The following is a 288,358-nucleotide window of genomic DNA, read 5'->3' as shown; positions in this document are numbered from 1 at the left end:
AAGGGCTGGACCGTTACAAATAAGGTTCATAGGTACCCTGAATTTACTGCCCATGAAATTGGTTTGGTTTTGGTTTGGTTTTCTCGGGTGTGAAGGTTATTTCCCACACTTTTTTAACACCTGGGCGAATCAGAAATATGTGGGGACCGTGCCACCAGTTATGCTGTTGAGTACAGGATGCTGGCTGTGGAAGAAAGCTTTCTACAATGGTATGGTGAAAACTGTAAAAATAAGTTTCACTTTCAAACAGAGTCGAACGCTTATTGTAAGGCTGATGTAATGATCCTGAAAAAAAGCCTGCAACCTCTTCAGAGATGTTGTAGAGGGGATAAATAAGAAGGAAAAGGTTTTTAAACCCAACATCCTCAAGATGCCAAAATCCATAGAATACATAGACCCTTTTCAAAACATCACACTTGCTTTCATGTGTATGTCTATCTACAAACACTTGTTTTAAAGACCTGAAAGCATTGCTCTTGTACTGCCAGACCTCTATAATGGTAAACAGAAATGTTATTCAACCTCATCTATCCAATGGCTCATGTACGTCTATGCCAAGGAAGACATACATGTTCAACACGCCTTACAGGGTTGTGCATACCCTTTGGGTCCTTCTGACCTAGATGCTGACACTGTAATTAAGGGTGTGCCAACTGCCTTTGAATACAATGGGTGTTTTTACCATGGTTGCCCTCGCTGTTACAAAAACGAAGAGTTTAACAGACTGTTGGTTACCAAGTTTTAACACCCACACAGATGTACCCTGGTGAAGACCCAATAAGTTGAAAACTGTGGTTTTGTTATGAGATCCCTTTGGGAGCATGAGTGGTTAGATATGCTAACAACCGATACAGAACTCTGCTCTTTCATTAAGAGTCGTGAGTTACCAGAATCTCTGAAGCTACAAAATGCCTTATTTGGGGGTCGTACAAATGCTATAAAGCTGTACAGGGTCATGGGTGAGAAAATATATTACTATGATTTCACTAGTCTGTATCCATTTGTGAACAATATGAAGCTATACCTCCTAGGCCACCCCAACATATATAGGGACTTTAAACCCATATCCAAATACTTTGGGTTAGTTGAATGCCAAATCTACCCTTCATGAGGGCATTACTTTCCAGTACTACCATACCGAGTCGATGGGAAGCTAATGATCCCCCTATGTCAAACATGTGCTGAAAGTAAAGAGCCTAGTGATGGTAGGTACACTATAGAACAAAGGCTGCTCACAGAGACCTGGTGTAGCATTGAGGTACAGGCATCCTTAGAGAAAGGATACCAGCTATGAAGAGTACATGAACTTTGGCATTTTGAGAGGACCACAACCCAGCTCTTTTCTGAGTGTATGAACCTGTTTTTCAGAGACAAACAGGAGGCATCGGGGTGTCCAGAATTGTGCACTAGCCAGACTGCAAAGCAAAAATACATTGAGGACTGCTATGTTTACGAGGTTGTATGCTTACGGCCCCAGTTCATAGAGGTCAACCCCATCAGACGTTAGTTAGCCAAACTCTGTCTCAACTCCTTCTGGGGAAAATTCACATAGCGTACAAACCTATCAAACAGGACCATAATCACAAATCCTGATGAACTGTTTAAGTACCTTTTTGCGCTGTGTTAGGAGGTGTCCAGCTGCAAGTTTATAAATGATGAGACCACAGCTTTGTGTTGAAATTACACAAAAGAGTAACCCACAATGTGAAACAACATAAACATATTCATAGCACGTTTCACAACTGCCACACTCGTTTGGAGCTTTACAAGGTTATGGATCAACTACAGGACTGTTCTTTGTAAAACGATGCAACTCAGTATTTTTGTGAGTAAAGGAGTGGATGAAGAACTGATTATCTAGGTGATTTGACTAGCAAACTTGTAAGGATGAGAATATCGCTGAATTCACCTCATCCTGGCCCAAAATCTATTCTTACAAAACAACGGTTAGCAAAGTATGTATGAAAGTCAAAGGCATCACATCAAATGTTAACAACACCCTCAAAATCAATTTTGACAGTCAGAAGGACCTGGTGAATAAATACTCGGCATTGGACGACAGTGGAAATGATTAAAGAATCATTGTAAACCAGCCTAGCATAGTTAGGTCCCCAAAAAACGAGGATATTACAACTCAGCCCTTACATAAAACCTTACGTGTTGTGTTTGATAAAAGAGTCCTGACTGGAAACTACATAAACCTGCCATACAGTTATTAAAAGGCATTAGAGCCGTGGGCCTCTACACTATGGACACTAGATTGCAACATCCGTTCACCCATGTTTTAGCAGGTCCCTCAAAGTGCGGTAAGAGCTACTTTATAAAGAAGCTCTTAGAAAAAGCTCCCGGTGTTTTATCCCAAAGCCCTAACAATATTGTATGGCATTGTTCTTGCTGGCAAGAGCCTTATACTGAACTAGCCCTAAAGTTCCCACATATCTGGTTTATAGAAGGTATACCTAATAATCACAACAACGCCCTGTTATGTTCGAACTTTGTAAACGTGGTGATTGTAGACGACTTTATGTGCAAAGGTGGGGATCATCCTGAGCTACAAAAAGCTTTTACTCATATTCACACCATCGCAATCTATGCATATGCTACATTGTGCAGAACTTGTTTTACAAAGGTAAGAGCGGTTGTTGTTTAGCTCTCAACGCCGCATACCTTTTTTTATTTAAAACACCCCATGACAAACAGCAGATATCATCATAGCTGGAGTGGTGTGGCTCACTGGTTAGAGGTGGCAGACCTGGAACCAGAGGTCGGCCCGGGACCAGGGTTCGATTCCCAACGCGGCAGGGTCTTGGGCCATGGTCAGCGGACTCCATAATTCTCGCCTCGATGCCTACTCCAACCATGGGTCCCACTCAGCAACTCTGGGCAATAGCTTGCTTAATCTCTACTAACGGCCCCATCAGCGCTGGGGATGCTTGTATTCACCTTGGAGATGCCCAGGAGGGACCATCTCACATGGAAAGCCAGGATGGGTTCCCCAGCGGTATACAGCGCCGGGACGCCCCTTTGCTGGGGCAGCTGTGTGCTTTACAAGTATACAACATTTAACATTTAAACAGATGTACCCTGGAAACACCCAGTGTTTCTTAGAAGCATTTAACAAAGCTACAGAGAAACTCTACTGCTACTTGCTGGTGAACTTAAAAAATAATACTCTAGAAGACTATAGACTAAGGGCTGTTATTCCCCCCACACCCCTCTGATCTCCCCATTGCTTACACACCTGTGACCAAGCCCAGAGCCTAGAAAAATTGTTGCTAAAGACTTTTTGTAACATTTACAATCTAGACTTTATAATATAAGATGTTGACCATGTTTGGCCATCTTGGCCGTAATATAGCCCTTATAAAAATGCTGGTTACACCTTACCCCAACCAAAGAAAGCCCACCCTGTGCGCGGTTTCAGACGATTTAGTGGTGGCCAGTTCAGAAATAGCGCTAAACACCCTGAAAGGTAATGTCCCTATATCAGAGCACCAGTAGCTGGTACTGAAGAAGAAGTGTCACCTTATCAAGAAGCTAAGTAATAAAAAGGACTTCCCTCATTTCCAAGAAGAAACTGGTTAAGCAGTTGGTGGTTTTATAGGTTCTTTGTTGGGCATAGGTATATCCCTAATGACAAGTATCCTATCTGGGCAGTTATGGAGCATGCAATGAAGATGTATCTGGTGTCTGGACAACATCTGGAAAAGCTTGGCCCATCTACGGACCACGCCTGAGATATAAGAAAAAATTAGATGCTATGTCTGGCTACTGAAATTAAAGACATTTTGAACCTGACTGATTCAAGCCGCACGACAAATATTGTCTTTACTCCAAATCACTACAAACTATTCAAACTCTTACAAGCAGTGAAATACCTGAAGAAATTATCTAACTCTGTATGCCCCTGACTCTGAACAACAGCCACAACACATGCAGCACCTCAACATCAACAAACTCTGCCTCAGGCAGCATCCCCAATCTCCGATATATTTGTTGATGACCTGTTAAAAAATATAAGTCAAAGGAACAGGGGGGCAGCACAAATGCTGTTGAGTAACTTTGCAACTTCTAAAGACCTGACCTTGTGGAATGAGCAGGGCGAATTCCCCTGCAAAGGGCAGCGGATTGTTGGGTCCAACATCTACGACCTAGTCAAAGGTCTCACGCATCCCAAACCAATATCGCACTAGAATACTCTTTGAAGCTGGGATCAGTTTCTGTAAGCCTCTGCAGGACTGAACATCCCGTCGACACTCGTGGGTAATGCCTGACCACAGACTTGCTTGAAAGTTTGAAGTACCCCTTCCCTCCAACGCCAGCAGCCTCTAGAGTTCCACGGCCATCCTCCTTTTGGAGCACACTGGTTACGTCTGTGGAACCTCGAAAAAAGACATTGGCCAAACCACACACTTGGCTTACATCCTGATGTTTTGCCAGACTTTTTGAACATGTGTATATGCATTCCAATATTTGTGTGTATGGTTTTGCAACAGCTAACGTATGTGCCTGATTTCTTTTCTTCTTTATATTTCTTTAGTAAGTTTATCAACTTAATACTTGTACTTAAAACTGATTATAATAAACACTTTAACTTTTCAGTCTGATTTTGTCATCTTTTAAAGCATTTTTATTGTGGGTGTTGGTGTAAGTATGAAATGCGGATTCTGAATCCATGTTTTTAATTCCTTAATTTTAGACATGCGTCATTTCACATACAAGCATTGCACAGGCTTACAATTTTGACAAACGGTGTATGCTGTTTAACAGAGCACGCCGTAGCCATGGTGTTTTTTTTTTAACAAATTTCACAACCATACTATCATTGTTAACAAGGTCATTCAAATATAGATTTAAGAAATCTATAAACGTCATACACTATGAGATTTTATTAATAAAATATATACAATGTTCCCTGCATGTGATGGCTAGCCAATCCTGTACACTCATCTTGTTATACTCCACTCAGGCAGCAGCTTTTTTTACATACTTAAATATATGTTTGGGGAACTCAGCTGAACTGTCAAGCACTGTAACCATGTCAATATCCATAAAGAGCCCCCCCCCCCAGTGTGTTCTACCCTTGTAATGAGGATCTGTGTTAAAGGTCTTTCTACCCCTATTTCCCCAGGTAGCCCGTTGCTTGGAAAACTACCTAAAATGTATTTCTTAGCGTTATGACTGCTTAAGAACTCACGCATCTGAACCATGTCCATCTCACAATATTTGAAAGATAGTCAAACAAAATCTGCCAGGCGTGGTTGACCGGCATGACGCTGTTGAATACAGAGAATATGACCATTTTCACAGGGAGGGAGTAATCCCGAAACACTGGTGTCTAGAGATACGATTTCGAAAGACAGCATTAGCTGAAAAATAATATGAACTTTGTGTGAAAAAGTGAACCACAACTACCAAGATGCTAGGAGTAATGGCACTGTTACATGCAAGCAGTGTGTTCCTACCCACTTTCACTGCTAAAAGGCTCTTTTGAGCCGCCCCCAAGCTGACGAGCTTTGGAATGCCTGTACGCTATGAGTGCAATTATCACTGAGATAATTGGCATCATGTCCATTAACCCATAAATATTCTTTACTGATGAGGGAGGAATCCCGAAACACTGGTGTCTAGAGATACAATTTTGAAAGACGGCATCAGCTGAAAAATAATATGAACTGTGTGTGAAAAAATGAACTACAACTACCAAGATCCTATGGGGTAAAAATTGATATTTGTATAGCGCACTACTCACCCGCAAGGGTCTCAAGGCGCTTGTACGAATACGCTGTGGAACCCATCCTGGCTTTCCCTGTGAGGCGTCCACTCCTGGGCACCCCCAAGGTGGAGGCCAGGCATCCTTAGCGTTGTGGGGGCCGTTGTGGAGATTAAGCAAGCTGTTACATGCAAGTAGTGTGTTCCTACCCACTTTCAAGGGTTGACTAAACCGTATTTCAGATTTTAGATTTTAGATTTCCATTTTGACCAAGTTACAATGGTCCCGGTCTTCCATGTCAGGAGTCAGATCGAATGTGAATAGTGTGTATCTGGACCCAAATCCTTCTCTTTCCCTGACAACCCCACAGTCCCCTAGGTGTTTCCCAGTTATCAAAACCAGACCGAGATATTTCCTGATAAAATTAGAGGTTCCAAAACTGGGTGTGTAGTGTTTTACAGGAATCACAGATGCCTCGTTGACCAGAGCCACGTTGTTGACATTGTAGTGTTTAAAATTGAAAGGGATTGAGGCATAGAGGCTGCTAAAATTGGTATTGTCCACAAAACCGATGATAATAAGTTTGGGTAGTTGCACCAGAAATACATTTTTCTGCTGGGTTAATCTGATACCGGTGGGGATGTTGAATACCTGCAGAGCTACTCTTCTAATGGCGTACTTGGCGTTTGATAGTTGTAAAGAGTCGGCGTGAGCTAGTCTGACCCTTGGTGGCACTTTCACTCTATTTACAAACAGGATCGTGGACAGTATGTCCAGTTTATACTGTTTTTCTTGGTAGAAGAGGTCTGAATGTATGCGTTCTAGGAGGTCAAACTATTTACTGCCTGCGGCGAACCTTTCTCTTTTTACCCAACATTGATTGTCAGCGTCCAGTTACTTGTCTACAAACTGTGCGTATGTACCTTGGTAGAAGAGACCCGCTGAAAGATGCTTGTCAAGGGCATCACTACTATAATTTAGAATGCTCTTGATGTAGACTGTGTAGGCATACATGTTATCACTCTGCGTGATGAGTCGATCGTCCAGGGTGACGTCCACCTGATTAAACATGGTTGTGAGGGGGTAAGCGATCATCGCCACTTTAGTGCCCGTGGCTATGTTGGAACCGTCCGCTTTTACGATTTCACATACCTGATGCAGCAGAGTGTTGTTGATATCCATATGCATATCTGTGGACCCTGACAAAGAAACTCTATCAGGGCCAAAGGTATCAAAGAGGCTAGAGGCGACATCTCCATGAAAAACCTGTTTTTGATGATTTGTCGCATTCGCCCGATGCACAATGTAGAAAGGCCATGTTTCAGATTGTGTTGCTTTAAAAAATATTTATTTTAGAGGCTGTTGGGTGCTTTTTGAAGAACTCCTCCGGTGGTCCCCTATGCCTCGAAGACCAATGTTTCCTTTTAACACTGGTGCGTGGCTTGCACACAAGTCCTGCTCCTTCTTGGGGTTGCTTGTCATGTGCTTGGTGACAGCCGATGTCACAGAACCAGCCACATCATGGACAATGTTCATAGCCGCCGCTGTAACATGGGGTTTTGCAATTTCATTGCCTCTTCTCAAGAAAGGCCTACCTCTTCTAAACAAACTACAGAGGAAACCTTCAAATGGTCCCATACATAATGGGTGCCCCTTGAAAGTTTGGCGACCCTCCAAATCTGGCCTGGTTTCTGTATTAGTCTCTATTAAGAAGGCATCATGGTGATCAGTAAAACATACTGCGACCCTTCTATGTAAAGTCGCAGTTGCGTTTCAGTCTTAAATGAAGCTTAGCAATAACTTTCCTGTATTTAAAGGACACTGGCTCAGACTGTTCATCAAAGATCATGATTGAAATAGTGTCAAAATGGTTTTTAGAAATTGCTACATAGTTGGCCTTGTTAAATTGATTATTAGCCTTCTTATTATTTTTGTCCTTCACCTGGACCCATCTTAACAGCAGTGAATAACTATCACCGATCCTCTGCGCCCCACCAATATCACTATGCACGTAGAGTCTATAGAACCCCCATTAATATTGGGGCACGTAGGATCCGGTTCGACTTTCTATATGTTGCACAGTACCTAAAACCCTTCTTAATTTACCAGTGCAGCTAAACACTGTATTGCGATTTGGAGCTTTAAGAAACACCTTCCTTTTAACGTTACCTAACAAGAGATGAATATTTGTATATGTTTCAATGTTGGCTATGAATTTGTTGATGGCGTAGACAACCATTGCGATGATTGGGTAATAACTGGTTGGAAAGCCGGCATATACACACAAAGGGTCCTGTTCGCGCTTTATGTTAAATTTGGCCTCAGTCATTGTAAATTTATTCCAGGTTCTCGGGTATTGGATTTCTGTTAGGGCTACCTCCCTAACCTCTTTCAGGTCCACAGGTTTAGCCATTTTCACAGTGTAATTAGAAATGTGGTTGTCGGGGAACATGTCTTTAGAGGCTTTGGACGGTAGGATAATATAAAAGGGAGCAGTCTCCATCTTGACGTCTGCGGTGCGACCATCTCGTAATAACACACCCTGCAGGGAGCTGGCCAGCACCCAACTGTTAAATTTCTCGTGCCACCCCCTCCATTTGACAAATGCCTGTCAGTTAGCCACACAGCCTTTCCTTTTCAGAATCTTTTCAACTCTGTACACCCTGTGTAGATCGTCTGGTACTTTTTGTACTTCCTCCTTGTAAATGATGCCCCACACCGCTTCCTCATCGTAGTCCTTTAACTTGTAAAGATAAAACCCAGGCCTCATTTTTGAGGTTTTGCCATAGAGCAGCGTTGCAGGCCTTCCTAACGCGCTTCGCTACGGTAAATGAAAAGGGCAAGAATGCGCCGCATCTATAAGACACGGCCCATTCCTGTACTTTTCTCCTGTGCCGGCGCACAATGGGCTGCCTTGTGCCAACGCAGTCATCTTTGCCCCATGGTGAGAGGGTACCAGCATTGCAGGGATGATTATTTTTGTACAGGAAGGTAAACCTTTCTATACCAAAATAATCACAATAGGCTTTTTCCTCCTTCTATGTGTGCTGCAGAATGCAGCACACATGGAAAAAGGAAAAAAGAGGAGAAATAAAGATATTTGTCCTTGTTATGCCTCCCTTAAGCCTCCCCTGGGGAGGCGTAAGCTTTTGGCGCTGCCTCAGATTTACGATTTCTCATAAATCTGGGGCAGTGTCAAAAGGCCAAGGATGTTGCTGGGAAGACCCCCAGCAACACCCATTGCACACTCCTTTAATGTAGAACACTGCATCAAAAGGACTGATATTTATCAGGCAGCCTTAAGCCAAAAAAAGTGGCTTAGTGCTGCCTGATAAATATCACGCAGGCTTCTTCGCCAGAGAACGTCACAAAAAGTATCGTTCCAGAGGTGTAAGGAGTCTCATAAATGAGCTTGTACCTCTGTGTGCATTACAAAATGATGAACAGCGTGCTGCTTTAATATTTCTGTAACAACTTGTTTAAGATTTTTTTTTCCAGCGTCTATTTGTAGTTTTTGATGGATTTGATCTTTTCCAAAGATAACTTTAAAAGCCTCTGTGAACCTAGCCCCAATTTTATCGCTTAGCGCTTCTGCAAAGGCATATCTGGACAATACATCTATGAACGTTAATATATATTGAGTGCCGTTATTATACTTTGCTAAATCTTGAAGACTGATATGTCTTCCTGCTATTGATATTTTATTTGCTCATTAACAGTGATCGGTCTCCTCTTAAAGCACATCCTGGTGGGTTTGTGAAGTGAATACACCTCCTCCCCAGATAACCAAGTCTTCACCAGAGCCCTGTTGACCTGTTCATTTTCAACTAAAGCCCTTCGAAACAAAACTGCAGCACTTCCGAAGCTTCCGACCCCTCTTGTATCATAATAAAGCTTTCTTAACCCAGTACACAACATGTTGTCATCCGCTACAGTCCAGGAAATGAAAGACACATGTTTTTGTGCAAGGCAATTTTATTAGAAACTAGCTTACCCGTCGCGCGTTGCTGCGATCTCAGAAGAAAGGAAATTCAAGGAAACTTGTTATGATAACATTCAATTTACATTGTGTCATTTTTATTGAAACTTATTCATTTTAATATGGAAAACATTTTAAAGTGTTGTTTTAATTCTGTTTATTTATTTGAGTGCTTGTGGATACACGGTATTTTTTGTTTTCCCGTCTGGTGCGTACACAAATAAATCAGAAGGTTTTCCGACGCATGAGCTGGCCACATACAGTTATCCATGTGAGAAGCACGGATTCTCCAAATCTTGTCCACCTCGGAACCTCGGTGAACCAAAAGTAGACCGAAAACAAGACCGAAAAAAAGGGGGGAATTGTTTCGGTCTTGTTTTCGGTCTACTTTTGGTTCACCGAGGTTTCCTTTTATTCCATATTTCTAAATTAGTCGCGTAAATTATTTTATTATTATTTTTTCGTTCCGATCACACTGAATACGTGAGTCTTTCATCGGGAGTGAGACTCGTTTAACGAGTAAAGTATTTTTACACTTTCTATTCCCGCATCATGGAGACACGGAAGTAACCTCTTCTTTGTTATCGACGTTACAAGGGTCTAAACGCCAGGAGACGGTTTGATCCATCGGAGCAATACGGAACTACCTTTTGAGCAGAATACGAACAAAATCAAGGTGGGTTATCCACAGCCTAACATTGGCATGTAGTCCGTCGCGTTTTTAAAGGTTACAATTCAGTAACACTTGCACACTAATAACGCGTGTAATCTTTTTTGTGCAGAAACCGCTGTTCTGATAATCCCTGATTCACACGTAAGTGCGTTTCATTCACTTTTCATTTCGTGTAAAGAATGGGCGAAGTACCACGCACAATTTTGAGCACACACGTTCACAGGCACGAGCACATAACATGTGTAGCATGGTTTGAAATACAGCAAGTGAATATACGTTTTGTGTTTAAATGCATACAGTTTTGTTTGGGTTGTGATTATGGCTATGTTTATATTCTCTACAGCTTTGGCTCCCTGAGGAAGGACAGCTAATGTCTGAAATGCATTGGAGCTTATAAAAGGAGGATAATATGCTTTAAGGAAATTGAATAAACATTCAAAGAATGCATAAAAAGTAATTGTGATGAGATTAATCGCAAAAAAAGAAAACAATAAAAGAAGGAAACAAATGAACTAAATTGGAGTCTTCATTTCTGAGGAACCAATACAGAGTGCCTGTTGGGGATGTGACCAATGACCCATTGGCCGCACATTTAGCCATTTGATAAGAGGACGCCACAGACGGAAAGCGTCACCCGACAGTCAGCACCTTAACTTCTAAAAGTAAAATATAACTAAACGAAATTTTGAAATTAAGCTGTGCATCAATCCCATTTCTTGAGGTAATCTCCTTCAGACATTGTCATGGATTTCTATGACAAAGTAATTGTCTGGTTGAAAGATAAGATTCCTGCTAAAGAAGTAGATTGGGTTAAAATAGACAGGACAAACCAAGAACCAAAGGAATCAGTTCATTCCTTTTATGAAAGATTACTTCTGGTATTTAAACAATACAGTGGCTATGAAAAATTAAGTGAAAGTGACATGAGCCACTTCATTTACAGATTTGTTTATGGCCTGAGACCTGAAATTGGGGAAATGATTAGAAACGGAATTGTCGGCTGGCAATCACTTTCAGTCGATGATATCTTGAGGAAGGCAAAATACTGCAGTGATGAATTACATGCAAAACAGAAGAAACTCAAGGAGAGGGCAATGTGGGCACAAGTGAAGGTAGCTGAACAGCAGATAGCAACCTTAGAAAATAAAAACTTTCAACAGAATCCAGGAAAGTTCAAAGGGAACTTTATGAATAAGCCTAAATTTAATATAAATATTGAAGAGCTAAAACAAAAGCTACCTTGTTTTAATTGTGGCGAAATTGAACACTGGAAGCGTGAGTGTAAAAATTCGCCCAGAAATTTTTAAAATTCATCATTAAATCCACAGATGCAGAGGGAGATAAATCAGCAGCAACAGCTACAGCGACAGTTAAATGAAATAAGTCAGCAGCAACAGCTACAGCGACAGTTAGTGAATCAGCAGAGCCAATTGAATCAGCAGAGCCAAATTCCACAGCCACCCTTGCGAAATTGCATGAATACACAGAGATACAATCCAGAGACGGGTTTCTGCGGAGCTGAACAGGTAAAAAGATCACAAAAAGTAAATGTGTCAAATGTCTCTCAACAATTTTGGCTGAAAGAAAATGAGAGCAGCGACTCAGAGGATTACTCATGACGGTGCCTGAGAGAGGAAGAAGAGTGTGTGCTTGGAGCCACTCTTGGGGTAGATCAGTCAGGTCCATTTGTAAATGGTAAAGTGAATGACAAAGATATCACTTTTCTTGTGGACACTGGTGCTACACGTTCTACTGTTAGATCAGTGGAAACTGAAAAACTTCCTCTCTCGGGTGAAACCATCCAGGTAGTTGGCGTAGCTAATCAGCAAATAAAAACAGATTTGACAAAACCAGTTGATGTAGAAATTGGAAACTACAAAGACAAGCACAGATTTGTTGTCTGTAACAGCAGTCCTGTTAATCTTTTAGGACGTGATCTGTTGTGCAAGATGAATTGCAAAATGTATTGCTCACCGGAAGGTATTGAGCTTCAAACTTTAGAAGAAGATGGTCTGTATAAATTGACATTGCTAATGGTCGACGAAGAAAAGAAAATGTTCCCTGCTTTTGATAAAAACAATTTACCTGAAGAATTGAAAGAGGCAGTTAATCCAAAATTTGGGGATTTAACTGGTGATGAAATGGGTTTAATGAAACATGTGGACCCAGTAAAAATTACTGTGAGACAGGGAATAGATTTTCCAAACATTCCCCAGTACAAAATGAAACCTGAAACTATTGAGGGTTTCATTCCTGTGATTGAAAAATTCATTAAGCAAGGTGTTTTGAGAGAGATTGAAAGCATCCCATGTAATTCACCGATTATGGGAATCAAAAAGCCAAACGGAACTTACAGAATAGTTCAAGACCTGAGAAAGGTTAATAAAATAGTTGTTCCTTGCTGTCCAGTTGTACCAAACCCAGCGGTAATTCTATATCAGATTCCGCATGATGCAGAATGGTACATGGTCATTGACCTATGTAATGCCTTCTTTACAGTTCCACTGCATCCAGATAGCCAACAAATGTTTGCGTTCCGGTTCCAGGATCGCATATTAGCATGGTGTTGTATTCCTGAAGGGTATACTGAGAGTCCATCTATCTTTAATCAGTTGTTAAAGAAATCCTTGGAAGATTTAAAATTACCTGGAGAGTCAACATTGGTCCAGTACATAGATGACCTCCTTATTGCAGGAAAAACAAGAGAAAATTGTGTAACTGACACCAGTACACTTTTGAATCGATTGGCGGATGAGGGACATAAAGTGTCACCTGCGAAATTACAGTTTTGCAAACAAGAGGTTAAATATCTTGGTCACAGAATTGCAAAGGGAATCAGATAAGTGACAATTGAGAGAATAAAAATGATTTGAGCAATACAACCACCGACAACACAAAGACAGATCAGGATGTTTTTAGGAATGGTTGGTTATTGTCGTCAGTGGATTTGTGGGTTTTCGGTAATTGTGAAACCACTGCAAAGGTTAACAAAGGCAGACATAAAAGACCCGATTGTTTTGACAAAAACAGAATTGGAGGCTTTTGAAAAGCTAAAGAAAAGTCTCTGTGAAGCACCAGCATTGGGGATGCCTGATTACGACAAAGAATTTGAGCTGTACTGCAGTGAAAGGGAAGGTTGTGCATTATCAGTACTCATTCAGAAACATGGAAAAATGAGAAAACCTATAGCATACTTCTCAGCTGTTCTTGATCCTGTTGCAAAAGCATTGCCAGGTTGCTTAAAAGCTGTGGCTGCAACAAGTGTAAGTCTTGAGCAAAGTGAAGGAATCATAATGGGGTTTCCAGTAAAAGTGTATGTACCTCATTCAGTTAAAACACTTCTTACCAGAAGTAAAACACAGCACCTGTCAAGTACCAGATTGACCAAATATGAAAAGGTTATTCTGGGATCAGATAATGTATCCATTGCGAGATGTGTTAATCTCAATCCCGCTACACTTTTACCAGATAGTGTGGTTTCTGAAATTGACAATGAAGCTGTTGACATTGATCATGAGTGTTTGGATGTTTCGGAATACTGTACTAAACCAAGAAAAGACATCAAGGATGTGCCTCTGCCAGAGTCAGACATTGTTTACTTTGTTGATGGCCCCTGTTTAAGAACAGATGAAGGCATTTTGAGAGCAGCATATTCAGTCTGCACAGTTTCTGAAATAATTGAGGGTTCAACTCTTGAAGGAATTCGTTCAGCACAAGTGGCAGAATTAGTTGGTTTAATTCGTGCTTGTGAAAAAGCAGAAGGGAAAAAGGTTACCATAGTGACTGATAGTCAGTATGGATATGGCGTAGTCCATGATTATGGCCAGCTCTGGTCTCAAAGAGGTTATTTGACCTCTGCGGGAACTCCGATCAGGAATGCAAAATTGATCAAAAGACTAATCGATGGCATTCAGTTACCAGAAAAGATTGCTGTTGTCAAATGTGGAGCGCACAAGAAAGGGTAAGACTATATAACTAAAGGAAATGCCTTTGCAGATGAAACTGCACGTTACTGTGCGAAAAATAATCTTTCACTTAATCGGGAAAAAGATAATGACCATATAATGAACTCTCTCATGCTAATATCTGTGGTAGAAACATGGCAGGGAGTAAAAGACTTACAAGATGAGGCAAATGATGAGGAGAAAAACACATGGCTCAAAGAAGGTTGCAGACAGCAAGAGGAAGATGAGATTTGGGTTTACAAAGATGGCAGACCTGTTATGCCCAATTGCATGATTGCTGACATGGCACAGATGTACATGATCCTGGTCACTTTGGAAGAGACACAATGATCCGACTGTTCAGGGAAACTTGGTATAATCCAAAGTTTAGGGTTATTGCAGAGTCACTTTGCCAGCGTTGTTTAATCTGCCAACAAATTAATCCAAACAGAAAAACAGTTGTAAGCATGGGAACCATAGGACGGGAGGGTGGTCCTTTTACTAGGTTGCAAATTGATTTCATTGACATGCCACCACATAACAAGGTAAGATACGTTCTTGTTATTGTCTGTCTGTTTTCAAGATGGGTGTAAGCGTTCCCAACACGTCACAATGACTCAGTTACTGTGGCAAAATTGCTTTTAAGGGAGATTATACCTAGATATGGATTTCCAGTGACTATTGAAAGTGATCGTGGCACACACTTTGAAAACAGACTGCTTGAATTAATTTGTGAGGCCTTTGGTATAAAACAAAAGTTGCACTGTGCTTACAGACCAGAAGCATCAGGTATTGTTGAACAGATTAATGGCACAATTAAAAACAGAAGTTCACAAATGTGCTTAGCTACAGGAGTAAAGTGGACAGATGCACTTCCACTTGTTTTGATGTCTTTGAGGAGCACTCAAGATAAAAGAACAGGTCTTAGCCCTCATGACATACTTATGGGAAGAGTTATGAGACAGGCTTTTGTTCCAGTTGGAAAATTGTTAGCAATAAATGATAATGCAATTTTAGACTACTGTAAGCAGCTGTCTGATGTGGTAACTTCTGTATTCCATCAGGTGGGAACAGATGTTATTTCAAAAGAAAAGGAGCAGCCTCATGGTCTATTGCCAGGAGACTGGGTCAGGACAAAGGTTCATCGGAGAAGGAACTGTTTAGTACCCAGGTGGCAAAAGGCAAAACAGGTGATACTAGTTACAACAAATGCTGTTAAATGTAAGGGTCTGAAAAGGTGGGTGCATGCAAGCCACACCATTCGTGTACCACCTCCTGATGACCCTGATGAAGATAGTGACGACACTACAACTGATTCAGGCTCAGAAGAAGAACCTGAAAATCCAGATTCTGAAGTTCAACAGGAAATTCGACATCTGGAGAATTCTGATGCAGATCAAGCATCAATTAAAAAAAAGATCTAGACATTGTCGTTGTTGATTCAGAAAATGATGAAGAAGTTCTAGAAAAAAGAACTGAAAAAGAAACTGTGTCAGGAGAGATTCAAGATCAGGAGAGTTTTGAAAAGCAGATTGGAAGCTCTGAAAGCAGGAAAAGAAATTCTGGAACTGGGAAGTTAGAAGTAATTCCAGAAGAAGAGGATGAATTGCCAAGTACCAGCTACAGAGATGTTGTTCCTAACGGAGTGAAGCTTCCGAGTAAAGAAGTTCCTAGATACAGTATTGAAATCTCTGAAACTGACTCGGATGAAAGTGATGAAGAATCTGAAATAAGAACATTTAGAAAAAGAGCTTGGAAAGCTGAATGTAATGAAATCGAGCCTACGAAAAAACTCTTGAGAAAAGGTGATGTCTGGCCAAAAGAAGACTTGAAGTTCAAGTTGGTGAAAAGATCAAAAGAACAGATTAACGAGATATGTAGTCAAAAAAGTGAATCAGATCAAAAAGAGCAAGTTGGAAAGAAAATTGAAGTAATTAGCAGGAAGAGCAAAAGACCATTGAAGCCAAATCAAAAGTACAAGTCTCCAGAGTGGACCTATATAATCATCCCACCAGTAGTTGAGGTCAGCAGTAGCAGTCAGGAGGACTTGGAAGAAAATAGTGACAACGATTAGGTTTAGTTTTCTTTGAGTTGAGGTTTATTTTTGGCATAAGGCTGAAGAAATTGTGTTAGGTGACACAAGGTCGAAGAAATTGTGTTAGCTGGAAACACTTTTTATGGACGCATGGTCGAAGAAAAGCTGTTAGAGGGTTAGTAAAAAAAATTGAAAAGGGAGGGTATTATTTTAATTAAATACTAATTTAAAAATGTTTGTTTCAAGTCATAGAAAGGTTAAAAAAAATGCCTAATACTGACAATTCAAGGTGTGCTAACCTCAGAAGATGTTGTAAAATGTCTTCCATTTGTGCGATTCTAATCATTCTAGTTTGGTTAATTTTAGCAGTCATCTTTCCTCTTGGCATAGACAAAGAGGATTACAAGGTGAACATGACGAGCAAAGCTGAATCTAAACAAGCTGCTCATGATGTTGCAGGCAAAACTAACAGGATTATTGAGCACAAACCAGAGATTCACCAGGACAGATCTGTTGGTGATTTTTCTACTAATTCCTTTTCAAGACTCTTATCAGAGTATGTTAGAGTCATGGATGTCAAAGATTGTTATGTGTGTGTTAAGCTTCCTACTTCGGTTTCTGAAGGGGTCAAGTATAATATGCTTCCTCTTACATATGGAATAACATGCAGTGTTATATCTGGCTTGTTCTATCGAACAGGTCGTCTGGAGTACTATTACTCAGATTTCGATGAGACATTCGCTAACTTGAAGGTTGTACATAGTCTTAACAAAGTTAGGCCTGCCAAACAGATGAGGGAATTCTTCCTGGTAACTAACGAACTCACATATGAGTATGCTTACAAAAATAATTTAACCTGCAAAATGAGAGATGAAGAAAGATCTTTTCTCAATTTGGTTGAGGAAAGGAGGGCGATTTACAAAAGGAATGAAATGCTCAAACAGACTAAATCCAAGTTTTGGCAGCTCGAAGACGAGAAGCTTAATGGTGAAGATAGATTTGCTGCTATTCACATAGATGATTCAGTTAGTGGAAAATTCTGCATTAGAAGAGATAACACGCTTTACGACAATTATTTTGTCGGTGCAAGCCAGTGTGAGGACACTTATCGAATTGTAGGGGGTTGGGGATTTAAAGGTGGTAAGGACCCAATTTTCCCAGGAATTTATTTTGTCTGTGGGAACAAGGCATATTTCAGTCTCCCTGACCATTGGTATGGTACATGTTACCTTGGTCTAGTTTTTCCTAAAATTTTCCACGTTGACAGAAAGGGGGAAGGTTCATTTGAAATTGGCAAACACCTGAATAGACACAAAAGAGAAAGCTTCTCTGAGATTATGGGAGATATTTTTGGTGCAATAATTCCTATGGTGGGAATAACTCTGAATGCAATCAAAATCAGAAAGGTTTCCACAATTGTTGACAGGTTATCCACTGATACTGCAAGTGCTTTTCAATTGGTCAATACTGAGCTCTTTGCCACCAGAAGTATGGTTATGCAGAATAGGCTTGCATTAGATACTCTCCTAGCAAAAGAGGGAGGAGTCTGTGGGATTTTACATGTTCAGCACTGCTGCACGTATATCCCAGATAAAAGTCAGAACATAGAATTACTGATAAGGAATATCACTGAATTTCACTCAGAAATAGAACCCATGGTAAGTGACAGTTTTTCTGAACGTTTGGCTAAAAGATTTGGGGCAATCAGGGAATGGTTTGCTGAAATTGGCAGTTCAATCATTGGCAAAGTGGTTTATCCTGTAATAATCATTGTTATAGTGACACTTTTGTTAAATATCAGTTGCATGATTCACAAGAGAAAGAAGCATGTGAGAGAAAAGAAGCGAATATACAAACTCAGAAAAGCTCAGGAGAAGGAGATAGAAATGGATGAATTTCGCAGGGCTCAATATGAGAGTTCCAGACAGACTGATGAAACAGGAGTTTAGATTTACTAACCCAGAGAGAGATCATTGTATGACATTTCTAAAAAGTAAAATTTTGAGTAAATATTTGGGTTTTTGTTTGGCGATTTAAAAATCACCAGATGAGGGAGTTGATGAAGCGGACTTTAGAGATAAGTTTAGATTCAGTACGCTGATTTAAACTCCCATATTTTTTAATTCATTAACGAGTGTTGCATGTTTTTGTACTGATTCAACCTAGAATAAATGTGCACTTACACGAACATATGGGATTAATTATATGTGCTCTTGTTATGTTTGTCATTACGTTTTAAATAATATATTTACTTTGTCTTTTGTTTTGTCAAACATTTACTGCGGCTGTTTTAAATAATAGCATGTGCATTTTCTTAAATGTGCTTTTGTTATGTCGTGTCATTTCATGTGACTGTGTTCTGTTTGTCTTTTGTGCATTATACTAGGTAACGTAAACTAATGGGTTAACATTAGTCAAGGGGGTGGGTAACAGAATAATTATCATTTCTTGAATTAATTGATGTCTTGTGTTTCCTTGCATACTAGAGTCATGCTAAAAGAGGCCTGTGGCCTATTTCTAAAACGGATGTCCGAAGTCCTGTCGAGTTGGGCCTTGCACAGCAGTGAATGAAAAAGAAAACATTTTCTACATAATTCTTTGAAAAACACACGCGGAAGCTAGGCTGTGCAGAGCGGTGAGATAATCATTGTATAAACTTTCATTGCCAAGGACAGGATGTGTAGCGGCGGAAAAGCTTGGATGGAGGAAGCAACTAACAATTTTATTAAATGTTGCAAGCTTCGGAAGAGCCTGTGACACACGTAGTCAAAGGACAATGCAGCTCTGAACGTGATTCTTACAATGTGAAAGCCGAATGACTTCATCGAGTGACATTTCTCGACCAATCATGCTTCGTGTTGGTCGGTTATTTGTATTCTTTTAGTTAGTTTTAGATAGAGAAAAGGGTATAAAAATTGCCCCCTTGGAAAGAGCACTGTTGGCTCGTTCCTGTGCTCCAGAGATGCTGTTGGACTTTTGACTCACGTAAGATTCTTTCAAACTTATGATTTTCCCTTTAGGTTTCTTTAGCTAAGTTAGGGAAATAGGGACTAGGGAATGAGTTCTTAAATGCTTAAACATTTCTCATGCAGATTTTGATTTAAACTGTCAGTCTTATGTGCCTTTCTAATTAAATAAATGCTGCATAATAAAATGCTAATAAAGAAATAAATTCTTAAAATGCACTTTGCCTTGATAATAAAGTTAATAAAATAGATTTTGAAATGACAAGCTGGTCTTGTTTGTTTCTTTGAGTTACCATTAGTTAATCCATTGCCTATGATTTTGACTTAATTAAATGTTTATAAAGGTGTTTTGATTAATTAGGTCATATGATTCAGTTGGTCAATTCATGTCTCAGTCATTTATGGGCCTAGTGTAGAAATTATAAATAATGGTGAGTATTGTGGTGTAGAGTTGTACACCTGGATCTGATCCTAGGCGGCCGCTCCCCTCACGCTCCCTGACCAAGGAATCTGCCTGCAATTCTAGCTTCTGGACGCCTCTGCCTGACTTAGCGGTATCGTACACACTCGAACCGCGCTGCTAACTGCATTATTGACACAGCGCTTGATTGCATTACATTCTAAGCTTTGCGCGTGTGTGAAAGCAGCTTCTGGACCTCGCACTTGATTGGTTGTGCTTTGGGAACATCGCGCCAGACTGTTTCCCATGTAAAAATTATCGCGTTTATTAAAGCAACATCCGTGCCTCACGCTTAATTGCTTATCTCTTGGTGACATCGCGCTTTGACTGCAATTATCCTCGAGACGTGGCGCATTGTCTGTAGCATAGCACCGAACCTCGTGTTGTAACCTGCGTTTGTGCCCAGCTTTATTTCATTAAATTGTGGCTGCTGCTGGCATCTGCATTGCGCATTTTTTTGTTCTGCCTTATTAATTAGTGGAATAGAAACTTGTAGGAGCCGAGCTCTGTTTCACTTTCCATTCTCCATTTTGGATCCTGGTTTGTTGTGTGTTCCCTTGGCCCGCCCACCCTCCCCGCTGACGCCTCCCAGCTGCCCCTCCCACCCACGAATACTACGGTCACCTCCTCCCTCCCACAACTGTGACCACCTGGATCTGATCCTAGGCGGCCGCTCCCCTCACGCTCCCTGACCAAGGAATCTGCCTGCAATTCTAGCTTCTGGACGCCTCTGCCTGACTTCGCGGTATCGTACACACTCGAACCGCGCTGCTAACTGCATTATTGACACAGCGCTTGATTGCATTACATTCTAAGCTTTGCGCGTGTGTGAAAGCAGCTTCTGGACCTCGCACTTGATTGGTTGTGCTTTGGGAACATCGCGCCAGACTGTTTCCCATGTAAAAATTATCGCGTTTATTAAAGCAACATCCGTGCCTCACGCTTAATTGCTTATCTCTTGGTGACATCGCGCTTTGACTGCAATTATCCTCGAGACGTGGCGCATTGTCTGTAGCAGTGCGCCGAACCTCGTGTTGTAACCTGCGTTTGTGCCCAGCTTTATTTCATTAAATTGTGGCTGCTGCTGCCATCTGCATTGCGCATTTTTTTGTTCTGCCTTATTAATTAGTGGAATAGAAACTTGTAGGAGCCGAGCTTTGTTTCACTTTCCATTCTCCATTTTGGATCCTGGTTTGTTGTGTGTTCCCTTGGCCCGCCCACCCTCCCCGCTGACGCCTCCCAGCTGACCCTCCCACGCTCCGCCCCTCCACTATCCATTAAATGCCAGATGCTCCAACGCGCAGCGTCCACGTGCTACGGCCGCGCCGAAGGTGCGCCAAAGGTAAGCCCGTCTACGCCCGTCCGCGCCTGGACCGCGCCCAGCGCCAGACCCCCTGGTTCCCATAATGCCCAGCCCTCTCGCATTACTTACGATGCCACCACCCTCTTAGCCCTAAACCCCGGCCGCTCCCTCAACTGCGTCCAAGCCGCTCCTGGACACACCCATGGACCCTTCTCTTGCAACTCCTGCAAGTTCGACGGCACCAAAACCAACTCCTCATCCACCAACACCAACCATAGACCGGACTCCAACCACCTTAAATGCATCCTGCTCAACACCCGCTCGGTCCACGGACGCGCCATCGACCTCTGGAATCTACTAGACACCATCTCACCGGACGTCGCCTTCCTAACAGAAACTTGGATGAATGCCTCTTCAGCCCCAGACATCACCATCGCTATCCCGGAAGGATACAAGATCATCCGTAAGGACCGCATCAAGCATACTGGAGGAGGCATCGCTATCGTCCACAAGAACTCCATCCGCATCTCAACCAGCTCAGACGTCAACCTAGCCGGCGCCGAACACCTCCACTTCCAGATCCACACCGACCCCAAGACCACACTCAGGGGCACCCTCCTCTACCGGCCTCCAGGACCCAGGGCACAATTCAGTGACGACATCACTGACTTTATCACCCCTCACGCCCTCCCCTCCGAGGACTACATTCTATTGGGAGACCTCCATTTTCACCTGGAAAAGAGCAACGACTACAACACCACCACCCTTCTGGACAATCTCGCCAACCTCGGACTCAAACAACTTGTTAATACCCCCACACACCACGCAGGACACACTCTCGACCCTATCTTCACCTCCAGCAAACATATTTCCTTCAGTCACACCACAGCTCTCCAATGGACGGACCACAGCTGTGTTCACTTTGTCTACAAAAAGAACACAACCCACAACCATCCTCAACCTTCCCTGCGAAGAAACTGGAACAAAATCACCATCGACCAGATTTCCACATCGCTTCTTCAAAACCCCCTTGCCCACTCATCGAACCCCAACCAAGCAGCCATTAACCTCACTCAATGGCTAAGCAACACCGCCGACAACCTAGCACCTTTGAAAAAACGTCAAATCAAACCAGGCAACAAAAACGCCCCCTGGTTCAACGAGGATCTTAAGAAATCCAAGAAACTCTGTCGCTCCCTTGAGAGAGCTTGGAAAAAAGACCCAAACACCAACACCTGGGAGGCCTTCAAAAACGCCACCTGAATACACCACCAATTAATCCGGACTGCCAAGAAAACTGCTTTCAAAGACCGACTAGACAAAAACGCCCACAACAGCAAGGAATTATTCAACATCGTCAAAGAGTTTACCAACCCCACTGCCAACTCCAACGACATCACCCCCTCTCAAACCCTTTGCGACTCCCTAGCTTCGTTCTTCCACGACAAAATCGCAGACATCCACAACAGCTTTGACAACCAACCCGAAGACCAACCCACCCATCCCACTGCCATACCCTCACCCCCCTTGAACATCCTTAATGACTGGAACCCAATCTCCACTGAGGACACCATCCGCCTGATGAACTCCATCCACTCAGGATCCCCCACAGACCCATGCCCTCACCACATCTTCAACAAAGCAGACTCCATCATAGCACCACACCTCCGAGACGTCATCAACTGCTCCCTCAACTCCCGCACCTTCCCAGAAAGCTGGAAACACGCCGAACTCAGCGCCCTTCTGAAAAAACCCACAGCTGACCCAACCGAACTCAAAAACTACCGCCCCATCTCGCTCCTTCCATTCCCATCCAAAGTCATCGAGAAAGCTGTCAACAACCAGCTCGCCGCCTTCCTCGAAGCCAACAAATCCCTCGACTCCTCACAGTCCGGCTTCCGAGCCAAACACAGTACTGAGACCGCACTCATCGCAGCAACAGACGACATCCGTATTCTACTGGACAATGGAGACACAGTCGCCCTAATCCTCCTTGACCTCTCCGCAGCCTTCGACACAGTCTGTCATAACACCCTGTTACAACGACTCAGAAACATCGGAATCCAAGGAAAAGCACTGGAATGGATCACCTCATTCCTTGCCGGAAGAACTCAGAGAGTACGCCTCCCACCATTCAAGTCAGAGGCCACAGAAGTCATCTGCGGCGTACCACAAGGATCCTCACTCAGCCCCACCCTCTTCAACGTATACATGAGCCCCCTCGCGACCATCGCTCGCCAACACAACCTCAACATCATCTCCTACGCTGGTGACACTCAACTGATCCTCTCACTCACCAAAGACCCAAACATCGCCAAAAACAACCTACATGAAGGAATGAAAGAGGTAGCCGAATGGATGAAGAATAGCCGTCTGAAACTGAATTCAGACAAAACAGAAGTCCTTATCTTAGGTACCTCCCCCTCCGCCTGGGACGACTCTTGGTGGCCAGAGGCCCTTGGAAAAGCACCCATCCCGAAGGATCACGCACGGAACCTAGGCGTCATCCTGGACTCCTCACTCTCGATGACCAGACAAGTCAACGCCATCTCTGCATCTTGCTTCAACATTCTCCGCACGCTCAAGAAAACATTTCGCTGGATCCCCACCGAAACTAGAAAAACGGTCACCCACGCACTGGTTACAAGCCGCCTGGACTACGGAAACACCCTTTACACCGGCACCACCGCAAAACTTCAGAAAAAACTCCAACGCATCCAGAACGCATCAGCCAGACTCATATTAGACATCCCGCGTAAAGAACACATTTCTGGTCACCTGAAAAACCTTTACTGGCTACCCATCAATAAGAGGATAACTTTCCGCCTCCTCACCAACGCACACAAAGCTCTTTACGAACTTGGACCCGATTGCCTCAATACACGTCTTTCCTTCTACACCCCCCCCGCCAGCTGCGCTCTTCCAACCAAGCCCTCGCTGCTGTTCCCCGCGTCAACAAAACCACCATGGGAGGTAGATCATTCTCCTACCTAGCGGCCAAAACCTGGAACTCACTTCCCATGCACCTTCGCCTCACTCAAAACCACCTAGCATTCAGAAAGCAACTTAAAACCTGGATATTCGAGAAGTAATTCCCCACCCCTCTTCAAGCGCCTTGAGACCCTCTGGGTATGTAGCGCGCTATATAGATCTACTGACTTGACTTGACTATGAGACTGAATTTCCTTTGGCCCGCTGGATCAGTATCCAGTCCATAATGCATAGACGTCTTGCGCAGTGATATTCTGGTGTTTGTCCTAACAAATGCGTGAGTGTGGAACATCAAATAATAAATGTATTATTTTAAAACAGTCTTCGTGGGGCTACAGACCCTATTCATCTATTTTTAAAATAAATATTGCACATACGCCTTTCTACCTGTCTTTCTATCACCTTTCTATCAAAATACGTACACACCCCGACATACAACAGAGCTTTGAGCATGGTTTGCTGGAGTATCTGATCTCCTTGAGCATTGCTGACAAGACCTTAATCATATTAGGGAGGACATATTTATTTAGATGAATAGGGTCTGTAGCCCCACGAAGACTGTTTAAACATATTTATTTTCCTCGGACAGCCCATACACCACCTGCAACAGTTTATACACCTTGTACGGGTCTAACAAACTACATATATGAAGGCTTGGTCTTGATCTGTATGAGTCGCACAGGCACTCCTGAGCCTCCTGCTGAGGACACTTAATTATATACCTGTAACAAAGGCTGTAATATTCACGTTTGATACATATGAATACAACAGCTGCTGCAAAACCTTTAACAGGCAATATGGCATTGTAGGGGATGCCTGGAGTTTCCTTTTCAAAACTGACACTCTTAGAGGCACAGACACATTTCTTGCGAGATTTGTTGTTTTGGCTTGTGGGACTTTCTGTGTTTCGAACACCACAAGCAATGAAAATTTACGTTGTTGACTTTTGACGGTTGCCCTTCTGCCCCAGTTCTTTTTGGTGAGGCTTTCTATGGTTCAAAAGAAGAAAGAGACAATCAATTAGGTAAAAAGTGTCTATAACTTTTTTCACTAACCTTGTCATTTTCAAGGCACTTGACTGCGGCTCTGAAATCTTGAGAGTCGCAAAGGTCCATCGAAGCGTCACATTCGTTGGTGCTTGCGCCTGGCTGTTACATGACGACCACTCGGGAGCTGTTTCCTCCAAAAACCCCATATCTTTATAGATAGATGAGTTAGGAGGAAATATAAATTCTTCAACCTCTTCCATATCGAAGAAATTGTTTACAGCATTTACACCGATACTTGAGTCCTCACTGCCGCTGCTGTCAATCTTAATCAGGGATACCAACTGGGTCCAGTCCTTGAGGCTGAGCGCTTTCATCCGATGGCAGAGGTCCCTATGAAAACCTTAACGTCACAACCTGCATCTTTAGGAGCTCCCTGTTGCACGTCCTTGTACAACACCGCAGGTGTTAGGCTACGATAATATCTATCGATAGTGGCCTGCCTGCCTGACAATGGGGTCCTTTTGATGAGGTGGCTGTATCTCTTCATAATGATAAGTGCCCTCTTTCTCTAGACCGGCTCTTGGTTACTTCACAGGGAGCTTAAGAGCTCCTTATATGTATTCTAAGTACCCCAAAAAGAGGTGTACACCTCTATGTCACTTCGTGGTCACAGGGTTTCCAAGGTTTCTGGTTTGCTGAGGTCTCCCACACAGCCCCGCCCCTACATGATTCAACCCCCAGTGAAATGTGACTCCTACTTCAGTTCTAGGGCGAGATCCCCTAGGGACCAGAAGTTCCGGTCAATGATTATGTCACTTCTGGGGCAGGACTAATGTCACTTTTTGGATAATGAGTAAAGGTATCCCCTCCTTGTGTATTACATCTCCGGACAGCAACAGGAGCTGTTGGGGTCTCACATGGAGAGAGGGATGAGAGGTACTGTATTAGAAATTTTGATGTTTATGTTTGTAAGTAGTTAATTTTGTGATATCTGTGATCATGTCATGCTCAATTTGCAGTTTCTTCTCATTAACTATGTTGAAAATGCCTATAAAAACCCCATTATTTGTGGGTGTGCGAGAGACTTTTCCTTTCTCACCAGAGATGATGTTGTCTCCTTAGTGATTTGGAAAGATTTATTTGGAGAAGACTTCTTGATTTTCTCCTGACTCTGTCCATTTTTTCTAATGAATTTGCTGTATTGATGGGGCTTAGAATTATTCTGATTTCTGACTACGTACTCTGCATTTATTGGTTTTATGGCATTTAACCATTATTCTTTACTACTGGATAAATGAGATGTTGTAATTAAATCCTTTAACATCACCGTAATTAAATCCTTTAACAGCTCGTCATTGAGCCCAACCCTCTTTAATATGTATGTCGCGCCTGTTGCCTCGATTGTGGAGAGCCATGGCCTCCAACTGGTCTCTTACGCCGACGACACGCAGCTGGTGATCTCCCTATCGCATGCGCCCTGTCTTGCTGCCGATGGCTTCCGTTCGTGCATGAAAGATCTTGCCGAATGGATGGCCATCAATTGTTTGAAGCTGAATGGCAACAAGACAGAGGTGCTGGTGGTGGGGAGAGCCCAGTCTGCCTGGTCGTCGGCATGGTGGCCTTCCTGCCTTGGACCTACCCCAACCCCCTGCCAAGAGGCACGCAATCTGGGGGTGTGGTTTGACGCTGGTCTCACTTTTGGCCCCCAGATTAATCGGGTGGTGGGAGTCTGTTTCGGGATTCTGAAGAAGCTGAGAAAAGTCCTAGACCTACTCCCGATTGAAGCCTGTCAAACCTTGGTCCATGCCCTGGTGACAGCTAGGTCGGACTATGGGAACCTGCTGTACCTGGGGGCTCCAGAAAAAAGCATGGCTCGCCTGCAAGTGCTGCAGAATGCGGCAGCGCGTCTGATTCTTAGACTGCCTAAAAGGGCGCCTTCTAAGGCGGCCCTCCAGCAGCTGCACTGGCTCCCGGTGAGGAGAAGAGTGGAATATAAAGCCCTCTGCACCTGTCATCGCATCTTGAATGGCAGGGCACCCGACCCTCTGACTAAGTTGATCGAAGTGTACAAACCAACACGTGCGCTTAGATCCACAGGGGGCGGCCTACTGAGGATTCCAAGAATTAAGAAGGCCTGCATGGGAGGCAGGTCCTTCAGATGCCTAGCGGCAACTAACTGGAATAAACTGCCAGCGGACTTGCGCCTGGAACCAGAGGAGGCTAGGTTCCGAGCGAAACTAAAAACATTTCTCTATACTAAATAACGGCCCGCCCAGTTTTCTGTGTCCCCTGCTATCTGCCTCTCCCACTTTCAGCGCGTGGACACGCCGGTGTGCGTAATCGCAGCGCTCTACAAATGTCCCAATAATAATAATAATAATAATAATAACATTTATTTGGGCATGGAACTCAGTGATTGAGTGGTAACACTGATTATTTTTTCAACAAATGTTATTTGGACTCGATGTTGAGGAGGGAGGTGTCTCCTACCAGTCAGATCAAGGTTGCTGGAGCAGACCTTCTGAGGTAACATTTGGGTGTAAATCTGAGGTGCAACAGGAAATTTGGTTTTTGCTCCCACAAGAGGGTAGGTCTTTTTGTCTCAAAAAGAGCAAGAAAAAATATTTTTTAACAGGATGGTTTGCGGCGGTGACTTCTATCAGCAAAAGACCTCCAATTGACAATATGTTTTGTTCTCTTATGTAAGGATCATTTCATCCAAACACAACATAGTCCCTCCATACATGATGTCGATGACACTGCAAACCTGTGATATTCGGGTAACACCTAAGAATTCATCAACAACTAAATGTATTAGAAGGGTTGATTCCATCCTGTAAAAAGATCTTATTCTACTAAAAAAGATAAGTCTTATAGTTAGTTTATGCACACAACATAGTACCCTAAGAAAAAAATCAATTACTGCTACCAGAAGGAAATAGAAAATCGGTAGATGGTATTCATGTCAAAAAGTGACTGGGCTTACCGAATCTGGGTTGTAGCCAGGCACTGGGACTCACTCTCCCGGGCTCCCCTGCATCGCTCCAGCATTCCAGCTCAGCTGACGCCACTCTACCATCACCATGGCGGATAAAGCTGGCAAAGGCTCACCACTGCGCGGGACGCACTTACCGAATCGGGGTTGTATCGAGGCACTGGGACTCACTCTCCCAGGCTCCCCGGTATCGCTCCAGCATTCCCGCCCAGCTGATGCCATTCTACCCTTACCGAGGTGGATAAAGCTGGCAGAGGCTCACCGCTGCGCGGGACGCGCTTACTGAATCGGGGTTGTGGCCAGGCACTGGGACTCACTCTTCCAGGCTCTCCTGTATCGCTCCAGCATTCCACCCCAGCTGATGCCACTCTACCATCACCGCGGCGGATAAAGCTGGCAGCCTCTCACCGCTGCGCGGGACGCACCTGGACGAAACCCGGACCAAGGGCGGGCCCGTCTGTGCCTGTCCGTGACTAGACAAGGCTGGGCTGGGCCCATCCTCAGTGACTTAAGCTTCGTGGTTGGGTGCACTGCGTTAGCTGCAAGGATCTAATCAATTATCAAGTTGAACTATGACAAGTCTGTTGGTTTAGTAAGGGGTTGGATAACTGTGAGGCTTTAAATTAGTGTCATTCTTGACCTACAGGCCTGGAAGACTTGTTAGTGAGAGGGTCCGGGACCCCTGAACTGATAAATCCACCTTTGCTGATGTTGATTGTAGTCTCTTGCTGTCATTTCTTGACCCACAGCCATGGTTGGGCGTAAGGCAACAACTTCTACTTATGTGTCTGTCTGGGGAAAGAAGAAGGTGGGAGCTGCCTCATTGGTTTCTTCGGTTTCAACCATGGATTCTTTCCTGCAAAGGGCTGCCTCTGTGCTGGACAAAGAGATCGAGATGGTGAATAGGCACCTCTCGAGGTCTCCTAGTGTTTCTCCTAACTTGCCCTCCACGGATGCTCATGTGTTGCAAGTGAAACGGGAGGGCAGTACCAATGAACCCACAGGCCTGACCAACTGGTCTGGGCCCTATTCAAATTCTCAGGGTGGTTTGGAGTCTCCTAGATCATTACCTGCAGCCTCTAATAGAATTACAGGGTCTTTACCACTCTCCCCTGTTACTGTAATACTTGACAAAAAGGGTGAGGATTTGATTGAGAGCCGGGAAATGGGTATCTGTTTGAGTAATAACGTGTCGACATCTCCCTCTGCTCATTTAGGTGTAGGGGTAATCCCGGTTGTGAATGGGAATCTGCAACATGGTATGGGCACCAAAAGGAAAATTCACGCTATAGGGGGCAAAGGGAAGAAAGCGAAATCTAATCTAGCTTCCAATATCACCCCACCTGATTCAGCCCCCTTTTCTATCCCCCCTTATTAGATTTCTGTGGGGTGTTAACAGAATTCCAGCTAGTATTGTCCAAGCTCTTAGATCTTAAACTGAGCCCTATCCTTGAGAGATTGACTAAAATTGAGGATAGCTTAGTGTCACGCAACATCGCGGAGGCAGTGCATGTATTAGGAGCCCCCAGTATAGTTCCTGAGCATAAGTCTGTACAGGTTCCCGAGTTACAGACTAACCAGCAGTATCCTTTAAATCACCCCTTAACCTTACCATCTTTGCAGCCCGCTGACCCACAACTTGGGGATATGATTCAAACAGTAAGGCCAAGAAGTAACCCCCTCATACCTATGAACGGCTTAGATGTTAGGTATAGACTCAAGGACAGGAGGTTGGAGAAAAGCGAGGTGCAAATGAGTCTCCCAGTAATAGACCTACCTCCTGAATCCACTCCTTTTGTAGTGGTCTTGGGGAGTGTTCCATCTCTCCCCCGAGGCGTAAAGAGGATTTTGGGCAGCTGAAAAATAAAATAACTCACTGGCTCACTCATAACACCGCCCTGGGTGATCGCGTGACTAAAACATCATCATGGCCCGTAGTTAGCGGGATTGGGAACTCCTGCAAATCGGGCATGGGTGACTGTGTAATTGTTAATTTTTATAACCCTCAAATTGCCGGTAGGATATTGTCTAGGGATACTTGTTACCCTAAACCTGAATCTGTTATCAGGGCACTCCCCTTGGGCTTTTTCTATGAATCTGTTTTATGAAAGGAAATGCACTCTAATGCCTATATGGAAGCCCAGCGAGGTGGGTGGGTTTCAAGAACAACTCCTGTACAGCAGCTTACCCCTGGGGCTCACTTACCACCTGTAACACCTGTCTTGCAAGCATCCCGCCCGATGTTGGAGCTAAACAATAAATGTTCTGCATTATCGGGGTTGGAAGAGTGTGATTGACTAGGTAATACTAGGTCACATAGTAATGAGCTTGTCGCTCAGAAGCAGTCTTCATCTGAGGTAGCCGAGGAGAGCCAAAGGGCAACAGCTATTACATTTTTGTCCTGGAATATTAGAAGGTTAGCCAACAAGTTCCAGGATCCACTATGGTGCACTTTGTGAAGCAATTTCAAGTGATCAACCTGCAAGAAACATGGTTGGTGGACTGTGGTCTATTCCTGGAGGGTTATAAGGCCTTCTATGTTCCGGCCACTCCTACTACTAGTGGAACACCCAAGAGTGGTTTAGTCACATACATCTCACTGGCCATTGATTGTCAGATTCGGGTTGCTCCATCTTCATGCCCAGGAATACTTGCACTAACGGTAAAAAAGGAGACATTATATTGGGTCTAATCAATTTTTATAATTCTGTGCCTTATCCACCCGGTGCTTGTACTATCACTTCTTTGGGCACAGTTATAAGACAGTCTTTTGACTCTATTTTATATAACCTCATGGTATTCAGTGATTTTAATATCCACCCTTGTTGCAACCCAATACTATCTTGTACATCTGAAATGGGCTGCCCGTGCATGAAGGGGTTTCACTTTGAAGATCTTGTGCAGGGAGAATTGTTAAATAACTTGTTAAATGATTTTGACATGATGACCTTGATGTCCCTGACTGCCCCGCACACCATTTTTCCTGTCCCTACTTTTAAAGGGAGAGGTAGGGGGTCCATTATTGATTTTATTTTAACTTCCTCTTCTTTACAATCCATACTTTGTTCTTTTAATATTGAGGAGAGTGTATATAGTGATCGTAACCCCCTTTGCATCTCCATGAGGGGTCCATAGTAAGCATGGAGTAGTGATACAGTATTGAGGGGTACTCTCAGACCTTCGGACGGCATACAACGTCTGAAATGTACTCAGATTTCCCCAAACAATTTCTATCGGGCAGTTAGAGAATCCTGTACCCTTGAGCTAGCACAGTGTACCGCAGTTGTTTCCTCCCCAGGTGAGGTTATTGGTGCCTCTGGTCACAAAGTCGGGGAACTTTTAAATATCCCTGCAGGTAGGACAGTCAGTCTCAGGCCCAGATGGTTTGATGCGTCCTGTTCTCGGGCTGCGAAAAACCTGAGGAAAGCCCTGGCTGCTAAACCTAGAACCCAAGCCCAGGTGCCTACTTGCTGGAAATAATATAAATTATCCCTGGTTAGACGGTAGGGTGTTCTGAAAGAGGAGGCTTGGAGGGAGTTGATAGAATCAAGTATCCTCAGAAATAGCTCCAGGTTCTGGAGTATTGTTAACAGCCCTCTTTTTGATCAGCAAATGGAGGAGGGGGCCTAGAGGCTAACATAACAGAGGAGGAATGGGTGCTTCATTTTAAATCAATGTTCACAAGCCCAACGGATCACCCCTGTCCTTGTCAAGAAGTTCAGGATTCAAATGCCCCGGTAATGATTTTTGATCAAGGCGAGGTGGAGATGGTCATCGCAGGGCTCTCTACTAACAAAGCACCGGGCCCAGATGGCATTCTCCCGGATCTGTACAAGTCTGATCCTTCCTTCTGAGCTCCGGTACTCGTGGCTGTGTTTAACACAGCTGCAAGGAACGGTCGTCCCCAGTCCTGGGCCACTTCTACTATAGTTCCTGTTTTCAAAAAGGGTGATAGGAATAGCACTCATTGCCATAGGCCTATCTCCCTTCTTGACTCTGTGGTTAAGGTTATAGGTGATATTCTCCTGCAGAAATTATCTACTTGGGCGGAGTAGCATAAGGTTTTGTCGGATATCCAGTGTGAATTCCGACCGGAGAGATCAACGGTTGCCCAGTGCCTCAACCTTTCTATGTTATTGAGTAAATACACAGTTGCCCACCCCTGGCACTGTTTACCTTGCCTTCATGGACTTATCTTCCGCTTTTGATTGTGTCAACAGGATCAAGTTGTGGTAGTCCCAGAGGGCAATGGGGGTGGACGACAGTGTTGTTATCTTTCTAGAGGATCTGCATAGGTCCACCACGGCCAATGTTAGGTTTTGTAAGGATCTTAGGGTTACCAGGGATCTGGAGATTAGGAGGGGAGTCCGGCAGGCTGTATTTTGGCCCCTTTTTTATTTATTTTTATATTAATGATCGATCTGGACAGTGTACTTAGAGCCATGCGGATAGACTTTATATGTGTATGGAGGCGCAGCATCCCTGTTTTACTTTATGCCGATGATGCCGTTCTTTTATCCAAGACCGCATTAGGATTGCAATCTTTAATAAATGCATTCTCCAAATGTATGATGGACGGTAATTTGGCAGTAAATAATGCAAAATCTTACAAAATGCAAGTGGGGCAGCGACCTACAGAAAGTTATCAATTTAGTATTGGCCCTGCAAAGATCCCTTGCACAAACGTTTTTTCTTATCTTAGGGTACTCTTGGATGACCAGCTAAATTGAGGGCCACTTATTTTGAAGAAAAAGGGGACCTGTCCGAGTAAATGCGTCAATTTTTAACTTTGCTTCTAAAGTAGGGAGGAAACCTATTGGAGCCATGTTAAAAGTTTATCAACCCAAAAGTGTGGCTGGAGCTAGCTATGGAAGCGAAATTTGGGGACATATCGTTGTGAACCCCCTTCAGGTGATTGAGAACAAATTCCTGTAGCTGTTGTTGTGTGTACCGTGCGGTTTATCTAACCTAGCGGCCCATGAGGAGCTCGGAGTCTCCTTTCTAAGTGAAACCCTGGCTCTACGCCCTCTTGTGTTTTGGATGAAGGGTTGGATGAACGAGGAGTTAACTCTAAACCATTTGATTTTACGGGAGGGGATGTCTCTTGACAAGGCAATGCAAATTCCCTGGTTAAATTATATTAGAAGAAGTTTAGACGGGTTAGGGCGAGCTGATTTATTTTTTAAACCTGAAACTATTGTTAAGAAAGACGTGGAATCAATTAGTGTAGCTTTTTCAACCCTTAGGAAAATGGAAAGGGTCGGAGCTGCAGAAACCAAGTGTTCGGAAGTTTTTAATGCTTAAAACAACCCCGTTAACGGAGCCCTACCTTAAAAGGGTCCTTATCTATACATGAGAGGTTTTTATTAACAAGGTTTTGGATGAATCTCTTTCACCTCCTGTTAGCAAGACCCAAGGGATGCAGTAGAGGACAAGTGCTTGCACCCTGTGGTTGCGGCGGTCAGTCTCCACAAAATTTGCTGCACTTTATGTTTATATGTAGGTTTTATGAAACTCCCGAAGGCATTTTTTTGGTTCCCATTTTAAAGAAGTTGAATTTTATTCAGGCTCATCCTGCCCTTTTCTGTTTGCAGTTGTCGAAAGAGGATTGTCTTTGTTTTATTGTAGGATAATTTAAATCTATTGTAATAACCAGGGCCTGCTTGGATGCTTAGTTATTGCTGGGATAACTAGGGGGCATATTGTCAAGCCTTGGCAATAAAATTATCGCTGCTTTATCGGTGGGAAACTGCTGATAAAGTGGCGATAATGGGCTTGATAATATGCTCTATGAAATTCCAATCGAAGCTCGTGTTAAATGTGAAGGACATCTAACATGAGCTTTGATTTGAATTCCATAGAGCATATTATCAAGCCCTTTATCGCCACTTTATCGGCAGTTTCCTGCCGATAAAGCAGCGATAATTTTATTGCCCAGGCTTGATAATATGCCCCAAGGTTCTTGACAAATTGTGAAGTTTTAGTCCACATTACAAGGTCAAACATTTAAAGGGAGAAATGTCCCACATGGCACATTACACTTTATGATTGCATATTATGTTTTTTATGTATTGAATGCGGTCTTTTATCCTAACCTGTGTTTCTTATATACTGGGCTTTATATATTACATTGTGGGGGTTCTGCAACTGGATTGTTATTTTAACATGTATTTTTTATGTAATTGGGTTTTATGTCTTTGTATGTTTTAACTTTCATGGCTTTCTCTTATGAAACTGAATAAAGTTTATTTGATTGATTGACAATTGACTGGGCTCTAGCATCTTCTTCTAAAATAATGCCCTTCAAAGTTAACTGCGAAATATAGCTTCCGCCTTGCAGCAACTTTTAAACCATGGGACCGTGTCACACCTACCATGCATGAGTGCATGATTTTACCCCCTTGGTACCTGTACACTTATATGTACACATTCAATAAAACAGCCCAACTCTGACCTCCAGTCTGCAAACCAATATCTAGAAGTTGTAGCTAAAGCATGTCTTCCCTTTAAACGGATGTTACAGATTTTCTCTAGCTGACCTTCTATGCTTTTCTACATCCATGTTCCATTAGGCATTCATACAACATATAACATGCTTAGAGGAGAGTAATGACACAGAATGCCATTAATCAAGCCAAAATAGAACATGTTATCAAGTGCACACTAGAATCATATAATCACTAACATTCTTTGAAGACAATGCAGTGTTCTATTTGAAATGTGAGCTCCATGTCAAAGCAGTTCAATTGGGTCCCAAGAATCTGTTCCACCTCAAAAAGTAAGGTAAGAAACTTTGCCCAGGAAAACAGTATTCAGAGGGCTTTATAATAACACAGTGCCTAATATAGACCCATAGCCATGGAATAGTGTTGATTTGTATCTTTACATATTTGTATTAAGCACTGGCAAAGTCAAAAAGTCTGGCTCATTTTGTGTATGTTGATATAATGACTTTGCGATGTTGTGTGACTTATTTGGACACACACAAACACAGGTACACATGCTGTCATACAACACATTTTAGGCCATTGTAGACATATGGATGCTGGATGAATATCAGGATGGATTAATGCCCGTATGGATGAATACATGAAGAACAGGTACATCACTGTGGATGTGTAGGTGTATGGATGAATGCTTCGATGTGGGTAGATGGATGAAGGACTTGGGGTAGATGGTGAAATGCCTCGGTGAGGGGAGATGGATGAATGACTTGGGGGTAGATGGTGAAATGCCTCAGTGCGGGGTGATAGATAAATGCACAAATGTAGCTGGGTGATATAGACGCATCCATAAGTGTGGTTCGAAACTGGTTGCAGAGCAAGCTGACCTTGGTGGCCTGGCCCACCTCTCCAATAGGTGTGGTTCCACACAGGAAGCCTACTTTCACTCCATTTGATGATGCTGTCATGGTCCAGTCGTACAAAAGGGGGTGGTGATGGACGGAGCATCTGAACCAATCAAACACTCACACCCAGTCAACAGATCTGGGTTTAATCCATCTCCGTTCTTTAGCCCACTCTGCCACCCCAGTTCAGACATGGCCATATGCAAATCAGTCTGGCCCTGTGCCTCATGGGAACAGTCCAGCCCGAACTGCCAAGCCATGCCTTCCCTGGACCAGAAAAAAGCTTCCTAGGACCGGTTTCTGGCATTACAGCCGTCTTCAGCCAGGCTTGCTGGAATCCAGTGGCAAAGTGAGCAAGGGACTCACGTCTGAGCATACCCTGCCAACTTATGGCGAACACAGCGGTACAAAAGGGGTTGGTGCTGGACGGAGCATCTGCCCCAATCAAACACTCACACCCAGTCAACAGATCTGGGTTTAATCTATCATCGTTCTTTAGCCTACTCTGCCACCCCAGTTCAGACATGGCCATATGCAAATCAGTCTGACCCTGTGCCTCATGGGAACAGTCCAGCCCGAACTGTTGTTTTTGCATTTGTCCCCCGGAGTGGGACGGGTATGCTCAGACGTGAGTCCCGTGCTCTCCACACCACTGGAGTCAAGCCATCCTGGCTGATGATGGCTGATAGCCAGAAACCGATCCTAGGATGCTTGATTCCGGTCCTGGGAAGACATGGCTCTGCAGTTCGGGCTGGGCTGTTCCCATGAGGCACAGGGTCAAGGCTGATTTGCATATGGCCATGTCTGAACTGGGGTGGTGTGGAGTGCAAAAAACGATAGATTTAGGCCCAGATCTCTGTACTGGGGTGAATGTATGACATTGTTCTGCATTCTGTCCATCAACTGTTGTTTTTGCATTTGTCACCCCGAGTGGGACGGGTATGCTCAGACGTGAGTCCCGTGCTCTCCACACCACTGGAGTCAAGCTATCCTGGCTGATGACGGCTGATAGCCAGAAACTAGTCCTAGGATGCTTGATTCCGGTCCAGGAAAGACATGGCTTGGCAGTTCGGGCTGGACTGTTCCCATGAGGCACAGGGTCAAGGCTGATTTGCACATGGCCATGTCTAAACTGGGGTGGTGTGGAGTGCAAAAAACGATGGATTTAGGCCCAGATCCCTGTACTGGGGTGAATGTATGACATTGTACTGCATTCTGTCCATCAACTGTGGTTTTTGCACCGGTCTGATAGGACACAGCTTAAACTCACATTTGAAACCCGGCGCTTCACTAAGACCCCACAAAAGCATGCCTCAGACTCTGAGGTGGATGCAGTGTCGGATGGGCCCCCCCACTTTTGAGGCTACACTGGTTGCCATGCAGCAGACTTTACAATCCAAAGAGGGCGCTATGACGGCGGTCAACCACAGACTATATCACATGTCTTCGCAGTTGGAAAAACAAAGCGCGCGCATGGGTGAGGTGGAGCAGAGGGTCTCTGCCCTGGACAAACCGTGGTTTGTCCACGGTTTTTGACAAGGCCCTAAATATGGAGACGGTCCTCTCGCTTATACAGGCGAAGAACAAAGATTTGGAGGCGCAGTCCCGAAGCAATAACATCTGCGTTACGGGACTGCCGGAATCCTCGAATGTGGGGAAAATGGAGACCTATATGGAGCGCCTCATCACAGACATCTTTGGCACGGAACACCTATACCCTATGTTTATTATAGAGCGCGCCCACCATTCGCTGGCTGCTCGCCCAGTTCCAGGAACACCTCCTCGTCCTATAATTGCTAGGATTTTAAACTGTAGGGACAGGGACACGATCTTGCGACTGGCGCGAGAGAAGGAAACCATAGAAGATCAGGGGAACTCCCTTGCCTTTTTTCCTGATTTTACTGTTGCAGTGCAGGCCGCGCGCAGGGAGTTTGCCACTGTGAAACAGTTTCTGCGCTCTGAGGAGGTCCCCTATGCAATGCTGTACCCTGCCCGTCTGCGTATTGGCGCAGCTTCGGATAATAAGATTTTCTCTTCACCTAAAGCTGCTATGGATTATGCAAAAAAGTTGAAGCGGATGAAGCGGGTGTCTGCGGAGGCGCCGGAAGTGGAGGAACTGGAAGACACTGAGTGCTGAGGGTTCTTCCTGGTGTGTAACTGTGACGGCTGCACTAGAGACAGCTAGACCTTTGGCACAGTGTGCACAAAAATATGTTTGATAGTTTCCATTAGATACCTGTACTGTATGTAGATCTGCTTCTCGTCTTCTGAAGGGTAGGCTTTTACGGACACAGTGGCACTGAAAATGCTTTAGATGTCAGGAGTGTTATATATTTGTTGTCACTGGTGAACCTTAGCGCCTTTGAATATTTCTCCCTTTGCATATCATCTACTCCAAAACAAACAAAAAAAAGATACTGTGGGATCCATGCCTGCTTAGATCTGAGTTGTTTATATTAGAGTCTGGGACTTTTGAGCTATAACATGATGCTAGGATCTTAAGACATCCAACAATATGGCGGCGGATGTGCCAGAATGTTTCCCCGGTCAACTCCTGCTACGCGGGAGGAATGCGCATCTGTGCCCCCTTCGTATGGGTGTACTCCGACTTTTGTTCTCTGTTGTGGGTAACGGGGGAGGGCTAGGTTGGGACTGGAGGTGGCTTTGGCATGGTTGGGGTGCTGAAGTGGGAGGTGGGTGGGATGGGACGGATTGGTCGGGGGGTGATTGTTGGTTGTTCACTACCACTTGTACAGTACGGATCTGGGACGTACGTTGCGCTCTGAGAATGTATCAAACTGGTGTTATTGTCCGTCACTTATTGCGCCTTCCACCAGATAATGGGTAGTTCCATTAAATCTGCCACTTGGAATGTGCGTGGGCTGAACTCCCCGCGGAAGATCAGGATGGTTTTTGCAGGACTGGATAGAATGGGTGTGAAGGTGGCTTTCCTTCAGGAAACGCATTTGTCCTCTGCATTGGTACGGAATGTTGGCGCCCGGTGGGCTGGTGTGAGAGCTTCCTCCTCCTATTCATCGTTTGCTAGAGGTGTACTCACGTTAGTGAAGAAGTGGGTCCCCTATACTGAAATTCAGACTGAATCTGATGACTGTGGACGATGTGTGATAATTCATGGCAGACTGGGAAGCAAGAGTGTGTTGTTAGTGAACATCTACGGGCCGAATGTGGATGATCCGTTTTTTTTTCTGATGTGTGTCGCAGGATTCAGTGGTTTCCCCGAGCTGAAATTATTTGGGGTGGCGATTTCAATGTGTATTTGGACGCGTTTAAGGATAGACAGGGAGTGAGTGACGCCCAACCGAAGAATTCATCTGAATTGCTGTGAGGTCTGATAGTTGCTGGACATGTGCAGGATGTGTGGCGACTGCGCCATCCAGAGGCGCGCAAGAGCTCATGTGTGTCGTCGGGGCGTGGCTCATGGTCCCGCATTGATTATTGGTTGATTTCAGACGGGGTGTATCCTTGGGTCCAGAGTGTGTGCCATGCGGCCAGGACGCTCTCCGACCATTCTCCAGTGCTCCTGGAATTGCCATTGTCAGAATGTGGGGCTCCGCCATTTGCCTGGCGCCTTCAGCCGTAAGTATTGAAAGACCCGGTGTTCAAACACACTATAGAAGAAGCGATCGGGCATTACTTCACATAGAATGAAGGTACGGTTGATAGCGCCGGAGTCTTGTGGGAGGCCTTTAAGGTCACCATAAGGGGGGCTTGCATAGGGGCTCAGGCGGGCGTGCTGCGGGATATTAGACGCCGGATACGGAAACTAGCGATGGAGATTAGTGATTTGGAGCGAGCCTTCGATGCGGACCCGTCCGCGGATAAGCTTGCTCGGATTCGAGAACTTGTTTCGGAACATAATGACACTGTAGATCAAGAATTGCGCCACTGTTCTCGGCGTCGGGTGGCAAGATATTATGGGGAAGGTGGACGGCCGAGCCGCTCCCTTGCTCAGAAGCAGAGAGAGCCCCGAAGTCAGGAGCCCATACATAAGCTCATTGATGATGCAGGTGAGGCACGCCACTCAGCTGAAGAGTTGTGCGAGGTTGCTTGCAGTTCTACACTGATCTCTATGCTGCCCGGGAGTCTCCTTCCGATGAGGCAACACATGCTTAACTGGACGATGTGGCACTGAGTTGGTTGTCCAATGCGCATCGTGAATATTTGGTCCAGCCGTTTGGGGAGGAAGATGTGCGGGACGCTATCATGGCATTACCTACCTGCAAGGCTGCCGGACCGGATGGGCTGCCCAGTGAATTTTATAAGACATTTGCATCACTTTTAGCTCCCCGGCTGCTGGAGGTATTTGCGGAGGCATATGATAATGGGCATCTTCCGCTGTCACTCTGTGAGGCATTACTGGTCACACTACTGAAACCAGACAAACCCCCTAATCAATGCGGATCGTACAGACCACTGTCCTTCATCAACATCGACACCAAAATCTTAGCAAAAATGATCGCCACTAGGATACAACCCCTGGTTCCTCTTCTGGTCCTGCCGGACCAGTCTGGCTTCGTGATGGAGAGGCCCACTACACATAATTTATGTACACTATTTTCCACATTGTACTATTTTGAACCTGACTTCCAGGCCGTGGCTGTGTTACTTGACGCAACTAAGGCCTTTGATTCTGTACATTGGTCTTACATGTTCACGGTCCTGACTCGAATGAGGTTTCCCCCCTTCTTTCTCCAGTGGATTCGGGTTCTTTACAGTGGTCCTGTTGCCAGGGTTAGGGTCAATGGCAGGGTCTCGCCCTTATTTCCGATTGGAAGGGGCACCCGACAGGGCTGCCCCCTATCACCAATACTCTTCTCCTTGATAATAGAGCCTCTAGCGTGCAAGCTTCGCCAAAGACATTCGGCTGCGGCCTTGAGATTCCGGCAGCGCCCCTTGATCGTATCGCTGTATGCAGACAAAATGTTTCTATACGTCCGGGAGCCCTCAAACTATCTATCCCCGCTTCTGAGGGAATATGTCCAATTTGAAAGGTTCTCGGGCTTGGGCATAAACTGGTCCAAATCTGTGGTTTTTCCTCTAACGGAGCGCACGAAGGAGGTCGACTTGGACTTCCCCCTGACATGGGCTACAGACCAAGTAAAGTATATTGGGGTACTGATCCATAGAGACCCCACGGTGGTAGTCGCAGAGAATCATGGCCGCGCCGTTATGCGTATAATGGAACAAACTGAGAGGTGGACACGTCTTCCTTTGTCGCTGGCGGATAGGTTTGCGGTTGTTAAAATGGTGTTCCTGCCTAAATTACTGTATTTTTTTATCAATGTCCCCATCAGGCTGAATCTTGCTTTCTTTAAGACGCTGCAGTCAGCTCTACTCACATTTGTATGGGGAGGCAAGCAAGCAAGATGCCGCTGGGACCGCCTAGTGCTACCGTTTGACAGAGGAGGCTTTGAAGCCCCAGATATTCGCTTATATTACCTTTGTGCACAGGCGCACTTTGCGCATTACTGGCATTTCCCGCAGCGCTTCCAGCCGCATGTGGTGATTGAAACAGACGCGGTTCGTCCTATCCCGGTGCAAGCTATGACCCTATTGGGTGGGTCAGGTGGACCTCGCCAGGAAATTAGCCCTACCCGGTGAACATCTTGGGCGTGGAAAACCCTAGCTGCTTGGGTTCCGTTTCCATATCTCTATGCTCCTCTCCTGCCTTTGGCTTCCCATCGGGGAATCTCGGCTGCGAGGGAGCCCGCTGCTTTGAAGGAGCTCTCGGCTGCGGGTATAGTTTGTATGGGTGATCTGTACACAGGGGTTTGTTTCAAAACTTTGGAGGAAGCCCAACAGGGTGTCAATCGACCCTTTATGTTGAGATTTATGTATATCCGCGTCCGGCAGGCAGTACTGGATGTTTACCCGAAATTCCCGGAGGAACCTGTAACCCTCAGGGCCTTGCAGGTGATGCTGACGGGTGCGAGCCGTAAGGGACTCATAACTCGGCTTTACCATGCCTCTCAGAGAGAAACGGAGTTTGAGGACCATCCGGCGCGGCCAGGATGGCAAACCGCGCTGGGCACCCCACTCCCGATGGAAACATGGTCGGCTTGTTGTCAACTCACAGGGCGCTTGACTGCCAATTGTAATCTCAGGATTATCCACTTTAAGTTTTTGCATCAAATATATTATACTCTGCTACAGCTCCATAGGTATGGTCTGTGTGAGTCTGCAAGGTGTGTGAGATGTGGAGTTGAGGATGCGTATTTCCTCCACGTGGCCTGGCTGTGTGGAAAAGTGTTGGAGTTCTGGACTGCAGTAGCTCGCATCCTATCGGAAGTGGTACTGGAGCGAGTTGAGTGTACTCCTGAATTGTGCCTCCTAGGCTCTGTCAATGGTCTAAAGCCCGCTAACCGCCGCCTAGTGGCGGTTGCCACTTTGATGGCAAATAGTGTCTTGGCAAAGAGGTGGGGTGCATGCTCAGCCCCCACGGTCAAATTGTGACTTACTGACCTGTCATACTGTAGAGACCAGTTGCTAGCTTACGGGGAGGAGCTGCCCGAGGCTTCCCGCCCAAAGGACTTCTGGAGCCCCTTGACGACATACATGCTTGCACACCCTGACCTGCTTGAGGGGGGGCGGCTCGACACATAGGTCGCTGTGAACACTGTTCTAGATGTATCACAGATTACAGGCATTCCACATTGTTAGCTCTGAGTGCTATACTGTACAGTCATCATGACACTACACACTGTAAACTCTATCTAACGAAAGGCGCATGCATTGATGGAACTGACTTGATGAGAAGGCTCTGAAGTGCTGGTACTACCTGGTAGAAGGGAAGGGGGGGAGTTGGGTGTTTTCTCAGCAATTTAGCAAGGTCTGTATATGCTAAGAGTTAATTAACTGTGCCATCTACAATGTACAGATTTCCAATGTACATTGGCAGTGATATGCATATGTTTTTGTAGATGTATGCTGTATGTTGTACTCTTGAGTTGCTAATAAACGCAATAATTTTTTTTTTTAAGTATCATTTGATGGTTGCCTGCATCGCTAGTCGAATAAATAGTTTATTGCAGCAAAGTGCTCCTTGCTCACAGTTTCAGTCTGTGACTTAACTTCTTCATAATTTACAGCTCACCCTTCAACAGTGTGTCCCTCACCCGTCTACCACACAATTGTTTGTGTGAGCCTGTACCACGTTCTCCACATTGCTTTTAAGTACTCAAGTGCAACTAGAGCAAAATGTGTGCCCTTAGCTCTTTAAATCTCTCTCAACCTCAACCTTTCCTTCAACGCAAAGGAGAACCATGCATGCCATGGAAAGAGTGGAAGGAATATTTCTGTTACTACATTGAAACAGCGGAAGATGAGGATTTCACTCCTGAAAAGAAAAATAAAGTGCTATTGTATTGTCTTGGACCTGGAGGTTTAAAAACATACAACCAAATTGAAAAAAAAGTGAGGGAGGGTAATAAAGTTTTTCAGCACGCTTTAGATGACTTAGATGCCCATTTTTCACCGATTGTTTCCGTTGCTGTTAACCCCTTCGGTGCTCATGACGAGCACAGCTCGTCATGAGGCACAGTGCTCGTGTGTTCATGACGAGCTGAGCTCGTCATGACCACACCCATTTCCATTATGGTCCAGCACAGCAGGGGAATAAGTCAAGCAGCCAAGGTTTTAACCGCTCCAAATTCTCTCCCAGAAAGCAGGGTAAGGATGAGAGCATTGATGAGTATGTTTCCGCTTAAAGTACTTTAGCCCTGACATGCAGATTTGGAGAACTACAGGAAGAATTCATAAGGGACCAAATCATTATGCAAGCCAGTAATCCAAACACCCAGGATAAACTTTGGGTCAATGGTGAATCACCATCAAAAGAAGTCGTTGCCTTGGTCAAAAAAGCAGAACTCACAGGCAGGTGTGCTAAAGCTGTTCTAGATGGGCTCCAATATTATAAAAGCAGTCAAAACGTCCAACGCAAGTAGACTCAGATCCAAGGAAAGTACCCGCCCAAGTACTGGTGATGGTGACATTAAAAGTGAGCATCACAAGAAAAAACCCAAAGATGAAAGGGAATCCACAAAAAAATATAATGAAAGCACGGAACGAAGATGTTATTGTTGTGGTTCCTCTTCTCATTTAGACGATTTCAAAAAGTGCCCGGCTAGGTATCAAAAATGCACGTCGTATGGCCTGATAAGGCATTTTGCAAAAGCATGCACCAGGAAACAGGTCAGACGCAGCAAGCCGGTCAGACACATACAAAGCCAGTATGACTTGGGGTCAGAGGTGTCTGATGTTTTGGAGTCTGATGAGGTTAATTATGTGTTCACTATTGAATATGACATTCTGGAACTTGCTCCCGCCAGGGCCAAGAAATCCATCTGTGAAATCAAAATGGGTGGGGTACTTATGAACATAATTGCGGACGCTGGTTCCCCTTTCACTATAGTGAATGAAAATGTCTGGAAGCAGAACTTTGTTGGTAAGATTGGTGCTTCTCTTACAAAGTCAAGGGTCATTGCTAAGAGCTATACAGGGGACAACATAGAATTATTAGGAACTTGTGATTTAGAGTTTGAATTTAAAAACAGGAAAGCGTTCTGTAAACTTTTTGTGACTAAAAAAGGACCCTCGGTCTTGGGGTGGAATGATAAAGCTGATTTAGGGATCATTCTCAATCGCAAAAGCGACGACCCTGTTATGTCTATTGAAGATAACAATCTGTACAATAACACCCAGATCAAAGACTACCCTGAAGTGTTTTCTGGTAATGTGGGTTTACTGAACAGCTTCCAACATAAGATTGAGTTAAAAAACAATGCCTCCCCGTGTGTACAAAAGGTTAGACATCTTCCTGTCTCTGTCAGAGACAATGTACGTACAGAACTTAACAGACTGGTCACCAATTGAATAATTGAGAAGGTTGAATCCGCAGAGTGGGTTTCTCCCTTAGTGGTAGTTAAACGCCCCAATGGAAAAATTAGACTCTGCATAGATCTCAGCGATCTAAATAAAAATATAATTGTTGATCAGTATCCCTTGCCACGCATAAGTTAAATATTCAATGATACAAAAGATATGAATGTATTTTCCATATTAGATTTAAAATCTGCATACCATCAGGTAGCTTTGCATGTGGAGAGCAGAAAGTATACAACGTTCGTAACAACATTTGGCAGCTATCGTTTCACACGGGTACCGTTTGGTTTGGCCTCTGCCGCAGCGCTATTTCAAAGAGTCATGTCGTCTCTCTTTGAAGGTACTGTGGGGGTTAGGTTCCTCCAGGACGATATCCTTGTCATGGGTGGAAATCAAATGGAACCTGACGCACGCCTAAGGCAAGTGTTTGACATCTTGAAATTGCATGGTCTGACTGTAGAATTAGATAAATGTAAATTTTCACAGGACAAAGTTGTTTATTTGGGTCACACCATCAGTCAGGAAGGAATTAAACCCAAGCAGGGGTTGGTTGATGCCATTCTTAAAGCTGATTCCCCCTCCAACAAGGATGATGAGAGAACTTTTCTTGGGCTAACAGAATTCTACTCAAAATTCATTTGCAACTTTTCGGAAAAAACTTACAACATAAGACAATTGCTCAAAATCAGAGTCAAATTTGAGTGGTCCCCGGAATGCCAAGAGGCTTTTGAGTGCATCAAAAAGGATATTGCTAATGCACCCTTTCTTAAAGGTTTTGACCCCAAGTTCAGACTTATGTCACCACGAATGCAAGCAACAAAGGACTTGGCGCTGCCCTTGCACAAAAAGATTCTGATAATCATGAATGGGTAGTAGCCTTTGCTTCTCGATCACTCACCCCAGCGGAAGAAAGATATTCAGTGATCGAGCGTGAAATGCCTGCATGTTCCATGGCTCTAAACTATTTCAGAGTGTACATATGGGAATACAACATCCACTTATGCATGGACCACAATCAATTAATTAAAATTCTCTTAGCTTCAGGTCTACAAAATGCCTCCCTCAGACTCAGCAATATGTCAGTCAAGTTACTAGACTACAATTACACGGTTGAATACTGGCAAGGAGTTAGAGACAAAGTTGCTGACTTCTTAAGTGGATTTCCCTTACCCAATGATGAAGTCACAGAGGAGCAAATAGATGTTGAGAAGGTAGCGTTATTGTTCGACACTGATATGGATGACATCACGAGTACTGAATGGAAAGAACATATGCTTAAAGACTCCATTCTGAAAAAGGTATGCAGATACATTAACGATGAGTGGCCTGAGAAAAGACTTCTTGATGCTGTCATTAGAATTTATTGGGAGATACGGAATGAATTGAGTGTAGAACATGGTGTGCTGTACAGAATTGTCAAGGCTGTTCCCCCCCGACACACTCAGAGGTAAAATATTAAGCCTGTGCCACATATGTCATCTGGGTATCTCAAAAACAAAACAGAGAGTCAGACACAGCTATTGGTGGCCCAGGATTGATAAACAGATTGAGGTCATGATTAGAGACTGCATTAGTTGCAATGATTCAGATAAGAACCTCAAAACCTCGAGGGTTCCTCTATCTCCTCTACCCACCCCCCCGAGCATGCCTTGGGAGAAGTTAGGCCTAGACATAATGGGTCCCATTGAAGGCCACGATGGGGTGATCAAGTACATCCTGGTTGTCATCGATCACTTCTCCAAATGGCCTGTTATTGAAATTGTCCACAGCATTGTAAGCTCGTTTGTCATATCGTTTCTGAACAAACTCTTCTTACGTGAAGGATTACCCAAGCATGTACTGACCGACAATGGCCCCTAATTCACCTCTGATGCCTTTACATTGTTCCTGGAAAGAAATTGCATCTCTCGTCACACCACCTCGCTTTATCACCCAGAAGGTAATGGCCTTGTTGAGCATTTCAACCGCGTTCTAAAAGGAAGAATACAACTGTCCAGGAACAACAACCTCAATTGGAAAGAAGACATTTTCAAACACATCTGGGCCTACAGAATCACTTCATGTACCGGTACCTCAAATTCATCATTTGTTCTCTTGCGAAGTAGACAACCCTTAAGCAGAGATTTAGGATGGATATCCACTTCCAAACAAGTAGAGTGGTCACCCGAAACTGTAAGGAACAACATCGAAAAAGCACAGATGTGTGTCAAAGAATGGTACGACACAAGACATGGTGTCAAAGATCACTCGTTCATAATTTCAGATCTGGTCAAAGTTCGTCTTGAAAGGAAGGTCAGGAAGGGGGAAAGCAGATTCACCGCTCCCCTCCACATCAACAAACTGTATAACAATGCTGCCAGACTTAGTGATGGTATAGTGTGGCATATGAACAGGTTGGCCAAATGACATTCAGTGGGAAGAGAGTTGAGCCAACCCAATAGTGCAAAAAATTATTTGTGGGTTGAGTATGATGAACCTGAAAGAGGACACAAGACCATGATTATTGACAACAAAAGGTGTTCAAGAAATCGAGAAGTTCAGGACAGTGGTTCCTCACCCAATGTTGTTGATACCGAAGCCAGCACACCTGAGCGGAATGGTGAAGTCAGTTCTCACGCTCTCATGCCCCATCTGAGAAATGAGTCATTCACATTCTGATTCAGAGGTTGTGTCTGACAATCGGAATCTCAGGAGTAGGTTTGGTAGAACCATCAGCGATCCACATTCTGACACTGAAGCCATGTCTGAAAATCAAGTTCCCAGGGGAAGGTTTGGTAGAACCATCAACAAACCTAAACGTCTAGATGATTTCGTGTGTGAGTAACTGCTTTGTGTTAAACATTCAAGAGAGGAAGATTTGTTGTATTCACAGTTAATTCCACGAGCCAACCCTGGCTCGTGACATCATGCATTCCACGGCTCTCCTGAGCTCACTTTGTCCTCCCTGCCCCCTGATTGGTGCCCCAACATTCCACCTTGCCCTTCCTTCTGTCCCCTGTCACCCTAACAGATTTGTCATTAGTTGGTAGCCAAAGTTCTCAACTGCACTTATGTGTAGGGGCTGTTGCATAAATAAATACTTAAGGACCCTTACCTGCGCCTCCGTCTCGTTTCTACATCGACCTTTGTTTCCTGTCTATTTGTATCCTTTCCTGCGTGTTGCCTTTGGTGTAGTTCTTTGGTGGAAAGAAAGGGGACATGTTGTACTTTTGGCTTGCTATTAGACTCACATAGAATCCTGTTGATGTCCCACTACTCTGGTGATGACATCACAAGAATTCATGTCGGTTGAGATTGAGGCGGTTAATGGTGCCTGATTTGTTTACAGGTTACTTTTGGCAGTAAACTTTATTGAGGGACTCTACCTTTTCGTACTTTGTGTTCATTTCATTACATTAAGAGCCTCTGTGGTTGTACGACCCAAAATGTTTTGCAGCCAGAGGTTCAGCTCTCGTCGCCCCCCAGTGTCAGTTGGCAATCAACATTGGGACACCTACATGCAGGTAGAGCGCACCAGGAATCGACTAATGCAAGGAAGCGCCATGGAGATCACAGCACGGTCACACACAGTGCCTGCCTGCAAGAAGGCAGGGATGCTGCATCAGCAAGGAGCGGGCAGCATGAAGCCCCTACTTTAGCCCATGCGATGCGCTTGGGCACGTGCCAGGGCAAAGTCCAGGCCAAGAGCGGGCCCATCTGCACCAGCCTGTCCGCATCTGGAGGAGGCTGGTCTGGGCCCTTCTCTTTCATCTATAGTCTAGTTATCTGAAGTAAAGATGTAACATGGGGAAAAAGAAAAGTTCCCCTTTGGCAACTGATCACACTAACCCAAGCAAGACTACAAATTCTTCTACCATGTCTTTTCTCACCTCATCGGTTGGAGCTCTACCTGACAAAATGTCTTCAGTTGAGGAGGAATTTGGACTCAGCATAATTATGGCAAGCCTCCTTAGCACTATTACCTCAGGGAATGGCAGTTCATCTAGAGTAAACACGAGGAGATGATAGACGGAGCACTGAATTTTTTCAGACACCCACCCCCAGTCACAGATCTGGGTTGAACACTCACCCTCAGTCACAGATCTTTTCAGACACTCACCTCCAGTCACAGATCTGGGTCAAATCCATCCACCATTGTTCTTAAGCTCACTTCACTAACCCAGTTCAGACACCGCTATATGCAAATCAGTCTTGACCCTGTGCCTCATGGGAAGAGTCCAAACTGCCAAGCATGTCTTCCCTGGACTGGAAACAAGCATCCTGGGACAGGTTTCAGGCTAACGGCCCTCATCAGCCAGGCTACCATGAATCCAGTGGCAAAGTGAGCAAGGGACCCAGGTCTGGGCATACCCTGCCAACTTAGGGCAAACAAAGCAAACATAAGAGATGATGAATGGTGTGCTGAAACTTTTCAGACACTCACCCCCAGTCACAGATCTTGGTTGAATCCATCATCGTTCTTTAGTTCACTTCCCCACTCCAGTTCAGACACAGCTATATGCAAATCAGTCTTGACCATGTGCCTCATGGGAACAGTTCAGCCCGAACTAAAGTTCATCTAGAGTACCTATCAACTCTAACATTGTCATATCTTCGGAACATTTTGAAAAAGACCCAATACTATGACAGTGGCCACAATGGTTATCCTCCCCCCAAGGAACTAGCTTCGTAATCAGTTCTGCCGATTGGAAAAAAAAGATATTGATTATCAAAAGGGGCGCTGGCATTAGTAAACCAGGCTCTAAGGGCCCGATTCACAGAATGAACTTAAGACTCAATCCTAAACTTTCTACTGTTTTGGTATTTACAGATTGCACTTACTACTTTTGCTATTCACAGAAGGAACTTACTACTTTTTGCATTCACAGAATGCACTTACTACTTTTGGTATTCACAGAATGAACTTACTCATTTCGGTATTCACAGAAGTTAGGACTCCTAACTTTAAGACTCCTAAATGCCTTCTGTGTATACCGAAAGTCCTAAAATTACGATTTTTCTCAATTTAGTAGTACTAAAGTTAGGACTACTAACTTTAGGACTACTAAATGCCTTCTGTGAATACCAAAAGTCTTAAAATTAGGATTTTTCTCAATTTAGTAGTAGTAAAGTTAGGACTCCTAACTTTACTACTACTAAATTGAGAAAAATCCTAATTTTAAGTGGGACGGGGCCCCTTGCGCAGGAGGGTAAAAAGCAGGTTGTGGCGGGCAAGGCGCGCAGACGGACAAGACAGATGACTAGGGTGGGAAGGAGGACGGTGTGGACAAATTGTGGAAGAAGTTGCCTTATACGGGTTTGGCGATGCCACTCGGGTCTCACTTGACAGAGAAGACAAAGGCCAGGATTTGGAAGCACAAATATGTGGATGTTTTCAAGTTGTTACATAGGGAGATTCAGGCCAAAGAGGGTTCGAAGGAAGAGGAATGGGAGTTGACCAGGCGGCCCAGGGTGCCTGTTACTATGGAGAACTGAACTTCTGCGTTTTTGATCTATGCAAGTATCTATTGTGAGAAGCATGCAGACAGGGTGATAGCTTTGTTTAAGTATATGGATGTGATCAGGAAGGCGCAGATGCACTTTGGGGGGTTTGCCTGGCTCAGCTATGACGAGGAGTTTAGGGCGAGGATCAGTGTTAATCCAGATAAGCCATGGGGGGACATTGATCAGGAGCTCTGGGTGCAGTGGATGTCTTCTACGCAGGCAGCAGCATCTACGCATACTGCCAGTGGTCTCCCGGTCGCCTACTGGCCGTTTCAGTCATGTTCCGCCCAGTGTGGGGCGGGTGGACAGGGAGCTTCCGGGGGGTCAGGGAGTCAGGGAACTTGGACCGGAGCAGCCGGACAACAGTACAAACCTGGGAGCACTGGGGCTTGTTGGAACTTTAATAAGGGTTTCTGCACACACCTTCCCTGTAAGTTCAAGCACGAGTGTTCCAAGTGTGGGGGACGCCACCCGGTCACTCAATGCCTTACGCTTGCCACCCCCTCAGAACAGTGGAAGATTACTAAAGGCAGGGGACAAGCTGGGCCAACGGGCCCCTAATCCGGTTAAGGTGGAGGCCATGGGTCCATGGCTCTCTCGGTACCCTGATAGAGAGGCTGCACTGAAACTGCACTGGGGGTTTGTGGAGGGATTTCGGATTGGTTATCAGGGTCCTCTGGAGAGACGTTGGGCTGACAACTTGCGTTCTGTGAAGGAATACCAGGGGTGGTGGCGTGCAAATTGCAGAAGGAAGTGTTGGAAGGCAGGATTGCTGGCCCGTTTGACGCGTGGCCAATGTCGGACCTTATCATCTCACCGTTGGGGGTGGTTCCTAAGAAGGAGCAAGGGGAGTTCAGACTGATTCACCAATTTACTTGGCCAGAAGGGAGTTCGGTGAACGACTTCATTGCGGAGGAAGATTCCAGGGTTTTGTATGCGTCTGTGGATGATGCCATTGGATTGGTGAGGGACTGTGGTAGGGGGGCGAAGTTGGCCAAATGCGATATCAAGTCGGCCTTTCGCCTCCTTCCCATTCACCCGGCGGATTTTTCCTTGTTTGACATGCAGTTTGAAGGGTCCATTTTTGTGGACAGGGTGCTGCCGATGGGTTGTGCGATTTCATGTGCGCTTTTTGAAACCTTCAGTTCCTTTTTGCAGTGGGACTTTGTGGACAGGAGTGGGCACAGGCTGGTGTCACACTACCTGGATGATTTTCTGTTTGTAGGGAAGGGTCAGACGGGTGAGTGCAGCGTGGCTCTGGGACAGTTTCAGTTGTTGGCTCAGTAGTTTGGGGTACCGTTGGCGCCAGAGAAGATGGCGGGACCTTGTTGTTGTTTGACTTTCTTGGGCATTGAGCTGGATTGAGTGTCTTGGCAGGCACGGTTGCCGGTGCAGAAGGTGGCGGAGATGTAGGTGGTTTTGTCGCAGGTGCTCGGAGTTCGCAAGATTGATTTGAGGTCTGTGCAGCGCCTTCTGGGTTTGCTGAACTTTGCTTGTCGGGTGGTGACGGCAGGGAGGACTTTTTGCAGGCGCCTCGGCATGGCCATTTCTGGGGTGGTACTCCCTCACCACAGGTTCAGGGTCACGTTGGGAGTCCGGTCGGATTTGCGGTGTGGCTGGTGTTCTTGGAAGAATTCAATGGTGTGTCCCTGGATTTTGCACATGATAAGATGGTCTGGCAAGTTCAGCTTTATTCAGACGCAGTGGGGGCGGCAGGTTTCGGGATCTTCTGGGAGGGGCGATGGTGTGCGGAGCAATGGCCAGCGCATTGGCTGCGGCAGGGCAGTAGCATTGCTTTTCTTGAGTTCTTCCCCTTGTTGGTGGCGTTGCTGGTGTGGGGACCTGAGTTTCGGAACCAGTCGGTTTTGTTCCACGTGGACAACATGACAATGGTGGACCTTGTGAACAATCAGAAAGCGAAAGATCTGCGAGTGTTGCGCTTGCTGCGAAGTTTTATGCTGCTTTGCTTGCGCTTTAATGTGCTGTTCCACGCGCAACATGTGCCTGGGGCAATTAATGAAATTGCGGATGCGTTATCTCGTTCGCAGTGGCAGCGTTTCAGGAGGCTGGCGCCGGGAGCGGAGGCTTGCAAGACCAAGGTGCCGGAGGGTATCTGGGCCTGGGGGGAGTTAGAGTAGTGGGTTTGGTGGAGAAGTCTGTAGCTGAATTCACGAGGCATTCGTACATGTTGGCTTGGTCTGAGTTTGGGGCCTTTTTGGGCTGGAGCAAGGGTAAGTGGAAGATGCCCAGGAATGCCTGTGAACAGGGAGTGGTGCGTTTTGTTTTGGATTGCATGGACAGTGGATTGTCGCAGACTACGATAGCTGGCAAACTGTCTGGCATTTCCTTTTACAGCATGGTACACTTGGGTTTTGATCCGGCTAGGGTGGATCTGCTTAGCTGAATGTTGAAAGGTTGGGGACGTGTGAAAGTGGAAAGGGGGGGGATTTGCCTCGGGAGGCGATTACGTTTGGGTTGTTGGGGAGAGTGTTGGGAGAGTTACCGCATTGTTGTTCTGACGAGAGTGAAGTGGCTTTGTTTCATTTGTGCATGGTGTGGATGTTCTTTTGAGCGTTTAGGGTGTCAGAATTGGTGGGAACGCGTGGGGCCTTGGGAAGACTGTTTGAGGATGTGTGGGTGGATGGGGCCCGGCTGGGCATCTGGTTGGGGCGTTATAAGACGGACCAACCTGGCCGGGGAAAATGGGTGTGGCTGAGGGAGAGTAGGTGTATGGACGTGTGCCCGGTTCATGAGTGGACAGGTTTTGGTGGCCGAGTGCAGAGGTCTGTGAGGGAGATATTCGTACATGCTTCGCTGAAATGTTTGACATCCTTTCAGTTGTTGGCGGTGTTGCGGATGGCCTTGCGGCGGGTTGGCGGGGATCCAGCGCGCTTTGGCACGCACTTGTTTCGTATTGGGGCAGCAACGGCGGCGGCAGGCTTAGGTTGGTCATGGGAGGAGGTCTCGCTGCTGCGAGCGTTATGTGCGCACGTGAAGGGGAGATAGTGGGTTGGGAGGCAGGGCTGCTGCAGTTGTTGTGGCAGTTATTTGTTTTGCTGTGGTGTTAATCTCTTTTTCTTCGTAGGTTGCGTTGGGGGACCGGGGGCCAAGACGGTTACCTGGATTGTTGAACACTCCTTTGTACATTGGGCCTCAAAGTATGCGGACAGACAGGTTTATGGTCGTAGCCTGGGACTGCGGAGTAGTCATCATGAGGTCCAGTGGTGGGGTAAGAGCGGGATGCGATGGTGTGCTTTGTTGCCATGACTGACAAAGAAGGTGTCTCAGCTGGGCTGCCCGGACATGATTGTTATTCACCTGGGGAAAAATTACTTGGTCAAGCAGTCGGGAGTGTCCTTGTTACATCTGATGCAGCGGGATTTGGAGGCAATGAGGAGCAATCTGGCTGGCGCCTGTATTGTTTGGACTGAGTTTGTACCACGACGGATCTGGAGGTGGGCACTTAAGCCTGCAGCCATTGAAAGGGCAAGGTAGAAGTTGAATAGGGCGATGAGACTTTTTTGTGCTGACCACGGAATAAAAGTGCTTGCTCATGTAGGGCTCCGGCTCGAGGAGCCCCTTCTCTTTCGGGATGACGGTGTGCACCTTTCGTATATGAGAAATGCGTACTACCTAATGGAGATGCGGGATACTATCAGCTTGTTGTGGAATGAGTCTATATGGTGTCGGAGGGACTGAGTACGAAAGGAAAACGATTGGTGGGGCAGGTAACCGCCCTCCGGGGGTTCCCTGGGTGGCAGGACTTGGGAGGGGTAGGGAGTCCATGATGGGCAGAATCACCCTTCCGGGGAGGAGGTTACAGGTGCAGGATGGGGGGTATGGTAGACGGGAGTGCGATGGCTGGAGATGCTGGAGGAGTTTGAAAGTGAAGGGGAAGTGAATGGTATACGTGAAGAGGTTGTGGTGTAAATTGGGAGTGAGTATTGGAGTACGTGAGTGGATGATGGTTGGAAGTCATGATGTTGGGGGGGATTGTTAACTGTTATGGGGTTATGTTGAATTTGGTTGTCATACCTGTCCTAATAAATGGCCTTTTATGCTAAACTAATGGCGTGGAGTGGTTATTGCGCGATGTGCCGAGCCCACGGCTCCTTCTGCAACACAGTCAGGCCCCACCAAAAACAAAACAAAATCCTGCTTACTGCCAGTGGCCGCTCGGTGTGAAATGAATGAAAAAGGATTTATCCCTCGGCACCCTTGCATCTGACCAGCGGTTGGTTTTCATGCGAGTGGGTGCATTTCATGCGAGCACAGCAGCGCAGTATGGATCTCAGACACTTCTCTACTTGTCTGAATTGAAATTGGAAGTAAACCATGTCCAAATGCCATCCACCCACACTGCCATGCGTAGCTGGTGCATGCGCTGCCGAGAACCTAGACAGATGGGGAGCCCCAACTGCACCCGAGGGATCTGTGCTACAGTCAGAAACCTATGCTGGGGGCTAACAGCAGTGCCACCCCTCGACATGTGCCCCTGAGCAGCAACGCCCGTGTGGATTCCCCCTTGAACCTGTAGCTGCTGGTGCTGGGACCCGACCCACATCCATGATACATCGTACCCAGCCTTTGCCGCTTTGACCATCTGGCCCGCCCCAAAAGCATACGGAGCTCGGGTAGATGGCGGCCACTCCCCACACCACTGCGCAGCCCACTCACAGCCCTGTGCAGCAGCTGTATCGAAGTCATGGTAGAGGGGGCTTATCCTGCCAGCTGGGCAACCTACAAAGCTTGGGGGGTGCATGCGGTTTCCCTCAAGATCACCCTATTAGTATAGGCGGTCGGAGCGACGGTGATACAAATCCCACGGACACCCCCTTCTGCAAAAACAGTCAAGCCCCTGGATGGTCTAAGCCCCCCAGGCCTGACAAATGTTTCACCGGCTGGATCAATGTCCCACCCAAGCAACCCGACTCCCTAACCCACGGGACGAACCGCAGCACACACTAAGCGCTGAATTGAAACACCCGTGGGCAGGGGCATCTAGCTCCAAAAGACCGTGTAAGGAGGTGAGAGGAACTGCCCCAAATGGCCCAGACTCACCGCCAAAAACCCTGACTTTCTCTGACAAAAGCACGATGTGACACAGAACCAGGAGATGACCTGCAGACGGCGTGTCCAGTGCCAAAGAGGGTGCCAGGTGGCGGGAGGCTCCTCTCTCACACACACAAGGCACTCCACAACACTGGACCAGCATACCTCAACAGGCGACTCAGCTTCTACACCCACAAACCCCAGCTCCGCTCCGCCGACCTCTTCCTCGCCACCATCCCCCGCATCCGAAGAGCGACATTTGGCGGCAGATCGTTCTCCCACCTCACCGCCAATACCCGGAACACCCTCCCCATCCTCCTATGGCAGACCCAGGACCTGCTAACCTTCAGAAGACTCCTCAAGACCTGGCTATTCGAGCAGTAGCAACTTCCCCCCTAGCGCCTTGAGACCCTCACAGGTAAGTAGTGCGCTTTACAAATGTTCTGATTGATTGATTGATTGAGGCAGGTATAAATATCTCACCCCTATCATCTGCACGCCGGAAAGGATGCAGCCGGCATGCCGGGCTGGGGACTCCACCAAGGGGTCCCCTCCACCCACTAGAGCGGTGGTGGTGTGCCTAAGTGACCCTAAGGTGGCCGCCCTTTTAGGTGGCCCACTGCGTGAGCCTAATTTCCATGCTTTGTTTTTGTGGTGACATGTAGTGCCCAGACTCACCGTGACAACACTGATGCGACTCTACACGACCAGAAGCGGCGTGACCTAAATTAATCTGCTGCTGGTCACCAAAAGAGGAATATCTGGGTGTGGTGCCCACCTAAATTACCCTGCTGTCCTCCCGGAAGTGACATCATGGCAGGGGTCATGGGGAGGTGAGATCTCGCACTCCAGTGGCTTGCTTCCAGGCCAGGTAGCCACAAAAAAAATACTACCCCGGTGTAGTGGTTTAGTATCTAGATTTAATGTGTTGCTTTATGTAATGTATTTCGAATGTCCTAATGTTCCTTCTCGTGCGGGAAGCGTTCGTTCTTGGATGTTAGATCAGCTGATGTCAGTTGCTGACCCGACCTCCGAGGGACGCCACTCCTTGCCGTGGCTGAAGAAATGATAAGAATAAACCTACTTATTGATGAAAGACTACAACCTCTCATCTGATTTATTAACTACTACATGTTGGCGACGAGAATGGGATACCTTCAGGAATATCTTCAGCCACACTCGAAGAAGAATCCACGCATATTCCTATACAGCATTCGCTTCCTGTGACTCGGAAGCTTTTCCTCGCAAATCAAGAGTCCTTGAAGCGGTCTCATTGAGGACTAAAAACTGGTAGGATCAATCTAATTTATGTTTACCAGATTGGGCGAGCGTTACCCTCGTGCTGTGCTGAGATTTGAAAGGCTTGATACATGCGTGCACTCGTCACGCTTATGATCAAATGCCTTACGTAGAGGCACGTGCAGGCTCAGAGTGCATCAGTTTGAAGAGCCAGAAAATCTACGTATACGCGTAGCGGGAGGACGTACAGAGGCCATCCTAACTTGGGCAACTTAGCGCTACTGGCGGCAGTAAGCTTATCACATGTCACATGCTGCACACACCTTAATTCCGATTGATTTTGTTTTTTAAACAACAGATTGCGCATCACAGTGATGCGCACACTGTTATTCTATTTTTATCATCAGCGTATTGGAAATAATCAGTGATGAGCACACCTACAATACAGTTAAGCATCTAGATTTGACAAATTGCAGCAAGTTTAAAAGTTTTGTTTAAAAAGTTGTGTACAAATTACAGCAAGTTTAAAAGTTTTGTTTTAAAAGTTGTTTTGTGTTATAATATTTTCAACAAAAAAATAATTATAGCTATGGCAACACAACAACAGATTTATCAGCTTACACAACCACCACCATTTCTAGCTAAACGAGGTAAGCCAGGTTTACCCTGGCAAGAGTGGTTCGGTTTGTTTGAAAACCACTTAGTGGCTATTGATGCCACAGAATACTCACCTGCTCGCAAGTTCGCTTTTCTTTTTGGCAATTTAGGTTTAGCAGTACAACGCATTTTTCTGAGTTTACCTCCGATTCCTCCTCCGACTGGCCAATCGAGTGTCAGACATTGGAACATTTATTTGGAGGATATAGAAAGACTTAAAAAACAGTTTTCCGAGCTTCCTAATATAATGTTAGAAAGACATAAGTTTTACAAAAGAAAACAAGGTAATGAAGAGAAAGTGAAAGAGTATGTATCAGCTCTGAGAGTGATAGCTACTACTTGCTGATTTGGTCCTTTATCAGATGACATTATCAGAGATGAGTTTGTCTTCAATTGTACATCACAATAGATAAAGGAAAGGATTCTTAGTTGCAAAAATCCTTCACTTTCGGAGGTGATAGACATGTCCTTAAGTTTCGAACGCTCTGTCATCTCTACTAAAGTCATGCAATCCAGTTCTACAAACAAAGTTAATTTTGTTTCTGAGTCTGAGGAAGCTCATGAGGAAGGTCTATTTGCTGTGGGTTCGAAAGACAGCTTAACTAAATTTACACAAAAGAAAAACCAATCTTATTGGTACAGATGTGGGTCGAAATTCACTTTGGTAATTTTACAGGCTGTCCTGCTTTAGGTAGACGATGTTCTATATGCAAAACAACTGGTCACTTTCAAAAATTTTGCAGAGGTCAAATGAAAATGGTTCAAAGTTCAAAGTATCGACATTGAAACGGAGGGTTGTGTTGCGTCTTTCGATTATTTAGTTTTAACAGTGGATTGAACGGATGAACCTTTAGAGATTAAAGGCCTCTTATGTGTTGCTTTAATTGATGGTAAAGAGACAAGAGTCATGGACGACTCAGGAGCCCCAATAACAATTCTGCGTGATTCGTATTTTCTGGAGAACTGGGGTGAAAAAGTTACACTTTCAAGTTTAGACGTGAACCGAAAGGCCTTTGGTGAAAAGGATATTGATATGTTGGGATTTTTTGTATCTGAGGTTGAAATTCTAGAACCAAAAATTACTACCAAAGTATATGTGGCCACTAAGGGCAAAAACATCGTGGGCTGGAAAGATCTGGAAGGATCTGGCACATTTGGATCTTTATTTGGTTCCAGGGGATGTGAATCCTGTGAGGGTTAATGAGTCCTTAGTGGGCAGTGTGGATGAGTTGGTTATTGATTTAAAAAGTTTGAAGTCTGATTTTAAACCTGTGTTCAACTATCAAATTGGTTGTATAAAAGGGTTTGAACACAAGAAAAAGTTATTACCTGCTGCGCAAGCAGTGGCGCATGAGGTGAGACCAGTCCCTTTGAGTGCTAGAGAAGAATTAAAATCCATGTTGGAAAGGTTATGTTCACAAGGCATTATTCAGCCCACCGAGTGGTCACAGTGGGTGGCCCCCATTGTGATTGCCCGCAAAAAGACAGGGGAGATTAGACTCTGTGCGGATTTGAGGGGCCTGAATAAAAACATCGAAATTGACTTCCACCATCTTCCTAAGATCCATGAGCTTCTTGAAAATTTGGGGGGAGCTCAGTGGTTTTTGATGATCGATTTAAAATCGGCGTATCAGCAGATTCCACTAGCTAGGGAGTCTTAGGAACTGACGACATTCATTACACCTTTAGGTGCTTATAAGTTCCTGAGACTTCCCATCGGTCTAGCATCCACAGCTAGTGTCTTTCAGGGTTTGATGGACATGGTTTTTAAAGGGAAGAAGGGTGCCCAGACATACTTGGATGATATACTAATCTTTTCAAAAAATTCAGACGATCATGTGCAATTGCTGAGAAAGGTGTTGACAGCACTTGATAAATATGGAATGACTGTAGGGGCTGACAAATGTAGGTTGGATGTGAAAGAATTGGATTACCTGGGTCACAGAATTTCTTGCAAAGGCTTCAAACCAAAATTTTCAGTCAGGGCTCTCAAAGAGGCAAAACCACCTACTGATAAAGATTCTGTCCGTTCTTTCCTGGGTCTTGCAGAGTAGTATGCAAGATTTGTCAATAACTATGCCCAAATTGTGGAGCCTTTGCGAGTGTTACTAAAAAAGGTCAAAAGTTTCTTTGGTCTCAGGAGCTTGACGGGGTATTTGCGAATGTAAAAGATCTGATTATTTCAGCTCAAGCCTTGCATGCTTTTCATGATGATTGTCCATCTAATATCACAGTTGATGCCAGTATGAATGGTCTGGGGGCGGTCCTTAGTCAAAAGGTGAATGGCAAGGAACAAAGGGTGGTGTTTACCTCTAGATCGCTCAAATCTTTTGAGAAACATTACAGCAACATTGAGTGTGAGGCTCTGGTCTGTGTTTGGGTGGCCCAGAAGTTTGAAATGTATATCTGGGGTCGCATATTTGTGACTTTTATTGACCATACGTCCCTCACTTTATTTTTTGCAAGGTGTCAAACAACACCATTGAAAAGAAAAGGAGAGTACCCTGCCTCAAGATAAATAGGCCCTAGTTAGAGGGTCCAAAAGATATACATCTGATATATGTCAAGATGTTAATCCAGATAGGTGGTTTTGACTACGGGTCCTGGTGTAATGTGGACAGTAACTGTATTTCTGGAGACATACGCCGACGCGCGTTTCGGTGACAAGCCAATAAGGCAGCACCTTCGTCAGGGCAAGGGGCAGTATACTGGGGTGGATTAACATCTTGACATATTCAGCACAGGAACCATCGTTGTGCTGTATTCGCAAGGAGCAGAAAAACTGAATGATAGAATGAATGATGTATGATACTCGCTTAGTTAGAGTGGGGAATGAGTGTGAATGATATGGTGTTTGTGAAATTTTGGCAGTTACTGGGTGGGACAAACTTCCCCTATGTCTTTTGTCCTTATATATTTGTCTGTTTTATCTATGGTATATATGCACTATTGACATACTAAAATAATGAGAAACTTTTTATATCTGTGTGATCAGAAAACAAAAAATAATAAAAATATATATTTTTCATTATGAATTGTTTAGCCTATTTAATTTGACCATTTAATTGTGATGTTCAGTGTCAAGCTCTAGGTTAATCACCCCTTCATGTATATCTTTTGGACCCTCTAACTAGGGCCTATTTATCTTGAGGCAGGGTACTCTCCTTTTCTTTTCATTGGTTTTTTCCCCCCTATCTCCTGCCATATCACTAAGCAACCCTCGGGGAACCCCCTTCTTTGTTCATTTCGTTCAGTCAAACAACACCATGTCTTCAAGGTTAACTCGATTAATTTCAAAGTTACAAAAATATGACTTTGAGATGAGACATATTCAAGGGGGCAAACATTTTCAAGTGGACTGTCTGTCGAGAATGTTGATGGAAAATGATGATGAGGAGGATGTGGAGGAAGGTGAAGTTGAGTGTGTGGCAGTACTTGATGCAGTGGAAAATTGCAATTCAGTCATCTCTGAGTCAGATTGGAAAGTTGCATGTTCTAAGGATGCTATTTTGTCCAGGGTTGCGGAATATGCTTCTACTAAATGGCCGGAGACAAAAAATGTATCTGTGGTTAGCTAAGAAATGTTTTTTTAGTAGCAGATGACATTTCAGTGAAGGGTGGTTTGGTGTAAAGGGGAGATAAGTTTATACCCCCAGGTTGTTTAAGAAGAACCTTGCTCATGAAGGGCATTTAGAGGTGGCTAAAACCTGCATGAGGATTAAACAACATTACTGGTGGCCTGCTATCGATGCCCAGGTGAGAAGTATAGTGGAAGGCTTTGAAGAGTGTTTGCTATCAGACAAACACTGGAAACTTTCAAAGTTACCTTTACACCCCACAGAGTTTCCAGAGTAACCTTGGGAAATAGTTGGATTGGATTTTTCAGGGCATTACAATGTTCTCGCTGCGTCATCGAGATATTTGATTGTAGCTGTAGATATGGAAGGTGCTCCTAGATCATTAGTAACTGATAACGGAACTCACTTTGTTTCGAATAAAATGTGTACATTTTTGAGGAGTCATGACATTAAGCATTTGAAGGTGGCTATGTATTCCCCAGCCTCTAATGGGCTGGTGGAAAGGGGTAATAGCATACTTAAGGAAGGTATACAGACAGTGTTGGCCGCTGGTCAGGATGTAGGGAAGTTTTTACAAGAAAAAGTGTGGAATTATGATACTTCACCACACTGTACCACCGGTATCACCCCATTTGAACTTTTAAGAGGTAGAAAGGCCAATTCTGCCATGCTACCGTCTTGGTTGGATAATGGCGAGTTTACACATCTTAACTCGGATTGTAAGAATGTGACAGAGGTAGTGAGAGCAAAACAAAAAAAAATGAAAGAAAAGTTTGACAAAAGAAATTCTTCTGCATGTTCTGAAATTGGTGTGGGGTATTGGGTCTTATTCAAGAAACCATTCAAAGTTCGAAAAGGTGAATCAGTATTTTCAAATACTGTGTTGATTTCCTCCAAGGTAAAGGATGGTGGAATAAAAGACAATTGATAAAGGTAACTGAAGAACAAGGTAACTTGATTCAAAGTAACAAGACTCCCATAGTGATACACAAACTAGAGCGGACCCATTGGTTACACGATCAAGATAAACTGGAATCCTCAGGTGAGAATGTATACTCACCGAATAATTTGGCTGTAGGTTAACTCAGTTGAAACTGAAACAAGTGTTCCCTCTCATGTCACCCTGCAGGTGACGTGGCCATTCACCTTCCCGGTTATAGATTTATTTTTCACGTGTGGCACCAGTGCATATACTCTAGATTGATGACACTGATATTCAAAAATGACAGATGTTCAAGTTGTCTGTAGGCAGCTTGGTACCCATGGCCAACATTACACCCAGTGCGGGAGGCTGCCCCAACTAGGGGAGGCAGCAGGGACTAATGTGTGCGGATGTGCTGGTTGCACTTGATTACCAAAAGCCTTCATTTTTGGAGACTTGAACTTATTTTTCATCAATATACAAAGTCGGGGATGTGAAATTAGTGATTATTGATGTATTCCCACGATACCACCAAACGTCCGGACTTGAGTCTTTGACAGTTGCTCCAATCTGACGTAAAAGAATCCTTGCGTTATATGGTCACGTAGCGAGCAGCTCAGGAAGGTGGAACGCAGGTAGAAGGGGAAACCATCGGGGCGGTGGGGCAGAAGGAGAGAAAAGGACTGTACCCCATGACGTAACATTAAATGAATGACTGCTTGAACAAAACAAAAGAGGAAGGCGGAATGCCCCAGGATACTTGCTTGCTAAGAAACACCGAGTCTGTCACGGAATCCCCAGTCAGGGCCACCGGGGATCCATTTGAAAGGGCATTAACCGCCACAAACTGCCTTGATAGTGGCAAAACTCTTTCGCAGACGAGTGCAGAGCAGCAGAGTTTGTCGAATGGAATGAAAGTATTCAGGTTGCAAACACAGACATTGCCAGAGGGCAAAAGGATGTGGCCCTATTAAGCGCCTGTTGAACAGGGTAGGTAATTTGTGATTCATGCATAAACCTGCATAGTGTCGGATAAATCTCTATAAATTGTGTAAACCAACATTCCGAAGCAGGTACTTGTACACGCCTTAAAAAAAAAACTAGGCTCGTCAGGAACAAACAGGGAGTGGATGTCACCAGTGGTATTTATAAGCAGCACACCCCACAGGAGCAGGCAACCCCTCCAGACACGGACAGACTTCAGTGCCGACAAGAGCCAGGTAAACTAACTTCTGTTTGCTTTTGATAGCTAACTTGCAGGCGCTAGGCCTAAAGGGTTAAAATGGGGTGGCAGGTCCGAAGAGGCTGCATGTTTATGGAAAGACGATTGAAGAATGTTGTAAGATCCGGGCGCAGCTTCCTTTGGGGCCCATAGTTCTCATGGGCCAGGTGATAGTTCAAACAGTGACTAGGTGGTCCATTTCCGTCCTTGCACTAAGGCCCACCCATGACGCACTACGCCACTGGTAAGATTCCGGAAGTCCGAAAGATTAAGCATATTTGCTCAGCAGACCCTGAGGCAAACGTTATTTTTTCCCCATGAGCTACGTACTTAATATTGAAAAGTATGTCACAACGACCTCAATCAGAGTGTTACCACGAGTTTAAAATTGTGCACCAATGGTGTAAAGGGCATTTGCTCCAAATTCCGAATCACAGGCTTTACGCGATTGCACAAAAATTGCTTTCTGTGCATGGTATGTATGCACAAATGTGCACAATAATGACACTGCCCGTAAGGGACTGTTGCAATTTCTCTGAAAAGTTGTTGCACAACTCTGTACGTCTGCAGTAAGACACAAGTACTTTCAGAAAAAAAGCTCTGCAATTTGTGCCCTGTGTTCCTATTATAGTAGTAACAGGAGCACTTAATGCAGACATACAAACAGGGTCGGACTTGGGAACCAAAACCAGCTCTGATAAAAATGCTCAAACCAGTTCCGCTCCCTTCCTCTCCTCGCTCTGTCTCTCTCTTTCCACCCATCCATTCTCTCTCTTTCTGCTCTTTCCTCTCTTCTCCCTCTCGATTTGCTTCCACTTCCCTCCCGCTCTCTTCCTTCCTCCCGCTCTCTCTTTCTCCCTCTCTCTGAAGTCCTCCTATGCCTACTATAACTAACCTAAGGGAGTTGGGAAAGTGACAGAGGCACCAGGAGCTGGGCTTTTAAAGTCAGCCTCCTTGGGCTCCAGCCCAATGGGGAAATGCCTGGTGGTTTGACCAGTCCGGCCCTGCACACAAAAACTCACTTTTGAGACCACATTTGTTTCTCTTTTAAATCTCATTGGCTGCTGCAAAGTGGTTAGATAGGGTCTTTCTAGGACATGGCCATTTGTGGGTGTGGCCCCGCTTAACAACCATCTGTGAAACTCTAACATGAGCTTGATGAATGTATTTTTCCATTTATTTACTAATCAATTTTGAAAGCGCCATGTATTACCTTTCTATTAGTTCAGAGCACTAGACTCATTTATACTAATACGAGGGAGGGGAACTTGGCGCCCACTGAGAATGGATGGAGTGCTCTTGCCTAATAGTCTTTGATCACCATCCCTCACCTGCTCAAATTAAACAGAAAGTGATTCTAAAGAGTTCAGTTTCAGGAGATCCTTTAACAGCTTGTGGGGGGTGGGGTCAGATCTCAGGGAACGGCTGTGGGTGCTCCACAGTTCGCACCCCCTGGATATGTGTGGTAAATAAAGGGGCGGCAAAATATTGTAGTCTGACTACCGAGGACCAAACTATTGTGAAGGTAAGTATATATCGGGAAGTATACTTTTTCTAAACGTATCCCCAGTTACATCAACCTTGATGCTACACATATACTTAGTGCCAATATCGGCCCATACCCCAGACCGCTCCTCATCCAACTTTCCCAAATAAAAGACACCACACCACGATTTGTTGGAGAAAGTTGTTGCAGATTTATTAGCATGTACATTATGCCAACATGTTGGGTTATCTTACAGCAGATCCTAGAGCAAGACGCCCCTCGCAACCAGCCCACCTGATGAGTCATAACCCCTCATGGTGTTAACCGCGGGGGCGTTGTCAATTTTGGGCGAGGGTCTAACCCCTCCCCTCCGGCGGACCTCCAGTCCACCCCTTACTCACGCCCCTCCCCCTCCGGGGGGCGGAGCGTTGCAGGCAACCCCCAGTTGCTCAGGCCCACAACCCCCCGAAGGACTAACGGGGCGCCGTCACTCCTCCAGGATCCCACCGTGGATCTCCCTGGGGATAATTTGCTCTTGCACCCTTCCGGTGCTCCTGTAGAGGGTACCCTTCTGTACCTTCCTGCATTGGATCGCACTGTAACTCCACCTGCAACACAAAAGACAGTAATATTAGTCCCAAATCCCCCCACTTATTGCCCGAAAGCAGGGTAAGCGGTTGGGAGGGCAAACAGCACACGGGAATTCCCCCGATCGGGGTCCGGACGACGACCAGGAACAAAGAGGGTGCTTGACCCTCGCCTCCTTGGTCGTGTACCCCCTCGGACCCCTCCCATTTTGCAACCCGGAAGTCACCTCACTGGGGACCAACTGGTCCCCCCAACACTAGACCGCTCCTTTGGGTCTGTGCCATCCTGTGGCACTAAGGGGGGGCCGCCCTCTTAGGTGGCCACCTTTGGTGGCCCGGGGCAGCCAGGTATTGTTAATGTACAGAGATATGGAATTGAAAATAGTAAATATAAATGACTTTAGAGGTTAAAATGGTCCTACCTCCCGGGATTCGGTTTGCCAGGCACCCAGCAAACTATCTAACTTATCCCTACTACATGTTTACGTTGTTTATTTTCACAGTGTCAGTACTTCTCTGAAATAACTTAAGAAGGTCAAATACTCACGATTTCACGCCCCAAAGTCTTCAAATATGCTTATGCCCCATGCTGATTTCTTGTCTATATCTCTTATCTAATTTATGTTGGCACATCACTGCTTTTCACGTGTTACTCCTCATGCTTTCCTCTCGATGCCACTCTAGAGGTAGAGTTGTCAATTGTGTCTGAAGAAGTCTCCAGCCATTTTATCTGGTGTCTATATAAGTGCAACAAAGCGATACAAAAGGGGATGATGGAAGGAGCGTTTGAGCAAATCAAACACTCACCCCCAGTCAACTGATCTGGGTTTAAACCATCACCATTCTTTAGCTCACTCAGCCACCCCAGTTCAGACATGGCCATATGCAAATCAGTCTGACCCTGTGCCTCATGGGAACAGTCCAGCCCGAACTGCCAAGCCATGTCTTCCCTAGACCGGAAACAAGCATCCTGGGACTGGTTTCGGATTCATAATCCTCATCAGCCAGGCTATCTTGAATCCAGTGGCCAAGTGAGCAAGGGACTCACGTCTGAGCATACCCTGCCAACTTAGGGCTATGCCCCTGCTTGTTTTTACCAGCTCTTGACTATCTCTGATTTGGTACAAATTGGAGAGGAAGTCTCTTTTCAGCTTGGCTCTTGGGATTTTGGCTATATTTCCAGGGATATCAAAACAACAGTTCCAGCTTCCCCATTTGATCTTGTATATGTATGTCAAGTATTGGGGGTGGATGCCTTCCTTCAAAATTGGAAGGGTCCCACACCTTATGCTTTCCCTTCTTTTGTCACTGCACACTTGCAAGAACAAAGAAATGATAGTAGAAATAACCCCCCTCTGGAGATCGCAGGCATGGTTTCCAATCCTACTGGAAATGAGCATAGACCTTCTGATTCTAATACCAACACTCAATGGAATATTAAAAGGCCCAGGAGGAGAGCCACACCCTCTAGTAGAGCAGGGTCTTCTAACACTGATGGCCTGGAATATATCAGGAGACAGTGGTAGATTGCAGGCCTTTCAGCAGATGCTGTCAAACTCTGATCAGAGTCATGGGCACCTGGCACAGGGAAAGCATATAGACTGGCTTGGAAGAAATGGGTTCGTTGGTGTCTTCAACGGAATTACATTCCAGTTTCAACTAATTTAGTTCATGTATTAAACTACTTATCTAAGCTTTTCACATCAGGACTGTCTTACAGAACTGTTATTGTTTATAGGTCTGTGATTGCAGCAGGCCACTGGCTTGTAGAGGGAGTGTGTGTGGGACAAAACTTACTAACTAAAAAAATTATACAAAATATGCGGGTCTTAAACCACCCTTCCACAAAATTACACCGCTCTGTGGGACGTAAAAGATGTTCTTCAAGTTCTAGTGAATTGGGGTAAAATCTCTAACTTATCCCTAAAATATTTATCCTACAAACTCAGAGTTTTATCAGTTCTTATCTCTTGTTAATGGTGGTGTAAATTCCTTTGGAATGGTCTTTGTGTATCTGACTTCTGCTATTTCACAACATATAAAATTGTGTCAGTTTGAAACTGCATTTCATGAAGTTGTAATTTTTGTAGTGTGCGCGCAATGAAATGCATTTCTACCTGCACTCTTGTATGTCATGCTGGTATGTACTTTAATTGAGGACTACAGTTAAAGTTGTAAACCAATTTATTCTGTAAGTCCTGCTGGTATGGCTTCCTAGTTTGCTTTCAATGTTCTTGAATGTCCGAATATTTGTAAACCATTCAGTCCGTACATCGTGTTTGCATGGCTTTCTAGTGTACTTTCAGGGCTCTCGTATGTCTTGCTTATATAGTCTCTTAACTATTATATTACTAAGTTTATTTCTATCTATCTATCTATCTATCTATCTATCTATCTATCTATCTATCTATCTATCTATCTATCTATCTATCTATCTATCTGTTAGAAACGGTATTTCTGGCTAGATTAGACTTGCGCCTAAGCGAGGCAGAAACCACCCCTCTAGTCAGGATAAGGGAGTTACACTTCTAAAATAACCCCTGCTCACCCCCTTGGAAGCTTGGCACGAGCAGCCAGGCTTATCTTAGAGGCAGAGTGTTAAGCATTTGCACATAACCAACAGTAATACAGTGTACGCACTACAAAAGGACACCCCACCAGTTTAGAATATAATTAAGACAAGACCAAGAACGATAAAAATCCACACTACTATACTTAAAAGTTCACAGTTCCAAAAATACGCTAATAAAAAAGGGTTCCTTGTGGGGATAGCTCCGTCCGGGCTAAAACAGCGTCATGAACAACAAAATCCAACAGTTCTGGCTGGTCGCGGGGTCACGGGCCAGCTTCGTTGTCAGGAAGACCTTCAAAACAGTACCTGTGAGAAATGCAGGGGGTGGAGGCCCTTGAAGTCACTCGCATTGCAGGTTGAGCTCCTCTCTGGTGGAATCAGGAGAGCTGGCGCTGGCAAGCGTCGGGTTTTGCGATGTGAAGTGCAGTGGTGCGGTGGCCCCAGGTCGCGGTGCGAGCAGTGGCTCGGTGGCGACGTCAGATGGCATAGTCGTGAGACCAGGGTCACGGTGCGAGATGATGGTGATACTCGCCACGGTGCTAGCAGGACACGGTGAAGCGCTGTTGTCGGCTGACGACCTGGAGTCAATGGTGCCAGCGTCGGGAGGCCAAGGCTGCGGTGCGGGATGAGGGCGGTGCAACGTGTGATTTTTGAGCGGTGCCCTCGAACCACAGTGCAAGCAGCGGCATCGATTTCGGCGGGAAGTGGAGGCGTCAGGCAGGCCAAGGCATCCTCGTGAAGCAAGGCGGTGGGGAGTGCGGTGCCCACAGGTTGGGGTGCGAGCAGCGGCTCGATGGCGGCATCAACAGGCGTCGGCGGTGAGCCCAGGGTCGCGGTGCGGCATTGCGGCGGTGCTCTCTGCGGTGCCAAAGCTTCAGCCTGAAGCGAGGTGGTGCGGAGTGCGGTGCCCACAGGTGGTGGTGCGAGCAGCAACTCGGTGGCGGCATCAACAGGCATAGTTGGTGAGACCAAGGTAGCGGTGCAGCATTGCGGTGCTGCCTTTCAGGACACAGAGTCAGCAGAGGCGTCGTAGATGTCGTTGAGTTGTTTATCCTCTGTTTGCAGCACAAAACACACAGTCCCCAGTGCTGCGGGCAGAAGAGCTTGAAGTCTTTGTTGTCCCTGAGACTTCGTGAACAGGGAGCAAGCTCTACCTCAAGCCCTTGGAGAGACTCACAGATTGGATTGCAGAAAGTCCAGTCCAGGCCTTTCACTGCCCAAGACAGAAGTAGCCACTGCAGGTCAGCCCAGCAAAGCACCCAGCAAATCAGTTGTTCCATTTCGCAGCTTCTCCGGCTCTACTTCTTGGCAGTATTCTTGTTCCAGATGTGTTCTAAAGTTCAGGGGTCTGGGACCCAGTATTTGTACACAAAAATCAGTTGATCTTACAGGCAGATGGTGTCGGTGTCCGGACAGAACCAGTTGGGCCTTCTCTGGCGTGAATTCCTGGCAGGAGGTGCAAACGGTTTTGTCAGAGGCAGACCAGGCCATTTAAGGTGCAAGGACATCTCCTCCCTCTTTCTCCCTCTTCCCTCCATCGTAACCCAGGTCTACTTAGCCTTTTCCTGACCTACCTAGACTATCAGGAGCCACCCGGCTTCCTAGCCATCTTTGGTCCAAAAACCAGACAGACAATCCACATTCCAGCAGTGGCACACGGAATGACTGAGCAAAATAATACTCACTTTCTAAAAGTGGCTTCAATGAACTCAGAATGAAAAGGGCACCCTCGCTAAATGCTGCATCTCCAGACGCTGAGTTCAGGCATACCAAACTTCATTCACATATACCTTTTTGGGGCTACGTATGTGGGTGGCACAATCCGTGCTGCGGGCCCACGAGTAGCTGTTGACTCACAAACCCCGACACCCACAGTGCCCTTTACTGGGGACTGACAAGTAAGTCACACATCCAATCATAACACAATTTACCAAAGGAGCACCAGCGCTTTACCACTGATCAGCAGTGCGAAAAGCACGCAGAATCGTTATACCAGCAAAACAGAGTCAAAACCGGTAGGGCAGAAAGCAAAAACTTGGGGGAAACACACCAAAAGATGCCAAGTCTAACTCTATCTATCTATCTATCTATCTATCTATCTATCTATCTATCTATCTATCTATCTATCTATCTATCTATCTATCTATCTATCTATCTATCTATCTATCTATCTATCTATCTATCTATCTATCTATCTATCTATCTATCTATCTATCTATCTATCTATCTATCTATCTATCTATCTATCTATCTATCTATCTATCTGTCTGTCTGTCTATCTGTCTATCTGTCTGTCTGTCTGTCTGTCTGTCTGTCTGTCTGTCTGTCTGTCTGTCTGTCTGTCTATCTATCTATCTATCTATCTATCTATCTGTCTGTCTGTCTGTCTGTCTGTCTGTCTGTCTGTCTGTCTGTCTGTCTGTCTGTCTGTCTGTCTGTCTGTCTGTCTGTCTGTCTATCTATCTATCTATCTATCTATCTATCTATCTATCTATCTATCTATCTATCTATTTTTGTAAAACTCTCTAGCTATTGGTCTTTGCAAGCCTCACTGCCTTTCTTTGCAAGTCTCTCTCCATATATGTCCTAGAAAGCCACTCTAATTCTCTTTGCAAGCCTCTCTATTTGTAAGAATGTTTTTCAAAAACATTTCAAATAAGCATTAGCAACATACTGTAAAGGGCTGCTCTGGGCCTATAAATTAAATGCTACTAGTAGGCCTTCAGCACTGATTGAACCACCCACTCAATTAGCACTTTAAACATGTCTTTGGCCTGCCATTGCAGCCTTTGGGTGTGCAGTTTTATACTGTCATTTCGGCCTGGCAAAATAAACCTTTTGCGAGGCTCAAACCTTCCTTTTTAATACAAATAAGTCACCCCTAGAATTGGTACTGGACAGCCCAGAGGGCAGGGTGCAGTGTACTAAAAAAGTTGGAAATGTACTTTTAAGATTTATATGTCCTGGTAGCTAAAAACTCCTAAAGTCTTTTTTCACTACTGCAAGGCCTAGCTCTCTAATAGGATAACATTGGAGTTACTTTGTTACATGTTATACATGTATTTTCCAAATAGGCCCAGTTAAGTGGAGGTTTTGTGTCTTTAAATTAAATCAAAAATTCTAATATATAGTGAAGTCGGAGTTTAAATTACATTTTTGAAAATGACACTTTTAGGAAACTGGCATTTTTCTGCATTAGCCATTTAGTGCCTGCTGTCTGTGTCTGTATCACATGAATGGGTGTGGGTGACAGTTGGACATTGTGTATTCTTCCTAGACAGCCACACATAATGGGGAGCTTAGGTGTGCCTGTATTGGCCATCACTGGCAGGATGGGAGGGAGGACCTGAAACCAGCCCCACTTACACTTAAATAGGCAGTGCCAGCCCCACTTACACTTGAATAGGATGTGTCCGGTCTCCGCACAGAGGGCTTCATGCCCCTTGTAGTTAGTCTGGAGCCAGGACAGGGAAGACAGGGCATCTGTGCACTTTAAAGGCTGCCTCTAGAAGCTTCTCCCCACATCAAATACACAGATGGCGTACGTATACAGGACCTCAGACACCACCACTTCAGTACACTTCTGGACCTGTGGATACTCTGCCAGGAAGAAGGACTAATGTGCAGGTGATAGGACTGTCAAGTTGCTGGGCTGCTGCGCTGAAAGACTGCTGCCCTGCTGTGCTGATCTGCTGCCCTCTTGCCTGGGTGAGAAGGACTGGACTTGCTTGTCTTGCACTCAGGACTCCAAGGGCTAGTTGGCTGGCCTCCTGATATGAAGCCTCACGGAAACAACAGGATTCCAACCACCTTGCACCTGCACCTGAACTCTACCACCTGTGAGTCTACCCTGCCAAGTGGTGCCACCCCAGTCCTGGACCTTTAGAAGTGGGCTTAAGGTGCTCTGACAGCCTCTGTGGGCCCGATGGAACCAACACACTTTCCCGGCTGCGCCATGCAACCCAGAGCAGAACTGACACATCTCTTCAATTGCGCGCTGCATCCTACACGCCAGACTTCACAGGCCCTGTTGACGGACTCCTCAACGATGATGAAAGCTTTCGCCTCGCAGCCTTGCCGCATCTTGGAATAGATGCATCGCTTTAGCTGCGCAACGCAATTTTGAAATGGATCCTCACAATGCTCCGCAAAGCAGGATTCACTCTGTTCAGCAGGCCTAACTGCATCCCTGTAGCCAGTCTTCACTCCATTGCAGTCAGCCTCAACTTCAGACCATGTCCCAGTTAGGCACAACCAGATATCCACAGTTGGCGCTATGTGCTATTTGGCACTATTTCAAAAAAAAAAATTTTTTTGCATATCTCTGGTTCTACTGACTGGATTTTTGTCAATTTGATCTTGACTGATTTCTTAAAGAAAGATCCTTTTGGTGTGGTGTTTTCACTTTATTACTGTTTGACGTTTTGTACAAATACTTTACACATTGCCTCTGAATTAAGTCTAACTGCTCTGTTCCAAGCTATAAGAGCGTTGAGCACAGGTTATTTAGGGTTGGCTTGTGCCTCACCCTGACAAGGATTGTGGTGTCTGCTTGACTAGGGCTCCCACCCCAGTCAATCAACAGCCCATTTCTTACATTCCCCAACAGTAGGCTTTGCACAAACCATGACGGAACAAAGCACAAATTGCCAAAAGGCTGGTCGCCAACACCATACCTATTGGCTTTGCCAATGCCAAAGATTATTTATTTTGCTTCCTGGGTGTGCACGTGTTTCTTTGTCCTATCCTCCTTTCCTCTGTCTGCTGCCTCACACTTCTCACCCCCACAAGCCTCCTGATTTCCGTGTTACTGTCCCACCGTCAGTTTCCTATGTGCTTCCCATCTCGCTCTGCTTTTTTTCTTATAACTCCCATCTGTTGCTCCCACACCCCTCTATGTTTGCCACTTGCAGCTTTGATCCTCGGGCTTCTCTTGTGCTCCTGTGCCTTTCCTGTTTTTTAATTACATTATTTTTATGAACTGTTTAGGAGGATCAGGCAGCTGCAATTTGCTGTTATGCCACTGCTTTGCAAAAATGAAATATCTTGCACCTTTAATTTTTACCTTAAAAGGGTGCCTGCCATCTTGGAATAGTAAACAAAATATGGTGATTCATGTGCGAGTTGTACAGCATCACACTTTTTATTTATTTATTTGATGCTGTTTAGCATTGGCAATAGCCATTCTTCCTTTTTTAGGTCTCGCCTGAGCCAACGCGCATGCACTACCGTGTGAGGCATTTAGTAAGGGCTTTTGACCTCTGAACACACGCTAGTGCGTATGCTTTTTTTTGATTAACCCGCAATTGGCCTGTGCATGCGTCTTTCTAAAAAAGACAGCACGTATTTGGTTCAAGGCGGGTGCATGTCCTGCTTTCTTTGTTCCCTGGCCCAGGGTGCTCGGGAGTGAGCATTAATGCCATCTGTTTCCAATTATCGCGTTTGCATTAATTGGAAACAGATGGCGGTCAGCACTGGTCGCACAGGCTATCTTGTTTTTTCTTTCCTTCTCCTCTCTCGTGCTTTACACTATGCCACCCACCAAAAGTGCACACTTTATACCCGTCTTCCCTGTGTATTTATGAAGAATATGTCAATATTTCTTTTTTACGTGTCTTGATTTTCGATTGGTGTATGTTTGCCTTATATTATTTGGGTTCGTCAGTGTTTTTGCCCTTGCCTATCTATAGTACATGGCCAGTCAGTGTGATTTATTCTGGTGTGTCCTCATGCTTGTATTCTAGGTTTGAGGCTTGTTTGGCTCTTAAATTGAACATGTAGAGAAGAAATCTGCAAATTAGGCTCTGGAAGGAGCTCCCATAATCAGCGCTCAGATATATTTCGTAAAAGACAAACAAACGGGGTTGAGGGTTCTCCCCTTCGGTTTTTATCGTGTCTGCAAAGACAGTAACTTATTGTGCTCGGGTAGCGCTGCTGATTTATGGTCCCATCTTTGTCACCTGGGGAGACAGGCGCTTTCTTGTGGCCACTCCAAAACTTTGGAACCTCTTGCCACTAGCCATCAAAACCGCCCCGAATCTGATGAGCTCCCGCAGGCTCTTGAAAACATGGCTGTTTAATCAGTAAGAGGATGACTTGATGATAGATTCCAGTTGCTCCACAGCGCCGAGACACCTTCGGGTATTTGTCGCGCTATAAAAGTTGCGTAAATAAATAAATAAATAAATAAATCTTGATTTATCCCTCAAATAAGTCACTTAGGACAGGGTCGTCTAGCAGTGAACTCTGGTAATCACTACAACAGCCCCTCGTCTCTGAGGCTGGAGACTACAGGCTCTAGGCACGGGTTTGATGCATATCGCGGGGCTCGGCCCGGAGGCCTGAGACTGCAGGCTCTGGCCACGGGTTCGGCACTCTGAGGCCTGAGACTGCAGGCTTTCAACATGGGTTTAATGCACATCTCAGAGCTCGGTCCAGGCTTTGGACACAGGTTCAATGCGCGTGTCAGGACTCAGTCCCTGGGCCCGGAGAACACTGGTTTCGGACACGGGTTCAATGCACATCTCAGGGTTCGTTCCCAAAAAGGCCGGAAACTCCAAGCTTTGGACACCGGTTTAATGGACATCTCGGGCCTCAGTCTCCAAGGCCTGAGACTGCAGGGGTTGAACGTGGGTTCAATGCACATCTCAGGGCTCAGTCCCGGGCTTTGGACACAGGTTCGCCGCAAGTGCCAGGACTCAATCCCGGAGGCAGTAGAATACAAACAAATTGATTTTTGTTCCTCACATTTGCCGAACTTTTTTTTTATTGCGGGTACCTCCGCCCAAGCTGAAGGAGGAGGCACAGCATGGCTGCTGTCCCCCACGGCAGGATGTAAAGCACCCTGAAGAGAGGGGTTCAGCAGCTCTAGAGATTACCCCCCCCCCCCCACAGCAAGGTGCGCCGCGAACGAGATAATGAGGATAACATGGATGATTTATAACATGATTCGCATTATTAACCATGTTATTAGTATTACAACTACTTTAATTCCTTGGGTTCACCATTACAATTCTTCATCTTACTATACTGCTCTCAGTAAGAATTATAATCATAATAAAGCGATTAGATATTTTTTCACTCGTGTAACTACCGGTGGGTCTACATACCCAGTGCCAGGTAATTGGGGCATATGTGATTAGGTGCAGCTTTTGATTCTATGTGGATTAAATGAACTTTCACACTAAAATAAAAAATATTAATAAAGCTTTCAATAGATATAAAGAATATTTTATTTGAAGATTTTTCAGTCGCAACAATGCATGCTTAGTCTTAGTCTACAACATCAAACAGTAAAAGCCATTCTTCCCCAGTAAGATGACTTCACCTGTGACAAATCCAGAAATTTTGCACTTTCTACCTTTCGAACAACCGAACAAAATCCACCAAACAAAAACAAAAAAATGCCATCTTTAGAATGAATGTCTTGAAGACTTTAGTCGTCTGTCTAAATTTGTGAAAGTGACAACAGCTACGTGATTTCTCTGCGAAGAACCCAATGTTTTCTGTTGTGCAGCTTTTTGCTTATGGGTTTATCCTGAACTGTGAGGTGATCCGCAGGGGTGCTCTGTGAGGCGCCCGGATGCGCGTGTGGTGCAGAATGGCTATACAAAATAGCCACATAAAATAAATGCAGCTTACCAACTCTACATAGTCACGTATTCTAACTCTGCTAATGCGTCATATCCTTACCATGTTCCACTTCGAGGGCAATGCTGGTGAATTCAAAGTGCCCCAAAATGAAATCTGCCCCCTCAGTCTGAGTGCACTCCCATACATGCACAGGCAAACACACGAACATTAACATGCGCACATATATAGGAACATGATGTCTAAACATGCACGCACCCATACACGTCAACATGCACAAAAGGCACATCCTATCCACACACACTGAATTGCTGGGTACTGATGGCGTTTGCACAGTGCTGGTGCAGCAACGCTTCTGGTGGGAGCTGGAAACAACACAGTAAGCCATGTGGGTTAAGCAGTGGATCATTAGTAAAAAAAAAACACAAAAAAACCCATGATATTAAGACTGCTACTACCACTAACAAGAAGGATACAAATACTGCTGCTACTACTGGTAATGTTTAAAAACAAGCATTGGCATAGCTAATAGGTCTCGCCTTTGGGACCTTCTATGTATTTAGTTATGCAGCAGGTCCCAAAGGCGAGACCTATTGGCTATGCTTGTTTTGACAATGCCGTACTTACAATTCAGGCCGCCGCTGAGTGAGAGCGGATACTGCCCCCCCCTCGAGAAATCGACAGAGCCTTCGGCTCTCCTGCCGCATTTTGAACACCCGGGCCCGCCATCTTGGTTGAGGAACCCGATCACCGGTGCTAGGCCCCTCCCACCCCGAGGCCCTCGCCACTACAAAAGAACAACGATTATCACCATTTCCCCACTGATTACGAGTGAGTGTGGTGTGTTGCTTTGGTCCTGAGGCGGAAGCCGGGACAGCGCTTAAAAAACTTTGCCGCTTGACTTGAAAAGCCCTCCATTGTTTTAATCGCGCACTTAGAAAACCGAACTTTGTAGAATTTGCACTTTTTAAAATTACATATTGTATCTTGGTACTTACAATTCAGGCCGCCGCTGAGTGAGAGCGGATACTGCCCCCCGATCGAGAAATCGACGGAGCCTTCGGCTCTCCTGCCGCATTTTGAACTCTCGGGCCCGCCATCTTGGGTGAGGAACCCGATCACCTGTGCTAGGCCCCTCCCACCCCAAGGCCCTCGCCACTACAAAAGAACAATGATTATCACCATTTCCCCACTGATTATGAGTGAGTGTGGTGTGTTGCTTTGGTCCTGAGGCGGAAGCCGGGACAGAGCTTAAAAAACTTTGCCGCTTGACTTGAAAAGCCCTCCATTGTTGTAATCGCGCACTTAGAAAACCGAACTTTGTAGAATTTGCACTTTTTAAAATTACATATTGTATCTTGGTACTTACAATTCAGGCTGCCGCTGAGTGAGAGCGGATACTGCCCTCCCCCCCTCGAGAAATCGTCAGAGCCTTCGGCTCTCCTGCCGCATTTTGAACTCTCGGGCCCGCCATCTTGGGTGAGGAACCCGATCACCTGTGCTAGGCCCCTCCCACCCCGAGGCCCTCGCCACTACAAAAGAACAATGATTATCACCATTTCCCCACTGATTATGAGTGAGTGTGGTGTGTTGCTTTGGTCCTGAGGCGGAAGCCGGGACAGAGCTTAAAAAACTTTGCCGCTTGACTTGAAAAGCCCTCCATTGTTGTAATCGCGCACTTAGAAAACCGAACTTTGTAGAATTTGCACTTTTTAAAATTACATATTGTATCTTGGTACTTACAATTCAGGCTGCCGCTGAGGGAGAGCGAATACTGCCCTCCCCCCCTCGAGAAATCGACAGAGCCTTCGGCTCTCCTGCCGCATTTTGAACTCTCGGGCCCGCCATCTTGGGTGAGGAACCCGATCACCTGTGCTAGGCCCCTCCCACCCCAAGGCCCTCGCCACTACAAAAGAACAACGATTATCACCATTTCCCCACTGATTACGAGTGAGTGTGGTGTGTTGCTTTGGTCCTGAGACGGAAGCCGGGACAGCGCTTAAAAAACTTTGCCGCTTGACTTGAAAAGCTCTCCATTGTTGTAATCGCCCACTTAGAAAACCGAACTTTGTAGAATTTGCACTTTTTAAAATTACATATTGTATCTTGGTACTTACAATTCAGGCCGCCGCTGAGTGAGAGCGGATACTGCCCCCCCCTCGAGAAATCGACAGAGCCTTCAGCTCTCCTGCCACATTTTGAACTCCCGGGCCCGCCATCTTGGGTGAGGAACCCGATCACCTGTGCTAGGCCCCTCCCACCCCAAGGCCCTCGCCACTACAAAAGAACAACGATTATCACCATTTCCCGACCGATTACGAGTGAGTGTGGTGTGTTGCTTTGGTCCTGAGGGGGAAGCCGGGACAGCGCTTAAAAAACTTTGCCGCTTGACTTGAAAAGCCCTCCATTGTTGAAATCGCGCACTTAGAAAAACGAACTTTGTAGAATTTGCACTTTTCAAAATTACATATTGTATCTTGGTACTTACAATTCAGGCCGCCTCTAAGTGAGAGCGGATACTGCCCCCCCCCGCCCCCGTCGAGAAATCGACAGAGCTTTCGCCTCTCCTGCCGCATTTTGAACTCCCGGGCCCGCCATCTTGGGTGAGGAACCCGATCCCCTGTGCTAGGCCCCTCCCTCCCCGAGGCCCTCGCCACTACAAAATGATTCCCCTTCCCAGGAGGGGCAGCGGATGGGCGCAGCGGCGGCGCCAGCGGGGCGCCGAAGGCAAGCCAAAGGCAAGCCCGTCTGCGCCCGTCCGCGACCGACTGGGACCAGGGGCCACGACCACTGGCCAAAATTCTCCCACACAGTACTCCTCCAACAGACTACATCAACTACGAGGCTACACTAATGATCTGTGCCACGCATCATGGGATCCCACCACAAAACACTTCACCTGCCCACACTGTAAGTATCAAAGCCATTCAACCACACACCCCCCTCGTTCCGCATGCTTCTGCTTTACTGCAGATCCCTCCCTAAACATGCCACAGAAATATCCCTGTTGATCTCGGACAAAGACCCCGACGCCATTTTCCTCATGGAAACATGGCTCCAAACTGACTCCGACCCTGATGTCATTCAAGCACTCCCTGCAGAATACCAAATACTTCGAGCTGATCGCTATTCTGTAAAAGGCGGCGGCATAGCTATCATTTATAAAAATTGCTACACCTGCCGCTCCTCTCCAACTAACCTATCCAGCTGCGAACACCTCACTTTCTCGCTCGACTTCTCCCCCACCTGCACATTTTCAGAGACTCTTATCTACCGACCACCCGGCACTCCGACCAACTTTATAAACCAGCTTGCCCCAGAGGTAGCCAGTGGTATCTGCTCCTCTCCTAACTACACCCTATTAGGTGACCTAAATGTGCACCTGGACGATCCCCTGGACTCGGCAGCCGCCGAACTACGCAATAATCTAATGGCACTAGATCTTTCCCAGCTAGTGCTGCAACCCACCCACGAAAAAGGTCACCTTTTGGACCCAATCTTTAGTAACTGTACCCATCTCACAGTTAGTCCACCCATCACCCTCCCATGGACGGACCACTTTCTGATCCCATTTGTTTGGGCACCGTCAGGATCTCGCCCTACACCTCCCCCCGCCCCAAGCAGAGACCGCAAATGGTCACAACTCAATACCAACTTGTGGACATCCACACTGGAAGCCTCTGCTCCAGAAAAGAACCCCGATCCGATTGTCAGCAACAACAACTTTAATAACTGGATCACCACCTCTTTAGACCTTACTATCCCACTCAACAACATTAAATCCAAACAGAGACCAAAAAATGCACCTTGGTACTCACAGGACCTGCTCCCCGACAACCGGTCCTAGGGAGCTTGTTTCCGGTCCACGGAAGGCAAGGCTTGGCAGTTCGGGCTGGACTGTTCCCATGAGGCACAGGGTCAGACTGGTTTGCATATGGCCATGTCTGAACTGGGGTAGCAGAGTGGGCTAAAGAATGGTGCTGGATTAAACCCAGATCTGTTGACTGGGTGTGAGTGTTTGATTGGTTCAGATGCTCCGTCCATCACCACCCCCTTTTGTACCGCTTTGTTTGCCATAGGTTGGCAGGGTATGCTCAGATGTGAGTCCCTTGCTCACTTTGCCACTGGATTCAAGCAAGCCTGACTGAAGACGACTGTAATGCCAGATACCGGTCCTAGGAAGCTTGTTTCCGGTCCACGGAGGGCAAGGCTTGGCAGTTCGGGCTGGACTGTTCCCATGAGGCACAGGGTCAGACTGATTTGCATATGGCCATGTCTGAACTGGGGTGGCAGAGTGGGCTAAAGAACGGTGATGGATTAAACCCAGATCTGCTGACTGGGTGTGAGTATTTGATTAGTTCAGATGCTCCGTCCATCACCACTCCCTTTTCTACAGTGGTATTCAGAGTAGGCAGTGCATTGTTTTCATTTCTTTAAACCAAAAGGCCAACACTTGTTTTTCTTTACTATTCTTATCTCTAAAAATTTCACAATGGCTATGACTAAATGAGAAATGTCTCAAATGTTTTGCAAGATCTTGCTTCAGGTTATCTGGTGTGTCGGCGCATATCTTTGTTGTTTGTGCACTGTCAGGCTATTCTACTTCAAAGAGGATGGGTGCTTTTGTCTTGTGCAATTCATCTATGATATGCCAACCATGAACTTTTGCAATCTACTTTATGCTATCTAGTAACTGACCGTACTCTCTTTTTTGTAAATTGGCTGGGATTTACAGTGCAAGACTTCTTCACTCACTCTCCAGGCAATTTCCAGTGCTGATCTGCTTCACCTTCCTTTGACACAGCTTCATGAACTCCCCTACTCTGGCTAGATCCTGGTGCACTGTTCTTAATGCCCCCCCTGCTTCCCTCCACCCCAATCACTCCTCCCCTACTGGTGCGTCTTTGGTCTTTTCATCCCACTTGGGTTGATGGGTGGTTTTCCAGACTGCCTCTTCCATTCTGACCTGACTGTACATGCCTATGCACTTTGACTGAGCCCAGAGGTAAAAGAGTGCTGCATTGTGGCATCCATGGGAGTTGGATCCTGAGCTTCGCATAATCAAGCACACCACCGAATCCCACATCACCTATTCCACTCTCATGTCTCTGCTGCACCCAAGTGCGTTTGGAAGAGAAACAGATCAAGTCTATGAGCGAGAGGCCAGAAGTATTGTGGCCATCTTGAGATCAGGCAAGCTGCATACCTGTTTCAATAGGTTTCACCCCTCCTCAGCTGCAATAACTACCTACTGTCCTAAAATAGCATACTATTTAAGATTATAAGCCTTATATGCAAAGGCCTCCTCATACTGCTGACTCGTGCTTCTACATATACACTGAACCATCCACTTTGTTTCCATTTGTTGCTAGATGTAGGTGTGTGGTGAGGAATTATATAGTCTTTCATGTCTTCAACTTCTGGAGTAGTTTACATTGTGTCTCACACTGCGAAGACTCTTGTTTTGCTATCATTTGTACTACTTCGATCATGAGTAATTTACTGTGAGTAATTTACTGGTACGCTAACAGAACAGATCTAATATGACTGGGCTCACAGTGTCGCGATATGAAATTAACGTAACATATGGTATAGTCATCATGGCGGATCAATAGTATAAATAGTGTATTAGTATGAAAGTGGCAATTTCTAGAATTCTGTTTGTTAAAGCTGAAAAGGGATTAGGGATTTGAGCAGTGTTTTTAAAATGCAGCTCTAAATTCAGAAGTAATATATAATTCTTGTGTTCAAAGTCTTAGTCATGTGCGATTTTTGAACATCATCCAATTGATATTAAAATGCTAAAATGTTGGACACTCAAATGAAGAAAGTGGGGTGGCAGAAGACTAATGCCATCAGGCAAAGACCTTCTGTCCCTAGATTCCAGTGCTTGTCTTTCTCATTCGCCCGGTTTGATTTAGAACATTAACAGCCTGATTCATGAAAGACCCGTTTTGCGAGTCTTTAATAGCGATTCATAAGGAATCGCTTTTACTGGCTCGCAAAACGGGATTCATGTAGGAATCACAAAAAAAAATGTGATTCCTACATATTCCTTATTTGCGATTAGCAAATTGCTAATCGCAAATAAGGAATAACTCCCCATTCATTCCTATGGGCCAAAAGACCCATAGGAATGAATGGGGAGTATTCCTTATTTGCGATTAGCAATTAGCTAATCGCAAATAAGATAGCGATTCAAAGGGTGCCAGGGGTGTCCAAAGGACACCCTGTAGCACCCCTTAAATGCAAATTTAAACAGGTGTTGCGCACACACATGTCCAAAGGACATGTGGGTGTGCAACATGCAACTTAGAAAAATGCTTTTAAAAGCATTTTTCTACGTTTTCGCTATTTACCACGAGGTTTGACCTCGCGGTAAATAGTGGGCCGAAATTGCGAATTCGCAATTTAAAAATGGATGATGAATTGCATTTAAGGAATCTCAAATAGAGATTCCTTAAATGTAATTTCTCGCAAAATAGCGAAATAGCTGTTACCGATTTTTGCATTTGGGATGATGAATCCCTAATGCAAAAATCGCACTCGCAAAGGGCCAGATTCTCAAATTCTGGCCCTTTGCGAGCGCAATTCAGCTTGATGAATCAGGCTGTATGCCCTCAGTGGTGGACTGCCCAGGCAGCACTGCAGCACTTCAGCTTCACACCATCTCTTGTTATTCTGACTCAGACTCTCTTAGAGTTCATGTGCTTTCAAAGGCTGTTAGAGCCCTCTGCAAGGGGCTGTCAAGCTATAATCAGAAACTAAGATGAGCCATTTTGAGGGGAATAATACAAATACTGTGATATCACGTGTAGAGTTTCCCTTTGAAAATAATCTTTCTTTTAGTTCGTTTTTCTTTTTACCTACATGTTTTTTTAATACTTGGCACAGAAACAGTTTCTCATCAACTGGGTGGAGTATTTCGCTGCAGTGTGTCATGAAGTGAATGGCAGAGGGAGTGTCTCCTTCAAGCAAAAGAAACAGGGAAGTAAGGTCGAGTTTTAGGCTTGAATAAGCTCATCTTTTTGGGGAAGAAAACATGCTTCAGCAGGGCAGTGGCATGCTTTGAACTCGGGTGCTGCACTCACCTCCCACCCATTGAAGCCATATGCCAAACACAGTCAATCCCCCTGGCAACCCGTTGATTAGTAATACAGCAACTGATTAACTTGGGGCGTTGTCTTCTCAGACTATGTATTTTTCAGCTTTTATGGTGCTAAGGAGAAAGCTCATTCAAGTGGGCACTTGCAGGCGGCGTAAGATCTGTATGTGCGATGCTTTAGGTATGTGAGAAGCGACTTGTGCCAAGATACATAAAGCAGTCTGCCATGTTGAGTGTGGAGCGGGAAAGCGTATGAACAATAAAACCCACTAGTATAAAAAAGTATGTCTGTCTGTAGTTCATCAGATGGGTAAAGGATGGCAGGAGCCAGTGCTTAATTTGTGCTGGTGGTTGGTTGTAGAAGTTGGGTCGGTGCCGGCCATGTTTCGGGACCTAAAATATTTTTCTTCAGACTTTGACCAAGATCAAGAGAGGAAAAGAGAGAAAGAACAAAAAGGTTGCAAAATAGTCCCAAAAAGAAAACAAGCATTGGCATAGCCCTCAGGTCTCACCTTACAAGTATTTAGCCATGCAGCACATTATTCTGGGTGCTACAACATCTACTGTTCTTTAACGTGAAAGCTTTGACTCTAATAGGCGCATTATAGCACTGCATTGAGAAGTAGTCGTTTAAAGTGCTATTTTTTAACAACTGGTAGTCTGAATTCACATAACTGGAAATGCTTTCACACATGATAATGAAGACATTAAATAATGTGCCTGATTAAACAATTTATTAAGAGGCAGCCACAATGCATCCATGTTTTCTGGTTTCACTTTGTGCAAATCAGCCAATAAATGGGTATTAATGTGTCGTTCCTCACGCTGAGGTTTGTTTTTTTATCTCAGTGCACTTTTCAAAATATAGTGCAAACTTGACCAGAAGGCTATTGGAGCACTTTACATGAACACCAGCTCCATGACACAAGGTCACGTACAACTGTTACAGGGAGATTAAGTAATTTGGCCAGAATCCCAAGATGTTGAACTGATGCTGAGACTCAAACACGGTTCCCCAGTTAGCTGCTCTGACAGTAACGCCACATCCTGGGTAGAGAAAGGCAGGTAGAAGCCAAATGAAATCCCGGCTCTTTATGGGCCTGAGGTTCCAACATGACCTCGAGCTGAGCCCGAGCCAGGCTTCAGGCCCTAGCCTGGCTCGAGCCTTCAGTGGCTTGCTCAACTCTAAGGTTGTGGCGAACAAACACTGGCGTAGGAGTGCGGGTTGTGTGTTTAGTGGTTGCAGGAGCGCTGACCATGGTGTGACCTGTGCTATCGGAGCACTGGCTCTGGTTTGCGTTGTTCCACACCAGTGCTGGCTGTGGGGGAGCATGCTCCTAACTGACGATTTAGGCAACGGGACGGACAAACTGAACCTGGAGAGCCTAAAGTAAATAAAGCCAGCAAATAGAAAGCCAAAAAATGTAAGTTACAAACCACATAGCCAATGATAATCAATGGGCGGAATGAATTTCTTTGGTCAACTTTCTGAAAGTCCCCAAGATTTATTTAGCACACCAGACAGCTGTGCTGTCTGCACTAAAGTATGTGTGGGGTGACTGAATGAGTTTCTCTTGCCAGTGAAATTGCAGCATTCGTTGAATTCGGTTTTAGAGCAGGAATTGTCCCCCTGGGATATCCCAATGATCCACTAACATGGGAAACGGTATCAGGCTATTGTCGGAGTAAAGATCCCCCAGTGTGTCGAAACCTGTGGTTTACCAGGAATGTACCATACAGTGAGTCGGTGTGGCAGTGCCCATGGCCAGTCCTTTTAGAGGAATTTCTGGGGTGTAGGGGATAGTGCATTATGTACATGCTAAAGTGTGCCTCCAGCAGCCTATTGCATTTGTAGGACGAAGTGCTGGAAGTCATTGTTGGCTGGAAAGAGTAAGGACTGTGAGCCGCCTTCACAGAAAGGCCCATCTTGTGGAGTTGTTTACCTGCTAGCCAACAGGCCAACCATTATAACTGAGCAGCTAGATAGTAGTTTCAGGAAACCCAGTGCACCAAATACGCCCATGTCGGTAGGCTGATTAATTTTGCTAAGCCCTAATCTGTGTCTGACCGAAGCCCAAATTCATTGCTCCAACAAAATATCAAGCTCTTTAACCCCTCCCGTGCTCATGACGAGCTCAGCTCGTCATGAGGCACGGTGGCGCTGTGCTCATGACGAGCTGTGCTCGTCATGACCCGCGCGGCGCTCACACGCGGGGATAATTTACTGCTGTGCTGAGCATTCTATACAAACGGGCGTGGTCATGACGAGCTCAGCTCATCATGAGCACAGCACCACCATGCAGCATGACGAGCCGAGCTTGTCACAAGCACCGTGGCGCTGCGCGCGCTCCCTCCTCCCCCCAGCGCCACGGGGGAATTAGCCCCGCGGCGAAGGGGTTAAACATGCTCAACGGCAGTATGACTGGGAGGTTGGCAAAGTAATACAGGAGGCACAAAAACACTCTCATTTTAGAAAGTGCTATGCATCCAGCCACCAATAGTGACAATTTATTCCAGAAAGATATTTGGGAGCACAGTGATCTGATGGCTCAGTATAAATTACCTTCAATGGTGTCTTGTTGGTCATAATATATATTGATACCCAAGTATTTGAATGTGTGAAACTCCCGTCGGAGTATCTGGCCACCAAGGGTTAGGGGTTGCTGGGGTTCAGCTGGCCTTATGGGGAATATACATGGTTTAGTCTAATTAACTGAGAGGTTCAAGACCTCGCAAAAATGGAGCAATACGTCCGTAATTTTGATCAGGCTGTCACGACTATCACAAATATAAAGCAATATATGAAACTATGTGACTGTCCTCCGGTGTATATCCCAAATTTGTCACCCAGGGCCCTTAATTTTGCAGCAAGGGGTTTGAGGGCCAAAGTGAAAAGGATAGGTGGTAATGGCAGCCCTGTCTGGTCACCCTGCAATATTGTATGCCTCAGATATATGTTTTCCCATCCCTACTCGACAAAAGAAGCAAACTACTGTAACCTTCCCAATCAGGCTTCAAGCCAACCACAGCTTTGAGAGAGCCCTGATTGCAGAGACAGACGACATCTGAGCCCCCTCGACAGAGGAGAATCGGCCACCCTCATCCACCTCGACCTCTCTGCAGCATTCGAAACAGTCTCCCATCACAGACTCATGCATCGACTGTGCCCGATCAAAATCACAGACGATGCGCTCAGATGTATGGTTTTCTTACGCACGGGACCCACCCAGATGAACACCAACTTTCACAACTGCATGAAGAGTGTTGCAACATGGATGTGAGACAACTGCCTCAAACTCAACACAGACAAAACTGAAGTTCTGATCTTCAGAAGGTACACTACCTTTTGGAACAACTCCTGGTGGCCAGTGGAACTCTGACCAAACCCCACACATCGAAATCAACCTCGGCATCGTACTTGACAGTGAACTCTCCATGAAACGCCAGGTCAAGGCTGTCTTCACAGCCTTTCACATGATCTGCATGCTCTAAAAAACCTTCAGATGGCTCCTGATCAGCACCAGGAAAATGGTGACACAAGCCCTCATCACCAGCCGGGTCAACTACGACAACAGACTCTATGCTGGCACCACCATCAAACTCCCATGCAGACATTCCAGAACGCTGCAGCTAGGCTGATCCTCAATCTGCCTAAGAGGGCACACATCAACCATCACCTGAAAGACCTCTGCTGATCCCTGTCCAGAAGAGATGCCAGTTCAAGCTCCGGACCCATGCCTACAAAGCTCTCCACAACCAAGGAGCACACTACATGAACCTCCGCATGGCCTTCTACCAACCTACCAGAAAACTTCGCTTTGCACACCTCGCCCTTGTTCAAACGCCACTTATCTAACGCAATCACACCGAAGGACACTCATTCTCGCACCTCGCCTCCAAAGCTTGGAACACCCTCGCTTTCTATCTCCGAACCACACCCTCGCTGAATCACTTCAGGAAGGGACTCAAAACCTGGCTCATCGACTGAGACCTGCAGCACAGAGCCTATGTACCCACGTGGTGATGAGCGTGCTATACAAATTCTATCTGATTGATTGATTGATTGACTCGCGATGTAGGAGATGAGTAGTGAAGGTGGATCCAGCACATCAAAAAAGGGTCTAAACCAATCCAAATCAACACAAAATATATATAATCCCATTGCATTATATCAAATGGGTTTGTTCTTTGTCTATAGCAAGATCGAGGAGGATTGTTCTATCAATTGGTGTCATCGCCTCAAATTCAATGAAGTATAGCGAGATGGAATAAACCCATTCTGGTCCATATGGACCAGTGCAGGGAGAAGCAGTAGTATCCTAATAAGGCTCTGCTAAGGCCCTCTTCTGATCAGGGGATATTGGAGGGAAGGGCGGGTCCACTAAGAATTCCTCCATTTTCTGCTGTTCCACCAGGAGGATAGGGGCACACAGTTCCTCGTAGTGTTCTCGAATAGCTAATTTGATGGCGTGTTGCGTCTGGTCTCGTTGCCCTCTGTAGTTAATTATGCTTGTGATAGGAGGATCTGAAAGCGGTGGTCTGATAACCCGGGCCAACAACAATCTCCATGCCCTATCGTCTTCTGTATGCTGTAATTCCCTGAAATTAACCTAATCGAGACACCGAATACCTTCTGCTAGGTCTGCACGACTTTTGTGTAATTCGGTCATTGAAACAGATTGATATGTCTGTTTCCAGATTGTTTCAATTGCTACATACATCTGCAGTTTACAGGCAATCTGCTGCGGGTACCACTCAAACACCACATAAAAAAGAACCCATTGGCCACGAATTGTGATAAAGAGTGAGGAACTCGGAGCTAATAGACAAAAAAATGCAATATCAATGTCACATATTGATGTGAGCCTCAAGCAAGCAAGCACGTCGGTTTGGGACTCATACTGGCAACATATTACATTAAAGCACCAGGTGTGTGCAGCCGATATGGAAGGGTGCAAAAGACAATCGTCAACAATTGCTGATTGTGCCAGAGGACAATCAGGACAGCACAGACCAGGTGTTAATCCGCAAATGTTGGGTTGGCCACTCCAATGATGCTGCAGGTTGGTACATCTTTGGGCTTCGGTTCCCAATGCTCCTTGACATCATCCCAATCGATTTCTTTACACCCATCCAAGGTTAGTATGGCGCTGGGTGCACTTAGAAAGCCTGTAATCCGTTCCTGTCTGACTTCCCTCTGTGCCAAGTTAATGCGCGGGCTCCTCAGGCCGTGTGGATTCTTCCACTGGCATCTGTCAGCCGCGCCCCATAACTATATTGTGAAATAAGCAGCATTGTGCAAACATCGACAAAGATTTTCAGACAGATATGAAACGCCCTTCGAAGATGCCAGATATTCGCGGCATTGTCTTGTACTGCTGTCGGCGTGCTTAAATGTTGCAATGAACTTGTCTTCAGGACAATCCCATTCTCATCAGCGCCAAGAAACCCTTCCGGTGAGATGCGTGCATTGCAAGTACATATAACATAGCATAGCACAGCATAGCATAACATGGGCACTGTACGCATGGCCATATACATTACTGCGCACTTATAGAGATTTAACATAGATCCATATGCCAGGTCCGTCTGAGAGAAGTCATCTTGTTGTTACAAGTGTATTTACATCATCTTGAAATGTATGTCTGTGGGGTATAAATTACAGTGCTAATTTCACTGCTTAATTTGAGACGGTGGTTGCAGGTGGGGCCTTTTGCCACTCATGTTTGGGTACCGGCACTCTTTTGTCTTCAAGATTTTGACCTAGAGATTTCATTTTTCAGACAGAACTAAGGCTCAGGCCTCACACAGCAATACTAGCCCTCAAATTACACAGATCCTACGCGCAGTAACTTTGGACAACAGAGCTTTTCCTCAGCTTGCGCAGGTTTTGCAGACGTTAGCTGTGGACAGGCAAACTGTATCCGGGTTCCATAAAACTTATCGGCTCAAACTACATACACATCATATGGTGGCAATAACGTTCGCGAATGTAGGTACTGGAAGTGCGGGTGCACCCACACCAGACATATCCTTGGCATGTTTGCAGGCGTCTGTCACTCTTCCAGCATGTCGGGGACATTCATGGCAGATTGCCGTAATGTACATGGTGATGAGCCATAGAAGAAACAACATTGGAAATTAAGGGCCATATTAGTAAGAAACTGCGAAAAATATCGCAGAGCGTGCTTAGCGTGAACATTTTAATTGCCAGCCATCGCTGGAATATATGGCCAACGCTGTATTAGCAACAATTAGCGCTATGGTGATATATATTCCAGCAATAGCGGGAGAGAAGGGCCAACATCACAACAAAACCAGAGATGTTGCATGGGGAAGGGGGAAAACTTTGCTGATAAGACCCCATGTTAGGTAGTGCTAAGTCATGAAAATAGCAGGTGTTAAAAAACTGGCGATGACCCCGGTTAGCGCAACTTTTTACGTTGCTAACCGGGGCCAGGGCCTCCTTGCTAATAGGCGATAGGCCTTTTAGCGGCTGTTTGGTCAGGAACACCTACTTTGCATGTCATTAGCGATAAATATCGCTGACATGCAAAGCGGCACCCACACCAGTCCCTTTCGCCAGAAAGCTGTCGCTTTCTGCTGTTAGTGACAGCTTGCTGGTAGGGCGATAAAGAAATCGCCGCTTTAGCGGCAAAAAGTGCAGCTAAAGCGCGATAAGGCCCTTGGTAATTTGCCCCTGTGTTCCCATATGTAGAACATGCAGCACTGCAACACCAGAAAGCCACTTTCCATCCTCTAATTTGGAGTGAGGGTGCAAATGGGACCTCTGTTGTCTAATGACAAATATTCCATTACTGCTCTCCTCTAAGTTAGACATAAATCAGGCCTCAATCCTTCGTCCCCAAATCTCTCAATCGTAGCCACTTTTTTCAGGCAACTCTCCCATCTCCTCTTTCTCTTCTGCCTTTCATTCTCTCCCTTTCACTCTCGCCATCTCTTACATCGACTCTGTCTCGCTAACCCCAACAAAGGACTGTCATATGGGGGAAACCTTTGCAACTGTGAAGCCCCTAAGTGCAGCTGTGAACACCACTAATTCTCCCTCCAAGTCTGAGAGTCCAGGCCCTTGATAGATTGCATAAAGTTTACATTTCGAATCCCACCCAGAGATTTGATGGGCCCCCAAAGGAGAGATTCGCCTCAGTCCTACTGGTAGCGTAGTTCACGCTGAGCTTCCTTCCATCGCCGTTTTGAATTCCACAGAGTCCTTATAGAGATTGTCAGTCGTATGAGAGTCAGTCTAACCCCACTCTAACAGGAGCAGTTCAGTGCGGTGTATCAGGGTACGACATGTCTACACAGAACAAAAGCAATCCCATATGCACTACTGCGTCTTTGGGGGCAAAAGAGAGGTGTAACGTGAGGGCCATGCTATTACAAAGCTGTATTTATGTAGCGAGGCATTGTAGCGCTTTGCGGTGAGAAGCTCAAGATGAACAACTAATAGTTTGTAAAAAAAATTCTATGTGCATTAGTTGTGTTAGGTATGCACTATTGCTTTGTGTGCTTAGTAGAGATTATAGTAGGGACAGAATGATGGGAGTGGATTTGAAAGGGGAAGTAGCAGGTCGATTTTTGTAAGCAGAGGTGGTGTAAAGAAAGCTGGCCAATCTAGAAACCTCAGGAGCTCCAACTCCCTCCTACTCTTCCCCCTGAAAACGCGCAAGCAAAAAACAGCTGCCCGCTCCTTTGCAGGATACGCACCCAGAATCTGGAACTCGATCCCTGTAGACATCAGAACCATCCCCTCCTTTCCAAAATTCAAAAGTCTCCTAAAAGTCCTATACCTCAACCGCGCCTTCCCGAACGGAAATCCATGACTCACAAGCCTCCACATGGCAGTCACCTGGCAATCCACTGCCTACCTCCTCCCCTCCCCCCAACCCGGCGCCTTGGTTCACCAACGCTCGGAGAAACATTCAACCTTAAAAACCTTCTCCGTGCACCGAGACTACCTCTCTACCTTAATGGGACACCTCGGACCCCTGGACCTCTCTACCTCAATGGCGCACCTCGGATGCTCTGTCCAACTGAAACTTTTGAACACTTATGAATATGTTTATTGTACTCCCCACCCTACATTTGATTTCTTTCCCTCCTGCTGTAAAGCACTCCAATACCTTCGGGTCTGGCCAGCGCTATAGAAAACTTCTTAAATAAAAAAAAAATAGATAGGAGAGTTTGAGAAGGACGTTTAGGGGTTCATAGAAGATTGAAAGGTTTGGGATGAGTTAGAGAGAGGAGGGATGGGACAAAGTTTGAAAGGAGGATTTTTTTAATCAAAAACTGAATATAATTTAGACATACACATATGTGCATTACGCTTGGTAAGGTTGCATTGGTTGGGGAAGACTGCTCTATATAAAATACTCATATGGGCAAATAAGCAGTAATATTTAACATTGTCCAATGTTTTAGTAGCAGGCATAAACTCTTCCATAGCTGTACATATGTACATAGAAGCAGCAGCAACGTCATTTTCTGAAGTGAACATGTCTTTTGTGGGGTAACATACCTGTTTTCTCCTTATATGAATATCTGTGCTTATAACAGGAAGCATAGTTCAGTGTGCAATGGCACATGTATAACAACAACTTTATCTCTATAACATGAGAAGTATAGTTTGTCATTTCTGAGTAAACTATAGTGGTACACTGTTGTGAGTATAGTTGTCATGTGGTTAAACATTTGGGGAAGAGCCAGCTTTGTGAAATCATCTGAAGCTAAGCTGATTGTCATTGTATGTTATATGTGTGGGTAGTGAATTCCATAGTTTGGCTGCTAGAACCGAGAAATGCATGTTTATTTTTCTTGTATGTTGAAATGTTGGGGCAGGGAGCCATTTTTGAGCATAGATTCCTTTGTTGTAGGCATGGGCGGAAAATCCGTTCCGCTCGCGGATTTTGCGGATTTTCGGGAAATCCGCAATCCGCGAGATTCGCGAATCTCCCGCAAAATCCGCAAATCCGCGAGCAGCGGATTTTGCTCGCACTGCTCGCACTGTTCGCGTGAGTTCGCGCCCCGCGAATAAGTGCAAAATTGCAGAAATACGATCTTAGCAAAACTGAAAGTAACTACTTACCAGGTTCAAAAGTTCAGGCTCATCATTAGTAGCCATTTCCTGTAGTGCTTCCTGAGGGGCGCCTCCAGAGTTCAGTTGCCAGTTGAAACTATTATGTGACCCTGCTCTGAACCTCAGAATAGTTACACATATGCCACAAAGGTCCTGAATTACAGCTAAGGGAGACAAGCAGGAGCCAGGCTGGAAGTTAAAATCCATTAATCAGCCCCATATTCATTATTGTCAGTTGGGGCAGGGCAGGTGTTGTAACTAATTTTGCAACAATGAAAGCACTTAGCAAGTGCAAAAGATCACTAATCAGGGCGCACTAAGGAAGCAGGTGCCAGCTAAAAAAATATTCTGTGACACATTAATCAGCCCCAAATTAATTCAGGTCACTTGAGGCAGGGAAGGTGTGCTTTGCTTTGCCGAAAATAATGTACACTGGACAACCAGAGGGTGTGGTGATGAAACAGAGGGTGGCATGGGTGGGCCAGAGGGTGGCATGAGTAGTCAGAGAGTGGCAGTGGTGACAGAGAGTGGCAGTGATGAAGAAGAGTGTCCCAAACAGGCTGGACACGTAGAAACAACAAGTTCGCAAAACTTGCGACCCGACAGGTAAGTTCGCAATTTGCGAAAGTGTACAAAACCCTCGCGAACTGGCAGAAACACGGGCGAACACAAAAAAAAAAAATCCACAAATTCGCGGGAATTCGCGGATTTTGCGGATTGCGAATCCGCAAATCCGCAAAATTCGCGAATGCGAGATCCGCAAAATTCGCTCATGCTTACTTTGTTGCATGTATTTAATAATTTACTTCCTGATGGAGAGTGGTTCTTACCCACGTATTGCTGAGTGATACAAACCAGCCTGAAGGTGGATCTTCTGGCAACTGGTAGCCAGTGTAGTGCCTTCACAGCAACTGAGATTTTTGTTTGTGGCTTTACATGTAGGAGTAGTCTAGCAGCCATGTTCTGAATTCTGTGTAATCTTCTCATAGTTGACAGATGTCATCCGTGATACAGACCACAAGAGCCTTAAATTGCACTCTCTGAGCCACGGGCAGCCAATGCAACTCGCAAAGATGCACCCTAAAACGCAGATCCTCCTCGAATCAGACCCCAAGATTTTTAGCCAGGGCGCCAACCGAGTTAGGACAAGGGTAATCCGAGGGCCATAAGGACTCCCTTAAGGCAGGTGGAAACTGGCCAAAGTAAAGGATCTCAGACTTGTCCTCATTGCACTTGAGTTGTGCCTGCGCCATCCAGCTAAATACAGCAGAAAGACAGTTACAAGCGAGGTCAGTGGAGAGGTCAGAATTCTCCCACATAAAAAGAAGCTGGGTATCGTCTGCATATGCAATTAAAGCAGAGGGCTCAAAGTAGAGCCTTGAGGGACCCCTGTGAGCATATTTTTGGGCGAAGAGGCACATGGGGGCATCCATACCTGTTCAAAGCGATCTTCCAGAAAGGGTTTAACCCAATCCCAGGTGGCGCCCACAATGCCTATATTGGAAAGGCGAGCAAGGAGTAGATGGTGAGGCACCGTATTGAAGGCGGCAGAGAGGTCAAGTAGAATCAAGGCCGCCCTGCTGCCTGCATCCAGGCACTCCCTTATCGCCTCCGCCACCTCCACTAGCGCAGTCTCAGTACTATAGGTTGCCCGGAAACCAAACTGCGACGGATGGAGGCGGTCAGAAGACTCCACATAGGCATCAAGCTGATGAAAGACCACCTTCTTGCAAACCTTTGCCAAAGCAGGCAAAAGAGATATGGGGCGATAACTGACGAGTTAGGATGGATCGAGAGAAGGTTTCTTCAAAAGAGGTAGAAGCTTAGCTTGCTTCCAGCTCCCTGGAACCACAGCGGTCTGTAAAGATAGATTATTAATCCTAATAACCTCTGGAAGAACGCCTTCCGCGATTCCGGCCAGCACTCTGGCCGGGCAGGGGTCAGTCGGAGACCCTGATTTAAGGGATTTAAGGATGGTCAGGATATCAGATCCAGCTGTAGGCTCGAAGTTCATAAACAAAGGGGCCGGTGGTGGAGGTGTAGGAAGGGAAGGGGGAGACCTAATCCTGTACCAGTCTCGGGTGACCAGATGGGTCTCCTGTAGGCGACCAGATGGGTCTCCTGTAGGAGACCTAGGTCAGCCCCAGACTGTTCTAAATATATTAGAATCGATTGGCGCTTGGGCGGATTCTTGAGCCCCTTCACATTGAGGGTGATAACCTTTAGTTTAACATGTGAGGAGCGAAAGGAATGAAAGTGCAGTAATGGCTACTAGGGTAATAGTCAAACCTCCCTCCAGTGTGGACAGCGTGGTCCCTGGATGACCCCATGTTTGTGAGAATCTAGAGTCTAATGAACCCTTGTGTAGTGTGAGCACTCCCCTAGCAAGAACACAACGTGTAACAGGTACAAAAACGTAGTCCCATCAGAACCTAAGGCACTGGTTGTGGCCAGGAATGTCCTGTGGGAATCCTGTGTGCAGGGGCCCATTAGAGTATCTCGAACATCTCTCTGAGTCATTCCGTCCCACCACACCCCTGCCCTGAAAGTCCAACCCCACCTTCCATTGCTGTCGAATGTAAGGTGGTAGCCACAGTGGCGCTGAAGTCGTCTCCAGCCTGTCAGATTCACCAGTTAATGTGTCCAGCACCGCTCAGCATTCCATAGCTATGGTTTCAGGATCAGGGGGTAGTCCTTTGAATGAGGCCGAGCTCCCTTACCACCAAAGGTGTTTCTGGACTATCTTTTCTCAGGCTGGCCCGCTGTCTTTCTTCAGAGGACTCTTTAATGTTCAGCACCCAGCATGTCTCAGAAAGGGATTGAAGTTGATGGAGCTTCCCCTTGCAGCGAAAAACTATGTGAAAGTGAAATGGGTTGCCCCAGGAATAAGTAATGCCTTTGTCCTGAAGGAAGGTGGTCACTTGGTAAAAGTATTGTCCTTTTTGCAGGGTGAGAGCCAACAGATCTTGGTAGAGTGACAGCATATGTCCTTGAAATTGCAGGGATTAATGTCCTGGGCTTTGCGAAGTATTGTTTCTTTGAGTTGAAAGTCATGTACACATGCCAGGATGTCGACTGGACGGGTATTCTCTGTTTGCAGAGTACCCACCTAGTAAATCCAATCAATCTGTATTTCCCTGTTGGGTGGTGGTTCCAGGATTTGGAGGAACTGGTCCTATACATATGCTCCAATGTCTGCGCCCTCTGCTTTGTTTGGCATTCTCCTGATGTGGATGTTATTCCGTCTCCACTGGTTTTCTAGGTTCTTCACATAGGTCTGCAAATTTATCTGTTGATCTCCGGGGAGAATAACTTTTTGCTGGAGTTGCTCATTTTCTTCAGCGCAACTAGACTCATGGTCTTCAAGGGTGGAGACCCTGTCCCACTCCTCTGTTAGGTCCTGGCAAACTTCCTTTAGGTCCTTTGACAGGTCTCTCTTAACCATTTGAAGTTGTCTCAGAGGGAAGCAAACAGGGCCTCCAGAAATGATTGAGTCACAAGCCCCTTGTCTTCTCTGTTGGCTGCTCTGGGGGTAGGAGCGGCAGCCGCTCCATGGATGGGTCCTCGGTTAGTTTGGTCAGCATCTCTTTGAAGGATCGCGCCTGTTTTGCCCATGCTGTAACCATGCTCGCCATAGGCCCTGGGCAATTTACTCTGTCGAGGGGCTCTCCGCCTCAGGGTCCCCAAGAAGACCAGAAATGTATAGTGGGAAGAGCCCCATTCCAGCACCTCAGAACGGGAGTTCAGCAAGTATGTAGGAGCCCGGTGTCATCGGGCAATATCTCCACCAGCATGGGTCACTGTCAAGGACCACGTCGTGCTCACTGGGCCCTCTCTCCCTCTCTCCCTTTCCTTGCCTGGGTGCCCAATCACAGACTCTAGCAGAGGGGCTGAGATGATCCCTTACAGGCCTATGCCAACCCAGGTCTGCTCTTTTCTCCAGGTATTCCCAGAGGCCGCTGTGCTCAACAGGTGCCATACCCCAGATCTTCTTTCACCTCCGCGGTCTGTGGCCAGTTTCCGTCGTTGCAGCGGAGGGTTATATAGAGGGGTCACAGGTGTGCAGTGATGGACCTGAGGAGGTACCGGCCAGGGTTGAAGCCCAAGTAGCTACAGCGATCTCTAGGGCTTCTGTAGTGCCGGTGTCAGGCCTCAGCTGCTCTGCCGCTCCTTAGAGGTATCTGTGCTGATGTGAATATCTCGGCAAGCTCCAATGACGTTGTGGTCAGTACTTGCCTCTCCTACACTGCCCCCTAGTCAAGAGCCTCTAGCCATGGGGATTCTCCTAGTGTCAGAGTCCGGGGGCAGGCCCCCACCTCCAGCACTAATCACCAAGTGCCTTGAGTAGTGGACCAGTGCATTTATCTCATTGCAGGGCAGCCGTTTGTCCCTCGTTTGCAAAGCCGTCTTAAGGGCTAAGTTCAGAAATGATGAGGCCCATTGCTTTGGAATCCTGGCCAGGAGGTGGAACCCCACTGCTGGCAAGGTCCTTCCAGTCTCCAGGGCCAGGAAACGTTATTGATGTAGGCAGGTTGCAGTAGGCACATGTTTCACTGCAGGTGCTTAGGGTGGGGTGTCAATGCCTGGTTCTCCCAACCAGGGGCCTTTGCAGACATCAAAGGCCCGATGGGGCCCCACCACTATCAGGAACGCCAGGACTAATGCCTGCGAGTCTTTGCCGACCACGGTCTGTGCCCATGCCACCGCAGGCACCGCCATTTTGAGTACTGGTCCGGTGAAGGCAGGGCCATTCCCCTGGGGCCAGAAGATGCCCGATCATCAGGCAATATCAAAAAATATCCCCCAGGGTTCTCTGACAGGGGCACACCTTTGCTGCTTCTGTCATCGGGGATCGGGAAGCCAAGACTGTTGCCAATGAGCATCTGTCAGCCGCCTCGCCTCTGCATTCAGCCCAAGGAGGGTCTTGCAGCCTCAGCCGGCACCTCCCGGTGATATGCTGGCCCGAAAGCAGGTTGAAACACCCTAAGGCTCTTGTTGTGCATAAGGGAGGGTGGGCGACAGGGCCAAGTCAGAGGCGACGACAGAGGCGAGAAGGCATGTCCTATCTGTCCGCCATCTGGGCCACGCCCTTTGTTGTAGTTTTAATGGAGTGTTGTGTAAAAGTAATCTCTTAGTATATCTGTGGGACAATCAGCTGATTGAAGAATTCTGTCATTGGCGTTGTTAGCAAATTTAAGGGCGAAGATTGCAATAGCATATGTTAGACCACAGAAAGTTACAGATAAAATATCACAGCTGTCATAAAATTCAGATATCACATCTAAACTGCAGCATGGATTTGCTCTACATACACAAGAGAATTTAAAACCATGGTATTAAAGCTACCATTGTAGCCCTGATCTGTTGTAGGCCTAAACAGCAGCAGACACGCACCAGGGCAAGCTGTTTTTAACATATTGAAAATCCTACTTCTTATATTAATGAAGTCACCTCTAAAATTTGATTTAGAATACTAACACATTGTCGCAAATCTCAGACCCCTACGTTCACGAATTGGTTATACCGCTTGTGGCACATTCTAGGGATGAAGAAGGTAACCCTCACACTAGCTTGAAAGGCTCCACATTTAGAGATCTCTGACAACCATTCTTGTCTCTTCTTGCCTCCGAATTTCGAGAAGTCACCTGCCCCAGATATTTGCGCCTCCTTCGGCTCTCCAACCAGCAGCCGACAGTGACATAATGCCCCTACTCACATACTGAAACCCAAACAGCTTTCATATCTTGTTTTATCCTGGTGGACGAGGGAAAGGAAGGAGGGTGGTAGGGGAGATTAGAACAAGTTTCATTTCATGTTTTGGTATCTCATTCATACGCTCCGACTCCATGGGTTTGTATTTCAGCTACTTAGGGCTTACGCTGCCCTTGCTATGCTGTATATCTTGAGACACCAGACATGTGATTTGGTAAATTTCAATAAAAAGATTTAGACCATAAAATTTGAGTTGGAGCGCAGAAGACCTATGTATGTAATGAATGAGACATGCTAAGTTAGTAGCTAGCTTGCACCATCTCTACCATAAAACTCGTTAAATTCTACTTACTGCACAGTCTAAATCAGTCTTGCCTTTGCAACAGTCTGCTTTACGTATCAAATCTCTAAATGACTATCTTAGGTGAAGGAACAACTAGAAAAAACGTTGGTGCATCATCGTATTGCATATTAAATGTTCAGTTCCTTAGTGAATTTATATTTTTGAAGTACGTACTGCAAAGATGATTTTTGAAGAGGTTCTTCTCTATAAGTCCATAGGAACCCGCCATGATTATGATTTGGACTAAGGGCCAGATTCAAATCTTGGCGCAGGATGATACTCCATCACAAACGTGACAAATATCCTATCCACCTCATAACGATCCCATTATATCCTATGGAGATTTTACGTAATGCAGCGGACAGGATATCTGTTACTTTTGTGATGGAGAATTGCATCTGCCGAGATCTAAATAAGTCCCTAAGTGTGAAAGTCTTCCATCAGGTCTTTCTGGAGAGCGAAGGACGTTCTGGGTCAACTGAACAGTGGATAATACCAGTTAGGAGGACAGGAGAAGTTTAATTGCAGGAATATCAATCTACATTTATCTATAGAATGTGAGGAGAGGCAATGTTGATGTTGATGCCAACTGACCACACAAAGAACAGACAAGACCCTCCATCAGTGTAATGTTTAGGTGAGAGCATGGACCACTGACCTGTTTTAGACATTTGCATGAGAGAGCTTCTAGAGAGATTGTAACTTTTGGTCATTTTGGAAAACCTCCTGACATGGAAATTCCTGTGATTGTTTTTATCTTAAGTAAGGAGAGCTGCAAACCAGTTGGGATGGGTCAATTATGGGAACTGCGAGACGCACTATTATCTTTTGGCCCTCTACGACCTATAAATTAAAACACTAATGACCTGAAGATGTCAAGAGGAAGAAAGAGAAGACGTCTGTTTTCTGCCTGCCTGGGAAAGGACCAAAGCCTTTGTTCTTTATCCCTTGTACCCAAACTCTCGAATTGGGATTCAAAGTGCCAGGTTAGCTTGCCTCTTGTAGTTGACAGTGAAATCCAGGACAAGAAGGACATCTTTGGAGGGGAAACTCCAAACCCCAATTCCCAGTGGGAACTGAGATTTGTGCTGGAGTCCTGGCTGAGAAAAACAGTTGAGCTGTCTCCCACTGTGTATTCTGGAAGCTGTCCCTAGCAGTTTAGAAGCTTTCGGAGTGACCAAGAAGAAGAAACTGAGCAAGCTGTGGATTGGTCTGTGGCCCTGAAGCAGAGGAGGTGTGTAAGTCTCACCCCCCCTCCACTGTGAACGTGTGTCCCGCATCCCCTAGAAGAGCTCCTGAATGTTTGGCACCATTCAGTGCACCCATCTCCAAGCTAACTACTTTTTGCCCATCCCCCCAAACTGCGTGAGACTAAGCAAATTTTCTAATACCATTCTGATGTACTCAGCAAATCAGCAAAAAATGGATCGATCGTGGGAAGTCTTGGCTTGTGTCAGTGTTACTGCACGCTCCCCCCTTCTTACGTATCATACTGTGGGATGTTTTCCAACATGCAGGCTACATGTGTAAGGAGGCTTGGCTCAGCAGCCTTCCATCTACGAGGAGTGCTCAAGTAAGAGGAAGCCCTCATCTAAACTCATGGTCTGTGTTCAAGCCTTCAGCTGAGCTCATGTGTGCATGAGGGCCAGCTGAGGGGCCACACCCACCACACTCATAGACCAGCTCCCACTACTGGCATTATAAAAAAAAATTGAGCAATCCGTGAGCCAGACTCGAAGGGCCATTTAATTCTTCATGACTGCGAGCACAAGATAACATTGCACAACCTGAGTGAATAGATGGTTGGACAATGATAATTGACTTAAAATGATCCTATGTGAATATTAGTATGATTAAGACTCACTCGCGGCTTGCAATACTCGGAAGGGGGGGTCGCGCGGGAGTGAGGGCGGGGGGAGTTTTAAATAAAAAGAGAACTTACCGGGTCCGTGCAGTCTCTGCTGCTGGGCCGGCCGGGGACCCGCATTGGCGGCTGGCGCCTTCAACTTCTTCTGAACAGGTCCAGGAACAGCCACGTATCTGGCCACAACCCCTCTCAGCCAATACAGACGCTGCTCCAGCGGTGCCAGGATTGGCTTAGCAGGGATACTCACTGCCCTGTCGCCCATTAGGAGACCGAGGGTTGTTTTGTTGATCAACCCTCGCTCTACTAATGCGCAGTCGCCAGCCAGACTCAACATTAGTGCGCATGACTGGGCTGGTTGGAAAAATTCTCAGACCTAAACCCAGCATGTGCACTTGTGCTGCTGCCTGCTGTGTCAGCATGACGCCAGCCTTCCCACCTCCTTCAGGCGGTCCGGCGTCATGCTGACTGACATGTATTGTCAGTTCAGCCAGAGCATCCGCCCAGAGAGCTGCGTACCTTGTGGGTCAACTCCCCAGCGCCCTAATGGACGCACCGCCACTGTCCAGACTTGTGAATACTGGTGCTGAAAATGCCAGTTGACCAGATGCAAATATATTGTAACTGATCCAGTTGCTGGTCTATGTGGTTTAAAATAAAGACTGAACAGCTACGGAAGAAAAAACCGTTGATGAATTTTGCATCTTAGAACTGACTGTTGATATTAGGGCCTAATGGTGCCAGGGAACTTCAGCTGTTATTTCTCATTAACCGTCAGAAGTGCATTTGCCTTTTTGACTTTCGAGCAGCTGCCGTCGGCAGTAGGAGTTCCTGCAGGGCGGTGACGTGTTGGGTAGTAATGAATGGATTACGGAGTTTAACAGTTAAGTAAACATATAAGTAAATAATACTAATTTCATTGCGCGCACTGCATTGCATTTGGTGACGCAGTGCGCGCAACAAAATTTGTTTTATTTATTTATATGTCTACTTACCTGTTAAACTCTGTAATCCATACATTACTACCCCCCACCCTGCCCCTCCCCACGTCACCGCCCTGCAGGAACTCCTACTGCCAACCGCGGCTGGTTTCGAGGTCCATATGCTCATTGGCCACGACTAGATCCAGTTGAAACCATATGCAACTGGTCATATTGAAGGTTTAGGAAGGTTTAGGGGAGAGGAGTTGGCCTAACAGCTGGGGCAGTGGACCTTAAATCTGGGGAATTGGGTTCGAGTCTCGGCAATGACGCTGAACATCCTGTGATTCTGAGCAAGTCACTAAATCTCCCCGTGCCTAACAAAAATTAATGTGTCCTCATGTAATGTGACTGGTGCAATGTAAATTGCTCGGATACCCGATTTGGGTCAAGTTTGCGCTATATAAAACTCTATAAAACTATTTTTAAAAAAGGTACACTCTGGAAAGGTTAAACTTTGTATCAGCCCGCACTAGTGTTTTTCTAAACTCTTTAGAATGTATCAAAGAATGTACATTTTCTCTTTGTCTACGTCCTTCAAAGTGCCTGGCAACACCGATTTTCAATAATTTGCCAATATATCTCCTTTCTGTTCCAGGTTTTAGCTCAATCAAGAAATCAATATGGAGCAGCTCAAATCAGCGAACAATGAATTCTGTTTCAAACTCTACAAAGAGTTGGCCAAAAGCAAGTCAAATAAAAACCTCTTCTACTCTCCGTATAGCATCGCCTCTGCACTGGCAATGGTCTACCGGGGAGCTGGAGGGAACACTGCTACCCAGATCGGTGAGGTAGGTGTCAGTGCCAACAGAGCTTCTTTCCCTATTGGAGTGTGTTGCACGTGACACACATGTAATACAGCTTCTGCCAGCTGAATATGCACCCACAGCCATATTTTTGAAAATGCATTGAGCCCTGTTCATTTTTCAGCAATTCTGGGCAGTTGTGCACTGTGCAGCGCAATTTTGTAGCAACATTTACATCAACCGGCCAGTGTGAAAATAACGGGGCAGATTTACAAGCCCCTTGCGCCACTTTGCGTTATTTTTTAACATGGGAAATGTGACGCAAAAGTGTCTCAAGGGCCTTGTAAATCTGCCCCTACATGTGCACTGACAGGTGAAAATGATATTTTGCATCAGTCTGTAGGTTGAAATATAGGTGGAATTTACTTTGCCTGGCTCTTACACTCCATATTGTTTTTGCCACTCTGTGTACAAATGTCACATGTTCAACTAATGAATTTGTTCATACATGAGAGGGATTTGACTAACAATGATTAAAGGAACAAAGCAGTCAGAAAACTAGGCAATTTGTCTAAAATTTAGAAGCCAATCGCTAAGAAAGGTGTGTTCTTAATTTTATGACCAAAGAAAGGCAACATTGCCTTTCCTTTGAGTTCACGCAGAAACAAAAGACGATAGAGAAAACACGCAATAGATTTCTCAACTCAGACACACTGTGCACTAAAGTTCTTTGTGGTGTGGAAACATCCTTAAACGTGTTGTAATGGGGAAAGGCGAGAAAACTCCACCCATCGTTGCCTGCCCGATTGTCCTCAAGGGACCTCAAAGAAACTTTGTATCACAAAGTGCATGCGCTGCAAAACCTTCTGAGAATGTAACACCACACAAAGCCTGTTTTGAAAGGGTGCAGCCATTTTAGGTCTGTCAGAGACAGCTTTAGCTGTTCTGCAGAGGTTATGTGAGCAAGGCTACTTTTTAGCCGAAACATGTCATCCTGACTGAAGAAATTTCGCACCTGGCAGAATTAAAAGTCACTGTAGCCAGCAGTGATTAAAGCAATTTTCGTGTTCGTGTTTTTCTCCTTTCGGTGGTACTAGCACCGGAGTGGTAATTGGAGGTTATAGAATCTATGCATGGTGTGTGGGACAAAACCTCCCATCCCCTGCTAGAATCAGTTGTTGTAATTGGCATTCACATGTTGATTAGCCCACATTGATCAGTCATTAGTTGATTGTAACTCCATTCATGGTTTGGGAGTATTGCCGGTGCCAAGGCCAATTCATTAATTTAATTTGTGCATACGTTCATATAGAACTAAGCGTCCTATTCATCCTATTTATTTATTGTGCACATCATCAAAGTCGACAACTTGTTCACAATTTTCCAGGAAAGTCCATTACTTGTAACCGAAATCCATTAACAGCCATTACTCCGTTAACAGATGTGCTGTCAGTACAAGTAGGTGCACAGCTTGGGCACTCTGGTGCAACCAATCACACATGTAGAAACATGTTGAAGTAGCCGCCGCACAGGTTGATGAGCTTGGATTGGTTGCAGAAACTTTTGCCATGTTTGAAAGTGCTGTGAGAATTTTTGTTGTTTATCGGCTGTTGGCATTGACTGTGTAAACTTTTGGAAGCTATTCACTGGATGCAAGCCCCTGGAGAATGCAAAAGCCCCTTGCACAGACTTGGCCTGATAGACTTACCCTTTTGCATCAGGGAAGGGACTCTGACGCTGCTTTTATATCATTGAAGTTGTGGTTGGAGGGTTGAGGGGCTCTGTTAAAGGGAAACCACACCCTCCGCCTTTAAAAACATCTAAAAGATCCCAATTCCTCTATCCATTTATGCAGTCACTCATTCAAAAATCTATACAGCCATCTTTCTTTGCATACACTCATTCACCCGCAGTCAGACCACTCACCCATTAATCCTTGCACTGACTTGTCCCATTCTTTCTTCCCACTGTTGACTTATTCATGCATTGATCCACTCACCCATCCACACAACCGCATACATACACTCATCAATTAATAAAACACTGTCACTTGTAAGGTTTTCCTATATTCTTTACCAGTGATTGTTTATTGTGCATCATAACTGTTTACATATATATGACACCAACCAGATATTGATACTAATTATGCAATTAGCACCAAGGGGTGTGCAATCTACCCTGAAGCATGAGGGGTCTGTCTGCCTTATGTTCTTGCTTGTTAAACCCTGTCACTAAAACTCCATCAGCTTGACACTTGTCACTCCCTCCCCTCAAACCAGAGGTCTAAACCTCAACATGAGGGGCACACTAGCAGTTGTAACATTCAGTATGTCTGTATGTCCTGCCCCAGCAGATGCCAAGCTGGTACTTTTCTAGTTGCTCCAAACGAAACCACTGAGCCTGTTGAGGACGAAGGGCTACGCCGCACTCCCCAACCGCCTGAAAGACCTAGATCTGTTTAAAAGCGCTGGTAAAGGCTGGGTTTACTAAAAAACAGATCAGTTGCAGCAGGCATATTAAACCTTCTTCTTTATGCCAAGTCAAAACTGCCACTCCATCTCTCTGTCCAGCAGGAACAATAATTGCAAGAGTTATCATGACATTTTTATTTCTGCCTGAAAGGTGGACCCCCATGGAAGTCTGTAGCAGGTGATTTTAAATCATATGTTATTGCTACACTGAGCGCCCCCTCCCCCCCAGGTCAATTCCCAACTTCAATTCAGCGCCCAGTAGCGTAACAAAACTTGAGGGGGCCTCCCTGCAAAGTACATAGAGAGCTCCCCTCTGGACTCAAATAGGGGTTCCCAGGCCATGGTACAGTTCTGAGGGGCCCCCCCTGGAGCTCGCGCTCCCCCACACTGCAGGGGCTGGGTGGCCTTTGTTATGCCATTATCAGCGCCCGTGCGGCTGCACTGGCCGCACCAGTCTCAGCGCCTTAACACCTTCGTTGCTGCGCTAATTCTGCCGCGGTGCTGGGACATTCCATTCGCGGGCGAGGCTCGGACGGCCCCCGGTCGTCGTGCGCACATGCCCACAGTGACTCATGACGGCCGGGGGCCCTCATGAGCACGGAAGAGGCTAAAGAAGGCCCTGCTTCAAATAAAGAACTAATTTACCCACTGCTCACATAGGCATCAGGATGTGGTTCTAAGTGAGTGAACCCTCAAAATTGAAAGGCTGGTGCAGGACTTGCAACACGGGTAATGCACACCTTGATGTGCAGAGACGCCTGCTCTGTAAATGGGACTGTTTTGTACAAGCAATGAGGGAATTCTTTTTGATGCAGACTATTAGGTTCTTCACTCTTGCAGCACATCTGATTGTCCTGCTGCTTTTAGTCACGTAGCTCAGTGGCAACCTTTGTGATATATTTACTCAGCACACTAAAATTGACAGGTATTATTACTATAAGCAGGCAAGTGATACATTGGATGGTAAAAAAATAGTTTAGGTGTAACATATAATTACCAAATGGGTGTGTGCTACCCCAGAGGCAATGCAAAGATAGAATGGCGGGACAGAGTTTAACCAAGGTAAAGATACAAACAGCAGTTATTACTCGGCGTTGGAGCCATTTCCAATTTTTATTGGGTAAAAAAACTTCTCCATGGACACCTATGCTGATCTCCCAGTTGCTGGAAATGCTAGTTCAGGCACGAAACTGCAGATTTGCTTGTTTTCCCTCATTAAAATGCTTGAGCCCAAGGGGAAAAATGGAGCACCGAAACATGTTGATGGAAAAGAGATATAGGGTCCATTGCTCAGTCCTTCTTTTTCAAATCGTTTGGTAGGGAGATACTAGTAAACCTATCTTATCTCACCCACATACAATTTTAATATATGTCACCCAGTTTAACAAAGGGAGAAAATAAAAGTCAACATAAGTGAGATACCTGCACCCAAAGTAGGGAACTGTACTAAGAGACCGAACAACCAGGGACCAATACTGTTCTTGAAATGATCCCAGTGCAAGATGTGGAACCCACTGATGAACATACCACACTAGGCAGATGAGTGTTCATCATCCTATACGAGTGCATGAATGTATATTAATTCCATAGGAGGTTTGGCTGTTTCTTTCAAGAGTTTTGTACTTCTTGTATATTTATGGAAGTCGCACAAAAGTAGCTTACCACGTCCACTCACTCTTTATTGTGCTAGCTACCCGTGTTGTACCTGTCCAGTATGTGTGCTACTGTCACATGTCCTTAAATTACTTTTGTTAAGGAAGGCTGCGCTGCTGCTAACCATGTTACTTTTGGATTTATATGTGAAACGAGTATTGTTTTTAATGTAGTAGTTGGCTTTGTAAATTATTAAAATAGCTAACAAGACAACTTTGTAAAAATGTAAAACTACTGTAAAGACAACTTTGCAAAATTCTGACCCCAACAGAGATATAAGAGAACACCCATGCACACTCATGGCCAGTCTGAGAAGGTCGCAAATATTGTGCCTGGATTCCATTCATGTGGTGCTGCCAGTGCTTGATTTTGAGCAGGTGGTTGTGATGGGGGGCTGCTGCCAGTCATTTTTGGGGACCGGCACTTATTTCTCTGCATCAGATATTTAACAAGACAAGACAGTGAAAAACACACGAACGACAGAGAATAAGAAAGACTGTAAAACCGTCACAAAGGGAGAACGCAGGAACCTGCAACCGTGAAATAAATGGGCAGGGAGTGTCTAATAGAGGATGAAAGAGGTATGAGGTGGATTTAAGACTACCAACCTTGGTATTTGGCATTACGACATTTAATTGCAACCGCTGCAGGATTCTGAGCAGAGCTTTGTGCACTGGCACTTTTTTCACAAATTAAGCTCTGAGTGCAGCTGTGGTGTGGAAATTGTCTTGTAGAGTACTGTGCTGCACATGATTCATTGGGCCATATCCTCAGCAGCCTCTGCACAGATGCTCACACTCAAACATGTAGCATTGTTGTAGGTCCTGCTTAGAGAGGACGTGTCTTATTAGTTTATGCCGGGCAGTTTTGCCGCGGGCAAAGACATATTTCCTTATGGTTGGTCCCTAAACTGAAGGCTAGAGTGACCAAAAGTGGATGTAATTGGATCTTCCTAGAGCAATTACCAGTGGTACAGTTTAACTCAACATTTTCAGTAATCACTATTTGTTTTTCTCAATGAACCATCAGTGAGGTATGGTCTTGCTCAGGCTGAGAATCTGTTGACTGGCTGTTCCATAGGGACTAAAGCTGCACATCACTGATGAGGCCCAACAAGACTGAAACATGTCTTTGGAAGTTCGTGTTTCCAGTTCTGAGAAGATGTGTTGCATCCAAGAACAGCCATGCTGTTGTAAGGTACAGGTTTACCGATTAATCAGATGAGCAGATGCATAACAGAGGTTATAGAAGCTGCCTACATCAAGAGGTGTCCTGGACCCATTGTATTCTATACGAAGAGTGCAAAGTATCCTAAATGTATTCCTTACATCACCGGGTAGCTAATGGAGAACGTGAGTTTGATGTGGTGACGTATGCTGAGTTTTAGGGGCAATCTAACAGTCTGGTTTGTAGTATTTGTAAGCTGGCAATGAAGTGCTTGGTCAAACAAATATAAATGATTTTAAAATAGTTCAGCTATGCCAGTCCAAAGCTCTTGTCAGCACCACTCAATTTCAATTTGAAGTAGTGGTAGGATTTTGAAGAGTGAAAAGAGTAAGATTAGCTGCCAATTGGTACCCTTATCTGCTGCACTGACCTGTGGTATAAAGGAAAGGCCAGAATCAAAGAGTATACCTACATCCATACTATCGGAGATAACGATTGGTGGGTTCCAACGCCTGGGGTCTTGCCAAAAGGTAATGAGTCAGACTCTTATTGTTAGGATTTAATTTTTGGTGTCATTACAGTGGCAAAAGCAGAGCTTTTTTTCAGAATAGACCGTGGTTCAAGCATAAGGTGATGTTAGTTGAGTTGTTAGGTGTCTTGTCTACCTGGAAGTGGACTTTCATATTGTCTGTGTTGGTTTGGAGGTTCATGTAGTGTTGGTCTATTAGCTGTGAACACAGACATATGTAAATATTAAATAGTATTCACAAGAAGGATGCTTCTTGGGGGTATGCCACAAGCACCAGGGCATGTAGTTGACTTGACAGTCCATATCTGGAATGTTTGACTGTGGTTAGTGAGGCATGGTTGCATCCATGAGAGACCGGTTCCAAGTATACCTGCTTGTAGATCGTGTGATTGATGGTGTCATAACCTAGAAATTGGTCGAGGAGTTTTTTTATTCTCGGCCATGGAGAGAAGGACCATTTGTGCATATATCTGGAGCCTGACTGATGTTCATGGAGAAGGTGGATGAGTTCTAGCTATTTTTGTAGCTGTCTTATCACCTTTCTTTCCATGATCTTACTAAGTCAGGTACGTTAGAGAGGGAACCAATCTTTAACCACCCTCTGAAATATGTTGTTTATGTTCGGCCCTGGTCTTCAGGTCTGCTTATTGATTTTGAGAAGGCGGGGATTATACAATGTTTTAATAGGCTGGAACAACTCCATATTGGAAGATAAAGTTAGTCACATGTGATGTATTCATCACGATGAGGGAAGGAGTTGTTTGAAGCACAAGGCTGCACATTGGATGTTTTTGTCTTGTTGACTCGATTCAGAAAATCATCTTAAAATGCTGGAAAGAGATAAAAGCAGACTCTAACAGTAGCTGTGGGATCGGAAAGTAGTGAAAATGAATCTCTGAGCTGAAGATGACATTAGGATGTTTGGGACTTTAGCTACAGAGAATTGGAGATAAAGTGAACATTTCTTTTAGGCCACTCAGGAGATATTCAGAGCTTATCGGCTGGAAAACATAGGTAAATGTTAAAGATTTCCTCAGTTTGGGTGGGCACCTTGAAGAAGTGTTTAACATCGAAAGTCTTTTCGAGTGTTTGATGGCTTACTGATGGTCTTTCCTCTGTGTCTTGTGTCAGATTTTCTCTTCTGTGGCCTGAAACTCATGCCATTGTTGTTTTAGGTTATGGTTAGCACATTTCAGTTCGGTTTGGTCACTGTTGAACCACTTGCCCTAGTGGTGACTTATATGTATTGAAAAGTAAGGTTTGAGTCTGGCAAAAGTTTTTTTTTGCCAGGTTGACATGGCAGCTTAAAACTGCACACACAGGCTCAGTAATGGCAGGCCCGAACAATGTTTAAAGTGCTAATTAAGGGTGTGGCACAATCAGTGCTGCAGGCCCACTAGTAGCATTTAAATTACAGGCCCTGGGTACATATATTACCACTTTGCTAAGGACATATAAGTAAATGAAGTATGTCACTTGGGGATAAGCCAATACCACCATGTTTTTAAGGATTGACACACGCACTTTAGCACTGGTAAGCAATGGTAAAGTGTGCAGAGTCCTATGGCTATCAAAAGTGAGATCTGAAAAATAAATTTGGGAACAAGGCAAAATGTTCTGGGAAGACCAAAGTAAGGGTGACTGCTAACAACCACCATGCATGCTAAACAAACAATACCACTCATGGAATACACAATACGACAATAAAGTGTGTTGTGTGCCAATCATGCAAATTATGAAGAACATAAATCATGTATGGTATAAAACCCATGAATATGAATCGCAGAGCTCTGGTATCACAAAGGGGCTTATGGTCAATTGCTAACACCTACACTCCCAACCACAAAAAAGAAAAGTGACTTGTGAACCATTCTTATTGGCCCAAGAAAATAGGACAAGCCTCGACACTCCCAAAATCCATGGAAAGGAAAAGCAAGCCAGGCAAGAACTGACTGAGGCCCTTCCTGCCCAGCGGCCACGGAATAATTGTCCAGGACATGATACATCTTGCAATCCTGTAAAAACTGGCGAAGGTGTTTTATGCCCTGCAACTATGGAGAAAAAGAGCAAGGCTCGACACACCTGGAAACCAAGTACAAATTCTGGCAAACATTCAAATGGCATTAACATATACAATAAACTTCAGTTGTATGCGTGCATCCAGAATCCCAGGCCTTCAAAATCCATGCAGCAACTTTGCATCACCCCATATTAGACCTGGATTTTCCAGTGGGTTTATCCCAAGACTTTTTGTTTTTTGGCACCCCGTTTTTTACCAAGTTTTTGTTGGTTTTAGGACTCTGGGCACTTTACCACTGCTGATCAGTGGTAAAGTGCATATGCTCTCTATGTAAATTGTTATTATGAGTTGGTGTGTCCATGATTGACTTATTTGATCTACTACTAAGTCCCTTGTACAGTGCACTGTGTGTGCCCAGGGCCTGTAAGTCAAATGCTGCTAGTAGGCCTGCTGCACTAATTGTGCCACCCGCACAAGCAGCCTTCAAAGGGTTCTCAGACCTACCACCACAGTGTCTGCGTGCATGTATACTGCCATGTCGACCTGGCAAGTTCACCCATTTGCCAGGCCCTAACCTTCCCTTTTATTACATGTGAGTCACCCTTGAGGTAGGCCCAAGGTACCCATGTGTGCAGGGTGCAGTGTATGTGAAAGGTAGAATATGTCCTAGTCTGTGTGACATGTCCTGATTGTGAACTACAGTGTAATTTGTTTTTTACTATGGAAAGGTTATCTGTCCCTTAGAATACAATGTGAATTTTTTTATCATATATCTTATAAATATAACTTCTCATTGGGACAAGATACAAAGATGGAGTTTAGTATGTCTGAACTTAGAATATAAAAATGCACCTTTTAGTAAAGATGAGTTTTATATTGTGTGTGGGTATTTTCTTGCTTAGCCATCCTGTGTGCCTCTGCTGGTTTATAAATTGACTGTCTGGCTTTGAAGTGACAGGAGCTGGGGACGTGCATTCTCTTCAGACTGCCTTTGTGGGGTTGAGGTGTGTCCTGACTTTCCTGGATGACTCAGGGCTGGGCTGAATTGACCTGGCCTGCATTTAGATAGGGGGAGGGGATTTCTTTGCACCTGAATGGGCCTGGTCTGCTTTATACAATGCTGTCTCCACCTTCTTCCAGGAAGCTATACCAGGGAGGCCAGAACCGGTTTTGACTGAGCACAGAGCCTGTCTGCCACATGAGAACAAAGAAAAATTGAGTATAAATATTGGGGCCCAGAACTTTAGAATAATTCTGGACTCAAGAGGAATGTCTGCCAAAGGAGAAGAGCTGGGAAAGCTGTAGGAGAAGTACTGCCCCTTTGCTTTGTGCTTTCTGAGGTTGGCCTGCAGTGGCTGTTTCTATCAAGGAAAGGACAAAGACATTGCTGTGTGCTGTGTATCCTGGTTGAAGAAGATCTCCAAGGGTTTGAAGTAGAGCTTGACTCCTGTTCTGAAGTCTCAGGGACACAAAAACTTCACCACCAGCTCCCCTGAACATCCTTGTTGGGACTTCTAATAGGTGCCTATTGCTGAGTTAGGTCTCTGGAGGTGTTTCCTTCTGCTGGGAGCTGGGAAAAGAGAAGCAACTAAAGAAGCATGAAGCATCTGCACCCATTTCCGATGCAACACCGCCGTGCGGGAAGAATTTCCACCATTGCGCCTCTGAAGAAACCTACCTCATGCACTGATCTCCGAAGTCCGAGATCACCGCACTAACTGCGATGCAGGTCCTGCTGTGTGACTCCAAGAACCAACACATTGTGGGGCCGTGGCTGGTGAGATCAACGTAGCGCCGTTGCAGACGCATCGAGAACCGCTGAAACCCCACGCATCACACCAGGGCGCCAAGACCGCTGAATCCCCGAAACCCCAAGCATCACACCAGGGCACCAAGTCTACAGCAACACTGGGGCCATAGTAAGAAACCAACGGTCACCTCTCCGCACAGTAAGAAACCAACGCATCACCTCCTCTTCAGTAAGGAACCAACTCATCACCTCCACTGCGTGGCAGTAAGGATCTGACGCATCACCTCCTCTGGAGCAAAGAACCAATCCATCACATTCCCTGTGCATAAGGAACCGACGCATCACCTTCCTCGCGTCTGTTTTTGCTCATGATTTTGACGCATCCAAAGTACTTTGTGTTGAAAGTGTTGCATCTATAGGTTTCTATGGACAGAACTGTTTTTACCTTTTAAAAGTCAAATCGTGATAACTGCATGTTGGCTTTTCATCGTTTTGGTCTTGTTTGGTTTATTTCTAAACTGGTGTAGTATCCATTTGCAGTGTTTTCACTGTAATACTGTATGTGTGCACAAATGCTTTACACGTTGCTTCTGAGATAAACCTGTCTGCTCGTACCAAGCTACCAAGGGGGTGAGCAGGGGTTGTCTAAGGGAGTAACTCCCTTACCCTGACTAGAAGCAAGGGTCCCTACTTGGACAGATGTGCAAACCATTGCCAACGAGAGACCCCATTTCTAACACCCAAGGGAAATGGAATCAGCACAATAAAACATCACTCAGAATTGACACCTCTACTAAATATTAGCACCTATATACGTGCAACACTTTGAAGGGGCAATAAAAGGACACCAACCCAATCCAACGGCAACAATGAAAAAGGCATTCGGAAAAATAAAACTTCCTGTACCTATGCAACCACTACACATCTCCACAAATGCACAATGAAACCGTTGTCATGAGAAAAGGACACGGAAAGCAAAGTCAACTCACACCTGTAAAATGCATTGTGACATATGCAAAGGAACGCTATTACATTAGTATGTAAACAGGTTGCTCATGCACTGAAACGCTACTCATGAAAATCACCAATCAGATTAGTACAACTGAAATCACAGTGAAGTCATAATAAACTGCAATCAAATAACTCAAAACACGCATCGAAGATCACACTTTTAACCCAGAATAAGCATGCTGGAGAAGCACAACCTCAAACCTTACTGGACATTGAGATAAACTGCATCAAAATATTTCGCCTCAATATTGCACCTCCTTCAATCTCTCCTTCAGCGATGCACCTCCTTCCCACTGACCCTCCCTGCATCCCCCAACCAGGCATCTCACACATAAAACTGTTAGGGCCTCATTTGTAAAAAAGTGTTGCATCGTTGCGTGAACACAGCGATGCAACACTTTTTAGTGAGCCCTACTTGCGACACATGGATGTGCCGTATTTACTGTAAGGCACTTCACGTTGCAAGGATTTACAGATACATCAGTATTCCTGAGGTATCTGCAGGCGCAGTAATGAGGCATTGCTGGAGTGTGTCGCAAAAGTGATGGAACTCCAGCAGTGGGCAAGTCCCATGTTAACGGAGCCTGCATTAGTCTTACACCTGCTGTGAGGCAGATGTAAGATTTTGACGCAGTGGCGTACTAGAAGTGGCGTAGAGAAATGTCATAGGTTTCTCTGCGCCACTTCTATGACCCTTTTTTGTAAGGGAACGCCCACCCAGCATACAATATACATGATACAGGTATAATATAGCGCAGTGCTTTACAAAGTGACACATCTGGCGCAACGTGACATATTTTTTACGCCGCCGCAGTGTCACAAAAAGTGATGCAATGGCAGCGCAAAGGGCTAAAAAATAAGCCCCTTAGTTCCTCTGCTCTGTAGTAATCCTATTACTGCTTAGTTTGCAGTCACTAATTCCCAATAATCCCCTAACGAAGGTGTGTTTTATTCTGTAGCATTCTGCCGCACCTGGTCACTTTTACCCTTGTGAAACGTCTTCGCGCGGGGGGCCGGTCCGTTTGCTGCTTGGCAGTCAAGTTATGGAACTCCCTGCCTGTTCAGATCCATAGAATGGAATGTCTGCTGGAATTTAGGAAAACCATCAAAACTTTTCTCTTTCCTTCAATTTAGTCTCCTTGGCCACTTCCTTATTCTTCGGCGTTCTTCTGTCCTGGTGTTTAGGTCCGTTTTCTGATGCTGGCAGAGCCGGGACGCCCCTTTGCTGGGGAAGCTGTGCGCTATATAAATCCGAATAACATAACATAACATAACATAACATAACATAAAGTACTTTACTGGTCCTTGGCAGGATCCCAGAACGCTTTTCGGTTGGACCTGTAAATCGCTACTCCTTTAGTCGTGCAAGTTGGAGGAAGGTATACTGTGATGTGTTTATCACGGGTGGAGTGCTGATGTGTGTGACGTTTAGAGATGTGCTCCAGGCATTGTACGCATAAAGAAGTATGGAGTGTGATGGAGGATTTTGCTCACTGCATATATAAAGCAAGTGACCTGTAGTCTGTACAGTTGTTGCATCCAGATTTAGGTAACAGCCAGGTTTCTGAACTTTAGATGGCTTTGTGAGCTTACTGCGACGTTTGCATGTCTGAAAGCAGAAGGAGCTGCCACCAGAGCATGGTTACTGAACTAGAAAATTATCAGGACTGGTGCCATTTGGGATCTGAGTTTTCTGATTTTACTATAAAGTCTGCAGGGTATATTTACTTAAAATTGAGCGCTGTGTTTCGCCAAATTGGAAAAGCCATGCTTTGACATTTTTAAAACGCTGGGATGAGCCGTATTTACAAAAATATGGTGCACCCCCCTGCGTTTTCCCCAGCGGTTGCACTAAAAATGCTTTCTAGCACCAGTGCAGGCGCCCTTACGTCATGTTGCAAGGGTGCATGCGCTGCAGTGGCGATTGTTTAAGTGCAGGAAGGGACACCTTTCTGCACAGAGATAATCAATAATGGCAATTTTCCCTTTCTATGTGTGCTGCAGAATGCAGCACACATGGAAAGAGTAAAAAACGAGGAGAAATTAATTATTTCTCCTTGAATCGCAATCCTAAGACCAGGTATTACCTGGCCTTAGTTTTTGGCGCTACCCCAGCCTTGTAAATCTGGGGCCGCGTCAAAAAACAATGGGTGTTGTGGTGGAATGCCCACTGAAAAACCTATTGCCTGTCCATTTGCGGCAGAGGACTGCTGTGGCAAGGGGCATATTTACAAGGTGACGTTTAGCCACTTTAAGTGGCGCCACCTTGTAAATATGTGAAAATGGCACTACACCACCAGAGCGTCAGAAAAAGTGAGGCTCGGGTGGCGAAAGGGGCTTGTAAATATGCCCCTGGGTTTGTATGAAGACAAGCCCTGTTGATCCCCCCTTCCCCCCCCCCCCAGCCTCCCCCCACCAGCTGACTCCTGGTGGAATTCTCATTCAGAGCTCTCTGTTGAATTACGCGTTTCACCTGACTCAGAAAGTACACTACTTAATTAGCCAATAAACATTGACTGGACTGTTGTGTTGGAGCACGGTCAATGCTTATTTTCATATGGTGTTCCTGTAGTTGCTAAAAGCGCAATGAAGCAGTTTAATCTATGAAGGGAGGTGTGAACTGAATCCCATCTTTCCAAACACATGAAGAGGAAAGGACACTCAGCAGCATCACATGCCTTTGTGCTATCTAGGGATAGTATTGCCGCCGGGTCCATGGTTGTTCATGTATACTTCAGGCAGTTGTTCTCCCTACACTGCCACTCTTGTCCTTTCATGGGGACTTCACCACAGGTTCTCTTACTTCAACCTTGTATTTTCCAAATTCGCAATCAATCTTGAAGCGCAGAGCATTTTGTATTTAAGCCCATATCCATAAGTCTCTTTTTCATGCAATGAAAATATCTCCTTTGCCACCAACCACCAGGCATGAAATCAGGGAAGAGCACCAGCTTGGCATTTTTAAAAGATGCCGGGATCCCCTCCTTGCTACCAGCACAATAGCGCCTTGGTCCTGGTAGTTGTGGAACTGCACCTATATGATCCAAGGAGGAGCCCTGGTGGATGGGGCAGGACCTATGCCCCATGGCAACTCCTCAAAAAGATGATGGCAGACAGTACCTTCAGCTTCAGGACAGCTTTTTCCCAGTTTTCTGTGAACAGCTTCACACTTGGGTTCTCAGCCTTCTTTGGAACACTGAAAAAGTATGTTGAATGTTGTTATGTCTTGGGCACTCTTCCACTTCTTCCCTCCACAGGAACAGGAATTTGTGACTCTTCTGTGAGCTTCTTGACCCAGGCTTTTAGTCGTTTCTTATCATTTGAGACTGCTTGAAGTCCCTATTCCATTGTGCCTGCTTCCAGTAGAATTATGACAAAATTTACAGGGTCAGTTTCTGTTGCAAAGTGTTTCTATGCTTTCGATTTGCTGTAGTGCTTCCCTAAAGGCAGTGTTATTGCAGACGGTTCCAGATTTACAGCCTAGATTTACTAACACTTTGCCCCGGGTGTTGCTTCACAAAAATGACACAAACCAGGCGCAAAGTGATGGTGTGGGATTTACTATACAACGCAAACCCAAATTTGCATTGGAAAGATTCTCAAAGTGACTCAGAGTTGCATTTTGCACTATTTTGCATCAAGGTTGTGTTCCATGGGTGGTACCTAGGTGTTCCCAGGCAACCTTCTTAGTTTGTTATACAGAAATTCCTATCTGATGACATTAATAGACAGGGATTTTCACCCAACCTTTCCTCCTCCTTGAGGAAAGCTGAATAAGGAGAAATAGTTTCCATGTTTTCCAACTTTACATGAATGCTGCATTTACAGCACACATACAAAGTGGGATATGTCTCAAAGCTTAGTTTTTGTACTGGAAAAGTCACTTTCTAGTACAAAACGTATGCTTTAAGAACACACACACACACCATTGCACTGCGGCAAGGGTGTGTGGGTTGGCGCATAGCAGCCAAAACTGTGCCAGCTCTGTGGGAGAAAAAACTGTGCTGCGTCAAATGTTAGCAAATCTGGACCACAGGGGATAAAGGACAGCCCTCTTCCAAGGCAGGATCAGCATCACTCTCTTGTGGTCTTCTTAGAAAAGCATACCCATCAACTCAGTTTGTTATTTTCAGGATCCTCAGCCAGTAGTCATGATGTGAAATTCTAAGTCTGCCACTGAGTTCTTTCTTTCTCTCAGATGATAGTCAACAGATCTCAGAAGAGGGGACCACAGCGAAGAGTCCAGTTAGACTTACACACCTGTCGACTTCACTTATGTACATTGCATCAGCCTATGGGGGTAGCAAAGGTAGATGAGGATGCACCTGGAAGGCAGAACTGTACAACACTGCTATTATACACAGATAATTTACAGTTTTGACCGTCTCATACTGATAAATTGTCTGGAGGTGGTCATAGAAGTAATGCTGTACATCTCAGAGTCACAATATCAAGCTCCTACAGGCCCTTGAAGGGCAGTTCACGGTGGGCCCTGTTTACTGATGGTTCAGGAGTTCTTTGCAATGGGCTTGTCTTTCTGCTTCCTTCACTCACTTTTGCAAGGGTAATTTCTGGAGACTACCTGGCTAGGGTGCTCTTGTAGAATTCGGCCATCTTACACCTCAACATTTGTCATTACAACGCCTTTTTGACACCACTCTCAAAAGCAGGAGCTATTTGTGGCATGAAGCAGAGTAAGGTAATTGTCTAATCTGATTGGATGTCTGTCAAACAATGGTCACAATTCACAGATAACTATTTTGAAAGTCTGAGCACAAAGAGTTTGCCCATAACAACGTTTTCCAGAGTGAACTATTTACAGGTGCCCTTTCCATCAACATTAATTGTACGTTAATCCGTGTAGCTATCCTACCAGGGAAAGTAAAATAAAATAAAAAAATTTAAAAAACACTTACCTTGCGCTTGCCTCATCACCGAACACCTTTATCTTACCCCTGGCTCGAATGCATACAGTCAGCAATCAAACACTTTGCTCTCCTTTTGTCCTGACAATGACCTGATGTATTGCAGAAGGTCGAAACGCTGTCGACATTTATCCAGTTGAAAAAGGATATTTATGGTGCAATGTCACATTAGTAAAATTTTGGACTCTGTCTATGTACATGCACACTATTTGATTATCCTTTTTTTTCGACATTTACTTGTTTTTATGTGTACCACTTTGCGCCGTCCACATGATATTCTCGAGCACTGTGTACACTCTGCGCACTGAGCACTTTCCTGTCAAATTCATATTTGATGCTGCTATCAATTAAATATAAAAATTAATTGATTACAAAAATAAAAAAATTGGAGTGTTTGGCTATATACTATTTTTTTGTAATCTAGTTTTGTATGCAATGCGTGTCTTGTAGTATTGTAAGAGTGACCAAATAGTTTTTCTCCCATTAATGCCTCTAGGGACATTGTTGCATGATACAGGTGCATTATTACGGTTCAGAAAAGTACATCACCAAATGGCACTTGAACTTACAGGTGAAATCCACAGGGGCGCATTTACTGAAAAAAATAGTGCAATGCAGAGCAGCAATCAAAGCAGCTACACTATGTTGTGCTAGGAGGAGAGTGCCTTACACAGCCATATCTAATTAAATATGGTGCTGATGCACTCTTTCCCAGTTCTGGCGCTCAAACAGGTTGCCTAGCGACATGCACGCCTTTGCACCATAGTGCTAAGGTGTGTGTGATATCTAACCAGTAGCGGCCACTGGGAGTATGAAGTGGTGAGGCGGGGAGACATACACAAACAAACAAACAAACAAGTATAAATAAAAACAGGAAAACTTACCTGCTCTGACTGCCCCCACCTTGCTCCCAATCCTCACGTCCTTGCCAGGAGCCTGCTGCCCACTGTGCAGGCTCCCAGCTCCCAATCCCAGCGCTGCTCACATGCTGGGAATGCTATTCCCAGCATGTGGACTGGGATGGGATTTGTCTGAGCGAATCGGTTCTGCGCTCGGACATAGAGTGGGAGCCTATGTTGGTTTTCCACCCAGCTATGTAATGCGGCTAGGTGGAGAAAGGCTAAGTGTGCATAACGGTTTGGCTGGCCCCAAAGGGCTGACAGGACTGTCATGAGCACTTGGCAGTGCCACCGCTCCCCCTGCCCCTGGTGCTGCAGCATCAGGATGAGAGGCCACCCCCTCCCTCGCAGCCTGCAGGGCTAAAAATAAAATGATGATAAAAATATTTTATCATATTATTTTTGTCCTGACTTCTTTGTCTCTGCTGACTTTCAGCAGGGGGGGGGGGGGGGGGGGGGCGACGCTCCTCCGCCATAACGGAGGAGCCGCCCCTGTATCTAACATCAATTTTGTACTGGAATGATATCCTTCCAGTACAAAATACTATACTTACACTATCTTTAATACATTTGACACATTGGAAGTGTGCGGTACAGTGCAGCACCATGCATTTTGTGAAACATTAAGAGAAATGAAAAGCACTTCCCCTTGTTAATGGCTGCCTCAAGGAGGCCTTTTGTTTGGCACACTGCCCTATTCCCCAATTCTGGTAGGTAAGGCTTTGCATCAAAACCATGGAGTGTGGCATGGGAAAACCCATGTCCCATCCATGGGAAGCTTCCTTGATGTAAAGGAATGCAAAGCAACGATAAACTTACAATGGAAGCTAATAAGTAGACTAGCCGATAAGGCAGCAAGGTCGAAATCTTTTCAAGAGGACAAAGCGTTACTGCTCAAGCGGCGACATGTTGGACCATAATCAACTCCTTCACAGCTGGTCGACCACACGCATATTTAACCTCGCATTTTAATGTGCACATAAAAAGAGCCTTTACAGCCTACAGGATGGGTATGCACAGTTCGAAAGACTTAGCACCTTCTTGGAAAGAGAAACACCAGACCGAGAGCTGTAGACTTTGTGGCTACAAAACGGAATCATTAGCCCATTTTTTGTGCGTTTGTCCGGCTCTCCTGGTGCAACGTCGAAGATTATTGAAACAGATCTGTAACGAGTTAAAAATCCGCACCTGTAGGCAAGCAGTAACTTGCTGGCTAGGAGGGAATTCAATCATTTTAGCATGCCGGGGAACAAAATTCCTGGCAGAAGTGAATAAATGCCTGAGTCTTGTGGAACAAGGACATGATGAAATAAGCGGTGTAATAACTCTGCCCTGATCCCTAAGACCGGTAAACCCTGCATTAATATGTACCAAACATTCTGACCTCTTAATGCTGGTGGGAGCTTACCTGAGGAACCTTGTTTTAAAATTGTGTAATCATTTTAACAATGGAAGAGTTCAATCTTCCTCTTAGTAGCATTTATTTTTCGTATCACAATATTGACATGTGGAAATTGTAATGATTTTAATTAATTATGCAATAAACCTCTTTGACTTTGACTTTGAATACATTTGACACATTGGAAGTGTGCGGTACAGTGCAGCACCATGCATTTTGTGAAACATTAAGAGAAATGAAAAGCACTTCCCCTTGTTAATGGCTGCCTCAAGGAGGCCTTTTGTTTGGCACACTGCCCTATTCCCCAATTCTGGTAGGTAAGGCTTTGCATCAAAACCATGGAGTGCGCCATGGGAAAACCCATGTCCCCTCCATGGGAAGCTTCCTTGATGTAAAGGAATGCAAAGCAACGATAAACTTAAAAATGGAAGCTAAATACTTTTGGAAGACTTTGCGACAATTTGCATCACTTTGTGTGACTTTGCAGATAAAAATTCTGCCTCATATTGTGTCAGATGATTTGTAGGACTGGCACACATAGATTGTAACGGGAACAGTATTTGGATAATGCGAATACAAGCAGCTACGCTTTGCAAAATCACACTTTACTTTTAATGTACATCATGGAGACTAATGTACCCTTTTTTCATGTTTTTCTTTGTTAATTGTTTACAGGTGTTTCTCTTTAACAAAGTCGGGAAATCAGAAATTCATCATGAAAGCACTCCTGACACTGCATGTTCTGGAATGGAGCAGCACGCGCTCAAATCACACCATCAGGTCTCCATTCCAAAGGTATGACAGGCCTTTTGATTTTGTAGTTTTAGAAACTCATGTTTTACAAGTAAAACGTTTTTTCTTTGGTAGGTAGTTTGCATATATTCCAAGTCCTTTAGTCTCAAAGGGTAATTTCTCCTATAGTATATGGGAGTATATGATATACATATAAACTGCTGTACTCGAGTTTGCTACTCTTTTGTAATAACTTATTACAAGTGAGTAGCCATGTTACGTTGTTGCTCTCCTCGGGTGAGAAACCACTGGCACATATTCACTGTGTCTTCAAAGCAAGAAGAAAAACAAACAAACCCCCTACCACTTCCCTTGCATAGTGACTGTCTTTGTGTGCCTGCCACCATCTCCCTCTAAAACTGTGAGTGAAAAATTATTTTAACCAGCTTTGAATGGAGTACTCCCTAATAGCACGGCCAATGGAAGCAAACAGATTGCCACAGAAGCATACAGGGTTAAGCTGCAGCTAAAAGCAGTAAGAAAATATTTCATTGGAAACCGCCCACAATTTGGTGTTTATGAAGCGCGCAAGTTAAAAAATAAATAAGTAATCCGTTTAGCTACATTTGGAAGTGCTGAGGACATCTTCGGTAAGTGCTTTACATTTTGTTAGGGAGGAGGTTTTATAGAAAACTGTCTAACAAATTCTGTATTGTAGCGTTTTGTATTCACCTTTTTAGGCATGAACCACCTTATGCTCTGCCCAATGCAAATCTTTTTGGTTGGAAGCTGCCTTTCTATAGGTGTCCAAAAGCTCCATATCATATGTATGACTTTCTGCAATTCCAGCTTCTTTAACCTGCAGGTTGATGTATTATGGGACTTTTAGTTTTGGTTCTTAGCAAAAACATTTGAAATAGTAATATTGCAAGATGCAAAGTGGTCTAGCCTACAAACCAGGACTAGCTAAAAGTGTGACATTAGCAGTTGTCACTTGGCAGCTATGAAAGAGTGTGGGGTGGGTAGCTATTTAAAGCATAAAATAGCCCCAACTATACAGGAAATCAATACTGTAAGCCACTTGTGTTTCTATAAGTGGATTGTGTTACTCTGTGTGTTGTATTAGCCTCATAATCTACGCGTAAGGGGACACTACTCTATATATAAATTGGCATTTGAAAGGCTTAGTCAAGTGATATAAAGTGAGAACAGTCAAAACACAAATGGAGAGCTAAGTCAATAACAAAACTGCAAGAAATATGTGAACTGATTGTGCCAAACATGTCTTACATATACAATTTCGAAGTGGCACACATCTCTCCTACCTAAACATAAAAATGTACTGCCTGAGACTGATTGTCTGAATGGAAATGTGAATTAAATAATGCATTTATGGTAACTTGGCAGAGTGATACAGTTCAAAGGTATGTGTGTAGCAAGATTGCTTTATTTAACCTATTTTGATGTAAAATTCCAAAATACATTTACTTCCCTTTAAAGCAGAAAACTGAAAATAAATGAAATTGTTAACATAACAAACACCAAATTAATTTTCCTGTAGAAAATTAAAATATATAGTTATATCTCTCATTAAGAATATAAAAGAAATTCTTATGAAGCACTTTCTTTGTTCGTAAACTATAATATTTTACCACAGAAAATGCATCAATAAAACCTTCCGACAGCAGTTAAACGAAAACAAGTAAAAATGCAAACAATACAACAACTAAATGTATGTTTAAAAAAACATTTTATCCATATGTACATTTGTGTAACATAGCGGCCAGGTGACACGTCATGTGAGACACTATCAAGTAGTACTTTCCACTCAACAAACTTTGCTTTCTGGGACTTGTAGATTTGCTTTTATCATTATACATATTGGCATAAAAATCCAGCATGTGCAACGGAGAAGCTGAAGTTTTTAGGATACTTGAATCCTAAGCAGATGTTTCTTATGATACCTTAAAATCTTTTGTATCGCACAGTGTATGCTGTTTAGACTGCTCCTGGCCTAGTTTGAGTCATAATGGCTTTCCTTAGCAAGATGGGAGAGTGGGTGGGATCTGATCATGGAAATCTTACACCAAAACTAAAATCTGTGTGACCATTACAATAATGCTAGTTGAAGGTTGTTTTGCTCATTCATATCCCTAGTCCTTCCTTATATTCCTGAATGATTGCCTTTTCACATGATTTGAAAGTGTATTTCTACAACTGATTTATCTCAGAGTCCATCTGCAACATAGTTTTCTGAATCAAATCTTTTGGAGTAGGGTTGCGGATTGTGATATTCATATCACCCATGTGGGCGTGCTATGAGCTTAGAGTGAAGAGTGAGCATAGATATTTTAGGTCAGAGGGAGCATGGTGTTGATCAGTATCTCATTACGGCCTCTAGTAGTTTGCCATTTTTCTACTTTTGAAAGTACCCAATACACCATTTGTTGGGATTACAGGAGTTACTAGAAGACACCGTAGTCATTGATGGTTGGACTTCATTCGACTACTACTGTGGTGCATTAGATCATAACGAGCTGCACCCCTTTGAAACTAGACAATATAAACCCACTATAACAACAGCAGGGTCGCTTCCTGAGCGAATACCATAAATAGTCTGGTATGTTGTCCAGCATCAGGGCTTCTTCATTTTCTCCCCCTGCTGTGCTACACAGAGCCACAAAGAAAATGAGTTTTGTTGTAGATTGACGTTCTGAAAGTTCAACAGTATTGAAAAACAGCAATGAGCTTATAGCAAAAATATCATGTAACCTAGAGCCTTTTTGCCAAGTTCATGCCCCCCTCCCCAGGGACTCTTAACTGATATCAAAGTGTTTACTAGTTCAGACCAAACCTCCACATCAGTTCATCAGCAAACCAAATTCTGCACAGAAAAACTCTGAACTTAATAGGGACAATGACCTATTAAGCACCCAAGTGATCTCAACACCTAGGTTTCCGGGGATTAAATTAACAGAAGTGGAAGAAAATAGGTACATATGTTGTTAGTTGGAAGATATGAGTCCTTCCAAAGTAAAAAGTTACAAAGTCCTGGCAGGGCCAACACACAAGTTCATTAAATAAATCTTGGGTCAACCCTTTGTAGTTATGGCACTCAGCAAATAAGGTTCACTTGAGGAAAAATATGAAAGTATTTAGCAGTACCAAAACAATTACAAAGTCAAAACACAACACAATAAAAGAATCACAATCAATTTCTAATAGTAACAGTAGAGAACATTTTAATAAGAAAAATGACACTAAAATGACAAATATACGTTAAGGGGAGCCAGAGATATGAATGTTTACGCTTTAGGAAAAAAGTGCCAAGACAAAGAAAAGCACAAATAAGAAGACACTGTTCGTGGTTGAAAGGGACCTAAGCTTGATTTCAGGCTGAGTATGATGAAGCAGACGTCAGAAACACTAAGCTGGTCATCACGGTCAAGGATTTTACCTTCTGACTTAGTCTCTGAAATGGAAGTTAAAATCTATAGGCTGTATCTGGCAAATACCTCCAAAACTGGATAGCTGTTGAACAAAGCCATTGGTTTTGGCAGGAAACGCTCTAAGTGGGAAAATTACACATTTTATGCCTGCCAAAGTGCTCTTGTCGGACACCTTTGCTGCAAAGTTCCACTGACCTAGGTCCAGGGAGTCCCAAAAAATTCCAACTTTTCAGTCTTTCCAGAGCAGTTCCTTTTGGTCTCTTCCAAGACTTCCAGAACCTCATGGACAGCACTTAGGGGCCAGGGGCTACTTCAGCAGAGGCTTTCAATAGGGCCCATTCCAGGTCTAGTTGCTACTGGCTAACTGAACACTTCAGAAAGAAAGCTACACCAAACTGGTTCGGGGACCATATTCCCCTCTTACTACACTGGTGCCAAGCTAGCAACAGATGGCTCAGGGAACAAAGGCTTCTCTTTCACAGGTCTCCATTTACACATAACTATGAATGGGCGGTTTCTCATTTACCCATTCAAGTTCCTGAATCCTCCCCAGCTGCCGTGAAAGGTGTTACTTATCTCACATTCAAGTCTTCCTGTCAAAAGGCCTAAGCCATTGTTTCTACTCTGAGAATAGTTTTAACACCTCTTGAAGAGGAAGCATTGACAGGACCCATATGCATGCAGGTTAATACTAGTTAGCCCACTGGAGGTTCAGGAAGACAACTGTAACTTTTTAAAAGTTGCTATTCCAAAATATCTAAAAAATAAAAAGACAACTTCACCAGTTCAAAAAGCAGCAGCATCAGTCCACAAAAACATGGGAGGAGTCAGAGAAAAGGGCACTATCTCACAAGAAGCATAGATTCAGTCCACAACAAAGAATGAATGGCCTTGAATTGTTAAGAATATAGATACAAGCATGACTATTAGGCCACAAAAGAGACTGGAGAATGTAGTCAATGTAATCTTAGTTCTGAGGATCCCGTTCTTCAACAAAATCTCTTATCATCTAGCAACATGCTCTGCTCTGTTCCTCTGTTTGTGACTGGGTGCAACACAATACTACTCCTCTGCAGATTGCAGAAGGATGGCTGGGCTGCTTCCTCACAGGCATTCCTTGCTTTGCCCCCTGCTACTTGTCGGAGATTCCTGCATGAAATGCTTGGATGCATCTGAGCAGACATTTTCTCTGTGCTGGGATTGAAAATATTTAACCGAGTTGCCTCGGTTTAAATATGTTGGAGCTGGCAATAGCAAATCCTGATCCTCTGCTTTTAGTTTAGCCGTTATCCACCCAAGATATTAACTTGTGGAAAACCTACTTTGTGATATATTTCTAAAAGAAAACTCCCCATCTATCATATAGGAAAATAACTTCCTATTTCCTTTCCCTGTAACCTGGCCCAGGCCATGTCTCCATGAGCAGTTATAGGGAGACTGGTCAGCCAGTTTTGTGCATCACAACTTTGCTCTTTGATCACTGTAGAAGGCTTCCTGTTTGCTTTCTGGTTCAGCTAAACAATCCAAGCTGCTGCTTTTGATCAATCTGTATTCTTAGAGATTTTTGCTCTCAGCTTTTTTCACTTAAGAACTGAAGTTTTCTCCAGTTTGTCACCATTTCGTTCCTTACTTCAGTCTCCATTCTACATTCAGAGGTGCAAATTTGAGGCCCTAACTACACACAAGAAGGAGTCCATTAGAAGGTTTCAGAAGACCTGCCCTTGACAGGAAAACTGGATTCTGAGAAAATATATCAATACAAAGCTCAATGATCTTTACTATTGTCCAACTACAAATGATGTGTGATATTTTAAATGAAGGAAAACAAATAGAAATCTATTAATCCTAATGCAAGCCTACTCTAAACAACAATAAGGTGTCACAAAGTAGCCAGATACAAAATGATTACTGAATGATATATACGTAATTTAGAGAATAGAACAGATTCAGAGTAATTTTACAACTGCTTATAAAAAGCAACAGACCATTTTATTAATGTCACTGTTCTTTGTTATCTACGGTTGTGGCAGTCTGAAATCAATTAGGAACCTGCACATTTGCACTCCTTGTGTCTTTTTATAATTTTTTCCTTACCAATTTTTTCAATGCAGTAGTAAATAAATGAGTGTCTATAAGTTTGTGATGTATCTCAACGTAAGAGTATGAGTGGAGCGAGCTGGGTAAGTTGTGTCTTGTGGCTCAGTGAATTAATGCATCCACTGAAGGATCTGTGTTTGTCCCCAAAATCACAGTCTTGAATTGTGGCAGTCCACACAATCTTATATCATTTCAACATCAGTAAAATGAGTGCCACTGAGTTAGGTAACGATAAACATCTTTTATTCACTGTCTGTCAGTAGTGCTAAGAAATTCCTTGGGCTGAACGTGTGTTCTACAGAGACACCAATTATGTTTAGTGAACTAAGATTAACACAAATACGGTGGTCTTTAAAGAAGCTCCCATCGATAGTAAGAGGGTTCATTACATGTAAGCAGAAGAGTTGATAAGCTAAGATTGTCTTGGAAGTACTGAGGATTAAACAGATAAATAACTAGAGATTATTTCATCATGTAATATATTTAGCATGTAATATCTTGCCAAATAATAGAGGCATCTTTACCATGCTATTACAGCGAAGTAAAACTAATGACCTTGCAAGGTTGATAGTGAATAACCGGCCCTAAAGACAAACAGGATGTGCTTTCTTTTTTTAAAAAAATTGATTTTATTAATGAAAAAGGGAAACAAAAGAAAAAAACAGCAATATAATGATGTAACAAAACTTATTTACATAAATAAATAGATACAATAGAAATATCTAACAATATAGAACTCACAATGTATACAAAGGATATGCATCATATAAAGAAGAAGGGGGATAAGAAAAAGAAGGGGGAAAGATAAGACAAAATATAAGTATTATCGAACAATTAAAGATAACAGGCAACAATAAAAAATGAGTATCCTTGTAAGCATAAAATTTAATAGGGTTAAAGATCAATAAAAATGTAATATTATACATTCAGTAATGAGTAACTAATTTATTGTCTAAAAATGAAGGGGCAAAGGGAGAAATTTAGGTGGCTTTCGTACATCATCTGATCTATTCATAGAAGTAACATTTGAAGAGGCAGATAAGGATAAATAGGTTGTCATAGGGAGCCATAGGAGATCTCTTTTAATTGCTAGAGATACGGGGGAGACATAATTAGTATCCAGTCGATGATGAAAACAAACTGCATTCCACCAAGATCTAAAAGTGACTTAGTCAGCTTGTTTCCAATTAGAGGTTATTAAATGAAATGCAATAGCTATTAATAAATCTAAAAGCTTAAAGCTGAGTGATGACTGAGGCCAATGGGGAGAGAGTAACAAGGAAAATGTGTGTGTAAGAAAAAGTCTCGATTCGGGACCAAACTAGTTTCCAAAACTGTTGGATTGGAGGACTGCATGGTGTTTGTGGCTCGAGAAGTTTTATGAATTCTTCTTGATTTATTATACCAAATAGGTTGTTGCTGAAGGAAACTATTAGAGGGATATGATGAAGATAACATAGGAACCAACAGTTATAGAGAATGAGAGATAGTAGGAGAACGTAAAGAAGCAGTGTCAGAAGTGAAGGTTAATATCTGCTGAAAGTTAAAGGGAACAATAAAGGTATTCTCCATTTTTAACCAAAGAGGTGGAGATAAAGGAAGATCTGTGGAAATCCATTGAGCTGCCTGTTTTAAAGAAAAAAACGGTATGATACGTTTTAAAATCAGGACATTTAAGTCCTCCATTAGATTTATCTTTTTTTAGAAAGGACAAGGCTATACGAGAAGACTTACCCTTCCATAAGAATTTTATTAAAATAGAGTCAATTTTCTTAAAATGATATTCAGGAATTCAAATAGGAATCATGGAGATAGTGTATCGTACAAGAGGAGAAAGCATCATCTTAATTGAGTCAAGACGACCCCACCACAATAGAAAGAGGGGGTGCCAACGAGCAATAAAGCCATCCAAATTTTTAATGAAGTAATCACATTTTTGTTTTAACGTATCAGATAATAAGGGAGCGAACCATAAGCCCAAATATTTGGACTTTGTGAGGTTGCCAATAAAACCCAGATTGGTCAAAAATATGTTTTTGGGCATAAAATCTTTAAGGGTAGAATTTCGCATTTATCAGCGTTTAGGCGATAACCAGAAACTTTAGAGAAAGATGCTACCTGTTGAAGAAAAGGAGCAAGAGATGATTTGGGGTTATAACAATATAAAAGAATATCATCAGCGTAAACTGACATTTTAACTTGGTGCGGACCAACAGAAAAGCCAGTGATGCGATCATCCTGTCTAATTTTAGTTAAGAAGGGCTCTAAAGCTATAACAAATAATAAAGGAGATAAGGGACAACCCTGTTGCACTCCTCTATGTAGTGAAAAATAGTCAGTGGTTATACCATTAGCAAAATTGAATCTCGGGTATCTGAATATAATAAAGAAATTAAAGCAATTAATTTCAGAGGAAAACCAGCCTATTTTAAAGCATGAAACAAAAATCCCATCCAATCCTATCAAAAGCCTTCTCGGCATCTAAAGTAATTGCGGCAAGTAGGATGTTCCAGTGAAGACACCTTGCTTAAGACATTAAAAAGAACACAAGAATTATCAGATGCAAGTCTCCCTTTAACGAAACCAGATTGTTCAGGGCCAATAAGATCGGGTAGCATAGAAACAGTACGGAGCGCTAGAATCTTGGCAAAAATCTTACAGTCTGTGTTGACCAAGGAAATAGGTTGACAGTTCTTACAAAGAGTATGGTCTTTATCGTTTTTAGAAATTAGTCAAGTCAAGTCAATAAGTCTTTATTTCAAATTTTCCTGATAAAAGACATACTATACAAAAATCCAGCATTACATCCAGTTAATACATAGAAAAGTTGGTATCACAGTATAATAAAAATATAAATAAATAGTAATTAAACAAATTAAAGGCTCCTGAAAAGTGCCCCGGGAAGAGCCATCCATACAAAAAGATTGAAAAAGGAGTAAAAAATTTGGTAAAAGGATTTTCGCAAAGTGATTATAAAATTCAATAGTGAAGCCATCAGGGCCAGGTGCTTTCCCACGGCGCAAGACCGAAACAGCCCGCTAGATAAATATCTGTTTCCAGAGACTTAAAATCAATATGACTTGATGAAGGAGAGGGAAGAGATAAAAAATAAGAAAGGAGGTCAGGTTGTTCTGTAAGTGTTTCATGAGTGTAACTATTCTTATAAAATGATACAAATTCCTTTGAGATATCTTTATCTTTGAAGATTGAAGTACCAGCAAGGCCTTGTAGGGAATCTATTTTCGTTCTTTCCTTTCTTACTTTTAAATAGTTGGCCAATAATTTCCCCATTTTGTTTTGACCTTCATAATAGCGATAATTGCTTTTCAGTAAGAAATTAGAGGCATCATAAGTAGATAATCTATTGAAGGTAAGTTTAGCATCAATGAGATTTTTAAGAGAGGACTTGTTGTTCGAATGCTAAAAAGTATATTCTAATTGTTTAATTTTATGAAGTAATTGATTAGATTGGGCTTCTTCAGCTTTTTTATTTTGAGAAACAAAATTTATGATAAAACCTCTGGCAGCAGCTTTAAAGGAATCCCACACCATAACAAAGGGGGATTCCAGGGTATTGTTGATAGTGAAAAACTCAGACGCAAAGGAATTGAATTTTTGACAAAAAATAAGATCAATAAGTAGGGAGTTATTAAAATGCCATCTTCCTGAATAAGGAGAATAGGGGTTAGGTCAATGTCTACTAGCACAGGAGCATAGTCCGAAATTAAGATAGAGCCAATTTCAGATTGAATGGCATGTTGGGCAAGGGACTTACTCAGAAAAAGGTAATCGATACGGGATTGTGAACGATGTGGGGCTGAGTAGAAACTATACTCTTTAAGATCTGGATGACATAGTCTTCAAATATCTACCAATGCATTACGACGAATTGTGTAAGTGAATTGAGAGTGCATTTTAGAGGGAACAAATTTAATTCTAGAATGCCTATCTAAAATAGGATCAAAAACTTGATTACAGTCACCACCAAAAATTATATAATCATCGTCATAGGTTAATAATTTCTCTGATATATTAGTCAAAAAAACTTTATCGTCCAAGGTGGGGGCATAAAAGTTAAAAATATTTAAAGGAATCTTGTCTATAAGAAGTTTAAAAATAACCCAACAACCCTCAGTATCAACCTCTTTTTTTTTTTTTTTAATCCTCATTTGCCACCTCGCCACCCATAGCTTCTATCTTAATCCACCACTGGGCTTTTTATCTCATAGGCTGGTTTAGAGTAATGGGGCATAGACATCACCTATTCTTGAGTCTGGCCTTTCTCCGAACTATCCCTCTTGGCCACCTGACTCAACAAGTGTGTCCTCCTCCATCTCTATTTTTCGTCCTGAGATACCATATACCAGCGAGATAGGCACGGGCTTAATCATCGGACTTCAACAAAAACAAAAAAAAATAAAAATAAATTGTTTAACCAAAACATAAAAGGAAGGGTATCCAAAATCCTCTATTTCTCTTAGAATGGTCTAGAATATCAAGCTTAGCCATATACCTCATAGCTAAAATCCAATCCATTAAACTAGGACTAAGCGGTGAGACCCATAATTTACATATCTCTCGATGTGCTAGCAACATAGCATAAAAAATAAGTCTAACCTTGTTATTCATAAATCTGTTTTCCAAATCATATCTCCCCGTAATAATTAATTCAGGGCTTACCTCAATGCGTTGGTTCAGAGATTTGGAGAGAGAATTACTCACATCTATCCAGAATTGCATAATTTTTGGACAGGACACAAACATATGCAGATCATCCACATTTGGGGCTTTACATTTTGGACACCCAACAATTCCGCCGGCTTTGAATTTAGAAAGTCTATACGGAGACCAATATGCCCTGTGGATGGTAAACAAAAGATTTCGCCTTAGGTTTGCAGGTTTAACAATACTATAGAGCATAGACATAGTTACTTGCCATTGGTTTTCTGTCGCGATCCTTGGCAAGCTGTCCATCCACAGGGTCTCTGGCAAAACGAATGGTCCATCTTCCATTTCTAGAATCTGCCAATACCAAAAGGCCACTTCCTTCTTAAAAGTCCCTGTCTCTAACTTTAATTCAAAATCATTTTCAATTCCAATCTCTGTTTCCAAGTCATTTCTCCAGCTTTGGATCTGTAAATATTTATATTTTGAAAAAACCGGACCCCACATTTGCTGGCAAAAACCCCATGTTATAAGTTTGCCATCTTGAAACAAATCTTTCCACCTTTGCAAAGCAGGTTCCTTTTTCAGGTGTAGTGCTAGCGCGTCTTTTGTCCAGGATGGAGCACCAGGAGACTCCCATATTGGAGCCATATAGCTAAAATAAGGCAATTTTAATACTTTTCTAATTTTATGCCATATCTCAGCCAGGTCTCTCAAAGTCTTAAGTCTCACCTTTTTAAAAAATTTAGGATCCGCAAACTTATACAAAAAACCAAAATCATGATATCCAGACCTTTTCAGCAATATTCCAAACATTTCGCCGATCGGAGAATTAAGTAGGGTACCCAACAACATCCTGCAATTTTTTAGGCAGAAAGCCCATGCGTAAATTTGTATATCTGGGGCCGCCAACCCTCCTTTATTGATTCTCCTCCTTATTTTCTTCCATGAAATCCGAGAGCCCTTTGACGCCCAAATAAAAGATGTTATCGTGCTCTGTAACTTAACCAGCCATTCCTTTTTAAAACCCAGCGGGATAGTCTCAAACAGAAAAGTAATTTTTGGTACTATCACCATTTTTACAAGATTAGATCGTCCATATATTGAAAGTGGTAGATTCATCCATCCTTTTAAAGTATCAACAACTTCTTTTTTAACCCTATCAAAATTAGTTTTTGCCAAATCTTCAATTTTTTGTGTAATCCTAACCCCAAGGTATCTCATTTCTGCTGTGGTTTTTACCCCCCCTGTGTTGAGATTCCAGGCCATTATTTCGGTCTTGTCTTGATTTATCTGATAACCAGAGATCTTTCCAAATTCCTTCGTTATTTTAACTAAATTTTCCAGAGAACGCAACAGATTTGAAGAGTAAACAATAATATCGTCTGCATATAATCCAAGTTTCTTTGACCAGTCCATCACAACAAAAGGGGGTATCTCTTCTGAAGCTCTAATTCTGCAGGCAAGAGGCTCTATGTACAAATTAAAAAGCAAGGGTGATAATGGGCACCCTTGTCTGGTGCCCCGCATTACTTTGATAGGGTGTGTGAGAGTCCCATTAACCAACACTCGCGATGTTGGTGAACAATACAAAGCAAAAAGGGATTACGTGAATTTATCACCTAAGTTAAGGAATTGCAAGAGTGTTTTTAGATATGTAAAGTTAACTCGATCAAAAGCCTTGGCAGCGTCTAACGCGATCACTGCCAAGGGGTACTCATAATTGGAGGCTATGTCTATCGTTCCTATCAATGAATATGTTAGTTTTTTTAGGTATCTCGTCTTGATAAAACCCCTTTGGTCTTCATGAATCAATTTATGGATAATTTTACCGAGTCTGTCAGCTAGAATTTTTGAGAAGAATTTATAATCACAATTTAAAAGTGAAATAGGTCTATAGGCATCCAAACTTCTTGGTGATTTCCCTGGTTTAAGTATTAAAGTAATAGTTGCTTCATTCCATGAGCTTGGTATTATTACCTCCCCTCTAAAAATTTTATTATATAAGTGACATAATGTAGGAGCGATCGTGTCTCCTAACACCTTGTATACTTCTCCTGGGAGGCCATCTGGTCCAGGGGCTTTCGCTCTTTATCAACCTCTTGTTGAACAATAGAAACATGCAGTTTTTTGTGACATAAAATCAAAACACCGTTTTTCTTACCCATTGCCGGAGAGTTAAACACATGTCCCACCCAACATCTCTTCAATGTTGAAGCTTCATCTTTTGTAATATGCGATTCTTGAAGTAAAGCAATATCAGTTTTTAGTTTAGCTAGATGAAAAAGCACCCGTTGCCGTTTAATAGGATTGTATAATCCTCTAATGTTCCATGATATGACCCTGAATGTAATTTAATAAGACAAGTATGAACAAACCATATGCTTACATTAATAGAGGTTAGAGTTAGAAAAGAAATATGTATGAAAAGAAGAAGGTGAAAAATTGTTGTTTTAAAAGCAAGTACATGAGAGATAAGAAAGGTGGGATAAAAAATGAGAAAAACAGAAAAAAAGAGGTGAAGAAAACTTGAAGGAGAGGATATGAGAAGAAAGAAGAAGGTATAGAGCAAAGAGACAGTACAAGTCATACAAATGATGACTGGAAAACATACCTATGGATACGAAACAGGAGGGTCTACAGGTAACAGATTTTGTAGGAATAAAACACCTGTATAAGGAGGGAAGGAAAATTAAACACGTAAAAATAGTGGCAATAGAAAGAGTAAGGTAAGAGAAATATGAATAACAAGCTATTACAAACAAATATTAGAACATTACAACAGTATAATCAGAACAACACTTAAAGAGTAATCTGGACAAGAGAAACGACTACATAAAACGAGACAAATATGATAATCAAGCAGGCTTTGAAGTGTCCATAACATCAGCTCCATGAAGACAAAGGAACTCTTGTAATGCCGCAGGATCTTCAAATGTGGTGGTCTTCTCCTTATATGTGACTTTGAAGAGACAAGGATGAAGAAGTCCAAGTCTTGCGTTATTTAAACGTAATTGAGGGCGTTAATCGAGAAATTTCTTACGACTTTCTGCTGTGATCTTGGCAACATCTTGAGAGAAAAATAGACAATGGCCTTCCCAAAAAATTTGCTTTTGGGATTTAACAGCAGACAGGACTTGAAGAATGTCTGTTTATTGTAGGAAAAGCATGATGACACCACATGGTTTAACAGAAACTTTTGGCCCCAGTCTGTGACCCCTTTGAATGTTGAGCGAGGAAGTAATGGGCAAATCTAGAAGCTTGGCCAAAAAGGACTGAAAAAAGACAGTAGAGTTGGAGCCTTCAATATTTTCAGGGAGACCATAAAGTCTAAGAATATTTCTGCTATTTTGGTTTTCCAACTCCTCCGCTTGTTTCTTAAGTAAAGCTATGTCAGATTCCAAACTGGAAATACGAGGCTTGGAGACTCTGTCCGTTCTACAATAGGCACTCCTGAATCCAAAGGAGACCATTTATCATCTAGAAATTGTCTTATTAGTTTCTTCAATAAAAGGTTTCAAGACACGAATCTCCTGAAGGGTGATATCCATGGATGATGAGGAAGGATTTCCTGGATTTGGTGGGTCTTTCTTTTGGCCACTTGGTAGAGATTGTAGGAACTTTACTTGAAAGTTGTGTTTTAGGAATGGTGCCTGAAGAGTGATCAGGGTTGTGAGAGGAAAGATTTTCCATTGCGCTAACAGTGGAGTTAGAATCCGAATCTGAACATGTAGTGACTTTAGTAGAGGCAGAAAACTTTCAATTCTTCAGTCTCCCCATGAAAGTAAATTGGAGTTTAGTGGAGCACTTGAGACTATACATAAACTTCAAGCCTTGAGCTCTCTTGTAGAATGAATGGTATATCTCAAAAGAGCCAGAATAGAGAACAACATATTGATTAAGTAATCTCCTCAGAATACATTGAAGAGATTACAAAATAGAGGCTATTTTCAAATGAGGTACAGCGCAGTTGTATATACCAGAAAAAATATATCAAAAGCAAAACAGCGCTTCTATACCTAAAGGCTCACTCACTTTGCTGAAGGAGATAAATGGCAGCTAAAGTTCACAAGGAGGAGGAGCCAAACCGTGAAAATGCAACATTAAAGCATGTCAGACGATGAGAGGAAAATACAGGATGCAAAATGGCGGCAGTCAAGGTCTGAGACGAAACGTGAGTCCAACAATGATCCAAACTGGATTGAAAAACATTCAAGGAATGGGAGGGCTCATCGCATGGTGCACAGAGTGATATCCAGAGTCCGTGACTTGAAATGGTTTCAGCGCGATGAAATGTTAAATCACGGTGAGGAAAAAAAAGAATACAAAATGGTGGCTGTCAAAGTCTGAGACAGGACGCACCATCAAAAACGCTCAAAATTGAATAAAAATGGCATGTAGAACTATTGAAGGGCTCACCACATTGTAAGAAGGTGATATCCGGTGCCTGTAGCTGAATTACAGGTGATTCCTTCCCGAAAAAGCAGTTGTGTCAGGATCGATGCAGCAGAGCTCTGAGGCTACACGGCCATCTTGTTTGGTGCGTAAACCACGCCTCCCAGGATGTGCTTTCTAATAAAGAAAAATGAGCCAACAATAAACATGTCATCATGTCAGTAACGTAAATGCATAAAAAACACACACTGATTCTAAATGCTACAGACTAACAAAGGACTATTTGAACTCCATCACAAATGGGAACATAAGTGGGACAATGTAACCACTCTCAAAATACCATGTCTTTGACAGACAGCCTATCCAAGCAATGACAACAATGAAGCAAAACATGAAATCAATGTCTGAAGTGGGCTGACCCAAAGCCCCCCTCGTTTTTTTTTCTCTCTCTCTAGTTTTGCTTACATGCACTTTTCAAAGGTATTGGTAACATGATCTCTCCTAGACAGCTAGGACTGTCTATAGTGAGACCTAAACAGAGGGACGAAGCAGGAAGAATGTTTCCAGTTTAGAATTATTCACAACCGATATTTTGCTTACACCAATCAAAATGTATTTTGTTTCTTGTTAGTTTACAAATATGCATGAAACTATTCAAGTAACTGAAATATGCAGGTTTGTAACATCTTTTGCTGTTTGGCCTCAGTGGATGTCCGAGTATGAAAAGCAGACCTGAGAAACATGTTTACATCACCCCCACGTTGCACTGAGCTAATGTAGCGAGGAAATTGATCCTCTATTTTAGGTTCTGAGAAGCACAGGTCTCACGAAAAGAACATTTGGAAAAATGGAGTCTAAATAGTGCACTCTGGATTTTTCAAATATATTGGTGAACGCCTATTGATTGTATAAGTGCATCAGAAGGAAAGCGTGTGAAATTCTGCAGACTAGCAAAAAAAAGAGGAACAAACCTTAGACATCATACCTCAAACACAACAACAGTCACCGTGAACACACACACACAATTAGTGTGTACAACAGTAGGTAAGCACTCATTCATTGTTTGCAGATTGTTGGAAATTGGGTTACTGGTTGGGTGGGGTGAAACAATACTATGTGCCATTCATGCATGAATACAGACACCAACGTTCGCGTTTAATTAGCAGCTGACGGTGCTCCTGTCAGTTTTTTTACCCCGACCTTCTCTTCGATGAAGTCCTTAACTTAGCGTTACCTACAAGCCTTTATTAAAGAATCAAAGTCCCCTGAAGAAGGGCTTTTGCCCGAAATGCATTGGGCAGAATAATGTGGAGTGAAATAAATTACCACGTACTATGAACGTAATAGTATGAAATCCAAACAGAATAAAATCAACACATTGATACAATTATTCACATGACTTCTATGAAACTTTATTGAAATCTCAATCAAGTTGTGCCGACTTGGGGACATTACTCCCACGGAAAATAACGCTTGTTGTTCAGGGAAATACTTTGCCTCATATATTAGAATGTCCTAATCCATGAAAACATTTTTATGGGAAGTAATCAAGTTTAGATAAAAATCTACACATTTGACTGATATAAGAAATATTATTATGTCAAAGAAAGTTCTTAAATTTAATTTCTGTTTGAATTATGACACCATGGTTATTTCCTTCCAGAGGGCCCACCTTGATGCAGGTGTTGAAACCCAAAACATCCTGCCTGCCTTCAAGGCACTGAGTGCTGAAATCAATAAACCCAGCAGTAACTACACCCTTGAAACTGCCAGCAACATGTATGTGGAAAAGACATACCAGGTCAAGCAGGTGAGTGAAATACTCGACTAAGAACTATAAAATCAAAATATATTGTTTTCTTAACAGTTTCTTCTTTGCTGTTCCAACCAACCCCCTCGAGATATTTTCGTGAGAGCTTACTAACCCTTTATTCACAGAAAGTTGAGCATCGTCATCGACCCCTTTGAAATGATGAAACTAGTTGAGCACTCAAAGTGAAACACATTTTTAAACCAGTATACCACAAAACCAGAATTGCACTTGATGAAATTGCAAATTACGCAACTATACATGAAGCTTTTTCCTGAGCTAGTTGAGCATTGATTTAGTATTTAGAAAATAATGTATTGATTAGGTTCTCAGATTCAGGTAATGCCCAAATGTTCAGACTTATTTAATACACAAATGGATTGAGCTTTACTCGAAGTTGAGCAATTGAATTTGCATGTGTAAATGTGCACCAGTCCTTATTGAGGTACAGTTTCTCTAACTTTGAGTCAATATTCCTACAAGCTAGAGCAAGATGCAAAGTTCATTGGATATGAGAACTGTCCTTTTGCTGCGAATGTTGACTTCTTTGCCACATGCCTTCACTCTTCCCATCAGCAGCCATGAGACACTTTTAAAATTGCTGCCTAGTCTTCATCCAGGTCCAGCGGCTATTCTGAAACCACCAGCAACTAAAATATCTTGCCTGGTAGCTCATGACATCAACACTTCTTTTTTCGTGAGGGATTTGGCTGTGCTTTCTGTAAAAGGGAGTGATCCCCCACCTCTTGAGTACGGTAGATGTGGCCCCGGTGGACCCAACTAGTTGTAATCCCATCCCAGCACTGGCCAGGATTATGGAACAGCATCTTGCTAAATGACTTACTGCCACCTCAGAAGCAAGAGAATTACTTGATCAGTTGAAGGCACGATTTTGTCCAGGACAAAATACTAAGATGGTTCTTGCAACCACATTTGACAATCTATGATTCACGAACGACCAATATCAGACTACAGTCTTAAGCTTCCAGGTCTGTCTGCAACCTCTGATACTGCAGACCATCAGATCCTCCTTGATCAGCTAGCAAACCTCGGCCAGACTGACCCTGCTCTAAACTGGTTTTACTCCTTTTCTCCCAGCCTGCCGTCAATCAGGCTTCCTACCTCTGTTCCATCCCAAAGACATGAGGGTGAGATGCGGGTGTCTCAGGCTTCTGCATTTTCTCTATTCTATTTACTATTTCTGTTCTGTTATTAGAGTTTATTAGTAAGTTTGGGTTTCATGTGTACGTGTATGCTGATGACGCCATGTGCTCTTGAAGTTGGTCTGTCCATTGGGTTCGGAGGTACCTCCTCTTAAGGATTGACCTCTCGCCATTGAAGGCTGGGTGGCAGCACACCTTTTGAAGCTTAATAGTAACATGACCGAAATCCTGAGTATTAGTAATAAATGTACTTACTACTTGTTTCAATTATCTCTGGCTCGCTGTCATGAGTAACCTACATTCTTCTGCAAAAAGAGTTATAAACCACACATTCCTGGTTTGATAAAAATCTTTGTTTGTCTTCTAAGTCCACAAACTCCAGACTTCCTGTGTTCGGCTTCTTCATGATTTGGAATAAAATTCTGCCCTTTCTTCTACCTTAGTATCCTGCTCCAGTGGTCAACTTCCTAATCCTCCTTTGTGTAGACTATGCTAATGTTGTCTATCTTGAGGCCAAAGATGCACAGATTAACCTACTACAGAAGATTAAGATTATAGCGTTAACTCAAACTAAATTTATCACTTAATTTCTTAGTCCAACTTTCTTAGGCTAGACAGGGACGTGAGATTACTACTGTAGAATGGGGCAGTCCTGCGGATAGCAGTGAACACCTTATACTGATCTGTATATAATGGAAGGATTGCCTTACCACACCTTAGGGCATACTACTTAACTGCCCAGAAACAAGCTATTAATGACTGGGTCTATGCCCCAGCTATTGGTGTACCCCACATGGGAGCACTACTTTCACAATGGCAAAGATAGTAGAACCCTGAGTCTCCAACTCGGGCTGCATTGATAGCCTGGCATAAAACATTTGCACATATAGGATGTAAAGAGAACTTCATGAAGGCCAAAATGCTATGGGTGTGGGAGATGCTAAAAGGAAGTTCCCTGATTACAGGGCTTTGACAGATGGGATATACTCGGGATCTCCAAATACGAGACATCATTGAAGATGGGATGTCAAAACATTTGAGAGTATACAAGTAGTATATGACTTCTCATGCACACAATTCTAAAAATGCACACAACTTAGACATGCCCTCCGCGCTGAAGGCATGAAGACGTCATGCCAGATGTACACGTCGTGACGCATGTACACAAGTGTATCACAACAGATGTGCATTTTGATTTGTGCCTGCTTCTGAATCATGACGCAAGTGGTCCATTTTGAATTTTTCTAACTTACCATTTTAACATGGTGGATGGCCATATTAAAACACTATATTGACATGTAAAAAAGGGAAAAAACTGAGGATAGGATGCAATCAGCTTGGCAGTACTTTGCAGCAGCTGAGCCTTTGTAAAAAGAAAATCAAAACACAGGGAGTATGACATGAAGTGGGGCCAGAAGAGAGCACAATCTGCCCTATAATGGGATGGGGAGCGAGCTAGGAGTGTTGAAAATATGGTGCAGGGGTTGAAGGGGGATGAAAAGTAAACGAAAAACTGAGGTAATTCTTATAATAAAAGCAAACAAGCATTTGCATCCGTTGTTTATTTTTGCATCGCGCTTTCACTTTAAAGTGAAAGTGAAATGCAAAAATGAACATGCGGCGCCAAGTCTCCTTTTTTACCCGGCCCAATCAGAGAGCCAGACTGGCACGTGCAAAGTAGTGTGACAAAGCTTCTGATAAGAAACTTCGCCATGACAGCCGTAATGCAGGCGATCCAGTCTGGATGGGCCGGACCAAAATGACAAAGGGAGGCAACGAAACCCATCCTTTCCAATAGGAAGTCAGCATTTACCATAAACGCGGACGCTACCCAATGGAAATGAGGGGCGTGGCTTCAAGCCCATTTGTAAAAGTCCTCATTAACAATAAATCTCGCAAAGCGAGCTACGCATGTGCGCAGCAACGCTAGGCGAAACCTAAAAAGTGTTTAGTGAAATATGCAGTGGAGGATACAACTCATCTATTCATATCTCTGTGAGACTGCAAAGCTCCTGCAGTGGGCAAATACATAAATACAGAGGAAATCTATTGAATCAAGATAATTGAACCGAGATACATAACAAAGCCATCCAATCATGAGCAAGGAGCTGACCCAAACTCCATTTGATGTATATTGGAAACTGTATGTCTAGTCGACAGACCTAAAGGGAGTTTTTCTACTTCCACATTTCTATAAATCCTACATAATTCTGAAAAAATTATTATACTCTTTCAACTTCCACTAAGAATTGCGTAATTACCATGGCAAAGTGTAATTTCTGGTCCAAAAATTCCAATAATTCCTCATTTTGGGCCAGACTTTCACTGGGAGAGTTCAGATGCTTTTAGCCACTGAAATTTCTGCCTGAAAGTAAAAGATCTGCAGTGTTTCCGCAGATCTCTTAATTCCAATGGGGCTAGTAACTGCTCTTACCATCCTCATCTGGATTAAAAGGCAACTCGTAATGAAGGCCCATCTTGAGTGTTACCCTTTCTCACAATCTGTGGTCTAGAACCCCTTGCTCATGGTTTTGTTTTGAGTAAGGTTAGGTGTAGAAAACTGATAACTCTAATCTTTGATATTACTACAAAATAAGGAATAAGTTCAAATGGTGCAGATGCAGGTCTGATTCACCATAGGAACAGTGACAAAATGCATCCTAATTTGTTTGACTTGCACTGATAAGTAACATTTTTCATCCAATTTTTGGCTGCTGTAGTTACTATTTAATATGGTACAAGCCCTAGATTTTTTTTTTTGGAGTGTTATGTAGCGCGAACCCGACCCAAAGGTATCAGCGCCCTTTACATTGAGCACCAGTAGTGGTACAGATGGACACATTCATTTATTTAGGCACGGGGAGATTACGTGATTTGCCCAGAATCACAGGATGTTGAGCGTCCCTGCTGAGACTCCAATCCAGTTTCTCAGCTTTGAGGTTGGCCGCTCTAGCCAATGGGCCACATCCTCTCACATAATTTCACCCGTCCCTTTCTGGAATCCCAAATCCTATGCAATAGTTCATCTGTAGAGTTAATGGCCTGAAGCTGGAGTTCTTCTATGGCTTTGCATTGAGTACAAGCTTTTAGTGGCAAAGCATGATCTATGTTTCAGTACCAGTACAATTTGGACCCATGTGCCTGGTAAAATGTAATCTGAAATCATATCTCATGATCCATTTTTTTCCCTTTTCTCCTAACATTACACAGTTCCACCGCAGATAAAATCAAAGCATCAACAATATATTCCCCATTAATACTTTGAGCAGTAACACTCATAAAAGAATTCCAATGACATATACACTTCTATTAATTTTGATATTTCTAGTGATAGTGAGTTCCGTCCAGAACATTCTAAATTATATAACATAACAGTCCTCAGAGCCAGCAAAAAATATTGTTATAACCATTTTCAGAGGACCTAAATGCCTAATAAATCCCAAATCTAACTTTCAAACATAATATCTCTTTTTCCAATATCCATCTTTTAAACTACTTTACGTGTAAGACATACGTCCATGAATCACACGTCATGTACAACTTACACAACTCACAGTAGCAGAAGGGCCAAGGTTAACCAATTTGTTTCAACATAGTAAATAACCCCTTAATATCAGAACACTGGATCTTAATACCACTCTTCTTCTCAGTATGCTTTTACTTCCTCTAACTATATTCTTCACAGTGCAAAGTGTTCCCAGCATCTCTGCATCTACCCCTTTTCCTTATGTAGAACCAAAATTGAAACAAAAACTTCTTTCCTTGAGTCTCAAAGGCAATATTTCTGTCAAGAGAACTTCAGGATCGGTGGCCACATTCTGACTTCCTTCAGCACAATCCAAATTCTTTAAATTCCTATGAGTCCCCCTTACTCAACCTCAGTTTGTTATCTTTGCACCCTTTGCTGTAGACTGAGTTGCCCGTTTGTGATGCTTTGACCTTTCAGAAGCCCAGGACCCTTAGTGAACTGCTCATTTCATGGTTACTTCTCATATAACCTCCTCTTTAGGTCTGAGACCAGACAAGACTTTTCAATATTTTAAAATATATATTATTAATACATATTTAACAGGGGCTTTCAGTCAACTTTCTTCATCCATTGGTCTGTTGGTGTGTTGTTCACATTTTGCTACCGCCCACTATAGCGTACAGCATGGTGCGGGAGGTCAACCCACGTCAGTCACTGGATTACTTTACCTTGAGTGACTGTATTTTGCTCTTTCACAAGGAGCACATCCGCACACAACGTAGCACTCCACAGTGTCTATGTTTTTATTTTTACTTTATTACTTTGGTGTTGCATGTGTGTTTAGAGTCTGTTGAGATAGCATTGTGCATTCTACCTGCTCTCCATGTTGATCACAGAGCACATTCCAGCGTTATCAGTTACTGTCTCCTGCTATAGGTGTTGTAAATTCCTTTTGGAGTGGCCTTTTTATTATCTGACTGCTGCTATTTCACAACATACCAAATTGTGTCCATTTGAAACTTTTCTTAATGAAGTTGTCATTTATTGTTTTAGTATGCGTGCAAATCAACCGGCTTTTTAGGTCTGGTATTATCCAAGGCCTTTTGATCTCACTAAAACTAGGCGGGTAACATAATTAGTTATAAGGTTTTTCATCCTGACTTCATACATTTGTGTGTAGATGTCCCACTCATGTTTTTTACTTCCACCCACTCTTGCATGCTTCATAGGGCAATAAGTCAGACCCGTTCCACCATTGGCTGACTTTACTGTGAGTCACGCATGCTGCCCTTTCACAAAGAGTACATCCACACACAAGTAGTTCTCGTCAGTGCTAGGGACTACTTGTGTGTCCTTTTTTTAGACCGAAGCACCCGAACTCTTGGCTTTGCCAATGCTTGTTTCGAAAATGGTTTGTCTCTGCTGCTTCTGAGCTTATGTTCGATATTTTCCTCCCTTCCTGATGCGTGAGATTGTATGGAATGTCTAAAAGAAAAGGCCACCCGGACTCACCTCCTTTGATAGTAACCCAATAATCAGCTTGCTACCGGCCGGCTCTTCTTTTACTAGTGACAGATCATTCAATAGCTTGATATTTGCTTGGACAAAGACGACCGACATTTTCCTGTTCACCTTCAGCAAGATTTTCCTCTTTTGTGCACAGTAGTGGAGCCTTGTCAGCAATTCTCTCTGGGATTTTGTCTGGTTGTTTGCCCCCCTGTCCATTAGAACTTGGAGCCTACTCTTAATCCTGAAGAATGTATTGAAAATGATTGCACCATTGAAATGTCAATATGACCTCTCTGGCCCACCAGTTCAGTTACACCCAGGATGTGACGTAATATGTTGTCGCTGTTCTGTACGTCATCGAAATAAAGCTTACGTTCACTCGTTATGTTTAAGCTCCTTCATTCACTTCTTTAGCCAATGGCAAACAGTTTAGTGGTACAAACCATTTTGAATCACTTTCATAACATGCTATTATGGTGAAGCTATCAGTCGCTTTGGGTTTTCTTGCCCCCCAGTCGCAGGGATCGCCCATATTGTAATCTGTGTCTTTTTATTTGTGTATTTTATAGCGTAGTAATAACACCATCTTGATATGATGCAGCTGGGGCCAAGCCCTCTATTTTACGTACCATTTTCCTGAACATGAAATGACTCGTTAACAGGCCTATCTTTTCTTGCATCCAAGGATTATACCACTGACATTAAGAAGTACTTTGACGTGCAGCCAGAAAGTGTCAACTTCGCTGGAGATGCGGAAAATGCCCGAAAGAAGATAAACGGCTGGGTTGAAACCAAAACCAAGAGTAAGCACACAGCACGAATGTTCCTTTCTACCTTTAGCTTCTTTCTTTCCTCCCTCTCCTCCTTCCTCCATTCCTAACATTGTTGAGCTCTTTCTATTTACACTCATTTCTTCCTGTGTTTTATCTCCCTTTCTTACAAATCAAGGCCCACATGCATCAAAGTCCGATTTTGCGATTCCTAATTTGCGATTTTTACCGAATCGCAAATAAGGAATCGCAAAACGGGATGCATGATTGAAAGTGCATAATATTTGCGATTCGGTAAAAATCGCATTTTTTACCGAATCGCAAATATTATGCGAATTCCAATTTGCGATTTCGCAATTCCCATTGATTCCTATGGGCCAAAAGGCCCATAGGAATCAATGGGAATTGCGAATTCGCAAATTGGAATTCGCAAAATGTTAATACATTCCATGGGTGCAGGGGGGGGGGTCCAAATGACCCCCCCTGCACCCCTGAAATGTATTTTTAAATGGATGTTTCACACACACATGTCCTAAGGACATGTGTGTCTGTAACATGACAGTGTTTAAAATGCTATTTTGAGCATTTTAAACCTTTTTCGCAAATAATTACCACGAGGTTCACCCTCGTGGTAATTTGCCCACCCTAAATGCGAATTCGCAATTTTAAAATTAATCATGCACTGCTTTTAAGGAATCGCAAATTTGCGATTCCTTAAGAGCAATCGCATTTTTGGAATTCGCTAAAAATAACGATTTTTCCAAAAATGCTTGATGCATACTAAAAAGGTATTTAGGAATCGCAAACGGCCGATTTTACCGAATCGCACCGTTTGCGATTCCTAAACAGCTTGATGCATGTGGCCGCAAGTGTTATTGCACACGTCACCCGTTGTCACTAGCCAGCATCAGGCCCTTCATGTAAATAGTGGTCGGGTGCTGTCAGCAGAAGCTCTCTTCTTTCGGCACATGGGGCAGTGGGAAGGCTTGTCTGCTGGCTTTAGGTGCTCTAGAACAATGTTGATCTACTCTTCAGCACACCTTGGGCCTAATTTATGAGAAGTGACGCATCGCTGCGTGAAAGCAGCGATGCGTCACTTCTCAGTGCGCCCTCCTTGCGTCATATTTACTGTATGACGCATCATGTCGCAAGGAGTTACAGATACGTCAGTATTTCTGTCGTATCTGTATGGCGCAAAAGTGACGCATTGCTGGAGTGTGTCACAAAAGTGACGCAACTCCAGCAATGTGTCCTTTCACATTGGGCAAGCCCAAAGTAAAAGGGCTGGTGTGAGTCTTACGCTTGCTGTGGGGCAGGCGTAAGATATTGACGCATATGCACCCTAGAAGTGGCGCAGTGAAATCAGGTAGATTTCACTGCGTCATTTCTACGAGGCTTACTTATGTGGGATCGCCCACCCTGCATACATTATACCTAGCGCAGGTATAATGTAGTGCAGGCGTTTACAAAGTGACTCGTCACTTTGAAAATAGGGTGCAACAGGAGGCATGTTTTACGCCGCCGATGCATCACAAAAAGTGACACAACGGAAGCACAAAACTGTCACAAGGCCTCATAAATAAGGCCCTCTGTTTTTTTTTTGGGATGTGTTCAAACCAGTTACCAATGTGAATAGTTGTTGCCAGCACAGCAGGATTATGGTAACGATGTAGGCACATGTGGTGCAGCTGGAGACACCAAAAATAAGAACACCCTTCATAGCATTATAATTTCACATTTGTAAAGCGCAAACTTATCACCCCTAGGGGTATCCAGGCGCTGGGGGCAGTTGAGGAGATTAAGTGAGCTATTTCCTAGAGTCACATGATGCTGAGCTGAGCTGCTGTCGGGGATCGAGCCATGAGCCCTGTGCTCCGGAGTGAGCCGTACTGGCCGCTGCGCCACACCTCTGCCTCCCTTCGTGTCCCTATCAGTGTTCTCTCCGCTTTCACAAGAGCCTGACATTGAAACCCCACAATAACCCTTGCCAAATCACGAGGCATGCTCAGTAGCCCCTCTTAAGAAAAGGCCTGATCAATCTCTTCTCTGAAAAGGCATGTCTTTAACCATTGTTAGACGCCATCTTGACGTTCAGTGGGGAGGGTGGTCCATCTTGGTGCATGGAGCGCACTGCTGTTGAGCTTCGGCTGCACCACTGGTACAGCACTCATTAAAAGGATGATGAAGATATTTACGCTTCATTTGGAAATGACCTCAGAACTGAACATAGAGGTGACAGCAGGAAAGAAATACTGTCACACCCTAATCCCGACTCCTTCTCTTGTTTTTCACCTGTTTCACATCAGGATGTGATCAAAATCATCTCCACCATTAAATCAGGCTCTCCTTTGGACCCCTGTCCTCCGTCCGTGATGCAGAAACTCACAGAAGTGATCTCACTCCCATTGATGGAAATCTGCAATAACATATTCCTAACAGGCCAATTTCCTAGTATATGGAAGAAGGCTGTTATTAAACCCCTCCTAAAAAAACCGTCCTTAGATCCTACTGCCGTCGCAAGTTATAGACCGATTGCGTGCCTGCCCTTTCCTGCCAAAGTATGCGAATATCTGATGAATCAGCAGCTCTCAGAGTTCGTCGAGACTCACCAACTTCTCGACGAAACGCAGTTTGGATTCAGGAGAGGGCATGGAACAGAGACTGTCTTGATAAAGGCCTCTGATGAGATCAGGACGATCATGGATCAGGGAGGGGCGGCTGTTCTTATCCTTTTGGATTTGTCAGCAGCCTTTGACACGGTCGACCATGTCACTCTTGTCGACCGTGTCACAACTCTGGGGATAAATGGTCGGGCTAAGGATCTTATTTCATCCTTCCTGGCAAACCGTACCCAGACAGTAAGGCTCGGAGACTTTTATTCTCCCATCTCTGCACTCCCTTGTGGAGTCCCACAAGGCTCCTCGCTAAGTCCCATGCTCTTTAACATCTATGTAGCGGACTTAGCGAGGATAATAAAGGCCTATGGGATACAGTTAACATCGTATGCAGATACCCAGCTGGTGCTGGGTATCCATAAGGATGGCCTTACTGTAGCAGCCAACTTCCAGAAAGCTATGCTCGAGGTCAGTACTTGGATGGCCTTGAATTGCCTCAGGCTCAACTCTGACAAGACCGAGATCATGACCTTCGGAAAACTCTCCCCTGAATGGTCCCTCAGTTGGTGGCCAGATAAGCTCGGCCATCCACCTGTCCCAGTGGAAAAAGCCAGAAACCTGGGAGTGATTTTCGACAACAAGCTGGTCTTTGACCTCCATGTCAATAAGGTTGTGTCATCTTCATTCTACATCTTGAAAAAGATCAAGAAGCTGCTACCTTATCTCCCTCCGTCAGCTGGGAAGACTCTGGTTTCTACCTTAGTCTTCTCAAAAATAGATTATGGGAACGCTCTCTTCCTCCACACTCAGAAGCGTGTCATCATGAAGCTGCAATCTATTCAGAACGCGGCTGCTAGGATTCTCCTCAACATCCCTCGCCGCAAATCTACCACCTCTGGTATTCGTCAGCTTCACTGGCTGAGAGTTGAGAGCTGCGTTAAATTCAAGGCCCTCTGCATTGCTTATAAGGCCATACATGGCACAGGACCCAGATTCTTGATCGAAGCTTTTCAGCTCTATACCCCCAGAAGGCAACTAAGATCGGCCAATACCAGTCTTCTGCCGGTGCCACGTACAAGATCAGTCACCTGGGGCGATAGGCGCTTTCTCGTGGCCACTCCAAAACTTTGGAATCTCCTGCCAACTGCCATAAAAGCCGCTCCGAATCTGATTAGTTTCCGTAGGCTTCTGAAAACATGGTTGTTTAACCAGTGAGAAGACGGTAGGATGATGAACCTATGTTGCTCCACAGCGCCGAGACACCTTCGGGTATTTGTCGCGCTATAAAAGTTGCGTAAATAAATAAATAAATAAATGAAATGGCTAATATTGGCATTTATTTTGTGATCTGTACTTTAGAATAAATTGTAATGAATTAAAAATCAAATATTCGTGATAGTTCATTTCTAAGATATCTGTCACTTACGCCCAGTTGGGAAATGAAAGGAAGAAAAGAGTGAACATGCAAAGAATACCACATAGTATGTCGTCCAACAAGTGGAAAAAATTCAAACGCCACCCATATGCCTGTTTGACCTAAACCAATTGTGCAGCATTGTGAAGTATAGGGTTTCACAAAGTAAAGGGTTGACACTATTTCTATTAAATTTAACATTTTAACTATATTTCCATGAGGACTCGGGGGATTTTTTTGTGACTCCCATAAAGTCTACAGATCTACAAGAAGTAAACTTCCAGACCTGCTAAAAGAAAATGACCCTCCCTCACAGTGGCATAACGGGGGTGTGGGAACCTCGAACCACAAAATTTAGACACCGTGCAATTCAGATCATCCCAAAATGTACCTTAGGGGGCTCGGCTCCAGTCATTGATCTTGAGATAAAGAACACCCTCCTCAACATCAGACTCAACATTCATTTAGCAGAGTATAAAAATAAGTAACTGGATCCACTCAATAACTGAGTACTAGATCAGGAAAAAGTTCAATGGTTTTATGGCAAAATCTCAAAAATTAAGCATTACAGAGTAATTAAGTCACAAATCTCTATAATAAATGGGACAGAGTCTCTGGTTGAAAAGGAAAGTCATTTGGCTCCTACACAACCAGGGTTTTATAGAGAAAATTTCAGCACATTAAATGAGCAAAGACGGCAAATTCAAAGTGTCATGACTAGAGATAACACGTTTTAGGCAAATCAGAATATAAACCCTAGTAATAAAGTACACAACACTAGCCCACTTTGGGGAAATTATCTAGCACCTTATATGGTGCTGCTGTCTGGAGATGCACACCACAACATGAAACATAACTTGAGGAATGACCCATACACCAGCGAATTCTTGCTAGGTCACATCAGAAATAAGTGGAAAAGATCTTGGGTACTCGGTACATTAGGAACACGAAGCCCATTCATAATAAATGCACTCTAAGGAAAATATCTAGTTACGTCACAGTGTCCCGTGCTCTGCAAGGGCTGTGGAGAGAGAAGACATGCAGTGCGACTTGTATGGGAGGGGGAATGAGCAGGAGCAGTTTGAACAGCATTACAACAGCATCCATAATAGTTCGAATAGTGTCTTCATGAAAATATGGCACAACTAAATTAATTGACACACTTCTAAATATCATAATAAACTTGTTTCAAGTGCAATGTTAATAATCGAGTATTTGCATTTAGAATTCATCATAAAAATCATTAACACTCATTATTTATTGTCAGGGACGGACTAGCCGTAGCAGGTATCTGGCGTTTATCCGGCAGGCTGGAAGGGTGGGGTCCGGTTTTGCAGCAGTTTGGTGCTGTTTTTTTGTTACTGGAGGCTGGTGTTGCAGCGGTGCTGCAGTATCGGCCCCCAGTAACAAAGCAACAGTGCTTCACACTTGCACCTCTCCAAACCCCCAGCCGCCCCTTGGTGGCTGGTCCTTCAAAATTGCCAGGGCTGCTTTCGATTACCAGTCCGGCCCTGTTTATGGTAACCCAAAATTGTGCATTAAAAAGCAATTCAAAGTGGTATCTGGACAACCTTCTTTTAGAGGACTAGAACCTAACTCTACCATTCAGAAAGCTGACGGGCAGTCCAGACAATAAACTGAACTGTGATTTAAGGCAATATGGCTCATTCCTGCCTTTTTTTCCTGTGCTGGTGCCCTTTTGGCAGTCTAGCTCCAATGCAGGCATCCTTGCACCACGCACAACTGTATACACGTTGACTGAAGGGTCAACTACAGTTAGTCTCTCTGTGAGTCCAACTCTGGAGTCCACTTCTTTGTAAAATAAAATGGCTGTCAGTATTAAAGGTTGGTGCACATGCTGAAGACTGTGTCCTCAGTATCTGATTCTAGATATGCTGAGGGCTGTAGGGCTTGAAGCTCCAGTGTATGAATATGAGGTAGATAACAAGAATGCATAGCTGTTTTGGGTAATTGATGATGAAGCCTAAGCAACTGTCATACGATAGCTTGCAGCCAGGAAGTTTGGAGGTGGGGTGAGTGGATAGCAGCAGCATCGTGTTTCTAGGCATTGGCATTACACAGGCCTCTGCAACACTTGAGGTGCAGGGGGGACCCAGCCTTCAGGGTGCACTCATTCAGCATAAAGCCTATGTATTTCTTGGAGGTATGCAAATCTCAAGGCTCCCAGACTACATTTTGCAGAGAGTCCATACAATTGTGAAATATGCCACAGTCTCTGGGATACTGTGTTCCACCAAATAATCACATTCTAAGGTAGTTCAACAAGTGGGTTTCCCGGGGAAGTAGACCTTTCCACCTATCAAGTAGCAGCGGCTCTCAATTAGAGCGGAGGAGCACCGCCCCACTGCTTTCTGGGCAGTGAATAAAGGAAAACTAAAGTGATGATAAAACATGTTATTATCATTTTATTCTTTCTTGCTTTTGCCTGTATGTCGATTCAAGGGTGGGACGGGGCCAGGCCACCCTGATTGACACTGGCAGGAGGAGTGGTACACACTGATACAAGTGTGCATGTCTTTTTGGCTGGTCGACTTAGGCTAGCCAAACAGACATGCGCACTTAGGTTTCTCCAACCCAGCTGTATTCACAGATGGATGGAAAAGCAGCACGGACTCTCTGTGCCTGAGCCAGTGTCAGACCAGCCCGCTCAGGCCAATCCCTTTGCTGCTCTCATGCTAGATATAGCATGAGAGCAGTGTCTGGATTGGATGGGGAGTCTATGATGTGTCCCAGGGACTACTAAGAGTAGAAGAGCAACAAGGCGCGAGGCGGCCGGCAGTATCAGGTAAGTCTTTTCTTTCTTTATTTTTAACACCCCTGAGCTCCCCTCCCACGCACCCCACCCATTCTCCTCCAGCGCTCCCGCGGCCCATTCACCTGCCACACCACTTATTATTTGCATCGGCCACCACTGCTATCAGGTGAGGAAATTGTTTACTCTTTGAGTCCTCCTTGGTACAGAAGAAATACAGTCTTGCTAATGATTGACAGCAGGATGCAAGTTGTAGCCGTATACTCAGGTAGAATGAGCCAAATGTGGAAACAGGCGGACTGAAGAAGCTGTAGTGGCTAACAAACAAACACAGGTCCTGGGATGTCCTTTTTACTTGGTGGCATCATGAGGAAAGCCTGCAGACGAGGACACTCCACATCCTCCAAACAATGACTGATGGCCAGATTTCTAAACTAGTATTCAGAGAAGGTAATTAGAGCCCAGGGGCTCGGAGCTCCATACAGGACCAGCTTGCCGCGGTGTGGGTTATTCTCACACATAGGCCCAACCAGCATAAGCTATACAGATTCCTGACCTGTTTCCAGGACCACTTTGGGGCTCAGATCTAAGGTTACCCCAGCTGGTTTACAAGGGACATGGTTCAACTAAACTCAATTGCTTTTGTAATATATTTGTCTATTTGCATCCAAATGTTTACATTCAGATTGGTTCATCACCTATGGCAGGGGTTCTTGTGTTCAAAATATTTTATTAGGAATTTTTGTAGACAAGACAAACAAAAAAAAAGATACATTATTGGTATATATAATACAATAATACTAGCACTAAAATATTATCATAACAATATCAATATACCAAAAGATTACCATTGTCATGGAAAAATAGTAAAATTATAAAGGTTGAAAACAGAAACAAACAAGGCTACTCCTCAAAACAATGGTGATACAGAACTGTTAATAAAGTAAGCAGGGTTATTAAACACGTTATAATCCTCAATTGGTTTCCATAGCTGTTGAAATGACGATGTGTTTTTTAATGGTCCTTTGTAAGATAAGTGAGCACCAGATCTAATAAAAATAACATATGACCACCATGCTTGAATTGATATTGCTTCAGATGATTTCCAATTGGAAGTAATAGATTTAATAGTAATAGAAATAAGGAGATTAACGTTTAAGCTGGGGCTCCAATAAAATGGATGATAGGACGTAAGATTTACCAATAAGTATACTATAGGTGAGAGTCTCAGAGATTGGAAGGATTTTAGTGATAATATCCTAAACATTTTCAAAATGTGAGCGACTACATTACAATCAAAAGACATATGTTTCAAAGTTCCATCATAACATTTGCAGTTCCAACAAAGTGGAGAATCTATAAGTTTAGCCTTAAATAATTTACAGTGAGCCCAAAGACAATTGAACAAAATAAAGGCGTTGGTTTGGGATAATGATAAAGGAACCCATCCTGAAATACTGATAGTCTATATTTGTCTCAACTCTTTTAATGAAAGATTCAAGGAAAGTTCTGCATTCCAGTAGGTGGATAAAAAGGTAAGGTTACTGGCATCTGTACAATGAAATTTGGAGACCGTATGTTGGGAGGCCGGAAAAGCGTTAATACAACTTATCGAGTCCGGAGTCTTTATTTGGGGTAACACATTTGGAAAGCATTTAAGTAGTGTGTTGCAAAGAAATTCATATTTAAAGGCTTCGGACTTGGGTAACATGAATCACTCTTGTAGTTCAAAGAACGATAATAAAGCACCATCTACATAAACATCCTGAAGAAAGAAAATGGCAGCGGAAATCCACAGTTTCCAGAATGCAATTGTACGGTTACATTTTAGTGAAGGATTATGCCAAAGGGAGACCATAGTAGAGCCTGAAATACGTGATGAAAAAGAAGAATCAAAATCAACAACAATCAATTTAGTGGAAGCAATGATGGTGGAGGATTTAAAAAAGTTTATTTGAATTAGAAATGGACAGTAGTCATGGGAGAGGAAATGGTGACACCAAATTGCATTCAATCAATAACCATTTAGGGGAGTAATTAGGATCCAAGCATGTGAACTTTGTTTTTAAAAAAATGCTCTATGGTATTTGAAAAAATCAGGTAATCCAAATCCTCCATTCAGTTTGGACAGTTTAAGTTTCGTATAAGCAATATGAAGGGGTTTATGATTCCATATAAATTTTGAACTAAGCTTATCAATTTCTTTTGTACATTGAGAGAGGTAATTGTACAAGCATCATAGACAAGGTGTAAAAGATGATTGGTGCTAATACCATTTTAATGGTTTCAAGTTTCCCCCACCATGACAAATTTTTTCTGTAATTTTGTTAAATAGATAGTCACAATTCAGAGTAATGGAGTGTTTTAAGGGGAGTGTAAAGAATATACTTAGATCAGTTTTTCCCAAACTTTTTCGACCCGTGGCTCCCTTGACCCATTGGTCATCGCCCGTGGCTCCCCACTGTTACTTTTTTTGAAGGGTGGGGTGGATGTAAGCCCGGCCTCTGGAGTACTTCGATTTTTCTCCCTGAAAATTATTGGGAAGAAGCTTATGAAGGTATTATAATCATATACGCAGGGTGTTTCGTATTACTAAGGCGGCACCTCTAATAAAATATTCCTACTTACACTTCTTTGCCCAAGTCTTTTTTAAAGTACCCCTTCAAACTTTTTTACCCCACTTATAGTGCTAGATAGCACCCCTATGCATGTAGGCCCCATTGCCAAAGTGTTTGTGTGCTTGAATGATATTTGCATGCACTTCCATTTCTACCCATGTCATACGTGTCAACACACCCATCTCAGCAGGGTGACTCACAATTATTTAAACACATAGAGTTTTATTTTTGCTGTCTCCTCCCTAAAATTGTCTCCAAATCAATGCAAGTAAAAAAAATCCACTGAGTGACAGGTTGTGACTGAAAATGAGTAAGGCTGGGTGCCAGTAACTGAGTAGGAGTAAGTCAAAGTGAGTTAGAGAAAGAGTTCTTGCGAGTGAGAGAGTGAGCTGATAGGAATTATGCGTGAGTGAGTGAGTGGTAGTGTCGGAGACTGTGAGTGCCAGTGAGTGACTGTAACTGTGAGTGAAAATGATTGAGTCAGAGTGAGTGAGAATAAGTGAGAATGGGTGAGAGTAAAAGAAACAACATGTGAGTGTGAGTGAGTGAGTGAGAAAGTACGAGAGAGTGAGAGTAACTGTGAATGTGAAGGTGTGTGCACATAAATAATTGAGAATGAGTGAGTCAGAGTGAGTGAGAATAAGCAAGACTGAATGGAATAAGTGTGTAAGAGGGAGTTCAAGTGAGTGTCAGTGAAGGAGAAACTATGAGTTAGAGTGCAAGTGAGAGTAAATGAGTGTGAATGGGTCAGAATGAGTGACAGTCAAGAGAGTGAAAAAGAATGAATGGGTGAGTACAAGTATGTGAGCATGAATGTGTAAGAATGTGTTTAACAATGTGTGTGAGTTACTGAATGAGGATGCGGTGTTTGACATGTGAGTTTGCCATTGGTACTAGCATACAGAAAGTAATTCCTGACTTATACACGCACCAATGGCAAAGTGCTGGTAACTGGGGCAAATCTTATTATAAAAAGCGCCTTTAACAAAACACTAGCACTGACATACTAGTGGCAAAACTTGGCATATGGGGAACCCATGGCAATATGATGAAGCTGGCATACTGGAAGTAAGTCTTGGCATTGGGCACCTATAAAAAAACGCTGGAGCTGGCATACTGGAGGGACGTCTTAATATGGGGAGCGCCCGTGGTAAAATTCTGGAGTGGGCATATTGAAGGTAATTCTTGACATAACAGAAAACAACTGTGGTATATGAGAAAGGGGTGACCATGAGAAAATTCTGGCTCTGGCAATTTGTGGCATAAGGGTCACTAATGGTGTATAGATGACACTAACGCAACATTCTGGCACTTGCACATTGTATGTAATTTTGGGCTAAAGCGGCATCCACGGCAAATGGTGATACCTGTGGCAAAATGCAGGTCCAGGCACAATTGAGGTAATTTTGACATATGGGGCACCCATAGCACATTTTGGAAACAAAATAGGTCAACTCATGAAGAAGTGTCAGGTTTCAATGGCGTGGCACACCAAACAAAGGACTTGAATATTTAAGTGCCCTTTCAGAACCCAGCAAAACCTAAGGGGATGATGGATATCATCCCCTTTGGCATCGCTTTCAAAACCCAGCGCATTGTAGCAAGTGTATGTGAAAAGTGTACTTTAACATGCACTATTTGAACCCATTTTTTCTCAAATCATTTTTGGGGGAAGAACACATTCCAACCTTCTCTCGAAGAGGTTGGGCTCACTCACTCGCTACAGTTCAGGGCAAGTAGGACACTCCGCCACTTTCAAAGATCACAAGATGCACTGCACCAGGAGAAGGTGCACTGTGACTTCAAGAGCACTGTTTGCTTTCTGCAATTTCTGTTACACAGGCTTTATGAAATAAATAAGATCAGCAGTGCAATATGCACTCTTCTGAATAAATTAAACACAAACTAAAAAGCAAACACGTTTGTGAACAAGGTGTTGCATTATTGTGAATAGGTGAAAAAATATGTTTTGAATAAACCTTCACCTCTGTTGCTCACACAAGTGATGGTACCTTTCAAATGACCATAGATGAAAATGTATTGACAGTGCTTTAAATGGGCTAGTACTGGCCTGTGCTGAGCATCTTCATTGAATCTTAATTGCATTTCTCAGCAATTGTGCAGTACACTTAATCGGAGAGCACTGGCCCTTTTCAGAGGCTAAGGTACTCTGGGGTAGTGAATACCTGAACGTTTATAATTCCATTTAAACCACTGATTAAAATTAAGGAATCATTAAGCAAATAACATACCTCATATTCAACTTATGGTCCAAATCAATTAACATATTTTCTTTCTTTCTATAATTTATGAATGTATTTCTCCTAGCCACAGGTGACCTCTTGCCATGCAGTACCAGCAATTTATTATGACTTGAATTCAAACATCTTAAACCTTTGGAGAGTGGCGCCCCTGGCTAATTTGGAGGACGCACCAGGGTGCCACGGCGCACAGTTTGGGAACCACAGACCTAGATATTTGATTTTCTTTTTTTGCCATATAATTTCAGTGTTGTCCAGTACTGAGGGTGTACAGTGAATATTCAAGGAGAAAAATTCTGTTTTATGAGTATTCAAGGTATAGACAGAGACAATAGGATATTTAAAACCGCAGAGGGAGAGGTGGTTGGATTAGTAAGGTATAATAAGACATCATCTGCATAGGCAGACATTTTAAGATTAACAGCAGCTAATATAATTCCTTCAATCTCGACAGAGTTTCGATTGTGGGAAAGAAAAGGTTCAATTGCCAACACAAAAAGAAGAGGCGACAATGGACAGCCTTGTTGAGTTCCTCTATAGAGATAGAAGGGATTTGAAAATTGACCATTAATAAAGAGTTTGGAAGAAGGGGAGCCATATAAAATCGATATCATTTTTATAAAATTATTGCCAAAATTAAAAGATGAAAGTGTACGAAAAAGAAACTGCCAGTGAACCTTATCAAACGCTTTCTCCGTGTCTAAAGCTAGTAGGCCAGCAGTAGAGGTGAGGGTAGAAGCCTTATCAATAGCATGAAAAAAGAGTCTTGTGTTGTTGACAAAAAAGCGTTTTGACATAAATCCAGATTGATCTATATGAATAAGGGACGACAAGACCTGAGCTAATCTGGTGGCTAGGATTTTTGCAAACATTTTGCAATCTTGGTTTATCAGAAAAATAGGACAATAATTTAAAACTTCGGTATGGTCTTTATCTGGCTTTGGTAGAACTATAATTAATGCCTCGGTAAAAGAGCCATTAAGTATACCAGATTGAGAAAATGTAGTGAATAGGTGATAAAGGTGGGGAATAAGAGTGGCAGCAAAGGTTTTTATAAAATTCTGCAGGAATACCATCAGGGCCCGGAGATTTTTGAGGTTTAAGCGATTGAATAGTCAATATATTATCCTATTAACCTATATAGATGCTATGTGGCCCAGCTGTCTTGCCCCCCCCCCCCCTGTACCAAAGAAACAAATTAAGAGTCTGGGCGTATGGTTTGACTGCATCCTTAACTTTACAGAACAAGCACGTAAAGTTGCTGCTAACTGCTATGGTCTTCTTAGATTGATAAGGAAGATTCTTCCTCTCCTTCCTTTTGAAGCCAGGCATATGCTGGTCCAAGCTCTTATGTTATCACGACTGGACTATGCGAATGCACTTTACTTGGGTGCGCGGCAAAGGAACCACTAAGATCTTTCAGACTGTCCAGAACTGTGCGGCCGCCTCTTAATGAATGTCCCGTAACGTAATTCCGCGAAGTTAGTGCTTAGTCGGTTGCTTTGGCTTCCTGTTCAGGAAAGAATCACTTTTAAGGCAATGTGTATTATCTAAAAGTCCATTGCTGGCAATGGCACTCCTTTGATTCAGTCCATGGTGCAATTATATCACACCAACAGGACTTTAACAATAAACTACTTCTTGCAGTTCCTAGGATTAAATGGTCACGGGCGGGAGGTCTAAGGTTCCCCTACAGCGCGGGCAAGTTTGGGAACCAGCTTCCAGACTTTAATCGTCTTGAACATGATTATCTCATGTTCAGGAAGCAGCTGAAGACCTTTCTCTTTCCATGAGCAGTGGTGAATGATACAGTGTCACAGGAAGCGCTGGGGTGCCCTTGGGCCTTGGGTAGCCATGCGCTTTACAAGTGCGTATACATTCATTCATTCATTCATTCATAAAAGTTCAGCTGTTGTGATAGGATTATATAATTTAATTTGATCAAGCTGGGAAAGTTGGGGTAAATTGGTCAAGGTTAAAAAATTAACAAAAATTTGAGAATCAATAAGACTAGGGTTACTATAAGGAAGAGAAGAATTTAAGAAATTCATCTATAATATGTGGGGTAGATGCAGCAACAGTGCCACTGTGTCTATGGATAGCAAGAATTTGATTTCTATCTTTCCTAATGCGAAGATAATTAGATAAACGTTTTCCCGACTTGTTAGCATTAAAAGCAAGTTTAGCTTTCTGGCTAGCAATCTGTATACCAGCTCATTTACTCAACATGGAACTATACTCGTATCTGAGTTTTTGCAATGCGGTTTTAAATACAAGACTTTGAGAAGAGATAAACAGACATTCAATTTTTGTGATCTGTTTTTCTAGAGTGAACAATTTGGTATTAAATGATTTATTCTCATGTGCCATTGTAGAAATAACGACTCTTCTTAAATAAGCTTTAAAAGCATCCCATTTTACAATAGGGGAAGTAACATCATCATGATTATGTGAAAAATATTCATGAATGGCTTTTAAAATGGTATCTCTATGAACTTCCTGAAGAACAACATTAACATTCATTCTCCAGAGACTGTAGAGTTAATCTTTTGTAGATGAAGTGAAATTATTGCATGGTCAGAAATTTCAATTTTACCAATGTAGGTCGAGTTAAAGTCTTCACTAGGTCTCTAGATACCAGCAAATAATATAGGAGCGAATGAGAGTTATTTGGATTGGAGAAAAATGTGAATTGTTTCTAGGTTGGAAAATGTAACCTCCAGATGTCAACCAATTTAGTGTTTTTGAATAACGGTCTGAGGGAATGAAACACTTTGGGGGGAGTCTATTTGGTCAGTGATATTCTATCTAAAAGAGGATCACTAATCAAATTAAAATCACCCCCTAGAATTAAGGAAGCTTTCCCAACTTGGAAAATCTCAGAAGTAATGTGAGACCAAAAATTAGGGTCATCTGCTGTTGGCCCATAGATATTAATTATGTGTAAAATCATATCTCCAATCTTGACTTTAACTAAACGAAATATACCTTCTATATCAGATTTTTAGCCTAGAGCTTGTAGTTGAAGACTTTTTGAAAAAAAGAGTAGCCATGCCATTTTTGTTACCTTGCGCAGGGGAGGAGATAATCTGGCCAACCCATTTTCTTTGCATGTACGTTAATGTATATATAATGATGTTCCTGTTTCACAATCCATGGCGAAAAAAAGACCAGGTAAGGACCTCTTTGCGTGACTTTTTTCTTAAATCAGGTAAAAAGAAGCGGCAACGATATTATCCAGTGAAGCATACATTTTTATTTCATACAATTCAACATAGATACAACAAACATAACCAGTGAAGAGACACACACGAGCATCCAAGAGAGGGAAAGAAAAGAGAGGGAGGAGCACACTCGCACCATAGTAATAACAGTAGCAATACTAACTTGACAACAAATATACCTACGAGTTACCATACAGGTAATGAAGCATAAGTAGTAATACTGTCCGAATAACTTCAAGTTGGAGAGTCATGTGTATCCATTGATAGAGGAGAGTAGTTATCCAGAAAAGCTTGCAGGTCCTTTGGTTGATGAAAGGATTTGGAGATATCGTCTTTCCAGATACGCATGATGGATGGATCGAAGAGTCCACACTTGAAGCCAGATTGAACCGTGGTCTCAAAGCTGCAAAATCTCGTTGTATCGCAACCGTCTCCTTGGCAAAGTCTTGATGGATGAAAATCTTTGAGCCATTAACTGGAAGAGAAGGAATTTCACTAGCTGCCTTTCTGATAAGAACAAGGTGATGGTGACATACAACCTTGAAGATAACTTGTCTAGGCTTAGTCTGACCTGGTTTGCAATGAGATGGAATGCGATGTGCTTTATCTATTTAAACTCTTTCCAAGAACTTCACATTCAATAAATTAGGTAGTAGATTTTCTAAATATCACCTACAATCATTCCCTTCAATATCTTCAGACAAATTAAAATATTGCCTCTTCCTGTTCTCCAACTCAATTAATCTAGTATTGATGAAGTGGATTTTGTAACCATTGACAATATCTTACCCATTTTGGCTATAACATCATGCAGTTTGATCTCATTATCTGTAACCTTCATTGTAAGACTGGCCATGTCTTTCCGTATATTTTTATTTTCCATGGCAATATTGTCAGTTTTTGATCTAACAGCCTTTAATTCCTCCAGAATAGTAACAAGGGAGGGTTCCGATGAACCTACCATTTTTTACTTCACAGGTGGAGGAGAAAGTGTTTGCTCATTTATTTGATGTAGATGTAGATTTATTTTCCATTCTCATTCAAATTAATAAAATGAAGAAACACAGATTAAAATCATCAAAATTACAATATAAAATAAAGTTAAAAGGTTCAAACTGGTGCAGCAGCTAAAACTAGCTGTGGGTGGAAACCAAGGCCGAAGCTGCGCCCTCTCTTAGAGTAGGAATCCGCCTCCCTGACGGGAACTTTGGATTAGGCTGAGGGAAGGTCCCAGTGGAAGTGAGCACACAGCCAGAGGAGGTCCAGAAGTCGCCCAAATCGCCAGGAAAGTTGAAGAAACACTCCTTCTGCATAAGGTAAGCAGTAACTATAGCAGGATATACAAAATTCCTGCAATTTCGGCTTAATTTTACCTCATCGTATGGACAGGTTAGCCAGAGTTTAGTTCTGAGCCGCCATCTTAGATTGCGCGCTTGCACGTCTCTCTGTGGCATGAATTTTTACCCTGTGGTCCGAGGACCTCTGGGTGTGCGTGAGGCCTACTAATGGGTCAGTAACTGTTCTACCAACTTAAATAATATTACAATGAATACAGTATATACAAATAAAGAAGCAAAATTGAAATTATAAATATGTATTTGATTGTTAATTCAGCAAAAAAAAATTATATTTCAGTATTTGGTGTATACTTGTTTTTGTATTTTTGTGTTTTGTTTGGAGGTTGAAATCGTAGAAACTGCTTAGGCCAGGGGTCCTCGTCTTCCAATAATCACTAAAACAACTTCTTGTCGTTTTTGATACACTGTAACATTTCAGCCGCCCCGTAGAGACTCCCGGTTCCTCATTTTACTTACCATTTCCTAACTTTAATTACTCTGATAGACGAGCCTAAGACAAGTCGGGACACCTGACTCCAAAAGCATGCGAGTCCTTGGGGCTCCATCTTTGTTTATATGACGCAACTCACAATCAGAAGACTAAATACTTGCCCTAGAAGTTAGATATTTAACTCCATAGCTGCTTCGAACGTTCTGCGCCAGTGAGGAACGTTCGAAAAACGGGTGGGGCTGCGTCGGCCAACGGTCATTCGCAGCACCAGCCAGGTAGTGCTCCCGTACAGGAAAGGGTTAATAACCATTCACGTTTACTTTAATTAAGAATAATTAGCATTGGAATTAGAGTTGTATGGGGCAATCATTAGCATTTCATAATCCAACATTTTGCAATAATTCCTACAGTATCCTGGGGGGTGGAAGGTTTTTGATGAAAGTCAAGCCTCATCGGTAAAACAATTCTTCATCTTTTTAATAGGCATTGGTTAAAGAGAGGCCAATTCAGCTTGCACACCCTGCCGGTGCTGCAAAATTGCAGTGACATAGCTTCTGACTGGCTATCAAACTTCAGCAAATGTGATAATTTAGATTATTCCATGTCGCTAAAGTTCTAAGAATGGCCTGTATGAGGTATTATTATTTTCATTTTTTTCTGATCTGATAAAAAATTGACAGGCAGCGCAAACATCTGGTGGACTGTCAGAAATATTAGTGTTGGTGTTGGGAATTAAGTGTTGGTGCCAAGCATCAGCAAACACCCACACAATTAAGCACTGGTTAAAACTATAAATATTGCTTAGACAGAAACTATGACATGCTGTCACTGCTAGAGCAGGTGCAGTGTCACACAGGCTTAGGAGTTTGGGAGGCCCACTACACCCAAATTATAGCTGCCTTTTGCTACTCAATCAGAGCGAGGGGCCCTTTATTCTCTCTTGCATTAAGGCTGTGCCAACCTTGCTACTTTACTGGCTATGGACGTTATCATCAGAGATTAGCTCAAAAGTCCAACAGTGTCATGGCATTTCACACGTCTTTTTTAGAAATCTGAAGACATATCATGATCCCATTATGTGCCCTGTGCAGAAGGGGTCTTCATATTTAATTTTTCCATCTACAGCGTGTACATGAACTCAAAAAATCTCCAAGTTAGTGCATGTGCTGCTGACAGCAGGGGCCATCTGCCCTCTGCTGATGGCAAAGGGGTCTGTGATATAGATTTTTCCCGTCTTCAGCGCATACTGTTGCTCTACAAATCTCTGAGTTAGTGTAGGCAGCAAAGCTCAGACACATAAGCCAGGAATTGCCTCTTCTTGTTTCTGATCTCTGCTTTCTGCAAACCATTAAAACCTCTGTAATTAGTTGAGTTCATGTATGCACTGTAGACAAAAAAAACAAAACTGACAGACACCCTCATGAGTTCGGAAACACAAAGATGCAATTTCTTCCCAGGATATCCGCGACTCTTCTGTCTGCCGCCGTGCACTAACGTAGAGATTATAAGAGATAATGGGCCTCATATACAACCATTTTGGCAGTCACAAACAGCAAATTGGCCTATTTGTGACTGCTAAAAAGGTGTGTGGTATGTACAAACCCTATTTTGTGAGTCGGTAACCTATTACCGACTCGCAAAATAGGGTTTGCGATTCACCATTAGGAAGGGGCGTGCTAAGAGTGTCCCTTACTAAAAGCGAGTTGCACTGGTATGTACGATTGTTTTGCAACCACAAATGAGGTCGCAAAACAATCTCAGTAACCACCTACTTCAATTAAGTGGTAAGCCTGTAGCAAGCTGGAAGGGGTCCCTAAGGGACCACTTCCCCTTTGTGTTGGGCTGCGAGAATATTTTTTAAGAGCAGGCAGTGGTTCCACGGACCACTGCCTACTCTTCAAAAATGAAACAGAAATGATTAATTTTTCTTTTTTAAATGCATCGTGTTTTCTTTTAAGGAAAATGGGAGATTTTTTTTTAAAACTGCTTTATTTAAAAGCAGTCACAGACATGGTGGTCTGCTGACCCCAGCGAGCCACCATTCCTGTGAGTGCTGGCCATTCCCGATGGGTCGCAAATTGCGACCTGCCTCATGCATATTGATGAAGTAGGTCATTTGCGACCCCATTGGGAATCGCAAACAGTGTCGTAGACACTGTTGTACATTACAATTTGCGAGTCGCAAATCTTGAGTCACAAAACGTTGCACAAAATGGAATGGTCGTACATCTGGCTAAAAATGTGCGCTGGAGACGGGAATAGAAACACACAGAACTCTTCTGCGTTGGTGCAGTGACCAGGATCATGATAGGGCTACTGATCTTAAAAGTAACATATCACCACATTATCTGCATGTAGGATACCTTTCAGGGGTACCAGGTTTGTATCGGGGAGGCAGTGAGCAGGGCGTTGCCTCCTTTCAGATGGAATAGGATTAAGGCTTGTATGGTTTCTCTGAAATCACTTCCAAGTAGGAACCACTTCCCTTTTTTCCAGAGGGAGAGTTGAAACCGAGATATCTTTGTCTTCCTGGCAATGTGATGCTTAAATAAGAGGTCTGTGTCGACGGTGAATCCCAGACATTTTGTATGATCTGCCACCTGGAGGGTGAAGCCTTGGAGGTTTAAATTGGAGAGTCAGACATGTATCTGGGGTTCTGTGGACAAGCAGAAGGATTTTTATTTTTTAGGTTTAGCTTGAGGAAGTTAGTTGACATTTTACACTGGATAAGTTCGAGGCAGGAGCTGAGTCTTTGGATTTTGTTAAGAGGGAATATTTTTAAGTAGAGTTGAGTATCGAACGGATCTTGATGTTCCTGTCTGCAAGAATGGATCTGAAGGTTTCTATGTAGAGGTTCAAGATGACGGGAGAGAGAATAGAGCTCTTGGGAACACTACAGGTGACAGGGAGTGTCCATGATTTTGTAGAACCAATTTGCATGATCTGTGGTCAAAAAGTAAGACAAAATACAAAACCATCCAAGATCTTGCTCGAAAATCTCATGTGTGTTTTCAGGGCATTGGTCAGAGCTGGATGGTTTGTTTATTGACGGTTGCTAAGAGGTCAAGCAGGACCACGAAGCATAGGTAGTTCCTGTTGTTGAGGAGGACATCATAGGCTACTTTAATGTGGCTGTTTCAGGGCTGTAGCATGGTGTGAGGACTGATTGGTAGATCAGTGGAATATTTTTCTTCTGCAGATTTTAATGACCTTTTAAACAGCTCACCTGTGGCCCCATGCAGCAGTGGGAATGTTCCTGCTGCCTTCAAGGGCCCAATTTACACAATCTTTTTTCAACTTTGCCTGCTTGTGAAGAGGAGAAAGGGCACAGTTTATTTCCTGTTTTTTGTTCCACCAGGATGACAGAGTAAATTGCTCTTTTGCCCTGGTGAAGGGACCAACCGCTAAAGTTATAAACGATCACCAGGCTGGAGGTCATTCATAAAGCATTGCCAGGAATCATCGTCACAGCGTTTTCTGTCAAATCATTTTGCTGTTTGGTGCAGGGCTTCATCAGCATGACAGAGCCCTACACCAAACAGTTTCCTTTATTTATTTTCCAAAAGATAATCCTGAAGCTGGAAGATAATGCTCCCCTCGCCATGGGAGCTCTCTCCCATGGCGAGGGGAGAATTTAGCAGTTTTAACTGCCCCTTACCATTGGGGTTTTCCTGGCGGTCACGGAAATTGAAAACTGACCTCTCTTTCAGCCCTTCTAAATGAAGTGGGTGGAATGAAAGGCCACTGCCTCCTGTGGCCCTTACTCCATAGAGCTGTCAGAGGGATTTATTCACAGAGATGCTGGATTAGTCTCAGCTGTTTTTAAATCTATGGTCTGCCCGCATCTAAATTCGGCAGGCGGACCATTATCATGGCAGTAAACATACTCTGTTGGATTTGTAATGGAGTATGCTTACCATCAAGATATAAATTGGGCCCAAACTGTTTTAAAAGAAATTGAAAAGCTGTGAGTCATTACATTGTGTGAGTTTGCACATTAAAATCCCCTCTCCACTAGTGTGCCTGGGATGAGCAACGGGGTGTCATTACTATCATGCTTCCTTCCTTGCCCCTCTTTTTGCTCCATGTCCCACTATTAGTATACTTTCATTCCAATCCCTGCAAACTTGGTGTGCATTATGAAGGGATTGTAGTTTGGGCACACTCACAGAGAGCAGAATTTGTGTTAGAAGTACTTTTGTGTTTGGGTAGTGCTCTGCCCATCTGGCGAAGTACACTAGTCTCATGATAAATGAGGACAAGAGCGAAGGAGGCAGAATCGTGGGGATAACGTTTAAGGGCCTATTTTACAGTTTGGCAGCTGGGTGCTTGATCACAAACATGACCAATATCCTGTCCGCCTTATTACAAGTGCAGTATGATATCATGCATGTTTGAGTATGTGGATAGGATATCCGTTACATTTGTGATGAAGTACCCTTTTGCCAAACTCTAAATCAGGGCCTAGGAGACAGACTTATAGTTGGGCAGTAGCAGAAAATCATCCAGTTCGCGGGGTAGCAGTGGAAATGATAACTCTGTTGAAGAGCCAAAACATTTGAATAAGAAGAAAACACAACACAATAAAAATCCATCAACAATGCATTACATTAGGCTGTATTTTTATCTTTAAATAGACACTTCAATGACAAACATCTACTAGAGGGTTCCGGAGGTATGAATTTTTAAAGGAACAATAAATCACTGCTTTTCACGTGCACAATTATTCATTGTAATGGGCCGCAATAGCGGTAAACTTTTAAAACTTTTATAAAAATTGTAAACACCTATGTCAGCAGTCTTGGGGTGACCAGCTCCAGCAGGTAGCCACTCACGAGGACCAATAAGGTCAGGTTGAACAGTTACCTCGCAGTCTAAGCAATCTGCAGTCCACTTCCAGGCTCTATGGTCGAAACTCCATAGACTTTAATGGAGTGGGCCTGATCCAAGGGATACTGGGTGCCTATGATGCTGAGGATGCTGACCCAGTGATGGGGGTCTTCCTGGAGCCCCTCCATGGTTCATGAACATGGTGGGGCGGATGTCCCTTGAAGTGCGGATAAAGGCCAGCCAAATACCATTTACTACTGGCCTACTAGTCCCTGATCACAGCGAAACCAGCTGTTCTTTTACCTCCCAGTAGCTTCCTTGCTAGACCTTGCTAGGCAACCAAACGGCACTCTGACAACGTACCTGGGACCATTAATTTAACGGGGTTAACCCAATAAGTCAAAGGACCTGGGTATCAATTAGTATAAAACAAAAATGGTCCTAGACATATCTTAAGACAAATATAATTCTTTACAGAGCCAGAATTTAATATCAATGTGTTGTACCCAACATCTACTAATCAGAAACAATTCTGGCTCTGTAAAGAATTATATTTCCTGTTTCTGTTTTGGATGAATTTACTCAATATATAAATAACAAGTGTTACATTAATGGGTGTCTTAAGATATGTCTAGGACCATTTTTGTTTTATACTAACGTACCTGGGTTCAGCAGACTCATATGTAACTTTTGAGAGTTGAGACTTAGGGCCTGATTTAGATATTGCGTATGGGTTACTCTGTCACAACGGTGGCGGATATCCTGTCAGCTGAAATCTTAATCCCATAGGATATTAGGGGATGGGATATCCATCCCTTTGTGACATAGTAACCCATCCGTTGATATCTAAATCAGGCCCTTATCCTCCCAGGCTGCACTTTGACAGTCAAGGGAGGTCAGGCGTTCCTGGCTACCAACTTGCCAAGGTGGGCATCTTCAGCTTTTGTGGCCCTGTAGCTGTAACAGAAAGCCAGCCAACTAACTCTTCGAGTTACTTCATATGTGTGGGGCTTGGGATGACCTTTCCTTCAGCAGGGAACCACATGCACAGTCCTCTCCTTGCTAGGCCATGTAGCAGCAGGTGCAGTCCTGTGTTTGGGCAGCCTCTCTTTTCTGGGTCCAGGGAATCAAAAGAGCAGTCCTTCTTCGGTCCTCTCTCTAGTCCAGATGTAATCTGAGGTCTCGGTGCTAGGCGTGGCACTTTTTTGACCAGTTTGTGCCCCAGGGGATGCGGTGACTACTAGCCAATGGACTAACAGGTCCCCTACCGGCTAATGACACCTTTCTGGGAAGAGTGGCATCTTGCTGACCCAGAATGCACCATTCTGCCTACTCCCAACATGGCAGACCCAATTCTCTTCGCGTGTGGAGCTCCACGGCATATCCCAGAGGTATGGCTCCTTGGGGCCTCACACCCACAGAAAAACTGGTTTGGTAGCAGCTTGCCCCTCTCTGTCTTAAATTCGAACCTATCTTCAAAACAGCAGCACCTCTCTTGTGTTTCCACCATTTGCCCTTCAAAGTTGGCTTCCCCTTTGAAGCTCAATTTGGGCTCATACCATGTTTGGCCTTCCTGCCACGAAGATGTACTACCTCTTCCAACAGCAGGACCTTTGTGTTCCTTCCTGAGAGTCATTCACAACTCCCTCTAGGAGGGTAGAAGGCTGTCTGACTCATTGGAAAACTTTAAGCAACAAAGTGGCAATTTTCTAAAGTTGCTATTTGTGCAAAAGTGTAACTTGAGCATCAAGTTGGCTTTAATGCAATGATTCGTTTTATACTTTGGTGTATCATATTTAGTTGTCCCATTCAGAAGTTAGCACTGCTGACTTGTCAGCGTGTAACTCTGTACTCGTCAATGGGGCTACTAGCCATTCTACAATAGAAAGCTACAATGTGGGGTTTTTAATGTCAGGGCTTGTAAAAATACATGGCCTACATTTTAATATACAACATCCTGTCTTAGGGCTCGCTAGGCCCACCTCAGGGGTGACTTATATATATATTAAAAAGGAATGTTTGGGCGTTGCCGTTACTATAAATGCAAACTCGAGTTAGCAGTTTAAACTTGCTCTACCAGTCTGCTGTGGCAGTCTGGTAGACATGCTTTACTTTGTAACACTCAAGATGGCTCAATAAGTGCTGCAGCTCCTGAGGGACACTTTAACTTACAGGGCCTGGATACTCCTGGTATCATATACTAGGGACTTATAAATAAGTTGACCTATGTTAATTGAGTATAAGACAATTAAACATATACTTTTAAGGGTAAGAGCACATGCACTGGTGCCTGGTCAGCAAGGGCCACAACATTAAAGTCATTACACCAGTACCTAACATTCAAAAAGTGGGGCAAAAAGGGGGGTTGGGGGTGAACCTGCAAAAAGCTTTTTCCTCACATATGTCAAATGCTGATGCAGAATATTAGAAGGTATTGCCAACAGCAATTCTTAGTTGGAGAAGGATCCTCCAGCAGACAATTTATCATGTTATGTACAAATCAGAGCATTTGGCATTACCACACAACTCTAAATAAGACCCTAAACATGAGTTTACAAGGATGCACCTAATCAGTATTTATTGCTTCTATTAATCGTACATATTCATACAACCTGATGTGCTTTCTTCCAACCACATGAAACATACATAAATGATCTTAACATGCAACGTTATGGCATAATGTAATGTGGTAGCTTTCCAAAATGGTGTCTTTTTTAGAAGTTTGTTTGTCTTAAGAGTTTTTGAGGTGTGATTGCAAAATAATTTATTAGTGATTTCCAGTCTCACTTGAACCACTTCAACTGAGCATTGTCTCTGTATTCCCCAAGATAAAATAACGAATCTCCTGCCTGAGGGAGCTCTTGACCCGTCTACAATTATGGTGCTGGTGAATGCCATTTACTTCAAGGGAAACTGGGCAACTAAATTCAATGAGGAACATACTGAAGAAAAAGAGTTTAAAATGAGCAAGGTAAGTAAAAACACTGTACAATCAGTTGATTCTTGGTTTACATCTATTGAACATATTTGAGAAGTTCATGCCTTTTCAGAAGCACTTAATGTTAGAATGCCTTAATACATTTATGTTATAACACCACTGTGAGCTTTTTCGTGGGGCCACTGAAGTGCTAATGTGGGTTATTAGACTTATCAGCCTTAGGGTGGTCTTTCACCAAACATTTTGCCTTACTGTTGATTAATTTTTGTTATCTTTAGGACTCTGCAGACTTCACCACTGCTAACCAGTGCTACAGTGCTTGAGCTCTCTTTGTTAAGCATGGCAAAATTGGTTTACATTCAATTGGCACATTTAATTTACTTATACGCCCCTACTGCATATAGCCAGGCCCTGTAAATTAAATGCTACTAGTAGGCTTGCAGCAATGATTTTGCCACCCACTTAAGTTGCACATTAAACATAATTCAGGCACACCATTGCCACCTGTGTATGCAGTTTTAAAACGCCATTTAGACCTGGCAAAATAAACCTTTTGAAACACTAAGAGAACTCAATGTTAGTTCCCCTTCGAGCAGCACAGCCAAAATTGCTTGAATGAATCCAATCAATCAAATCCTTTTTTAATCTTCAACGTATTCATTTTTTTATCCAATGTACTCTTTATCCTTTTAGTTTAATTACTTCAATTATTTGTATCCATTCAAATCCAATGTGAAGATGTTTTATGCAAACACAGGAGACAAGAGGGTTTCCACATGTCACAACTTTTATTTAAAAATCACCCAATGCATTTCGGGATTAACCCTTCTTCGGGGGTATCTACATTAAAAATAATGAAACAATTCATGTGTGAGACCGTCATCACAATTGTGGCTCATTCAATGAATAATTTAATAAAAATAACACCATTTATGACAACACAGAGTATTTGGCATTAAATAATTTAGCTATGCTGCAATTATAACCATTTGTATCATAACGTTCATTTTGCATATCATGATCCCCTCTATGAAACGCGCACATCAATGTACACTCCCACATCGTTTGCCTAATTCATTTGAAGCACCTCTGGAATCCCTTTAGCTGCTTTTACTTCTAATACCCTTACCGTGACATCTTATCTGCATCCATTATTTCACTACCCAGGCTCTCGACGTTCCGACTCGTTTTTCAAAAGCACCAAACCTTTGTGTCACGTCAATGTTTCTACATAGCAGCAGCTCACATATCTTCCTCGTAAATCCTTCACTCAATTATCACGCACTATTTAACCTTTGAGTTACTCGTCCCCTACTGCAGCCAGGTGGTGTGTCACGTGTATTAATTGCAAAGATTCAACTAAACCACAGACATTCAGTGTTAAAAACCCACTCTGCATTGCGTAGTTTAAATACATACTATGTATCCCAGAATACCCCATGCTGCGCTTCTCGTGATGTTCCTCAATACCTCTTTGTGAAAATAGAGTCGACCCGCAATATCAACGTAAATTTTACTAAAGCAACATGAACATTAACCCTCAAAATTATGCAAAAATGTTTACTTCATTTAATCAGTTCATGTCCTTGAATATATTATCCTCTGTGCTCTCCTCTGAGTAAACATAGCTCATCTGTGACCAGAGAAACCACCTGTGTACTGGGTCACAAGACTAGGTCTAGCTGGCTGTTGGTTTTTGTGTACAACTCCCAGACAGTAAGACAAATGTGGAATAGGTATTGGCAGTATAGGCCGTCTCTGACCTGATAGGAAGAAAGAGCTGTCACTAAGGCTCTTCCCCAGAGCTTTAGTCTTTTGTGACCCTAGAGAAGCTGGGACCAGGGAAGCGAGGCAGGAAATATCCAAGCTCCTTTGGGGGTGGAAACATCCAGAACCTTTTCCTACTTCAAAGCAGGCATCAAGTATAAATATTGGACTTTCAGACTCAACTCAGACCCAGCTCATCAATACACCTCTGCACTATGGATGACTCAAAAGGAGAGCAGTGCTGCTCTCCTGCAAGAAGAACCACTAGCCTTCTGCCCTGCTACTCTGCTGCCTTGCTGCCTAAGTGAAAGGGACTAAAGTTGTATCTTGAACCCAGGACCACCAGAGTGACCCATAGGGCTAGTTGGCCGCCTAGTCAGAGCCTCGGGACAGAAAATGCTCCTACCACCTTGAACCTAGCACCTGGACTCTGTCTGCTGTGAGTCTTGCCTGCCCAAGAGGTGCCACCCCAATCCTGGACCCTTGGAAGTGGGCCTGAATATGCTCTGCCAGCCCAGCTGTGATACAAGCAGAACCGACGCAGCATGACTTATCGGCCTTTCAGCCTTGTACTAGAACTGCCACTACATGAGGTATTCCTGATGGTGGACCTCACAGTCTCTCGGAGCAAGTGCTGTGTGCTGCATTCCTGATGCAGGACTACACATCCCAAGCCTCAGTCGATGACATCCTCGATGACGGTACATGACCTTGCATCTCAAGCCACGTTGACAGCTTTATTGGGACCACCACTACGCAATGCATCTCTGATGCAGGACCTCGCATCACAGCCCGCAGCTTCTTCGGAGCTGCCATACCCGGTCCGCTTTCCATCGCGGTAGGCCTGTACTTGAGACTTTGTCCCGTCCGGCGCAACCAGATAACTACGGTTGTGCTTTTAGGCGCAATTTTTACTGAAATATGTAGTATTGCACGTCTCTGGTTCTACCTATTTGATCTTTGTTGTTATGGTCTCAAAATATTTATTAATGTAAGAAATTGGGTTGTTGGTTGACTGGAATGTGAGCTCTGGTCAAGCAGCAACCACAATCCTAGTCATGGTAAGGCACACGCAAACCCCAAATTAACTTTTGCTCAACCCCCTGGTAATTGCCACGGAGCAGTCAGGCTTTACTTAGAGGCAATGTGTACAGTATTTGTGCAACACTTCAAACAGTAAAACTGTGAAAATACCACACAAAAAAATGCCACACCAAGTTAGAAAAATAAATAAAACAAGAACAAAATAAAAAAATCAGTTGAACCAGAGATATTTTATTTGAAAGTTTTTAGTAAAAATCGCACCAAAATACGTAAATCACTAACTGCGGATATTAGTTGCACCGAACTAGGACAAGTCACAGGTTTAGACTGACCGCAATGTTGCATGGGCCTGCTACAGGAATCCAGTTAGGGTGGCTGAACACAGTACCTTAATCCTGGACTGTGGAGCATTGTCAGGATCCGTGTTGAAGCTGCGTCGAGCAGCCGAAGCGATGTGTCGATTCCGAGATGTGGCAAGGCTGCAGAGCAAGGGCCTGCATTGTCATTGAGGAGCCTGTCGATGGGGCTTACGATGCAAAAGCCGGCGTCAAGGATGCAGTGTGCAGTCGGGGTGATGTGTGGGTTCCGAGGAGCTTGTGAGGCAGCTATGCGAAGTTCATTATCAAGTCGACTGCAATATGATGCAGGTCTTTTTGACGGGTCCAATCCACACAGCAGCTGCGATTTGGCGATTCTGCTCGGCATTTGCGCTGCACAGCAGGGGAGATTTGTCCATTCCGCTGGATCCACAGGCTGCAGAGCAAGTTAGGCCCACTTCCAAGGGTCCACACTGGGGTGGCACTGTAGCAGGGATTCTGCTCATACACAGAACAGTGCATAGAAACTTTGAACCTCAGTGAATTAGGGTGTGCCAAAACTCACCTTAGTAGTCAAAATCCCCTGCCAGACTAGCAATCAGTGTCTCATTGGTTCTTCCATACCCCCAATGATTAGACAACCCAGAACATGGAACTTAGAATACCTCAGGCAATGTGGAACACATGAACACTCTTTCATTATACTCTTGTGCTAGTCCAAAACGGGGAGTAAATGAAGACATGTGCAAGTTTGAAATATTTATTTCTAATGCCGTGTTCGCAGGCACAGTATCTTAGCTAATACAAGCAGACATATTATAAGCAACAAGATTATCAGCATAGTTACTATTCCATAAAATACAAAAGGAGAAAGCATGTTAAAATGATAAATGGAAATAGACTAGATTACACCTAGATTTCACACTCCTTTACTATTAGGTTAGTTTATATCTACAGAAGGTCTCTTGGGTTTACAAGGGTGGCCCCATACCTCTGGTCCTAGTAGAAATGGATCACATCATTTTCTACACCAGCTCTCTGCATGCGAATGTTCTCCAAAAGTGTGTGTGAGCATGCCTGCGTAGTGCATTATTAAACGCGTCAAAATCAGAGGTGGCCACATCTGCATATATGTTATGTCTAGAACGTGCGCTGATCAGACCGAACAACAACCACTGTGTTGAAATAACCTCGAAGGCCTTGGCACTCACTGTTCAGACAAAGCTTACCAAGCCAAGCTGCTAGTATAGAAACACATATTATTCTCGTGTGAAGCAAAACAGTCCTCTAGACTCTAAACATTTGTAATAATGTATGCCATGTGCAAAGGCAGCAGAAAGGAAAAATGGCATTTAAACTTCTAATAAGCTCATGCTAACTTAACACAGTGTAAATGCAAGGCTCAACCCCATGACACCCTCCCTTGATCCGAGCACAGATAAGACAAAGGGCAAATTTGGAAAGCAGAGTTCAAGGACGACTGCCAGAACCAAGTTCAAATTGCCACATGGAAAAAACGTGAACAAAAAACTCCATAATTTGAATGCCTTTCGAATCAAATAATTCCAGCCATGGACATAGCAAAGTTAATAGGTCTGGGCAGGAAAAAATTTAAACTGAGAGTAGAGAAAAAAATATAAAAAATATCCGATATCCAACTCGTGACCTTGGTCATGGAAGAAAGAGAGAAGCCATTCAATCCAGCAATGTATATGCAAAAAATGTAGCAACAGCCTCCAATAGGAAGTCACTGTTCTCATCCGAAAACATGTCAGCCATCCAATCCAGCAAAGGGAAAGAACATACATGTTCCTCAATTACCGGAGCCTCCAGTACCATCAGAGGGCAACTCGGTGTTTCTTCAATGAAGCTACGTGCCAAGAAATCTTGCGCCGCTGCGAAAACATTCCAACGTCCCAGGACTCCATGCATCGCTGCAAAGGCCATAATCCCTCCGCCAGAACAAAGCAATTCATGAGCACCTACGGGGCTCATAAGCTGATCATAATCCGCATTAGGAGACACTGTATTGCAGAGACACAAATCCAGGGCCCAGTCTAAATCGCATCTCAGGCAATGAAAGACAGGCTGTACGCATGTAAAAAAGGAAAATCGAAACAATAATCCATAAGCCCCACTCAAGGTAGCAAGAGGCAGCGCTCCATAATACTCAAGCATTCGGTTGCGGAGTATCAACAGCCATGACAGATTTTCTTGCAACAAAGGACGTGCATCCATTTTGTAATAAACAATACAACAGAAGTACGCCTGCGGCCAGAGCTAGCAATAAGGGAAATCCACCAAATATGTTGATAAAAATTGAATGAAAAAATGCCGGGAAGACATCAAATATAGTTTGAAAAGAAGTCACAAGGCCACTGCTAACCACTTTAACAAAGTGGTGGTGGATGCATTAAAGATAGTGTGAATTAACTCACCGAAATGCAAGGGCAAATCAGTATTTAATAAAGCATGCACCTCTGTGCGGGTGTTTGCCACGTGAAGGACAAATGTTTCACAAGCAGATGTGAGGGCGACTTCTTTTTGGGACAATCGAGCTCTTATACGGCTCAACTTGTTGAACTCTGCGTTCTAGGTCGGAATCGTCGGCCATATGGAAACATCAAGCTTCCCATGCGGGGGAGGGAACATTACATTTTTACAGCAAACCACGCGCTCACTGACCATAACCACTCAAGGAATTCCGGCAGCTATCCCACAACAATCTTCATTATTTAAAAGTAAATAACTCCTGTTTGCCAGTAATGTGAATGTTGGTATGATAGCAGGTGCTGGTGTGCCTTTCAAAATACAGGCTAAATTCGGCTCGCTCTGGTTACAAGAGCCATGTAATTGGATATTCCTACACATCAATGAGTGATCAGGTAGTGTAGTGCAATCCTCACCATTCAAGTAAACCTCTTTTCCCTCCCTAAGGCATCTATAAGTAAATGGTAGCGACCAAGCTTCATGGAGATAAGAGGTGCCCAGAGGTTCATTTCTGCCAATAGCATAGTATTTCATGCACGCTTCGAATTTGAAAAGAGGAAAAGGTAAAGTTATTAACCTGTGGATAAGCCACGTTGCCGAATTGGTGTCAGCCACAGAAAATGGTAACGGTTCTAACTTTTCAATGTGTAACATGGAAAAAGTTGCATCTTTCATTGACATAAAACGTTGCTTGTCAGTTAAATTAAACAGGGCAAATAATGAAGACGTATTCATGTAATGCCATGGCACTTTTCCAGCTTTCAAAGTCTGTAAGGTCCACTCAAACTGCATAATAGAACGCAATTGATTTTGACCATGGTACAAATCAGACACTTCATCCTGCACAATATCAACAACAGATGACACAATATTGTCTAACGTGTAAATGCGGGAAGAAAGCGTGTTAATGCTGTTATGTACAACTGCTAGCACTTTCTCTAAATTCGCTTGATCTATAGCTTTAATGCGGGAAGCCGCATCAGTTTGGGACAGTTTCCAAACTTTGTTGTAAATAGCATATATCCATCTTTTAGATCTGCCGGAAGCCGGGCCTTTCACAAAATCATTCAAATTAATATCGTCAGCCAATTTAGATAAATGCAGTTTAACTGACGCCAAAGTGGAATGTTTGAGCCAACTCTGACATCATTTGCCTACAGAATAGGTAGTCACAGAATGGCCACTTTCAAAACGGGGATCCACCCTGACCTGTTTGTAGCCTGGAGCTAAACCCAGAAAACAATGCTGGCAAGAATCAGCACTCTTGTGCCACAGCAACCAACCCTTAGGATCCAAACTGGATATGTTAAAGGAAGAATTCAGTAACAGAGTCTGTAACTCTCTGATAGAAAACTTGGTATTATCCCAACCGGAATATTCTTCTAATTCAGGAAATGAAGGGGCATTTAATCTTTTAGTAGTAGCCAATCCAAAGCAAGTCGTTTGTGAAATTGTAGTATTCAAAAACAACATATGGTTCGGGATGAGGCAAGCACGATGCAAAGCCTCAGTGCCTTGCACTTGCCAACTTTTAGAACCCCAAACAGATTTAAGATCAATAGTATCTTTCCACAGCTCGTAGCCCCCAACAGCCAATTGGTCTAAAAAGGGCTTTGAATACAATAATTTTGTGTGGGTAAGTCTAACCTTGGAAGTGGACTTTTCAGTCATTTTAAAATAAAACGCGTTAGGATTTGACTGATTAAAATCAGTGATGTAAGGGAACCTCTTTAGAAAAGAAGGGGAACTGCCTTGTACAGGAGCGGGACAATGCTCCCACTGGGTATAATTAACAGTATTCCTCCTGGTGTTTGCTTTATGCAGGTAGTGATTGCCAAAATGTTTATAACAAAACAAATCACCATAATTTGTAGAAGCTAGATACAAATCTTCAGCATCAAAGGCAGCATAATATTTCAAAATAAGAAAACAAACCTTCTACGGCCTGAACATCTCAATCATCAGAACGTATATTTTGTTTAATTGCATCCCCCATAGAAACTCTTAGGACATTTGGGACATTTATAACCTCAGTGGGCCCATGGATTTGAAATCTAATAGCATCCCACACAATCTCATCCAAGACCGGCCAAGCAGTGATTTTAACAAAAGCCAGGTCTCTCTTCAATATGTGTGATGAGGAATGGGGAGCCAATGTTCCATTAATATGTCGAATGCATGTTCTTTCTTCAACAAGGTTTCCGTTGACAAGGCGGAAAAAATGCATGACAAATCCAATAGACATGAACAGGTAAATCGAAAAAAGCCTCAACCAAATGTAGGTCCAAGGAAGAATCAAAAAATGTCTTTTAAACAATGTTGCAAGAACAGAATCTTGGAAGGGGTCTTCGCTGTATGAGAGTCAGTGTCAAATGAAAATCTGGATTCCATAGCCAAACAAGTTTGCAAATCAGGCATAGATAAGTCAGTGGGGTAAGTATATTCAGTCTCATCAAGGTGAGCACCAGGTAGTGAACTCAATAAAGGATTTGAAACTGTAGGCATCTCGAGGGCAACATCAGGCCTGGGGTTAGGAGCCGGGCCAAAACAGAATTTCTCAAAAACGATGGACATGAGACTGCCGGAGCCATACTAAGAAGAGTCGGCCACTCCGAGTAATTTGATATTGTCAATGGAGATATACCTGCTATCTTTACGACCTGGAAGCGGTGATAAAAGGACTGTCCTCGTGCCCTTCACTCCAAGCACTCGAACTGGAGCTCGATATGAGGGACCAAACTCCTTCTTGTTTTCGATCTTCCCTCAAACCAGTTCTCCAACTTGGGGTAGCCAGCCCACTACCAGAATCTGCAATGCAGCTTCAGATGTGATGGGCAAGTGTTACTTTGCAAGACCATCTCTCGTCTTTTGTAGATCCTGTAAAGCATTGCAATGTTCATCTGCGTCACAGGAGGCAGCAACTGCTGCCTGGTCTAGACCGTCAAGGTCCAGGACAAACATATTGATACCAAAGAGCATTTCGAATGGGGTCCGCCCACCCAGAGACCTTCTAGGGAGATTATTATGGGCACGCTGCACGCTATTTAGGTGGGCCAGCCAGTTCCTGCCAGTGCCTATAACTTTAGCTGTCAAAGACTGCTTTAATTCTCGGTTCATTCATTCCACAACACTATTACCCTCAGGTCTGTATGGAGACGAAAACTTAACTTGGACCCTCAACGAAGTCATGTCATTCCTATACGCCTTAGAGGCAAAAGCAGGACCCTGATCCGAATGGAAGGTGCCACAGGCAAAAATCCCTACAAAGACACGCAAGTCTCTTATGACAGTTCGTGAATCAGCGCTGCTGTGTGGCCACACCCACACAAAGCGTGTGCATGAATCAACTGCTACTAAGATGTACTTATACGCAGTATCAGAGGAAAAAGGACTGCAGTGATCTAAGTAAACACAACCAAGTGGTTTATTAGAAATGTACAACTGTGTCTGGTGCGGACGCGCAGCAGTCGAAGGTTTAATCTGCTGGCAAATGTCACATTGAAGGACATAATCACGCATCTGTTTGTACAGTCCCCGCCACCAGAAACGTTGTTGTAACTGAGATAGGGTAGCCGAAACGCTCGCATGCGCAGATGCAACACCTTCATGGGCAGCTGTAATCAGTGTTGACCTGCGGTCCGCGTTGGGAATCAACCTTTCACCAACGTCCGGTATTTTCACATAAGGAACCTTATCAGGACTTAAGTGATATGAATACTTCGAAGGGAACCCCTTAGGATATCTACTTCTCTTCTTAGTCGCGACAACAGCTGCCAAGATATCATCATCAATCTTACTTTTGGAACGTGTAACTGCTGCAACTAAATATGTCGATACTGCTGATTTTGCGGCCTCACCGACCAAGGAATTGCCAACAGCGTGAACTCCGCGCTGATGACCGAGAGTGTGAATTACACACACTAGTGGCAACTGCTCTTTAAGCTCGGCCACTCGGACCCAGGTCATTTTATGTTTTATTGTGCTAACTTTGGAGTCCCGAAAATCATTCTGAATCCAAAAGAACAGGTTCTCATTGTAAGACTGAACACAGAAATAAGAATCACTCACAATAAGAGTCGTCACACTAGGATCAGCGTACTACAATGCAAGCATCAGAGCACGGAGCTCTGCCAATTGTGTGGTACAGTCCCCTAAAGTCTGCGTGTGCGCGACTTTGGACTTGAACTCATCATCCACCATGGTACCTACCACAATGGCGCATGCTGAGACGTATGCGTGCTTAGACCCATGCGCAACTTACACTGAACCGTCAGTGTATATGATACAATGGAAATCCTCCAAAGGCCACATAGTCAGTGGCGCAGGATGAACAAATTCATACTGCAAAAACTCTTGTGACTGTAAGGAGGCATCAAAAATAAACGTGACATCCGGAGACATCAAAGATGCTGCCCATTGTATCCACCGTGGGTGCAAAGCTTTAGAATTTGGTACACTGGCCTTCACCATTGCCTCCAGTGCAGGATACGTGGTAACAACCAACATGCGTTTTCCCTGCGACAGTGCACGTTCCTTAAGAATCGCCATTTGCACTGCTGTCAAAACTTTTTCCACAGTGGAAAACCGCATTTTTTGCCGAAGTGTACAAGTGTGACTTGTAAGCAATAGGTACTGTGTCTCATTCGTTAAAAGTAAGGTAAGTGAAACCCACCGCCCCAGGGATGATTCTTATCACCAGGTTGGTGTGGCTATCACGAGCCAGTAAGAATTTAGATGCTAGAAGATCAGCCTGCAAAGATTGCAAAATAGCTGAATGTTCAGGCAGCCAGCACGATTTGGTGAAAGTAGGTTGTATCAAAGCATACAAAGGCTTGATACGCTGGGCATAATTGGGAATGTAAGTACACCTGAAATGCAAAAATCCCAGAAAGGGCTGTAATTTTTTCAGAGTTGTAGGAGCGCGCAGCTGTGTGCATTTCTCCAAGAAGTGAGGAGCCAATCCTCGACCTTCATTGTTGTGCTCGTAGCCCAGGAACAACACTGTGTATTCTGCAATGTGAGACTTTCAAAAGTTGAATTTGTAACCGAAGTCCGCAGAGTTACAAATTATGCGGTCAACGTGACACAGATGCGCCCAGATTTCGTAGTCTGTGAGATAAATGTCATCCACATATGAACGCGCATCTGGGTCAACTCTCTCCAAGAGAGAGACTATACGGGCCGCAAACACACCTTGACTATTCCTATAGCCCATTGCCAAGCGTTTAAGTTGGCGTTGTTTGCCCCACAGGTGAAACTGGTCCATTGGGAACTTAGACCATCCAAATTGTGGGCAAAAAAAACATTGGATATGTCAAGCGTGGTTTTAAACCTTTTTCGCACAAGACCATCAACTAGAGCAGAGCCGTGGGTATTCTGTACTGCACAGGTATGGCAATGCGAGTTCAAATGCTGGTAATCCAATACCAAACGGTACAAACCGTCCGGCTTGGTTACAGTAAAAAGTGGGTTATTCATCAGTGACACGCAAGTTTCAATTACTCCTTGATATTCCAATTGTTCAAGGACTTCCGCAACGGAAGCCTTAGCTTCACGTCGGATGGGATATTGAGGTTGAAGCTGTGGCATAGTCCGTAAGGGAATCTCGTGGTGTGGGGAAAATTTATCCCAACCACAGTGCGTACTGTACAGAGCCGGCGCAAGGGCTTTAGCCCACTCTTCTGCAAAATTCAGCTCACGCTCCTTGGAGACTGTGTGCGCGAAACTAGGGAGGATTACCTACTCTCCTCTCGGAGCCACGAGAATAAAAGGTGGGGGCATGTCAGCCCGCTAACAAAATGTCATAGGTAGTTGTAAGATTTTCCCAAAATACCCCTTTTATGGTAAGTTGTATGTCCCCTTCAATTAAAAGGACTATTTCATGAAGTCGATCAGGGGGAGCTACTCTGGTATCAGCTGTCTCTACAACAACATATTGGTCAGTCGCTGTCACCTTCAGTAATGGACACAGGGCCTCTTGCACTATAGTAATTTCTGCTGCGCTGTCCAACAACGTCAGCGCCCATGTCTGATTCCAAAGCTGCGTTCTCACTATCTGTGACATATCTCGCTGTTAAAGCAGCAACTTTCTTTTTCTGAAACTGGGTTCTTTTCTGCGAAGAATCGTCCTGCTTGCCTTTTCCGTCTTTCGGGCGGGGTTGGTCGCGACTCTGCTGGCCACCCCGACCTCTGCCGCTGCCTCCACCACTGGACGATGAGGCTGATGTGTCCTGTAAAGAACGAGGAGAGCGTTGATTAGAAACCTGAAATCGATCAGGCGACTTAATCGTACTGAGGTCCCGCAAATCATAAACGTGCTCAGTAGACGCAGGCACTCTTGATGGGGGACGGGTCTCCTGTTTCTGTGTTTGTTTCCCCTGTTTTTTATTTCTGTTCCAATTTTTCTTTGGAGCTGTAGATTTCAGACTTCGCACCTTGGGTCTGCTTCTTATCTTTAGCAGAAAAGGGCTTGACACCTAAACTATTGCGGCCAATGGTTTTATACGGAGCCGTAATAATTCTCGGTAAATGTCGGGATTTGTTAGCATCGGGGACATCGCGTAAGGCATTAGCCACTTGAAAGTTTACTGCATCTCCCTTTATATTAGAAAGGACCAGATCGGAAACTACATCAAATGAGCCCACAAGTCTCATTCCCAATTTAACCGCAGCCTCAGGTCTGTGCTCGTCCTGAACACGCTTAATGACCGTTGGAAGGACAGCCATTGACGGAGTGCCGAAGCACCTCGTGCACACTGCTGCAAAAATTCTACCCCATGACTCACAGTCACCGGCTTCCGGTACCAAGTCCTTGGGTAAACTAATTGTTAGAATCCTGTTTTTTTCTACGGGACTCGAATTAGGAAGAACTGCCTCCAGCTGGTCAAATTTATCGGCAAGCCAAAAAGGCATATCATCCTTATCTTGGGGACGCTTGCCCATTACTGCATTGACCGTCACAGGACTAAGCTTCATTCTGCTCGGTTAAGCTGTATGGGCCGCAACACCAGGGCCCCGGCCCTGGAAATTGCGGGTAATATATTGAACTAGGGCCCGAATGACACTAATAGAAGAGTCATTTAGGGTCTGTAACTCAGCAACGGTGACCTGCCCCGCACGAGGATACGGGGTGAATCCAGCCAAAACCGGCCAGGGAGCGCCTGGAATGGACAAAGGACCCAATCTAGCCGCTGTTACACTGTGGGGAAGGGCGCCATCAAACCACACAAGGTGATGCCATGCAGAAATTGGAATTTCCTGTGTCCTATAAGGGAAGTAGTCCCTGGGCACGGCTGTGTGTGTGTGTAAGTGTGAAAAACCTGCGTAGCCGCTTCTACTGCCGGAAACGTCACCAAGAGTAGAATATCTCAAACGGGTAAGCAACCTCAGCACTTACGACCAAAATCACTGCCATGCCCTCCAAACTAACATTATATGCTTGCAAATGATTGCGAACCGCAATGCGACTATGCTGCGGTATAACAATGTCAGCCATAGTGACACAGAGAAGAAAAAGCTACAATGTAAAACTTAGTAGCACAACTGGGTAGTAATTCGAAAGGAAACCGTTTGAAAAGATTCAAGCTTGAAAAGACCTATGTAACTATAGGTAGGTTTGTCCGACGCTACTATTATCCGGAAACAATAGCGAAGGGGGTAAGGACTGAATGAAGTACTACTCAAGTGTCATGTAATACGACCACCAGTGTTGGGCGCCATGTAGCAGGGATTCTGCTCATACACAGAACTGTGCATAGAGACTTGGAACCTCAGTGAATTAGGGTGTGCCAAAACTCACCTTAGTAGCCCAAATCCCCTACCAGACTAGCAATCAGTGTCTCATTGGGTCTTCCAAACCCCCAATGATTAGACAACCCAGAACATGGAACGTAGAATACCTCAGGCAATGTGGACTCTTTTGTTATACTCTCATGCTAGTCCAAAACGGGGTATAAATGAAGACACATGCAAGTTTGAAATATTTATTTCTAATGCCGTGTTCTCAGGCACAGTATCTTAGCTAATACAAGAAGACATATTATAAGCAACAAGATTATCAGCATAGTTACTATTTCATAAAAGGCAAAATGAGAAAGCATGTTAAAATGATAAATGGAAATAGACTAGATTACACCTAGATTTCACACTCCTTTACTATTAGGTTAGTTTATATCTACAGAAGGTCTCTTGGGTTTACAAGGGCGGCCCCATACCTCTGGTCCCAGTAGAAATGGATCACATCATTTTCTACACCAGCTCTCTGCATGCAAATGTTTTCCAAAAGTGTGTGTGAGCATGCCTGCGCAGTGCATTAAACGCGCCAAAATCAGAGGTGGCCACAGCTGCATATATGTTATGTCTAGAACGTGCGCTGATCAGACCGAACAACAACCACTGTGTTGAAATAGCCTTGAAGGCCTTGGCACTCACTGTTCAGATAAAGCTTACCAAGCCAAGCTGCTAGTATTGAAAAACATATTATTCTCGTGTGAAGCAAAACAGTCCTCTAGACTCTAAACATTTGTAATAATGTGTGACGTGTGCAAAGGCAGCAGAAAGGAAAAATGGTGTTTAAACTTCTAATAAGCTCATGCTAACTTAACACAGTGTAAATGCAAGGCTCAATCCCATGACAGCACTACTTGGCAGGGTAGACTCACAGATGACAGAGTTTAGGTGCTGGAGAAAGGTTGTTGGAAGCTTGCTATGACCCTGGGGCTTTCGATCAGAAGGCCAGCCAACTACTCCTGGAGTCCCTCTGGGTTAAAGAGATGCAGGTCCAGTCCTTCTCAACCAGATAGGAGGGCAGCAGGTAGCAGGTCAGGATAGCAAATTAGAAGTCTATCAGAGTGCAGTCCAGCAGAGTGGCAGTCCTTCAACATCAGAGCAGTCCTTCTTCCTGTCAGAGTATCCACAGGTCCAAATATGTGCTGAAGATTTGGTGTCTGAGGTCCAGTATTTATACCCAGTTGTGGCTTTGAAGTGGGGGAGAAGCTTTTTCAAGTTTCCCTTTGAAGTCCCCAGGCATCCTACCTTCCCTGGCTCCAGACTAACTACAGGGTCATTAGGCCCTTTGTGTGAAGGCAGAGCAAAGGCTTTTCAGGTGTAAGTGGGGCTGTGCTCAGCTCCGTCCCTATCCTGCAAGCATATGGCCCACTCATGCCCACCTAATGCCTCTATTGTGTGGCTGTCTGGGAGAAATTCACAAAGTCTGACTGTCATTTACACCCAGTCATGTGGCCCAGGCCAGGTTATCGGCACAAAGGTCTAAGGGCAGAAAAATGTTAACTGTCTAAAAGTGGGAAAGGAAACAAGGGAACCCTACTCACTTGGAGCCTGGGTGTAGCCATTCAGCCATTTATGACTTGTTTGACTCACATAAACTTGATGCTATGTTCATGACGGAAACATGGACAGAGACCGAGCTCGAGTTAGGGCTAGCCTAACCAGAAGGGTTTAAAGCATTTCACAAGCCAAGGCAGAGTGGTAGAGGCGGCGGGACAGGGGTCATTTTTAAAGATTCCTGGGATATCACCCCTCTAGATAGGTTGCTCACATAGAAACTTTAGGGTTCTCTTTGAAAGACCCATCTGGGCACATCTTGACTGGTATGGTCTGTTACAGACCCCCGGGTACTGTCACGGTGCAACAGCAGCAGCAGTTTGCTGAAGCGATTAGCAACATGGCCCTTACTCATCATAGATTGTTGATACTGGGCAATTTCAATCAGTGGCCCAACGGGAGGATGGACACCGCCTACTTTAACCTCATCCAATCTTGTGCCAACCTGAACCTTCTACAACGGGTCCAAGATGTGACCCATATAGAGGGGCATGTGTTAGATCTGGTATTTGCTGGTGAAAACTCAATAATAATGGACAGAGTACTACCAGTGGGCTGGTCACATCACCATTTGGTCGAATTTAGAGTTACCCACGCTACTTTTATATTCCTAACTGTATCCTGCACCGAGGGCTACCTCATATATTTTTTGCAGTTTATTGTGGTTTTATATTCCTAACTGTATCTTGCACTGATTGCTACCTCATATCTCTGTGCCGTTTATAGTGGTACTATATTTTTATACTCCCAATTGTATCCTGCACCGAGGGCTACCTCATATATTTTTGCAGTCTATTGTGGTTTTATATTCCTAATTGTATCCTGCACCGAGGGCTACCTTATATTTTTGCCTTCTACAGTGGTATTGTATTTAGCGCCACCTGTCTCATGTGACTCTTGTTATCAATTGTATCTGGCTATTGATTCATGTGCCTCACATATTTTTGACTATTTTTTGACTTTTCACTATTGCTCACCTTCGATTCAGGTATTTTACAGTTTGCATAGGTACCTTATTCCAGTATATTTTTAGTATTGTACGTCTACTTTATTCTGCATTTGACTTTTGTTTGCAAGTGTATTTCGCTACTGACACATACTCACTTCTGTCACTTTCGATTCAGGTTTTTTACTGCCTGCATAGGTATTTTATTTTATTCCTGCATATGTTTCTGCACTCATTACACCGTTCCCTCCCGGACACACTGATTACTACTGCACATATTTTGGGTGCCCTCCGGTACCGCCCCTGTGCCAGGGAAGTTATTGTCTGCATCTATTTTCCGCTCCTGCTACAACTTTTATCCCTGTTTACGTTGACGACTACCTCGTATACCCTCACTACCTCACTACCCTGTTTACGTTGACGACTACCTCATATACCCTGGCTGTTACTTGTGTCACTGTTACTTGTGTCACTATTACTCCCGGCAACCGGAGTCTACTGGGCACCCACACGCCCCTACCTATTCCGTCACCATATCATGGAGCTCATCGGCAAGCACACATATAGAATCAACTACCCACCCGCACTCACCAAAAACGCTGCAAAACGCTTTAAACACAATCTACTGAGGTCCCACCCTGAAACCCCCTTTGCAGACACCTACTTCTCACCGGTCAATGGTGTCGTAAACATTGATATCATCTTCCACACCACACGAAGAGCTCAATGGAGAAAAACGTTCCTCTCCCTACTCACCGTCTCCAATGCTAGGAAATCCGCTCATGGCCGAACACTCACCATCACACCTTCCCAACTCTTCCCGGGCAGAACCACCATCACTATTTATAACAACGGGATTGTCCTTATCCAATCCACAGACAGGAACCTGGAACTACTAGACAACCTGTTCCCCACTTTCATACAGCACCTCTCCAAACCACGGACCCCCACTCACAGCACACACAGCACTCACAGCACTCTCAGTCCTATCACCCTTGATTTCACAGCCCCTAATCACAACCATTCTCTCCTAGCTCAGCCCCTAAACGACACGCACCTCTCCTCTACCCCCGTCACCACAGTCATTCCTCCACTTACTGTAGCCACACCACATTCCTCATTCACAGACTCAGACCTTTCCCCCTCACACACCAGCCGCACCCCCCCCCACCAACATCTTGACCCCCACTCATACCACAACCATTCCGCTCACCCCTGACACCACTTCCCATACCAACAACGCCGCTAATCTAGCGCAGCCCCAAAACGACACGCACCTCTCCTATACCACCGGCACCTTAGCCATGCTCCCATCCACTGCTGCTACCCCACACCCCTCAATCACTGACATTGATCTTGGCCCCACATACACCAGCCGTACCCCCTCCCCCCATACTCCATCCCACATTCCCATTCTTGTCACCCATGACATCACAGCCCCCACCCACATCCCGCCTAATCAAGCTAAGCATCTGATCGACAAGCTCACAGATAAACCCCACCCTTTGTCCCCCCCCATTCTCAGCCCTCACCTCCACTCATTAACCAACCACGCAGAACACGCTACCCCTATCTCTTCAACTACGACTCCTCAACAAAGAACCACATACAATCCCACCTCCCCCCCCCATTCTCACCCCTCACTACCGTACATGCGCCCCCTTCACCACTAATAAACGCCCATCCTCCAACCTGCACTCTCCGCCTACCACCAATACTCTCAACCACACCTCCAACATCTCCCCGTTGTCACCCACGCCCGACCCTCCCATCCTCACCCCCAACACAACGCCCGACCCTCCCATCCCCACCTCCAACACATCTCCCACACTGGACTGCACTACGACCTCCCTCCTCCAGCTCAAAGAAGACATGCACATCATCAAACAACAACTACTCTGCCTTTCACACTCCAGCACCCTCCACCAGATCAAACAAGACATTCACATCATCAAACAATTACTCAGCACACATCCCAGACAGCCCGCACGCGCCTCCACCATCACCTCCCCTCCCAACTGGACCTCCACCCGGGTGGCGAACTCTCGCACTCGACTCCCACTGCACTGGACCACAATCCCTGTTCACAACCGCGAAAACCGCCCCCATCGCTCCTGTAATCCGATCTCATCCTAAAACTGGATCTTGACTTAATCATCATGACTGAAACATGGCTAACAGAATCTTCTACACCTATAATGGACATTCTGGTTCCCCCCAACTACCACATCACCAGACTTGACAGGACTGGCAATAAAAAAGGTGGCGGAATCGCATGTATACACAGGCGCAACCTCTCTGTCCTGAAAGTAACTTCCCCCTCCCTACCCTCCCCAACCTCCTGTGAATACATCTGCCTCGATATTATCAGTGAGGGCAAACCGATTTGCACTCTTCACGGCGTTTATCACCCACCCGGCGACAACCTTACCTTCTCCCAGCAAATCATGGATATGATCTCAACCAACTCCGGGCGACAACTCACACAAATATACCTTGGTGACTTCAACCTCCACTGGAACGATCACAATGATGCGGTGGTAAAAGGTCTGAAGAATTTCCTTAACGCCCTTGACCTCACTCAAATCTGCAATAGTCCAACTCACAAGAAAGGCTCTATCCTCGACCTTATAATCTCCAAAGAAGCCTCTTACCAACTCGAATCTATCCAACCCTGTGACTGGTCAGACCATCATATTATCACATTCTTCATCAATGTAAAAGTTAAATTTAACCCTGTTCAATCCGCCAGGCCCAAAATCTGGAAAAGAGACATGAAAAAACTAAACTCAAACTCTCTGCCCCCCAACAGCTGCAATTCACTACTTCCTCCTACTGGCGTTAAGGACGTCCAATCCTTGACTGATCACTATCTTAATACTATGTCCTCAATAATTAATGAAGTCGCACCCTTGCAGCTAAAAAAAGCCTCCGCAAAAATCTCCAATCCCTGGTACGACGGGAGTCTCAATGACGACAGACGCGCCATGCGAATGGCAGAGCGCACCTGGAGATCAGCTCCCTCTGCACTGAACCTAAAAACCCTGAAGAAAAAGAGAAATGCCTACTTCAGGAAAATAAAACGCTCAAAATCAGTCTTCTTCAGCCGTCAGCTTGACCTAGCCAAAAATCGTCCGAGAAAGCTGTTTGAGCTTATCCGAACGCAATCCAAAGAACACCCCCAACCTCTCAACACTATGGGTGAAGCTCCCTCCTGCGAAGACTTCGCCTCTTTCTTTATCCAAAAAACTGACAACATAAAGAATGACCTACTCATGGATGCAAGCCGCTACCCCAAACCCCTCTGCATAGCACCAACTAAACCAAAAAACAATGCCATCTGGTCAACCTTTGTCACCTACACGGAAGAAGAAATTGGCAAACTGCTCAGCACTCTGAAACCTTCCAATCACCTCACGGACCCCCTTCCTGCTAACGCTGTCAAAGTCCTTACCCCGTCGCTCCTTCCACTCTGGACTAAAATCATTAACAGCTCACTTCAACAAGGGTCCATTCCCGACTCCCTCAAAGTTGGACAAGTCACACCCTTGCTAAAGAAACCTACAGCCGACCCCTCAGACCTCAACAACTACCGCCCCATCACCAACATTCCGACTCTTGCCAAACTGCTGGAAAAATGCGTACAAATACAATTGTCTAAACACATTACTCAGTTTGATCTTCTCAACTCTCATCAATCAGGCTTCAGAGCAAATCACAGTACTGAAACTGCTATGACTCACATAATCGATGACGCCCTCCAAATCCTAGATCATAACGATACCTGCCTCCTAATCCTCCTTGATCTCTCCTCCGCATTTGACACCGTCAAACATGAGAATTTACTCGACCTATTAAACACAAGAATGGGCCTATCTGGAACTGTGCTCAAATGGTTCACGTCCTTTCTGCATAACAGGTCGCAGAAATTCAAGAGCAACAACTTGATGTCCGCGCCAAGACCTGTATCGCTAGGCGTACCACAAGGATCCTCCCTATCCCCAACTCTGTTCAACCTAGTTATGGAACCTCTCACCACCTTGCTACAAGAATCCAATGTGCACTTCCACATGTATGCTGATGACACCCAATTTTATCTCAAACTTCAATCACCCAATGACATCACGCTCTTGAATTCAACGATCAGTAGCACCCAATCCTGGTTGGCCGCTAATCATCTCAAACTTAATGCCCTCAAAACAGAGTTCCTTTTGATCTCACCTCCCGCGAAGATCACTACCGCACAAATGTGGCTTAAACACCTAACGGCACTCAATGTTCAACCCACCATCGTGGACTCAGCGAAATCCTTGGGCATAACACTCGACACCAATCTCAGCATGCAGGAACACATCAACAAAGCAACTAAGGGAGCAAATTTCCAAATCAACACCCTTAGGAAACTTAAACCCTTCCTTCCAGCCAAAGATTTCCAAACTGCGGTACAATCACTTGTCATACCTCGAATAGAATACGGCAGCACCGCCCTCTGCGGTCTCCCCCTAGCTACTACGGCACCCATAAGAGCCTCTTTAAACGCCGCAGCGAGACTTATCACTGGATCAAAAAAACACTCACACATCTCCCCTGACTTCAAATCCCTGAACTGGCTGCCTTTTGAAGCCAGGATACACCTGAAAATCGCTTGTTTGACGCACAAGGCTGTCCACCTTAGCTCACCTAGATACCTCGCTCAGAAGCTGACGATTACTGGAGGATCCAGAAACACTAGAGGCACAAACAATCTTTTGCTAAAGCCTAAAAGATTCCGCAAAGAAAAAACCTACAAACGCTCTTTCTCAGGAATGGCTCCCAGGATTTGGAACTCACTCCCCCCTGAAATCAGACTCATCCCATCTACCATTCTTTTCAAGAAAGAAGTAAAAGCGATCCTCATGGCTAAATGCACTTGAACCACTACTGGGGATCAACTTCAAAGACTCAGTGCTCATCTGTACTACTTGTTCGAACCCCTTGCTTTTTTTGTATGACTTTGAAATTGACTACTTGATTGTTTATGATATCATTTCACTGTACTTTTAACACTATAGATGTATCTGTGTATATTCTGCTATTCACCTATGTAAAGCGCTCTGATATCTGCGAAGATCTTGTTCGCGCTATATAAAACTTTCAAAATAAATAAATAAATAAATACAACGACCAGAAACACATCTAGTGAGGATAGGCATGTCCTAGGCAGGGTCTGGAAGGCCTTTCTATGGAGGGCCAATTCAGCTCGGGCACTTCAGTTAGAGTCTCTTTTCGACCCTGGGAAGTCAGTCACTGAGAACTATTCTGCTTTCTGCGATCACTTAACCCGTCTGGTTGATCAGTTTGCTCCTCTGAAGAACATTAGGCTGCGGGGAAAACCATCCGCCCCGTGGTACACTAACGAATTGAGGAAGCTTAAGCTGGAATGTAAGCATGCCGAAAGGCAATGGCGAAGTCTGTACGCCAGTGAGGCTAAAATCAGATGGAGGGAACATCTAGCTGAGTACAAAAAAGCTATAGCCACGACTAAGGCCGCATATTATGCAGACCTCATTCTCAAGTCCTCCAATAGTACCAAATGTGTCTTCAACATACTGAAAGAGCTGACCAAGCCTGAGTGCACAAGTAATAGGATCGTGCCCTCACAAGAGCTTTGTAACGGATTGGCAGCATTCTTTCAGGAAAAGATAGAGATGATCGTTGAAGGCCTTAAACCTGATATTCCTTTGGTCACAACTGAAAGTGCTGAATTACGAACACCTAATTTATGTGAAATAAGGGATATGGGGGCTGAGTCGCGGAGGCACTAAATAACCCTTGACCATTGGGAACTGCCTTTCGGAAGATGAGTTTATTAAGGTGGCTATGGGGATCACCTCTGGCTCACCACTGGACCCAATCCCCCAAAAACTCCGGAAAGAGCTTAGTCCAGAGGTCTTTCCACTGCTTCACCAACTATGTAATCGATCGCTTAGCAGTGGAGTGGTGCCTCCCTGCTGGAAGATGGCGGTGGTCTCACCCCTCCTGAAAAAACCTTCATTGGATCCCAACTGTCTTAAGAACTATAGGCCAATCTCCCTATTGCCATATCCAGTGAAGATAGTGGAGCGCCTGGTAAGCTGCGCACTCTCAAGCTTCCTGGAAGACAATAATAAGCTGGGGGATGAGCAGTTTGGTTTCAGACCAGGACATGGGACTGAGACAGCACTGGTTACCGTGCTGGACATACTTTGGATGCAAGCGGACAGGGGACAATCTGCGACTTTGATGTTGTTAGATCTGTCCGCTGCGTTCGACACGGTAAACCACTTCACACTGCTGTCGAGACTGGAGGAGGTGGGGGTGACTAACATGGCTCTGAGCTTGTTCCAGTCTTACTTGGTAGATAGACGGCAGGCCGTTGCCCTTCCTCCCTTCCAGTCAGACTTTACTACCAACAGGCATGGGGTACCGCAGGGGTCATCTATCAGCCCGATACTATTTAATGTGTATATACGGCCGCTTATGGATGTCATCAAAACCCACAATATTAGTGTGGTTAACTATGCTGACGACACCCAATTGATAGTGTCTCTGGATGGTGATCAGGCAGACTCCCAGGTTATTTTCCACAAGTCAGGTGGGAAATGGTGTTGTCGTTAAGAGACAATGCTTTGCAGTTCAACAGCGACTAAATAGAGATTCTGCACTGTGGGGTGGGCAGAGTGCCGGCAGTTTTACAGTCGGATTTCTGGCCTTTCCCAACGGTTGGCCCTACGGTACCTGTGAGCACAGTGCGTAATCTGGGGGTTAGCTTTAATGATAAGCTTAACCTGGAATCGCTTGTTAATAAGGTAGCCAAGAATTGCTACATGCTCATCAAAGGACTCCGGAAGGCTCTACCACTGCTACCTCCTCAGACCAGAGGGACAGTGGTCAGGAGTGTCATCCTTAGCCGCCTGGACTACTGTAATGCCTTGCTGCTGAAATCCCCTTGGTATCTAATATCGCGGCTTCAGAGTATCCAGGCTGCAGCAGCAAAACTGGTCTTGAGGAGACCACGGGGATCATCAACTTCCCAGGCATTAGATGGCCCAAGCCACTTCAGAGTAGGTTTGGATGGTATGCCCCTGTACGCAACTTGCGATCCTCTGCAGCTAGCCTGGCAACCATCCCGAGGTTCAAGTGAACCACAATGGGTGGGCGAGCGTTTGGAGAAGCAGCTGCTTGCCTGTGGAACAGCCTCCCTTTGGAACTGAGGCAAATGCAGGAGCCGCTGTTGTTTCGGAGGAAAGTTAAGACCTGGTTGTTCCCCAGAGGGTAATCGTCAGTCAGCTTTTGCGGATCATTACAACTTTACTGTGTCTCAGCGCCAGGATGCCCGTGAGGTTGCAGTGTGCTCTATTAATGTGGAATGGCTGGCCGCCGACAAACGGTCTGGGCCTCTGGCAGCTCTGCTGAGATGCCGCCTTTGGGAGTCGGAGTCCCGCAGGGCTCGGTGTTGAGCCTGACTCTCTTTAACATCTTTATGACCCCTCTGGCGGCATCTTTCGGGGCCCAGATCGTATCCTATGCCGACGACACCCAGCTGCTCTTTTCCTGTCGGAAAGGAGAGGATTTCGATGGAGAGAGTATCCGTGAGTGCCTTGGGGCTGTTTTCGAATGGCTCCAACTGAACAGCCTCAAATGCAACTCAGACAAATCGGAAGTACTCTTCTTCGGTTGTCAATCCGATCCAGACTGGCAGGTATGGTGGCCCGCGGATATGTCTCCTCCGATGCGTTCGTCTCAGTTGGCTAAGAATTTGGGGATCAAAATTGACAATGGCTTGACTTTAAGATCTCAGATCCTTGACCTCTCTGGCACCTGTTTTGGTCTCCTCCGTATGCTTCGGAAGTTCTTTCCTCTGCTATCTGAGGACCATAGGAGGACCACGGTACAGGCCTTAATTGGCTCAAGATTGGACTACTCCAACGTCCTATACCTTGGCCTGCCAGAGTACCTCCTGCAACGGATGCAGGTGGTCCAGAATGCGGCAGCGCGTGCCATTTTTGGCCTGCACAGGCGAGCCAGAGTTTCTGGCTTGTTGCAGTCGCTCCATTGGCTGCCTATCCGGAAGTGGATCGTTTTCAAAGCCCTAACTCTTGCACACAAGGCCCTCTATGCCGCGGGGGCTAAATACCTTCAAAGGAGGGTCGCTTTCTACCGTCCGTCACGATCTCTGAGATCAGAGTCGATGTTTCTTGCCAGTGTTCCTCGTGTGAAGAAGGCTCGTATTGGAGGTCGCTCCTTTATGTCTCGGGCTCCACAACTCTGGAACTCTCTGTCCCTGACACTGTGCAGTACCTCGAACTTATTGGCCTTCAGGAAGGGCTTGAAAACTTGGCTTTTTACTTCTTAGATTTCCTTTATTCTGCTGACTCTGTTTTCTTTATCTTTGTGTTGTGTTTGTCTTTTTCAGGTTGTCAATAAAGCGCCGGGACACTCTTTTGAGTAGCCAAGCGCTATAAAAGACCCAAGTAACATAACATAACATAACAACAATGGAATATTGGAATAGAATATGTAGATATGCAACATCTTATATAGAAAGAAGGAAAACGGGGTGGCTCAATCCAACAGTCTTCAGCTTAAATTTCAGTGCAGTTAGAGGCAGGGTAACCAGGCAACCAGGCCCTGGCCTAAGGCGGTGGTGAATCCAGTGCAACTATTGCTGACAGGGCAATATACTACTATTCCATGTGAGTTTGCAGACTGGCTAGCTCTTATACCTTATTGGCAAATCAAAGAAGAAGCCTGCTCTGTGAAATCACTACTCTTTTGTAATAAGGTATTACAAGGGAGTAATGATGTAATTGACTTATTACAAGTGTGTTGTGATATCAGAACACGCTTGTAATAAGAAACAAATGTATGCCTGTTAATATGGAAATCCAATTCTCACGTATTTTATGAAGTATCTGTTGCATTGTATGGTACCATTTCATGGAAGCTTCCAAGTGCTTTTTCCACATATCAATGTTATAAGAGTCATAAAGATTAAAACATTGAAGCAGGAATCTTTTTCTTGACTGCAAGTTATTAAACCTAATTCCTGTTTGTTTACCGTGCGAGAACAATTTCAATGTACCACTAGGCTAAGTGTGAACTAGAATCCCACACTTCGAAAATGTTCACGTTTTGATTAAAAAAAAACTGTTATTAATGGATTACATTTAATAAATGTAGATTTTACGTTTTTTTAGCATATTTGATTACCTGCATAGTTCTCAACCTATGTTTGCATGCCCTTAGACCTCAAAAAAGCCAGTAAAGATGATGTTCAAGAGGGCCAAATTCAACATGGCCCATGTGGTTGAACCCGGGCTCGCCTTCAAAGTCCTAGAGCTTCCATACGTTAACAAGGATCTCAGCATGATAATTCTCCTGCCCGATGAGATCGAGGATGACTCCACCGGCCTGGAAAAGGTAATTGCATATGTATTATGTAGTATTATGGGTCGGTGTGGTCGTCTTTGCTATTGTTTGCAGAAGGTACCTTTCTGTTTGTAAGTCCTGAGTTAGATATTTTATGTGTTGTCTCATGAGGGATGTAAAAAAATGTATTTGGAAAAATAAATTATAATTAAATTTGCCAGAAATAAAGTTTATAGTGCTAAGAAAGTGTGGTGAGAAAGAGCTGTACATTTATTAGATCTCTTTAAATTAATAGCGGATGCTTTTCATGACATATTGGTGCTGGGCCAAGCGAAAAAGAAATTGAAAGGCTCATTTTGGGGAAGGTGATGGGTAGAGTATCCCATTTTTTATTAAAGATATTTTTATTGAAAGTACAATAAGGAAGAAGGAAGAAAGTGAGAGGAAAGATAGAAACACAGTAAATGCGACAAGGGCCCTCGCAGGAGCTCACTTTACATGGCAGAGGATATTGAGCATTGCTGAAAATTGTTCAACGCGTCCACCCTAGCCAGGATGGCTCTCAAAGTTCGCCAGCGAATAATGTTGCCCCAAGGGGGAGTCCATATGAAGGCACCGTCTCACAGTGGCGCCAGGCACAAGTCACCCAAGTCGGGAGCTCAGTCGATCACTCTAACTTGCGCCTCCTCGTCTCTCCGCCAAAAGAAAAACAATGCAGCAAGATGAAACACAAAAAGAAAAAAAAGAACCCACCCCCATAGAGATAAAAGGAACAGAACACCCTCCCCCCAAAACTCCTTCAACCCTCCATCCCCCCTCCCCCCAGTGGTGGCAGCTAAGTAACAGGCACACATCAAAACATCCTCTCACACCTGAAACAAATGGAGTGCACGCAGTGTGGGCGGGCAAACTGCCGAAGGTAGGCCCTGAGAGAGGAAGCGGACCAGGGGGCCCCATCGAAAAACGAAGTTTTTGAAATCCCCTCTGAAAACATCCGCCATACGCTCCATGTTCAGCAGTTTCCACAACCTCGCATGCCAGAGGGAGAGTGCAGGAGCCCCCTTCTTTTTCCAGGCCGCCGCCAATGCAGAGCCAAAGGATTTGTTTATCCGCCTTGGTCTGATGCTCCAGAAGCGGATCACGGAGACCCAGTAGAACAAAGCCTATCGAGTCAGGTATCGGGTAACCCAGCACATCTTTGATTTGGGACAGTATCTCCTCCCAGTAGAGGCGAATGACAGGGCAGTCCCACCAAATATGGCGAAAATTCCCCCAAGAGGCCACATCCTCGCCAACATCCATCCGATGTGGAGGGAAAAATCTTTTTCAACCGGGCTGGGTAAAGATACCAGTCCAACATCGTTTTCATGTGGGCCTCCCTAAGGTCAATGGAATGATTAAATCTGTGCAAGTCATGCCAGAGGTGAGTCCACTCCTCGTCGGAGATATCGCGACCCAGGTGCTCTTCCCACAAACCCATATATCGAGGGCGAGGCGAGATAAACGTAGCAAGCAGAAGGCCATAAAGGAATGAGATCACACCTCTCATGGATGCGGTGCGGGTGATAAAGGTCTCAAAATCTGTAAGAGGCCTTGTTGCTGCGTCCCGCACCTCAGGTGACAACGCCCAGTGTAGCATTTGGGTATGCCGGTAACGCTCGGACGGTAGCACCGCATAGTCACGCATGCAATTATGGAAGGTGAGGGGCTCATAACCATGAAACAGGTGCATAAGCGCGTGACAACCTCCCGCCCTCCACACATCAAAGGGGCCCTCCACAAGCGCCGGCGGAAAGGCCGGGTTAAAATGTATAGGGGTGAAGGGGGACGGGAAGGAAGTCCACCTCTCATCGCTGGAAACCGAGTCCCAGACCTTCAGGGTAGTGCTCGTAGGAGTGCTAATATAGGCATTCCGAGGACGATTCCCCTTCGCTTTCCAGACCAGGTCCCATATCGACCTCCCCGCCACACTGCTATCCATATGCAACCAGTGCTTCTCCGATTCCATCTGGGTCCATTCCACCAGCACTCGGAGTTGCGCCGCCTTGTAATAAAGGTGCATATCCGGGAGCCCGACCCCTCCCGTCTTCAAAGGCCGTCGCAGCGTGAGGAAGGAAAGTCTAGCGCGACCCCCTTGCCAAATGTACTGTAGGATCATGGTCTTCATGCGCCTAAAAAAGCCCCCATCCAATGTAATAGGGAGCGCTTGAAACAGATACAGGAGCTTGGGGAGCATCGTCATTTTAATAGCATGGATTCGGCCCAGCCAAGAAATGAACATGGGCTTCCACCGATTGAGCTCATTCTGTATCTGGGTCAACAAAGGCGGGAAGTTGGCCGCATACAGAGTGGTGACTGACGAGGTCAGCTGGACACCTAGGTACTGTATAGAGGAGCTGGCCCACGACAGGGGCGAGAGCGGCTGGATGCGGTCCACCTCAGCAGATGGTAGCGTGAGGTTAAGGATATAGGACTTGCTAGGATTGACCCTAAAACCCGCCACTGCCTCAAACTGAGAGAGTACCTCCTGTACCCATGGAAGGGAGCTTCCCGGGTCCGCCAGCGACAGCAGAACATCATCAGCAAAGAGGGAAATTTTATGCTGCTCTCCTGAAAAGGGGAGAACACTGATGCCCGGGTCTTCCCGTACCCTAAGAGCTAGTGGTTCAATGCTGAGCGCAAAGAGAAGGGGAGATAAGGGACAGCCCTGCCGCGTACCCCGGGAGTGCGCAAAGAAGGGTGAAACATGGCCGTTAACCATGACTCTCGATCGAGGACCGTGGTAGTTGGCCCGCAGCATAGCTATGAATCTGGAGGAGAAACCATAGGCCGCCAGCGTTCCAAAGAGAAAGAGTATCCCATTTTAACGGGGTTGGGGAGGGATGTGTCAGTTGTTAGTAGGGATCTGCAGGTTTGTGCAAGGTCATGCCAGTGGCAACCTCCATGGTGTAAAGTTAAGGCACCAAGTGATGGTCTTCGAATATTTATTTCCATGTACACTGGATTGGAAACGAAAAAAGGGGACCTCAGTGGCCATTATAAGCGTGAAACAGGCGTGGTGCCTATTAACGAGTGTGAAACTTAAGTTATTAGTGTTGCACACATCAGACTTACATGAACATTATATACGCAAAGGTCCCTCATTAGCGTAGAACTGTCAATGTTATGGATAATGTGAGAGTTAACCAAGAATTATGATAACCAGATGATTAAATAGAGTGTGAATGTCATTAGTCAAGACAGGTTTTTATGGAGAAATGCTGTCAAACTTTCTTTCATTTGGTTTTTGTGGTAATTGTGCTGTAGGACTTTGAACCCTACCTTGACACAACAATTCCCTTGGAAGCCAGACATATTTATCCACAATTTTAGGTCTGACGTGCTAAACTCACTGTATATCAAAATTCACTTTGAATCTTTAGAATGCTAACTAAATATGCAAATTAATGTGCCATGCATGATTATTTTGCATGCAGTGAAAATCTGATTGGTGTTTTCTATTTTTTTAGATAATATTCCCTGCCTTAATACATTGAAATATCACCAGTTACCACTGTGAGTGCCTGAAACATGATGCCTAGAGAGTAATGTGATAAGAATGAGTCAGTCATTGGAGGTGAAAAGGTGTGTGAAGATGTTGGGAGGGTGCCTGCCAGATGAGGCCCGAAATGGTAATCCCACTCAATCTGAGAGAACCGTAATGCTGGAGACCAACCAACTCTTGGAGTTTTCACTCCCTTAGTTGGAAGACCTGAGAGTTGTGGCCCCCAGCACTAAATCTGGCTCACCAATGGATCCAGCCGAGCCCAAAATTATTAGGGAAGGATTAGACACTATATTAACCTTTGTACAGCATCTTTTGGACTTAACCTTCCAATGTGGTGAGGTTCCAAGTAAGTGGAAGCAAGCTGTGTCCTTCCTCTTAAGAAAAAGCCATCAGCAGATCCGGCATTGCTGGATAATTTGTGTCGTATCTCACGCCTGCCTTATTTCTCCAAAATAGCAGAGAAGAAGGAGAACACGCAATTGGTTGCACACATAAACAAGCACAACCTTTTCCATCTGACGCAATCAGGCTTTAGAGCCATGTACTCCACGGAGTCTGTGTTACTTCTCGCCACAGAGACATTACGCAGGTGGGCTGATGAGGGTCAGACTGTAGCTTTGGTCCTGCTGAACCTCAGCGCAGCCTTTGACACAGTATTCCACAAACTGCTTCTGCAGCGACTCTGGTCAGGTGGGCTGGGGGGAGCTGTTCTTAAGTGGATGACCTCCATTCTACAGGAGCGCAGCTTTCAGGTCGCACTGCGCCCACACATGTAAAAAAGCATGCCACTCTCAAAAGGGGTTCCTCAAGGCTCAATTCTGAGCCCAACTCTTTTTAATCTTTACACTCAACCCCTGGCGGAGACCGTGGAAAAACACAAGATACCATTGTGTCATATGCAGACGACACAGAGCTTTTTGTTACTTTATCTCACAACTCAGAGCACACTGAGACCCAATTTTCCTCCTGCCTGAAGGACCTTGCTTCCTGGATGTCAAACAACTGCCTGAAGCTGAATGGCAGTAAAACTGAGGTCATGGTGGTAGGGAACATCCCTCCATCTGGAGCTCAGCACGGTGGCCCCAGATGCTGGGTCCCACTCCCAAAGAGGAATATAGAAATCTAGGAATCTGGCTTGACCCCAAACTCTCCTTCGCAACCCATACAAGGAAGGTCACGAGAAAGGTTTTAGGACTCTCAAAATGCTTTAAAAAACTTTGGATTTTCTTCCAATTTCAGCCTGGAATACCTTATTCCACACTCTTGTTACAGCTCAGTTGGACTATGGAAACGTCCTATACCTCGGAGCAACAACATCAAGCCTACATAGGCTGCAACAAATTCAGAATGCAGCAGCCTGCCTAGTTCTTAATCTACTAGGAGAGCATCCTTAGCTAAAGCCCTTAATGCCTCGCACTGGCTGCCTGTTAATAAAATAATTATTTTTAAAGCCCTGTGCTTCTGCCGTTGGATTTTGCAAGGTAAGGGACCTACTAACCTAAATGATCTTCTCACCCCATATAACCCAACACGTCACCTGAGATCAACAGGGGCTTACTTGCTCAAAGTTCCAAAAATTCAAAGAGCAAGAATGGGTGTGCGCTCTTTTGGCTATTTGGTAGCCTAGAACTGGAACACATTACCCCCTACACTTTGAGCTAAGCCATCTGAATATGCCTTCTAGAAGGGATTGAAAACTTGGCTCTTCCAACTGTGAGATTCTAGACACTCATCTGCCCCTACGGCACAGCTTTTCTAGTTGCTCATTTCCGTGGGCATGGTGGCCGTGTGCTCATGACGAGCGGAGCTTGTCACGACCACGTCCGTTCCAATGGCACGCCCAGTACAGCAGGGGAATTATCCCCGCGCGGGCGCGGCGCAACGGTCATGACGAGCTCAGCTCGTCATGAGCACACGGCCACTGTGGCTCATGACGAGCTGAGCTCGTCATAAGCATGGGAGGGGTTAAACAATAATGTTCCTAGTAACCTGCATAACTGCTTTAAATGTTTGTTAATCATCCAACCACTTTGGCGTCTTACGTGTTCTGACCGAATAACACTTAGCTTCCTTAGTTCCGACCACATTCTTCTCCTTTCCGATACGGTCCTCGCACTCATCAAACAATCAGGCATCCTCAACACTTTCTTCCAATTCCAGATATTATGATTACTTAACAAGAAGATAGTGTAAGGATCATCTCTCTACACTAAGAACAGTTGAGGATAGGTTGACAACCCCTTGCCAAGACCACATTTCTTCTTGACACATACTCAGTCACCCATCTGCAAGTTAACTGCAGCTTTGCCAATCATGTCATCTCTTGCTTTCTTACATAAACACCTTCTTTCTACGTCCTTAGTTAGCAAAGCCCTTGTAGTTCTTCCCCTCATGGCTTCAAATGGAGTCTTGCTAGTGTTGGCAATTCGCGTGGTGCCATATGCCCCCATCAATTTCTTGTTGTAGATAATTGGGTTGGACCCATGTAGTCAGTGGGACCTGGGTGAATAGTCGATATATGTATAAAGGGGTCCCAGACCAAACATACAATCACTTATTCATAATCACACAATTTTGTTGAATTGATCCAAAACAGATGAGGGTGCATAGTGTTTTTATTTTCACCGCACCATTAGCCATTCAATGATTGAAAAATCAATAATAATATACACAAAATTCAATGCGCCCACAAGAGGAAGGGAAAGAGTGCAGGAGAAGAAACACATTTCTTATAGTTATACATCACTAATCAAAAATTTCCATATGCATAAATCCACAAGTCAAATCATAAATGCCATTGATCCACATATGAGAGGTCAAATAAAATATGCATATATCAAAAAACATTTTTTGGTAGAAGAGACTCCTAGGTTGCTGAATATATCAAGCTAATGTTAGGAGTTCATGGTTGTAGATGGATGTCTACGTTTCGACCCAGAAAATGTAGGACAGTAGATCCTTACTGGGCGGGTCTTCGTCAGGACGTGAGGGGAAGGTAGAGGGTGAGGTGGGGCTGATTCCTAAACATAATAGAAGGTAAAACTAATTACTTAAACTGGTCTATTAGAGTCCCAAAGTGGTAAATAAACGGAAAGGTCCGTTACATTGAAGATTAAAAACTACAGATTAAGTGGGTTTAAATTAAATAAGTAAAAGTCGGGGGTTATACTGAGGATGAGCCACATATGATCACAGAACATAGTTGGAGTTACCTGGTAGAAAGACAAAAGGCGGCCCGAAAAAACGTGGTCCGTGACAAGGCTGGGGCTGATTATTTTCGGTTGTCGCTATCCGTATCTATAATGGAATATTGGCGCCAATCATTCAGATGCTCAAGACATCGTTTAGACCGTGTACATTGTAAATTATTAAATTTGCCTACCTTCTTATTACGGGATAGTAGAAAATAGGGGATAAGCTGGTTCCTGCTCCTCTATCGATAACGGGGTATTTTCAAACTTTTTCGTGAAGTGAAACGATCACTCTGCATATCTGCAAAGACGAAAAGTAAAAATGGGGGAAGGGTAGATACGGATAGCGACAACCGAAAATAATCAGCCCCAGCCTTGTCACGGACCACGTTTTTTCGGGCCGCCTTTTGTCTTTCTACCAGGTAACTCCTACTATGTTCTGTGATCATATGTGGCTCATCCTCAGTATAACCCCCGACTATTACTTATTTAATTTAAACCCACTTAATCTGTAGTTTTTAATCTTCAATGTAACGACCATTCCGTTTATTTACCACTTTGGGACTCTAATAGACCAGTTTAAGTAATTAGTTTTTCCTTCTATTATGTTTAGGAATCAGCCCCACCTCACCCTCTACCTTCCCCTCACGTCCTGACGAAGACCCGCGCAGTAAGGATCTACTGTCCTACATTTTCTGGGTCGAAACGTAGACATTCATCTACAACCATGAACTCCTAACATTAGCTTGATATATTCAGCAACCTAGGAGTCTCTTCTACCAAAAAATGTTTTTTGATATATGCATATTTTATTTGACCTCTCATATGTGGATCAATGGCATTTATGATTTGACTTGTGGATTTATGCATATGGAAATTTTTGATTAGTGATGTATAACTATCAGAAATGTCTTTCTTCCCCTGCACTCTTTCCCTTCCTCTTGTGGGCGCATTGAATTTTGTGTATATTATTGATTTTTCAATCATTGAATGGCTAATGGTGCGGTGAAAATAAAAACACTATGCACCCTCATCTGTTTTGGATCAATTCAACAAAATTGTGTGATTATGAATAAGTGATTGTATGTTTGGTCTGGGACCCCTTTATACACACATCAATTTCCTAACAGCTTCTCACCACTGAATACCACTACACAGCGCCAACTGGATATCTTCTTTCAAGACCCTATTTCACCACTCAACCAACCAATTACTTGTGGGTAATAAACAGATGAATCAATGTATTCAATACCTTTAGATTCTAAAAGGCATTACGTGGTGTGCAACACAAATTGAACACTATTATCCGTTGCCATGCCTCTTTTGTGTCCACCAGGGCACAAGTCGAGGTTACACATAGGTAGACCGTGTCTACCCACTCTTCTCACAAGCTGGACGCCATCTACCCTGCCAAGATGTTGGGCCCAACAGAAATATGCTTAATGCTTCCTTGTGTAATTTTCAGACAACGGAACACATTCATCAATGACTACACATTGTCTGCTTTAGTTCTGAGCAGCAACGTGCAGGTGAAGGGGCTTTGTTATTTTAAATTCCATCTGGATCCAAAACAAAGACCAAATTTAAGGGGCCATCATGCCTCCTTCTGTTGGAGTATCCTTGGCTGGGAGCTATCTGGAGCCTCACACCTGTATACAAAAGCACACAGCTTGTTATTGCTTCACAAGCACTTAAGAGAGGCATGCTTTTGACATTTTTCAGTCCCTGTATATAAGAGATATACTTGCACTGTAAGAATGTCAAATGTGATGGTCTGTCCCAGTATTTGCACAAATAACAATTTAAATACCTCTATTTTGTTTTATTTCTTTTATAGCAGTATAGTGCTACTCATTCCAATGCAGGGTGTCAGAGCGGATCGCTTTACATCACATGTACAATTATACAATTATACATTGTCAATAAATCATTTGTGTGTAAATCAATGTACAGGTTGTGTTAAATAAGACAGTGAGAGTTACAAGGGTAGGAGTTTCATGTTCTTCATAACTAACTGTGCTATATCAGAAGGTTTACAATTTATGAACTGTAAGTAACAAACGGATCTCTGTGTTGAAGGCAGTAACCCACTTACCCATTTCCATAAAATAGAAATTGGTAATCTGTGTGTTACATGATGTGCTTTGTAGGAGACATATTAACCCGGCATGCTACTTTTATTCAAAACTGGGACTAGACAAAACCCAAATCTCTCCAGCAAATATGTTAACCTCCAGAATTATTTTACCATTGTTATTATTCCCTGAGATTTACTGGGCACACAAAGATCTCTGCCGCGGGTGCCTTACCCCATTAGATATTTAAAAACGCATACTTTGCAACCAATTAAGCAGAACAGATTTACTGACATGTTTCTTCTTGTTGCCAATTTCTTTCTGGCAGGGTTTTTAGAAAAGGAATGTATAAGTTGAGGCCCAGATTTTGTGTCAGGGTTGCATCATTTTTTGGCACAACCCTGACACTAAATCTAATTTTTTAAATATTGCAATGTACTAAAATGTACTCATGATAGACCTACTAAACATATTGAGAGCGATTCACAAAGGTAAACTAAAATGAAAGTCTAACTTTACGACTTTTGGTATTCACAAAGGGTATTTGCGAGTAGTAAAGTTAGACTTTGGCTCAGTTTTGGTCTCAGTTAAATGTAAGACCAAAACTTAAGTTTATCTGAGACAAAGGTCTAACTTTACTACTCGTAAATGCCCTTTGTGAATGCCGAAATTTGTAAAGTTAGACTTACGTCTCAGCTTACCTATGTGACTCGGGCCCATTGTGAGGTCTTAAGATCTGATGTCATTTCTTGTGATGTCACTTCCTGTGAGGTCATGGGTTGTGATTCAACATGCGATCCCATGCGCTGTGATGTCATGTGCCATGCTATCACATCTATATTGCTTAACTTGGGTAGTCCCTCCACTTCTGTTTTTTTAAGTCTTGTGCCATGGTGCCCACTCTTCACTTACTGTTGTGTTGCCTCACTCTAATGGGTTCTTTTTCATCCATGCGTTCTACTTTTCTCACTGCTTTCCTATCTTTATCTTTCTCCTTTCTCCATTTTCTGCATTTTTCTCTCCTACTTTGGTTTAAGGTCTGATGATGAAAAATAAGTCCAGGTCCCCCAAAAATCAGTGCTTCTGCATACCAGCTGCAACTGCCTGAACAAATTATACATTGGATGGATGTTTCGAATTGCCCCATAGTGTGCTGATTAACCATGTTATGTCAGATAACAATAGTTTCAGAGTGAATTATCCTTGTTGAATCATACCCCTAGGAGATCTCGTTCTCTTGTGTCGGTTCTCTACATCTCTCAGTTCAGAAACTGCAGCAGGAAGGCTTTCCTAGGCACTTGACAGCTTACATTAAGCAATCTTAATAGCCACCAGGGGTGAAGGAATGTTTTAGTCATTTGACTTACTTTTAAGGTGTAATGTGCACCCCTGGAGTGTAACATTGCTGAACGTCTCAGTTTCTTGTTTAATTGGTTCTTTGTGGGCCATTCAGAGATCTGTGGCTGCAGGTTACTGCACCGTGTTGTGCTGGCTCATTCGTTTACAAAGTCTATTTTGTCTTTTTGGGCTCTTCTATTTCTCAGGCCTCTACAGTCTTGTCTTTCAAGAATCCTAATAGAAATGTCTTTGAATACGTTATCAGTACAGGTTTTATTGTCAGTGGCAACTTCCTCAATAAGGGATATTGGAAATGTGGCTGCTCTGCATTATTGAGAGGAAAATTGCAGACATTTTCATGATCTCCTGGCTCTTTGCCCATGGCCAACATTTGCACCAAAGGCATTATCTTACTTTATTCCTTTATTCGAAAATCAGCAAAGCACAACAGGGTTACCTTACCCTCGGTGTAGAGCTAGAGGAAGAATCGAGGAATTGTCTAAGATACTATTTGGGGGTGGCTAGGTCTAGGCAGGGGGTCTCCAGGGATTAGAGAGTGAAGAGGGTTCATTCAGGCAACACCAATGTAGACCGATTATTTTGTGTGTGATGAGGTGGACTTTCCATTGCCATTTGATGAGCCAGATCGTAGATAGGTGAATAGATGTGATGTGAGCCCAAGAAGAGGTGGGTATGCCAGTATGAAGTGCGCTGCAACCGTACAAGTGGCATAGCATATTTACTTTGTCTCTGGAGATTGTTCTATAATTTTGGGCTTTATATGGCTTGTTCAGGGAAGTTGCGGAACACACTGAGTGCGAGCAAAACTGTGCTTATTTACTTAAAAAGGTCTGTAACTTTCCGTAAGCGCAACAATTTGTTTGCCATACTTGGAAACTCAAGACAGTGCCATAAGCTTTCTATATCCTTGTTGCAAATGGGTTTCACCCATTTAGTACATCCCCATTTTTTGCTTTTTGATCACCCAGTTTTGGACTTTTTACTGCGAGTGAGTCTCACTACTTGTGTGTCACCCACGATAATCACATGGTAAATGGACTTCACATATTTACCACAAGTGTCCACCTTTTAAGATATGGTAGCTGCATGCAGCTACAGTAAGAAGTAGTTGGGTAGTTATACATGAATACACGTGCACAAATTTGCAGACTGCACATGTGAGACTGCCATTCTGCGCAGCCAGGTAACTGCACACAGGTAGCCTGGCTTAGAGGAGACTCTGCAAGGTAAGATGAGGACCTGGGATAGGCCTTTTAATATTAATGGGCACTTATAGGCAAAGTCAGTATGGTTTGCTTTTTTGTCTGCAGTGTTACTGTGTTATACACATAAGCGAAAATCTGCCTTAGCGTGCTGTTTCGCTTTCCTTAGTCCTACAAAGTCCCATAAGGTGTGAAACTGTGGTGAAACATGTGCGCCCAGTTCAAATACGCAGGTGCCAAAATCCTAAATGTACATGTTATAGGCCATCCTGAATTTTCATATTTCAGTGGCTCAGCTCAGGTTCAAAGTCAAGGCCTTTTGTCACACTGCTGGGCCAAGTTAACTACGTTGCATCACAGCAGCAGGAACAAGGGCCTCCTCACAGAAAATGAGTAATTAGCAGTGCTTCACTGTGCTCCTGAGGAGGAAAGGGGGAAAAGTAAATCTGCATTTGTTAATCAGCTGTCACACTGTACCAGGGTAGGGATAGCCCAGGCCTACTGAACAAAGGAGGGAGCCCAGACAACTGGAGCCCACACATGAGGGGGCTGCCCTTTTAGGATCTGGTGGGAAAGAGCCTGACAGTAATGTCAACCAAATAAGCCTGAGTTATGGCCTTTTAAAGTATTTGGCCTTTGACTAGGGGGGGTGGTATATTTCATTCCACCCGTGGAATTGGTGGACTTTGGCTAATCCGCATGACTCTTATAACGTGGCGTTGCTGCCAAATTCTGCCAATCACTGGGTGGCAGAATTCTTTTCCCGTGAGGCTCCACAAATGAGAGAGGGGAACGCAAGCAAGATTTTGGCATCACTAATCATGATTTTCTAATGCAATGTAACGTTCACGTGCTATTGTGTAGTGAATAGCTCGGTTTGCACTGATTTTCTAGCGCTGCACACGCTACCAGTGCTAGAATACAGCGCAAGCAGCAAGTGTTGCATATTTTCTGCCCACTGGTGGAACTCTACGGAATCTCATGGAGTTTTTATGAAACTCCGTGGAATTCTGTAGAGTCAAATTCTGTGAGTTCTGCCCACCCCTGCCTTTGACCCGTGAGAGAAAACAGAGCACCTGGGGCTTCGCCGAATTTTCTAAACTTCCCCCCGGGTGTGGTGCAAGATTATTAATTCATTTTTCAAGGGGGAGGGTATGCATGGGATCCCTTTCCCAGACTATCGGCTCAGGGATCCATCCCCAGGACCTCATAAACCGTCAAAAAGGCTCAGGACTCTAACTGTGGGCCCACAGCAAAGAAGGAAAGGAGAGTGCAATCATGCCTCCCAGTGATGATGGACTTGCGCCCACTCCCTCTGCCTATGTCGGGGGAGAGCGAACAGCCACCAAAATGCAATACCCTGCTCCCATGGAGTGGACAGGGAGGACATAGTTTCCAGCTCCCGTGCCGGCAACCAGGAGATGCACCTGGGCGGAGAATGCACTGAGACAGCCAGGGGTGGTCTCCCCAGACTGCCCCCAACACAGGAAGCACCATAGGTGTCCTGTTGACCTGGACAACTGGAATAAAAAAAAACAGAAATGAAAGTGGCTCATCAGATATTCACTGCTTCCTCAACGGAGCTCCCCATAATTCCCTGATGGGCTTTCTCATTTTAATACATGTTGCTGCTTGTGGTGGCTCCAGCAGGACAGGTGCACCACTATCACCGACAAGGAGATGCTTGAGGGCTGCAGGCGAGCAGAAGCCTCCCTCTGAATAACTTTCAAATGTGACCCTACATTTCTGAGGTCAAGGAAATTATGACCCCCTCCCTTCGGATTCATTTTAAAGCAATCTTGAGTCTTGAGCTTTTGCTCTACAGCTAGGAATGTAGTGACCCCTATGGGTTTGTTTCGTGGGCTGCAGTTTATGTGGGTTGAAGGTGTATAAAAAGGACACAAACACATTTAATGATGATTTCAAAAGCTTTATTAATAATATAGTGCTGGCAGTAATGCTTGATCAATGTTGAAATGCTTTATTGGTACTAATTATGCATTTAAACTGGTTATTGATTATGGTGCAAATATAAACATATTTTTTGAGTATGGTCATGTAGTGATCGGATATTTTTTACATGTGGATTAGCGGTCTTTTGATATAATAACCCTTTGACCAAGCCAATAGGCTTGCTTTATATATTGTTGTGGTGATCCCTTGACAAAAGCAATAGGCTTATTGTTTTGAAGTGATACCCCCTTCCACTTTGATTTCTATCTGGTATAGGTGGGGGTACTGTGATTTGGGGGTCATGACTCTTTAGGGGTCAACATTGATTTCCAAGTGCCACCAAGATGTTTTTATCTGCCTTATGTATGCATTTGTAAATTAATGCATAGTATTTAGTTAAAAAAAGAGCGCTCACTGGACATTCCTTTATTGAGTGTTATTATTGAATGCCAGCGGATGGCGCTCAATAGCCCACACAACCTCTCCTGACTAGACCTTGGACTATTCTGCTTCGATTTCCTGAGTGAGTCAAGTGCTACAGTGGAGTGCCTGGTTCCCAATAAGGGTAAATGTGGACTTATGAAGGCCTCACATCCTTCACAACTAATAACCCAATTTCTTACAATCCTCTTTGATTAATATAGGTGCACCTCTTTAATGCATATGCCCTGGCCCTAACTCTCCTCTCTCCCTTTATTTGGGTCTGGTCGACAATGGTAACCACAAACCATGAAAGTTGTACATGTGATTGGAGAATACATGCTTACAGACACTGAATCCTCTCCTATCAGCCATAGTCTGGATTATAACTTGCACACAAAACAGGGATTGAAGAAAAAATGTATGTGCAAGGTGCTGCAGAAGGTTTCTCATTGAGATGCCAGGTGTGTAAATAAACCATGAGTCTCTATTACTTCTGTGGGCTGGAAATTATTATGTGCTGCTTCGCTGCTTCCACTATTTGCAAGGAATGTGACAAACAAGTGTGTCACAGAGGTAATGCCTGTACTCAAACCCTACTCTTCCTCATCACAGCGCTTAGGTTCTTCGCTATCTCTCTTCCATGTGGTCTGTCTTGGACCTGTCGTGATCAGGGTACTACTCGAACAAATTAGACAGGGGCTGATTATGAGTAGAAGAACTTTCTAGTGGTCTGAAGACTGAATCCAGAGTGAAGAGACACTTCAGATTTATTTACTGTTAGAAGTAAAAGGGACAAGGCAACAATGCAAAATGAAGCTGCACCTGTACTTTAAAACAGTTTTCATTGCATGGGAATATGCTACATTTTTTGTTCAATTTTGTACATTGACTCTTCCATGTGATATTATAGTACTGCCTGCAAAAATCAGATGCTAACCATTCCTGTCTTTTTGTGCTACAAGTACTGAATAAATAAGAAAACACAATTTATGAACTAATGCACATTGTAAATCTCTCAGCCATTCTTATTAAAGATCGGCGTGTGAAAATTAAAGAATACAACGGTTCTTTTTTTTTCATGAAGAGTGCTTTATTTTTGCCAAAGATATTTGAATTGTGAGTTTGGACTTACGGGAGAAGTTACTAATATAGTTGGAACAGAAATAGGGAATGGATTTCTGTTACAGGTGACTCGACCGTTTCTTAGCTTGATGTTTGCATATCCATCGGTAATTCAGTATGTATTTATCTGGTCCTAAAATTATAATAAGGGAACACAAATAAGTGCTCTATTTCTTCAGTCGTCTCTTCATACTGGATATTACTGATACTTCAAATCGGATCACTGACATAATATCGAGGAGCAAAATATCGACCAGCCAAAATATCGTGGACAAAATATAGAATGCCAGAATATCGAATTCCTATCTACAAACCGGTAACTACAAAAACATTGAATCCAAAATATTGTTGTAAATAATATAGTTTGTTAAAATATTGAATTTTTTAAATGTCGTAAAATTAATGTAAAATTATTTAAATAATAAATATAATTAACTAAAACATACTTAAAAATACTTAAATAACTTTACAATTAATAATTAATTAGTGTAAGTTTAAAAAAACGTGAATTTTTATTTTTAAATATATATATATATATTAATTTAATATTAATACAAAATATTCAATATTTTTAGCGTAGGATAGCAGGCGGGTAAAATTTACAATTCCCACTCCAGAGAGTGCAATATTAGGGAAAGCATTGGCTAGCGTAGGGGTAAAAATTACTATTCCCACGCCAGTGAGTGCAACAGTAGGGAAAGCGTTGGATAGCGTAGGGGTAAAAATTACTATTCCCACTCCAGAGAGTGCAACAGTAGGGATAGCGTTGGACAGCAGGAAAGTAAAAATTAGTATTCCCACTCCAGAGAGTTCAACAGTAGGAAAGGCGTTGGATAGCGTAGGGGTAAAAATTACTATTCCCACTCCAGAGAGTGCAACAGTAGGGAAAGCGTTGGATAGCGGGAGGGTAAAAATGACTATTCCCACTCCAGAGAGTGCAACAGTAGGGAAAGAGTTGGATAGTGTAGGGGTAAAAATTACTATTGCCACTCCAGTGAGTGCAACAGCAGGAAAAGTGTTGGAAAGCGTAGGGGTAAAAATTACTATTCCCACTCCAGAGAGTGCAACAGTAGGGAAAGCGTTGGATAGCGGGAGGGTAAAAATTACTATTCCCACTCCAGTGAGTGCAACAGTAGGGAAAGTAATGATTTGATATTTAAATTAAATAAATTAATTATCAATACCGATTAAAAATTAATTACCATTAATTACCAACTACAAAATATGTAATAATTAATTAATTATAAATACCGATAAATATTATTTATTAAAAAGTAATTACCTATTAGTAATTACCAAACAACCAATTAATTTTCAGTACCAAAAATGTAATAAGTAATAAAAAAATTACCAATTAATAATTAATTAACAATAAATTAATTATCAATACCAACAATAATTTCAATATTTACCTAATTACAATTACATTACTTCCCACCCTATTTCCATATAAACCCACAAGCCGCTCTGAATAATACATTAATACAATTAACATATTTATCAATTAATCAATTAATAAAAATGAATTAACAATTTATAAAAATGAATTACCAATTAATAATTAATTAACAATACATTAATTATCAATACCAATAAATACAAATTAATATTTACTTAATTGCAATTAAATTACTTCCCAGCCTATTCCCCTATAAACCCACAACCCGCTACAGAACTAAAACGCAAAACTAAATTAAAAATAATGAATAATTCCTAAAAATTATTATTTAATTTACTATAATTATATTACTTCCCACCCTATTCCCCTATAAACCCACAACTCACTATGGAAATAAAATACGCAAAAATTATTTTACATACATTTCTTAACGTTAAAAAATAATTAAACATACATTACAAACATAATATACACTTTTAACACATATACTAACATACAAAACACTTTAAAAAATCGATATTATAAAAAATTAGATATATTTTAATGCCTATATTATGTACTTTGAAATTTTGACAGTCGATATTGTCGATATTATTAACCACTATATTATATCCATTCGATATTCTGTCCATTCTATATTTTGAATTTGATATTCTTTCCATTCTATATATTTTCTTCGATATTGTGTCTAGTTACCCTTCAAATCACCTCAAGAAGGATCCGAGGCTCTGTAGAAGATGTGGACTGAGGAGTTTAACCATCCTAAGCCAATTAGTCTAATGAACAAATTTGTAGCTCCTTAGGAATTTCTTTACTTGCATACTACTTAAGATGGTTAATGTATCCCCTGCAGAGAGACACACAGTTACATTTAATTAGAACTACCTCAAATGAAATGTGTTTTACTCGACAAATGTTCTTTGAGAAATGTATATGAGTAATTTACAGTTGTGAGAAAGTAAATAAATAATTGGGGTGGATGGAAAACCACCACAAGTAACAAGGTCACTATCTTATTAGGTCCAGGTAAAGGTTTCAGAAATTAAACTTGAGCAGAACCCCTATTAATTAAACTATGGCACAAAGCAGACTAGCTTAGTTTAGAGAAAATGTGTAAAGAATGTAATAGTACCAAAATAGTTTAAAGAAAATCAAAAACATAACACAATATAAATTCTACTCCAATTTAGAAAAATTGGTTATAATTCAGGGAACACAATGACACAAAAAACACAATTCCAATAAAGGTAACTGAAGTAGTTATTTTTTAAGATGTAAGTTATAAAAAGCACCAAAAAGCACTAAGAGCCGGAGACAGTGTAGGGTCACAGTAGACCGGGACCTAGGTACAGTTTCAGGCCAACTGTGTTAAAGAGTGTGTCTGACACACCGATCCGGTTAATCCGGCTGGAGGTTTCACCTAGGGCCTTAGTCTCTGAAATGAAAGCCAAAATCCTTCTGCAGGACAGGACTGCAGGCTGTATCTAGTAATGTGGCTTGGAGTAACTTCCAAAGTTCCTACCTTATCCATTTCTGGTTGAATGGTACCATTGCCCACATGGTTACCTAAATATTGTACATGTTTAGCTGCCAAGACACAGTTCTTGTGTTGGCACCAAATCAGCCCACTTTAGAGTATAGAGAACCATCTGCAAGTGCTGTTTATGAGACTTCTGGGAAGGACTAAATATAACTGATATCACATTTTGTACCCATTATGCCAGTCTAGTCAGAGACCAGAAATTATGCAACATAGTCATGATCCTGTTAGAAAAGGCCGAGTCCAGCCCAAGCTCCATATGGAAACATCAGCAACCTCTGACCGACTTTAGCCTACTTAGGTCTAGTCAGTGGAATATATACCATGTATCATGTGTTACAGTGAGCATGGGACCTACTTCTGGGCATACCCATCACTCAAAGGGCATCGCACTGAGAAAAACAAAAAGATGATGGGTGGGAGGCTCAAATTAATTTCAACCACTGGTAATTACTTGTCACTGCATTCCAGTACATCTTTCTTTGCCCACAATGCCACTCTAGACAGAGAGGAGTCTTATGAAAATGACCCTTTTTCTTGCTCTAGTAGGAAAAGTCCAGTCTAAACTGCCAGACCAGGTCCCCTCCAGATGAGAGCACAAGCGATGCTGGATTACTTTTGGCTTGGCTATTCTGGTTGGTCTGTACCTACTAAAGTATGACCAAAACTGATTTGCATATAGCTAGAGTGGCATATTGGGTGAAAAAACATAATCTGTGAAGCGGCCCTGACTGAGCCCCAGTGGCTGTGGTTATTTCACACATTCTTTCTTTCTATCAATTTGTTGTTTGTTGCAGCAGATGCCTTAAGTGCGTTGAGTTAGCTTAAAGGTAGGTCCTTATCTCCTTTAACTTTAGTTAACTTTTAGGACACTTTATTTGTCACTGTCTAATTAGGTGTCTTTTTAAACTATGTTAGTGCTGGCAATATTGTTCATTGAGTTAATGCTCATAGTGATATCTTGTGTGATCTGCGGGTCAAGCAAGGCCAAATTAGCTTGACATCTGAGAGAAAACAACAATCCTTGGCGACAGAAAAGGTTTCGAAACCTCCATTATTCAAAAAGAAGTACTGAGCTACCTTCTATTTCTCTGTTCTGTCACTTTGTCTAGTTTATGTAATTTCTTTTATTTTATTTAAATATATGTATTTATTATGTATGGCGATGCCACAAAAATGGTGGCTTGTGCAAGCAAAAGCAGATAACATAACATAATAACACAACATAACAATACATAAGGTAAAAAAAAGAAGATGTGCAGTGGGAAAAATTCATGCAAGAAAAAAATTACCAGTGAGTGTAAACGATAAGTATCAAACCCTAAATTCATCTAGAATGCCTGCCATTTAATTTTATTTTCTGTTTTAGGACCACGCTGTTCCATTGAACCTCAATGTAGTCTTCTCCCTACTAAAAGAAATTCTGCCCCATCTCTTTGATTCTGCTTGAACGATTTATCCTTCTCCTTTCTATCACTACAACTGAGATCGCTGTCTGTTTAGGTTAAATCTTACAGGGTCGAGCAGTACAGAATGAATGGACTACCATCTCTACTTCTGTGAATGCCATCATTACGAGGAAGATTGGTTATGTAAAAATATTGATAGGGTCAGGATACCTGCAGGTTCCCCTGGTAAGGGAGGGAAGGTTGGAGGACTGCAGTTCCAAAGAATGAGTATGATTGACCTGTTGAGTACTTGAAAAATACTTAGGACAGAGTGTTCTCAGAGTGCATCAGACATCTGAGAAGTGCAGAAGTGCATGGATGTTTCCTAGGTGACAAATGTTCTGCATCCCTCTTCGATGCATCCCTGAGAAAGGCCCTGCAGAAGATGGACACGTGATCATAACGCCCACGCTTAGCCACTAAATGGTGTTCCTCTAGTGAAGCACACTCCCCCCAACACTCTAAAGGACAGAAAGACCCCTGAATTATGCATATGAGGGTACAGCTTTGCTTCCACCCAATATTAGTGATACAGACACAGGACCAAAGAGACTGGCGGGAGACACACTAACTGTGGTCCGCATATGAGGTGGCACACTGACTGTGGTCCCCACTGTCATTGCAATCACCTGAGAGCACCCGTTGGGAGGGATCCATGAGGCATCCCAGCACAGATGGGTGGATTCCAGGCTTAGCCAGTTAGAGGGGGATTCCATCACGCCCTTTAAACCGAGACTGGGTCCAAAACGTGCAGTTGTACGCAGATGCCCTACCTTTCTTTATTGCCCTTATTCCTGTGTAGGTGTGATTTTGCACCTTCCCTTGGACCACCACATTTTTTTATAAGCAGGTACATAGCCCCTCTATATGCCCTACACTCCAGATTAAGAGGTTGCAGCAGAGCAGATTTGAAATCTGCCCCCATATGTAATAGGATCCCAGGTGATGTCTTGATCCAAGACAAGTAGAGTGAAGAGGAATGGGGGGCCTTTAAGTGCTTTGGATGGTTACAAATGCAAAGTGTCATGTTTATGGCATACTGCTGCAACGAGTAGCATTGTTCACCAAGTCACTTGCTGTCTTTACTCAGTCTTTTTGGTTTCCTTTTCTATTTACCATTGCAGCTAGAAAGTGGATTAACTAACGAAAATTTATCAAAGTGGACCCGGTCAGATAATATGGAGAAAATGACAGTTGAAGTCTCTCTGCCCAAGTTCAAGATGGAAGAAAGTTATGACCTCAAACAAACTCTGAGCATCATGGGGATGAGTGAAGCCTTCAGCCAGGGCTGCGCTGATTTTTCAGGGATGTCTGCAAACAATAATCTATTTTTGTCCAAGGTGCTCCACAAGGCTTTTGTGGAGGTGAACGAAAAGGGCACCGAGGCAGCTGCTGCTACTGCAGCAGTCATGACAATGAGAATGGCGCCAATCAGTGACTCGTTTGAGGCAGACCACCCTTTCATCTTCGTCATCCGGCATAACAAGACCGGCACCATCCTCTTCAATGGCAGATTCTGCTCCCCATAATGTGAGCATGTTCAATTTACCAAGCGATATCCGCTCATTCCTGACCCTAAAAATGTTAAGGATTTCATAATATTCCTATACAGATGTGCAGCAATTTCATGTGACTCATTATTAAAAATAAAGACATTTCCCTGAATCACTTGAAATGTTTTTAAACTTAATTTATTTTGACCAGCCAGCCAGGTGACTCAAAATGGCACAGTGAGCTTCGACCATAGTCTGGGCTTCAAACATACTAGTCAAGTGGTTATTTGCAAACACAAACATGCCCATGACGTAGAAACTCTGATGCAGTGAATGACAGTGGGAACAGAGGGAAATATTCATCTGGTTCATCAGAGGTGTTCCACAGCATTCTGCAGTGGCAAATTGAAGGAGCATAGTTTAGGATTTTAGGTGAAGGTAACTGATTTAGCAGGATTGACACAATTTATTTAAGACAGTCACTGCCTGATTTTAAGACTCTTTGGGGCATATGTGGAGGAACGCGGGTAGCTCCAAACTTGCTAGCGCCCGCTTCGTAACTTTAGAAATGCAGGGATGCGCCGTATTTACAATAATATGGTGCACTGCTGTGTTTCTCCCTGTGCTGGCGCTAAATTCAGCTGCCTGGAGCCAATGCAGGCACCCTTGCACCATAGTGAAAGGGTGCCTGCATTGAGGGAATGATTGTTTATGTGTAGGAAGGTGTCCCTTTCCTGCACATAAACAATCCAGATTGCCGATTTGTACCTTCTGTGTGTGCTGCTTTGTGCAACACACAAAGAAGTTGCAAATCGTAATTTCTAAAATTATTGTTTATGTGCAGCAAGTGACACCTTCCTGCACATAAACAATCATTCATGGCAATTTTCTGTTTCTGTGTGTGCTGCACAGTGCAGCACACATAGAAACAGCAAAAACGAGGAGAAATGAAGCATTTGTCCTTGTTTGCTATGTTAAAATCGGGTTTCCCTGGTCTTAATGTTGGCGCTTCCTCCTATTTATGCCACCCTTGTAAATAGGGGGCAGCTTCAAAATCAATGGGTGTTGCGGTGGAACGCCCACCAAAACACCCATTGCACGCCACTTTCACGCTAAGGGGCCTATTACGATTGCGATCTTTCCGCATCCTCCGGGCCGGCGGAAGCCACCGCCGCCCGGAGGATGCGGAAAGATCTCAGCGGACCCACCAAAGACCCACCGCCACATTAGGATGGCTGATGGGTCCTGGTTTCAGTCCGCAGCTTTTCCGCCGCGGTTGGCTTACAACCGTGGCGGAAAAGCTCTAATATGGTGGCGGTGTCTCTCAGACACCGCCAGCCATATTAGGAAGGGCTTTAGAAAGTGCTTTTCCGCGGCGGGTTTTCCGCCGTGGAAAAGCATGTGGAACTTCACTGCGGGGGCCCGTTGCGGGCCCCCTGGGTGAAGGGAGGGTGGGGGGTGTACATGGGGGGTACCTATGGTACCCCCCTGCATTTGTATGCAGAAATCGGCAGGCATCGCACGGTGCCTGCCGCTTTCTGCATACTAAAGCAATGTATGCATTTTTACCATTGCGGCGGGTGCAGCTTGAAGCCGCACCCGCCGCAATGGTAAAAACTAGAGGATGTGACCGCCAGGGTGGCGGTCACATCCTAATTGGACAGGAGGGAACTCCGCAGGCCATGCGGAGGTTTCCTCCTCCTCTATGGTCGCGGACGGACTCAAGTCCGTCCGCGATCATAATGGGCCCCTATGTGTGGTGTGAAAGTGGGCCTTATTTACAAAACGGAGTTAAACCACCTTAAGTGGTCTAACGCCACCTTGTAATCAAGGCGTAGGGTTTATCGCCACAGGAACACCACTAAAAGTGAGGTTCCTGTGGCGATAGAGGGTTGTAAACATGCCCCTTTACATGTCCAAGATTATTTGCTGTTTTAGGTGCTCTGCAGAGGTCCTGTCTGTGCTTGACACCATTTTCGGTGCAGTCTGAGCCTTGATAATCAGAAACTGCATTGGCGAGCTCTTTGTGGTGGCCATAGTTTCTGCCACCATAACGGGCTAGACTTAGCGAGGGTGGACTCTAAAAGTATGTGGCATTCAGGCAATATAGGAAGGGTAGGATAGGTTTTAGCACCTTAGTTGGCTAGAGGTCAATCTTTTAACTGTTGTGGAGTTTGTGTTGATTCCTCTGGTCATTATAGTGGCAGATATGGGATTGTTTGTTGCCCTTACAAAGCCAAAGGTAAAACTAAATGTTGGGAATATCCAAGGATCTGGTGCCTTGATTGACCAGATATCTGTTGACCTAAGTACCTGCAGCCCTTGTGATTCTTCTGGCTGGTACAATAGTTCAGTTAAACATGATTATTGTTCTTGCTAGAGAGGTACTCCATGCTGAATAGATGCTTACTCTGGGGAGCATGTCAGCAGAGATGAGGGACATTATTTTTCTTTCATGACATGCATTATAGGTTGAGAGGATGATGAACACAAAATAACTCCTTCATTAATTGACCCACTGTTCAGTTGATTACTCCAGTGGTTGCTCTGGATGTAGCTCCTGTGATTTATCTCATCCTTCTCTTGTGTTTGCTCTGGCCAAGTGTTTCACAGAGAGGGGAAGAAAGGAATGGTAGCAAATAGAGTCATGGTTTATATGGGTTAGGCTGGATAGACACACATTATTAAAAGATAAACTGGTAGGAGAGCAATTAAGAAGCAAGGCTGATGCAAAAAGATAATGGTTAGGTGTTAGGGAAGGTTGTGAAGAAAGTGAGGACATAGATGGTGGAAAGATGGTGGAAAGAAAAGGCGAGGATAGGTGAAGGTAGGAAAATAATGAAATGAGAATGAAAGAGGGTATATAAGTGACCTTGGACTAGGTCTTTTACAAACAAAGTTCACATTAAGGGGCACAAAGTCAGGAGAACAGGAGGAAAAGTAATAGATACTTGGCGTTTTTTCATGCATTGCTCCCATACAAAACATGGCACAAAGTACCACCATTTTGGGGGAGAAGTGGTCAACCACTAACCGAGATGGTCACTTTCTAGAGTGGCTCCTGATGCCCACACACCCAATACTCCTAAATTTACCTGAAGATCAGACATCTGCAACCCTTCAACGACACTTCAGTGTTGTGTGGATGCAGTGCCGCTACAGAGCCTTCTGCAGGCCAAAAAAGATGAAATAACAAGAAAAGGAGGCAGGCTAGAAACCCCCTCACCCCCTAGGCCTGTTCAGGGGGTCCCACAGGGAACACCCAGGGACAAAAAAGCATTTTTTGTAAATGTTTTTCTGAGGAAGTCACGTTGGATCCGCGAATCCCACCAAATTCTATTTTTAAACGAAGCGCAGTCTTCTGTGCTTCATTTAATTGGGCCTCTGGGTGGTCCAGGTCCAGGGGCTATTGAAGTAATAATTTGGGCGCCATGCCGGCCCGCAGCCTCGGGGACCGCCACCTCCCCTCGGCTAATACATCAAAATGCAGAGGGCCACGTGCCCCCTGCAGCCCCGGGGACTGCCACCTCACGTGGCTGATGGATTGTAATACTTGGGACCACGTGGTCCCCCCACAGCCCTAAGTACCGCCACCTCTCTGGGGCACGAATTAAGTAAAAACAGGGTTTCGTTGCGGACTCCTGGGCCCGAGGACCCTCACCTCCCAAGGCAACAAAGTGGATGGGAGGGGGGCCGCGCAGCCCCCTCCAGGAGCTCTCCATGACCCAGGGGACGACCATCCCCCAGGGCCGGCTCCAGCAATGCCCCGGGGTGCCCACCCCCGGGACATTGCAGTTTGATATGGCTTAGCTGGAGCCATAGCAAACACTGCTTAGCTTCATGGAAGCGAGAGCATGAAAAATACTCTCGCTTCCATGAAGCGGAGCAGAATTGCTTTTAGACAGAGGGAGCTGTATTTTTTCTGGTCCTTCTGCTCAAAAGCTATGCCAGCTCCCGCAGGAGGCTGGGAGACGGCAGGGACCTTGAAGCCCCCCTGCAGTCCCCAACCATCTTACCATGCAATGGGGGATGGGATCCTCGGGGCAATATTGGCCCGGGTAGGGGGGAGGCGCAGGACCCCTACCCATTTTTATAAAAAAAAAAAAGGATAAGGCCTGGCCCTGGGGGATGGTGTCTCCAGATCCGAAATTGGCCTCAGGAGGCGGATGGCGCGGCCCCCTTCAATAGTTTAAAAAATAAATAAATACCCCTCCGTTGGAAAAAAATAATTACATTTAAAAAAATGCCGGCCTTGGGGAATGGGTTTATGGGGCCAAAATCGGCCTGGGGTTGGGTGCCGCAGGGCACCCCTCCCGTTTAAAAAATATATAAACAAAGGTCTAGCCCCGGGGGATGGGGTGCCCAGGGTCTAAATTGACCTTGGGAGGGGGGCCGTGTGGCTCCCCTTCCTTTTTTATACGGGTGCCGTATACTCATGACGGAGTGGTGCCGTCATGCCGCGGCCGTTCCGCCGACGCGGCATCAATTCCCCGCCTGCGCGGGTGAATTAATGAGCGGGCGGGGCTGTGACGGAATCACTTCGTCATAAGCACAACGCGCCAGTGGCTCGTGACGTCACAAGCATGGTAGCGCCGCGTGACCCACCCCCCCCAGCGCCGCATCGGTATTACCGCCGCGGCCAAGGGGTTAAATGAGGTGATATTGGTATATAGTGTAGTGGTGTAGTGAGCATTTGTTTTGAGTAAAGCGGTGTAGAGTGTATTGGTGTTTTTGTGTAGTGAGGTAGAGTAGTATAGAGTACTGTGGTATAGATTATAGTGATATGGAGTATATCGTAGTTGTATATAGTGTGATGGTGTAGAGTGGAGTGAGGTATAGTGTTATAGAGTGGAGTAGTGTTAGGTACAGTATTGTGGTGTAGAGTATAGTACTGTAGAGTTTAGAGGTGTTGAGTTCAATAATGTAGTGGTATATAGTGTAGTTATCTAGAATAGAGTTTAGAGTGTGTTTTTGTATAGTAATTAGGCATGGGCGAAAAATCCGTTCCGCTCGCGGATTTTGCGGATTTTCGGGAAATCCGCAATCCGCGAGATTTGCGAATCTCCCGCAAAATCCGCAAATCCGCGGGCAGCGGATTTTGCTCGCACTGCTCGCACTGTTCGCGTGAGTTCGCGTGAGTTCGCGCCCCGCGAATAAGTGCAAAATTGCAGAAATACGATCTTAGCAAAACTGAAAGTAACTACTTACCAGGTTCAAAAGTTCAGGCTCATCATTAGTAGCCATTTCCTGTAGTGCTTCCTGAGGGGCCCCTCCAGAGTTCAGTTGCCAGTTGAAACTATTATGTGACCCTGCTCTGAACCTCAGAATAGTTACACATATGCCACAAAGGTCCTGAATTACAGCTAAGGGAGACAAGCAGGAGCCAGGCTGGAAGTTAAAATCCATTAATCAGCCCCTAATTCATTATTGTCAGTTGGGGCAGGGCAGGTGTTGTAACTAATTTTGCAACAATGAAAGCACTTAGCAAGTGCAAAAGATCACTAATCAGGGCGCACTAAGGAAGCAGGTGCCAGCTAAAAAAATATTCTGTGACACATTAATCAGCCCCAAATTAATTCAGGTCACTTGAGGCAGGGAAGGTGTGCTTTGCTTTGCCGAAAATAATGTACACTGGACAACCAGAGGGTGTGGTGATGAAACAGAGGGTGGCATGGGTGGGCCAGAGGGTGGCATGAGTAGTCAGAGAGTGGCAGTGGTGACAGAGAGTGGCAGTGATGAAGAAGAGTGTCCCAAACAGGCTGGACACGTAGAAACAACAAGTTCGCGAAACTTGCGACCCGACAGGTAAGTTCGCAATTTGCGAAAGTGTACAAAACCCTCGCGAACTGGCAGAAACACGGGCGAACACAAAAAAAAAAAAATCCGCAAATTCGCGGGAATTCGCGGATTTTGCGGATTGCGAATCCGCAAATCCGCAAAATTCGCGAACGCGAGATCCGCAAAATTCGCTCATGCTTAATAGTAATGTGTTGCTTAATGGTATTATGTATAGTGGTGCAGAGAGGAGTACGGTAGAGTAAAATAGAGTAGTATGTAGTGTAGTTTGTTAAAGTGTAGTGATATTTATTTAAAACATTTTATATAGTGCGATTGTGACCTTTGCAGGTATCAGAGCGCTTTACAAGTAAATGAGCTAAAGACATACAAATCATTAAGCATAGTAAATGTACATACAGGATAAGGGAAAAAGAAGCTCATGAAGCAGAGGTCTGATGATCTTTTCAAGAAATGTGTTCATAAATAAAAGTTTGACTTTTTTCTTAAAGAAGGAAGTGGAGGGGTCAATCTTATTTCAGGGGGTAGAGATTTCCAGATTCTGGGGACGATGCCAGAGAAAGCTCTGCTGTAGGTTTTCTTCCCTACGAAAAGCTGTGGTTTTATCAGAAGGGTGCTATTGTTTCCTATTGTCAAGATAACTTGGGGTGTTGAAGTGCAGAGCTTTGTGAGTTATACATGCAATTTTTAGTTGAATTCTTGCTTCAAAAGGTAGCCAGTTAAGGGCTTTCAAGTCAGGTGAGATGTAGTGTAATGTTATAGATTGATGTATCATGTACAATGTGCTGTAAATATTAAAATGTCTTTTTTTTTAAAGGGGTGTAAAGTTCAGTGTGACAAAGTAGTTGTAGGTGGTGTAGGGTAAATTAGTTTTTAGTAAAGTGATGTTGAGTTTATCGGTATAGAGTGCAGTTTTACACAGCAGTGGCCTGGCATAGTTTGTAGAGGGATAGAGTGACATAGTGTATAGTATAGTGGCATGGAGGTATATGTTTTATAATGGTATAGAGTGTAGAAATGTACAGTATATTGTTTTAGAGTATGGTGAATTGGTGTAGAGTGTAGTGATTTTGAGTGCAATGGTGTTTAGTGACGTATGTTGCAGTGGCATATAGAATAATGTTGTAGTGTAAGTTGATGTAAAGTGTAGTGGTATAAAGTAGTTAGCATAGGTATAGCGGGGTAGAGTGTATTTATTTTAGTAAATAAAGAGCAATAGTTTCAGTGGAGGGATGTAGAGTAGAGTGGTATAGAGTGTAGTGTGTTGTGGTGTTGAGTGTAGTGGCTTATATTGTAATGTTGTATATTGCAGCTGTATATATTTAAGTGGGTAATAGTGAAATGCTATTTAGTATTGAGTGCTGTAGTATAGAATAAAGTAGTGTAATGTTACGTGGTAAAGGTGAAGGTAAAAGTGCAGTGGTGAGCTGTAGATTTTAGTGTTGTAAGTATATTGGTACATAGGCTGTAGCGTTGTTTATAGTAGAGCGAAGTAGTGCAGAGTTTAGTGGTGTATAGTAGTATTGTATATATTCTATTGACATATAGTAGTGTTGTGCAAATTGTATTGACCTAGTTAAGTGGTTAAATTAAGTGGTAGAGAGTGGAGCTTTTTAGTTTTGAGTGTTGTACTGTGCAGTGTTGTGGAGTAGATTATTATTTAGTGCATTAGTGTGCATTGTGGTGGCATACAGTTGTGCTGTGTTAAGTGTTTTAGAGTGTAATGGCATACCGTATAGAGGTGTATTGTGCAATGGTATAGACTATAGTGGTGTACAGTGCAATGGTGATTTAGTAGATTTGAAATGATAGACAAGAGTTTTTTCTTGCTTTTTTTGCCTTTTATTCATTCTACACACATAATTAGTTCCCATACTTTAAAAAAATATATATTTATTCTTAGATGGTAAACATTTTCTTTGCTTTATACCCTTGGTATTTCCTTTAGAATTAGAGCTACTGGTGCTGTAAATTACAATGTCTTTTACCCAGTGCTTAATTGGAGCAGGTGCTTTCAGGTGCTTAGTACCGGCACTTCTTTTACGGGGTCGGGCTACAATTTCTGACCCTGCAGGTGGTGGTCTCAATATTAATTGTTCAAATTCAAAATAAAATGAATAACATACCTTGCAGGGTGACTGGCTGGTAAATGTTCATAGACAGGCAAGCATACACCTATCCAGGCAGGCATGATTGTGTATCACCACGTTAGTGATGGTGTCATCACGCTGATCACACATCAAAGAAGTCATCGACAAATTATGGCTTGCATTACCTCCTCGTCCTGTCTCCCCGTCCCATTCCTTAACAGTGAGCATCTAATCTGCTCCACAGAAACCTATTACCTAGCTGAGCTTTTGCACTTCCCCCACCATGCCGTCACTATCAAGTGACAATAAAGGGGGAAGTGCCGGAGAGAAACATCCTATTCTTTTTTTTCTGTGTTGCAGTCCTTGGTGCCTAGCTGTACTGTGGTTCTACTTTCATGTAAGTGTTCCCTTTTCTTTTTTGTAACGTGGTTTTGGCTACAGTCGCGCCTTCGGGCCTCCTCCTCGGGGCACTTCGCAGCTCTTTCAAGGCAGGGGTCGTGGCTGGGGGACCCCTGGAGATGCCCAGTCCCGGGCCCCTGCCGGTGTTGCTGCCACCGCTTCCTCCTCTTCCTAATGACTATCTGCCTTTGCCAGTTGGTGGTCGCCTCCAGTCCTTCCTGTCCCAGTGGTTGTCAGTTCCAGATGTCTGGGCGGTTCAGACTGTGTCGGAGGGTTGCCGGATAGTGTTTTCCACTCCTCCTCCGGTCTTCCTTCTGACTCCCCTGCCCCGTCTTCCTCTGCAGGGGGAGGCGTTGTTGGTGGGTGTCCAGCTTCTATTGGAGAAGAAGGCTGTTGTGGAGGTTCCTCATCTGGAAAGGGGCGAGGGTTGCTTTTCAATTCTCTTTCTGGTCTTCAAGAAGGATACTTCGGATCTGCGTCCTGTTTTGGATCTGAAGCGGGTCAATCGCTTCGTTCTCCATCGTCCGTTCTAGATGGTAACTATGCAGTCAATCCTGCCTCTGGTGCTTCCAGGGGGCTTCCTGGCGTCCCTGGATCTGATGGATGCGTATCTGCATGTTCCTGTCCATCCGGCGGACCAGAAGTTTCTCCGGTTTGCTGTGGGTTCCCGTCACTACCAGTTCCGGGTGCTCCCCTTTGGCCTTTCCTCGGCGCCCAGAATTTTCACCAAGCACGTGGCCCTTCTGGTGGGTATTCTTCATTCCAGGGGGCTACAGGTGTTTCCCTATCTGGATGACTGGTTGATTGTTTCTCCTTCTTTTTCTCAGGCTCTGTCGGATGTGGACCAGGTGTGTCTTCTCCTGGATTATTTTTGGTTCCTCATCAACCACAGGAATTCCTCCCTGGTGCCCTCCCAGTCCCTGAAGTTCCTGGGGGCTCTCTTCTGCATGGATCTGGGCATGGTGTTCCTCTCCCTGGAGCGCCAGTTGACTTTGTTTCGTCACCTTTCATGGCTTCTGTCCCAGTCCCAGGTGTCCACCCACTCTGGTTGCGGAGTCAGGGGGAAATGGCGTCCACTTTGCATCTCGTTCCTTGGGCCAGGCTGCATCTGTATCCCCTGCTACATCATGTCCTGTCGCACTGGGATCCTGCCTCTCTGGAATACGTCCCTCCGTTTGCCTTGATTCTGCGGTTCCTCCAGAAGGTTCGGTTGGACCGGGCAGAAGTTCACCTGGTATTGCCGGAGTGGTCTTGTCAGTCTTGGTTTCCCCTGCTGCTGACCTTGTCTGTTTGCCCCCATTGGAGGTTTCCCCTGTGTCCCTCCCCTCTGCAGGCTCCTCTTCTCGGGATTGCCTCCCTGCGCAGCCTCCGGCTGGGGGTTTGGTAATTGAGAGGTGGAGTTTGCTGGGTCAGTTGCTCTGTGGAAGTTGGCCGGTGTATCCAGTTGTGTCGGCGCCCTTCCACCTTGAAGTCCTATGCCCGTCATTGGAAGAATTTCTCCTCCTGGTGTCTTGGGGAGGGTCTCTCTTCTGCCTCCTGTGAGGCTGTGAGGGTGTTGGACTTCTTGAGGGATGGTTTCGTCTTGGGGCTTGCGGTTTCTTCCCTGCGAGCACAGTGGGCTGCCATTCTTGCCTTTCAGTGTTCCTCTGTGTCCTCTGTCTCCCAGTTGGTGGCTCGCCTTCTGCAGAGTTTTTTGCTTCAACATCCTGTTTCTCACTCTCCTGTCCTTGCTTGGGATCTTCCCTTGGTTTTCCCGGCCTTGACGGGCCCCCCTTTTGAGCCCTTGGACTCAGTGGCCCTGAAGTACCTCTCTGCTAAAGTTCTTTTCCTGGTGGCCATTACTTCTCGGCGGAGGGTTGGTGAGATTGGAGCTTTTAATGGCTTCTCTCCCCTTTTTGCGCTTTTGCGCTGATAAGGTCATTCTCCGTCCCAGTCAGTTTTTTCTGCCTAAGGTGTTGTCTTCTTTTCACTGTCAGGAGAATATTATTCTCCCGGTCTTCTTTCCAGATCCTGCCTCTCCTGAGGAGGTGGTCCTCCATTCGTTGGATGTGCTGAGGGCTTTCCGCATCTACTTGGAGCGGACCTCTGGTTACGTAAGGTTGATTCCTTGTTTGTCACCTATGGCCTCTCTGGGCTGGGTCTTCATCCTTCTTTGTCCACCTTGTCTCGTTGGGTCAAGGGTGCTGTGGTTTCTGCTTATGATTCTGCCCACTGTCCTCTCCCTTCTTCTGTTCAGGGTAGGTCGACCAGGGGCGTTTCCTCCTCCTGGGCCATGTTCAAGGGGCCTCTGTGAGGGACATTTGTAATGCTGCCACTTGGGCTGTTCCCCATACGTTTGTTTCACATTATCGCTTTCAGTTGGGGATGGCGGCCTCTGCTGCTTTTGGCGCTCATGTCCTGTCTGCGGTACATGGTTTGTAATATGTACTGTTTTCTGTTGATTAAATGGACCTGTTTTCTTGCACTTTTTGGTCTATTTTTTCTTACAATCACTGTTTGCTTGGTTGCTTGGGTATGGGCTCACTGTTAAGGAATGGGACGGGGAGACAGGACGAGGAGGTAATGCCCGCTTACTCACCGGTAATATTCATTACTCCGAGTCCTGGTCTCCCTGTCCCATTCCAGAGCCCTTTCCTCCTTCCCTCTCTGGGTTGCATTGTTTCTTTGGGTGATTGTTTCGCTTTCTGGGATCGTTTTCTTTGGTATTCTCGGGATGTTTCTCTCCGGCACTTCCCCCTTTATTGCCACGTGATAGTGACACCATGTTGGGGGAAGTGCAAAAGCTCAGCTAGGTAATAGGATTCTGTGGAGCAGACTAGCTGCTCATTGTTAAGGAATGGGACGGGGAGACCAGGACTCGGAGTAATGAATATTACCGGTGAGTTACCGGGCATTCTATTCCCCTAGTCTGCTGCACTGCCTGAGCCTAAGCCTTCCATTGGATAATAGGGTAAGTGTTGGATAGTGTAGGGGTTAAAATTACTATTCTAACTCCAGGGTGTGCAACAGTAGAGTAAGTGTTGAATAGTGTAAGGGTACTATGCCTTGTGATGGTATGCGTTGCAATGGTATGTGTTGTAATGACTGCGTTGTAATGACATGCGTTGTAGTGGTATGCGTTGTAGTGTCATGTGTTGTAATGGTTACGTTGTAATGGCATGCTTTGTAATGGATGTTGCGTTGTAAAAGTTTAGTTGTAATGGTAGTGCGTTGTAAAAGTTGTGTTGTAAACGTGGTTTCCCACGGAGTTGAGGCAAGGAAGCTGCAAGAGAGCATTTGGAACTTGGGAGTTAGGGTTCTTGAGGAAGAATAAATGAAAGTAAGTGTGGACTTTCCACTTGCTGCGTAGGCCAGAGTAGCATATCCTGCAGCCCTGCATTGCTGCTAACCAACACAACTTTTGTGCACTATGGCGTCACTTGTAGAATCTGTGCGCTGCACCCCAGCATGGTAATTGCTGAGCGTGTGTGTGTCCAGTAGGCACCACAGCCATACATACCAGCATTGTCAGCATTACGGTTGAGGACAATGCCTGTGCTGTAGCATGCAGGGTCACAGCAAGCTGAGCAGTGGATGCAAATGCTGTCGCCATCCCTGAACCTACTAATTACAGGCAGCACTAGCAGTGACATTACCTGCTGTGCTCGAGCAGCCCTCTGTTCCGCAATAAACCCAGTAATACTGCACTAATAAATATATGCAAAAAAGCATTTTCATTTGGTGTACATTTTGTTTTTGCATTCGGTGTAGGTCAGAAAGTAAAATATGCCATCTTGCACTTCTTTAGGAATGACAACAGGAAAATGTAGAGTTCAAAATAGCAGGGACATGTACAGGCTGACGACAGGGGTCACAGGCAGCAGCAGTGTTATGGATGAGTGAGAGAGCAGGAGTAAAGAGGAGAAAGAAACAACAGGAGAGGAAAGAGATAAGACGGAGTTAAGTAGAAGAAAAGGAGAGCAAATCAGATACAAAAAAAGCAGCCATGATGTGAAGAAGAGAGCATATTGCAAGTCAACGAGGAAGTCCATAACAATATAGAGGAATGAGGCAGAAGGCTGAGTTCCTTTATAAGGTTATGGAGCTCTGATGTGACTTGCAATATCCTTATCATGTACACTAGGATGCACTTTATCCCATATAATACATGGTCACACCATCACCTTTTCCACAAACCCCTAAAAACATTGGTGCATAACTCTTTTATAAAAGAGCGAGCATGTTTGCAAACATGAAGAATGAAAATAAAACCTCTAGTGCAAAATTAAGCGTATCTAAAACCTGTTGAATATTTTTGCAAACAGATATTAGAAACAATTAAATAGAAGTATTTTGTTTTAAATAAAAATAAAGCTGCAGGAGCTCGGAATATGTAGAAACATGCAGGGAGATTCTGGCTTTTTTCTAAGGAGTGTAAAAAATAAACATATTCCCTCTGCTTGCCATTGTAAGCTAATATAACAGAGCAGATGTTCCGTTTTCGTTGCTTTAAACAGCTGCTTCAGATATGCTCCGTGACCCAACCTGCCTTTCACCTGGACTGGCAGCAGGCACTGTGACGTCAGAACTTGTCTGTAATAACTTACAGTATTAGAGGACTGACGTCTTTTTTTCATAATCAGCAACTGGGTGCATCACAAGTCGCCGATTCTAAAGAAATTAGAGACTGTCGTTAATACTGGGATTACAGAATCCCATGTATTATAAAGTGGATAAAAAGGGTCCACCAGGAAATGGGGAATTGAAGAAGACTTGGGGATTCCGGTACCAAGTCCTCATGTAATTCCTCATTTTTCCTCATCTTTCATTTTGAAAGGTTGTCTGTTTTCAGCAACCGGCATCCCAGTGTGAAAGTAGAAAACTAATAATTCCAGAGGAGCGGGTAACTGTTGTCAATGGCCCTATTAGAATTTAGAGGCCACTCCAACTGAATAGCTGAAAAAGGTGCCTCCACATGATTAGCTTCTGTTCGAATTTGGTCATGTTGCTGCTGACAAAAAGTATGTGTTACTAGCTTAAGTTATGCTTTTCCCTCCCTCTGTCTAAATCAAATCTGATTGTGGGGGACTTTATTATCAAATCTGAGATAGACGAAAAATTAATAGGAAATCTAAATTGTATTCCTGCAAATTTTGTAAATCTTCTGAATCAAAATATGACTTGGCAATATGAATTTAATCATAGTCTGTTACTAAGTAATGCTTTAATCTGAGTGTCAAAAATGCAGTATCCTCGATTAATTGAATTGATGGTACGGACAAAGCAAATTTAGGTCACGTAGGCTGTCTTTAACTTATGTGCCAGGGGGCGTGGCTTCGCTGTGCTGTGAAATGGCCGCCTGCTCGTGCGGCTCCGCCAGTCAAGCCCAATTAATCCAAAATAGCTCCATCAAAAAATGCCCAAACCGCATGCCTGAAGGAAGAAATCGCCCTGTGAAAGTTGCGGCGACAAGAGGGACTGAACAGCGGAACGGAGCGAAGCTAGGAGAGGCGAGCGAGGCTGGCGGCCTACGGACACTGCCAACACTAGGAGCAGGGGTCTCTCGTGACTACCACGCCGGTGGGCTGATGCACACGCGAGTAGAGCGGAGTGGAGCGGAGCGGAGGCGGACATAGCGGCGCAATCGGGAGAACCAAAGCTGCGGAGAGCGGAATATACCCAGCTTCTGAGCCAATAAGCTGCAATTGATTGTGGAGGATGAGTTTACGTGCGTATGTCTGTATGGCACAGCGGGAAGCAGACGGCAGAACGGCAAAGCGGTGACCCGAGTACAGAGTGGGCGGAGGTTCGCAGCCCCTCTGTGGATGGCATTTCCCAACCGATGCATTGGTGGAGGCATAAGTAGTTGTGAGCGCTGAGGTGCCGAAGGAGAGGAGAATGCTGCGGCGCCGTGCTGGAGCTCAGCGGTGGTGAAGTCTACAGACAAAGCCACCATTTTGTAGGTTAATCCGGAGATGCCCAAGATGCGCGTGGCCCCGACAGAACACTAAAAACACCGGTGGTAGTCTTTTTTTAAGTGTCTGCAGCCCTTGGGTACATGTGACAGAAGGCAAACGCTTCCAAAAACATTGCATGCAGGTCAGAGGGCTGGCCGTCAGCAGTGCTGGGGAGTGAATGGTGAAGTGCTGTTCGAAGTGACGGCGGCCCACGGCCCAGAGTACACCACGGTGCAGAAACGAAATGGTATTATGGCGAAGATAGAAGAGCTGCTTTGGATTATATTGGGGAAGCCAGCGGTGACTACGCACTGTGAGGTGAGGTGTGGCAAGCTGCTCGGGCGGTTCAAGGCGATTGGAGATGATGCTGCTGCATGGCTGCTGTCATTGCCTGCGGATTAGCTAACCTATCAAAAGGGACAGTCCTGGCACAAAATGAACGGAAGACAGGGATGTTTGGGACACAGAACATGCAAAACTAGGCTGCCCTGTCTCACTGATTTGCACGTTCTGGTGGTGTATGCAGTGTACCTGTGACTGTACGTGAACGCTTTATGTCAACTGAAGGGGCACAGAGTAGTGAAGTAGTCACTGGAAGGGGCGGAGAGGAAAACACTTGCTGACATTGGAGCGTTGCTGAGTGCCCTTCCCCCAACGCAATCTACCTTTGGGAGCATGGTGCAAGGTGTTTAAGCGAGTCTGTGGAAGCAATAACACGCACAACTAGTTTGTGAACAATACCCGGCTACCCATCTGTCCCTGGAATAGTAGCTTTATACTGAATGAGCCATACATATTAGCACTGGACACCCTACGTTGCCAGAGGCGAGTCAAAATTGGCAAACCAAATACGAGACAGCCCTGGATCACATTCGATAAAAAATCTAGCAAGTCTACGGAGGATGAATCTAGCCAACAGAGCACCGCCGGTGAAAGCACAGCCTCTACGCCACCGGAAGAAGATATCAGGTCCATGTTCAAGGAATTGAAGTCCAGTCTTCAGGGTTTAGACTCCAAGATGGATTCCCTGGCCGAACGAATGGACAGGATTACGCACAGGGTCGAAAAACAAGAAGGACGTCTAACTGTGTTGGAAACTAGGGTAACTGAGACTGAAGAAGGACAAACAGATTTGGATAAAAAACGATGTGGCCTAGAAGGAGTATTGCACGCAATACAGCAGAAGAACGAGGATTTTGAAGCCAGATCGAGTAGGGAACTACATAAGAATCACGGGAGTAGCTGAAACATCAAATATCCAGAACAAGGAGAAATACATTGACACAAAGATGACTGATCTTTTTGGTGCAGATCTTTCCGCCATGTTTTTAATAGAAAGAGCGCATAGATTGCTGGGTCCTAGACTGCGCCACTGAGGTCCATAATAGCAAGACTACTTAACTATAGCGACCGTGACATGAGCCTTAGACTGGCACGGGAGAAAGGCGACATACAGTACAAGGGAAATGCAATTGCACTGTACCCAGACTTCACGTTGCAAGTCCACGCGGCACGTAGGGAATTTTTGCCGGCTAAGAAGATATTTCAACAATTAGGCACATGGTATTCATTGATATATCCTGCAAAGTTGTGAGTCCAGGGACATGGAAAACCCACCTTTTTTACGGACGCCAAAGCGGCTTTAGCTTATGCGAAGCAAATGGTGAAGGACCAAAAGAAAAGTGGGACGACAAGTGACTCCCAAGTTACGAACAACATGAGCGACAATGACTGAAGACTGAGTCCATCTCAGCCAGATAGGCAGATAAGTCGCCCAGTTTGCTATATTGTGATGTCAGTTTCTAATGGTTTGCACAGTACTGCAATTTATGTTTCTGAAAAAGCTATGATTGAGGACAACGTATACTGAATACCTCTGAAATAGCCCCTAAAAATTTTGTAAATATGCAGGCAAAATGGTTTGTGGTGGCTAGACAGTGGCTCAACCACCCTGCTATGAGTGAAGGGGAGGAATGCCGGTGGACCCACGTCCCCCATGGGATGTATTCCCTAAGTTAAATGTTGTGGAGTTTATATTTACAGTTATGGGATGGTGGGATGGATCTTTCACAACCTGATTGGGGGGTTGGTGTGGGAGGGAAGGGGGGGAGTTTAATTCAGGGAACCTGCCGGAACATGTGCGCAATATGTATATGGATAAGCGTGGTTCTCGCACACTGGATTGCGCGTGAGTGATTGTTTACATCAGGGCATTATGAGTATAGCTCGTAACATTTTTGCATTATGCCACGTGTACATCCTACATGGCTCTGGGTCATCTAGAGGCTGAGTGCATATGAGTGACCAAAGGCTATCATGACACACTTGACATATTTAACATGGAACATGTGAGGTCTAAATGACCGTAGAAAGGCGAGGCTGGTCCACTCTTATCTCTCAAGACAAGGGGTTGATATTTGTCTCTTGCAGGAGACACACCTGAGGAGGAAATCTACAGGCTTGCTTAGAAATCACAGATGGGGGGAGGTGGTGGAAGCAGGTTACTCCACTTATTCCAGGGGAATGGCTGTACTGATACGCAAAGGCATACAATGGCGTTCGCATACTACAATTGTGGACAGAGAAGGAAGGTACATCCTCTTACAAGGTACATTATATAACACACCTACGGTGATAATAAACACATATGGCCCAAATACAGACTCCCCAGAATTCTTCCAGAGCATTTGGCAAAAGATACAAGCCATGAATAACATAACGTTCATTTGGGGTGGGGATTTTAACGTGGTTCTCTCGGATACTGCAGACAGGCAAGGGGCACAGCGTGAACATCACCCGAAGGCGGCAACATTACATTACATAATTGCTGACCTTCATAATGGTAGACTCCTGGAGGGCGTTATACCCAACACTTAGAGAGGGTACATGTGTAACGCATCATCATAATTCATGGTCACGGCTTGACTTTTGGTTGGTCACAAAGGACGCACACCCTTGGGTGACAAAGGCCACACACCATCCATATACTCTTTCTGATCATGCACCGGTGCACTTGACCTGTAAGGTGCCGGGTCCTTACGTCACACCATTCAGCTGGAGGTTCCAGTCAGAGGCGCTCTTAGATCAGGTATTTCGAGAAGAATTGAGGGTGAAAATAGAAGACTACTTTTCGTTGAATGAAGGGTCGGTGCAGTCACTATGGGAAGCGTTTAAGGTAGTTATAAGGGGTGATTGTATGACACGTAAAACAGGAGTCCTCAGAGATATCCGAAACACGTTGTAGAGGCTCGAGCGTGAAATTAGTGCATTGGAAAGAGCACAGATGCAATTCCCTTCTTCTGCTAAGGCGGCGCAGATCAGGGCTAAATTGACCCAATTTCAGGCGGAAGGAGAGAGGGAGACGAAATATTCCCACAAATATGCTCAGGCGCGGCGGTATGGTGAGGGAGAGCGAGCAGGGAAAATACTGGCAGGTTTACTTAGACCACCTAGGGGAGCAGACTATGTCACTGAAATACAGACTGAGGCGGGTGAGACAGTCAGAACACCATCAAAAATTTTAAATACAATGGCCCGCTACTATGAAGTATTATACACTTCCAAATCTAATCCCTCGCTTGATGAAGTAGTTGAAGACCTCGATACGTTGGCCCTGGCCTGGATTAACGATGGGGCACGTCAATATATGGATCTTCCCATAACTGTAGAAGACGTCAGACAGGTCATAAGCAGCATGCCGGCTGGAAAGGCGTCGGGTGCAGACGGGCTTACGGCGGCCTTCTACAAGGAGTATGCGGACATACTTGCTCCCCGCCTGTTACAGATGTATCTGGAAGCTCTGGAAACGGGAATTCTTCCTCCCACCCTTCGTGAGGCCATCATTATAACATTGCTAAAACCAGACAAAGATCCCACTATGCCGGACTCGTATCACCCACTTTCTCTCATTAATTTAGATGCTAACATTTATGCCAAACTTATAGCAAATAGGCTGCAAACAGATTCTCCCACAAATAGCCTTGCAGGACCAGTCTGGTTTTATACCGGGACGTTCGACTGCCTACAATTTAAGAACGATCTTTGGAATACTCCACTACTTGGCACCTCATGTGCAGACAACTACCGCAATGTTAGACGCCACAAAGGCCTTTGACTCTTCAGAATGGAAGTTCATGTTCACCTTGCTGAATCGTATGGGGCTTAGCCCGCTATTTATCCAACAAATACAGCTGCTTTACACAAATCCGGTAGCTAGAGTCAGAATAAACGGGCATCTATCTGAGCCTTTTCACATTACAAGAGGGACGCGACAGGGGTGTCCTCTATCACCACTGCTGTTTGCAATCGTGACAGAACCACTGGCGGCTCGGCTCAGACAACACCACACACAAATAAGCATAGGGTTTACATCCAGAGGGTTACTGATATCAATGTACGCTGATGACATGATAGTGTATTTAACCAATCCCAAGGATAATTTTGTGGTAGTTATGAGGGAACTGGTACGCTACGGTGGACTAACAGGCATTCAAGTAAACTGGAATAAGTCCATAATATTGTCACTAGCAGATACCACTATTCCATTTGAAACAGAATTCCCTATTCAATGAGCCAGTGGGTAGGTGAAATATTTGGGTATTTGGATATGTAGATCTGTCCAAGAAATATGGTTGGCTAATTATGGTAGAGCAGTGGACTGGATCGAGTGCAAAGTTCAGAAATGGAAATCGCTTCCGCTCCCTTTGATTGGTCGCATAGCGATAGTAAAAACGGTGATTCTGCCCAAGCTGTTATATTTTCTCGCAAATATTCCAATGCCATTGAATGTTCACTTCTTCAAGAAACTGCGCTCCCACATTTTGGACTTAGTATGGGCAGGCAAACAACCCAGGGTTTGGTGGAAACTGTTAACATTGCCCTTCCCACAGGGAGGTTTAGGAGTGCCAGATTTTGAACTATACACATACAGCGCTCAGGCGCAATATCTACATTTTTGGCACCAACCTACGCCTTATCAACCACATGTAGCGATAGAAATTGATAGAGTAGCCCCCACTCCACTCAACACAGCAGTATATCAACCATACAAGCGACCCCACTTGGAAATTGACACGGTAGAGGCCACGAGGTGGGCATGGACGGGGATTATGAGGAGAGCCCAGCAGACTGACTTGTATGCTCCTTCTATGCCTATTGGAGGCAATCCGCTTATATCCCCGTTAACAGACAAAGCGACCGCGAAGTGAGCTCGGGCGCATGCATTGGAGAAAGGTAAAGATCTATTCCCAGAAGGTTCATTCCTCACACTCCAGCAGATGTGCAGCGCACAGACACCAACAGCGTCAGATATGCTTTTATACTATCAGATTAGAGCTACGTGCCGAGCCAGGTATGAGTCCTTTCCTGGGGAACTTCCTGTGCTGTCAGCGTTAGAGAATGTTCTGTCCAACCCTTCCCCCAAGAAATTAATAACGCGTATATACAGTATAACGCAAACTGACTCGCCGGTTATTGTCCCCACGGCAAGGGAAGAGTGGGAAAGAGACAGCGACAGCACCATTTCGGAAAAGCAATGGCAGTTTAGTTGTGCACAACTAGAACATCTCTCACCAAACTATAGACTGAGGTTGATTCATTTTAACTTCTTACACAGAACATATCGCACACCTGCTCAGGTGCATAGAAGTGGCATTCATCCAGATACTAAATGTTGGAGGTGCGGGGCGCACAACGCCACTTTCATGCATTTATCGTGGGACTGTGGACAGATAGGGGAATTTTGGCAGAAGGTGCTTGACATAATTGGGCACGTCACTGGGAATCAGTTGCAGGCCACCCCACTAATTGCGCTCTTGGGGTTTGTACTGGAAGTTCCGAAGGGATCTAGGAAACTGACAGCCATGTTGTTATTGATGGCAAAGCAGCAAGTGGCAATGCACTGCAACAAACAACAACCTCCTGCGGTGGCCGCGTGGTTGAATGCTGTGGTGTATTGCAAAGACCAGCTATCCACTTACTGGGAGCTAATGCCGAGCAGGTCTAGACCTGTGGATATCTGGGAACCATTTGTGAGCTGGTTGGGCTCTGGCGGCTCTGACCTCCAGGGGCACTGAGGCATGTGACATGTTTGATAGAGGGGTGGAGTGATGGCCCCAGCGGTCTTTTAGTAGGATTAGACCCTTTAATAACTTGAGAAGGGAAGCTGAGCCGGTAGGGTGCAGTCTGGTGCGTGGTGAGGCCACGGACACGGTGGGAACTGCGTAACATCCTGAACGGGTTCAAAGCACAATGAGTAGGGCGGGGGGGGGGAGGGAGTTATTTTGTTATGATATATAGAATACAACTGCTTACTTACCAAACATAATTGGTTTGCTGCTTGACACGTTGGTCCAGATGATGTAAAGTTTTGTAATGCTGCCGGCCCACTGGGTTGTAGGCGTGAGAGCTGTGTATGGGTTGCTGTACTTAACCATGTGTTTACAAGCTGCCGGCCTCAGGGATGTGGGCATGAGAAAAGCTGTGTCAACTGTGATCTACGAAATAAAGACTGCTTTAAAAAAAAATTTTTTAGAAACTTATGTGCCATGTTGTCCTCATGGATTCTGTTCAAATTTTTCTGATTCCGTTTACATTATACTCTGTGGAATGGTTACATGAAATGTCATTTTAACATTATTAAATGTAAATTGTGTGCCCCGGATAGCACAAGTTTTAGTCATTATTTCGGTTTATGTCTTTGTTTTGAAGGATTGTGTAAGTCTAATTTCAAAAATGTATTTGGGAAACACAAAACTAGAACGCTAAGGGCCACACGTATTAAGCTTTTTTACAGTTGCAGACAGGCCGTTTGGCCACCGTGCGACTGAAAGAAGGATTATGAAACTTGAACTGTGATTCAGTAACAAGTTAACGAATCGCAATTTTGTTTTGTGCTAATAAACGATTTGGCATTAATGCCGAAGTCCGATGATATGTAATAATGTTTTGCGACCGGATTCTAGTCACAAAACATTAATAATTTACTGGCTAAAGAAGTGTAGTGATAATACATTCGAAACGAGGATGGGTCAACCTAGGGACACCTTCCCTTTTGTAAATGCAAAAAAATAGTTTATTTAAGAGGAGGCAGTCCTCCTCTTAAACAAACAAAAAACACACAAAGTTATTTTTTTTAACGCAGTCATGTTTCCTTTAAAAGAAATGGGCTGCATGTAGAAAAAATAGTTTATTAAAGAACAATCACAGATATGGTGGTCTGCTGACCCAAGCAGGTCACCTTCCCAGTGAGGGCGGTGATTCCTAGAGGTTCACAAATTGCGGCCTCCCTCATTAATATTTATGAGGTAGTTCGATTTGTAAACCACTGGGAATCACTAATTTAAAAGTCAAACTTACATATATTATAAATTGCCATTTCCAAATTGCCATTTTGTAAAAATAGCAATTTGGAAATATCAATATTAATGCTGCTGCATATGTCCCTAACAATGTCCCTCAACTATATTTGTAGCTTAGAAATAAGGATGGATGTTTTAGAAATGTCAAATTTTAGAATATGTGTAAATAAAGAATTTTAATGTGTGTCCGGAGCTCAGTGTGGGGGGGGGGGGGGGGGGCACCGATATAAGACCATGCCACTGATCTTTTCGGGGAATAGCCTCATCTGCATGTACTGGCCAAACACCAGACTTGCACGGAGACACCACTAGGCTTAGTTTAAGGCTATGATGTGTGGGAGTTGGGAGAAACAGTGCTGGGAGCAGTACTTAATGTGGTGTGGGGGTTGTGACCATGAGCAGTGCTTCTGCAGTCTACCTGGCTACCCCTGGGGATGGAGGGAGTGAACTGTATGTCCTCCCTGCTTGTCTGGCAAGGAACAGTGCTGCATTGGCTGGTCCCCTGCAGGACCTGTGGCCAGAGACCAATTTGATGGCTTGGCGGAAGTTTGGCTGAGACTGCTAAAAGCAATCCAAGCCCTCTCAACCTGACTGTGCCTTGGTGTGTGGTCCCTCCCTCTTACTCACCTGTGTAATGCAAGTGGTCATTGAGGAATCGGAAGTCTGCAATGCCTTGCACCGCAGTGCCTGTGCATAGCTTGGACCCAGATTAAAGATACATTGCTAGGAAGATCAAAAACAATGTTGTTGCCATAAACTTGTTGCTTATTCCACACTAGGTAAGTCTTAAATTACGGTGTAACCCTTAAATATACTTGACCAATATAAATTTGCATCCAAAGCAGACAGGCATCTTTTTTTTTAATTTACCAGATTTTAGGAGAACTGTAATATGTGGGATTTAGTATTGGGTGGCAGCGACTCTTTCCGTTCTAGGTCTTTAACACTGCATTAGATCTGAATAAACTCTTCCTTACTGTGGTCCTTGTCATGTATAGAGTTGGCACAGCCGCCTGATGCCTTCTTTGTCATATACGGTCATACCCCTGCACAATCGCCAAGCCATTCGCTCATCCACCAACTATTTCAGTTGAATACAGAAGTGATCTTGATTTTCTTTCCTTGCAGTTAGAACATGGATTGAACTATGAACAATTATCACACTGGACAAGAGCAGATTCGATGAATATAATAAATGTCGAAGTGTCTCTGCCCAAGTTCAAGATGGAAGAAATGGATGACCTCGCACACACCCTGGGTGGCATGGGGATGAGTGATGCTTTCAGCAGGGGAAAAGCTGATTTTTCAGGGATATCTCAAAAAAATAACCTCTGTGTGTCCAAAGTATTGCACAAGGCCTATGTAGAGGTGAATGAGAAGGGCACTGAAGCAGCAGCTGCTACTGGTGTGGTCATGGAATTAACTTCAATGCCAATGTCTGCCACGTTTGTGGCAGACCATCCTTTTATATTCTTTATTCAACACAACAAGACAAAAAGCATCCTCTTCTGTGGAAGATTCTGTTCCCCGTAGGATGAGCACTTTCCCTGTTCAAATCTCACCTTCCCAGTTAAGAGTCTAAACAATGTGCAATTTGTACTATTTCCGTTACATGCTTTAACAGTGGTCTAAAGAAAAAGTACATTTAAGGTTTCCATTATCATTGTTGTCATCACTGACAAATAACAGACTACCAACTGGGTGATGTTTTTGTATGAAATTGTCTCTGCAAAATAAAGACATTTTAGGTAATAAACTGTATAACCTTCTCATTTTTATTGATTGTCGATTTCCACCTGGGTCCAAAAGGCTCAGTTAATCCTGATCAATTCACAGTGGGATTTGGGGTTAGAAGTGGTCGCTATACTGACCTTGATAGGAAAGAGAAACAATTGGGACGATCACAAAACACAAACATTTGTTCTGAGGCAAATGGGAAATATCCAGATTATCATAGGATTGAACAAAACATGATAAATGTATGTCTTTAGGTTTGCATCAGCGTAGAAAAGGGTTTAAATTAGGCTGACGTAATTGTGTAGCGTCAACCAACAGAAAGCCTTCTGATCATCTTTAGATTTGAGTCAAAAGTTAAAGAGTTACCTAGACATAGCAATGTTCCTAATTTATTCTCACTGCAGAAAAAGCAAAAAAAAAAACACAAAGTGAATTAAGGAGTGCTTGAATTTTCTCAGATGTTAAAGATCGGATCTGGTCACATTCCCGTCCATTGTGTTTTTGCTCACTGTATCACTCCAGACAGAGACCAGCTCTGCACAAATCAGTTTTTGTCCTACTCCAATAGGATCTGTCCATCTCAAACTCAGCTTAACCTGAAAGAACATGAAGTAATGTGTGACCATTAGAGACCTGGCAATAAATACCATTTGCCCCAAACATCACTGGTTTCAGAAGGATAATTCCATAGAAGCAACAATGCTCCTTTCACCATCAATCGTCTCCCAAATAATCGGACACAGGCTCAAAGAATAAGGAAGAATGACAGTTTCAAAGACCCTATCTGTTTTCAACTTACCTGGGTAAAGCTAATGAGGTTCAGCTTGAAATTGTCGGCATATTGAGTGTTGGCCTTCATATTTGGGCATTATTGACACAGCTAGGTCATTTATTGCAACTAACAAGTAAGTGATTGAAGTAATGTTTGAATTCATATCAGCCGCTCTAGACCACTTCACAAGTAGATCTTTTTGCCACTGTTCAACTCACCCACATGTAATTCAGCCGTAGTTCTGCTCATATAGGAACAATTCAGCTGAACTATCAGGCCACATCTCCTCCAGGCAGGAACATAATCAACACCAGCCTTGTGTAAACCTTCTTGGGCCTCATAAGTGAGGTGAAGATTGAGTTCCCCAGCACAGTGAAAACTGATCCACATCAGGGCACCCTGTTGCACAGCGAGGAGATAGATGGATATCTTGAATTATTATCAGCCACTGGTAATTGTTCAAGACCTCACTCGAGTTCATCGGTTTTTGTCCATTGTGCCAGTTTTACTACTGAATATCAACATGAAGGATATCAGCATACAAGAATATCAAGGTCAGAACATAGAGGGGCAAAATATTGAAAGGTAGATGCATATAGGGAAGTATATGCTTACTATTACTGGCTCCACATTTACGTACCCCAAAGATATACACACCAATTAAGTTCATATATATGTGGAATTAGGTATAGAAAAGCTAGACTTTACTGTCAATATTTTGTTGAAATATTAGGTCTTTGATATTTAGTACCCTAGATAATCTGACTTTGATATTTAGTATGCACACCTTTATGCCACTCTAGATAGAGACCAGCCATTTGCAAATTCATATTGATCCTACCCCAGCAGTCCAGCCCAAACTGCCAGGTCAGGTCCCCTTCAACATAAAAGTAGTGGAAGCAGAGGTGAAAGATTGATTGTAATGCTGCTTGGTGATTAGATCTTAAAATTTGTTTTTGAGTGCACCAGACCACATGATAAGACCAGAAGTTTTTTTATTTTTGTCAGATTCATAAGTTTGTTTTGGAAATTGGTATACTTCCATTCTTCTCTATTCTCCTCCCATCACATTTCTGGGGTGTCTTGCATTTTCTACTTCCAGCTTTATGGATATCTAAAAAAAGTGCCCTCACTCTTCACTTTCAATGGCTAAAATCCACAACCTGGCTTTCAATTTCATCTTTTCTTCTTTTTTTCTTTGCCTACTGTTTATTGCATCCATGGCTTATGCCCTCCTCCCTACCCTTGTCTACCCTTGTCTTCTCCCATTCAGTGTTACATTCCCAACCAGCCTCATTGGTCTTCCTAGGATTTTCTTCTTATTTAGCACCTGCCCTAGTAGCACATTTGGCCAGCTTCAACCCGATTTCAAATGCAGATTTTCACTACTAGTTTGTCCCGATTTTTATTTAAGACTTGAAGGCAAGTATTATACCTCAAGTCTTGTTTTATTATATCTGAACAGCCCGGATGGCCCAAGGGCCCAACATTCAAGTCATTGCAATAAGTAATCCCTGTGTGCAGTACACCCTATATATAATACTCTGCTGAAAACAGTAAGGCTGCTCATCTTGAGGTGGATAAGAGTTACAACTGATGAACAGTGAAAAACACAATAGGTAATAACAGAAAGATCATGAGACATAACACCTTTCCGTCAAATAAGATCTCTGATGCATATGATTACTGGGTTGGAGAGTTGGGATAATACTCACCTCAGTGTCCATAATAAATCAGGAATTTCCTGACATAAACACAAACTAATTAGAAATCTGCATTTTGAGGCAAGACCCATGGTTTCTTTTGTATTTGTGTAAAGCATAACCACTAAAGAAGTGGAAGTGCGAGCTACTGGTTTGCAATAAAAAAGTGTAGAAGTTCAGATTTCTAAGACAATGTCCTACCTTCAGGATATACTCCTATCTGGAACCTACAAACAATGCTTCAGATGCTGCAGTGCTTATAGAGCAATAGTCTAAATTTGTTTTGACATCACTAGGAAACAAATGCTTAATTTATCTGTCCCATTAATGTAAGGTTTGTTAAGACACTTGTTTAAGTTGTCTTTGAAAGGGTATAATATGGCGGGAAGAAGAACATTTCCTGACTGCACTAGACGAAGTTCATATTCCTGAGAAATAAGGACAGAATATAACTACTGTGGTACTGTTGGTGTTTCTATAAATATGAAAATAACCCCCATAATGGGGACATTGTCTAGGATCAACACCCAAATCCTTAACAACTGAACATCTCTTGAATGTTACCAAGCAGAACAAAGTTACCAGGTTTACTGAAGTCATCTTTAATCTAAGGGAAGTACAATAGGGCCTCTTCAAAAAGAAAGCAAAAACAAAGAACAAGTCCCAAAGAGAAATAATTTGAGGGAATACTCAACAGAACACCTGTCAGGAGTCTACAAACTAGCATATGTACACCCACTGACTTACCAATTAACTATATATGTTCCACTGAAAAAGTAACTCCACAAGCATTAGGTCTTTTAAGAAAGTGTCAGATAACAAGTGTCCTAAAAATGAGAACAAAAGATGCAGCTACTGAAATTGAATTGAAACTCCTTACCAACACTAGCTACACAAAGTTCTTCAAGTTAATTTGTAAGCTTTACAAGTGCCTTGAGCCCAGGAGTCCTGCATAAGGATAATATCTGGTTGTGAAAGGCCTAGGATTCACCAAGATGACCTGAAACTTTCCAATCCCTGACTTATAGGGGCCAGTTCACAGAGGGCCTCTGCACTCATGACGGAGGCCCTGCAGTCGTAACAGAGCCCTCGCGGCGGAACGTCCGCAATGGGTAACTGCAGTAGGGAAGCCCACCATGAGTACGGGCCCCCACTACGTTTGCTGGGTTTCCACTATGAGTGCGGAGGCCCTTTGTGAATCGGTCATTGGAAATGGAGGTAAAACATAGTTTAGGATGTGAGACTAATCTTGACAGAAAATATCTGACTCTAGGGCACCTTTATTTGATTTTTAGCTAAAAAAGAGACATGGGTGTTTAAGTGGAATAAAAAGAGGTTTATAAGACAAGGACCCCGAGCAAGTTGAAGAACTAACATTATTGAGAAGCTAGTTGTCAAAGTATAGGAAATGCCTTGAATGACGTCTGCTATGCAATTGTGAACTCCTGGAAGGTATTCAATAACTATAGTTTTTGGACATACAATTCACAAAACCCTCTAGACGCAAATGTGGTTCTCCTCACTCTTACCGATTGACTATCCACCCTGAGAAGTGTTGAACACTTGTTTCTTCATTTTAGAAAAGTCTGGGCAGCAAATGAACTCCAGAAAGCTGTTATGTGCAATTGGACCTACTCCCATAGGATCATGTTCCTCTAGCCTGGCTCCCCAACCTAGGTTGATTGTATTGTACTATAAGACTAGTTCTGGGCTGATGCTTAAGATAGCTCTGCCTTTCCAGGCATCTAGGTGATTCACCCACCATTGTCATTCATTCCTGCTTACTAGACTGATACAAATGAAGTAAGATAGGCCCTTTCTCGGATGTTGGAGCTCTCTGTAGGTGCTACAAACCCAGAAGACTTATAGGAATAGAAGACTTGACTGATATCTCTGGAAAGAATCCTCAGTGAGATTCTTGATATATTTTGGAACATCTGAAATTTCAAATTTTATGAGCACTGTTTTGTAACATTGTACTGTAATTGCAGACTGACTTTTTCCATCCAAGTCTATAAGAAAGTCCAGGAGATCTTCTTTCTTGGAAGGGGAGGTCTCTGACTTCTCCCAATAGATCAACCCAACCCACGTTTTAAAGGAGTATTGAAGATAACTGAGGATGAGAAAAAAAGGCCTTCCCAATACTGATTTATGAAAGCATATCACCTACACATATATGCTCATGGAGATGCATGGCTCCAGAGAAATAAACCAAGAGGTTTCATCAACTTTCCGAAGATCCACAGAGTTGACAATAGCCTGGCATAAAAAGAGGAGACCTGGTAAATGAAACTGAAGACATTTCCTATGAGGTTGAATAGGAAATGTGAGGTCTGTGTCTTTGAGGTTGAGACATTCTAGCCAATCTTGGCAGAGAAAAGTATCCTGAGTTCACTATAGTTTCCATGTTAAAATGCCTGCATAAACAAATACCATAAGATATCTTCAATTGATGACAGGTCAAATGTTTTAGTTTTTCTGCTGAACGGTGAAAAGCATGCTAATGAAATCATGAGTATGAGGTACAAGCTGTTCTACTCCTAACGGCTGAAGAAGAGCTTGTACTTCTTGAGAGTCCAGCATCTTTCCTTTAGTAAGAATAACACGGGATGAGGTGGAAAGGATTTATATGGAATGTCAATATATTCGATGTAAAAATCTTGATTGTGTTAAAGTCCTGGGAATCTGATGAGAAATTAAGTCCGTCGTAAAGGAAGTTAACTATTCTGTCTCCCAGTGGAATGTATGAAAAAAGCAGAAAAGTAGAGTTGCGTTTAACCAGGGAAACAAAGCTGAGATGTACTTTCCTAATTTCTTTCTAAGGTTTTGGAAGAAAGAAAAGCTGGGCCAGAGGGACAGTGCCTTGAAACAATAGTTTGTTAAGTTTCAGATCCCGTTTTATAATGAGCCATGATCTTCTTTCTGTGGAATTATCGTTCAGGTACCGGCTTCTAGACTCTTGGATGCGATAATGAGTATACCATTTTTAAATAAATAGTGCCAGGCAGGTCCTTCTTCCCTCCTTCTGATAACAAGTAAGTAGCCTCCCGGCCTCAGTCCCACAACCGGGTTATTGTACTCACATCCTATGTGCTTGGATTGCGAGCATTGAAAGAATAGCCTAACTATATGGCAGATTAGAGAATTGATTCTCCCTGGTCAAGTATATAAATGTGCAACAGAGGTTTCTAGTTGAACAAGTGGCAGCTGCTACTTAAAGGGGTGGCAAGGGGGGATGAAAAACATTTAAAAAGTCACTTACCTGCTGGCCAGCCGCCGCCTCTCGTCCCCATTTGGTCGACTCCTGAAGCAGGAAGCACACAGGCTCCCAGACTCCCCTAGCCAGTTACCACAGTGCTGTCACCAGCATGACAGCAGCATTGTGATTGGTGAGTGCCATGGTTTGGCGCTCAGACAGGGAGCCTGTGCACGTTCTCCACCAAGGCTGTGCATTACAGCTGGGTGTGGAACATGCTTAGTGCGCATGACTGTTTGCCTGGCCCAAGACAGACAGCCAAACCGTCATGTGCACTTAAGAGAATGCCCACAACTCATCCCCCTGCTCCTGTGACAGCCCAGCCCTGCCAGCACCTAAAATGTAAGTTGAGCAAGGACGGACAAATAAAATGATAATAACATTGGGTTATTATCAGCTAATTTTTCCCTTTTTGAAAATGCTCGCAGAGCAGTGGGGCGACGCTCCTCTGCCTTAGCGGAGGAGCCGCTGCTGAGTGAAACAATCATAACTGGAGTATAGAACAATTGCATTCAAACTCAGGAAATCAAATGGTAGTAGCTAAAAGGGTGGACCCACTTATATATCATTCAAAGAGTATCGTATTTACAATTTGGTACATATATACTGTATATAGTGCTAATGTGATCACACAGTGAGTGAAAGATAAATAGTGCAATGATGTGCATAAAAGAGCAAAACATAATGGAACATATAACTAAATTCTGTAGTAGGTACAATTATTCCACTCCTGATGATACAGTAACCTAATACAATTTAGCAGCTATTATATTCCACTTATCGGAATAGTCTGACCAAGGGCATTATAAGAGTCACCATCAGGACAAAGCTAGTTTATTAGAGCAAGAGCAGAAATTCTAAAATGAGACAATGGCGTGAAAACCAGAAGTAGCAAATATTGGCAGGAAATTAAGCAACAAAAGCAACTCATATATGCGTTACCCACTTAACTTGAACTAGCTAAAGGGGTCTGCAAAAAACGTAAAGTGGCATGATTAATGTTAACTCCTTTGCTGCGTCGAACGTTCAGCACCCAGTGCTGAACGTTCGAATAACGAGCGCTGGCTCGTCGGCCAACAGTCGTTCGCAGCACTGGGGAGGTAGCGTTGACGTCGGCCGTTGGCCGACGGCAACGCTTAAGGGGTTAAAAAAAAGGAAACAAATTCCATAAGAAGGAAGGCACAGGATTGAGACTTTAACAGAGCCAAACCAACTGGGATCACACTTACTTAAGTGCACAGAAACACTGGGCCTTAATCAAATAAGCGGAGTTTAAACATTGGTTAAGAATTGAAACCTGAAGAAAGAATTCACAAAGAGATGATTCTAAAATGTGTTGAAAAGCTTTTTGAAAAACTTATAAGAAAGGCAGGAGGACCCACTTGCGAAATGAGTGTCATTACCGGTCTCCCAACCTTTATTGATTTCCTGAATTTGAATATGACTGCTCTTTACACCAATTACTATTGTTCTACTTGGAACCTCTGCACATTTATATGTAAATGGTAATGGATACGGAGGTAATTGGGCTGCTCCTGTTCAAAAGCATGACACAAGATGAAGACTGGGTTACAGTCTCCCAACTAACAAGGAATTTATATAATTCCTGAGGGTTTTGAGATGCACCAGACATTTAGGTGTGATTCCATAGTTGAAGACACTAAATTTTACCCAAGTATTACCCGCTCAAATGTACTTACAACTGCTTCCAGATGAATATGTCTTATTCGCTGTGGTCAGTTTTTTATGTGCAGCTCTGGCGTTCAGGTGCTCAAGAATGGAATCAGTATTACATTAATGTATTAGGTGCTTCCTTGTTACAAGTTGTTTTTATCATATTTAGCTTTAAAGTGGTATTTTATGTACATGTGTGATATTTGTGTGGTTTTATGGATATTTGTTGGGTCTTTTATGGTTGCTTGTACAACCGAATAAAGATTTCACTACTACTCATATTTTAGTATTGTACTAGTGACCCCATCAGACAAGATTACATTTTTGGCTACCATATGCAAGATTACTAGCAGTGTTCACCTCATTGCATCAGACAGGGATGAGAGCAGGGGCAGGGGCAGAGATTACAGACTGGGTGCTATGGCATAGAGCCGGACATGCATAGGGCACCGGAAGCAGGGGGTGAGAGCGGGGCAAAGAGTAGAGACAGGGAGTAAGCAGGGTGCTGTGGCTTAGAGCCGAACAGCCAGAGGGCACCGGAAGTACGGGGTGAGAGCGGGGCAAAGAGTAGAGACAGGGAGTAAGCAGGGTGCTGTGGCTTAGAGCCGGACAGGCAGAGGGCACCGGAAGCATGGGTGAGAGCGGGGCAAAGATTAGAGACAGGGAGTAAGCAGGTTGCTGTGGCTTAGAGCCGGTCAGCACTTCACAGGCTTTGAATTTGGCATCTTTAACCAGTGAGCTGATTGCCACCTGAAACATCTCCCTGAGGACCTGGTTTTCTCTCCACCTTGGTGAACATCATAAGCAGATGGTAATCCGTGCCCATGCCTCTGTTGCTGCTATCCAGACCCTTGCTCTTGGAAGGAGTATGGCTTCCATCGATGTTGCTGCCCCCCCCCAGCCTCGCATCAGAGAAGGAAAGTTCTAAGTCATAGGTGGTAACCTGGGCATCCTGGTTCCCTTTTATCCTCTTGGTGGTGCTGGAGAAGTTCTCCCTCTCAGCTCCAAAGTAATAGAAAGCACACACTGCCAACACTGCAGCTAACAGCAAAGCACATTGGTAAGACCTCACGTTGCTGAGTCTGGCCATCAGGGAAGCTAGCACGAGTTGTGTGGTCATCCTCCTCTTGGAATATTGTCCGTCAACCTCTACGAGATATTGACAGCATAGAAAGAGATGTCAGACTAATTGAGAAAATGTTACAATTTTTAAAAAACGGGCGCAAGTACGGCTTTAAACCTAATAAAAAATGCTCCAATCCAAGATGGCCGCTATCAGTATTCTAACATGAAATTATTCAGGTCAGATTAGCAGAAATGTTTTTTTTGGTCAAATAGAAATAGGAACCAAAAAAGAGGCCAGCAACACATGCTCCTGTGAAATAACACAGCCTTGCACTACCCTCGTCAAAGAAAGGATCAATCTCAGGCACTCACTTTAATGACTGAGCAAAATTTTCGTCCAAGGTGGCAGGCCTACGTTTATCGTCTAAAAAAAACCATTCCAAAACGAAGCCTACGTTTTGCCTATGTTAAGACCGTATACCCAACAAAAATGGTCCCCACACCGTCTATATTTAACGAGTTGGTTCCATTACAGGATATCCAAACGTGTAGACGTGATTTTGTTCCAGAAAAAATGACAGCTACGTTCCTCCTCTCGCGAAGTAAAGACCAGCGTGGATTGCCACTGTACGGCTATATTCGTTCTGCAGTGCCCCCGGAGGACTATATGCAACCGTGCTTTACCTACCCATTCCGCCCTCTCGAAAAATAGAGTGCAGTTCTTATACACGAGTCAATTGTAGAAAAAGACTTGAGACTAGTGAACAATAAAGTGCTAACAGAATAGCTACAGATGGAGCAACTATAAACATTATAACAACATAGGCAATTTATGAAAAATAGTGGGCACTGAGAAATCTACATTTAGCTTGAATAATACAAGAAATTAAAGTATGGCATCAGGATACTTGTGGAATCTCTCCCCATTGCAAGCTTTACTACTTGGTGTGGGTGATCCAGTGATCAAATAGGAAGAGTGGAGAGAGTATTTTGAAAATTACATTTCACAATTCGATGATGATGATGAGTTCTCCCTAAAAAAGAAACTCAACCTACTGCTACATTGCTTAGGTGCCGGTGGCATCAAGGTATACAAAAAAATTAACGAAAAGGCCAGGGGAGAAAGTGAGGATAATGTTTATGCCAATGCGATTGACAACCTTAATACATACTATAAACCCACTGTATGCGTAGGTGTGGACAGATAAACATGTTTCCATAGGAAGCAGGGTAAGGAAGAGTCTGTTGATGACTATGTGTCCGCACTGAAAAAATTAGCCCTTAATTGTCGTTTTGGAACTCTGCATGACGAATTTATAAGAGATCAAATTGTCATGCAGGGGTCTAATGCTGACATACAAGACAATTTATGGGCTAAAGGGGAGTATCCCTTGCAAAACATAATTGATATTGCAAGGAAGGCAGAATTGACAAGGCGTTGTGCAAAAGCAGTTATCTCAGAATCTAAGGAAAAGAAAGATGAAAAAACAGTGAGCAGAGTGATCCAAACAAAACACAACCCTACTCAAAAGGGAAACACAACCACACAAAGGTCTAGATACAGTAGGTAAAGAAGCAACGAGAAGAGGTGTTTGCTACAGGTGTGGAAGCAATTCACACTGGGCAAATGACAAGAGCTGCCCGCTAGAGGCGTTAAATGCACATTTTGTGGCGTCGTAGGTCATTTTCAAAAGGTGTGCCACAGGAGGAATGCACGCTCATTTCGTGTTGTATATGACGACGAAAATGACAACATAAGGGTGCATAATGAAGAAGACGTAGACATATGTGTACTTAGCATTGAGGATCAACAAGTCAATGAAATTAATGACAGAACAAGTAATAATAAGAAAAAAACAATATGTGAGATGACTATAGGTGGAGTAAGAATCCACATTGTTGCAGATTCGGGATCCCCTTATACTATTGTGAACAAAAAAACATGGGAAGAGAAATTCTCACCTTGCATTGGAAATGATCTTGACCAAGCTGAAATTAAAATAAAATCTTTTACAGGTGTATGGTTTTAAAAAAACAAATTTCGAATACAAAGGAAGAGAGTCGGTTTGCAAATTATACATATCCGCTGTTGGTCCTTCCGTCCTAGGATGGATGTATCAAGGACATTTGGGGATAATTCTCAACCCAAGCAAGGATGAACCAGTCCTTGTCATACAAAGTGAAGACGATTATGGGAAAACCCTGATGAGCAATTACAGCAAGGTGTTTAATGGCAAAATTGGCGCATTAAAAGGATATCAACATAAGATCCAGGTCAAAGCAAATTCCAACTCCACTGTACACAAGGTCAAAAATCTTCCATTTTCAATAAGAGATGAAGTGAAAACACAATTGGAGAAACTACTTGAAGATGGGATTATTGAACAGGTGGAGGCGTAGGAGTGGATTGCACCTTTAGTTGTAGCCAAACGTTCAACAGAAGTTTGAGACTTTGTATTGACCTTACGCGACCTAAACAAGAACACTGTGGTCGAACAATTTCCCCTTCCAAAGATCAACGAAATGTTGGCAACCACCAAGGGTGTAAAGTGGTTCTCTACGATTGACTTAAAGGTAGCTTATCACCAGGTTCCGCTACATTGTGACAGTAAAAAACGTACAGACTTCATCACACCCTTCGGGTGCTACCAATTCACAAGGGTTCCGTTCGGCCTGGCATCAGCGTCCGCGATGTTCCAACGGCTGATGAGCAATATCTTTAAAGGTATTTCCGGGATATTAATATTCCAAGATGACGTCCTTGTAATGGGTAAGTCAAGAGGGGAACATGATGAGAAGGTTGAACAGGTACTCAATATTTGAGACTCAAAGGGACTTACTGCAGAACACAAAAAATGCAAATTTGCATGTAACTCAATAAACTATCTAGGTCATGAAATTAATAGCGAGGGTATCAGCCCAAAAAAAGAACTACTACAAGTCATCAAAGACTCACCTGTACCTAATAACAAAGATGAGTTACGGTCCTTCTGGAGTTTTACGCAAAATTTATAAAAAACTTTTCGAGCAGAACCTATGAAATGAGACAGTTACTCAAAATGAAAGTCAAATTCGAATGGAGTGATGCTTGTCACAATGCATTCAAGTATCTTAAAAAAGAACTTTGCGTAAGCATGCCTTTACAAGGGTTTGACCCATCACTAAATAGCACTATAACCGCAGACGCAAGTTCAAAGGGCCTGGGTGCTGTGCTGACCCAGAAAGACAGTAATGGAATAGAAAGCACAATAGCATTCGCATCACGATCACTAACACCAACTGAAGAAAGATTTTCTGTGATCGAACAAGAGGCACTGGCGTGCGTATGGGCGTTAGAGCATTTCCGTCAATTTGTGTGGGGGAACAAGGCCACCTTATGCACAGACCACAAACCCCCCATTAAAGTATTCAGTACAGCAGGCATGTATGCAGCATCTCCCAGGTTAGCATGATTATCTATGCGTTTATTTGATTACAACTACACCATTCATTATGTACCAGGTGTGAAGAACATAGTAGCAGACTTTCTAAGTAGAATGCCAGTCAGTAGTCCAAGTCAAGAACACTCCACAGAAGATGAGGATACATGCGTCGCAAGCATAAATGAGAGCTTCAAGGGTATTTCCAAAGAAGAATGGCTAGCAGAATTGAAGAAAGACACTGAACTGTGCAAGGTGATAGATATGGTACAGAAAGGGTGGAAATGCAAAAACGCACTCTATGAAACTTTGAGATAGTACTTCAAAGTAAAAGATGATCTATCTTACGAAAGGAATTTACTGTTGAGGAGTGGTAGAGCAGTGCCCACCATAACATTAAGGAAAAAAATATTGGACCTATGTCATGAAGGACATTTGGGAATAGTAAAGACTAAAAGCAGAGTAAAGGAAAGCTACTGGTGGCCAGGAGTTAGCACCGCAGTTGAAAAGGTTGGTCAGGGAATGTAACAAGTGCGTAAACTCAGACAAGACACAAGTCACGCTCAGACCTCCACTCGAACCTGTCTCTTGCCCCTCCATGCCATGGGAAAAGGTAGCGGTGGACATAATGGGACCAGTTAGGGAACTTGATGATCAATGGTATATTGTTGTCATCATATTTACAAAGTGGCCCGAGGTCGAGTTTCTTACTACACCTGATTCAAAAAACATTGTGGAATTCCTCGATGGTGTGTTCACAAGAGAGGGTCTACCAAAACAAATTATCAGCGACAATGGACCACAATTCATGTCGGATGTGTTCAAAGCGTACACAGAAAGAAATCAAATCGTACACAAGACAACCTCAGTCTACCACCCAGCTGGTAACGGGGCAGTAGACAGGTTTAATAGAGTCCTAAAAGGAATCATCCAATTAGCCAATGCAAACAGGCTACGTTGGACGCAAGAAATACTTAAAACTGTATGAGCGTACCGCATCACCCCAACGATGCAACTGGACACAGCCCGTTCGTACTCATGCGGGGCAGAACTCCCCTAACAAAAGACAATGTAGATTGGTGCAAGGCCGCAAAAAGAGTACACTGGTCTGCCGAACAAGCAAGAAGAAAAGTTGAGCAGACTCAGAGCAAATACAAGATACGTTTTGATCAGAAGCATGGGTGTAAACCAGTACAACTCAAAGTAGGGGACATCGTTAAGGTAAAGAAGAGCGGACAAGTGAGCAAATGACAGGACAGATTCTCCGCCACCCTTGAAGGTACGGAAATTGTACTGCAACTCAGCCCTGCTAAGCGAGGGAAAGAGTGTGGCATTTTTCCGCCCTATCAATATGCAGACATGCATCAGGGAAAACAGCCATGCCCACAGATGAGGCACCCTATCAAGAACAAATGCGGGTGGGTAAAAACAGCAAATCTTTCTCAGATTCATCTGACTGCGAATCTGATCCAGAGCCCACCATTATTGCGACTGCCTCGTCCCAAAGAGTTTGGTCTCTTCCTGAGAACCGTGTACAGTTTTCCCACCAGGACAACACCACTGGGGGGGTTAGAAAACAGCTGCCTTCTATTCCTGAGTTATGGGATACCACACCGGTCTTTACCAGCAGAGTTGGAAGAAGGGTGCTATTGCCTGTGAAACTGTCTGACTATATCTGTGACTAACTTATTATATACGTTAAAGTACATCATCTTTGGTTCTCGCTTATCCAGCCCCTTCCTCCTTACATCTCCCCCCTTTCCCCCTGTTTTTTTTCTCCTCCGTCTTTCGCTTTCGGGGGAAGATGTGTTATGTTCATTACATGTGTCCCTGCGAGGACACCTTAAGCCTTGCCGTTATGTCCCTGCGAGGACACCGTACAGCCCGCTCCCTCACCAGCTGCTAACGTCACCGGCTTTGGTTGACAGTTGACAGCTGATGACCGGACGCTGCGGCGCATTCCTGAGCTCCGTCCCGGAGCCTGTGTTGGTGTTAATTAAATAAAGAACTCGTTTTCTCCTCACTGTCTCCGAGAGTTCTTAACACGCATAAATATGTTCGCTTGGATTTTTTTATTAGCATTTATATAATGCTTACCACCCTTGAGTAGGCGTTGAAGCGCTTTACGCCGAACTGACAATAAAGGACAGATTAATTAAGTAGTCTGACTGCAGACCAACACTGATCAAGAAAAAGTCGCCACATTTCACTCCCACAATGAGGGAACAATTTGCTGTATAGACTAGTCAATGTGTATTTCGCTTATTTCCACAAACAGTTACTCTCGTCAATGTTCATGGTGCCCTACCCATCTGTCTCTCTGCAGGCCGCAGAGCCTGTCCGTACCGAAGCCGTGAGAACACTCACGACCGACTCCGCGTTTCCTTCTCCCCTGCCTTATTCCGAGCTCCATTTTCTTTCTCCCCCCGCCCGCAGGGACTGCGACGGTCAGTGACATACAGGAGCAAGCCAAGACCAAAAATAACAATGGAAGTCCTGCGCCTTCATACTTGACAGCAGGCAGTGTCTCCTTTAAATGAGATTTCCATTCTGAAGATGCAGTTAATACATGAGCGATTCATTTTCAAACATGACGGAAGTTCCTAAACACTCTTCTAGCCACAGAAAAATTATGGATTGGTGCAATAATCGTTTTTTTTGCACTCCACACCACCCTAGGTCAGACAATGGCTATATGCAAATCAGCCTTGACCCTGTGCCTCATGGGAACAGTCCAGCCCGAACTACCAAGCCATGTCTTTCCTAGACCGGAATCAAGCATCCAAAGACCGGTTTCTGGCTATCAGCCTTCTTCAGCCTGGATAGCTTGACTCCAGTGATGTGGAGAGCCTGGGACTCACGTCTGAGCATACCCAGCCCACTCAGGGTGAAAATTGCAAAAAACACAGTTGATGGACAGAATGCAGAACAATGTCTTACATTCACCCCAGTCCAAAGATCTGGGCCTAAATCCATCGTTTTTTTGGACTCCACACCACCCTAGGTCAGACAATGGCTATATGCAAACCAGCCTTGACCCTGTGCCTCATGGGAATAGACCAGCCCGAACTACCAAGCCATGTCTTTTCTAGACCGGAATCAAGCATCCAAGGACCGGTTTCTGGCTATCAGCCTTCTTCAGCCTGGATAACTTGACTCCAGTGATGTGGAGAGCCTGGGACTCACATCTGAGCATACCCAGCCCACTCGGGGTGAAAATTGCAAAAAACACAGTTGATGGACAGAATGCAGAACAATGGCTTACATTCACCCCAGTACAAAGATCTGGGCCTAAATCCATCATTTATTTGCACCCCACACCACCCTAGGTCAGACAATGGCTATATGCAAATCAGCCTTAACCCTGTGCCTCATGGGAACAGTCCAGCCCGAACTACCAAGCCATGTCTTTCCTAGACCGGAATCAAGCATCCAAGGACCGGTTTCTGGCTATCAGCCTTCTTCAGCCTGGATAGCTTGACTCCAGTGATGTGGAGAGCCTGGGACTCAGGTCTGAGCATACCCAGCCCACTCGGGTGAAAATTGCCGCCAATACCTGCTTCCTAGAAAAAACAATGCTTCAGACTTTAACTCTCAACCAATCAATCAGGGGATTTGTATAGCGCGCTACTCACCCAGAGGGTCTCAAGGCGCTTGGGGGAGGGGGGTCCGCTACTGCTCGAACAGCCAAGTCTTGAGTTGCTTCCTGAAGGAGAGGTGGTCTTGGGTCAGACGGAGGTGGATGGGGAGGGAGTTCCAAGTCTTGGCTGCCAGGTAGGAGAAGGATCTTCCTCCCATGGTGGTTCCTCGAATGCGTGGAACGGTGGCGAGGGCGTGGCTGGTCGATCGTAGCTGGCGGGTGGAAGTGTAGAAGGTCAGGCGGTTGTTGAGGTACCTGGGGCCCAGGTCGTCGAGGGCCTTGTGTGCGTGGGTGAGAAGTCGGAACGTGATTCTCTTGCTGACGGGGAGCCAGTGGAGGTCTCTCAGGTGTCCGGAGATGTGGCTGTTTCGGGGGATGTCCAAGATGAGTCGTGCGGAGGCGTTCTGGATGCGTTGGACTTTTTTCTGGAGTTTGGCTGTGGTTCGGGTGTAGAGGGTGTTTCCGAAGTCCAGTCGGCTGGTGACAAGTGCCTGTGTGACCGTCTTCCTGGTTTCGGTGGGGAGCCATCGGAAGATCTTTCGGAGCATGCGCAGGATGTTGAAGCATGATGATGAGACTGCTTTGACTTGTCTGGTCATCGAGAGGGAGGAGTCCAGGATGAAGCCTAGGTTGCGTGTGTGGTCCGTTGGTTTGGGTGCGCTGCCCAGGGCAGGGGGCCACCAGGAGTCGTCCCAGGCGGAGGGTGATGATTCAAGGATGAGGACTTCCGTCTTGTCTGAGTTCAGTTTCAGGCGGCTGTTCATCATCCACTCGGCTACGTCTTTCATTCCTTCGTGTGGGTTGGTTCTTGCGGTGGCTGGGTCGCTGGTGGGGGAGAGGATCAGCTGGGTGTAGTCGGCGTAGGAGATGATGTTGAGGTTCTGTTGTCGTGCGATGGCTGCGAGGGGGCTCATGTAGACGTTGAAGAGGGTGGGGCTGAGTGATGATCCTTGTGGTACGCCGCAGATGACTTTGGTGGCCTTAGATCTGTACGGGGGAGGCGGACTCTCTGGGTTCTTCCTGTGAGGAACGAGATGATCCACTCTAGTGCCTTCTCTTGGATTCTGATGTTGCTGAGGTGCTCCACTAGGGTGCGGTGGCGGACAGTATCGAATGCTACGGAGAGGTCCAGGAGGATGAGGGCCGCTGTTTCCCCGTTGTCAAGCAGGGCTCGGATGTCATCAGTGGCTGCAATGAGGGTGGTCTCCTGCTGTGGTTGGCGCGGAAGCCGGACTGCGAGTGGTCGAGGGATCCGTTCGTCTCGAGGAAGGTGGCAAGCTGTCTGTTGACGGTCTTCTCGATGACTTTGGCTGGAAAGGGAAGGAGCGAGATGGGGCGGTAGTTCTTGAGGTCGGCAGGGTCTGCTGATGGTTTCTTCAGGAGGGCGCTGAGTTCGGCAGGCTTCCAGCTCTCCGGGAAGGTGGCGGTGCTGAAGGAGCAGTTGATGATGTCCCGGAGTTGGGGTGCGATGACGGAGTCGGCCTTGTTGAAGACGTGGTGGGGGCATGGGTCGTTTGGTGATCCGGAGTGGATGGTGTTCATCGTGTGGATGGTGTCTTCGGTGCTGATCGGGGTCCAGTCGCGGAGGGTGGTCGTGGGGGGTGTCGGTTCGGTGGTTGGGTGCGTGGTATGTGTGCCGAAGCTGTTGTGCATGTTGGCGATCTTGCTGTGGAAGAACGAGGCGAGTGAGTCGCAGAGGTCTTGCGAGGGGGTGATGTCGTTGTTTCCGGCGCTGGGGTTGGAGAGCTCTTTGACGATGCTGAAGAGTTCCTTGCTGTTGTGTGCGTTGTTGTTGATTTGTTCCTTGAATGCTGTCTTCTTGGTGGTGTAGATCAACTGGTGGTGTTTGCGGGTGGTGTGCTTGAGGGCGGTCATGTTGTCTGTAGTCAGGTTTTTTTGCCATGCTTTCTCGAGTGTACGGCAGTTCTTCTTGGAGTTCTTGAGGTCGTCGTTGAACCAGGAGGCTTTCTTGCTGCCGGGCCTGCTGGGATGGTTTTTCAGAGGTGCGAGGTCGTCAACGCAGTTGGTGATCCACTGTGTGAGGTTGTTGGCTACTTGGTTGGGGTCCGTAGAGCTGGCGGGAGGGTTCTGGCTCAGTGATGTGGTGAGCTGGTCGGTGGTGATATTGTTCCAGCTCCTACGGCAAACCTGGTGCAGGTGGTGGTGAGTCGTGGTCTTTCTGAAGCTGAAGTGGACGCAGCTGTGGTCTGTCCAGTGGAGTCCGGTGGAGTGGCTGAAGGAGATGTACTTGCTGGAGGAGAAGACTGGGTCAAGCGTGTGTCCGGCGTAGTGGGTGGGGGTGTTCACCAGTTGCTTGAGTCCGAGGTTGGCGAGGTTGTCCAGCAGGGTGGTGGTGTTGTTGTCGTTGTTGTTCTCCAGGTAGAAGTTGAGGTCCCCTAGGAGGATGTAGTCAGCGGAGGCGAGGGCGTGCGGGCTGATGAAGTCTGCGATGTCTTCACTGAATTGTGTGCGAGGTCCTGGGGGTCTGTAGATGAGGGTGCCTCTGAGTGTGGTCTTGGGGTCGGTGTGTATCTGGAAGTGAAGATGTTCGGCGGTTGTGAGGGTGTCGTCGGAGTTGGTTGTGATGCTGATGGTGTTCTTGTGGACGATGGCGATGCCTCCTCCTGTCTGGTTGACGCGGTCCCTCCGGGTGATCTTGTATCCGTCCGGGATGGCGATGGCGATGTCGGGCGCTGAGGAGGCGTTCATCCATGTTTCAGTGAGGAAGGCGACGTCTGGGGATGTGGTATCGAGCAGGTTCCAGAGTTCCTCGGCGTGTCTGTGGATGGAGCGGGTGTTGAGCAGGATGCACTTCAGGTGGTTGCTGCTGGTGCTCGGCTTGGCAGGTGCGGTACAGGACCGGATGCAAGAAAAATTGCAGGATAGGCAGGTGAAGGGTCCGTGGGTGCGTCTTGGGGTGGCTCGGTAGCAGCCGGGTGTCCGGCCGGTGTTGAGTGCGTTGAGGGTGGTGGCGTCGTAAGTCCGGTGGGTGGGCTGGCATCTGCGGGGGCCAGGGGGTCTGGCGCTGGGCGCGGTCCAGGCAGGGCGGGCGCAGACGGGCTTGCCTTTGGCGCTCCTTCGGCGCACAATCGGCGCGCCCGCTGCATGTGAACGCTGCGCGTACGCGTGGACTCTGCCATAAGTGGAGAGTGGAGGGGGCGGGGCAAGGGAGGATCAGCTGTGAGGTGGGAGCGGGGTGGCGAATGGGAGAGGGCCCAGATGATGAGGGGGCGGGCCGCGGGGGAGCAGCAGCAGGGAGCAGGGTGGAGCAGCGGCTGAAGCGCTAGGGGACTAAGGTACAACCAAAGGCAGGGGGCTAAACAGCGGGCAAACAGGAGCACAGAGTCAGGGGGACAGTGGGCAAACACACACACGCAGGGATAGGAATGCTGACAACCAGGGGCACAGTGGAGGCAAGGCGGCAAAAACACACACAATGCAGGAATACGAACGCGGACAATCAGGGGCACAGCGGAGGCAGGGCGGCAACGACACAGACAAACGCAGGGAGATGAACGCAGTCAGGGGCACAGTGGAGGCAAGGCGGCGACGAGCAGGTGGTGGCGGCAGGGGAACCGGGTGACCTCAAGAGGGGCCACGAGGCGGGTTGAGCGACCGGCACTGACGAGTTCAGGCTGGTCACAGCTCCCCGTCGCCCGGCCGAGTCCTTAAGTGCCCAGTGGGAGGGAGGAGCAGCTGGGAGGTGGGAGCGGGGTGGCGAATGGGAGAGGGCATTGATGGCGAGGGGGCGGGGCCGCGGGGGAGCAGCGGCAGGGAGCGGGGTGGAGCAGCGGCTGAAGCGCTAGGGGGCAAAGGTACAACCAAAGGCAGGGGGCTAAACAGCGGGCAAACAGGGGCACAGAGTCAGGGGGACAGCGGGCAAACACACACACAATGCAGGGATACGAACGCGGACAATCAGGGGCACAGCGGAGGCAAGGCGGCAACGACACAGACAAACGCAGGGAGATGAACGCAGTCAGGGGCACAGTGGAGGCAAGGCGGCGACGAGCAGGTGGTGGCGGCAGGGGGACCAGGTGACCTCGGGAGGGGCCACGCGGCGGGGCCACTCTGCTGATTATGTTCTACTGCCTATTAACACCGTCGAGAGGCAGAAGTCTGTCAATAACAATTCCCAAATTCAACTTTGTGACTATCAAATTGTCATGGAAACATTTGTATACATGCTTTACTGCCAGTTGTCTCCTTATTTAAACCTCCGCAAACACAGAGGGGGTGGGTGGGGGGGGGCCCAGTTCCCTGGTGGCAATCCATCATGCTCTCTGGTGAATGGTGCAATAGGCAACACTCGTTTCAGCCGCACCCCACTGCGGACCTGCCACCACTCCTGCCCAGCTGTAACACTCCTCCTGTCGCCCCAAATCCCCCCACAACATGTATTTGGCGCTCCCTTCCATGCATGGTGGAGCAGCCCCCGCCCACCCCGTACCGACCCAATTCACCAGCCCGCCCCTTAGGTGGCCCTCCCTGTTCTCCTTATCTGATGAATTCCTTTACTTGGACATCGTCCTTTCCCCTGTGACTAAACCCCCACGCTGTGCCTTCCCTGGCTGCCAGGGTTGGTGCCTCCCCCCAGTCCCCCACTCCCCTTGGCGCCCTTTTCCTCCCTCCCACCTTGTTCGCTTAGCACTGCGCCTTCGCCAGAGCCAATGAACTACCAAAACTCAGCGGCGTCTCTAGGGTAAATCAAGGTGTCACTCGCGCGGTCCGCACCCCCCTAGTGAGGACACTAAATGCAGCCTTTTAAAAATGAACTGTTCTTTGAAAAAAGGCGCAGGACTATCAATAGTTTCTGACGTATTCCACCAATTACATACAACAATCACGATGTAACCACAATTGTAATAGAAATTGCTTCCCCGTGCATAATGCATAAAAGAGAAGAGATGTCGGAAATATTGGGATCTATATGAGACTCAGATTCTTAATTGAAAGCAACACATCCCAACATAAATAATATATTGTGACACTTAAAAGCGGTTTGCTTCTTTGCAGGTCCTTGTTGGGAACTGTAGATATTCCTACTGCGTGTGCGAGCTTTGTAGCACTATACTAGACAGAAATAAATTACAAACATATCCGCGTGTAAAGTGCAGCACAGACTGCACGCGCTAAACTGATTTCATCCTGGCAGCAGAAAGTGTTTGTTCAGCTGGTCAGGGGGGGACTCAATCACTCTTCTGGTGGGTTGAGAGGTCTCCCTGCGGCACATAGGCTGCCCTGTTCGCCTGTTTGTGTGATGTAGGCACAGCCAAGTCCTGCGTATTAAAGCGCTGCTCCCCACTCCCCTCGCACAGAACACGAGGAATCTGTGGAACAGGCAGGAAACAGAGCTCCACCGGGGCTGGCCACCACAGCACTTCCAACTCTGAGGGCGAAGAGAGACAGCGCCAAGCCAGGGACGCTGCTGTCCCAAGAGCACAGTAGCAGCTAAAAACTACACCCTATGCAGTGCTTTCAGTAATATTAGTAGATAGTTTCACCTTTACACCACGTGCCCACCCAACACCCTGCACAAAGTTCGTACCCCTTGTGGTGCACGGAGGCCACAGCCACATTTTACGAATGAAGCATGCTTGCACACTTTGTAGTGCGGAGTCTAGCACTTTCACCACGTGCGCGCCCTCCCTCTCTGCAACTGTGGCCTTGGACCACTCCCACGCCTGAGTTTGTCTGCTGGAAGCTGCGCAGGGAGGGGGTTTCATTAATTGTATTTTTTAGGGGGAGTGACATCTGTACAAACCTTTATTTCCCTTCCTCCGTAGCCCTGCCTTGGTATGCCATACTGCGCTTGTGGTGAATGCCCCCCCAACCACTCTTTTACCATTTATTGTGTCAATGCCCCTGGCTTCTCCACTCAGCACGCGTCCCATCCATCTACTTATTCCAATCAACTACTTGATCTCAAGCAAAACGTCCCCCCTCCATGTGCCGCACCCTCCAACTTCCCAGCCCCAGCAACCCCGCCGGCCGGCTGCCCCGCGCATCTCCCCCCACCCGCTCTCTCCTTTATCTACTGCACTGCATCCCAGCCCATGCCCCCCCACCTCACCTTACACTCTGTCTCCGCCGCACCTCTCCTCCGGACAAAATTCCCTGGAGAAAGAGCTGCGAAAGCATGTACAATGTGTGTGCTTGGTTTCTGCGCCTCAAACCTACCTGGTGAGTTCAAGTCGGGGACATGACAGCGCTGCGGAGTCTACTTGAACGTATTAGACCTGAGGGGAACAAACGTGGGGGAGATGTACTTTTTAGTTCCCACAGGATGAACTGTCGCGCCAAAGAGCTGCACTTGGAAGCCTGCGATAACTTCAAGCCCAGGCTTGACATTTCTAATGCGCGAAAACATCCGGTCAACCTGGTAGACAGGAAGCCATAAAGACACCTCGTAATAACTCAGAACCCCATACTTCTCTGCGTCCCTCCATTACAAAGAGTAAGCAAAAACACCAAAACGCTGAGTTTTCTCTTTGTCTGCCGTCCCGCATGGACCGCCTCGGCCTGCTGGCATAAAATGTTTATTATCTTCTTTATTGGCGCCATCTGTTTGGACCCATAAAGAAGATAAGAAACCTTTTACGGCAGCAGTAAGTTGGGGCAGCCAGTCCAAGTGGGACGGCTCTAAAAGAGAAATCAGTACGTCACTGTAAGCTCTTTTCCAATGGCTGGCCACCATTTAGCATGAACGGTGATGCCAGCCAATGGAAAAGGGGACGTGGCCTAAACCCCCGCTATGGACAAGTACTAAAAAACAAAAAAAATCTCGCCAGTGAGACTGTGCATATGCGCAGCCTACGCTAGCCGAGACCTAAAAAAGGCTTAGTCAACTCAGAATGTTTCAACAAGTGTAATAAAGACCCGCCACAGATGTAATGCCCCAGCATGACTATCAGTAATACGCCTCCTCTCATGATTTATTACTCAACACTCAGCTTTAGATATATTTTGGAAATTCTGCCATTTTTCTCCAAACATCAGCATATTAGTTCTGAAAATACACATATTTTTGTCTTGAATACACAATTTTCGCATACTTTAATTCAACCATGCAGAAGGCTCTAATTTAGTGGCTGAGATACACATAGGAGAGCTACTTACAGATAGCTGGAGAGCTGCCAGCAGCTCACAAACTGCTTGTAGAAGAAGCCTGTATTGGACAGTCATTATTTAGCTCTTTTGGGAGGTTATTGATTTTTGAGTCTATACCTCAGCACACTACCTCCCTGAGAAGTCTTGGGCTGCTTAACCCACTACCCTGATAGTCGAATGCTGAAAGTGTGTACCTGGTTGTTAAACCTGTCAGCCCTAAAATGATCTTCCCCCAACACTTTGCCTCCCCCCAAAACATTTTGCTGAAATTTGTTTTTGTTGGCCTTATAATTCTGTGCACTTTTCTACTGATAACCAGTGCTAAAGTGCATGTGCCTACTCCCTAACACATGGTAAAAGTGGCTTACACCTGATTGGCATATACAATTCCTTGCAATTCCCTTGTAGAGTGATATACCATATATCCAGGGCCCATGAATTAAATGCTGCTAGTGGGAGTGCAGTGCTTATTGTGTCACACACTTAAGAAGCCCCTTAAAACATGGCCCAGATCTGCCATTCCAGCCTGAATGCAGTTTTAAACTTCAAATTCAGTTAGGCAATATAACAAGGGCCAGACTGGCCGTAGCGGGCACAGGGCATTTCCCCGGTGGGCTGCCAGAGTGGGGGCCGGGTTTGGGCCCCTGGGGAAGCATTTTTGTTATCGGTGGCCTGTAATATCGGCCTCTGGTAATACAATCAGCTGAAACCAGCCTGTGCAAACAGCTCAGCTGCACCCTCAGCCACTCAGGGGGGGCCGGCAGAGCAGTTTGCCAGGCCGATTTCCGATACAATTCAAGCCTGAATATAACCCCCTTGACAAGCCTTAAACTCCGTTTTTATTGCATATAAGTCACTCATATGTTTGACCTTAGGTAGCCCACAGGGCAGAGTGCAGTGTAATGAGAAGGCGGGTCTCGCACTTTTAAGTTTTGCATGTCTTGGTAGCGAAAAACTACTAAATTTGTTTTTCAATTCGGTGCCTACCTGTCCCATTGGATAACACAGGGTTGCCTTATTACATTTAGAACTAACTTTGATTGGGAACAGGTGAACATTTCACGTTTAGTGTCTGAGAAATTGTAAATCAAAATACTTTTTAATTGTAAAGTTGGTTTTTAAGTTAAAATTTTGAAAATTTTATTTTTAGGAAGTTGGCATTTTCTTGCCCTACCCATTTGGTGCCTGCAGCATGTCCATTTTCAGGGTGTAGTTGGCAGCTGGACTTAGTTTATTCCGCAAAGACAGCCACACAATAGAGAAACTAACTGTAAACAGATGGCCCATCTGCTGGCAGAACGGAGGGCAAAGCTGTGCACTGCACCCCTTGCAACTGAATTGGCTGGGCTCAGCCTTCACACAAAAGACTTATCACCCCTGCATTGCTCATACAGTCATTTTGGAGCCAGGGCTGGGAAGTCAGGAGATTTCAGGCACTTCAAAAGAAATTCTCAAGAAACAGCTCCTACTACAAAGAAGGCACCAGGTATACAATTGGACCCTCAGACCCACTCTTCAGTTCACTTTTTGGACCTGCGGAAGGTCTCTGAGAGGACTGCAGACTGCTGTGTACTACACAAGAATGTGTTGCTGCACTTTGAAAGACTACTTTGCTGCCTGGGTCCTGCCTTAAACCCTCAGAGGCCTGCCCTGCTCCCTGTTCCCTGTTTCATCACTTGAATCCAGGACTACCAGAGTGACTCCAATGGCTAGCTGGCTGGCTTCCTGTTCAGAGCCTCAGGGACAGAAATCCCTCCAACCATATTGAACCCGCACTGGGACCTAGCATGAGTGAATCCTGTACTCCCAAGTTGTGGGCCTTCAGTCCTGGACCCTAGGTTGTGGTTTTAAAGTTGCCTAGATAGCAGAAATCCAAAACTTGGGATTTGGGAATAGTTTTGGCTAACAACTTCTCTTAGAACAGAGGGAATACTAGGACCAACATGCTCGTCCATACGCCCAAAGTGCATCACCAGTCATCCTGACTTCGTGGTAGTCCTAGCTATGTTCTTCTCTGCAGCAGAACATCCTGTTAAGCAGTCCTTAGCTAAAGGGATATCCAGCCTTCTGGAACTCTTTTTGGCTACACCCTCCTGCTTCATACCGCTGGATATTTTCGATTTTCACCAAAGAGACTACGTCAGAACGTAAAATTCTTCACAATTACTTCATCCAGGGGCTCCCAAACAACAACGCCTCCTCCTTGGACACCACATGCAGCCTTGGCCTGCTAAACTTCTACCTTCTCAGAATATTTTTGTTGGAATTTCTTTTATGTTTGAGGGAAAGCGCTGACTTGGCCGAACCCTCTTGTATCCAACTCGCACTCCATCACAGTCGGTCATACATTTGCACGACTAGATGTCTGCTGTTGGCTCTTTGATATTTAAACTGCTAGTATTCACCTTTAGCTCTAAAAAATAAAAGTTCTGGTTCTACAGATTGCATGTTTGCTATTTTGGTGACAAATAATTTATTAAAATGTGCTCTATTTTTCTAAATTGGTGTGGGATTTTTCTTGCATTGGGTTTCACTTTATTACTGCTTGTGTGTTGCATACATGATTTACACTTTGCCCCTAAGTTAAGCCTGACTGCTTTTGTGCCATGATACTAGAGGGTTAAGCACAGGCTAACTCAGAGACTTTTGGGGTTCACCCTGACAGGCATTGCAGTTGTTGCTTGAACAAGGATTACTCCCCCCCCCATTCAACTAACCACCCAATTTCTCACACTGGTGCTCGGTTTCCAGTGTCGTAGAAGGTCCAGTCATGGAACACCATTGATAAACAGCCCTAACCATCGATATTCTCAGTGACCCTTGAACACATTCAGAGAACAGGTTACAGGCTTGATAGCAGCTTCTGATAATCTGAACTTCTGTGCTACATGTTTTATTAGAGGATCCACCAGATTTGTAAATAAAAAATATATGTATTTATAACACATTCCCTCACAGTATAGATACAGACAAGTCGGACCAGGAAATAGACCCCCTGAGTGGCACTATCCCTCGTTTGGAAGATCTTTCAACCCTGGATTTGGCCACTTTGTCACAGCTTTTTTCTCAGGTCAAATCGGGTTCCCCTCTGGACCTGGCTTCCCTGCAGAGTAGAAGAAACTGTCCTTCTGGTTCTGCTAGAGGTACTAAATTCCTCGATATCCAGTGGCCTGATACCCCTGGCATGGAAGCATGCTATGATAAGAGCTGTCTTGAAAAAGCCCAACCTTGATCCAGAGGTATGGAGTAACTATCGCCCGGTCTCCCTGCTTCCCAGGACCAGTAAAATACTTGAAAAATATGAAAATAAAATCCTCTCAGAACACCTAGGGAATCACTCCCTTCTGCACACCACCCAGGCAGGCTTCCACCCTAACCATGGGACAGAGACAGCCTTACTAGCAGCAGTGGATGAATCAAGGAACATCCTCGATCAGGGAGAGACAGTGGCAGTCATCCTACTTGACCTGAGCTCGAATTATAACATCTTATTTGACAGGCTCAGAATGGTGGGAGTCTCAGGCAAGCCCTTGACATGGATTAAATCCTTCCTGAAAGAGAGAGTATTTCAGGTGTTCGTGGGGAATTACACCTCCAAATGTCTGCCACTCTCATGTGGAGTTCCCCAGGGCTCCTCATTGAGTCCCACCATTTTTAATATTCATCTCAAACCCCTGGCCGAACTTGTCCTACCTTATGGGATTCAAATTATTACATATGCGGATGATACTCAATTGGTGGTAGCATTAAAGCATCCAAAGAATACGCCAATTAATCTGAATCCTGAATGGAAGCTGTGGCCACGTGGATGGACCAGTCTTGTATCAAGCTCAATGGAGACAAGACTGAGCTAATGATACTAGATAACCACCCTGCGCTTTAATGGAATCAGTGGGACTAAGTTGGCCTAAATGTCTTGGTCTACCTCCAACCACCAAAGGTCAGATCAAATGTTTAGGAGTCTGGCTAGATAAATCTCTCAATTTTAATAGCCAAGCAATTAGGTTAGTAGCATCATGTTTTGGCATTATCAAAATGCTGCAGAAAATCTTCCCATTGCTCCCGATTCCTGCACGAAGAATTCTAGTACAGGCATTGGTGCTCGCGCGGTTAGATTACGGGAATTCCCTCTACCTAGGCACCACAAAAGCCACTATAAGGAAACTACAAGGGATACAGAATTGCGCAGCCAGGCTAGTTTATCAGACTCCCTACCAGCAATCAGTTAAGCCAGTTCTAAAAAAACTTCACTGGCTGCCAATAAGCGAACGGATCAGGTTCAAAGCTTTGTGCATAGCTCATAAAACCCTTTGGGGGACAGGTCCCAAGATAAACCACTCTCTTATGGCCTTTTACCACCCAACAAGAGATTTGTAAAGTGCAGGAGGATCCCAGGGGGCTTCCCAGCCCTGAAACATAAAGAGAAGGGGCTAAGAGTTAGTAATTAAAAAAGCCACCTCATCAGGAGTTTTTTTTACTTTTCAAAAGAATTGCAAAGCTGAAACGTAGAAGGCACAAAATCCCATAATTTTTCACTAAGTTATGCAAAGGAGCAACCCCCTGGCCTCACCTTATGAATAACGGTTTCAACTGCATAATTCAAATTGCTGGATCTTAGAGCCCGATTAGGAAGATATGGCAACACCAGTGACGTAAGATACAGTGGTCCAGAATTAGTCATGTATTTGTACATGTAGCACAGTGCCTTATACTGGATGCACTTACCAATAGGGAGCCAATGTAGGTCCCGAAAAGGTGAGAAACCGAGGAGTGTTTAGGTAGGTGGAAAAAGGCAGCTGCACCTCTGCATTCTGAATTAATCTCATTGTTAAGGGTTTTGTTGCACTCAAATAAAGAATGTTACCATGGTCACGTTTTGAGCTCGCACAGCCATCCTGGAACAGCAAGAAGCCAAAGTATTTTCCTCAAACACCTAAGGATGCCACCTTGGTGATTTGCTGGTCCATGATAACTTTTTTTTTTGTTACGCTGATCTTTAATCACATGGTTGCACATAAAAAGTTTTACAGCAATGATACATCCCATTGTTTGTCATGCATCTCAGCTCCGATCTTGTCTTTGTATGAACACAGTAAATCTCAATTTTACATTTATGTAGCATACATTTTTCAGTTACTTTCACTTAGAAGCTCAAAGAACTTATGGCAGCTTTCGGGAATCTATTCATCTCGGATTCTTGCGTACAATCATCGGTTCAAATATATTAAACTGTAACAACACTAATGATAAGCTTGTTATGAAGCCAGAAACCTAGGTCCTACACTTGACATGGGGTTTTACCAAGTCTCAATTTGATAGTTCAGCAGTGAGGATCCAAAAATTGGGGTTGATTGCCGATCAATAAAACTTCAGACTTTGTCCCAAGTAACTTTAACAAGTTGTTACTCACCCAGGTTGCCACACAGACGAAGCAGGAATGAACTGCGACTATCATTAGGAGATAGAGATACAATGATTTGTGTATCATCGCCATAAGAAAGGAATGTGCTGCCCAACCCTTCAATTATGTCTGCCAGTGGCTGCACATAGATGTTAGACAAAGTGGGGCTCAGAGCAGAGACCTGTGGCACCCCATGAGGTAGCATGTAGCTGACCGAGTTATAGGGTTTCACACACACTTGAAGAAATAGTCTTGCAGAAAAGAGCTCAGCCAGGCCAATGCCAGGCTTTGAATACCCAGATCCTCTAATCTCTGAAAGAGCACCTGGTGTGATACAGTAGCCAAAGCAGTACCCAGATCCAATAGGATAAGAGCTGCAGTGCCTCCCCTGTCAAGCTCTGATCTAAGGTGTTTGGTAACCACTAACAGTGTTGTTTCTGTACTATGTTCAGTCCTAAATCCAGATTGTGAAGACTGTAAAAGCCGATTGTTTTCCAAATAGGCCGACAGCTATTGATTAACATGATTTTCAAGGATTTTATCAAACAATGGCAACAACAAAATGGGCCGATAGTTAACACAGTTTGTCATGTCCATGTTCAGTTTCCTGAGTAAAGGTACCACCATTGCATGTTTTCAAGTCTTAGGAACTGAATCCTCAAATAAAAAAAGAATTGAGAAGATTTATCGAGATTGGAGAGAGCAAGGAACGCATTTTTCTTAAAATGGCAGGTGGCAAAGGGTCTAACAGTGAACCCAATTTTGTAGTGTCCAAAACAGATAGAAATGTAATGTTCTCAATAGGGAAAACTGCCCCTAAAGAACAAAGAGATGGAGCAGGGGGTTTGCCCTGGATTTTCCAATTTTAGTGAAAGGAAAAGAAGCTTGATTAGTGGCCACTGTTTTGCAAAAGTTGCCTGCTAAATCATCACAGGGTTCTTTGCTGAATTGACAGACGTGGAGAGATAGTAGGAGCATCCGTCAATGATTTGACAATCTGAAAAATTACCTTAGGAGAATTATGAGAATTGATAGATTCAGTAGGGGTGGGAGTGTAGGAAGAACATTAACAGAAGGCACTGTGTACCTCTGCTGGAATCAATGCACTCTTTTGTAAGACTTTTCTCATAGGAAGTTCAATTTCTTGAGAAAAGGATTTTATTATGGAAGCCTTTTGCTCCTCTTCCACATGCTCCTAAACCATGTAAGAACCAGGCTTCTGTTCTTTTAAGCGATACCATTATAGAATCTATAAACACAATATATTACGCACAAAAGCACTTTAAATAGAGTGAAAGCAGTTCCTCTAACTCTCTGGTATCTGACCATACGGTGGGTTAATGTCCCCTTTAAAGATAGCAAGGCAAGTTCTGTAAGAAACAGAATTCCCACGTGTGACAAAGTATTTCCATCCTCTGGGTTGCAATGCCTATAGTGAGCCCTTGAAGTAGTGTAGGGTGAGTAAAAGGAAGGGATATCAACATGCTGATGATAAATAGCAGAGACGTTTCTTCTGTGTGCGTACAGCTATGCTGAAGATATGAGTGCCTGTTGGGAAATGGAACTTCCTGCACACTCATGGCTGCAGAGTAGAGAGCAGTCGTCACGGGTGAGTAAGTATGGTGATAGGAGAACTGAGAGGAAAGTAAAAAACAGATGTCGCGGAATAGATGCCCAATGGAGGGAAGTGACTTGGGCAGCTGCACATACATCCAACCTTGAAAAAATATCACAAAGTGAGATACTGAGGTATCTTTTGATAGAAATTTGCAATTAATATATGACGTGACAATGCCAACAATTACAACGCATGCTTTTACAACAACATTTTTATATCGCAGCTACCATTACAGCGCATGATTTTACAATGCATGCCATTGTAGCGCATTTTTTAAACCAACCATTACAACGCATGCCATTACAACGCATACCATTATATCGCATACCATTACAACGCAAAATACTTTTAGGGCAACAGTAGGGTAAGTGTTGGATAGAGTAGGGGTAAAAAATACTATTCCCACTCCAGTGAGTGCAACAGCAGGGTGAGTGTTGGATAGTGCAGGGGTAAAAATTACTATTCCCACTTCAGTGAGTGCAACAGTGGGGTAAGTGATGGATAGTGTAGTGGTAACAATTACTATTCCCACTCCAGTGATTGCAACAGTAGGGAAAGTGGTGGATAGTTTAGGGGTAAAAATTACTATTCTCATGTACCTCAAAACCCATACCCACCCTAAAACTAAAAGATCTCCATTACTTACCTTATAATGCATTGTAATGGCATGCGTTGTAATGGTATGCGTTCTACTGGCATGCATTGTAGTGACATGTGGTGTAATGGCATGCGTTGTAATGGCATGGGATGTAAATGCATTTGAGTTGTAACAGTTGCGTTGTAAAAGTAGTGCATTGTAATAATTGTGTTGTAATCGATGTTTCCCATTTGCAATACTGTATGAGAAAGTGAAAGAAACTGTAACTTATCTTGGCTGTGAGCAGCAAAAAAAGAGGCCTCACTGCTCCCAGCATAACATTATCTATCGGATGTATTTGAATTGGAATTTATTATTGTAATCACGTAACTGTTTGGAACCCAGGGCCATGTTGACCTGTAGGACCTCTTGGCCACTTGCAACATCAGAACGTCATTTTTTGGACGTTCCGGTGGCGCAATGTGCTTGGCATATTTACAAGGCCACATAAAGACACTTTCATGGCTTTTCATGGTCTTGTAAATATGTGCCCCTTTAACGCAGAACACTGCGTGAAAGAGGCGTTCCATGGGTGTTGCTGTGGGTGTTCCCTCACAACACAAATGGAATCTGACACATTCCCAGATTTACAAAAAATCGCAACCTGGGAATGCGTCAGAATCTAAGGCCACCCCAGGGGGGCAGCAAACATAGAAAGAGGAAATCGCCTAAATTGATTGATTTCCTGCAGGAAGGTGTCCCTTCCTGCACAAAATCAAGCAGGCCTACAACACAGGCACCCTTGCATCATGGTGCACGGGTGTCTGCCTTGGTGCACGGCAGGCGATTGTGCACCAGTGCAGGGAAAAGGACAGGAATGCGCTGTATCCTATAAATACGGCGCATTCCTGCCCTTATCTTTTGACGGAGGGCAGCTCAGCAAGATTCCTTGTGGCGCTGCCCTAAGGCAAAACCTTATAAATGAGGCCTGTAGTGTTTTGTTTCTCTTTACTGGTTAAATCTCGAGTGCTAAAATGTAATAAAGCAAAGCTGGAAGCATGCACTCTGCCTCCCTAGCTTTCATCTGTTGTTTGAGTGTCCCCTACTTTCTCCACTTATTTCATATGCATAAACATTTCTGTGCTTTGTTACATTTTTGTTAACATCAGTGCATACCTACCTTTGTTCTGTTGTGCCTTTATTTGCAGAAGTGATCAGACACGAGAATGTCACAAATTAAGTGGTGTAAATAAAGAAATGTGTACAAACGTATCTTCTTTCCTTCTTTTATGTCTGCAGCTTGAACATCAATTAACCAAGAAGAAATTTGAAGATTGGACCAGGTCAGATAAAATGGCGTCGGTAGAAGTAGAAGTGCTCCTGCCCAAGTTCCGGCTGCAAGAGAGCTACGACATGCGTGAAACTCTGATCAGCATGGGGATGAGCGATGCCTTCAACCGAGGAAAGGCTGATCTTACAGGAATATCCGACAAAAACGACCTGTACTTGTCCAAAGTGTTCCATAAGGCTTTTGTCGATGTGAACGAGGAGGGCACTGAGGCTGCGGCTGCCACTGCCGCCACCGTGGTTTTGAAAATGTCCCCAATGAGTGCCAGGTTTGAGGCAGACCACCCTTTCCTCTTTTGTATTCAGGAAAAAAAGACCGGCAGCATCCTCTTCTGTGGCAGAGTCACCTCTCCATAGAGCAAGCATCTACTTGCCCCTGAGTCTGTAAAGGATGAGGGCCCTTTAAAGATATACATCTTCTACAACTTTTGTAGCACAACAGAGAATAGACAAAACTGGTACTTGTGTAGTCTATATGAGTTCACCTAATACCTTCAGACATATTGTTTAGTATGGTATGAAGCATTATGCAAAATAAAGTTTGTCTATTAATCAACTTTGCACGTTTTCAGTCTTATTACGGCATCAACTCAGCTCCCTTATGTATTTACTCATTGGAAAAGCATACACCTCTCCCCAGCTTTCATGAAACCCTCATCCTCGAGAGTCCCCTTCCCCCACGGCTGTTATTTTCATATTTTGGAGGGAACAGTGTGGTCAAAGAGGCGGCAGGGACCCATCACAGAGAGCCGTTCATTTACAAAAGGTAGGTTGTGTGCGGTCCCCTCCCTGAACAGATGATCGGCCCTGGGGACCATATCCCTTGGGCCCTGATAGGCTCCAGTGTCACAGGGAGCCCTACCCCTAGGACACTGGAGTTCCCTGTCAGGGAGAGTGCTGGCTTACCCTGCCCGCACTCTCCCGGCCAGGGAACAGAACTTTGCTGGCTCCCTTACTTTGCTCTACCCGGGTGGGAGCAGTGAAAGATGCTGCTCCTGCCGGGGTGGGAGCAAAGTAAGCGAGCCGGCTCCTGCCAGCACCCAGTATGGTGCTGGCCGGGGAGCAGACAGAGGCTGCAGGGATCTCGGGGCTCCCCCTGCTTCCCATGTCAGCTCCCTGGTCAGAGCCATACTGGATGCTGGTGGAAGCCGGCTCCCTGACTGGGTTCCCACAAGGGCAGGAGCAGCATTTTTCACAGCTCCCACCAGGGCAAGAAAAAAGTGGATACAAATGTGGATACTTATGTAATCCCATGTACTTCCTCACTACTTAGAAACCACACCATTTGAGGTGCGAAGAGGGTTCTCCCTCTTCCAACATCATAGCAAGTCTCTGACGAAATGCTCCATTTCCTTTCAAACAAGATGTAGGTGGCCATTTACCGACCGGTAACGGCCGATTTCGGCCGTTACCGACTGGTAAATTGTCATTTGTGATGTAGGGGCCCTATTTTACCGATTCGGTAAATTTACCGAATCGGTATTTTTACCGATTCGTTAACTTGCAGATGTAGGTGGGAGTCTTCTGAGTCCCACAGGCCTTACAGAATCGGTATTTTACCACCCAATCCAATTAGGTGGTAAAATACCGAATCCAGGTGTGCATGCACATGTGTGCATGCACACCTATGCCATGTGACAGACAGACATGCCCTTAGGGCATGTCTGTGTGCCACATGGCACACATGCCTGAATTCGGGGTGCTAGAGGGTGTCAAAGTGACACCCCCTGCACCCTTGCAACATTCGGTATTTACCGAATCGGTAAATACCGATTCGGTAATGCACATTGATTCCTATGGGCTTCAATGCCCATAGGAATCAATTGGCATTACCAAATCGATATTTACAGATTCGGTAAATACCGATTCTTACAGAATCGGTAATTCGATTACCGATTTTCCCTACATCTCCCCCCTTCTATTTTACCGATTCATAAATACCGAATCGGTAAAATTCGGTATTTATGAATCGGTAAAATATACTTACCTACATCTGGCCCTTGCTCTTTTTATTTTAAGGCCCCCTTTGTTGTCTTTCTCTTTAATGCCAACTATTGAATGATGCCTGGCTTTCTCTTCTAATTATAAAGCAGCATTTCTCTTTTTTATTTAATTACTGAGTTTTCATATTTTTAAGTGAAGCTCGCTATGTCAATAAAAATATTTTAGCAGTCGTGCTTTGGTTTTTCCCTTTCTCAGCCGTAGGATATCTCACTTTTTCCAGGGATAAGTAGGCAGACCTCTTAAATGCCCCAGACTCCCCCTCTTTCTTCTGCCATGCAATTGTGGATAATATACCTCTCTCCAGAACTTTTTAAATTATTTCTACTGAGATTCCTGTGCTTCAGATTTATCAAAACCCACGATGCAGGATCTTCTAACATCTCTTCCTTGAAAAGCCATTAAAATTCATGATTTTCAGCTTGATAGCGACCTTAATGTCCTTATGATTAAAAAAACCTGGATAAAAGATCATGTTAGAAAGTTATAGCGGAGGTGTTATCTTCATTTTTTTTCAAACCATCTTTCTTAAAGTTTTGCATTATCAAAGGCAGCTGGTAAGTCATGATATATGGTTGTACAAAGACAGATTCAACGATATGCTGCAAATCTGTCAATAGCAGTACATAGTATAATGGGATGCTATTGCAACCGAACTAAGAACATGAGCCTATAACCTCATTCCACCAATGGCAGTAAACAAGATATGGAGACACATTATAGAGACGTCTGTAGTTCTCCCTGGGGAGGGGAGCATATAGGGAGTGGGGAGACTGCATTGGTCTCACTGCTAACCCGCTCACCCCAGTCCATGCCAGGCTGCTGAAGGCATTGTGCCAGAGGCTCCATCGCCAAGGGGAATAATATAGAAGAGAGAGGCCATCACTGGAAAGTGTTCCTGATAATGGAGAAGGTGCTGGGAATTCTGCGTCCAATTTTCACCATCACTAATAGTTCAGTGTATAGTGGAGTGGTGTCGCTCACTGGTTAGAGGCGGCAGACCCGTAAGCAGAGAACGGCCCGGGACCAGGGTTCAATTCCCGACGCGGCAGGGTCGTGGACCAGGGTCAAAACTGACTCGATAATTCTCGCCTTGGTGCCTACTCCAACCAGGAAACACACTCGGCAACCCTGGGCATTAAGCTTGCCTCATCTCTACAATGGCCTCCCACAGACGCCAGGAATGCCTGGTTTCACCTTGGAGATACCCAGAAAGGGACCATCTCACAGGGAGAACCAGGGCGGGTTTCCCAGCGGTCTTCAGCGCCAGGATACTCCATGGAGTCGCAGTGCGCTTTACAAGTACACCCACATTATAGCAGCTTGATCAGACTGTACAGTCTACCCTGGATACCCACTTTCTGCGGGATTGCAAACTTGTAGTCCCAGTTCAGGGTGTCGATTGCTTTTTCTAAGGCCAGAACCAGACAGGTTGAGTATGGCCAGCGTGCCGGAGTCTCCTCCAAAATTCTATGCAGCCGGTGATTGTTGAGGGTCTTAGACCTGTCTGGTATAAAACCCTTCTGGTCACATGGATAAGTGTTGGCAAGTGCTCCAGAAACCACACTGCCAGTACCTTCCTCAGCGTTTTATAATAACTAATCATCATAGACAGCGGTCTATGTCCAACAGGACCCGTCCTGGCTTAGTGAGGTACACCAACAGGGCCTCCCACATAGATGAAGGGAGTTGACCAGTAAAAATGGTGGCAGTGAACAACTCAACCAGTTTAGGAACCAGCAGGGTGTTGAATGTTTATAGAATTCTATAGTTAGGCTGTCTAAATGTAGAGACTTGCAGGTGGGGTAGTCTAGTATGGCAGCTCTAATTTCCTGCTCCGACACTGGGTCATTTAGGGCTTCTCTTTAGTCCACCGGCACTGCAGGCAACAGGATACCCAGGAGCTAGGCCTGGGTCCCAAGCCATTGGCTGAAGGATACGGGGTTATCAAGGGCTTGGTAGTGTTCACAGAAAACTCTATGTATCTCTTTCTAGGTGATAGCCACAGTACCAAGGGAATCGTGGACAACAGTCACCAGCACCACATTGGATGCCCTCTTTAGCTACCATGCTAGTAGGCACATTCACTGTTCCCCATCTATGTGCATTTTTGCTTGGTAAGCCTTGTAGGCTAGGCATCGCAGCGATTTAGGCAACTCAGAGTTGCGTTTCCAGGCTTCAGCCAATTCAACCTGGGCATTGTCGTTCTCCATCGCAGCCTGCTCAAGATCTCGTAACGTGGTCTCCATTTAGGTGAGTTTCCCATTTAGCATGTCCCTTGCCATGGTTATTGCTGTTTTCCGTTATGTATGTAGTTAGTGTCACCCAGACCAAATCACGGCTCCAAAGCCCACACCAGCGGATTATGATCAGACAGAGTCTTCACCTTAAGCTAGGTGGCGGGGCGGCAGAGGGAGCGAGCCAATTGAACATGAAGATCGTGTGGCGGGGAATCAAAGGAGAACTCCCTGACAGCCGAGTGCAGGGCATTCCAGCTATTTTCAAGGGACCAGTGTGTAAGCCAATTCGTACAAGTATGATGTATGATGCAGGGGACCGAGGAAGAGGAGGTTAAGACCTATCCAACGCAGGGTCTAATATGGTGTTTAGACAGAATATTGGAACCAGAAATATTGTGGGACAAAATTTTGTGTCAAGAATATCAAGGACAAAAATATTGTGAAGGTAAGGTCCTATAGGTAAGTAAAGATTTACTATAGATAACTTTACATATATGTACCTTGACAAAATATTCGGCTTAAAAGTAGGTAGATGTGGAGTTAAGAATAGTAAATAGAAAAGAAGAGTAAATCTAAACTTACTTATTTGCACCTACCTTCTCGAAATTTTTGACACAATATTCTGTCCATACATTATTTTTGATTTTGATATTCTGACAGTGATCCGCCTAATGCACTATTTAAGTTGCCCCCAAGGATACAGGGCAGGTGGGACCAGCGGGTCAAAAGTAAGGATACGTGTGCCAAAAACCTGGGCTGCACAGCATGAAGCAAATATAGATTTCCCAGCAATACTTGCACCCTGACTATCTTCCCCTCCACAAACACATCAAACTCATAAATTCCTTTCAAGTGCACCTCAACCTTGTTGCTCCCAAATGGCACCGACTGCAGCACCCATATTAGCACTCCCCAGCCATTGCCTGAGCAGGTTGTGCTAAAGCATTTCTCTACCCAGCGTTTCTGAGGTTTCAGGTTTTCCTCTTTTACCTGGTGATTTTCTTTGTAAGAAGGCCACATATGCTCCTCACCACCAGAGATATTGATGAACAGAGAGACGACATCCTGCTATTCCCAACCCATTAACATTCCAAGTGAGAAATGTTAGATTTGTCATTTGGCAGCCCTAAAACAGACAGGAAATAGTGGAGATAAACCCCCTCCAATGGGTAACCCCCAGGCATAGTGTAAATAAGGTGTGATGTGAGGCTCAAATAGAATGACAAAACAAAGTCCCAAATTCCCCACTCAAGGGAGGCAGAGCAACATCTGGCTGCCCAGTTAACGGAACACTGTGAGTTCACAGTCCCTGTAATGAGGCAGTCTAAGAGCCGCAGGGTTCCTGATGTGGAGGTTGTGAGCATGTACATGCTGTGCTGTATCCAAGCAGCCCTGCTGAGGTCTCAGCTTCTATTACACAGTCTGCCCCTTTCACTTCTTTTGATCCGTGGGCTGTAGCCCCGAATCAACAGTTACAGCATCAACTCTGCCCCCCAGGTACAGTTGGGTCGCAGTGCTGGCACGGAGAATAATGTCAAAATTCACAGTCAGCAGCTCTGCAACCAGCAATGTCTGTTCCCTAGTGTATGCGGAAGGCAACCCTCCCTCTGCAATCATGGTTCCAGCAGCGGATGGATCGTGAGGGGTCTTTCCTGTCCATTGTCACATCCTAGCTACTCCCTCGTAGTAGCCCCTCCAAGAATGAGGACCCCCCACAACTAAAAACTGTCAGAAAGAGATCTATATGAGATGGTATTCAGGCCCGCCGTCCCCTGGCACTGCTCTCCTCTTCTAGTGAGGCCAGGGAGCCATGTGCAGCCTGTCGGTGCTCCTATGTAGCTGATCCTTTGCAGGGGAACAGGGGCCTCCCACATCTCAGGGCCCAGCAGTGACCCAGTTCAAGAACCCCCCAGGTGAAGCAGAAATCCAGAGGGGCAGTGGCATAAGTCAGTCACCTGGCCTGGTTCATAGCCCACTGTTGGGGGGCAGAAGGAGAACAAAGTTCAGGCACAGAAATAGGTAGAGCCCCTACAGTTGAGAGGCCTCCAAACCAGGTATCCGCTACTCATAGTGATGCATCTCCAAACCCTCTCCCCCACCCCCAGGCCACCACCAACCCAGCAGGGTTCATCATATAGCTCTCTGATTCGATGGGGAGAAAGGCAAGTCCCAGCATTCTACAACCGCTCTGTGCTCCCAGGTAACTTGATGTAAATGAAGTAAGGAGGCTAATAAAAGAATATAAGGCATTTATTATGCACTACAGAGAATAACTGGTGTTCCCATCAGAAAGCAGGGAGCTAACTGACTAGGCAGAACACAGTAGAAAATGACATCAGGAAAATGGAATGTCAGACTTAAAGGGATACAGCAAAACGTAAGAGCAGAGAATACAACATATCCTCTTCCCTTCGTGTGGGAGAAGCACTAAAAAAAAATAATATATAAGTACATGCTCTTCATTACAGAGAGAGAGACCTTATTTGCAAACAAAATCATGTAAGTAACTTGGAGGTCTTCTCACCCTCTGAGCTCTACCAACACAAACATCCTTAGAAGGAACATCCTTAGAAGGAACGTCACCGCCACACTCAGCCTTTTTGTACAGTGCCACACGCCTCAAGTTCCAACTCTCACCGTTGAATAGAGTTACAAACCTTTTATGGACAGACCTGACTTTAAATGGTCCCCTGAACTTTGTCAACCCAACCCCAACTCAACCAGGTTTGACTTTCACCCAATCATTCACTGCAATTTTACAACTTCCCTCTGGTTCACTCACAACATCAGGGGTGTCAGGACCAACGTTTATCAACTCTTTCATCCAAGCAGCGACCAGCTTGGTACCAGCTGAACGTCCCCTCATGATACTAAAAGGAACCATTCCAGTCACACCATTTTCAGTAGTTCTGTAGGCCCAAACCAGGTCATTAACCAATCCTCTCACATCTGTCCTAGAAGAAATGGCCATCTGAATTGCACCTTTAACCATCCGGTTCGCCCTCTCGACTATTCCATTCCCCTGGGGGTTGTAAAGTGAAGTCCTTGAATGTGCAATGCCGCACTTTCTCAAGAAATTAGCCATCTCCAGGGAAGTCAATTGCGTCCCATTATCGGTGATAATTCTAGTTGGAAAACCTTCCTCTCCAAAAATGTCACTCAACACAGTAATAGTGTTGTTCGTAGTGATCTCCTTCATGAATTTAACCACTAACGACTTTGAAGAAATATCAACTACTACCAACCCAAATCTCATATCTTGACTCAACTGGTAAAACGGGCCAATGAAATCAAGGCATATGGTGTGCCATGGACACCCTGGGTCAACTATTGAGCCACAACCAGCATGACTACCGACTTTGAGCCTCTTCTCGCTCTCCAAGCAGTCTGTACACTTTTCCACCCACTGAGAGATTTCCAAGTCCATCCCGGTCCACCAAAAATTCTCCCTAACTCTCCTCTTGGTGAGGGACTGGCCCAGATGGCCCTCGTGGGCTAACTTAAATAGAGTAAACCTCACATCCTGTGGAGGAATAAATTTATCTTCCATTAAAATCAAGAAACCATCTCTGTCCAAGACGGACAACTGTTCAAGAACCTTCAAATATGGGCGAAGTGCGGGGGATAAGCAACTCTCTCTCCTTGGACCCTTCACGATCAAGTCCTTTACCTCTCTCAACACCACGTCCTTAGCCATGGAGGTATTCCACAGGCTCTTGCTAATTGCCCCAGCACAAATATCTACTACCTCATCAACAGCAGCCACAGACCCTTCAGAGTTCAGTGATTCTACTCCCAACTTGTCTACCGTCTCCCAAGGTAGTGGAAGTCTAGAGAGTCCGTCAGCCTGGCAGTTCCTCCAACCTGGGATGTACTCAACCGTGTACAGATACTCTTGAATCCTAGCAGCAAGTCTAGCTAACCGCGCAGAACTCTTGCCGGCTCCACCGGGAGAAAGGATTTTAACTAAGGGTTTGTGGTCCGTCAACAGCGTAAACTTGAAACCCCACAAATACATCCTGAAATACTCACAACCCCACGCTGCGGCTAAAGCTTCCCGCTCGATTATAGAGTAATTCCTCTCAGCCGTTGTGAGCGTCCTTGAAGCAAAAGCTACAGTCTTGAGCCCAGACTCATGTACTTGAGCCAATACCGCACCAACACCCACAGCACTCGCATCCACAGTCAAGACTGACTTACGGTTGGTATCAAATGGTGTTAATATACCTGCATCACAAATTTCAACCTTGATCTTTTTAAAACACTCTTCTTGCTCCACACCCCACACAAACTTGCATCCTTTCCTCAACAACACCTTAATCTTTTCAGTCTTCTCTGCAAAATCTCTCACGAACTTAACATAGTACTCAATGAGGCCGAGAAACGACCTCAACTGATCTTTGTCGTCTGGAGCTGGTGCATTCCTGATAGAGTCTAATAAGTCTCTCTTGGGTTTCACCCCATCGACAGATAGGGTATATCCGAGGTATTCAACTTCCTCCACTGCGAATTTACATTTCTCTTTTTTTAGAGTTAATCCAGCTTGTTCCATTCTTTCCAAAACAGTTTTTAAAATCACGTTGTGTTCTTCAATAGTCTCTCCAAATATCAGAACGTCGTCTTGGAAATACACAACGTTATTCACCCCCTTCAGTACAGCCCCCATCATTCTTTGAAACACCCCAGCTGCAGAGGCAAGGCCGAAAGGCATACGTGTGAATTGATATATTCCCTCAGTTGTTATGAAGGCTGTCAATGCTTTGGAGTCTTGATGTAACTTTATTTGGTGATAAGCGCTGCGGAGATCCAGCTTAGAGAAGTACTTCCCCCCTTTAGTGACAGGACTAGCTCGTTGATGTTTGGTAAAGGGAAGTTATCTACTACAATGTTCTGGTTCAGGGTGCGAAGGTCCACACAAAAACGAAATTTTCCATCAGATTTGGTTGTAATAACTACGGTAGAAATCCAGGGTGACGTTTCGATCTGTTCTATCACCCCCTGGTCCAACATCTCCTTCAACATCTTCTTCACTTCCTCACGTGCAATAAATGGAACCTTCCTCACCCTGTGTTGCATAGGCACAGCATCAACACGCAGTATAATCTTATGCACATAACCTCTCAATTCTCCAATGTGCTCATCAAACAAACCATTCATCCCTTCCACAATTGAATCCGTGGTTATGCTATCCACAACCATCACCTGTTGTGCTGCCCTGGGATTAATGATTATGCCGAGGTCATACTGTTGCCCCCACCCCAAAATCGCTGGACCTGATTTAGCTACATACACCTTCCCTTTAGCGGAACGGTCCTTAAATGATATTACACATACCATAAATCCAATTACATCTATACTCTCACCTTGATAACCACAAGGACTAATGTCGCTAGGCAACAATTGCACTTCTTTCCAATATTCTAAGTACATGTCCTTGGGAATAATAGTCCACAATGACCCTGGATCGACCATCAACTGGATCTCTATTCCATCAATAAGAAATTGAGCTTTGGGCCTATATCTTCTACCGGGCTCACCTTCGCACACACCATCCTCACCCAAACACAGTATTTTGTTGGCACCTTCAACACCAACAATGTCTCTCGCTGTTTCCCTGTTTTCCACAACAGCTACTTTATCTGCATTTCCTCCCCTACACATCTTGGAGAAATGTCCCTTCCTTCCACACTTCCTACAGACTTTATCAATAGCAAAGCATCTCCTAAAATCTGAGTTATGAAAAGTGCTCCCGCATCTACTGCACATCCTTCCTTGAAATCTGTTTTTGTCACTACCTGAAAACCCATTGTTGAATCTCTTCGGACCTCTCTCACTCAAATCTACACCTTTCCTGTTCACAGCAGCAACTTCATCCTATTCAACACAAGAAACTCCGTTCCCTTGTACATTTTCCTTTCCATTATCTCTCCTTTCCATCTCTCTCATACATGCATTCGATTCTTCAACTACTTTCGCTATATCAATGGCCATTTGTAAGGTAGGGTTTTTTGCAGCCCACAATTTTTCTTGCATCTTTTTATTGCGACATTGTACTATCAACTGGTCTCGTATCATTTCGTCTCTTATCTCTCCGAAACTACATTTAATGGACAGTTCACGTAACCTAGCCACAAATTGGTCTACTGATTCCTCATTCCTTTGGGGTTGAGTGTAAAATTTATGTTTGGCCATAACAATATTTACTTCCTTTGCATACTGCTTCTTCATGCGAGCTTTTGCTTTTGTATATACATTGGTTATTGCTCTTCCATCTTGGTTCAATCCTACTGGAAGATATTTAAAGGAACGTTGACCTTCCTTGCCTAGAGCACTTAACAAAAGGGCTTTTTTTCTAGTTGCGCTAAAATCCTTTCCATCGAGTGCTTCTATATAATTCTCGAAAATGTCTATCCATTCATCCCACTCAATGGGTGGATCTCCAGTTGTTTGTAAGAACATGGGAGGAACGATAACATTAAGATTTTCCATCTTATTCACAAAAAAAAAATAGTATAGCTCGTATGCACTGTCTCCTTGTGTGTGGATACTCCTTTAAATTAAAACTAATTTGTTGGAAAAGTCTTCACAATGTCTTAATCTTTCACCTCACATAAACAGTATACTTCTTTGCAGTATAATACATTAAATAAATGACAATAGGAGAAAGTTCGGTAACAAGCTGCACCAGGTACTTCCTACTATCGAATAGCACACAATACTGCTTAGCGTGTTAGAAGCTTACCGTGTCTGTCTTTTATTTGAAGAAATTGCTTGTGCTAAAACTGTTCCTCGACAGATTTCGGTAACAACTGTTCCTTTCACCTGCAACGTTTTTTAATTGAGTCAACAAGGCAGAATTTCCTTCAACGCACGGTATTACTTTCAACGCGCAGTGTTTCCTTCAACACGCGTTGTTGTTTATCGTCCCGGAGCGCGTTACTGGGGTTGCCTAGTAACGCGAGTAAACTCAAGATGGCGTCCACGTAACGTCATTGCCTCATTTCCGCTGTCTCATGTCTGCCTGAAGTTGCCTGACGCTCGCTCGCCTTCCTGTGACGTTGGTGCTGTTTACCTTCGAGTGTGACGAAGGGTGGTCGACTCCGTTCGGACAGAGAAGGACGTTCTCGAGTGAGTCTTCTTTTTTTTTTACACAGCTCGTGCAGAGTTTCGAAAAATGCGTGCCAATTTTGAAAGATGCAGCAAGTTAGTTAATCTTGACTTCCTTGACTCAAAAGTGCATGTTAAGCAAACGGAAGTCCTAAATCGATTTCCACAACACAATCAACTGGTTATTTCGAAGTGTAGATATAATTACTAAATAACCATTCACCCTTGTTATAGGTCTTTCAATTAAAGTCGATATGAAAGAAAAAAAGTCTGTCAAACTCACCGCATGTTTGGTTAGGGTGATGATTTCATTTAGTTTTCTTTAGTTCAGTTGATCTACACTGGTTTACACACTGAGCTGTAAATCTTTGTTTCACGCTCTGAGGTGTTGGAGTTTCCAGCAGTTGCACTTTACTTGGGATACTTATGACTGTTCTTCATCAGATTTGCATCTTGATAGCAGGTTTTCACGGTTGTTTCCTGGTGATTTTCTTCTCTTGTTAATTTTCTTCAAGTAAAAGGTTTCTTCTTCACGTAGACTTTTCTTTTAAATGCACAATCCACAGTAAAATTATTCGCGTGGTTCTTTTCTCACCAGTAGAGTTCCACTCCCTCTGTAGTTGTTTAGCTCACTCTGCTCATCGTCGCCATGTGATGTAAATGAAGTAAGGAGGCTAATAAAAGAATATAAGGCATTTATTATGCACTACAGAGAATAACTGGTGTTCCCATCAGAAAGCAGGGAGCTAACTGACTAGGCAGAACACAGTAGAAAATGACATCAGGAAAATGGAATGTCAGACTTAAAGGGATACAGCAAAACGTAAGAGCAGAGAATACAACATAACTCCCTGTCTGCCCGTTGGGCCTAGAGGCCCCGCCACCAACTCTGCGCACCACAGCCCTCAGGATTGCCACATGTGCAGGAATGGAAGCCCCCAGGCCCCTTCTAGGCCGCTCCGGCCTCCAAGGAGTACCCCATCAACACAAGGCCCCCTTTTCACCTCCTTCTGGTCATAAAGGGCTGGATCCAGGACCACCAGGTAGGCAACGACGGGAGCCCCAGGACCCCCTGGGGTGTCCAGCCATACAGGGGGCTCCTGTCTGTACCAGTAATGGTCCCTCTCTGCCTCCGTCTGCTCCATTGATCCCAGAAGCCTCGCTGCTGGAACCTAACTGCTGCAGCCTCCATGATCACTACACAGCCATCAGCAGGAGCCCCCAGGTCCCTACTGAGCAGCTCAGACACTTGACAGTACCGCCAATGGCACCCTCGCCTCAGGTCTAGCTGCTATTGGCAGATTGCGGGGCCCTTGCTCTGGGCGTCATGTTCCTGAATTTATCAGACTGCTCTCAGCTGCGACAAGGGTTTGGAGTAAGCATTATTGTGAAACTGAGGCTGCCCACAGCACATGCAGTGTGCCCACTCAAGAGGGCGGCCACCCTAGTGTCACATTAGGCACAGCAACATGCCTAGTGTTTGGGACCCTCCGGAAGTCCCCTAAGTCTGGTGCGGGCCACGCATCACGTCCGGCACATCAGAGGGAGGGTATAAGGTACTTTTACTTGCCCTGCCCATCTGGCTTTCTTTTTGTGGCTTCTGGTCACGCCGTCTCCCTCCCTACCGCGTACCCGGCGTGTTGGCTGGGGTGCGTAGCTAGGGGAGAAACATGTTAACTTGTTAATTGTGGTGCAGGCGGAGTTACAGGGTGATCCGGAGGCTGAATGTTACATAGGGGTACCCTCTTCACGAGCACAATAAGGGTGTAGAAGCCAAACAACCCCATGAGTCTTTACGGGAGGACCCTGGAGGAAAGCAACAGCGCTCCGCTAGTCCTTAGGGCGGTTGTAAGCCTGAGCAAACGGGATCTTGCCTGGACACGCTCTGCCCCTAAAAAGGCGTGAGTAAAGGGATGGACTGGTGGTCCACTGTATTTAAGGGGGATAACCCCCACAAAATGGAAGCACCAATTGGATTGGCCACGGTGCAGTTGGCTCATCAGGAAAGCAGGACAGCTTAGGTTAGTCATCACTGCCTGCCCTTGGATCGCCTGTAAGTTAACCCACCATGTTGGCATATTTCTGGTATGAAATAAAATCTGCAGCAAAATGTTTCCCAACAAACATGTCTTGTGTGTTTAATTATTGATGTGCAGATCCTCTGGCAGCCCCTCTGTGGTCCCTACAGAACTGACAGCACGAGGCATCGCCTCACAAGATTCTCCTTGAAACAGTTGCACAATTATAAGTTCTGTAGGGACCACAGAGGGGCTGCCAGAGGATCTTCAGTCCCACTTCCAAGGGTCCAGGACTGGGGTCACTTCACTTGAAAGGACAGGACTCACAGCTGGTAGGTTCCAGGTGCTGGGTTCAAGGTTGTTGGAGCCTGTTCTGTCACTGGGGCTCTGATCAGAAGGCTAGCCAACTAGACTTTGGAGTCACTCTGGGAGTCCAGGGTTCAAGATGCAGGTCCAGTCCTTCTCACTCTGGCAGGATGGCAGCAGGACAGTAGGCTATCACCGCAGGGCAGCAGAGTGGAAGTCTTTCTTGTAACAAAGCGGCACTGCAGTCCTTCTTCTGAGCCTACAGGTCCAGATGTGTACTGAAAAGTTGAGTATGGGGGTCTAATTCTTTTTACCATGTACACACTTTGAAGTAGTAGAAAGCTCTGGAGGGTTTCACCCCCCAGAGGTGCTTGGAATTTCCTGTGACCCTGCACTGGCTATTGATTGTCCGGGGCTATGGTAGACTAGTGTAAAACCCTTTGTTAGCGTGCTCAGTCAGAGCTTTTATGATGTGCAAGTGTGATAGGTGACAGTCTCTCTCCCTCATCAAGTCAGAGATGGCCCATTCTGTCTACATCTATGGTCCTTTGTCTTACTGTCTGGGAGCAATATACAAAGATTAACCACCAGCTACACCTAATCATGAGACCCAGAAAACAGGCTGCAGACTCCAAATGGTTAGGAAAACAAAATGCCAACTTTCTAAATGTCAAAACAACTGAAAATGGTGTTTGGTTTTAATTAAAAAAACTTTACTGAAGATCCAGATAGTCAATACACTGGACCTATGTGATCATATCACCATTCATTAAACATGGTTAATATATTTAACAAGTCTTCAAAAAGGCACACCAAACTTCTTTAACATAAACTACATTAAACTAATAAATAAAATAACAATGAATACCTAGACAAATCAGTGAAAATAGTGATAATAGTGCAAACTTAATAAAGTGGCATGTAAATAATCATAATACTTTTCAACATGAACAAAAACAAAACTGATACATTTGAAGACACATTTAACTTTGATCAAACTAGTCCAAAATTTCAAAACTGGAGGGCATGTCAAGGCAATTGAATAAACCTGACCCTATTCGCACTGGTAATCGGGTTCCAAGCTATCTATTATGGATCGATAATGATTGTACAGTTTGATTCTACAGTCCATATAGATGTACAGTGAGTGGAATCTCCGATAAATATAGCAACAGGTCACTTAGGGTTCTCTTCAGGGCTTTGGGTCATTTATTCCTTATTGAAGATGGAGGTCCATGGGAACCTGTGAATTTCCCTAAACTAATACAGATAGAGAAATAAATGTGGTGATTCACTAACTAAATAAAACTCAGCCTTCACTCTGGCGCGCAATAGTATTCGAGTTGAGATCAGCCTTCTCTATTAGTCCAAATCTCTTCCCCACTCAACTCTGTTCCACTCTGTACATAAGGTACTCTAGGTGTATCCTCAGCCAATTGAAACAATTTTGTTAAAAGGTCATATTTCGCTGGGGCTATGGTAAAGAGTTGTAGTGTCATTTCATTGTGCAGTGTTGTTTTTCACATAAAAATGGTGCCTCAGGATTATGCTCCAATTTCATTAAATAGCTTAATACATATTAAGCACACGCCATGAAATAAGTCACGGGGAGAGAATGCGGCCGACCTCGGTGCTGGGGAACTGGGTTCAAGTCTCTGCAGAAACGCTCAACATTCTGTGATTCTGGGCAAATCACTTAATCTCCCCATGCCCAACAAAAAGAATGTGTCCGTCTGTAACGCAACTGGTGCTCGTGTAAAGCGCTGTGATATTAGTTTTTTTCTAACACAAGTCATATTGCCAGGTTCCTTTCTTAATGGGTTTATAGGGATATAGGGTCAGTTTAGGCTCCCACAGAAGCCAGCTCAATCCAAGCTAAGCACTATGCACATCAGCATCATTAATATTCTAGGTTTTGTGCATAAGATCGACTCTAAGAACATGTAGTTGTCAGCACTTGTGCGATCAGTACCTAAGGATAATGGATACGTTTAGAAAGCCAGCCTGCATAGTGTGCATACACAATCAAATAATATAGCTTAAAGTTATTGATCAGGAGAACTCGCTGTGACATGGAAGCAATGATGTCAAGAGCGCCACTGGCAGAAAGCAGAAAGAGGTAGAAGAAGTAAGTGGGACACAAAGAGGCATATTTGCAAGGAGCTAGCGCCACCGCAGCATAATATTTTTAACGCAGTGCAGCGCAATCATTGCTCCACACTGTTCCATATTCACAAACTGACGCATTGGACCCAATACTTCAGTTTGTAGAGGCCTGCATCACATTATACCTGTGGCAGGTATAATGTATGCAGGGTAGGCATTTTCATGTTAAAAGCCCTGTAGAATTTACGCAGTGAAATTGACAACTTTTCACAGTTTCACTCTACGACTTGACTGCGTCAAAATCCCTACGCCTTCTCAAACCAGGCGTAAGGATTGCCACAAGGCTTTTAACATCAATCAATCAATCAATCACATCATTTGTATAGCGCACTACTCACCCGGGAGGGTCTCAAGGCGCTGGGGGAGGGGAAAGTTACTGCTCGAACATCCAGGTCTTGAGCTGCTTCCTGAAGGCGAGATGGTCTTGGGTTCGCCGGAGGTGGGTGGGGAGGGAGTTCCACGTCTTGGCTGCCATGTAGGAGAAGGATCTTCCTCCGGCGGTGGCTCTGCGGATGCGTGGTACGGTGGCGAGTGCGTGGCCGGTCGATCGTAGCTGGCGGGTGGGCGTGTAGAAGGTCATTCGGTCGTTGAGGTACTTGGGGCCCAGGTCGTGGAGAGCCTTGTGTGCGTGGGTGAGGAGTCTGAACGTGATTCTCTTGCTGACGGGGAGCCACTGCAGGTCTTTCAGGTGTCCGGTGATGTGGCTGTGTCGTGGGATGTCGAGGATGAGTTGGAGTCCTTTTTGAAGTTTCGCTGTGGTTCCGGCGTAGAGGGTGTTCCCGTAGTCAAGTCGGCTGGTGACGAGTGCCTGGGTGACGGTCTTCCTGGTTTCCGTGGGGATCCATCTGAAGATCTTGCGGAGCATGCGTAGGGTGTTGAAGCACGAGGATGAGATGGCGTTGACTTGTCTGGTCATTGACAGGGAGGAGTCCAGGATGAAGCCCAGGTTGCATGCGTGGTTAATCGGTTAATCGGTTTGGGAGCGGTGCCCAGGGCCGGGGGCCACCAGGAGTCGTCCCAGGCAGAGGGTGATGATCCCAGGATGAGGACTTCCGTCTTGTCCGAGTTCAGTTTAAGGCAGCTGTTCCTCATCCAGTCGGCGACGTCGTTCATCCCTTCGTGTAGGCTGGCTCTGGCGGTGGTGGGGTCTCTAGTGAGGGAGAGGATGAGCTGGGTGTCGTCGGCGTAGGAGATGATGTTGAGGTTGTGCTGGCGTGCGATGGCTGCGAGGGGGCTCATGTAGACGTTGAAGAGGGTTGGGCTGAGTGAAGATCCTTGTGGTACGCGGCAGATGACTTCGGTGGCCTCGGATCTGAACGGAGGGAGGCGGACTCTCTGGGTTCTTCCGGTGAGGAACGAGATGATCCATTCCAGAGCTTTTTCTCGAATTCCGATGTTGCTGAGGCGCTTCACTAGAGTTCGGTGGCAGACGGTGTTGGATGCCGCAGAGAGGTCCAGGAGGATGAGGGCCGCTGTTTCCCCGTTGTCGATCAGGGTTCTGATGTCGTCGGTGGCTGCGATCAAGGCGGTCTCGGTGCTGTGATTGGCCCGAAACCCGGACTGCGAGGGGTCGAGTGATCCGTTCGTCTCGAGGAAGGCGGCCAGCTGTTTGTTGACGGTCTTCTCGATGACTTTGGCCGGAAAAGGAAGGAGCAAGATGGGACGGTAGTTCTTGAGGACGGTGGGGTCCACCGTTGGTTTCTTCAGGAAGGCGGTTAGCTCGGCGTGCTTCCAGCTCTCCGGGAAGGTGGCGGTGTGGAAGGAGGAGTTGATGGTGTCTCAGAGATGGGGTGCGATGGTGGCGTCGGCTTTGTTGAAGATGTGGTGTGGGCACGGGTCGGTTGGGGAACCGGAGTGGATGGAGTTCATCGTGCGGGTGGTGTCTTCGGTGCTGATTGGGGTACATTTGCAGAGGGTGGTGGTGGGGGGCGTTGGTTTGGTGGTAGGGTGCGTGGTCTGTGCGTCGAAGCTATTGTGTATGTCGGCGATCTTGCGGAGGAAGAACTAGGCGAGTGAGTTGCAGAGGTCTTGCGAAGGAGTGATGTCGTTGTTTCCGGCGCTGGGGTTGGAGAACTCTTTGACGATGCTGAAGAGTTCCTTGCTGTCGTGGGTGTTGTTGTCCAGTTGTTCTTTGAGTGCCGTCTTCTTGGTAGCACGGATCATCTGATGGTGTTTGCGAATGGCGTGCTTGTGGGCGGTCCTGTTGTCTGTGGTGTGGTCGAGCCGCCAGGCTTTCTCGAGGGTGCAGCAGTTCTTCTTGGATTCCTTGAGTTCGTCGGTGAACCACGGGGTTTTCTTGCTGCTGTGTCTGCTGGGAGGGTTCTTTAGTGGTGCGAGGTCATCGGCGCAGGCGGTCAGCCACTTGGTGAGGTTGCTGGCTGCTTCATTGGGGTCCGTTGTGCTGGTGGGAGTGTTCTGGCTGAGGGAGGCGGTGAGCTGTTCGGCGGTGATCTTGTTCCAGCATCAGCGGGGGACCTGTTGCGGGTGGTGGTGGGTCGTAGTTTTGTTGAAGCTGAAGTGGACGCAGCTGTGGTCGGTCCAGTGGAGTCCGGTGGCGTGGCTGAAGAAGATGTGCTTGCTGGATGAGAAGACTGGCTCAAGCGTCTGGCCGGCGTAGTGGGTGGAGGTGTTCACTCCCCTTACATGGTTACGTCCTTTAATGGGAGAAACAGGGCCGGTTTTAGCACTGGTGGCGCCCTGTGTGACAATATTCTTTGCCCCCCCCATGACCACCTGCCCAACGAATTCCCGCACTACCACTACCCCTTATGCCACCATAACCACTCTCACTCAGATACATTTAATTCGTTTTATAGTGTCACTCATAAAAGTGAAGGGTGTCAGAGCACTTTACATTGCACACACATTACTCAATCATATGTGTGTAAATCAATGTATAGGAAACGTTACATGAGACAGAGTGGTAGAATGTATATGTCATCCATTCTGGTAGGCAGTAAAGTTTAGGGGGGATTGGTCTGGAGAAGCACAAACTCCGAATTTAAAACGTAAGAACATGGTTAGGGATTAGCTTTAAGAATTAGAATTGATTTCTACCCAAATTAACACTTTGTACAACATTAGGATCTTGAAAGTCTGGGGGGGGAAAGAATCAATATGCTCTATTAGAACATTGGAATGTTGGGAGCCCCATTGCAGACAATGGAGTGCTCCCTGCTTCTACGGGCCGGTAAAGGCCTGCAGAGCAACATTCCAATGTTCTACAAAGGCTTCTCGGAGCTTCGAGAACCCTTTGTTTAATTTGTTAGAACATTCTGCCCTCTAGTGGCAGAATATTCTAATAGCCTTATAGCCCTTCGTAGCAGGGCTATACCGGCTATTAAAGTCCCGCTGTCTCGTTAAAGTCCCTCGCCTTCGGCTCGGGCCTTTAACGATTCAGTGGGCCTTTAATAGCCGGTATAACCCGCTACGGCGGGCTATAAGGCTATAATCTATACTTGTTTGCATTTCAGTTCTTTGATGACAGTTAACAGCTCACTGTTGTTTTATTAATATTTTAACTTATAAACTACAAGTAACAAAACAAAGTCTCTAATGAAACAGTAACCCCCGTCCTATTTACGTTATGCTCACTTCGTGATTTGCATGATACACATTCTTTGCAGCAGGCATATTAACCCTCTGCACTACCTTATGATGAGTCAAAACATCCCCCTGTCAAAACTCCCACTAGACAAAACTTCCTTATCTCTCCAGGAAGAACATCAATCACCAGAGTAGGCTTGACATTTTTATTGTGAGCTGAAATTTGCTGGACAGCAACTCTGCGGAGGGTGCTTTTAAGCACAATATAAACTAGAAAACAGGCGCCCCTATGCAAAGTCAGCACCTGGTGCGATGGCACCGGTCGCACTTCCCTAGAGACAGACCTGGAGAGAATTTCTGGTACTCTCCAATTTATTCTTAGTCTGGAGAAGACAATAAAACACTGAATTGTTCCGAATACTCTTGTTGTGAAGTATAGTACAATATGGTCTCCTAAAGGGAAACCAGGAGTCACTTTCCTGAGAATCCTACTTCACACATTAGAAGATGTTCCTGCAGCAGACTCACCGGCAGCTCTACTGCAAGGGTGAACAGCATAAGAGAGAGAGTGGCTCTAACTTCTCTTGATAGAGATACACTACCAAATGTCTCCTTAATCATTTGAATTCTTGCATTATAGCATGTTTATAGTAGCTTAATCAATTTAAATAAATATGTCCCTATGCTCTTTTTTGCAAAATAATAAATATGTATGACCCTTTCTGCAAATCAAGCGCTTTTTCAGCATCCAGCAGCACATTGGCAACCATAAAGAATGAGATTCATATGAAACATGATGAGAAGTGCACATAAATTATTCACAACAGATGATCCATTAATAGATCCAGTGATCTTAAAGAGAGCAGTCTATAGGATGCAGAGCTAGTGCAGTCCTTATTTGGCTTGAGGAATGTCTGCGCTTTTACCATTAAAAGCACCAATTGGATGGATCAGGGACGTGTGTGAATCTCAAAGATGGAGGACCCTAGGCCCTACGCATTGAATTACAGGAAACATATGAAAATCCACACAAGACAAGATTCAAATTCAAACCATGAAGATTCATATAAGATAAAAAATCATTCCAGAAGCCAAAAGAGTTAAATTCAGATTGTTCAAAATGCAAACAAAGGAAAATTAGTAACGGCAAT

General features: G+C 44.4%; 1 protein-coding gene across 3 annotated transcripts; it reads left to right on the top strand.

Moving 5' to 3' along the window:
• The first annotated feature begins 62,315 nt into the window (after positions 1 to 62,315).
• LOC147722556 (serpin B10-like) lies at positions 62,316 to 268,379 on the top strand. 3 transcript variants are annotated; one of them, XM_086965090.1, is made up of 8 exons: positions 62,316 to 62,449; positions 100,386 to 100,578; positions 119,033 to 119,152; positions 135,359 to 135,505; positions 142,332 to 142,449; positions 166,768 to 166,910; positions 192,051 to 192,224; positions 267,776 to 268,379. In XM_086965090.1, exons 2-8 carry the CDS (start codon positions 100,411 to 100,413, stop codon positions 268,178 to 268,180), a joined length of 1,275 nt encoding a protein of 424 aa, XP_086821216.1. In that variant the 5' UTR covers positions 62,316 to 62,449; positions 100,386 to 100,410; the 3' UTR covers positions 268,181 to 268,379. The 3 variants fall into 3 exon arrangements, with proteins under 3 accessions (XP_086821216.1, XP_086821217.1, XP_086821218.1); XM_086965091.1 differs by lacking the exon at positions 267,776 to 268,379 and adding an exon at positions 235,633 to 236,264; XM_086965092.1 differs by lacking the exon at positions 267,776 to 268,379 and adding an exon at positions 212,557 to 213,099.
• The last annotated feature ends 19,979 nt before the right edge of the window (positions 268,380 to 288,358 follow it).

Source organism: Lissotriton vulgaris, chromosome 4_1, assembly GCF_964263255.1.
Source record: "Lissotriton vulgaris chromosome 4_1, aLisVul1.2, whole genome shotgun sequence".
In the NCBI taxonomy this organism is placed as follows: domain Eukaryota; kingdom Metazoa; phylum Chordata; class Amphibia; order Caudata; family Salamandridae; genus Lissotriton; species Lissotriton vulgaris.
Note: the sequence above shows the minus strand (reverse complement) of the source record. Positions and strands in the feature narration are given on the sequence as shown.

Excerpts from the sequence above, each read along its gene's own strand:
- LOC147722556 (XM_086965090.1), top strand. The coding sequence starts at position 100,411 with ATGGAGCAGCTCAAATCAGCGAACAATGAATTCTGTTTCAAACTCTAC. Across the intron at positions 100,579-119,032 it reads CTGCTACCCAGATCGGTGAG|GTGTTTCTCTTTAACAAAGT; the intron begins GTAGGTGTCAGT and ends AATTGTTTACAG. Across the intron at positions 119,153-135,358 it reads ATCAGGTCTCCATTCCAAAG|AGGGCCCACCTTGATGCAGG; the intron begins GTATGACAGGCC and ends ATTTCCTTCCAG.